The following is a 219,349-nucleotide window of genomic DNA, read 5'->3' as shown; positions in this document are numbered from 1 at the left end:
TTCAGGATTTTTGCAGCCTGAAAACACAGCTATTATGAAATGATATGAGCTTATAATGAAATAAATTTAATTAAAAACGGAGTAATAAATGCTCAAAACTCAACACTTACTAATTATTTCTTAGGATTTTAACTTTGTCTGTGCTGTTGGGGTTATTTATGTTTCTGATGTCTACTTACATCTGTGTCTGTATGGTGGAAATACTATATACTAGCGTAGCGTGTATTTCTTCCCAACTTGTCTTTAAGCGGTTATCATATTGGTGGCTTGAAATTGTCCACAGTGGGCGTACTTACACCCTAGAAATCAGCAGATGCTACGAATCGGGGCATGATTCATGGTTTTGTTAACTGTGTAGACGTACATTGTCTAATACAGTAGCTACCAGCAAAATGTGGCGATTTACCGTTTAATTCACTAAAGTTGAATAGAGTTACAGTCCAGCTCCTCGGTCACAGCACTGCATTCCCGTAGGCCCATGTGGGTCAGTGGCTACCACATGAAGCAGAGCCAGGGAGAACATTCTCATTCTCGCAGAAGGTTCTGTTGGAGTGCTGGCTTATTTCAGGAGTCAGGGCTGTTCCTATAAAGCAAGCACGTCAAACTCAAAGGCTAACACAGGCCAGATAAACAAGGTTTAAGTTCACGTGGGCTGCAAAAAAACAAAAGCTTCAATTTTCACAGAAACGTAGGTTTATTTCGATAGAGACATGTTGAATATAAAGGGTTGAAATAAATGAGTCATCGTTAACATAAAATAATAGAACATTTTAATAAAAATTAATATTTTTTCTTGAACATTAACTTGCCAGACACTGAATAGCTGCACAAATTAATAAGCTTAATGCAAGTAAACCTATTTTTCTTGTTCTCTGAAAGCGAAGTATTTCCTGTTGCGCACACCAAACAAGTCAGTCCAAGACAATGATGTGACAATCGGCTGCTAAAATATTTGCTGCTGGTATTAGTGGAGAGAAATGGTGGGCCTGCGCGTAAGGTGCGTGAGGGAAATGATGCAATACAATTATAGTCATCAGGCATTAGCAAACATTGTAGTTTGTTATTAATAATTATGTATTAATAGGATATTGTAAAAATTTAGTTACAAAGTTTTTATTAAAATGTTTCTTACATACCGTTACATTGGCTGGGCCGCAAAAATATTCGTTGTGGGCCGCATGTGGTCCGTGGGCCATGAGTTTGACACGCTTGTCCCACAGTCTCTGTCTCAGCCACTCAGTCCTGCTGCTGTAGCCTGAAAGCAGTCAGGCAACACATAAATAAATGGGGGAGGCTGTGTCCCCCCACACTTTATTTACAAAAACAAGAGGCATGCTGGATTTCCCTTACAGGCCAAAAATATATCAAATACAATATATAAGCTGAAAATACATTATTATTTAAGAGGAACTTGGTTAAAATTAAGGGTATGAGCCAATGCTGGGTATAAACTTGAAGTTATGGAGAAAACAGTAATAATGCAATTCAGCTGTAAAGTGGGAGTGTCTATAGCTGTCACCCGGTAAACAGCATGGAGGAATGATGCTTCCAATATTGAATAAATAGTACCCATGGCTACAAAGAAGTTGCTGCAGTTAATGATGAGCAAGCCTTCATTGTTTTGCTTTTGACTTACCCATTAACACAAATGAAATTATCAAGGTTGATCATTTCATTCATGTTAATGAAATTAAAGTCAGAACTATATCCATTTGTCAGTTGCAATCATAATATTATCAATTCCAACTGGCTGTGAATACAAGTGTTTGGCAAAAATGAGTGGAAGAATTCTGTGACCATTAACTCCATGGAATCTACATATATAAAAGCCCAAGCGACCGTCTGACCGTCCACCTGTCCAACCGGTAGCTATGGTGTGCAGTGACCACCAGTGGCAGACGCTCACTGCAGGAGCTGCCGAGCTGCGGTGACTTGGCAACTGCGGTTCTCGGGTGACGCACATGTAACCAGAGAGGAGGGAGCCTGATTCCAGGATGAGTCACCCAAGAACTGCCCTCTTGCAATCCAGGACCCCTTGGAGGATGTCAGAGAGCTGGTTTTGGCCTGATCCCCGCAGGCCAGGCTGAGGGACCCCACCGGTGCATGAATCCGTGCACTGGGCCTCTAGTATAAAATAAAAAATAATATATGTTGTATGACTATGTGTAAATTGTATACAATACACCCTTTATATCAGAACATTTATAATAAAACTAGAGGCCCGGTGCACAAAATTCATGCATGGGGGGGTGTCCCTTAGCCCAGCCTGCACCCTCTCCAATATAGGACCCTTTGGACATCCCTCTCACAATCTGGGACCACTGGCTCCTAACCGCTCACCTACCTGCCTGCCTGATTGCCCCTAACCACCTCTGCCTACTAGCCTAATGCCCCTAACTGCTCCCTTGCCAGCCTGATCACCCCTAACTGCCCTCCTCTGCCAGCCTAATTGCCCCTAAGTGCCCTCCCCTGCCAGCCTGATTGCCCTAGGGCCCTCCCCTGCTGGCCTGATTGCCCCAACTGCCCTCCCTGCAGCCTGATCACCCCCTAACTGCCCTCCCCTGCCAGCCTGATAGCCCCTAACTTTCGTCCCCTGCAGCCTGATCACCCCCTAACTGCCCTCTCCTGCCGGCCTCATCGCCCCTAACTGCCTTCCCCTGTGGCCTGATCGCCCCCTAACTGCTCTCCCCTGCTGGCCTGATCGCCCCCTAACTGCTCTCCCTTGCTGGCCTGATTGCCCCTAACCTCCTCTGCCTCGGCCCCTACCACCGTGGCTTTGTCCAGAAGGACATCTGGAAGATGTCTGGTATAATTAGCATATTACCCTTTTATTAGTATAGATAAATTTATAATATATATATATATATATATATATCTACACACACACACATTGTTTTTTTTCAGAGAGCTGGTTGTTACACACTTACTAACACACTACTAGAAAGTACTTAAATGTGTCTAGAAAGGTGACCCAAGGATGCGTTATTTATTTCAGTGTTTCTAAAACTGTCCATCTTGTGTGTTCATCTGTGTGTCTTCCTGTTTATGCCCCTAGCTTGGCCTTGACGCAGTGTCGCTCCCCTCCAGCTGTGGGGCACACACAGCACAGACGCCCAGCCGTTGTGCTTGGATCCCTCCGCCTCAGGTCTTGTCAGAGCTGCATTCACCGCATGCAAATGTTATCCCCTTAATTATCGCTCCACCTTAGGCAACAGCCAATTAAGCCCAGTGAATATTCAAACACCCCAAGTGGATAATTGGTCCAAAATTATGTGAATACATTTCTTCAAAAAAAGAAAGGAAGATGCTTTTTGAACATATGTTTGTGCCGAACATTGGGAGTTAATAGAAACTTGGGCAAAATGATTCTTGCTTACATGGACAGCCACCTGAGCGTAGACCCTTAATTCACCACCTTCCTCTTCAATGGTACATTTTCAGCTTACTGTGTCCCAAATAGAAGTATATTTTGATATAAGATACAGGTAGCTTTTATCTGAGATAGATATTATACCACCATAAATCTAAAACTCGCCAATGTGGGCATTCAATTTGTGTGTGTGTGGCGGGGGGAGGGGGGGGTGTAATATATATATTACTGTCTATGTATTTCAATACAGTTTATCAAAGCCACCCAAAAGCATTGAAGAAGTATATATAACAGACTGACACAATACAGCCCCTGAGCCCGGGCAGAATAAGGCAGAGTCAGACTTCCGGCCTTAGACCGCTTTGCTGTGGAAACAACACGGGACGCTGTTGCCACGAACGGGAGTCCCGCATGGAGCAATTTGTTGAAAATATTTCAGGAGACTTAGGCCCCCCAGGCAAAGCTTTTTGGTTCTAAGGATGATTGCCAACACTTACTTTTAACCCACCATTCTAATATTTTAGTGGTACCAGGTTGAAGGGCCCTTGATCATTTCTTTCTTGTTTTGAAAATGCTTATGATAATAAACGAGTAATAAGTAAAAACTTGGCATTCCTCAGACCATGCTCAGTGCATAACCAAGTCCCCTTTGGCGATGTTTTTGAGAGCAGCTGTAAAATTAAACCTCAGAGGATTTCTTCTGTGTTGTTTGTATTTCCAAACATACCCATCTTGGAAAAAGAAAGAAGAAAAGCTCTAAATATATATTTTATGAAATATAAAACCAATATATGTTACATTGGATTTTTCTGGATGGCAAATGGATAAATTGATGGATTTTATGGCCTAGAAATTTTTTCAAAGAGCACAGTAGGTTAAATTAATGACACTATGGCCTATTTTTTTGTATATTGTTTTCCCACACTACCATATCCCTGTGCCACCTGACCTCGCCATTATGTTACATTTTGTTTTGTTTTGTTTTGTTTTGTTTTGGTTTGGTTTTATTTAGGGATGGAAGAGAAATAAGAAGCCAATTGATCCAATATTTCTTCTGGGGAAGGTAATATCGAATTTATTTTTCTCTCAAAAGGAGTGCATAGTTAAAATAAGCCAGCAAATAAGCTAGTCAATCAGTAAATGTCTAATATGTACCACAAAAATAAGTGGCTTTATTTAAGTGAATGTTAAGAAGCCTAACTTTACATTTGATAAATTGATACTTAAGGAGATAATTATATTTAGCTTTTCAAAACTTTGCCTTGAATCGTGACAGAATTTTAGGTTGAAACTTACAGAGTGATCATGAGACAAGATCCTTAGGGATGTATTGATTTCCACTGACTTTTTTTTTTTGGGGAGCTCCTTTGGCCACAGAGTACACGTGTCGAGGTGACAGCGATGTGGGCCTTAGATTTGATTGCTCTGATGGATTCCAACCGTATGTCAGCTGCAGGTTCACCGAGGGAACAGAGCTGATCTCAGGGGGTAGGAGGGCTGAAATATACCTAAGGCTTAGCTTAAAATAGTGTCTGTTATCTAACAGCTATCAAGGCACTGGAGGAGGATATTAGTCTATTTATTCACCACCGCTCTTTTAAAATCTTTACTGTCATGTTTACAGTGGCTCAGAGCTGAGAGATTTTGGTGTGGGAACCGGTGGAGTGTATTATAATGAAATATAATCAGAAAAGCATTAATCTCTTCATGATAAAAAACTCCTGGTAATTTTTTGCTTGGTTAAGGTATGGAGTGTATTTATTTTTTTCCTTTTCATTGAATTTATGGGGATGGCACTGGTTAACAAAAATTATACAGGTTTCAGGTGCACAGTTCCACAACACATGGCCCATGCACTGGACTGTGTGTTCACCACCCCAAGTGAAGTCTCCTTCGATCACCCTGCGTCCGCCTTACACCCTCCTCCCCACCCCCTGCTGCACCCCAGCAATCACCACACTATTGTCTGTGTCCTTGAGTTCTTCTCTCTCGTTTTGATCAATCCTTAAGGTTTCTGACATTCCTGAAAGAGTGCACACATTGTGTCATCAGGACAGTTCTACTTTTTCTAGTGATTTTTAAGTGACACTTTGAGTTGCCACTAGATGACACTGTCGCATCCTCAGTAAATGCCACAGTTGATGTCTCTTCTGTTGGTTCTGAAGGAAACACAGTCCCATCAGGGCAGGCTGGACCCCACGCCCCTTCACCTGAGCTTGTCTGCTTGCTCAGAAAGGTCCACTCACACCAGCCATCAGCCCCACGTGGTGCCTGTCCAACCCTGAGAGGGGGCAGTGACTTCAGTACCTGTGATCCCACCTTGCTATTTGGAGCCAAACCACTGAGACCCATGCATTGGTCTCCCCTCTTCCAGGTCACCTTGCTTGGTGCATATTCATAGAGCAGGGGGTCATCCCTGTGTCCCCGCTAAGCGCCTAGCCTGGCAGTTGGCCTCCATCACTTGCCATGCGCTATGGTCACTGGCTACAGACACAGGTGTGGTCCTGATGGGAAAGACTCTCTCTTTCTCTGATGGCCACAGTGGGAGGTGCCTACGGAGCCCCCACAGTTCCTTTGACCTTTCTACCCCTTCACACTCCATAGCCACATCACCCAGCGCTGCAGAAGGTGGGGGGAAAGGGGTGGACCAGATTTCCTGAGGGGCGGGTGTGACAGAGGGGCTGCAGCGTAGGAGGAAGCACCTGAAGACTACATTGTAGAAGCTAACTGTGCCTCTTCTCACCATCTGGGGGAAACCACCCAGGGATGAAGTTACAGCGTCTGCAGAGTGAGGGTTTGGCTTGTTGGGTTCACTGAAGTTTCTAACCTTCATTTTCCTTTCTCAGAACGGGCTACTTAAAAAAAAAATCTTTATTGTTGAGATTATTACAGATGTCCCTCTTTTTCCCCCCATTGTCCTCCTCCACTGGTGCCCACCCCGTCCCAGGCCTTTGCCACCCTATTTTCTATGTCCATAGGTTATGCATATCCTATATAATAATAGCCCAGCGACCATAATGGCAGAACGACCAGAACGACCGCTCGACCAGTCACTATGAGGTGCACTGACCACCTCTTGGTTCCTTTCCCTGGCCAGCAGGCTCCGATCGCCAATGGCAAACTGGGAACCGGAGTGGGTGGCAGTGGGGGGCAGGACTGGTGAGCAGACAGAATGGCCGACCTCTTGGTCCCTTACCGATGGCGAATGGGGAACCGGGTGGGTGGCGGGGGATGTGGGCGGCACCAGGCCAAGGCCCCCACCCCACTGGTCACCCCACACACAAAGGGTGACCCATGGCAGGAGTGGGGCCTGCTAGCAGGTGGGAATGGCTGACCTCTTGGCCCCTCCCCCCAGTTGGCAGGCTCCCATTGCCTTATAGCAAACAGGGAAGGGGGGGGGAGGGGGAAGGGGGGGCGGTTGGGGGGGGGGGGCGCGGGGCTGGCTGCTGGCAGTTGGGGAAGATGGCCCTGATTGCAGGTTAGGCCTAGGGACAGTACCTGTGCACAATTTTGTGCGCTGGGCCTCAAGTATGGATATAAGATCTTTGTTTAATCTCTTCCCACCCCCACCTCCTTTCCCTCTAAAAATCGTCAGTCTGTTCCATTTCCATGCCTCTGATTCTATTTTATTCACCAGTTTATTCTGTTCATTAGATTTCTTATTTGTTTATTTTGATTTTTAGATTCAATTGTTGATAGATATGTATTTGTTGCCATTTTGTTGTTCATATTTTTTATCTTCTTCTTTCTCTTCATAAAGAATATCCTTCAACATTTCATATAATACTGGTTTGGTGGTGATGAACTCCTTTAGCTTTTTCTTGTCTGTGAAGCTCTTTATCTGACCTTCAATTCTAAATGATAGCTTTGTTGGGTAGAGTAATCTTAGTTGTAGGTCCTTGCTTTTCATCACTCTGAATATTTCTAGCCACTCCCTTCTGGCCTGCATAATTTCTGTTGAGAAATCAGCTGACAGTCATATGGGCGTTCCTTTGTAGGTAACTAACTGCTTTTCTCTTGCTGCTTTGAAGATTCTCTCTTTGTCTTTAGCCTTTGGCATTTTAATTATGATGTGTCTTGGTGTGGGCCTCTTTGGGTTCCTCTTTATTGGGATGCTCTATGCTTCCTGGACTTGTAAATCTATTTCACCAGGTAGGGGAAGTTTTTTGTCATCATTTTTTCAAATAGGTTTTCAATATCTTGCTTCTCTCTTCTTCTGGCACCCCCATTATGCAAATGTTGGTACGCTTGAAGTTGTCCCAGAGGCTCCTTACACTATCTTCATATTTTTTTATTCTTTTTTCTTTTGCTCTTTTGGTCGGGTGTTTTTTGCTTCCTCATATTTCAAATTGTTGATTTGATTCTCAGAATCCTCTACTCTTCTGTTGAATCTGTGTATTATTCTTTATTTTAGTCAGTGTATGCTTAATTTCTGATTGGTCCTTTTCCATTTTTTGGAGTTTTCTAGAAGATTCTTGAGTAACCCTATAACCATAGCTTTGAACTCTATATTCAGTAGTTTGCTTTCTTCCATTTGTGACATGTTTCTTTGTCTCCGCATTTTGGCTGCTTCCCTGTGTTTGTTTCTATATATTGGGTAGAGCTGCTATGTCTCCTTGAGTTGGTAGAGTGGCCTTATGTAGTAGGTGTCCTATAGGGCCCAGTGACTCAGCCTCCCAGTCACCTGAGCTGGTAGCTCTAGGTGCACCCCTTTGTGGGCTGTGAAAACAGTCTTGTTGTAATTGAGACTTGATTGCTGTTGGTGTCACTGGGAGGAATTGACCTCCAGGCCAATTGGCTGTGAGGACCAGCTGCGACTACAAGTGGGAGAGCTGCTGTGCAGGAGACACCCCTATGGAGTAGGACTTGCTTCAGTGGGGCCTTGGTGCTCACTGAGTCTACTCCTTGAGTGTGTCGCTTATGGATGTGTAGAGTTTTAATCTGGTATGATCTGACACTGACCACTGTGTATACTGGCTCTTGGGTCTCCAGGGAGGTGCAAAGTCAGCCACTGCCTGGGGCCACCTAGCAGGAGCTACAGAGAGATCTGCAGATTCCTCCTCTTTGTATAAGGTTTGGAAGTGCCCAGACAAGGCCCAGCTATGAAGCAAGGCAGGCAGGTGCTGGTGCTGGGCCTTGGGCCTTTTATGTATAGCTTTGGGGCTCCCTGACCTGGTTGCAGCTTGTTTGAGAAATTTTACCCTGAGCAAGGAAAGGCCATTCATATGCAAAAGGTGCTACATGCAGCTTGGGCGGGGTTGTAAATTGGATGAGGTGGGGTCTTAGGGCATCACCAGGGCAGAGCAAACAGAAATGGTGCCAGTCAGCCCTGACTGGGATGGTCCCAGCATAGGAACAATGATCCCTGTGAGCACCTCCATCTGGGAGAAAGCCAACCCCAAGTTCCTGCCCTGATGCCAGACATTCCAGTTCCTCCTTGGCTGTCTGTGTCCCCCCAAAACCTCACCCTGGTGCTGGAGCTCAGAGGAAGTGGGACCTTGTAAGTTCAAGTTTGTGGTGCCGGCCTTTTAAGAAGAACAGCTGGGTCTCCAGCAACCTGTGTGTCACTCAGCCCCAACCCGCACTGGTTTTTATAGCCCGTAGTTCTTATTGCCTGTAAGGACTTCTTTTCTCAGCTCTGGGAGCCTAGGTTGGGGGTTTGGTGTGGCCCTGGGACCCCTTGCTCCTCCGCAGAGACGATCTCCCTCCCAATTAAAAAGGAGGCCCATGTGGGTGTCAGACACACCTGTTGCACCCCTCCGCACCTCTGCACCTCCTACCCATCTCAATGTGCTTTCTTCTTTACTTCTCTAGTTGTAGGACTTCCTTTCAGCCAGCTTTCCAGCGGTTCTGGAAGATGGTTGTTCTGTATTTTAGTTGTAATTTTGATGTGATTGTGGGATGCAGTAAATACAGGCATTTACCTATGTCGCCATCTTCAAATCTCAGAACTCACTACTTATTAATATTACCTCCTCCTTCTAAATTCTGCCAGTAGACACTCCAGCCACAATTCAGGGAAGCCACTCCTGTCCACAGAGGTTATTTTATCTCAGGATCCGTCCTGCTCTTGCTAGTTCATTCTCTAAGTTCGCCATAGCCCTTAGCCAGTGACCACCTCTGCTCAGTCTCCAGGACCATCCTAGTTCCAATACTGAATGTGCCATGTCCAGTATTCTGAGAATTCCCTTGGTCCCAGGCCAACCAGGAAGGTTAGCCACCCTACCAGTAGAATAGACTTTATCACCCAGATTTAGCCATAACAACTCAAACAATGCAGTGTTTGCAAAGCCCTAGCATTTCAACTCAGCTTTTGAAAAACAAGAAAGAGATTTAAGTCCCCGGTCCCCTACAATGGTATTTTTGTAAAGAATCAAGACCAGTTTGCTTTGAGGATGGACAGTCCATTCCTGTGATTACACTGCCCTCTGGTGGGTTTGATTGCAACTACAGTCGCTGGAGATCTGATAGTCCAAGTGAACTGGATTTTTCTCTTCAGGCTTTTTATTTCCTTCTCTGTCAGGAATGAAATGTGCTTCATCTCTAGTTCCTCCTTTGGTCTTCAGTCTATGGAGGCAGCTCTGTGGTTCTGCTGCAAATGGACTTTGTCACCCGTGGGGCTGTGTAACCACGGAGTGGGAAAACGGGGGTCACTGGTGCTGTTGGTACCCACATTCCCTTCGTTGTTAGTGGGGAGCCTCTGCTTTACTGTGAAATCGATGACAAGGTAGTTCATTTATAATCGAGTTGCTGAGTACTGGTCTTCACATCCGGTGTGCCCTCGGCCGTCACATACATTCTCCCCGATGTCCCTGTGTGTTTCTCCTTTGCTTCCTCCAGATCTCTGATTAATTGTTACCCAACTGTAGAGTCCTTCCTGACTAGTCCTTCCCAACTAATCCAGGGATCCCTGTATTATATAAATAGTAATTCTCTCCCTGACACTTTCATTGTCCGTAGCCTGCTCTAGTCCTCTTTAGCCAGGTCATATCTCTCTCTCTCTCTCTCTTAGTATCTATCTATCTACCTATCTATTCATCACTATTCCCACTAGAAAATGCAGGGGTTTTGCTATATTGTTTACTGTTATATCTACAGCATCTAGGATGTGATGCCTAGGAAGTACCAGTAGGTGCACAATATACATTTATTGAATGAATGAATGAATGAATGGTCACTTTTTAATTAGCATAATACCAGCTCTCTGAAAGACAGCCAGGGGCCAAACGCACTGCACGAGTCTCATGAAGGAAGGTTTTAGTGAAATGAAGCCACACTGCAGGTAGCCCTTCAACAAGCAATCAACCTGGTTACCTGATTTCACAAAGGGAAACAGGCAGCACGTGTCACTCCCAGGCCCGGCAAACCAGGCGCCTGCCAGCGTGAAGCTGGTGGAGGGGCCCTGGCAGGTGTGGCTCAGTTGGTGGGGGCGCTTGCCCATGCCCCGAAAGGTTGCGGGTCAATTCCAGGTCAGGGCACATGACTGCAGCCCTTGATTAGGGTGAATACCAGAGACAATCAATTGATGTTTCTCTGACATCAATATCTCTCTTTCTTTCTCTCTCTCTCATCAGTAAACATGTCCTCAGGTGCGAGAGGGATAAAAAGATGGTAGAGAGCCCCAGGTGTCCCGAGGGTGGAGCAGTGCTCCGGAGTAGCCCCAGCTGCCTGTAATCTCCGTTGGACGAGGCACCAGAGATCAGGGCTGGAAAAGCTGCACTGAGCGTCAGGGTGGCTGGATGAATCAAACTAACAGGCCAGAAGGGTGGAATGGGGGTGGCAGGAGTATTAGAATGCGCTCAGCAGGAGGCCAGGCTCCGAGTTGGTGGGCACGGATTGGAGAAGTGTTTCTATGTAAATGAGGGCAGTCAAGTCTCGATTCGTTTTTCTCACCTTGAAGTCGGGGTAAGTGAGAAAATCCGTACAAGTGTCATGGTAATTATTTGGTGAGGGTTAGCCATGTCAGTGGTGAACACAGACACACACTGAGCACTACGGGGTAAGTCATGCCATTGAACTTTCCATGCTAATCGGTCCTGTGGGCACCTTGCTGCACCTTCTCTGTGAAACCTCCCTTCCAGCTGTAGCTTGGTTATTCCCTTTCTCCTCTGGCGTCTGTGTATCCCACCAACTCACGTCCAGTGGCTTACAGTTGACCAAAGACTAGCGTGTCAGTCACTCCACCAGTCGGGGCCACTGTCAGACTTTTAGGGTCTCCTTTCATTTATTAGTTATAGGAGCAGAGATCTTTGAAATACAGTGGGGCCTTGACTTACAAGTTTAATTCATTCCGAGACCGAGCTCGTTAAGGAGCTTGTTAAGGAGCTCGTTAACTCAAATTACTCTGTCAACTCAATGCAAAAAATCCGCTGAGAGAGAGCTGGTATCTCAAAAAACTCGTTAGTCAGGACACTGGTAAGTCAAGGCCCCACTGTATAGGGACGTTCTAATTTTACTGTCACTTACTGAGCTTCTTTAGCAGTAGGAGGAAATCCATGTGTACTTTCTCTTTTTATTCTTATTCTCTTTATTAAAAATTAAAACACTGTAATAAAATTAACTAGATATTTTTTCTACCTTGTAATTCATAGGAGTCTTTATTGCCTTCTGTAGTCCGCACCACCAATTGTGTTGATTCACTTGTAGCTACCTCACCAAGAAAACTGCTTTTCATTCCTCCAACATTTCATAGCTTCTTTATTCTGCGCTCGTCACAGTAACATAGAATTTATCCAGAGCTAAGACTTTAGCCGAGAATAAGAAAATAAGTTTAGCCTTAACCGGTTTGGCTCAGTGGATAGAGCGTCGGCCTGCAGACTCAGGGGTCCCAGGTTCAATTCCGGTCAAGGGCATGTACCTTGGTTGTGGGCACATACCCAGTAGGGAGTGTGCAGGAGGCAGCTGATCGATGTTTCTCTCTCATCGATGTTTCTAACTCTCTATCTCTCTCCCTTCCTCTCTGTAAAAGTCAATAAAATATGTTTTTTAAAAAGAAAATAAGTTTATAAATTCATGGTGTTATGTAAAATAATAAGCCCTAAAGCTGGCATTTTATCTTGAATCAGAAGAGGAACGACCAGCATGCGGAGCGTACTAGTTCTGCATTGTCCGCCACTCTAACAGCTGTTTGAACTCTCACACTCCAGGTCACCTGAAGCACTCAGGAATGGGGACAGCTGGGAGAATCGGAGGACTGGACATCATAAGGTAGGAAAAACCCCAGAACAGAAACCTACTACAGAGAACAAGGGACAGTCATGGTTGGCCCTCAGTCTTTTACTGAATCAAACGGTGCCTCTTGGAGACACTTTAAGCAATACTTGTTAAGACTTATTTTGATAGACCAATTGTCAATTACCTAGAAGACTGTTAGCTTAAACAGATCATTTCCATTTCCAAAACAGATGTGTAAACGAGGAAGTAGAGATGTTTATTTATTTTTATTAAGTTTATTGGCGTGATGTTGGCTAATAAGATTACGTAAGTTTCAGGTGTGCCTTTCTATGATCCATCATCTGTGCATTGCATCCCCACCCACCATCTAGTCTTCTTCCGTCACCATATGCTCAACATACTGTTCTTTAGTTACTCCTATACTGATGCGTACTTGTCATTACACTTCCTGGGCACCTTTACCTCAGGCAGTTGAAAATTCCTTTAAGAGCAATGATGAGACCCTTGCACTTTTTGTACTGTTACCAGGTCTCTAAATGAAGCTTTGTTCATAAAACAGGGATTTTGTAGTTGCTGCTGTTATTTTTCCTTTGAAGTCAACTTGCACCATAATTTTAGGACAGTTAATGATTCTTTTCTCTTTATCTATTGACATTGAATCAATATGAGTGCTTTCTCATAGCCTAAACTATTATCAGGCATACCTGTTTTCCCTTTGAAATTCGTTTATCTCATTTGGATTAGTAACGTCCTGACTCTGTTCTGGCTAAGTTGTCCCTGCGCATGTGCGATCCTACCTGCAGCTTATACAGGACATGCGAACAGAACGTAGAGAGACCCATGCTGCTCGTTGTCAGTGCTGGACAGGGAGGATGAGCTAGTTTTCCTGTCAATACTCTTTGGTTAAATAGGATTTACTTATACACTTTTGGACTTTCAACTGAAAACACACCTAAGAAGATCATCACAACTGACAGTGCTTGAGAAAAATGGTAAGAAGTTGTGCTTTAACCTTTTTTCCCCCAAAAGTTTACTTGGATATAATTTCAGACCTTGCAAGAATATTAAAAAGTGGCAAGAGAATGAAGAGGAATTTCCATATTCCTTTTATTCAGATTCCCCGAATGTTAACATCTGCACCTGTGTTTGGCTTTATTGCTTTCTCTCTCATCTATATCACACAAACGCACACAGTGTAATTTTCTCTGTATATATATTTTTCTTTATTTTGTGAAAACAAGTGGCAGACACCTCTGTACTCTGAAATGTTTCAGTGTGTGTTTCCAAAATACAAAGACATTCTCTCCCTAACCGAAGTAGAGCTATCAAACAAAACAATTAACATTGATATGCCAAAACCGGTTTGGCTCAGTGGATAGAGCGTCGGCCTGCGGACTGAAGGGTCCCGGGTTCGGTTCCGGTCAAGGGCATGTACCTGGGTTGCGGGCACATCCCCAGTGGGAGATGTGCGGGAGGCGGCTGATCGATGTTTCTCTCTCATTGATGTTTCTGGCTCTCTGTCTCTCTCCCTTCCTCTCTGTAAAAAATCAATAAAATATATTTAAAAAAAAAAAATTGATATGAGCTACAGACGCTGTTTAAAGTTTTCCAGTGGTCCCAATGGTGTCCTCTCCAGCGAGGGAAACCCCGGTCACAGCCTGCTCCTGCTGGTTAGCCTTTTGGTCTGCCTCAGGCTGGAACACCTCGGTTTTCCTGTCCCCCTCACCTTGGCCGTTGTGAAGCGTATGGCCTGTTGCGTTGGAGAATGCCCTGACACTTGCTTCTCTGGGAAAGGAGATTCATGGTGTGCCTTTTGCCAGGAAGATCACAGACGTAGGCGTGTGCCCTGAGCCACAGGCATCGGTTGGTCCTGTTCCTGGTAATAGTTCTTTGACCCCTTCATTAGTGTGGTGTCTGCCTGTTCCCCCGTGTGAAGTTATATTCTTCCGTTGCAATGAATAAGCACGTTACGGGAGATCATTTGCAAGGGGGGGATGTAAATTTCCTATTGCTCGTCAGACTTACTTTTAGCCACTAGTGTTAGCATCTGCTGATGGTTCTCTCGGCACTAATGATTACTGCGATGGTTGCCAAATGGTGGTAATCTATGTTATTAATAGGACTGCTCCAATCAGAAATAAAATATAGTCTATAATTGCATTTATCTTTTTTATAGTTTAATTATTTCCTTAATGGATTTTTATGTTCTTAGTTTTTTTTTCCCATGACTAGATTTATCTAAGAGATCCATGAAAATTCCCTAGGTCATTTGGTAAAAAGCTACTGATTTTATAGTTCATTTCCTTCTTATAATAAGTAATTGCATTAGGCATATTATTTTAATAATTTAAGAAGTAATGACACTGACTATTTAAAGAGCGCAACTTTTTTTTATATTTAAAGGGGTGTCCTTATGACTGTGGGTTACCTTAACCCCGGTCAGCAGTGAACACGCGGGTCAGTTTTTTGATAGCACCCTATGTGGGCAGCACGGAGCAAGGGGCTGTGGGAAAATGTTCATCACAAATGAAGATCCGCCTTTTTCTTAACTATATGGCACCATGTGGTTAATGTCACATTATACAGCCAGGAGTTTTATACAATTTCTATATTATGATTATTTTTAAAAAATCTTTATTGTTGAAAGTATTACAGAGATCCTCCCTTTCCCCCATTAACCTCTCCCAGCCGCTCCCGTCCTCCCCCGGCCCCAGACCCTCACCACCCTATTGTCTGTGTCCGTGGGGTATGCATGTATGCACATATGTTTATTGGTTGATCCCTTCTTCCCAACCACCCTCCCCTGCCTTCCCTCTGAGGTTCAACAGTCTGTTCATGCTTTATGATTCTTAAAGAAAGTGCCATTTTAGTAACAACACTGGGCAGAAAAGTTTTTTAAATTATATATTGTTGAATACCCTTTGCAATGGCATTTAAAAAATTTACCCTCCTGAATACACATACTCTGCTTGTGTTACAAGGATTTTTCTCTCTCTACACATATGATGGAGATGGGCAGGGTGGGTCTCATGCTTACCACTCCACAAATGTTACCCTCAAACAGGCACACCTTATCTCTGGGTAGTAAAATGCCATAGCTGCTCAATTTTAGTGACCCAAGTAAGAGTAATGGAGAAGGGCTTCATCTTTTAAGAATGAAGTAAATTGGTGATAGCACAAAGAAAATATAAAAGTTATTTTGTGATAAAGTGGGGAACAAAATGGGGGAGCTCTGGGGTGGCATTCACTACTGGTTTGCTGATATTCAGGTATAACTTCCGTTTTGTTACTAGCGCCATCATCACATCTGTCCACATGGAAGCCTGATGGACTTCCAACCTGTTCTCTTGGACGTATAACTTGTTTCCACAAACGTGTCCTCTATATTTGCTCATTGTGACAATGGTTTAAATTGTTGGTACCTTCATATATTTATTCCACGGATTTTGATCATTCAGATTGAACTCATTTTTGTTGTTGTTTCTTCTTGCTTTGCCTGGGTGAGTGATGAGGTAGTACGTTTATGGAAAGGATGTTAGCATTTGTTTTTCTCCAAAATGAGACTGGATGACATTGCAAGGAAGTAATGAAAGCTGTAGCCAGAAAGACAAAGGTAACATAGTTCTGTGAGGGTAGAAATCATGTACAGTGTTCTGTCTTCCTTTATAACTTCATAGTAAACTTATAGTTACCCCTGCCCATTACCCTCACCCCTCACCCACATCTGCTCCACCCCCACCCCTTTCTCAGCTCCTAACCATGCTCAACCTGCTTTCTTACAGCTTACCTGGGCCTAGTTTTATGTCCAGGATGGCTGTCTGCAGAATGTAATTTTCACAGATTAGGTGTATTTGTGGAGGGTTTAAATCCTGGAAAGTATATAACCAGATTTGCAGTTTTAGGATCATAAATTTAAATTTGGTGGCAGAATGGAGGTTAAAAAGGTGGAGGAGCAGGGACACCATCATTAACCTGTTGTATGTTGTAAATTGGATGGTTCCCAACAACCCACTTCTTTTTTTCATTGAATTTATTGTGTGACTTTGGTTAATAAAATTATATGGGTTTCAGATGTACAATTCTAGAACACATAATCTGTATACTGTATTATGTGTCCATCACCCCAAGTCAAGTCTCCATCCATCACCATGTATCACCCTTATACCCTCCTCCACCTCCCCCACCCCCTTCCCTCTGGCGATCACCATACTGTTGTCTCTGTCCCTAAATCAGTCTTTCTTTCTCTCTCTCTCTCTCTCTCTCTCTCTCTCTCTCTCTCTCTCTTTCTCCTTCCTTCCTTCCTTTCTCTTTCTTTCTTTCTTTCTTTCTTTCTTTCTTTCTTTCTTTCTTTCCTTTTTTCTTCTGCTTTGAAACACTGTTGTCACCTTCAGGCTGTCACTTCCTACTCTGGTCCAGATGTGCCCCTTCAGAATAGAAAACTCTAGACCTACCTCTTGGTGGTCTCAGAGCAGCTCATTTCCTCCAGGGCTCAGCTTTCACCTCTGTGTTTGGATCTTGTCCTGGGTGCTCTGCAGGGAAGGCCACTGGCTGGCCTCACAGAGACCTGGGAGGTGCTTCAGGGTCCGAGCCTTCCTCTGTTCTCTGATGGCTCCTCTGCATCTGCCTCCACACACACAGCGCGGCTGTATAACTGTGAATTACTAGTCAGTCATACACGCTAAATTCAGGCTCGCTAGGAGGACTGCGTGTGGTATGTTTATGCAAAGAACCCAGCACATAGGAAGCACTGCAACAAAATACATGATAATTATTTACGGTGAATCTGTTGGTTCCTTCCTCATAAGACTTGAGCGTTCTCACGTGAATGTAACTTCTTCCCCCCAATTTCCTAGACTAAATCTATGAAATGGAATCAAAATCACTTTAAACCACGCGTAGGTCTGTCAGCACAAAAGACAGCATCATGACTCAAATGCCGCAATACAAACACTAGACCAGGCATCCCGAGAGAAGCAAATGGATAGAGACACTGGCAAGTGCTCGTCTTCATTAGAGAGATCTATGAGGTGTGACCGACGTGATGGGGCTTAGACCGAGCTTTGAAGGCTGGCTCCACAGCCACACACACAGCCATCCTCCTCATTGTCTAGTTCTCAGTAGGGACATTAGAGTCAGAGCAGATAAGGGGTGTCTGGTTCTTCTACATTAAATGTAGATTGCATTTGAATTGCATTTTAACGATTGTGTTTCTGATATCCTGAAATAATTTATTTATACTACAAGAACGCTTTGAATTTATGAAAGTCAACAAATATTTTTTTTCTGGGATTATCAAATCATCTTTATCCTTACAATATCTAAAGTAAAGTGAACAGCATTTAAAACTGATTTAATGGTGGAAAAAATGACATCTCATTTACTTTGGGTAATTGGACCACATTTCACAGTAGATAGAAAGTGACGTTTCTTAACTTTCCCCATGCCCTTGGGGGCACACAGAATGGCATATTGTCGAGTGAGCTTATTTTATATGCAAAATCTACAGTGCATCTCACACAAAAAATCCTAAAATAATCTCACAAATATAGGTAGGTTTCTTTCTAAGTTTATGTTTAATTTTGGTGGGGACCTCAATGCTACTTGATATTTATTTTATATACCATGGTCAGCTCCCTGTCCTAACATCATAGCACCTTTACAAACTTCATCTCCCCCTTTAAGTGGAATGTAGTCTGAATTTACTCATTCCCAGCTCATTTCCTTCCTAGTGCCAAAGAGTATTAAGATGATCAAGCCACTAGATGGTCCACCTCTGTCCCCAAACTCCATAGTTAAATGAAGTCTTGAATGAACTCTTTTTCCCAACCTCCTTCCCTACCCCGGAGGACTGGAATTTTCCCTCTTCCCCCTCGCTGGTTCCTCCTCCAGTGTTCCAGATCGTATCTCTTCCTTCTCTAGTATTCTGGGACGTACTAAGATCATTATCTCCCTATTCACTGATCTAGTAAACATGGTTTTGCTTCTTTTATAGTTCACAAAGTAAACTTCCCTTGACCCTAACACCTTCTAGCTACCTCCCTATTACTTTCCCTGATGAGCTATGAGTAGATTGTCTACATTGTTTTCCTATCACCGCCCACTTCCTCATGGCTCCTTCCTTTGAATTTCTCTGCTCCTCACCGTTGACAATACTCTTCACTGAATGTTGGAGGAGGTCATGCCGAGGACGTGACTGCCAGTTGACCTGTGAGCTGGACCTGGACAATCAGAGGCTCCTCATCCCCTCTCCTGTCCTGCGAATGTACCTCTAACCCACTGTGCTAGGAACCACTTCAAGGACACAGCCTCGAGAGAGCAATGTGTTGTCATATGTGGTGGGTAGCTGTGGAAGTCTACTTGTGTTGTAGCGCCCAAGACAAACATCATAGGTAAATATCCTTGCTTATTATAACCACCACTTCCCTGTCATGATTGGTCTATTTCTTAGGTCTTCCCCTGCCCTTGGTAGGTCCAGTGGCTAGTTTCAGGCTCACGTGGAGAGCGTTCAACTCCCTAGGTTTCAAAGCAACACTCATAGTTCACCAGTGATCTCATAACTGCCAAATCCAAAGGAATCTTTTCAGTCCTCATCATATTGGCTCTGTCTGTGGTATCTAATCCAGCTGAACTAATCCATGCCTCCTTCTTGAAATGTCCTTCCAGAACTTTCTCTGGGGTCTTTCTTAGCCTAAGAACATTCTCTTGTGCTCCTATTTGTAGACCCCCTTTACCTATAATTATTAAATGCTTTTGTCACCCATTTTCCAACTGTTGGTTTTCTTTTCATTCTGCATTCTCCCTCAATGAGTCAAACCATTGGTGATGTTGGAATGACATCTGACTAAGACAGAGAATGCTCAACCAATGACCTACGGTCACTCTACCTAGATCAAACCTTTTTAGTTTTCAATAGAATCTGTAATGAAACTTTCCCACTGACCTCAGAATTTAGTGAAAGCCTCAATTTTGATTTCCATGGCTGGTAAGAACCTCCATAGTCTAAAAAAGGAATTGTTAGTAATTTCCCCATGGGACTTGTGCAGAGTGGGTCACGAGGTTGTTATGGGTTCAATCAGCGAGATAGACCATCGACTCAGAATTTAAATTTAGGAGCCTTATTAAGCTGGCCAGCTGACTACAGCTGCGTCCCTCCCACTCTGGGAGCCTCACAGCTTGTAGTGCCAACGGAGGGTACAGCAAAGCCATTTATCTGCAACACTACAAAGCATTTCCTGGCACTGGCAGGGTTCACACAAAGTTTACAAGTACGAATGGGGAGGTAAACGGAGTCACACCTGGCTGGGTTGAATCATAATACATTGTTTTTCTAAGACAATCTAGCAATTTTTCTCTGCCAGGATCCCGGACTCTAAGGTAACCTTTCCATGCCTCAGTCCCTCCCCGTAGCACAGGTGGGGCAGGCAATGAGGGATGGGTGGGGGGATGGTTTGAAGGCAGAATCTTAGGACTTGATCGGCAATGAAGTGACAGGATGAGAAAGCAGAAATACAAGAGCACTAGCATTATGAATATATATTAATTGAGACTATGAATTAATTGCCATGTGTATTAAATCCCATATAAAATGATATGATTTATTAAATTTCACGTGAGATAATGGCTTCTCTATACCGCAGATCCAAGCTATTGATGGCCATTTATATGGTCACTGTGAGAGATCCACCTATTGTCTTCACTAGCAGAGAGGTGTGGACAAGGAACCGCCCCCCCCAAGGCTGGTGACCCTTGAAGCCTGGCAAAGGTCAGGGCTGTGCACCCACTGTTAGTCCAGACAATGGTAGCTGAAGCAACTTCCCCATTTATTATTATGTAAATCCTTGTTGATGGGCTAGTCTACCTGTTAATGGAAATTGCCTGCCTAAGGGCTATGGGTGTATCCCAAACCAATAAAAGGTTGGTGAGGCCTGACCACCAGTGGAAGTCCTTCCCCTTGAGTTGGACTTGCCCGCCTGGCCCCCCAGTATTTCAAAATTATCTCTTGTCTCTTCTCTTTGATGTGTGTGTGGCTGCTCTTCCTGAACCACGCGGGACCGGGGGGGGGGGGGGGGGGGGGGGGGACGGGGGACAAACAAACAAACCAACATACAGCTTACACAGAGATAGATTACTTACACATCAGAACTGTGATATATTCCCTTATAACCAGTATAACCAGCCACAAGAGGGATGGCATCATGGTATTATTAGATGGCAGTATATCATCAGTTATATCTTTAGTGTATTCCAAAATTCTTACAAGTTACTGGGGGTGTCTTAAATATTTATGAATTATAGTCAATGCTGGTAATACCACCCTTTCCCCGAGTACGTGAGAACACACAGGTCATGCTCTGGAGCACTCTGCCTGGGCGGGAGTCTCACCTTCCTGTTTATCACCTATGCGATTCCAGCGAGTGCATTATTTCTTAGTGGCTCAGTTTCCACAGTTATAAAGTAGGAATAACAGTTTCTCCCTTATAAGTTTATTGTGAGAATTATAATATAAAGCCCTTAAAACAATAGCTGACAGTAAGTTGCACTGACTTTGTTATTGTCATTATCTCATATTGTAGAATCGTGTAATTTTTAGAATTACACCTCTTGAAATAGATCCTTAGGAAATAGATGGTGAGTTGTCTGTGGTGACCCGAAAGCTGTGCTCATACGTTCATCTCCAAACATTCGTCATCTGTCTCTAGGAACCCGCGTGTCAGTGTGATGCTTTGCTGTAGCCTCAGTTTATGCTCAACAATTTCCAGAAAGGGAATGCATGTCTGAATGGGGCACTTCTCCTGTTCCCCTCCCAAAAGAATAACTTCCTATTCCCACTGAAGTGAGATGCATTCACAACATCCCTTCCAGGAGCACACCTCTTCCATTACTGGAGAAAGAGCCTTGTAAATGCTTTTGTGTCCCTTTAATTATATGCACTGCATTTAGTCATCACTTTCTGCCCAACATTGTCTTTCTATTTTTTAATCCTCACCCAAGGTTATTTTTCCATCGATTTTTAGAGAGAGTGGAAGAGGGAGGGAAAGACAGAGAAGCATCGATGTGAGAGAATCACATTGATTGGTTGCCTCCTGCACTAGCCCTGACCAGGGCCCAGGCTGGGGAGGAACCTACAACTGAGGTACGTGCCCTTGACCAGGATCGAACCTGGGACCCTCCTGTCCACAGGCTGACGATCTCTATCCACTGAGTCAAACCAGCCAGGGCTGCCCAACATATTCTTAATTATCTTTCACATCATGTCTTCTCCATTACATGGCCATGTGCCTCTAGGTTAGCAATCACGTCCACTTAGTTCTGCCACTTGCTCCTGGCACAGATTGGTGTACTGTTTAGGGTGTGCTGTGCATGAAAAAGAAGCGGAAGATACTTTAGGGACCAACTTACTGAAATAACCTCTCCAGTGTGAATCTGGAAAGAACTAGGCCAGTAACCTGAAGAATTATATAATTATTTTTAGCTCGGAGGGACCTTCGAGATTACTTTTTCTAGATCCTTCCTTCTCTTTACAGATTAGGAAACTGAGTCGCAGTGGGTCACAAGCCATTACTCCCACTGAAGAGCCCAGTGTTCCATGGGGCCACCAATGACTCTTGCCTTGAGTCACCTGTTCTCCAAGTGGCTGCTGCATATTATGGGGTGTGTGTGTGTGTGTGTGTGTGTGTGTGTGTGTGTGTGTCTTTTAGGACTTCACAGCCTGGCCAGGCTACAGAGAAATAGATTTCACATAGAAGAACGGAGAGAGGCATCGTGTAAAATAACGGGAGAATTTTCTCTTCCTCTTGTCTTTATTAATATTCTTATCATGGTTATTACGGAGAAAATGGTGCACTTAAGATTACAGGGAATGTGAAATCTACATAGCAGACCAGTCTGTCCTGGAGTAACCTTCCCCTGGTCTCCACTAAGGATTGTTTTCTGGCCACCAGGTCCTTCTTAGCTGAGGCTGTGAGCGTGTGTGTGTGTGTGTGTGTGTGTGTGTGTGTGTGTGTGTGTGCAGTGTTTTTAAGGTCTTTAGTCTTTAAGGGGGAGGCCTTTGCATGAGGCTCCCCTGGGAGTGAAAGGGGCGCGGAGCGGGCCTGGATGAGGAGGGCAGGGAAGGAGAAGGGGGACCCGCAGCGGAGGGGGTGGGGGGGGGGGCGTGCAGGAACCCAGACCGCGCTGCTGGGAGGGGCCAGGCTGTCACTCCCACTGGCTGTGCCGGAGCCTGAGAGCCACTTGGAGAACTTGCCCGCGCTGGGGGCTTGCGCTCCGGGCAGGACGGTGGGACTCGCCATGGGTGAGTGCTGGGCGCGGGCAGCCCGGCGGCTCCGAGGGGCGGGAGGGAAGGAGAGCGCATGCAGTTAGGAGGCGGCTGGCACCCCTCCCGCCCGTTCTGTGGCTGAACTTGTCCTGGGAGCGGGCGGAGAGGACCAGGGGCGTCCTGTGCTCAGGCCCGCGGGGGGTAGAGGCGGATCGCGGCATCGGCCCCTGCGTGTGGAGCGGGCGGGAGCCAGCTGAGCCGGGACGGGAGTGGGAACTCCCCACCGCTGCCAGGGTCGGGGTTCCGTTCCGAGGGCGCCTGGGGCGGGGAGAGGGGACGCTGCCAGCCCCGTCCGCAGGGGCTGCGTGTGCACAGAGGCTCGGAGCAGCGTCCAAAGGCGATCGCTCTCTCCCGGACCCGACCTGCTCCAGCCCCGCAGGTCGCAGGGCGCGCTGCTGAGTTTCTGGAGAGCCCGCTGCTCCCGGGACTTCGTGCGGCGCTGGGAGCAGCCGGGCATGTGGGGAGAGGGGGCAGGAGGGGGGCTGGTGTGAAAGTCCCAGAGGCCGGGGAGGGGGTCCCCGGGAGGGAGGGGAGGCGGCGGGAGAGGAGAGCGTCCTCCGGGACCTGCCTGGTGGGTTGGGACATCCAGTCGCTTTCCGCATGAGCCGAGCCTTCCCCAGGCCGGCGCGCCTTGTACTTTGCGCGGTTCACCGGTTTCTTCCCCCGCCCGCCCCGCCCGGCCCGCCCCTCCCTGTCCTTTGTGGAGAGGGTTCCTCCCTGAGGACGGAGGCCCCCGACACCGATGAGCCTGGGAGGGACCCCTGAGTCCCCGCAGGCGGGAGTCAGAGGGTGCGCGGACCGCCAGCCCCGGTGGTTCCAGACGTGGGCCAGCTTGGAAGGGAGAGACCGCTGCGGGCTGTGGCCTCTGCGCTCACTGTGGCCACCAGTCACAGTCTCCTCTTGCCTGACCTGGGAGACTCTTAGAAAGACTCATGTTTAGGGCCTTTGAAGAACACAGTGTTGGGAATCGTCTCCAGAACCGCCTGTCTTTAAAAGTTTCTGAAACTGGAGTGTTTTCAAGTTAAAGATATATGATAGCACACTTCCCCAAGTGTGGGAATGTACTTCAGGCTTCCTTCCTTCCTTCCTTCCTTCCTTCCTTCCTTCCTTCCTTCCTTCCTTCCTCCTTCCTCCCTCCCTTCCTTCCTCCCTTCCTTCCTTCCTTCCTTCCTTCTTCCTTCCTTCCTTCCTTCCTTCCTTCCTTCCTTCTTTCCTTCCTCCCTCCCTTCCTTCCTTCCTCCCTCCATTCCTTCCTTCCTTTGCTCCTCCCTCCCTTCCTTCCTTCCCTCCCTCTCTCCCTCCCTCCCTCCCTCCCCTCCTCTTTCCTTCCTTCCTTTCTCCCTCCCTCCCTCCCTCCCCTCCTCTTTCCTCTCTTCCTCCCTCCCTTCCTTCCTTCCTTCCCTCCTTCCTTCCTTTCCCCCTCCCTCCCTTCCTCTTTCCTCTCTTCCTCCCTTCCTTCCTTCCTTCCTTCCTTCCTTCCTTCCTCCCTCCCTCCCTCCCTCCCTCCCTCCCTTCCTTCCTTCCTTCCTTCCTTCCTTCCTCCCTTCCTCCCTTCCTTCCTTCCTCCCTTTCCTTGTATATGGGCTTATAAGCTCTGGGTAGTATACCACTCTAGGAAAAAGCTCTCCAAATGGAAAGCCAAAGTGATAGATAGAGTGTAATCTATTTATTTACTCTATTAAGTGCATTAAGATGATTTTTGGATCCAACATAAAATGTTTGGAAAGAATGGCATTTTTCTTACCTTGTAGCCTCAAGCTTGTGTGGATTCTCTGCCCAAAGTGAAGGCACTCGGTTTTGGAGTTAATTATTTCTCTAGCTTGCATTCCCAAACTATAGTAAAACAGTGCAATGGCCTTGGATAAGTTTCCCATGAGCCCACGTTCCTGGAAGGTGTTATTGTGGGAGAGGTGGAGTGAACGCCTGAGCTCTTGTGATAATCCAGGGCTTGGCTTTGAACTGTTAAGTTTTCTTTCCTATCTGTAATCTGACCGATCCTACATATCACCAGTTCCTTCTCCTGCCAGGAGGGGAGGTCATGCTGTCCATTATAGTTAAGGTCACTAAAAACTGCTGCTGGTGTCAGCTGGCTGGGAGGTGAGAGTGGGTCAGGGAAGCAAGTGAGAACCTGGAGGTGAGGGAGGTGGGGAAAGAACAGGAATGCACGGGAGAGGGAGAGCCTGAAACTGGGGCTCAGACAGTGGCCCAGGCGCACAGCCCAGCAGCAGGAAGAGCCTGCAGGCGGATGGGCTGATGGCGGAAGGAAGGAAGGAAGGAAGGAAGGAAGGAAGGAAGGAAGGAAGGAAGGAAGGAAGGAAGGAAATGTGTCCAGAAACTAGAGAAAGCAGTGGGTCACCTAACATCATCTTTGTCCTCCTTGTTAAATTTACTTGTGAGAAACACAGAACTTTATTACTTAGAACTTCTTGCATTCGGTGGTAGTAGAGGATGAGGGCTCAGCATCAGAGAACAAATCGCTAAGATAAGGGGGGGAAACAGGGTAGGTAAATGGCCAACTGTGCCAGCAGGCCGACTCCAGCTTTTCTGGTGTCCCGGCAACTGAAATTCATCGTTTGAAGACTGGACGGTGGTGCTCTGGGGCGAATCCAGCATCAGTTCCTGTTTGACTCAGAAAAAGAAATCCCCACTCTAGCCTTGTGGAAGAGTGAGAGGAGTTGATTCATCAGGTATTCTGAATAATTGATACTCATATCCATAATGCACAAGGCTAATTCTCAAAAGGAAAGTTATTTGCAAAGTAGGCAAGTTGAGATGTTGGCATCCCATGCTTCTCTGTTTTCCTTTTGTTTCTTTCCTCCACTTATCTAAGACTGCAACAGGGTTCCCTCCGCCCCAAAACTGTGCTCTCCAGAGAGGGTATCTGCAATACTCTACACTCAAGATGCAGGACTGGTTCTTTGCTAGGAGTGCTTACATTTAGCTGCAAGATTCCATTTCACCTGCCAGCTCTCTGATTGTGGAATCTCGGGCCCTAGTGCGATAGGTCTAGAGATCATTATTAAAAATGTTAATTAAGAGGAGATGGCTAGATATCTAAATAATGATTCCCAGCCAGCGTGGCTCAGGGGCTGAGCATCGACCTATGAACCAGGAGGTCACAGTTCAGTTCCAAGTCTGGTTATATGCCTGGGTTGTGGGTTCCATCGCAATGGGGGACGTGTAGGAGGCAGCCAGTCAATGATTCCCTCTCATCACTGATGTTTCTATCTCTCTCTCCCTCTCCTTTCCTCTCTGAAATCAATAAAAGTATATTTTTTAAAAATAATGTTGACCATTATTTAGCTTCACAGATATTATTAGGAAAAGTTTCATGAAGGGAACAGTATTGAACCCGGTTTGGAGGGATGTGAAGGACTTGGGAAGAGAAGAGGTGGTCCGGATAGAATCGTGGGCCCCTCCTCAAAGCAGGAAGGAAGTGAATTTGAGGAGCAGTTGGCCATGGAACTGGGTTGACTGGGTGGGACTTGATTCTGAAGAGCTTTTAAAAACAAGCAGCTGGAATTTACAAGCTAGGGAATAGGGAGTCATGGGAGGTTTAGGAGTAGGGAATAATTGTAATGGAATGGGTGTTTAAGGAAGATAAGCAGTGTCTTGAAGACAAAGGATAAACTGGAGAGGGGAGAGCCAGTTGTGGTAGTCATCTGGATACTGTGATCTATGGCAAGCCCCGGCATAGTGGAAAGGTGGTAATCATGGAAATAGAGAGAACAAGATGGAGGAAAGAGAGTTCTTATAAAAGAACTATAAAACCAGGCAATCGACAGAGGAGCATCACCAAGAGAGAGTCTCTGGAAATTTGAAACTTTGAAATTTGAGAAATAGTCTGTCCCTTTGTAGAATATTTAAAGGAAAAAAACAGATGGTTTATTTTCTGGATGCTTTGGGCTGAAAATCCATTTTATTTTTAAAATGTTAATTAAAAGGAGATGGCTAGATATCTAAACACAAATGTCTAGTGGGTTAGAAATACATAATGAGAATTTAATCAGAGCATAAGAACAAGAAGGAAAATAAGATTTGAGAGTTACCAACCTTAAGTGGAGGTGGGAGGTTAATCCATATAATGAATTGCCTGTTTGAAAGCATGAGTGGGGGGTGCTGGTTGAGGGGTAGGGAGAGAAAAGATAAACACTATAGGAAGAGGAGAATCAACCACATAATATGACTAAATGTGACATCTTTAACATTCTAGGAGTCCATAAACTTGACAAGAGAAGAAAATCAGGCAGAAATATTTTGCTGTCATTCAACCTTAGTAAAAATTAATTTAGTTAAGGATCTGTAAAATTGTTTGCTAATTTAGGGAAATAATAATGAGACATGGTATTATCTTGAACTCATACATTTTCCAGGAAAATTTGACCCCCAAGTGACAGATATGAACAAAGTACAAAGAGCCAAGATTTGAAGCAGGAGTAGATGATCATCCCTTATGTCTTTGGGCGGATCCTGTTAATCTTAGGGATCCTGTTTCCTTTTCTGTTTGATGAGGGGGTTGGGCAAGATTCTGTAAATTTATGTAGCGCAGATCTTGATTCAGTAACAATTAGAGGAAAAAGCATGTAAAGCAGATAAGGTTGAGCTATTTCCATGAAGCAAATCAAGAACATTTTAATGATGTTAGACTACTAGGTAAAATTTTTAAGGGTCATTTCTAGGGTCATTCACTAGAAAATTATAAAAGTCTGATAATCTGAACTTGAACAGAGAAAGATAAAACTAATGTTCTGGTTGCCTTTACTGTGTAACAACTATCCCCAAAACTAGTGAATTAGAACATCCGTTTCTATTGTCTTTCATGGTTCAGTGGGCTGACTGTTGAGCAGTTCTCACTTGAGGTGTGTTGTGCCTTTGCCGTCCAGTGTCTACTGGTTACTCTGCCACCTGAAGACTTGTTCGGGCTGGTTGTTGAAGATAACTCCCGCATCTTGCCTGCAGTTGATGCTGGCTATTGGCTGGAAGTCCAGTTGGAGCCATCTCTAAGGGGCCTGGGCCTTTCACAGGGCGGTGGCTGAGAACATTCCTAGAACAAGTGTTGCAAGAGACCCAAGGAGAAGCTGCAAGGATTCTCCTGCTCTAGACATCTTAAGTCCCAGGATATCACTTCTACTTCGATGATTAATGGTCATAAAAATCATTCCAAGCAGTCAGATTCAAAGACAAGGGCCTGAGACCCCTCTCTTGAAGTGGGGAGTTGCATACTTGTTCAAAGAGAAAGATTTGAGGTAGCCAACAAATGGATCTTATCCTTACAACCAGCATGTCAACCTCAAAGGCTAACACGGGTCAAATAAACAAGGTTTAAGTTTATGTGAGGTGCAAAAAAACAAAAGCTTCAATTTTCATAGAAACACAGGTTTATTTCGATAGAGACATGCTGAATACAAAGGGCTGAAATAAATAAGTAATCATTAACATAAAAAAATAAAACATTTTAAGAAAAAGCAATATGTTTTCTTGAACATTAACTTACCAGACACGGAATAACTGCACAAATTAATAAGCATAACACAAATAAACCTATTTTTCTTGTTCTCCGAAAGTGCAACATTTCCTGTTGCTCACACCAAACAAGTCAGTCCAAGACTAATGACGTGGCCATTGGCTGCTAAAATATTCGCTGCTGGTATTAGTGGAGAGAAATGGTGTGCCTGCGCTTAAGGCGCATAAGGGAAATGAATGTAACATGATTAAAGTAATCAGTCATCAGCGAACGTTGTAGTTTGTTATTAATAATTATGTATAATAGGATATTGTAACAATTAAGTTACAAATTTTTATTAAAACATTTCTTACATACCATTATATTGGCTGGGCCACAGAAATATTCATTGTGGGCCACATGCAGCCCGTGGACCGTGAGTTTGACATGCTTGTCCTACAAGAAATGTCTGGTATGCCTGCTTCCCAAATAGACATCATCAGGTTTACAACTGAAAACTTGATATACATTTTCTGAAACATATGATAAAAGACTGAACCTTTCATTAGAAATCTGGAGAAACCTAGATAGTCACACTAAAATGTCATGCAAAACATTGGAGTGTGCACATTGATGCCTGGGTGGAAATGTGTTAGTAGAATGCTGGGGAAACACTACTCAAGACTATGTCAAATACCATCAGCAAATCTTTCTTACTTTAATTTAAATTGATGTTTCTAAGGCTATTTCAAATTACTGATTATTTTACTTACTAGTATAATTGAGTTTGTATCATAAATGGTAATACAGGTCAATTGGTATAAATCCTTTATTCACTATCCCTTTGTCACAAAAACCTAAATGCTTTGTAGTGAACTGTTTAGAAGCTGGCTTTATTTTTCAATTGTGTGCTACCTGCACAAAATACATAATTTGAATTGGTATTGTATCAACTGAAAGTAAGTCTAGACTTAACTGTACTTGTTTTGCAAGGTATGTTTCTAAATTAAATATGTAAGGTTTCAACCTAACAAACTTTTAAATGTAAATCTCATTTTATTATTTTTAACTGGAAAGGGTCAGAGCGGTCACTTACCATTACAAAAATATAGGTCTTTCTCCTAGACAACTGAAAAACAAAGAAAAATTGGGATAAATGAGATGGGTTTAAACTCAAGGACAGAATTAGTTTCAACCTAGAAACTTAGAGGCCTTAAAAAGAATTAGATTCTGACAATTTTGACTTCATTGGTTTGAGGTCATTCTATTTTCAACTGTTTGACAAGAGATGAAGAAATTAGGGTAATGTGAAGCTGTATGCTCCGTGCACACTACTCTCGATTCAGCAAACAAAGCTATGTCTCCACAAGAAATAAGGGCTGACACATAACCAACATCACTGAATAATGCCCGAGGAGTCTGAAGGTCACTTGACATGCAGTTAAAACAGCTTCTTCATTTTGTTAAGATAACTTGTCAAGCCCAGTCGGCATGGCTCAGTGGTTGACCATCGACCTATGAACCAGGAGGTCAGGGTTCAATTCCCTGTCAGGGCAGATGCCCAGGTTGCGGGCTTGATCCCCAGTGTGGGGCGTGCAGGAGGCAGCCAATCAGTGATTCTCTCTCATCATTGATGTTTCTCTTCCTTTCTTCCTTCCTTCCTTTCTTTCTTTCTTTCTTTCCTTCTCCCTCTCTCTCTCTCTCTCTCTCTCTCTCTCTCTCTCTCTCTCCCTTCCTCTCTGAAATCAATAATAATATATTTTTAAAAGCAAAGATAACTTGTCAAAATAGTCACTACCTACTCCACAATGTATAAGACAAAGAATATATAATAGCAAAATAAACATCTCTTGTTATTTCTATAAAACTTCTTGTTCTAGAAACCTTCATTTTAATGTCTAATTGCAATAACTTAGAAGATATGTTAACTACGACGTCCTGGACCTCAGGCTCAGAGGTTGGGTTGGCGAGGGGGAGCTGGTCATGTGAACATGCAGTCAGTCCACCGGCATCAGGCAGGACGCCTGGGGCTGCTCTCAGAAGCAGCTGTCCCAGAATGCCTCTCTGCACCAGCCAGCTGAGGACCCCTGGCTGTTAGCCCTTTCCTGTATCCCTACTTTGTTGCCTTCCATTTCTAATCCAGCTCCCTGCTGTACGGAATGTTGCCCAGAGCTGCGTTCGTGTGTTCAAAAGTGAATTCTTCCCTCCCAGACCTAACTGGCTCTCTCCCTGCTTCACTGCCCTTCCCTCCTCTTTGTTTTTCTTGATGACTCCGGTATCCCTGGCCTGCTGATCTCATGCCATAACCTCACTTCTCTGCGTCTGCATCGTTTGATCCTACTGGGTGCAGCTGCTTTTGCTGGGCCCCTCCCCCCTCCCACCTGGGCCTCAGTGGTGGCTCCTCCCACACCGCCCCCTGGGTGATCAGAACCCACCTGTGGTCATGCCATTTGCCTTCTCCAACTGCATTTCTGGCTGTCCTCTCATGCTTGTTAGACCCAAACCAAACCAAACACCGGACACACCCACAAGCAATTTCATTGGCTCACTTCTTCTTACCTCCAACCATTTGCTCATGGTTGTTACTACCCCGTGGCCCGCCTTCTCTTACCGGAGATCCGTGGAAATGCGGACCTCCATTTGAGCCTTCATGAGCTCAGTTTATTTGCTGCGGGAAAAATCCCCGTGATTTGACCAGCTCAGTGTTCTCCAAAGCGTGGGGTAAGCACCAGGGAACCGCCAGGTACTTCTCCTCTGTATATTTCACAGGTACTTTTGCAGAACTTAACTCTGTGCCCGCACCGTTTTAAGTGCTTTATGAGCACTTACTAAGTCTACTAAGTGCAGGCAATGGACGCTGAATACTAAGGGAGTTTTCTGCATTCCCGTTTCAGGTTTTCTTATTAAACAGTACAAAAAGGACAAACATGCACGACAAGGATGTACTGGAGAGAGGAGAGAGTGGGTCAGGCTATCCATTATTGTCCCTGTTTTCACATTCTTCTCCTTCTGAGGAGAGATTTACAAAGAGGAATGCAGGTTGGCTTGCCAGTCCCTGTGAGTATGAGAAAGTGCATCCACAGTGCCAAGTCCCCAGAGAGAAAAAAGCCAGAGCAGCTATTCATGTAAGTGCACCATTTGTAAGTAATTGGTTTCTTGGTAGAGATGAAGTGGAGACCACTAGAAAAATGAGTGTGATTAATTACTTTCATTCATCTCACAGCAATTATCTTAATGGACTTCCTTTTACATAACAGGATAAATGCATCCTGGTTTAAATAAACAGAAATGCAAACGGATACTCATCTCACAAGAGGTAAAACGATTTTTAAAAAGAGGGATGAAAACACATGTATTTCGTTGCATCAGATTACAAGCATCATTGTATCTGTGGTGCCCCACACTCTCGTGGTAAATGAGCTCTCTGTGATGTATGGTTGCTATTTTTAAAATAGCCAGATATTTTTAAAAATTAAATTGGTTTTAATATGATCATTGGTCAACATGATCATATAGGTTTCAGGTGTGGGTTTCTAGGTTATAAGATTACCCACCATCCAAAGTCAAAACTTCTCCTGTCATCACACATTAGGACCCCCTTCTCTCCCCACCCCCTTCCCTCTGGCAACCACCTCACTGCTGTTTGTGTTCATGAGTTTCAGGGTTATATCCCACATATGAGTGAAATCATATGGTCTGAGCTTTCTCTGACTGACTTATTTCACTTAGCATAATGCTCTCAGGATCCATCCATGTTGTTGCAAATGGCAGTATTCCCTCCTTCCTTATGGCTGAGTAGCATTCCATTATGATATGGACCACATCTTCTGTATCCAGTCCTTTATCACAGGACACTTTGGTTGTGTCCATGTCTCAGCCACCATGAATAATGCTGCAGGGAATATAGGGGTGCATATATCTTTGCGAATATGTGATTTCGAGTTATTTGGGTACATACCCAGGAGAGGGATTGCTGGGTGGTATGGTAGCTCTAATTTTAGAGGAATCATAGACTGCTTTCCATAGTGGTTGCACCAATCTACATTCCCACCAGCAGTGAATGAGGGTTCCCTTTTCTCCACAGCCTCTCTAACACTTGTTGTTACTTGTCTTGTTGATAATGGCCACTCTAACAGGTGTGAGGTGGTAGCTCTTTATAGTTTTGATTTGCATTTACCTAATTGACAGTGATTTTCATATATCTATTGGCTGTTGGTATATCTTCTTGGGAGAGGTGTATTTTTTAAAATATATTTTTATTGATTTTTTACAGAGAGGAAGGGAGAGGGATAGAGAGTTAGAAACATCATCGATCAGCTGCCTCCTGCACACCTCCTACTGGGGATGTGCCCACAACCAGGGTACATGCCCTTGACTGGAATCGAACCCGGCACCCTTCAGTCCACAGGCTGATGCTCTATCCACTGAGCCAAACTGGTCAGGGCGGGAGAGGTATATTTTTAGGTCCTCTGCCCACTTTTTGATTGGATTGTTTGTTTGGTATTGAGTTTTATGAATTCTTTATGTATATTAGAAATTAAATCTTTGTTAGAACTACTGTTTGAAAATATCTCTCATCTGGTTGGCTACCTCTTTGTTTTGTTGTTTAGGAGTGTAGATCTTAAGCATACTCATCATAAAAAAATAAAAAGGTAACTATGTGAGATGATGGATGTGTTAATTAACTTAATTGTATCATTTTATAGTTTATATATATATATATATATGAAAGGCTAATATGCAAAGTGTCCCCTCGGGAGTTCAACCGGGATAATGCGAGTTCAATTGCTTGCTATGACATGCACTGACCACCAGGGGGCGGTGAAGAATGAAGGCCCCGATCAGCCCTGATCGCCAGCCAGGCCTAGGGACCCTACCTGTACATGAATTTTGTGCACCTGGCCTCTAGTATACATATATAATCATGTCACTTTAAATTTTATTTGTCAGTTACACCTCAATAAAGTTGAAAATATTTAAGAAAATAAAAACGTATATTAAAAACTGATTTTAATATTGATTTGACTGAAAAAGTATTTCTTAAGGGTCCATCACATGTCCACCCTGCTTCTAAATCTGCTGCAAAGGGGTATTAATTGGATATATAATATTCACATACAGAAAACTATCTGAGAACTTTATGAGATTTGATAATGGAGTTCTAGATGAAGTAAAGTGATTGCTAAAACCATTGGTCCGGAATGGAAGAGATCAGTGGAGGCCACAGTCATCAAGGGAGGTTTTCTGAATGAGAGCCTTGAAGGCAGGCGGGATCAGGTGTGACTGTCAGGCAGTGGGTGGTTGTAGTGTGGGCGTAGCCCCAGAAGAATCGGACCAGTCACGGAGGTGGTATGCACACACTCAGGGACCATCTGCAGTGCTTCCTCTCCCCCGCCCCCAACCCCCCCCCCCCCGCCCCCACTCCCGATGACTTCCGGAATGGGCATCAGTCCCATCCTAATCTAAATATGCCTCTTTGATGTTTAGCCTCCTTGTGGATTCAGCTTTCTACTTGGCCTCTGCAAGGGACTCACTTCCTGCTCACTCTCTTTTGTCTACAGAACATGTTGTCAACTCTGTTGTTCTCTTATGTATCCCCAAAGATATTGCGAACATTGTCAGCCCATGTGGGCAACCCTTTCAACAGTAGTTATTTCCGCCTCGACTCCTCTACCTCACCTGGGCTTTGGTAACTCACCCCTAGATATTTGTCATTAAGTGAGATTTTCTGAATATGTCATTATTTTGGTACTTTTTAATTCCCTCCCCCTTTTCCACTGAATGTGTGAATTAAAACCACTCATACTCACACCACCCATAACATGGCAGGACCCCAGAGGGCATGATTCACACTGTATTACATGTGCACCAAGGAGTTCCAATCAGTAGAACAAAATGTGGGTAGTGCCTGGTGATGAGCAAATTGGGTTCTGCTAGTCACAGCATCATATCCGTTAGTTCCTTCACTCTGTTACCAACTCTAAACCTCTCATTGTCCCACTTGCTTGCTTTCTACTTTAACCTATCCTGACTTGGTCAACATATTTTTCCTATTCAGTCATGGCCTGTAGTGACAACCACTCTTTGCAAATATCCTTGATTCCTTGGCCTTTTGTCCCAAAGAGTCAGGATTATTGCAGCATAGATGGGAGAGAGGCTTGATACAAGGATTGAGAAAATGGTTGTATTGCAGGATCATACAGTTGTAGCACTTCAGATAGAGAGCGATAGGGAAGTCAGCAGATTTCAACGACAGATGTGGTTGAAAGGCAGGAAGTGGGAGAGATAACGAGAACAAAAACTATCTTCTTCTCTTTTAGCAAACCAGCCAGTCCAAGTGGGTATTCCGATGAAGGAGAGGAAGGAGCCACCCAGTACAAGCACACTGAAACCATTCACCATTCAGGCCAGGCCGCTATGTGCTCTCCCCAAGCTTCGGCCTTCTGTTTTCTTTGTCACTGGCTTTCTTCTTCCATCCCAGAGCCTGTGGCTCCTTGTTTATTTATTGGCTGTTTAGTATGAAAAGCATCTAGTCTTTGATTGTTGACGGACAACAAATGGGAGCACAAAGCCTGCCCCTCACGGCCCCCTGGCTGGCATCTTTGGCTGTTAGGCTCTTGGCTTTGCTAAGCTGGCTTTGCTGCTCTTTACTGTCCTGAAAGTTCAAGGACTCGGGCTGCTCTGTTGGTTGTTGTCCTCTTCTCATTAACACTTGCCAAAGCTTTTTCATGCGTCTTTACAACTATGACAGCTTTTAGGTCAGATTTCCGTTCTGATCACAGCATCCTCAGAAGTAAAGCTCAGGACTGCAGGCGCCACCGCCTTCTCAGTGACTGCAGTGGATGCTGCCTGGCTGCAGGCCGCTGCCCGAGGCTGAGCTGCCCGTCCTGCTCGCTGTCATCTATGCGTCTCAGTCGAGTCTCTCTATTCTGTGAATATATAACCACACGAGAGTTTGATCTCCTAGGAAAAACGAACACGTTCTTTCATTGAAGAGCAGCTTCATGGAGTTAAGCATCATTTCTAATGTTCATTTCTGAACTAAGCTAGAAATTATTTGCACTCCTTTTTTTTCTTCCAGTTTTTATAATTAGGCTTTCAATGGACTTAATCTTTTAATTTAAAAATGATTATTTGCCAACATGTTGGGTGCCATTGCTTAGGTTACAAAGCTAACAAGTTACCAGGTAACAAGGAGAGGTGCAATGAAGTTGCTATAAACACAACGTGACAAATACTGAAGTTCTGTTTTGAACAAAGACCCAGGGCATTTTGTAGTCAATGATATTGTCTTGAGAGGAGTATAGTTATTTTATTTTTCTAGAGAAAGGAAGATTTGGGAAGGCAGTCTATTTTTTTTGTATTAAATTCTACTGCTATATAAAATATGTTTTTTCTTCTTACAAGTCACAAGTTTTCTCCCTACATAAAGAATCTTTTGGAGATGGAATTGTGAAGTTTAGACTTCTCCCAGACAGGTTAATGGTGAAAAAATGGTTACAGTATTTTACTTTATATATTAACTTGGCCAGCATTTTATGTTCTCTAGTTCATTAATTTGTAAGCAACCTGAACAAATCAGCTTTCCCTGGCAAACTCATGGCACTTTTATTGAATTTTTTAATTTAAAAACTCTGTTTTCAATTCTTAGATTCACTGCTTTGAAAAAGTGACCTAATCTCCCTGTTATTTTATTTGTTACTTAATAATATGTACTACCTACTTTTGTTGACAGGAATAAATAAGGGGGTGCGTTTTAAATAGTTTAGCGAAGTGTGGGACCAAGAGATAGTATTCAAAACATGAACACACATGCATATATATACACACACGTGCACACACACAAATTAATTATGAAAGTAAGTTAGTCTTAACTGAGCCTTTAGTCTTAATTTCTTTTTAAGTTTATCACACAGGAAACTCTAGATTTGTGAGTATAAGACAAACTTCTCTCAAATGAGTGCTTTATCCCCAAAGCCAATGCACGGGATACCATGTGTTTTCTTAGGAATAAACGGACTAACACCTTTATGAATAGGAAATAGTATTAGGGATAAAATGGAATTAAGAGCAAGACAACTCTCAACGGGTGTTTAGGGATGGACTTAAACATCAGACTTGTAAAGCCTATCTGCAGAGTCCACTCCTCAGGCAAATGTCAGACTTGCGATTTGCTGGTCAGTGTGCTTAGTGCAGGGTCTTGCCAATCCAAAGGTAGATAAGGTATGGTTTTGACTTGGTGATAAAACAGTAGGAGTTACATGGTGTAGCCGATGCTGCAGTGGAAGTTTGTGTGGTATCTATGGGCAGAAGTTAGTAGTTAAAATTCCTCCTAAAATGTCAGGAAAGGATTCCTAGAAGCAGTTTAGGGCTGAGCCAGAAAGCTTGAACATGGTTCGAGTGACTCATGGATCAGAGTAAAGGCCTTCCAAGTCGTATGAATAAAGGATCAAAGTGAAGAGTCATGAGGTGTTTAAGGAATGGTAAGGGGCTCAGTTGACTGGGGTGCAGAGAATGGGGACATAAGCATTGATGAAGAGACCTGAACAGGGTAGCAAGAGGCAGTCAGGGGTCTTGGTTGACAGTTGGCCTCTGGTGTAGTTAAGCATGGGGAGCACTGTTGGCAATTCAGAAGGGACATAAGATTCTTATTTTATTAAGATCATTTTAGCCAGCTGGTGTGGCTCAGTGGTTGAGCATCAACCCATGAACCAGGACATCACAGGTCGATTCCTGGTCAGGACACATGTTCTGGTTGCAGGCTCAATCCCTAGTAGGGGGCATGTAGGAAGAGCAGATCAATGATTCTCTCTCATCATTGATGTTTCTATCTCTCTCTCTTCCTCTCCCTTCCTCTCTGAAATCAATAAAAATATATTTTAAAAAAAGATCATTCTAGCAGCATTGAAGATGAAAAATATGGTAAGAGGGAGATTAGAAACAATAAGAAAGTTTAATAAAGTACATCTATAATAATAAAAGCGCAATATGCTAATTAGACCGGAAGTCCTTCTGGATAAAGTCAGGCTGCGAGGGAAGCCCGGGTCCGGGTGCCAGAGGGAAGCTGGTGCCCGCAGCCTGGATAAGGACGGCCTACTCATGCATGAATTTCATGTATTGGGCCTCTAGTTTGTACATAATTACTTTTAAAACGCTTTTAGATGAGCTCCTTTCTTATTATTTCTTATTATTAAATAAAGTACATTTTAAATAATTTAGGTAGAAGCATCAAAGACTAAAGGAGCACATCTAAAAGCGTTTTAAAAGTAATTATGTACAAACTAGAGGCCCAATACATGAAATCCATGCATGAGTAGGCCGTCCTTATGCAGGCTGTGGGCACCAGCTTCCCTCTGGCACCCGGGACCCAGGCTTCCCTCGCAGCCTGGCTTGCTTCATCCAGAAGGACTTCTGGTCTAATTAGCATATTGTGCTTTTATTATTATAGATGGCATTAATTGGAATGGAAGGATGATTAAGGATCTGAAATTTTATTTTTAAGGTTTAAAGGAGAAAGATCATATGATCCTTTCAGAAGAGAATATTAATTTTTAATATTAATTTATGGTAAATGTTACACGCAAATTAGAAATAGAATATAAACTGATCTGGGATATTGGACAGAAACCTACATGTGATATTATATTTAGCAGTGAAACACTAAAAGCATTCCCAATAAAGTAGCAACGGGACAAGGTTGCTTACTCTCAGTGTTAACACTCAGCACCATCTTACTAGTAGATGCCCTAACCAGTGTAATTAGAAAAGAAAAAGAATTATAAGTGCAAAGAGTGAAAAGAAAGCGATAAATTTGTCATCTCAGTCGATGCGATAATTTTTGCTTATCCCGCAGCATCTGGAAAAGTTATGTGTAAATAATCTCTTAGGCAGTCTTGTGATTAAATATTCAGCAGTATAGATCGGCGACTGTTGAAAACCCAACCATTAGTTCATGGAATCGAAATAGCATTGAGGTAGCTATGTTTGTAAACTTACACCATGAAACTAATGTTCATTTTTACATGATTGTGGCAGTTGTTCCTTGGTGGAAACTAAAGTTTTTTCAAACACTGGGTTCTGGCCAAATGAATATTTATTTTAACTCAGGGAAGGCTAACATTTGCCTGAAATTGAAGGATGAATTCACTGGAAGCGATTGCAAAATACTTTGGGGGATTTTTTTTTTTTTCTACCAGGGTTCCAGATTTTCAATGTGTATTTTGCCTTCAATTGATAGTTTTAGGTTTCACATGGCCCATGATGAAATAGAAAAAATACTGGATTAAGACACCACCTTTACCATGATTGAATGCCAATTTAGCTCCACGATTGGCAGTGGTTCTCAACCTTAGTATGGCTCAGAATCCCTTAAATAGCTTTTAAAAATAGTGATTATTGGCCCACCTACTGGCATTTTTAAAGAGCTCGGTACTTGAGTCCAATATGCAGTGAAGACTGAGAGCAGCTGAATGCGACATTAGGGTCTTTGATTGAAACTTGTTCACTTACTCAGGATAGACTGCTGTAACAATCAGTGCCCGCCTCTCAGTGGTTCACACAATAGGATTAATTTCTCCCATAGGTGATAATCAGTGTGAGTGTGGCCAGGGTGTGCCGAGGCTAGTGGGGAGGGGACCGGCCCCTTTTATCCAGCAGTGCTACCGTCCCCTGAAGGCCTCTGAACTTCCCACATGGTAAATGAGGGAAGGGAGAACAGGAGGATCAATGGGAGACGTTTCTGTTCAGCCCTGAGTTGGCAAATGTCCTTATATCCATATTACCGTGGCCACATTCAGTCTTGAGGTCTCCACTTAAGTTCAAGGAAGTCTGAAATTCTTGTCTCAATTTCTGCTCTGGAGAAAATGAAGCAGGTGTGTACACACATGGCAACCTCCACCACAGTCTCTCTTTTTTACTTTTGACACTATTACAGATGTCCCTCCTTTTCACCCCTTTGCCCCTTCTCCCAGCCCCCCTCCAGTCGTCACCCCCCTATTATCTTGTGTCCATGGGTTATGCCTGTATGAATATATATTCTTTAGTTCATCTCTTTCAGTCCTCCCCGCTCCCCCTTTTCTCTGACATCTGTCAGTCTGTCCCATGCATCCATGCCTCTGGTCCTATTTTGTTCATCAACTTATTTTGTTCATTAGATTCCACATATCAGTGACATCATGTGGTATTTGTCTTTCTCTGACTGGCTTATTTCACTTAGCATAATGATCTTATTTTTATGTGGTCATAGAATTTGGATTAAAGACTTCTGAAGCTGGGGCAGCAGCGAGGGAGAGGCCTAGAGTCGGGAGAGGGAGGTTAGGTAGTGTGCTCGGGAAGGCGGAGGGTTGGACTGGTGTGTGCAGGAACTCACAAACGCTGCAGAAAAGTTCAGGCTCACATTTCCCCACCCTTCCATGATCAAAAATCACCTCTTAAGAAGAACCCCAAATTCCTACTTTTATTTTGGTATTAATGTCAGTACATCACACAGATATTCAATTTGATAAAATACTTTACTTGCCAGCCTGTTACTGATCATCTCACTGTAAGGCTGCTCATATCGGGAAGAGAGAATTGTGGTCTCTAACTTTCTGTATGGATGTTGTGTTGTATAAATATAAGTTTTGAATTGCAAGGCTTTTCCTGTGGGGCTGCTATTTAAAATAGGGTTAATTTATCGCTTATTTTCAGATATTGGGAAGAATATAGTATATTTTCATTCACCAGAAATGTCTAGGTTCTTCTTATAGGTGTGAAGAGTTAAGGGTAAATTTTGGCCAGCATTCTAAGATATTATTAAAGAGCAAAGATACTTTCATTCTCAACTCAAGACATTGAAATAAATTGCTCATTTAAATAATATACAACAGCGTGCTGGAGAGTGCTAAATAAAATACTGCAAAAATTTGGTTTTACATGAATATTTTTAACCAGCGTAAGAATACTAAAGATACAGAAATTGATGTTAAATTTATGACAAGAATTTTCATCATTAGCACATCAGGAATCAATCTATTTTTTAGTCATGTCATATCCTAAAGTTTAATTTTGATGAATTCTTCTGTCTCCGATGTGATTTCTTCTGGACAAGCATATTCAAATTCCCTGGCAAACTGAAGGGTCTACAGTTTGATTTCTGGTCAAGGGCATGTACCTGGGTTGCAAGTTCAAAACAAAATATTTTTTATTGATTTCATGAAGAAAGGGAGAGGGAGAGAGAGATAGAAACATCAATGATGAGAACCATGGCTTGGCTGCCTCCTGCATGCCTCCTACTGGGGATTGAGCCTGCAACCCGGGCAGGTGCACTCCTGGTCATCAAACATGACCTCCTGGTTCATAGGTCAACGCTCAACCACTGAGCCACTCCTTCCATCCCAGCCCAGTCAAGGTGAGTGCGGGAGACAACCAATCAATCTCTCTCTCCCCCTCCTTCCCTTCTACTCTCTCTAAAAATCAGTAGAAAAAAAAATATCCTTGGGTGAGGATAAAAAACAAAAAAGAGTTATTTGAACCATTTTAAAATTTATTTCTTTGACTCACCTATTTATTATTTATTCAAAGAATGAAATGTTAGTATTTTAACCTGATTTCAATGATTATATTAACATATTAGTCTATTATTTTGCAGAATATTTAGATGATTTTAAAAGACCAGATAGTTTCCAGTTGCTTAATTATGTAAATGCATGAACACTTCTAATATCCAACCATATTAAGGAATGTAGGGTTTTATATTTGCTTCACTTTTCTCTATATGTTCAATTCTGTATTTTTTGTTGTTTGAATATAAGGACTTCTACATGTTGGTTATGCAATTTTTGTGATTTGAATTCTCCGAGTGTCAGCTTCTTCGTGGGCAGCTCTACTTTGTAGGGTCACAGTGATGCTCAGAACCAGGGGGAGCTACCCGACGGCCTCAGTGCCTGGCACGGGGCAGGGCCTGGTTCAGGAGCTCCCTGTTGGCCTCCCTGTGGCCTGTGTGCCCACCGCACAGAGGGCAGCCCCTGGTTCTTGACCTTCTTTGGTGTGAACTTGCACTGAGCGAGCACACCTGGGACCGAGCATCGGTTCGAAGTCACAAGGGTACAGTGTGATGTTTGGTTTATTTAGTAATTGCCGACAGTGAGCGATTGAGAGTCAGCACATTTCAGCTACAAACAGTGAGTAAAAACCCGTGAAGTCATTTAAAAACTGGTGAAGAACGTCAGTGGAAAGAAAGCATCATGAGATGATTTGTTAAAACTGGATAAGACAAATCTGAATTAGAAGTCTAAATTACTGAACTTTCAAAGGCGAGCCCTAGCCAGTTTGGCTCGGTGGACCGAGTGTCGGCATGCAGACTGAAGGGTCCCAGGTTCGATTCCAGTCAAGGGCACATGCCTGGGTTGCGGGCTTGGTCCAATGTGCAGGAGGCAGCCTATCAATGATTCCTTCTCATCATTGATGTTTCTATCTCTCTCTTCCTCTCCCTTCCTCTCTGAAATCAATAAAAATATATTTTAAAAAAGGCAAGTCACATGATTTTAATTCCTAGCATAGATAAAGGGATCAAAGCAATGGTTACCATGGTTTTGGGAAGAAAAATCTTCTATTTCTACTTTAATGAGTGGATAAGAATCACTTATATAGGAATTGATTTAGTGCTTTTAATATTGTTTGTTTTACATAAAAATAATTAATAAGTACTTATCAAACCTAAGACTCTTATTCTACTTGCATTATTTTATCTCTGACTAATAAAAAAAACCTTAAAAATGGAACTCCATTTGACCCAGTGATCCCACTTTTAGGAATATATTCCAAGGAACTAGAAACACCAATTAGAAAGGATATATACACCCCTATGTTCATAGCAGTACAATTTACCATAGCTAAGATTTGGAAACAACCTAAGTGCCTATCAGCAGATGAGGATTAAAAAACTTGGTACATCTACACAATGGAATACTACACTGTGGTAAAAAGGAAGGAATTCTTACCATTTGCAACAGCATGGATGGAACTGGAGGGGATTATGCTAAGTGAAATAAGCCACTCAGAGAAAGATAAATATCACATGATCTCACTCATTTGTGGAATATAATGAACACCATAAACTGTTGAACAAAAACATATTCAGAGACAGAGAAGCGTCAATCAGACCATCAAACCTCAGAGGGAAGGTAGGGGAGATTGGGGATAAGGGGGAGAGATCAACCAAAGGACTTGTATGCATGCATATAGCCTAACCAATAGACACAGACACCAGGGGGGTGAGGGCATGAGTGGGGCTGTGGGGGAGCAATGGGGGATTAAGGACACATATGTAATATCTTAATCAATAAAGAAAAAAATAAAATTATATATATATATATATATATATATATATATATATATATATATATATGCAAGCATTGCCCTAACCAGTTTGGCTCAGTGGATAGAGTGTCGGCCTGCGGACTGAAAGGTCCCAGGTTCGATTCCTGTCAAGTTCATGTACCATGGTTGCGGGCACATCCCCAGTATAGGAGATGTGCAGGAAGCAGCTGATCAATGTTTCTCTCTCATCAATGTTTCTAGCTCTCTACCCCCCTCCCTTCCTCTGTAAAAAATCAATAAAATATATTTTAAAAAGCAAATGTTAACCTATGATAGAGTAAGTGCAAATACTAAATTAAGAGATTAAGAAATATCAAGGCTTTAATATACGTTTTAAGTGTTTATTTCTAAAGAGTTAGCTGGGAAGCAGTAAGAATGGAAATTCTAGAAGCATTAATGCAGTTCTGAGAAAGCTGGATTTTTTTTTTAAATATATTTTATTGATTTTTTACAGAGAGGAAGGGAGAGAAATAGAGAGTCAGAAACATCGATGAGAGAAAAACATCGATCAGCTGCCTCCTGCACATCCCCCACTGGAGATGTGCCCGCAACCCAGGTACATGCCCTTGACCGGAATCAAACCTGGGACCTTTCAGTCCGCAGGCTGACACTATCCACTGAGCCAAACCGGTTTTGGCAGAAAGCTGGATTTTTATTGTTCTGGTTGTTTGTTCATTTTCTCACTAAATAAATACTGATTGAGTGCCCGCTATGTACCTACTGTGTGCCAGGCACTGTGCTAGTCACTGGAAGTATCTCCATCATGATGACAAGTGTGTTTAGTGATGTCAGATATGCATAAACTATGGGGGAGAAGAACAGGTGGAAAACTACAGCTCAGGCCAGGGTATTCAACAGGTCCACTAAATAAATAGCCCTTATTACTCAGTCAGGTTGGATTGAAGACAAATGTTCTGGCAGATGGAACTCAAAATGTGGGCTCTTTTACGAGAGAGAGAGAGAGAGAGAGAGAGAGAGAGAGAGAGAGAGAGAGAGAGAGAGAGAGAGATATCTTGGAGAACTGGATTTTAGCTTGCTGCTACTTCAGCTCTGAGTTGGACAGACTCACACAACACGAGTGGCCTGGACCAGCAGCCGCCTCGCAGAGCCCACCCTCTAGTCCTGTGGGGCAGGGGATGTGGCGGGAACTGGGGTGCTCTGAAGTGGCCCAGAGCTGGGAGTGGGGGTGGAGAGACTGTGGGCCTCAGGAAGCGCGGAGATTCAGAGTGGAACTAAAGAAAGGGTGTCAGCAGAGATGTCTGGGGGAGACATGGTGCAGGGCCTGGGGTTCCCGTTGAGAAGTTTCAGTTTCTTCCTAAGAACAGCATGGATGCCACTGGGTGATTTTAAACAGTTGACCTTGTCATGTTTCTTCTTAAGTGTCACCTAGAGAGCATTGGGCAGGTGGATCTGAAAGGGGCTACACAGAATAAAGGCCTGCTCAGCAGGTTGTGTCCAAAACAGACAGTAGAGGTGATGTCCACTGACCAGGAGGACGGATAGTTCGGGGACACTCCCTCCTTCAACTTCCTGGCCCCCAGCCATTTGGCTGCTCATTAGCACCTCCCCCAGGGGTGGAGGAGGAGCTGAAGGGGTCTCTTTCAGGTTCCTCCACAGCCTCTGTCCTGGAAGATGCTTAGCAATTCTTCTCATGGCAGGGAACAGTCACAGTGTGGTGTGGAATTCACGGAGCATTTTAGTTATTTACCTGGTCCCAGGATCTCATTAGCAGGTGTGATCGAGTTGGAAGCGATTTTAATTATTTAGTTGACTCTCTTAATTACCTCATGTTGCCTATGACAGTCTGTACACTTTCTGCACATTTTTAATTTGTTCACATCAAAGGAGTCTCAGCTTCAGTAAGATGGGCCCCCCTGAAAACCCACCGTCAGCAAAGCCACATGGTCCAGGTCCCTGGCGCTCATCCTGGGATGGGATGAAAGCCGCCTCGTGTCTTGCGTCACACTGTGCCTCTGAGAACAAGCTTCTCCTCGCTGTGTGGGCCTCCTGGAGGGTGCGGTGGGAAGGCCTGGAGTAGACACAGGGCCGAAGGGCCCAGTGGTCATCATGCTGTCTCAGCCGTGGCCCGACCTGGTAAGCTGCTGCGTCTGCAAAGCTCAGTCATTGATGAACCATCTGCCTCCACACGCTCCGGCCTTTTTGAGATGGGAAGGAACTGCCATGCACACATTTTGTTCTCATGGACACAGCCTGTAGTAGTGCTGTCCGTGGTCAGAGGTGATAGCCATGTGATTGTCCACTCCTTCTAGGGACAGCTCACGCCCACACGCTGTGCCCAGCACGGCTGCTGCCCAGATATGATCTAACGACTCCAGATGAGCTGTGCGTGATAAGGGCTCACAGATAGCTGCCTTCCCAGCACAGAGAGCGGAAGGCTCAGTCTCCCTACCCCAGTGGGAAGCTTTGGGTGAGGCTCTGGAGAACGGGAAAGGGTGCATCAAACCACACAAAGTAAGACTAAGCCATGGGGAGGCGTCAGCATGCACAAGAAAAAAAAAAGCTCAGAACAAAGAGAACGGACCGGTCCTAGACGGCTATTTTTTCTCCCATGTTACCAAGGAGCATTCTCTCCAGATGTTAGATTATAGACTGTGCATGTGGACCTGAGAGCTGTTAGAGCTGCACATGATCTTCGGAGATCCTAGTCGCAAACCACTGATTGCACAGTGTGGCTCTGAGGCCCTGAAGCCGGGCCCGGCCCGAGGGGCAGCGGTGGAGGTGAGGAAGCATGAACTCTCTTTCCAGTGAGCAGCAGGACAGCAGAGGGTCTCCTCTCCCCGAGAGGGCTATGTGCTCACAGCTACCAGGTCAGCTATTGCAGGCACAGCCATTACATTGAGTAGGTCATTGCCACGCTCCGTAGACTTTATCAACATATACCCACTCCACTATCTTAAATTATAGAAGGTTCTAGGGAGAAAATTTCCCATTTGCTTTTATCTGACCAAGCAGTTTATATTACAGATTCATCTTCAACAAATCCCATGGCATTTAAAAAATATGTAAACTAGACCGGCCGGCATGGCTCAGTCATGCACAACCTACTAACCAGGAGGTCAGGGTTCGGTTCCCAGTCAGGGCACATGCCCGGTCTCCATACCCGTGGGGGGTGTGCAGGAGGCAGCTGATCAATGACTCTCTCTCATCATTGATGTTTCTATCTCTCCCTCATTCTCCCTTCCTCTCTGAAATCAATAAAAATGTAACAAAAAATATGTAAGCTAGCAGTTTTCAAAATAAAGATTTCATAAAAATTTTACAGGTCACCGGTAAGGTCTTTCAGTTTGCAAGTGAAAGTGTGTTTAAGATCAGCTTTACAATTCCACGGTCGAGATTTTTGTTGCTGTTACTACCTATGAGTCTTGTTAGAAATAGTCCCTGGGGGGAATTTAGCAATTACCAGAGCTTTTGCATTGTAATGCAAATAAAATCACCTTGGAGTGGGCTGTCTGTACGTTTTATGGCTTTTATTTAGGTACACTGGAGTGTTGTATTGTTTTTAAATGTATTTCCAGCACAAGAAAATTGAAAGCAAAAGTCCTACTGCCATTAGCAGCTTCATCTGATACAAGTCCAAAAACATTTGGCTTTTCGTAAGTTTTAGAGTGAAGCTGGAGTTCTTTCAAGGAGCCAACGAGGAACAAAGTGTGTGCAGAGAATCAGAATGTGAGGGGCAGGGCAGGATGAATAGCGGCCGTGGGAGAATTGAGGTCAGTTACACTGCGCCTGATGCTCCGGTGGAGAGCAAGGCTCGGCGAGGCCTGGGCAGTGAGGCGCGAGGAGTCCTGTCCCTGTCCCTGTCTCCACTGCCTCAAGCCCCAGGCGCCACTTCACCAGATGTCATCGTTATCTCTGCTTGTTTCCTCTGCGAGTGAGGAAAACTACACCGTTTCCTAGTGCTGATTTCAACACCCTCACCAGCCTACTTCCACTTTCTGGAAAACTACATGAAATACTTTATTTCAAAAACTTTACTTTCAAATAAAAGAATCGACCAGAGACTTCAAGGCCGACATTTTTCCTGGGCCCTCTCTGGTGTCACCCTGCCCACCTTCTTCCCTTTTCTACGTGGTTCTCTTGTTGGCTCCATCTGCTCTGTTTCCGCTTGGAAAGGGTCAGTGGGGGAGCCGGGGAGAGGAAGGCAGGAAGGGGGCAGATCGGAGAGAGGGGTTATGGATGCCATTCCTTAGGAAAGTGTTTGGTCCCGGTCTTATATGGAAGAGATGAAATTTTATTTGTTTATTTTTGCGTTATTATTATTTAAAAATTTATCTTTATTGCTGAAAGTATTACAGATGTCCCCCCTTTTAAAAACATATGTTCCCACACTAACCAGGCGTTTCAAGCCCTTACTTGAGTTCCTTCTTTGATTCCGGCTCTGCCGATCCATCGGGCTCAGGGGGTGTCGCTCCGTGGTGGTGAGAGCTAACCTGAAGGCAGGTGCCGGCACCCTTCCAGGACAGAGCTGGTCCCTGCTGCCTCTGAGAACGGCTCCCCGGCCTGGGCAGCGGGTGGGCTGCGCAGGCCACAGGCTGGCCCCGTGGCTGAGATGCTAGGGCTGCAGACGCGCTGGGTGTGCTCTGTATTGGGAAGTCGGGCTGCTGAGAACGCCCGCAGGAGACACTGCAGACGGGCAGCTTGCTCTAGCCAGCAGGCTTCCTGCCCTGCCCCTCACTTTCCTGACTGAGGCTGCATTGCATCTGCCACTTTCCCTGCTGTCCCGGGAGTGCTCCGTGCTGGCCACGGGCAGGATGTGACCAAGGTGTGGCCCCCTCCCTGTGCTGCAGCCCGAGCACCTCGATGGCACAAAGGTGGGCTCTGAGCATCGGCTGATGCTGAGTGAGTCCATGGCCTGACACACAGAGTGTGGATCTCCCACAGCTTCCAGGTCTGAATAGAAGGGGCCACAAGGACGCAAATTCTTGTTCTTTGACTCGCTATTCCTGCCTCATAACTGGCCCCCTTTCAGTGCAAGGAAGTGGCTTTGAAGATAGGTCTGTGAGATCCTTTCTCCTCCCCGTGTCACATTGAGCTCCACCGCCCTGGCCCTGCATGCTGCCCTGCGAGTCTCATTTGAATAAGGAATAAGCTTCCAATGTATGTGATTTTTCTTTCAAAGAGGGAGAGGACCAGGCCCAACTCCTTTGCTTTATGTCCCTTATAGCTCCCTATTTTATTCATAGTCGTCAGTGGATACGTGTGTGAAAGCACACACACACACACACACACACACACACCCAAGAGCTGCCTTGCAGTCTATTGCTCTTGTTCACTAGTACCTTTTCTTCCTTTTCCCTGATTTCTTTTTACATATTTTCCCCATTGAGGTTCTTCATACTTAGTGTCTGACACTGCAGGGTGTTGGACAGCCACTCAGCACACGTGTTCACACAGCAAGGATGTGACCTTCGACCTGCGGTTTCCTTCCCTCTTATAAAACCCAGGTCAGCTCTGCTTGTGCAGAAGCCAAAGCAGCAGGTTTCCGGTGAAAACCAGCTTGTTTATTGAGAAGTGGCAAAGTGCGCAGGCAAACTAGTCTGTTTTCCAGAGAATCTGCCAAATACTCTTTGGTAGGAAAAGTTTTCTTTGATGTAAAAGAAAAAAAAAAGGAGAAAGGAAAGCACAGTGGAATATTTCAGAGGCATTGTGTTTTAAAGAACAATAAGGATCTCTCAAAGCTATTACTGAATTGGCCTTGAAAGTAAAACTAATTTAATAGCTTTATTTTGCAGGCTTAATGATTACTCATCTTCAACAACATCATTGTGTGCTGTTCTGTGGTACTTATTTAAAAATTAATGGACTTTTTTTCTAGAGCAGTTTGAGATTTACAGAACTATTGTGCAGAAAGTACACAGAGTCCTGATGTGTCCCCTCATCTCAACGCAGTTTCTGGTATTACCAACGTTTTGCATTGATATAGTTCATTTTGTTGCAATTGATGAATCGCTGTTGGTACATTATCATTAGCTAAAGCCCATAGTTTTCATTAGAGTTCGTTCTTTGTGTTGTACACTCTATGGGTCCTGTTAAAGGTATGACAAGGACCTGCTTTTCTAATATCATGCGGGATAGTCTCACAGGCTGAAGATCCCGTGGCCCACCTGCTCGCCCCTCCCCCGTCCACCCAGGTCCCTGGCAAGTGCCGATTTTCCCACACTCACTCACTTGCACACATGCTTACCAGGCCTACGTGATGTACTTTAAACGCTGTGCGTGTGTCGAATCACATTATTGCTTTTATCCCTAATTATGAGGCAGCAGCTACATCGTGCAATTAGCTATCATCCCCCAAATTCAAACAACTTTGTAGTTAAACATAATGGATTTTGTACATTGTAATGTAGCCATGTTTGGGGATTATAGATGGGATTTTAGAATTTGAAGGAACCCTTAAAGTCATTTAGTTTCGTTTCTTTTGGTACAGATCGAACCTTAAAAAGTGGAGTGTCTTATATGCATATGTGCATAACCCATGGACACAGACAGTAGAGAGGTGAAGGCCTGGGGGGGGGGGGGCGGTAAGGGATGGAGGAGGGTCACTGGGGGAAATGGGGGGACATCTGTAATACTTTCAACAATAAATGTACATTTAAAAAAGAAAAAGAAAAAAGGGCGACATGAGATTTCTAGACCCGTTTTAAAAATGAAGTGTCTTGTCTAGTTTTAAAACATGGGTGCTGTACGTGACCTGGCTTATACTACGTTCTCTTTAAATGTGACTCCCCGTCTTGGTCCTAAAACAGGTTCAGATCATCCCGCTCTTATTTGCTAGGTGAGGGGATTGTGGTAGAATAGGGTTTAGAGTGAGGCTCCTGAGACCTGAGAGATTTCAAAGCCACATCTGACTCATCACAAAATGGCTGCAGTCTATGCATAGAGTTCTATTCTAGTTTTAAAACATTTCTATTCAAATCATGGAAAAACTTACCTCAAGTTTGGCAACTCTGTTAGAAGAAGAAAAGTTTAGTTAGAACACCCTGGTGCCAACCTGCGAGACTTAATTGCAGCTGCTTAAGAGAATCGGCTGGGATGGCTTTGAACTATTTGGCATTGAAATATTTGGCAGCCATTCTCTGGCATTGAGAAGAGATGCTCTGCGGTGGCTGTAACAGTGGTCAGACTACTGAGTCTCTCATGCCTCAGTTTCCTCCTCTGTGAAATGGGATGTGGGTCATAGTTTCTGTCTCATAGTGTTATTATAGGGATTAAACAGGAAATGTGTGCCTTGCTTAGCACAGTGTCTGGCAGTAGTTTCCTGATTAATGTTAGTTGTGTTGGTCAAAGAGTACAGAGAATCCACTCTCGAGGTTTGCATTTTGGGCCCTCTTCCATTTAAACCCTTTCCGAAACCACCCTGGATGGGTGATGGGCTATCTCTATGTTACCTGTGAAATAGTTCCTTTCTACTAACTTTGTATGGATATGTATGTGTGTATGTGTGGGGGGGGGGGGAGGGGGGGTTTCAGGGGGGAGGGGAGGGGAAGAAACAGCGATGTGTCCCAGGAGTATGGATAATTGAATCTGCCGTCACACAAGGCAGCAAAGACTAGTCTTAGAGTTCCTTGCACATAATCATCTGTCAGTAGCAACTGACCCAGCACAGTCCAAACTTCCCCTAACTTTTTTTTTTCTTTTTTTTTTTAATTAAATCTTTATTGTTCAGATTATTACATTTGTTCCTCTTTTTTTTCCCCCCATAACTCCCCTCCTCCCAGTTCCCGCCCCACCCTCCGCCCTCACTCCCCACCCACTGTCCTCATCCATAGGTGCACAATTTTTGTCCAGTCTCTTCCCGAATCTCCCACACCCCTTTCCCCCCCAGGAATAGTCAGTCCATTCCCTTTCTATGTCCCTGATTCTATTATAATCAACAGTTCATTCTGTTCATCAGATTATTTATTCACTTGATTCTTAGATTCACTTGTTGATAGATGCATATTTGTTGTTCATAATTTGTATCTTTACCTTTTTCTTCCTCTTCCTCTTCTTAAAGGATACCTTTCAGCATTTCATATAATCCTGGTTTGGTGGTGATGAACTCCTTTAGCTTTTCCTTATCTGTGAAGCTCTTTATCTGACCTTCAATTCTGAATGATAGCTTTGCTGGATAAAGTAATCTTGGTTGTAGGTTCTTGGTATTCATCACTTTGAATATTTCTTGCCACTCCCTTCTGGCCTGCAAAGTTTCTGTTGAGAAATCAGCTGACAGTCGTATGGGTATTCCCTTGTAGGTAACTGAGTTTCTTTCTCTTGCTGTTTTTAAGATTCTCTCTTTATCTTTTGCTCTTGGCATTTTAATTATGATGTGTCTTGGTGTGGTCCTCTTTGGATTCCTTTTGTTTGGGGTTCTCCGCGCTTCTTGGACCTGTAAGTCCATTTCTTTCACCAGGTGGGGGAAGTTTTCTGTCATTATTTCTTCAAATAGGTTTTCAATATCTTGCTCTCTCTCATCTTCTGGCACCCCTATAATTCTGATGTTGGTACGCTTGAAGCTGTCCCAGAGGCTCCTTACACTATCCTCGCATTTTTGGATTCTTTTTTCATTTTGCTTTTCCGGTTGGGTGTTTTTTTGCTTCCTCGCATTTCAAATCATTGACTTGATTCTTGCGCTCCTCTGGTCTGCTGTCGGGAGTCTGTATAATATTCGTTATTTCAGTCCGTGTATGCTTAATTTCTAGTTGGTTCCCCAATATAAGATCGAGGGTCTCATTAGTTTTCTTGTAGATCTCATTAAGTTTATCGGCGGCTTCTAAACAGTTCTTGAGAGACCTTAAAAGTGTGGTTCTGAACTCTATATCTTCCATTGACAATTTTGTCCTGTTTCTTTGTCTCCGCATTTTGTTATGCTTCCTTGGTGCACCCCCTAGTGGTCTTTGTTCGAAGACTTATAGTTAAATCTTGATTGTTGTAGCTAATTCCAGGGAGGGTTTGACCTCCAGGCCAAGTGGCTATGAGAATCAGCTGTGTCTGCAGTGAGAGAACTTCTGTCCTCTAGGGAGGTGCTAATCTAGCCTTTGCCTGAGGCTATCCGGCAAATGCCTGTGTGCAGGGCTTGGGCGGGGCGGGTTGAACAGGATCAACAGGGTGGGCCGGAGAGAGCAGTTATGGCAGCTCTCAGTCCTGTCCCCAGGGGCTCTGCCTCTCTGAGTCCCAGCACCCGCTGCAAACCTCGGAGAGAAAGCTGCACTCGCTCTGACCGAAGCCAGACAGTCCCGCTTCTCCCGTTTGAGTCTGGGTCCCTAAAGACTCGCCCAGATCTGGAGCTCAGAGTCTGAGACTCCCTCCCGATTGAAAACGCCAACCGCGCCCTCCGCCGCCAGCCCGCTCCGCGCACTCCGCACCTCAGAATTTGACTTCAGCACTGCGCCTCCTCTGAGTGTCCGTATGCGTTTCTCTTTCCTCCTAGTTGTAGGACTTCCACTCAGCCGGCGTTCCTGTGGTTCTGGGTGAGGTCCCTTCCGTTTTTTGGTTTCACTTTTGAAGTAGTTGTTCAAAGCAGCAAACTCCGGCGTTAACCTATGCCGCCATCTTGAAACTTCCCCTAACTTAAAAAAATATTTTTTAAATTGATTTTAGAGAAAGAGAGGGGGAGGGGGAGAGAGAGAGAGAAAGAGAGAGAGAAAGAAACATCAACCTGCTGCTTCCTGCATGCCTCCTACTGGGAATTGAACCGGTGACCTTTCTGTGTATGGGACGGTGCTCAACCAACTGAGCCATAGCAGGCAGGCTGTCCCCTAACTTTTTGATGTTGTGTTCATCTCATCAGTTACCTAATTTTAAGTAAACCTGTGTCATGGCAGTAGTCACTGGATTGTGTGAGTGTGTGTGTGTGTGTGTGTGTGTGTGTGTGTGTGTGTGTCCCCTTGTGTGTTGAGGACTATTTCTAGGTGCATGAGCAGTTATTAAATGGCAGGCATGCAGCGGGAACCTTCAGTCCCTCAGATGATGAAGGCGGTGCTGGCTACGTAGCATGAGCTCTCACCAGGATAGAACACTGAACTGTGTTATTAGGAAGGTGGAGACATAACTGATTATAAAATGTGAATATAGACTCCCCATGACTCCCAGGCCCCGTCCACCCAGATGTTTGGAAATTAGTTCATTTTATACTTATTTTGTGATTCATTTCTACAGCCCACAGAGCATTGCTGTTTTCAGTCAGTTTTCCTGACCTGTGTTTGCAGAATGATTGGGTTTCTTCCCTCCCCATTCCCATCTGCCACCCCCCCCCCCCCCCCCCCCCCCCCCCCCCCCCCCCCCGCTGTTGACAGTACATTGAGTGGGAGCGTGTTGCTCAGCTGGGATCCCAGGCCCTTTCCTGCCTGTCCCTGCCCCAGGGGCCTCCCCATGCTCTTGCTGCGATTGCAGGCCTGTGACACCGGCCCTGATCCGGAGGGAGAAATCCTGGTCCTTGGTGTGGGGAGGGATTCGGGTCCCTCAGCTTCTGTCCAGAGGGAAGACCTCAATCAGGCGGCAGTGAGAGGGCGGCTGGGACTTGGCCAGCGAAACCGAAAGGGCTCCTCAGTGTAACCTGCCTCCTGGAACCCTGGCGCTCCAGCCAGCAGATAACGCAGGTGTGGGCAGTGCACTTCTAGATACCATCTACCCTCGGGCTTAATGGGCTGCTAATAGATGCTCAGTGGACGGGGAAGTTGCCACAGAGAGAGCCGACATCTGTGGAAACTCCTCTTTCTGGCCGGGGTCTGGGCGGGGAAATGTGACCGGCATCTTTGTGTCGGGCACCGTCTGGGCGATTCTGCATGTTGCCCGTCACTTAGCAGCCGGTTTAGAAACAGGGTTGAAAGCGGCTCTACCGTTCTCAATGGCAGTGGCTTTGAAAAGACATTTCAAATACAATTGCCCTTCACACACCTGAAACCCGACGCCACAGGGCGGAACAGCGGACTCCCTCCAGGGCACAATGGCTTCCCAAACCTTGTGGCTCTGGTTTCCCTAAGTGGCCACCCTTGGAAAGGTGCTTTGAAGATGAATGACGCCTTTGAAGGGCTGTATTTGGCCCAAGGAACCTTTTACAGGAAAAGTACGCAGTGCTCAGAGGACGTTCACAGCCAGTGTGTGGGCGCTCACAGTCAGTGCCGCCAGTGACAAGATCATAAGCCCAGGAGCGTCGCCCAGGAGGCGCAAACGAAAATTAGGTTGTTTTAGTAGTTCGTTTCTTTGTTGCTGTTGTTAATCCTCACCAGAGGATGTTTATAAAGTTTTTAGAGAGAGTGGAAGGGAAGGAATGAGAGGAAGAGAGAAAGAGGGAGAGACAGAGAGAGAGAGAGAAACATTGATGTGAGAGAGACATCCATTGGTTGTCTCTTGCACGCACCAGGAACTGAACCACAACTCAGGGACATGCCATCCTCCAGAAATGGAACTCCCTACGGTGTGTGGCTCCAACGACTGAGCCACACTGGCCAGGACAGGGACTCATTTCTTTTGAGTGCAGGTCAACATAGGCCAAATGAGTGGCTTTGCTTTGCAGGGTGGTAATGAGCAGATATAACCCGCTGCACCAAATTTCTTACTTTTTTATTGTTTTTTTGTGTTGTTGTTTTTTAACAAAAGCAATGTTGTTCAGTGGTGCTTGTACTTGCTCAGTACTAATAATTCAATCTTGTTTCACTCATGGCATTTTAATTGTCATCCAAAAAACTTACAGCCAATAATCAGGTAATTTTTAAAGGAGCTGTTTGCAGCACCACCTATTCCAGGAATGTACTAAATGTACGGAATGAGCAGATATCGTAAAGCCTATTGGTTCAGCTTTATCTCCTTCAAGCTTTTAAAGCAAACTGCTGAAGGACCGAAGGTTCGGCCCGAGCAGGCACCCTTGTCCCACAGCTGGTCCCAAGGAATCTCTGCGAAAGCCAGCTCTTGATGCGAAGAAACAGTGGCAGGCACGGCCCATCTCATAGCACTTGATCATTTAGCATCTCAGATTTTAAAAACACACCCAACTTAACTTCTTTTACACAGAATGTATGCCATACATAGCTAAAGTAATTTTAAGATCTGATATGAAATTTATATTTAACATTTTAAAAATTTCCCTTTTATTAAAAAAGTAATTTATTTTTCAAATTAGAGAGTATAGTAAGCATGAAAAGGAATGCCAGTATCACTTATGACATCAGCCATTGATTCGCACTTTTAATACTTCTGTTTTGTTTTTTGTTGTTGTTGATTTCAGAGAGGAACAGAGAGGGAGAGGGAGATAGAAACATCAGTGGTGAGAGAGAGTCATGGATCAGCTGCCTCCTGCATGCCCCACACTGGGGATGGAGCCCACACTCTGGGCATGTGCCTGATGGGGAATCGAACCGTGACCTCCTGGCTCATAGGTGGACACAACCACTGAGCATGAGGGCTGGCCACTCTGTTTATTTCTTCTGAAAATATGAATGGCGCGTTGGGGTTATACGAAACGTTGGGCTAGCTGTTCGCTTTAGGAGCCGTGTCTTGACCCCTAAATTGCACGGAAGGGAGAAGAGTGCCTTCCTCTCCCTGCCCCGTCCCGCCACATCACCAAATGCAGTCTTCTTGCTGGAGCAGGAAAAGGGTCTGGTCTTTTCCAGGACAGTATTTCTTTTTTCAAGAGAATGTACTTGATGTCAACAATCGCCCTTGACTCAGTAACAGTTGAGTGGTGGTAATTATGGTTATTAGTACTAGTAGCATCAATATTTTTATGTTACTGGAAGCAGTCTAGGCTCAGAGCACGGCTTTGTGACAAATCCTTCAACCTTCTTGCAAAAACCAAGGGTGGAATCACAGTTATAATTCTCTGTTCTAGTTCATTGTTCCCGGTTTCCTCTGTGGTTGTGTTAACCCATGGGACTTATTTCTATATTAGAGTTGTAATAATGCTTTATGTAAGATTTAGTGGAATAATCAGAACTTCCTAGTTTACATTTTCTAAAGTAAACAGTGTAGAGAAGGTAGGGCAAGATAAGGTGTATTACTTCAGCTGCCATAGCAAAATACCACAGATTGCGTGGCTGAAAGAACAAGCATTTATTTCTCACATTTTTGGGATCTGGAAGTCTGAGATCAGGGTGCCAGACTGTCAGGTTCATGGTGAGGGTCCCTCTCCTTTATCCACAGATGGCTGTCTTCTGGTTGTAACCTCACATGGCAAAGAGAAAAATCACCTCTCTAGTCTCTCTCCTTAAAAGGGCACTAATCCCATTGATGAGGGAGGGCCCCATCCTTACGACGTAATCATCCCAAGGCCCCACCCCTCAATACCACACTGGGGGTTAAGATTTCAACCTATGAATTTGGGGCACCTTAATCCCATAGCATGAGAATTCTGATAATGGAGAAAGGATTGCAAAGGCCTGTCATTCTTCAAAGAGCTTATTAAGCTGCAAGTAAAACCCTCAGGTGTGCTGAAATAGGATGTGGTGGGGAGGTCAACAGGCATCCTATTGCTAGGTCCTGTTGCCAAGAAAAGGAGTGGACTTCCTTCACTCTCTCATTTTTATTCATATGTCAATTCATCCATACACTCAGTAATTCAGTGTCCGCTATGTTCCAGGCATCTTGCTAAAATTCTAGAATATGATGAGAAAACTGAGACTATAAGGTTTTCAGTTTCCCTTAAAAAAAAAAGTTGAAATACAAAAAAAGGAGACAATATAATGTACATAAAAAACCCCTCAGATCTCAGTTCTAGTATTTATTGTGTAAATAAAATCTCGGGTGTCTTTTGTTAAATCATTTGTGTTTTTAAATTTGAGCCCAGTGGTCCTAATGCCTGCTCCACTAGCCATTGGTGCAGAGAAGCAGTGAGGTAGTGAAGGCAAAGGCGTTTGCCGAGTACAGGTTATAGCAGGGATGCCCTTTATCGTCAGGGCTCGTTGGAATGCATGTGGGATTTATGAGATGCCTTTATAACAGGTCACTGCGGAGACATCATTATGTATGAGTTCTCCACATTTAGGAAACAAGGGAAGCCATTTTTATATTTCCTTCAGTAGAAGTCTCCCCTCTAGTGGTTGCTGTGGAAATAACAGGAAGAGTTTCCCATGGTAGATAGCCAAATGGAAAACACCCAAAGTAAAGCAATTTTTTAGAAATTTACTTCGAATCATGGAGAAGATGTCAGTTGGTTTTTGTAAGACCATCCAGTTGGAGTTTTAAAAATTATACGACACTCTTTTTCAAATGAGGAGGAAAAGTCTTTGCTCCTTTTACAGTATCTCACTGATCTGAGTGTAGATGATGGTGGGGACATCCTAGGTGGGGGAGCAGGGACAGAGGAGGCGTGCTGGGGGGAAAGGGGGACATCCTAGGCGGGGGAGCAGGGACAGAGGAGGCATGCTGGGGGGAGGACATCCTAGGTGGGGGAGCAGGGACAGAGGAGGCGTGCTGGGGGGAAAGGGGGACATCCTAGGCGGGGGAGCAGGGACAGAGGAGGCATGCTGGGGGGGGGGGACATCCTAGGCGGGGGAGCAGGGACAGAGGAGGCATGCTGGGGTGGGGGGGGGACATCCTAGGCGGGAGAGCAGGGACAGAGGAGGCATGCTGGGGGGAGGACATCCTAGGTGGGGGAGCAGGGACAGAGGAGGCGTGCTGGGGGGAAAGGGGGACATCCTAGGCGGGGGAGCAGGGACAGAGGAGGCATGCTGGGGGGAGGACATCCTAGGTGGGGGAGCAGGGACAGAGGAGGCGTGCTGGGGGGAAAGGGGGACATCCTAGGCGGGGGAGCAGGGACAGAGGAGGCATGCTGGGGGGGGGGACATCCTAGGCGGGGGAGCAGGGACAGAGGAGGCATGCTGGGGTGGGGGGGGGACATCCTAGGCGGGGGAGCAGGGACAGAGGAGGCATGCTGGGGGGGGGGACATCCTAGGCGGGGGAGCAGGGACAGAGGAGGCATGCTGGGGTGGGGGGGGGACATCCTAGGCGGGGGAGCAGGGACAGAGGAGGCGTGCTGGGGGGAGGGGGGGACATCCTAGGCGGGGGAGCAGGGACAGAGGAGGCATGCTGGGGGGGGGGACATCCTAGGCGGGGGAGCAGGGACAGAGAAGGCATGCTGGGGTGGGGGGGGGCATCTTAGGTGGGGGAGCAGGGACAGAGGAGGCATGCTGGGGGGGGGACATCCTAGGTGGGGGAGCAGGGACAGAGGAGGCATGCTGGGGGGGGGGGGACATCCTAGGCGGGGGAGCAGGGACAGAGGAGGCATGCTGGGGGGGGGACATCCTAGGCGGGGGAGCAGGGACAGAGGAGGCATGCTGGGGGGTGGACATCCTAGGCGGGGGAGCAGGGACAGAGGAGGCATGCTGGGGTGGGGGGGGGCATCCTAGGCGGGGAGCAGGGACAGAGGAGGCATGCTGGGGGGTGGACATCCTAGGCGGGGGAGCAGGGACAGAGGAGGCGTGCTGGGGGGGGGACATCCTAGGCGGGGGAGCAGGGACAGAGGAGGCATGCTGGGGGGGGGGCATCCTAGGCGGGGGAGCAGGGACAGGAGGCATGCTGGGGGGGGGCATCCTAGGCGGGGAGCAGAGGAGGCATGCTGGGGTGGGGGGGGCATCTTAGGCGGGGGAGCAGGGACAGAGGAGGTGTGCTGGGGGGGGGGGGACATCCTAGGCGGGGGAGCAGGGACAGAGGAGGCGTGCTGGGGGGGGCATCTTAGGTGGGGGAGCAGGGACAGAGGAGGCGTGCTGGGGGGAGGGGGGGACATCCTAGGCGGGGGAGCAGGGACAGAGGAGGCGTGCTGGGGGGAGGGGGGGACATCCTAGGCGGGGGAGCAGGGACAGAGGAGGCGTGCTGGGGTGGGGGGGGGCATCTTAGGCGGGGGAGCAGGGACAGAGGAGGTGTGCACTCTCCATCTTGTCACCGCATGGACTCTCTAATCCTAGCTCCGGCTGATTGGCTGCTCTCCTGGGCTGCTCTCTGCAAGGTGGGAACTGCTCACAGGAAGCGGAGCACACTTGGTCTTTCTTACAGGTACCTTTGAGGCAATCACTCCAACGAGGGGCTGACATTTTCATTTGTTGGGAGGATCGGTGCGTTTAGAAAATCTAATCCCTGGTGCAACCAGCCAGGGCCCTGTCACCCCTCCTCTACCTCTCCGCAGTGCTCACCTGGGGCTGCTGTCCTGTCCCTCGGTCACCGCCCCCTTGGACTCGCTGTTCCTTATTCTTGTCCTGCTCCTCATCACAACCCTGGGTCCCCTGTATGGGCTCAAAGCTCACCTACCCCAGCGGGTCTTCCCTGAGCAGCCTGGCAGCGTGGGCTCTGACAGTTTGTCTTCGTCCCATCACCACTGACTTCCCCCAGGGCTCCCATCTCGACCTAAGTACTGTGTAATCCATTTACTCCCTAATCGCTGTCTGGGTCCCTCACAGAATGGCAGCTCCCGGAGGCAGGAGGCGGGGCTCTCATTCAGTTCGGAGAACCCAGGTCAGCATTTCTCGTCAATACGATGAATACATGGGTGGAAAATTATGTGAACACCAGCCAATTGGTGTCCAGTGTTTAAAATTTTACCAAAACATTAGCTAGTCTTTGGCGCCCTGTCTTAGTTGAGACCGTTTTTCCATCTGTGAAATAATTTAACTTCCTAATTTACTTCACATTGAAATAAGGATTGCAATTCTTCATGCAGAAACTCTATGATAGACTCATGAAATGGAAACATTGGGGTAGAATGTTTAGTGAGCTCTTGTTGTACTGAACTAGAACATGATGCCTCTCTGTCTTTTTTATTAAATTCAATTGGACTCTACTGGTCATTTAGAGAGATATTCGATTTCTTCTCTCCGTACGAGAAGTTATTTCACAAATTGAGGTTGTTTTTCTCGGATTTATGTTATCCTCTCTTGTCCTGTCTTCCGTGAAGAGATGATTGCTGTTCACACTCTCATACTTGGCTTCCTCGGAGCCTTTTCTTGCCTCAATAAACGATGAAAGAAAAAAAGCCAAACCTCTTCTCAAATGGCTCGCTTTTAATACCTTTCATCAGTGTTGATTGATGTTCTCTTTGGAAACTGCTTTAAATATGCCTCAGATTCTTTCATGGTTTTAGACCAAAGAATGTACCCTGAGTGCTGAGCCTCCCTGGGGTGTGTGCGTGCGTGTGTGTGTGTGTGTGTGTGTGTGTGTGTGTACCCGGCTCTCCCAGCGGCTGCAGAGGGCCCAGGACTGGGGCCCGAGGGAGAGGTGTTCTGGCGGCCACCTTCCCCTCCCTCCATGTGCTGCCACTAACCTGGACGTGTTGCCTCTGCAGCCAGGAAACAGGTGGTTTTGCTATAACTTTGTGGCAAAAAGGCAAAGGCTCCCCAAACTGAATGTCTTCCTTACGTTTCTGCCCTGTCAGTGGTAGGTTGCCATGCAGCCCATGCAAGCGAGGGGCATGCGCACGGATTGTGCATGTCCCCTGAGAGTGTTTTTAAAGAATCTCTAATGGAATAATAATGTGAGTCTGTTCTGACTGGCACCGTGTGTGTGTGTGTGTGTGTGTGTGTGTGTGTGTGTGTTTACAGAGCAATATGTTTTAACCTATTCCCTATGAATGGCAGGAACTGGGGGGAAAGTAATATGCGTTTTTAAGACAGTTCTGCTTATTACAGGGACGTTAAAAATAAACATGAAGAACAGCGATCATCGGCTTATTCGGGCTCTCCCTTTGCATTTATGATTCCCTGCCTGCGTTACCATAGTTACTGGTTGAATCGTGGTGCACAGACCCAATTCTAATTGCAGTACATGAAGCACAGAAATTAATTCTTCGCACGTCTGAGGCCACAGGCAGCTTGTGGCTTGTTTGGGGGGCACTTTATTACCACATATTCAGAAAAAGACAGTCGCACATAATTTTAAATCTGTTATTTTATGCTATTTGTTATTACAATTAAAATAAGTCTCTAAAGGGGATTGATGTCAAAATAAGCCAAAAAAAAAAAAAGCTCCTATGAGATGAGGGTTTATTACAAGGGGTGTTGCTAGTATTATTCATAACATATTCACTAGCAGCAATTATAAGCATTTGACATTCTTTTCTTATCAGAACATTACTAACAGAATGTTCATCATTTAGAGACCAACATTATTAAGTTGCTCTGCCTAAGCTCTTGAGCCAGAAACCGTCATTTGAGCTTTTATATTTTTTAAAAAATGAACAGTTTACATCAACTTTCCTTCCTTGAATTTTTACAGGACCTTGGAGGTCACTTAGCACAACCCACTATTTCTTGGTCTGTGGCCATGCTGGCGCTCCAGGGCGCCGGACAAGCCCCCCAGCAGCGCGCGCCGAGGAGGCCAGCTCAGCTCCAACTGGCTTCGTAGCTCCTCTTCCAGGAATCAGCTGTGTCGGTATAGTGAGAACAGGTTAAAGAATGTTCTAGGCCTTCCTGTTCACTTTCGTTATTTCGCCAGCTTAGTAGCTGTTTTAAAATATCAATAGATTATTATCAACAATGGAGATTTTAGGGTATAATTACATATATATATATATATATATATATATTTAAAATATATTTTATTGATTTTTTACAGAGAGGAAGGGAGAGGGATAGAGAGTTAGAAACATCAATGAGAGAGAAACATCGATCAGCTGCCTCCTGCACACTCCCCACTGGGGATGTGCCCACAACCAAGGTACATGCCCTTGACCAGAATCAAACCTGGGACCCTTGAGTCCACAGGCCATGCTCTATCCACTGAGCCAAACTGGTTAGGGCCTTTATGTATATTTTTATTGTTAAGTTAAAATGCTGTTATTATTATTTTTTTAAATATACTTTTATTGATTTCAGAGAGGAAGGGAGAGGGAGAGAGAGATAGAAACATCACTGATGAGAGAGAATAATTGATCAGCTGCCTCCTACACGCCCCTCACTAAGGATCGAGCCCGCAACCAGGCATGTGCCCTGACCGGGAATTGAACTGTGACCTCCTGGTTCATGGGTGAACGCTCAACCACTGAGCCACTATGGCTGGGCTATTATTATTATTTTCACTTCCAATATGTTACCCTTCATTCTACCTTAGTAAATTGATAAATGGAAAACATTATTTTTTTCTCTCACAAATTTACAATATATCTTTTCTCCAAAGTTCTAAGTGAATGTTTTCTGTTAGATTGATCAAAGCTATTGCTCTAAAGATTGTTGTGATTGTGCTTCCAAACCTAACTGAGTCATCAATGCATTGGTTGGCCTCTGCATTTTCAATAGGGATCCATGGATGGGGCCTTCATGACTCTTCTGGTTCTAAAACCTCTTATGTATTTCACGAATGCTAGTCCACCAGGCATTCTCCAGTTCACTGATAAAACTGGTCACAGTCACACGAAATGCGTTTCTACATATGTCTCCTTTTTTCCCCCCACCCTTGACAATCCCCTGGCCTCCCCTACTCCCCAGTGTCTTATGTCCATTGGTTATGCTTATATGCATACATATAAGTCCTTCAGTTGATCTCTTACCCCCCCTTCTCCCCCCCTCCCCTCCCCGGCCTTCCCGCTGCAATTTGACAGTCTGTTTGAGGCAGCTCTGCCTCTGTATCTATTTTTGTTCATAAGTTTGTAATGGTCTTTATTATCCATGAATGAGTGAGATCATGTGGTATTTTTCCTTCATTGACTGGCTTATTTCACTAAGCATAATGCTCTCCAGTTCCATCCATGCCATTGCAAATGGTAAGAGTTCCTTCCTTTTTAGAGCAGCATAGTATTCCATCGTGTAGATGTACCACAGTTTTCTAATCCATTCATCTACTGATGGGCACTTAGGCTGTTTCCAGATCTTAGCTATGGTGAATTGTGCTGCTATGAACATATGGGTGCATATATCCTTTCTGATTGGTGTTTCTGGTTTCTTGGGATATATTCCTAGAAGTGGGATCACAGGGTCAAATGGGAGTTCCATTTTTAGTTTTTTGAGGAAACTCCATACTGTCTTCCATAGTGGCTGCATCAGTCTGCATTCCCACCAGCAGTGCACGAGTGTTCCTTTTTCTCCACATCCTCTCCAGCACTTGTCGTTTGTTGATTTGTTGATGATAGCCATTCTGACAGGTGTAAGATGGTACCTCATTGTTGTTTTGATTTGCATCTCTTGGATGATTAGTGACTTTGAGCATGTTTTCATATGTCTCTTGGCTTTCTGAATGTCCTCTTTTGAAAGGTGTCTATTTAGATCCTTTGCCCATTTTTTGATTGGATTGTTTATCTTCCTTTTGTTAAGTTGTATGAGTTCCCTGTAAATTTTGGAGATTAGGCCCTTATCAGATATGACATTGGCAAATATGTTTCCCCACACAGTGGGTTTTCTTGTTGTTTTGTTGATGGTTTCTTTTGCTGTGCAGAAGCTTTTTATTTTGATGTAGTCCCATTTGTTCATTTTCTCTTTAGTGTCAAGTACCCTAGGAGCTGTATCAGTGAAGAAATTGTTCGGCATATGTCTGAGATTTTGTTGCCTTTGGATTCTTCTAGAATTTTCATGGTTTCTCATTGTACCATGCATGGATAAAAGTCCTTTATCCATTTTGAGTTTATTTTTGTGTATGGTGTAAGTTGGTGGTCTAGTTTCATTTTCTTGCATGTATCTGTCCAATTTTCCCAACACCATTATTGAAGAGACTATGTTGACTCCATTGTATGTTCTTGCCTCCTTTGTCAAATATTAATTGAGCATATTGGTTCGGGCCAATTTCTGGGCTCTCTATTCTATTCCATTGATCTATATGTCTGTTCTTGTGCCAGTACCAGGCAGTTTTGAGAACAGTGGCTTTGTAATACAGCTTGATATCTGGTATTGAGCTCCCACCTACTTTGTTCTTTCTCAAGATCGCTGCAGCTATTCGTGGTCTTTTTTTATTCCAGATGAATTTTTGGAGAGTTTGTTCTAGATCTGTGAAATATGCCTTTGGTATTTTAATGGGAAGTGCATTGAATTTATAGATTGCTTTGGGTAGTATGGACATTTTAATGATGTTGATTCTACCAATCCATGAACACGGTATGTTCTTCCATCTGTTTATGTCTTCCTCTATCTCTTTTTTCAACGTCCTGTAGTTTTCTGAGTAGAGGTCTTTTACCTCTTTAGTTAAGTTTATTCCTAGGTAGCTTAATTTTTTTGGTGTGATGGTAAATGGGATTGTTTTTTTAGTCTCTCTTTCTGAAAGTTCACTATTGGTGTATAGAAATGCCTTAGATTTCTTGGGGTTAATTTTGTATCCTGCTACATTGCCAAATTCATGGATTAAGTCTAGTAGTTTTTTGATGGAGTCTTTAGGGTTTTGTATGTATAATATCATGTCGTATGCAGATAAGGACAGTTTTACTTCCTCTTTTCCAATTTGGATGCCTTTGATTTCTTCTTCTAATATAGAATAACACATGGACTAGTGCATCATCGCGATCTGCCCTTGCGTGGCAATCCCACGCGGCCCTGCCCCAGCCTTACCTGGCGTGGGACCTCTAGAGCACGCGTGTATTTCCCCAGTAACGATGCATGTGGCCCAGAAGTAAGCCCTTGGGGTCCGTGTGTGCTCCTGGGAAAACCTGTGGCTGCCAAACCATAAATGTTGTCCTGCCTGTTAAGATCGAAGCCGGTAAATGTAAAATAAAAACATGGAAAGTCTCCTATGGCAGAGACTAGATCCTTTTCCCCATTCCTTCTGTTTAGAACCATCACACTCTAGTTTCAGGCCAAGCTATGGAAGCACTCGTTTGTACTTTATTACCAAATAAATTTTAACTCCCAATTGAACTGTATTCTGACTTTTTTTTCTGGTGGGCTTATGCTACAGTTAATGGACACATATAATGAGTATGCTATTAACTGAGATGGCTTTAAAGTTAGTGAATTATTAGGTTGCCCCTTAAATGGGTGAAGAGAAGCCTCTCTTTAACTGGGGGAGGCATTTATTGGCTTTGTATTTGGCGTTTTTAACTCGCCTGGCAACAAATGCAAATGAGCCAGTGCCCGTGTAGCTCTGCTGATTTCAGAGAGAAAACGATGTCCTGGTTTGGGTACCAGCTTTTCCCTCGGGAAGGGATGCGGGCTGTGAAGTCATTCAGGATTCAGAGTGCTCAGGAGATGGGATGGCAGCCAGGAGCTTGCCTTCCTTTTACCTTCTCAGGATGTTTATTGCTCCCCTGGCACCACAGCAGCCGAGCACCATTAGCTGTATTTGCTGGAACAGCATTGGGTCTTCCTCACAATTCATTCTGAATCCTGCCTCACCCATGGCTGTGACAGACAATGTAGGCTTCCGCGCAGGCCTGTCCACCGGCCATCATACACAGGGTGGACAGGTTGACATTTTTCGGTACTTAGCACTTTTCAAAAATATGTAATAAGCCAGTTTACAAAATTATCTAAATTTGCAAACGTGCTAATTTTTGAAAATAAAATGATTGAAGATAAACCTGAGATATATAAAAATAGAAACCTGGACTCTGTTATCCATTTTATGAATAGATTTTTTTTTTTTTTTTTACCAAACACTTAGCCAATATTTTCTATTCAGTTTTTTGCATAGCACTTAATGATCTACTGATTTTGAAATTTGAAAATGTTACTGTGATGAATTAACATGTTTCTGAGCTTAATTTTATTAAGTCAATAATATTGTACTTTTTCAATTATTTTTTAGTGAGCCTAGCACATTCACCCTCCAACGTCAACTTTGGATTTGCTCATCATGTTCTGTAATATTTATATTATACAACTCATACTGGGGTTTACTGAGTTTCTAGATAAATTGGGGGGGGGGGGACAGAAGATGTCTTAGTAATCATATCATCATTATTCCAGTAACCAAGAAATGCACATGGAATTAAATGGGACTGAGAGATTATTGTTCCTTCTTTGATCACAAGCCATTCTTGATATCTGCTTTGGAATTTATGCTTGGTTGTACACTCAGGGCATGAGAGGGGGATTTGAGCAATAATTGAATTGTATCACTATTGCTTTTAAGGGTATATAGAGCGTTAGCTACTTTAGGTGACAATCTAAAAAAATGGCACTGCTCACATTATAGCTGACATCATCAGCAGGAAGCAGTTTATTACGCAACATGTAAATATGCCTGTAAATATTATTCCTTCACAATCATAAACGGAAGGAAAATAATCAAATGTGACAACTTGATTGTCTTGCTGTCATGTGAGTGTCTGAAAGCGTTTATGGAAAGTTAACTTCCTTTTCTATGTTTACTTTTATTGAGGTAGTTAATTTCAAACAAACGCCCACAGATTTTAGAAGCAGGAGCCAAGCACTGCTGTGTGGGCCCAACAATACAGGTGCCTCTTAGTGTTTGACGGCATCTTTTCCGGTCATGGTGCCGACATTCACTAGAGGAGCCTCGTCTATGGAATTTCTCCTGCATCTTCAGGTCTGGGCGCTATCATAGAACCTTCTAGGCTCTGCAACTTCAAACTAACAATTCAAGTAAACAATTTCATTTTCAAGTTGCACATTATTTATCTATTTGATGTATAGCCAGCATTTGGGATACCTGTGGTTTCCTAGATTCATGGACAGAGTCCCTTTCCTCTTGGGTTTCCTAGATTCATGGATAGAGTCCCTATCTATCTATCTATCTATCTATCTATCTATCATCTATCATCTATCTATCTTCACCCAAGGATGAATTTTTCCATTGATTCTTAGAGAGAGTGGAAGAGAGAGGGAAAGAGAGAGAAACATCAATGTAAGAGAAACACATCTATTGGTTGCCTTCTGCATGAGTCCTGACCAGGGCCCAGGCTGGGGAGAAGCCTGCAACCTAAGTACATGGCTTTGACAAGAATCAAACCCGAGTCCCTTTGGTCCACAGGCCGACACTCTATTCTGAGCAAAACTGCTTAGGGCCTCTTGGGTGTTAACTGATGAAAGTTTGCTTTACATAAGAGAGTAAATGCTGTAAAATCAAAATGTAAGAAATCAACTTTTTGGAGGAAACATTTAACTGAAATAAAATGCACCCATTTTGAGGGTAGAACTCAATGGTCTCCCCCCCTCCCCTCCCCCCGCCCCGCCTCCCCCTCCAACCCCCCAATCACTGCTCTGCTGTGGCCTCTATAGGTTAGTTTTGCCCGCTTTGGAATTGCACTGTTTGCGTCTGGCTTTTGCTCAGCATAAAGCTTGAGATTCATGCATGCTGCTGTGCCTGTTAGTAGTCCCTTTCTCCTGCATGCTGCCTAGAGGCCCATCGTATGGATTCACAGTTGGTTTACACACTCATTGGTAGGCATCTGGGTTCTTCACATTTTGAGGCTGTTATGAAAAACATGATGTGTAAGTCCCTGTGTGGACGTAAATGTTCATTTTCCTTCACTAATTACTAGGAGTGCAGTGGCTGGGTCATATGTCAACTGTATGGTTGGCTTTGTAAGAAACTGGCACCCCATTGTCACATTTAACATTCCCATGAGCAGTGCAGGGGGCTTCTGGGTACCACATCCTCATTGATACTGGGTATTGTCAATGTCTTCATTTTAACCAATTAGAATGTATGTATATAGCAGTATCCCATTGTAGCTTTAATTAGCATTTCTCTGAAGGTTGGCAATATTGAGAACCTTTTTGCGAGCTTTGCAATCATTTGCACATATTATTTTTTGAAGTGTCCTAGTTTTTCCCCATTTAATGGAATTGTTGGTTTTCTTGTAATTAGTATTTGCGTGATATATCCTTTTTCAGTATTTTTCTTTTAATCCTATTTCTTTCTTTGTATTTAAAGAATATATCTTATACAGAGCAAATAGTTGATCATTGCTTTTATATACAGCCTGACAATTCACATTTTACTTGCAGTTTAGACCATGAATGTTAGAGCAACTGACAGTATGAATGGGTTTAAGTTATTGTTATTTATTTTTTTGTATGTTCTACCCATTCTTTGTTCACCGTTAAATTATTTTCTGACTTCTTTTGGGTTAGTTGAGTATTTTGTTTTACTATTTTTAGGTTTTATTTATCAATTAGATTTAATTTTATTTTTTAGTAGCTGCTCTAGTGGGCAATATGGACGTCAGCTTATTGCAGTCTATCTTTGTATACCATCTAGCTTCATATCTAAAGTAATAACCTTAAAAACAGTCTCCTATTTTCACCCTTCTCTCTTTGCTGTATTATTTTACTTCTATGTATGTTATAAACCCAGAGTACTGGACTATTACTTTTGTTTTAAACAATTATCAATAAATGTTTTAAAATGAGGAAATGCCTTTAAGGTATACTTGCATGTGTATCATTTCTGGTGCTCTCCAGTCCTTCCGGCAGACCTGAGCTCTATCTGGTATTATTTTCTCTCTGATGAAGAATTCCCTTTGCTTTTTTTTTGTTTTTGGCAGTACTTCTGTTAGACATGGATTCTCAAAGCTTTTGTTTTTGTGAAAAAGTCTTTATTTCACCTTTTTTCTTGAAGTACTTTTCCCTGGACAAAAGAGATTGAGGTTGATGTTTTTTTCCTCCTAGCACTTTAAAAATAATGTTCCCTTGCTTTTGATTGTCTGGTATCTGATGAGAAGTCCTGAAGGTCTGATCTTTGTTCCGCTGCGTGTGATGTGTCTTTCCTCTCTGGTTGCTTTTAAGGTTTTCTTTTTATCATCTGTTTTCAAGAATTTGCTTATGATATGCCTTGCTGTGATTTTCTTTGAAGACTTGTTAACTTTTTTGGATCAGTGGATTTAGAAATTTTATGAAATTAAGGCAAACTTTAGCCATCATTTCTTCAGAATGTTTTTTCTGGTTTACATTTTTCTTCCTATTTCAGACTCTCATTAAACTATCTCAGAAGTCACTGAGGTGTTTTTTTCAAGTCTCTCTGTACTTCCGTTTCCATGGTTTCTCTAGCTATTTTTTCTACTCTTCCTATCTTTGTAATGGGGAACTGTTAGGTCCACCCAAGGCACATTGTTTTCAGACATTATTCTCTTTATTTCTAGAAGTTTTATTTGTTTCCTTTAAATCCTTCAACATATTTATCATTGCTGTTTTAAGGTCCTTGTTTGCTAATTTCATTACCTCTGGCACTTGTGACTTGGGGGTCAGTTCTGATGACTGATTTCCTTCTGGTCTTCGAGTTCTGGAATATTTCACTGGATGTTGGGGAGGTTGTGAATATTTGGTTCTATGTCTTCCATGAAGAGCTGACGCTTGTTTTAGCAGGAAGCTGAGCTCCTTGCAGATCAGCCCAGTCCTCCTGGGCTTGCTGTGAACATTTGCGAAGGCTGGCTTACAGTTGTTTTTACTTGAAGGCTCATTCAGTCCTGGTGCTAAGACATGACCCCCCATAAGACCTCTGCTGTTTGCATTGGGCCCTCAACCAAGACCATCTACAGTGGCTGGTTGAAATTCAAAATGCTCTGCACTTCATTCAACCTGTACCTCCCTGGCTGCTATTCTATAGAGAGCAGTGAGGTAGAGCAAGACCTCTGTAGCCAGTTTGTGGCCTGGGCTCCAGTCCTACCGCATGTCATGTGCTTTGGGCCAAAGTGTGTAACCTCTCTGTCTTAATCTGGTTGGTCTGCTATAATAAAATTCGACTGACAATCTAGTCTATAAGCCACAGAAACTTATTTCTCAGAGTTCTGGAGCCTGGGAAGTCCAAGGTCAAGGTACTAGCAGGATTGCATTCTGGGGAAGGTGATCTTCCGAATGTCAGGTTTCTGGCTTCTCACTGTGTTCTCACCTCGGAGAGGGGTCTCTCCTATAAGAGCACTCGCCCCATCATGAGGGCTCCACCCTGGTGATCTCAGCCTGCCCGAAGGCCTCACCTTTTAATGCCCTTGGGGCTAGAATTTCCACATAGGAATTTTGGGAGCACACACCCATTTAGACCATAGCACTTTCTATGGTACAATTTCTTCTGCTGTAAGAGTGGGATACATATGGTACCTACGTCATAGGGTTGTCATGGGGGTTAAATGCATTAAGACACGTAAAGCCCTTAGAATATGTATGGTACATGGTAAATGCCCAGTAAGATTTGGACACTGTTATCACAACTAACCCTTTCAAATAGGATATTCAAAATTATTGTGTGTGTGTGTGTGTTTATATAGTGACACATATATGTCTATGTAGCATACATTGGTTACTGAAACCTGGGGCATGTAAATAAGGTTGGGGAATGGAAGGGGTTTAGGGAAGGGGAACCTTAAGTGAGAATTGCCAGGTTTAGCTGATAAAAATAAAATTTGAATTTCAGATACACAACAAATAATTGCTTAGTGTAAGTATGTCTCAAATGTTGCATGGAACATAATTATAATAGAGAGTTGTGTTTTATCTGGCACCCGAGCTGCTTTCCATGAGCAGGGGGAGGATACAAGCAGCCTAACCTCAGCTTCAGGAGGGGTTACATTATTCTCTCTGCCTCAATCTCCTCACCTGTGAAATGGGCACAATAATAGTGATTACCTCATAGGATGGCTGTGCAGAGAGAGGAGAAGCAGGTGCTGAGAACTGAGCCTGTCTCAACCTAAGTGCCCAGTAAGTACTCACGATGGGGTCGATGACTGTAATAGTGATTTTATACCAAGACGCTGCGATTGCTACTGTCTTGATGTTTCTAAAATTAGGTATGATTTCCTGTCCCAAGAACCTGACAAGTTAGCTAGGAAGAGCCGAATAGCATCAGAACAGCAGGTAATTCACTTACAGAACTCAGTGCCACACATTGCTCCGCACACATAGTTGTGTATCTGAGTGTCCGTTTTTCAATATTATGTTGTAATATTAGCTGAGAAGGAAGAACCTACGCGAAGGAAATGGTTGTGTTACCCTCACTGTTCACATGTGGGAGGACTGGAATGTCCACTTTATCTGCAGGAGAAGTGCCAGGATTCTTGGCGGACGTTTGCACATTATTGGAATAGTTTTTATTCTTAAGAACTCAAAAGGATTAAAAATGAGGTTCTGAGGTTCAGCAGTTGAGACTCAAAAAACAAAAACAAAACACAGACCCAAGAAAAACATCACCACCACCAGCACCAACACCCTCACCAAGCAAAGAAGGCGTCTTTTACATTTAATTCTGAGTTGAGTATTGTCGTCTGAATTCAGCTTGTGAAATAACAAAATAAGCTGTGTGACACCCAAAATGCTCCGAGAAAGGTCCTGTGGAAGCTTTCTTCAGGAACGAGAGGGGAGAGGGTCATGAAGGTTTGCTCTTTGTGTCTAGGCTTGCGCTGCGCGTTCCGCTGTGGGTGCTGAGGCCTGGTGTAAGCCTTCCTGTGCAGAGCAGTATCCCCCGGAGCCGCCTTCACCGTGAACAAGCTGCTCTGGGCACTTCACCTTCAGTGCCCGGGAGAGCAGGCCCTCCCACCAGGTTTAATGTCTCCACTGCACCCTCACCCCGCCGGCTCTACCTCGCCAGGCATTTATCACATCTGATTTGTAACTGAATGCCTTCTGGTCCTCTTCCCACGCTAAACTGGAAGCACAAGATGTTAGGAGAATTGTTTTGCTTATATGTACATCTATGTACTTATCGCCATCCAGTGAACATATATGGTGGTTTGTACAGCCCATGGCTCCGTACATATTTTCTTTTATAATTTTTTAAAATATTTTTATTGATTTTTAGAGCGAGAGGGAGGGAGAGAGAGATAGAAACATCGATGAGAGAGAAATTTCCATAGGCTGCCTCCTGCACATCCCCTGCTGGGGATCGAGCCTGCAACCCGGCATGTGCCCTGATGGGAATCAAACCAGTGAGTGACTCTCGGCGCGTGGGTTGACGCTCAACCACTGAGCACACTGGCCAGGTGCCGGGGTCCAACCCCAGCGGGTCCAGGGGTCCCCAAAGGTGTGGACGGAGTCGGCGAAGAAGGAATGACATGGAGACAGCATTCAGTTGATCAGCAGCCTCACCAGGATCTCTAGCCAGGATCTCCAGCCAAGTTCTGGTCTGGATCTCCAGCGAAGTTCTGGTTAGGATCTCCAGCCAGGTTCTGTGTCCATGTTCTCTTGCTAGGTCCTCCAGCCAGATTCTCCAGGTTCTCCAGCCAGGTTCTGTAGCCATGTTCCCTCGCTAGGTTCTCCAGCCAGGTTCTGTCCAGGTTCTCCAGCCAGGTTCAGTTACCAGGTTCTAGTCAGGTTCTCTTGCCAATTTCTGTAGTCAGGTTCAGTCCAGGATCTTTTGCCATGTTCTCTCGCTAGGTTCTGTCTCTAGGTTCTGAGGCCAGTTTCTGTCCAGGATCTTTTGCCATGTTCTCTCCAGCGAAGTTCTTCTGTCTCTAGAGAACGTTCTGTGTAGGTTCTGTGCCTAGGTTCTGTCTCTCTTGGTTCCGTATTCTAAGTTCTGTCTCTAGCTGTCTTATTACATCTGTATTTATACCAGTTGATTCAATCCTATCAATCTCTATTACAAAGGTTAGGGTGTTTCTTATCTTCATTCCAGGGAGTAAAGATTATGTAGCTTAAGCATGATTGTTCGTAAAGTGATTAATTACCCACCTGGCACTAGTTAAGAGGTTTTATTCCCTCCCTAACTTCAGGGGAAAATCCCTACCTGGGGAAACAACCTTTCTCAGAGACCTTGGTTAAAACACATAGTTCCAAGAAGGTGAGCAAACATATTAAGAACAGTATGCCATATATGCCAGGTCCTTTGAAACAGCAAGCATGGACCGGCTCCCGGCAGCCAGGCTGGACACATTTTTTTTTTTTAAGAATTAAAACATCATGAGAGCTGAAAGGAATAAACAATTTACTGTGTTTACTTCTCAAACGCTTCTGCTCTCCAGATGTGTGGGTTTTCTCCCCACCCACCAAGCCATCAGACTCTAACTGCCTGGCATTGGCATCAGATTCCACAAGTTTAGGGTCCAGTTATGCAAGACTGCACCCCCTTCGGACACTAATAGCAAACTGAGGACATGCCACATCTAGTTGACATGTAAAAATATACAAATAAATCATTTTATAAATGCAGCACACTGTTTTTTACTTGCATTTTAACAACTAAAGTCATCTTTGTTTAATCTGAGTCCTACCCATGGATCCGCCTTGAGGAAATGCAGTACAGCCCCAGCCGGGCCGGGCGCACGCACCCCTGTACCCCCGGAGTTCTTTTGGCTTCTTGAAGCATCAGCTAACGAGGCTTCGCTTTTAAAACATTTGGACTGAGGTAGATGATTTCGGGGCATATAAAGATAGTCCTATTTGTTTCTGGAAGTGTCTAAATCCGAGAACATCCCTGATGCTCTGGAATTGGAGCCTGCCGCTGTGGTTCACGGCAGAGGGCTGGCGTCTCTCATTTCCATTCGCATTTCTGCTTTTAAAATGCTGTTTATTCCTTTTGCTTAATCTCAGCTCTGAAACTATGGAGCGTGATGGTGTGTTTATTGGCTGCACATAAGCCTGAGACCTGCAGCAGGCGGCCTGGTCCTGGTTCCCTTGTGCCTTGGCCACCTGTGAGGGTGAGCGCTCCCGGGAAATGCCCACTGCAGGAAAGTGCAATCGACGTATTTTCACACAAACCCCCCCATGCCTGTTCATTAACGATATCACCAACTAATAGTAAATATCGTGTTTTCCTTGGAGCTCCTTTGTTTTAATGTCCAGAGTTTGATATTAAGTAGAAATCCTGTTAGAAATTGAAGTTCTTTGCTCAAACTGACTATGAAATTAAGTATATGAAAATGTAATAATCAGGCCGAGTAGCTTATTTATATTCCAACTCTTGGCATATGACAATTTTAACAGGAAAACAAAACCCTGCCCTTTTTGGGTGTGTTTTTAGAACTTGGCACTGCCCACCGCATGCCAGACGGGCCACTGAGGCTCCCACGCGGTTGGTCAGCAAACAGCTTCTTAAACGACGCCTCATGGTGCCAAGATCTTCTGCATGAGTTTTTCATTCTCATATTATTTTTTATATTTTTTTAGAGAGAGAGAAAGGGAGAGGAATAGAGAGAGAGAGAAACATCAATGATGAGACAGAAACATCGATTGGCTGCCTCCTGCACACCCCTTACCGAGGAATCCTCAAGCCCGCCACCCGCGCATGTGCCCTGACCTGGAATCAAACTGGTGACCTCCTGGTTCGTGGGTCGATGCTCATTCACTGAGCCACGCTGGCCAAGCTTCATTCTCACTTTTGCTGTGGGTAGAGAGTGGAAGTGGGGAGTAGCCCAGCCTTTGAAACTTGCAATACTTGTTAGGCAATCACAGTCCCAGGCACTGGATAATTTTTCCTGGTTAGGGTTCATGTTACTAGAGCAAGATGTCTCCAATGTATGTATTTGTTAGAATAAAACCTTCAAAATTGCACTCTTTTATTCCATTCACTCCTACCTTCTTGTACTGAGGCACCACGTGTTCACGAGCAAGGTTATGTCATGAACAGGCACATTGGACACTTTTCTGTAGCATGTCAGTCTTTCCGAGCCTTCAGGGTTCAGAAAGGAAGAACTTGCTCGCTCCAGGAGACACATTTTATAAGCAAAGCATGAGTTTTTCTTCCCTTGTTTTTGTCTTTTTTTTTTTTTCTGTGCCAGCTTATTCTAAGACATTGCAATTGACCAAAAGCATCAAAAGCCAACTATTTTGGCATTTCATTTATTGAATACTTTGAAAAAAACATTCAAAATTTGGAGAATTTGTTCATAAACATACACACATAAATTTTTGACAATTCCAGGTGTATTTTTATTAGTTCAATATTGAAACTAGAAACTAGTTTGGGTATAATTATACATTGTAATTCATCTCAACCAATTCCAAGTGCATATATTAGGAACATCGCTTTTATTTTTAAGTTGTGCTCTAAACAAAATATGTACTCATGGTAGCTCCATAAAACAACTAGTTTTTATAAACAATAATCTTTTAAACTACATTTACAGTAGTATTTACCATCATGTTACATGTTGTCTCATGTACTGTCCACATTAACCCCGGGAGATATGTATGAGTAGCTCTATTATTGCCCCACATTGCATGAGCCATACACCCATTAGGGAGCAGAGTAGGATTTGAACTCAGCTCCCTTGGCCTTCAGTTGCAACATAGCCGGGGTCCTCCAGTGTTCACGTCCGAAGCACACTGCCTCCTCGCCCACTTCCGGTGCCTGGGTTACTGCTGGAGGGAAGTCAGGCACCAGAGAAGGACGGCTTGCCTGGCCTGGCCCCTGGCACCAGCGGCTGGAAGGCCTGTTCAACTCTCCCCAACATTAGGGCCACACTGTACTTCTCCTGGGAGTTGGATGCTTCCGTAACTTCATGGTGTTTAACAGGTTATGGAACGTTTCATCATCTTTGCATTCCACTGTTTTCACTGGGAACAGGGGTCCTTGACTTTTTGGTGAGCTAGGACATGGCATCCTTAGAGCCACTGAATAAAATCCTGAAATTCCCCTAGGCCTGTGTAAACAAAATCTGGTTTTCACCCCGAGGCGGTTCACAGGCTTTTGAGGTGCCCATGAACCCCTGGAATTCAGATTAAAGTCCCTATGACGTTGTCTGACTAACCAACCAAGTGAGTTTATAATCTATTTGGGCACTCCTCCTTTCTTTTTCGTTTTCTTTTTTTTTTTTAAGGAAAGAAATTAGTCATGGTTGTGTATTGTAAGTGTTCTTTTTGAAGCATGGTTTTAACGGAGCGATGGTTATTGATATAGAGCTGGCATAGTCTGAGTGAAATCTGTGCCTGCGTATCTACATGATATGCAGTTTGTATTTAACTTGAGGGGGGTTTTTTTTTTTGTTTTTTTTCTTTAATAAAATGTAGTTTTGCACCCCACTGCATGTGCAGAGTAGTGTCTGTATCGTCCACAGCTCTTGCTTCAGCCATCTTGCAGAATCACTCCACATACACCAACCAGTGAGTGTCAGCCTGGAAAGAGACACTTGTCTTAGGGGCGTCAATAACTGTCAGTGTATCCCGGCCTCAACTTACCCAGATCCTCACAGGCCCTTACAAAGAGCCTGCCCGCCCCGGGGCACTTAGGCAGACCTCACTGATGCTTGTGAGTTTTGTTGATGATCAAAAAAATGACAAGACATGTTTTTAAGTTAGAAATGTTGGGAGAAATGTCAATTGTTATTTAACTTCAATGTGACCTAGCCATCTTAATTTTTTGTTTTTAATCTGTGGATCTTATTCTGCTACAAAGGTGAGATTGTACATGTAAGGAAGAAGAGCAAGGCCACTTAGCTCTCCTAAGTGACTCTTATGACACATACCTATAATAATAAAAGCATTATATGCTAATTAGACCGGATGACCTTCTGGGCTAAGCTGCAGCACCGCAGGGGCCGAGGCAGAGGCAGCCATGGCGGCGGCGGTGGGGGCCGAGCCCCTTGCACAGATTTTGTGCATCAGCCTCTAGTAATTTTTAGAAGTTTCTCTGCCCCTCATTCTTTGGAGACATGTTCTTCCTGACAGTTGCCCCCTCCTGTGTCCTTATAAGGTGGAAGGGGTCAGCTAGCTCTCCACCATCTCTTTCAGTCTCGCCATCCAATCAGGAGACTCTGCCCTGGCAGCCTAACACCCGAAGGCCCCAGGTTCTCATCGCGTCATATTGGGGGTAGGATTGCAGCATATGGGTCGGGGGAGTGGGGACACAAACATTAGACCACAGGGAGGGGTGTGTAGGTGAGGAAAAGCAGGGGTCTGAGGAGCAGCTGCTCTGTAAACAGGCCAGAGGACCAGAGCCCCCGGGCCCCCCAGCGGAGAAGCGGGCTGAGCCCTGGAGGCTTAGGGAGACATTAAAGGGCTGTTTAGCAGAGATGGCCAAGGCCACTTGTCCTCCCTGTGGGGGGTGGTCCTGCTGTGATGCTAGAGGGAATTTCACAGGTCCTCAGCATCTAGAAGGGATACTTGCTTCCCAAGGCATCACATATGCCCTCCCCTTGGACGCATTTCAGTGGCTGAAAATGCTTCTAACATCTTCGCTGAGGTTGCCCGACTAGCCTGGTTCTCATGGAGCTGATCTCTATCCAAGGCCATCGCAGCCGCTGTGCCTGCATCTCTGGGAAGAAAAGGGTCAGTTTGCCGGCCTCCCCGGGGCCTCAGCATGACCTGAGCATTCGAATCAAGAGGAAATGAAATAGTGGAGGGTGCAGTGGGTTTCAGGAGAGCCTGATCCCCGCTCTCAGCTCTCAGGCAGGGGCTGATGGGCACACAGGCTGGCTCAGCGGTGCCAGGAGCTGCGCTGTTTCTGAGCAGCGCCATGGCTACAGTCTCCAAAAATACAAAAATCATGACGAGGGGAGAGAAGGGCACTGGAGTTTGAAGGCGTTTATTTGTAAGACTATAGTTTGTTTGTTTGTTTTTTAATCTACGTGTCTGATAAAGGGAAAAAATCCCCACGGTTTGCATGATCTTGACCAAATGAGAAGCCAAAAGCAAACCATAAGTTTCTAAGTGCTCACTGCTAAGCATGCAAGAACATGCTTGCTCCCCTCCCTCCTTTCGGATGCATGAATCCTGGGTTTAGGAATCATTGTGAAACAGCAGCTCTCCTCCAGGCCGACTGCTGATCTGCAATCAAAATCCAGCCTCTGTACTTCCCGCCCACACGTCTCAGCAGTTATCCCCGAAGCAGGGCCAGGGCTGCTTGCATTTCCATGCTCCTTGTATCCAGCTGTGGCCATGGATTCGCTCTGAATTTGATGGTGTTAAGCACAATAAGAGAGATGATTTCATGGGCCTTCGATGTCGACTGGCATTGAAACCATCCTGCAATTTTCATTACCCAAAGAAGCTCCTGTTGAAATGTGTCTCTTTCTACTTCCCACATGCTTCTTAGAAGCAAAGGTGTAAGGAAATGCAGTCCCCGCCAGCTGTTCCAGCCTCATTTAGAGAGAAATTAAGGGCTCAGACTCAGTAGAACTCCACTAAAATCCTCTTCTTTTCATAACGACGAAAGGGTGTTGCTTTTTCACAATTCCAAGTGAGCTTGCAAGTTGGCATTTTCCCAACACGAGCATGTTTGCAAGAGGTGAAGGCGGCTCTTTTAGAAGATGGCTCCTTAACGCTGAGGGTCTCAGGCAGGGGACCAGCGTGTGCTACCCTATGCTATTTCCCCAGTTTAAGCAGAAGCACATCCATGAAAGGAGCCCCGAGTCGCTAGACATGTTCTGTGAGTGATGAGTTCCGTCCTGTGTCATGTTGGGAATTCCTACATGTCCCAGCCTCTGCACTGTTTGCTGTCAGGACCGGCCTCCCCAGTCCCTGCTCAGCAGACAGGAGATGCTCCTCGCGGCTGGCTTCCCTGGCAGCTGGGTGCCAGCCAGATCCCACCAGTGGGAGGTGCTGGAGGGAGACTGGGAAGTAGGAGGTAAGGAGAGACCAGGGTATTTATCATCTTTCTCACGGCAGCGGCAGCTTGTGCACTTAAGTCCATTGTGGACTCTGCCACGTGCGTTGCACCTGGACTCCAGGGGCAAAACACCCTCCCTCCAGGTCAGGACCCACCCGCCTCTTGCTCTCACTAATCCCTACGGTGTCCGGTGTCCACGTCTCACTACCCCGTTTGGCTTCTCACCAGTTCTGTTACCTATACAACCTGTTCCCTTATTGATTCTCTCATTTAAATTCTTAGTAGTTTTTTTTGTTTTCCATGTTGGTACCTAGGTATAAAGCAAGCAAGTGCTTTTAGGGTTTGAGTTCATCATCTGGAATTAAACATTTTCAGTAGATATCATCATTATCGCTGATACGCTATTCAAATGAACGATCCTATTCCACAGAAGGGGGTTTCTGGGTGATACACGAACAAACAAATGAAAGAACCAAAAACCTGGTCAAGCTTCCTCCTCTTTTCATTGGCAAGCAGACTTGGGCCTGAAATAATAAATGTCGTGGCGAGTAGCTTTACTTAAATATGCATTTTTGGATTTCTCTGCAGATGCACTCTTCCCTTCCCCGCCCCAGCCCTAGAAGATGCTTTAACTGGGGGATTTTTGCAAAGCAGGAGGCAGGAGGAGAGAGTCCTGAAGTCAGTGGCGCTTTGCATTTGCTCAACTCTTACACAGTCATGCGAAGTCGGCGCCTGGGGTGGAATGAGGACAGGCGTCGGGGTGGGAAGGCTTTTGCGTGGTTCTAGAAAGCTGGAGGCTCCAAAGAGGACAGAGATCTCAGGATCTCAGCGGGAGCTGGGACTCACCAGCTGGGTGCAGGATTTTAGAGGGTGATTTTCCGCTGCATTCAGGAGGTGTTAAAGAAAAAGGAATACACCAGATGTCAAAGGGAAAATTATGCATGACACTTGTTAAAGCATAGAAAGACAGACTTTCTTCAGAGGGGGGCCATGGTGATAGGTATGGGGATCTACAGTGAGGCCTTCAGGGGGTGCAGAGATGGGGTTCAGCTCAGAAAGCAGCCTGGGAAGTGGGGTGTGCAGACAGGGAGCAGGATGGGGTTGGTGGATGGAAACATCAAGGGGGAGGGGTGTCTGGCTCACCCACCCAGCAGGGGTCTTGCTGAAGGCAGCTTGGTGACCAGGCCTCAAGAAATCAAGGATGGCTCCATGGCTCAGCCGGATTCTTGCTAAAATTGAACAACGCAGAGATGAACACAGACCCTTCCCTGGAAGTCGGGCTGGTAGAAAGGACAGGCACGTGTGAGCAGGATTCGGTCCATGAGAAAACCTTCCAGCAGCCGAGTGCCAGGTGCTTGTGATTCTGGGGACCTGAGGCTCCCACAGAAACTCCAGAGCATTGCGACCTGAGGAACCACATGGACTGGGACTTGTCCTGAACCCCTCTTCAGGGGTCCTTTCCTTTGTAAGATGCAGGAGTATCTCTACTAGACTAAATGTAGATGGTTTGCTATTCTTGGATTTATCTAAACACTTCATCTGAGAGCACTTAATTTAGCTGTAACTTTTACTTTTTTCTGAGTGGAAGTATCTTCAAAGGACTCACAGAAGTCTTGTAATTGAGAGATAAGGATATGCCGCCATCTTGTCTTCTGTTTTCTATCATCTCAGTTTTAAGATCATCAACAAAGAAGGTGAATAGGCACTTGTGAAACTATCACCCGCATTGAGTCCAGTGTTCTTGGAAGGTGGGAGTTAAATGACAACTGGAATCAGAGGTTAATTCATCCAGTCTCTATGTTTAGGACTAGATTTTTGACTAATCAGTTTTGATAGGTAAGATCCCTAAAATATCTTATAATGTGAAGTTTAGAGTTTTCTGGGGTCAATTTTGACTATTATATTTGGTATCATTTTGTTAACAAATACATTTATACTGCTTTTTCTTGCCAAGTTTTAGCATCTCCAGGTCAAACAAGGGGATGAGTTAGTTTGTTATTGGTGGGGAGAGGTCCATATCCCTGATGGTTTTTAGTAGGAGTGGCTTCTGACGATATCCCCAGAAAAGGAATTTTCTGAGACTTGCACAGGAGGATGAGGTATTGTAGAAAGACATATTTTTTGTGGGAACCAAACCCCTGAGTTTCCAAGGCCTCATTTTCTCTGTTGGACTGAGGAAGAAGTATAGTGGTGGCATCTATAGGGCTAGAGCAGTGGTTGGAAAACTGTGGCTCACGAGCCACATGCGGCTCTGTGGCCCCTTGAGTGTGGCTCTTCCACAAAATACCACGTGCGGGTGCACATGTACAGTACGATTGAAACTTCATGGCCCATGCACAGAAGTCAGTATTTTGTGGAAGAGCCACACTCAAGGGGCCAAAGAGCCGCATGTGGCTCGTGAGCCACAGTTTGCCGACCACTGGCTAGAGCAGCCGTGAGCAAACTATGGCCTGCGGGCTGGATCCGGCCCGTTCGGCTGTTCTATCCGGCCCGCGGAGCCGAAAGAGCGGGGGGTTCTCTTGCTCTCCCCTCCGCTCCTTCACCAGCAGCAGTGTTAACATGGCAATGTCGGAAACACGGCCGCAGCTCCTTCTTCTGAGTCCAGTTTAAGAACCCATTGTGGCCGAAACCGGTTTGGCTCAGTGGATAGAGCGTCAGCCTGCAGACTGAAAGGTCCCACATTTGATTCCGGTCAAGGGCATGTGCCTTGGTTGCGGGCACATCCCCAGTGGGGAGTGTGCAGGAGGCAGCTGGTTGATGTTTCTCTCTCATCGATGTTTCTAACTCTCTATCTCTCTCCTTTCCTCTCTGTAAAAAGTCAATAAAATATATTTTTTAAAAAAAATTAAAAAAAAAAAGAACCCATTGTGGCCCTCGAGTCAAAAGTTTGCCCACCCCTGGGCTAGAGTCAAAGCCAGTGTCCAGAATTTTTGCTCTGCATTGAAGCAGTGTGCAGTCCAGCAACAGGCTGGCTTTGTTTGTGTTTCCAGTTGCAGTCCATTAGTTCATTGCATGTGGGGTCCACAGGGCCACATGGCCACGGGGGGGATGTGGGTGAATGCAAGAAACCAGGAGCAAAATCAATGGAACCAGAAAGGCAAGAGTGAGCCAAGAGCCAAGAGAGTGGACTCCTTTGTTTTGGGGGAGTATGTATCCCCAAATTTTCACATGCCTGTAGTGGCCTTGCCCATTCTGGCCAATGATCTATGTTCCTAGCTTTGACTGGCAGGCACCTTCCCTAAATCACCCCAACTTCACTCCGCATGTGTCCATCTCCCCTTTGTTGGACCCCTGCCCCCCAGTGATATTCGGGGAATAGGCTGGTGGCTCCCTGGGGAGTGCAAAGTTGCAGCTTCCTGGTGAAGCTGCCCAGATGGCCATGCCTATAATGTCTGGCTTCCCCCTTTGCTCCTTTCCTATTATTAATAACTAGCTAATCACAATGGTATCAAGTTGATAGATATCAGAGTATCCCAGACTATAAATTCCTAGGATAAGCTTAAATTCTTCTGTCTTCTCTTAGGAGAGTTAGCGAATTTCTTAACTAGCTGATGCAAATCTGAACCAAACCAAGATTTGAAGCTATTAAACCAATGAGGTTGGTCATCACCTCCACCTGTATTATACGACATTAGGAGGGAACATCATGCCTTCAGAGGGACAGTGAAGGAAAGGGAAGGGGACCATGAAGGTGCTGGAGAATCAGGAGGAAACAGACAAAGGGGGAGGAAGAAGCCCACGTAGGGAGGCCAGGAAGGAGGCTGATCAGAATTTGGCCAGGAGAGAAAGAGAGAAGTGTTTAAGTTTGGATATAGGTCCTGCATGTTTTATTATATTTTCTGAGGAGTTCTTAAGGGAAATGATTTTAAGTTTTAGAGGCCTCTTCATAACAATAAAAAAATACAGCTCATAAAATATTTGAAATTGTTTTCTAAGGCATCTCACAAAATGATTATTTTATTCATACCTCAAGTACCCTTAGTGTGGGCAAGAAAGTTCAAAATTATCTATGGTGAAATCCTGCCAGAGTGTAAGAAACTGAACAACAACTTAGAGGTTCGTTGAAATGATCAGACAATTGATTGAAAACAAGAGAATCTGGGAATCAGAGCCTTTGAATCCTGCCCAGCCCAGACCGATCCATTTGACCACTAAGGAGTAAAACGGAAGGCGTATACCAAGGGCAATAGAGAAGGAAGAGTCAAAGCTTGGGCAGGGCTTCTGGTGCAGAGAGCAGAGCTGGAGAGGAGCGGCTGGCCCCAGGCAACCACTGGGGCTCCTCAGACAGTCGCAGGTGGCTGGCTCATGAGGGCCCAGGCAAAGCCCCAGAATACCCGGTCCTAAGATGAGCCATGGCATCAAAACTGCAGAAGGAAATCAACCAGAACATCAGCAAGACCTTTATTTTAAAAACACCAGGCAGGGAAAACTCAGAGGAAGATGGAAATTTTAATGAAGTTTAGCAAAAAAGCTCAAATGATATTCACCTAATAGCAGGAATAGCCGTCAAGGATGATTCCCGTGCATTCACTGCTACTGTGTGAGCAATTTGGGTGCTATCGAGAGGGTGAAGGTCATGTGCAGAAGAGAATGGGAACAGGGCACTGCTGTGGGGATCATGGACATGTAAGTGCCACCGTGGAAATTTTTAGTTCTTTGGTGTGTCTTACTCATGGGTATATATACATACTGAATAAATGAATGGAAGAAAGAACAAATAAACAAGAGGTAAAAATAAAGTGCCACAAGATGTCTCAGGGGTGACCCAAGAATGTTGCATGAAATGGGTAGCCTGTGAATTGCACACTGAAGGACAGATGGAGTTTGGAACAAGTGGGAAGAGAGAAGACCATTCAGCAGAGAGAAGAGAGTGTAAGCAATAACAGGGAAGGCTAAGAACAACAAGTAGCACTTTTTTTTTCTAGATCTAAAATTTTGAAGTTAATGAATTGCATTGGAATGAGATAATAGAGAACCTTGAATTCCTATCTCATATTAATTATTCAAATGCTGGATGCCTATGACATCACCTCTAATTTGGGAGGATTTCTATCAACAAGATGCCATTTTGGTCATTTGTTCTTCTTGAGTATACATTGTAGTTTGCTGCAGGTACCGAAAGGTGGCAAGGTACAAGGTTGGCAGCTTAAAACCAGCACGCTGTTTCTGACCAGCTGTCAGATTTGGTTCTGTGGTAGTGACAGTGCACATATAACATGCAATGTAACAATGGGCAGAATGCACTGCAGAGTTCAGTCCTGAGGGTCGCTCTCTGCTCTTGACAGTCCCATGACTGTCCCATCACAGCGTAGAATATGATGTCATAGCCTTGCCTTCCACTTTATTCTTCTTTTAGTACCATCATTGTCCAAAAGAGATTTGAAATTGTGAGTTGACCCTTCAGACTAGTTTCTGACTCTGCTATTCCCAGTCTCAATTCTGTTCAATACTTAATGTTACTCAAAAAGAGAAAAGGTGCGGCTCAGTGGTTGAGCATCGACCTGTGAACCAGAAAGTCATGGTTCGATTCCCAAGTCAGGGCACATGTCTGGGTTGCTGGCTTGATCCCTGGTAGGGGGCGTGCAAGAGGCAGCTGATCACTGATTCTCTGTCATCACTGATGTTTCTATCTCTCCCTCTCCCTTCCTCTTTGGAATCAATAAAAATATATTTTAATATGGAGAAAAGAGGAAAGTAATTTTTAAGATATAGTTCAAGTTCTCAGCACCTATTCGTCTCCCTTACTTTCTCCCAAGGAAAAACCACTGCCCTGAAAGTAGAGGGACTTTTTTCCTATGTGTGTTTCTGTTTTAATTACTGATATTTGTTCACTGCCCTCCCAAGACCTCCATGCGCATGCCTGTATTTGAACAAGTTGAGTGTATTTCACTGATGGATAATGCACAGCAGAGGGAGATGGGGGGAATCTCAGAGGGTGTTGGAAGGACTTGTGAGAGACTTGAACTTGTGTTAGGGGATTGAGGTAGGAAGTGGGGCTTTGCTCTGGGTTGTTTATTGTTAGGAATCAGGGGTAATTCTGTTACCTACTATCTTCCTAAGTCTTACAGGAAGGGAGAGAAGAATAAGACGAGACTACAGCTGTAGTTGGTGAGGAAACAACAGTCACTCATATGCACCAGGATTAGGGGACATTTTGGCACTATTCCTGGTTTGCCGTTGTTCAACATGATTTCACAGTGGTCTTGTTGCTATGTTAATCCATGGCGGTTACCCATGCTCAATAGAAGAACATAAAGACCACGGGTTATTAAATTCAAAAAAGCGCATTCCAGGCAGTTCCTCGTTGATGGCACCAGCTCTGTTCACAGATGTGTTCTTTCATAAATGTTCATTCGGGTCCAGTCAACAGTTTTCTGTTAAACTATTTCCAGTTGAACTCCAGAGAGTTCCAGTTGCCCAGAGCTCTCGCCAACACGCAGGTTTACCATCCTGTCTCAAAGGATTCAAACTTACAAACGCATTTGAGCTCCGATATTTTAAACCAAAGAAGCACTTTATCGAGATAGGAAAACAATAAGCTCCCTAATAATAAGTGTTGCTTCAAGTATGTTCGATGGGTCAGGTTTATTGGGATTTTAAAACTAAACTGATCTTTGCCTCCTTCCTTTGTTCCACTGTGTGTTACGTTTTGCAAATATTGGAGCTCAGTTTCCTAAAGCCAACTGTGAAGAACCATGAATGCAGCTGTTAAAACTGTTCAGAATATACGTGTAAATGATATGAATCACCGCGAGTGTGTGGAAACGGAGGAGGAAGGAGAAGACAATGATTCAGTAATGCTTGTTGATTGAGTCAGGGGAAGGTTTGACAAAGACTTGCCCTTCTTTTAATACCATTCAAGATTTCTTGAAAGGAAAAATAATGTCTGCCAAATATTCAACAGTCAGGGACAAAAATGGCACTGTGATTTATTTACATTTTGTTATCAATTTCCTACTGCATACGAATAAGCTAATTTGAAGCTCCAAGGAAAAGAAAACCTTATTTTTGATTTTGCTAGATAGCAATGAGAATTTATTTTGAAATTGAAACTTTTCATGGTACAACGCAAAAATTTTTATGTGTTTTCCAATATGAATCAATGTGTAAAACATTTTAATTGGTATTAACAGCATTATGTAGGTTGGCTGTAAAGGCAACAAGAAAAAGATGAACAACACCTTTTTGCTACTGATAAATTTAGAATTACTTATCAGTTCCTGAAATACGTCTGTGATTTTATTGTTAATACCGAGTTGACACAAAAGTTAGTGATTTGTTCTTTTGAAACATAGTTTTGATTATATGCTTTTGCTTTAAAGCCAAATTTATTACTGTAAAAAAAATTTTAAAAAGTATATAATTGCAGAAATCAAAGGAAAATTATTTAGGATACCCAATTCAGTAGTTAGGGAACGTTTTAAGTATGTTTGGAATAACTTGGACATGTCCTCTAATATCGTTTATCGTCATGTGATTTTTCCACCTTTAAATTTTCCGTAAATTGTCCTGCTGCTTAGAATCCCTGCACCACCTTGACTTCAGGCGAATTCCTGCTAATTTCCCCAGACCCTACTCTTGTTCTTCCATTTGATACGTTTCTGGCTTTTCCCAGTGGGAGATTAATCTTCCTCTGTGTAGCCGCCTTGTTTTCCTCACAGCTCTGTTATTACCCTTCATCATAATATTCCTGTTGACACATCTATTTCCATACCACACTGGTAATTCTTTCCAGCCCATTCCTTACATTTTATTATGTGTTCCTTACAGAGAGTCCGGCGTAGCACCTGGCTCAGAGTGCGTATATTAACATTTTTTAAATGTATGAAAGAGGGAAACCTATGTAAAGTAAGACATCTAATTTTAAAGAGAGGGTGAAATGAGTAAAGGGAAAATTAAAAATTTTGAAAGATTATAAAAATGGTAGGCTGGGTCTCTATGGCAATCTTCTTAGCTTGGTTGAAAAATAATCGTAAATGTCAAAACTCGGAGGGTAAGTCTTATGAAAAAAGATGAGCTTTTCGTTTTTTACTTAATATGAAATAAGGCATTATATAAATTCAAGAAGTTAATATTGAGCCCTTATCATTCTTTACTGACAGTGCTATTAACCATTCAATAGCATAAAATAATTTCAGTGCTCACTCATGCATTAAATTACTGGCTGTTTCAGCTCCCTTTGAATATTTTCATAAGTACATAGCAGACCTCCTGGAAAATATTAAAGAAAACTGATGTCACTGAAAAGTAATAATAGGTATTAAAGACGCACACTAAGTCATGCAAAATGGAAACACACATTCTTACCACCTATTAACTGAAACTGGGGGAACTGAGGCGCGAGCTTCTCATTTGAACTGATTAAAATGATAATCATAAACTCTGGATCAATAAATGTATGACAAACTATTAATCTAAAATATTATTTTAATCAACTTTTCCCCTACGTATTATTTAAAGCTTTGGGCTACAAATTAGATATTGCTTATTGCTTGACATAGTGAATGTTTAATAAAGGCTGTTTCAATATTACTAATGATTGTTATTATCATTACTATTTTGATTATTTTCTCATTCAGTAATAAATATTCTTTTTTAATCAAAAGCATTTTTCAAAATAAAATCAATTTCTTATACACAATACTAAGCCGAGGAAAGAAAGTCATGGCCCCTATTTTGACGCTCCTGTTGAAGGTGCTCCACTCTCCTTGTCATAGGAGTGCATGGACGTGAACAACATGGGCTTGAACTGAGCAGGCCCACTTAGATGCAGATACTTTTATTGAACATGAGCTGTAAAGGTATTTTCTCATGATTTGTTTAATACCATTTTCTTTTCTCTAGCTTATCTTATTGTAAGAATACGCTATGTAACATACAACATATGAGTTAATTGACTATATGTTATGATAAGCTTCTAGAACAGGAGGGTGTCAGTAGCTGAGTCTGGGGGAGTTGAGGTCCTGCACAGATTTTCGAAGGTGCAGCCATGTTGATGCTGGACCTCTGCTGTGTAAGGGCTGCCTGAGTGTGAACCCTCTTCCAAGAGCACGTGACTTGTGAGGAGGAGAGTGAGCCCTGTAGCCAGATTGCTGTCCCGCTCCATCCAGGGCACTGACTTTGAACGTCAATTAAAACGACTCTGATTCACTGCCCCCTCTTCCCCTGTAGCTGAATGAGAGACAGGCTTCCCCGGAGGTGAGTGCGGAGGCTGGCCCCACATGTGCCCCAGGTCACCCTGCTGGCTGCACTCACCTCGGGCAAAGACCACTTCCTGCTCGCCTTGCCACTGATACCCCGAAGGCAGGGAATCGGGAATCATCAGGTCCTCCTTCTAATCAAGCTTCTAGAACAGCGGTTCTCAACCTGTGCGTCGCAACCCCTTTGGGGGTCGAATGACCCTTTCACAGGAGTCGCCTAAATCCATCCTGCATATCAGATATTTACATGACGATTCATAACAGTAGCAACATTACAGTTATGAAGTAGCAACGAAAATAATTTTATGGTTGGGGGTGACCACAGCATGAGGAACTGTATTAAAGGGTCGCGGCATCAGGAAGGTTGAGAACCGCTGCTCTAGAACCTCCAGAATTGGACCCCGAAGCACCCTTTGCTGTGCAGAACCCCCAGGGACGGTGTCACCAGGTGCCGTTCCCTGTCCTGCTCTTTAGTGGGAGTCTGATCACTTCTGACCCGTCTTTGGGGACCAGAGGCTTCTACCCCAGGCAGAGAACCAGCTGAGGAGTAAACCCCAGACTGACTGAACGCTGAGGCTAGACAGAAAACACACACACACACACACACACACACACACACACTCACACACACACTCACACTCACACACACACACATTCACACACACTCACACATGCACACACACACTCACACACTTATACACACACACACACTCACACACACACTCACACACACACACTCACACTCACACACATTCACACACATTCACACACACACATGCACACACACACACTCACACACACACTCACACACACATTCACACACACTCACACATGCACACACACACTCACACACACTTATACACACACTCACACACACACACTCACACACACACACACGCACACACTCACGCACACACACACACAAGAAGACAAAGGGCTGATAGTTCTGAGCAACAGTTGTGCTGGTTGAATCCCACTCCTCATCCGCATTCTCAGCCATGACACTAACCCTGAGCAGCGTCCCCCTTTCAGGGCACAGCACCCTCTCTGCTCTCTTCAGTGTGATGTCAGGTGGCATTTGCAAATGTCTGAAATGGTGCATCTGCTGGGACTGACTTCCCTGCAAGGATGTGGTTACCATGGTGCCCAGAAGACGGCTTTCAGGGAGAAATGTATCTCCTCCACAAAACAGAAGTAAAACCTGAAAATAGACTGCCACACCTTCTCTCCAGCCACAGGGGCCCTGCAGTACATGTCAGCAAAAGGCAACGTGCGATTTTAGCGTTGAAAGCACCCTATTCCTTTAAATCCAATCGAACGCGCTTTAGCTATGAACGTGGCCATTGCACGAGTCATCTTATTGCTCCTATCGCTCATTCTGACATGAGAGTCAATAGCCTGACGATCTAATGGGACTATTTCTCCGAAGTGCTCCCCTGGGACTCAGGGACTGTCAGCACAGTCCTCCCAGGTGTCTTCCCACAGTCATCTTATTTTTAGCTCTATGAGCCACATGGGAATCAAACCACACGGAGAGATCACAGCTCCGAGCGTGGGAGGTTTGAGCTGGATGAAAATTTTAGACAAAAATCTCAATTTACAGAAGGAGGATAAAAAAGACAAAACAGGTATCTGACTTATCTAGTCAAGCAGGCGATTAGAAATAAAACCAGCACTGTTATTAGGTCTCGTATTTCTTTTCTTGCACCCGCTGGTAGGTCGCCTTCTACTTCCCTTCTCCCTGTCAGACCTCAAGGGCCAGTCTGCCACAGGGAGGCATGGCTCTGAAAGACAAATGGTCCTCCAGGTAGCGCCCCCTAGAGCCAAAGCCAGAGTTCTGCTTCTCAGCCATTCACTCTTCAAAGGGCGTCAGGGACCTGGAAATGATGGCAGCTACTTACCTACTGCTTTTCTAAAAAACCTGGAAAAGGTTTGCTGTGTTATAAATCATGTCGCTAGGTCTGGATGTTCCTACTTTTATTAAAAAATATATTTTTATTGATTTCAGAGAGGAAAGAAGAGGGAGAGAGAGAGAAAAAAAAACCATCAATGATGAGAGGGTCGAGCCCACAACCTGGTCATGTGCCCTTGACTGGAATTGAGCCAAGGACCCTTTAATCTGCAGGCCGATGCTCTATGCACTGAGTCAAACTGGCTAGGGCCGTGTCTGCATTTTTATTAGGCAAATGTAATGGTGCCTTTGGGAAGAGAGTGTGCAGTGTCTTTACTGGTAACCAGTACTTTGAAACATATCACATGATTTGTTGTAAAGCATGTCAGGTGTGGGGAATAGTTATCATGTAGGTCATTGCATGTGGCCATTAGAAAACTGCGTGTCCTTTCATTGTAGCCCAGCTTTCAGTGCTACTGTGACTCTCTGTTGCCTCCAGTTGACTGTTAATCATCCCCAGGATCACAGCCGCACATGCCTTCTCTCCTCCTTCCGGCCAGTCACATTCCCGTGCTTCAGGAGGAGGGATTGTCACTGTGAGAAATAAAACTACTTCTGAGCTTAGGGACAACAAGCCAAGTGAAACTCAACCAGCGTGTGGACTTGCTGGAAGGCGGGAGAAACAGACACTTTAAACCAGGGGAGGGCAAACTTTTTGACTCGAGGACCACAATGGGTTCTTAAACTGGACCGGAGGGCCGGAACAAAAGCATGAATGGAGTGTTTGTGTGAACTAATATAAATTCAAAGTAAACATCATTACATAAAAGGGTACGGTCTTTTTTTTTTTTTTTTTTAGTTTTATTCATTTCAAATGGGCCGGATCTGGCCCGCGGGCCATAGTTTGTCCACGGCTGCTTTAAACCCTGCATGTAAGGCTGCGCAAAGACAAGTGGTCAATGGTGTAGGTAGGACAAGACCGTGAAAAGTCAAGTGGCCGATGGACAAGCCCGAGGCAGCTGGGGCGCCAGGAGGCAGGAGCCGGGCATGGCTACCTGGCAGGAGCGTGTGAGGGACGTTGCTGGGCTTTCCCTCGCTCTTCCTCTAGTCTTGCTTTCAGGACCAAAGGCTGAGCCCAGTAGCTGGCCTGCCTCTTGGCTGTAGGCCAAGCAAGTCCTGGCCCTTCGGGTTTGTGGTGGAGGCAGGCACCTGGGTTCCATGTGGCAGCTCGCCCGCAAACACGGGCACAGGTGACGCCACAAAGGAAATCGAGGTGCCGCTGAGGAGCAGGAAAGGGTACCGAGTGGGAACACCGGTGTGGGTAGCCCTGCCTGCCGCCCTCCCAGTCCTCTCGGGGGCCACGCTCCCGGATCCCTTTCCGGGGTTGATGCCGGTGGAAGTGAGCTGCGGAGATGCTCCTCCCCTCCGCGCCCGTGTATTTCAGAACAAGGATCCCTTCGTTTTCATTCCTTCTTCCTTTTCTGTCGTCACGGATACTTTCTGGCATTCAATCTCATGGTCACCGTTCCTTTTCCCTTGACCTTCAAGATGTTCACCTCCTCATTTCCGTTATTACAAAGGCAGCTGGGCCTTGATGCTTCTCTCGCCTTAAAGGACCACCAGGGCTCCCAGGCTCTCAGCGAGTCTCACTCTGGCCCCTCCATCGTCGCTGCCTCTCTCTCCTCCACTCCACGGGGCACAGCTGCTCACCAGCCCCAGGGACTGTCCCGTGCAGTCTTCGCCCATCCTCCCCCTCACCAAGCGCCCATTGGCCACTGTCTTCCCAGCCTTACATTCTGGCTCTAAAGCCACCTGGCCTCCTGCTGGCTGTCTTCCTCCTGGAACAGTTCGCTCCTCTGATGAGTTCCATGTGGGCAGTTATCAGGGATGAACCCTAGACCTGTCATCACTTCTGTTTCTTCACAGTTGGTGCTGGCCCAGGCAACTGCTCAGGTCCCACTGCTGTGAGGCGCGCCCTTTTCACTTTACTTCATTACGCCTCTTTGATGAAAGATGTATTATTTTTTTTCTTTCAGACTAGCTAGCCATGCATTTTGTGCTAGTTGGCTAGAGATTGTAATCTTCTGGAGTTTATGGGATTCTTTCATTACTTTTTTGCTAATGACAGGTGCTCAATAAATATTATATGAATGAAATAAGTTAATACAAGGTAAAATGGACATCTTAATAAAAGTCTGTAGGAAGCTGCATACAGTAGAAACAGATGTGAGATAGGCATAACTTGGGGCATACTAAAATTTTATGAATATAAGCACAATTGTTTACTGAGCTTTTTGAATTACAAATTTGGGATGTGGTTCTATATTGAGAGTGTCATAGGAATCAGACTAAAAGAGCATATCACATTTTATTATCTCTTAAAATTAAGAATTCACTTTAGAACTGTATGGGAAGTAATGGGAGTCCATAAAAAAATTTAACAAAAATTGTATGCTTTTTTATTTTGTAAAGATGAAATCAGTTCATTGACAGTTATTAGATTTCTATGAGAAAAACAGTGTTGATCCTTCGCATCTATGACTTATTATAATTAATTGCTTCATAATCCAGTCATGTTTTTATTAGAATATATTTTCTCATTATTGTGAAAATTATAATAATGTAACTGAATAACAAATAAGGTAATAATTGTATGTATCTTAAAGTATAAGTAGTCACCTGTTGCAGCAAAAAAACATGATTCAATTTTTAATTGTAATTTAAACTATTTCACACAAAATATTTTTGTTGATAATTGTTTTCTTCACTAGCCAATTTTCTTTGCACACGTCTGGATAAATTTTCAGTAGACATATAGTTATAAATGATGACGTAATTAATTTAATAACGGGATGTCTTGATGTGACATTGTACCAGGTAAGTAGTTATTTTTGAGAAAACACTTGCTGGTGTTAGCTCATGAAACTGAGGAAGGCACGAAATTCCCCTTCATTACTCATAGGAAAATGAACATATATAAATATATTCCACCAAAATATTTGTAACAGACACACAAATGTACAGACCCAGAAAAACAAAATTTAAAAATATACCTCAAGACCTGGCCACTATTGTTCAACGGTTAGAGCATCAGCCTGTGCACCAAAGGGTCATGGGTTAGATTCCTGGTCAAAGGCATGTACCTGAGTTGCAGGTTCCACCCCGAGTGCAGGAGGCAACCAACCGATGTGTCTCTCATTTTTCTCTCTCTCTCTCTCTCTCTCTCTCTCTCTCTCTCTCTCTCTCTCCCCCCCCCGCCCACCACCACCACCCTTTTCCCTTCCACTCTCCCTCCCATTCTCTCTAAATATCAATGGAAAAATACCCTCCAGTGAGGATTAACCAAAAAATATATATACCTTCATATTTTCTTCTTCTCCTTCTTCACCTAATTACCTTAAATGAAATCAGTAGGTCACCGTTTGGCCAGCAAACAATGTCATTTCTTTGTAGCCCTGATAAGACTCGTTAGAGAGAACTTGGAGGCTCGCATTCTGGTTTCACAGAAGTGCACATTTTAGAATCTTATTTTTGCAGGAAGGCTATACCATCTGTCTCCATGTTAATTTATTGCTTCAAATGTGTTAATTTTTTGTTACATAAATTTTGACATTGTTTACTTATTAACCCTTGTGTTTCTAAGGTAGAATTGAATTTTTACTCTACATATTGACTGTAAAGACAAGAATATTTGTTAATATTATATGCACTGACAGAAGATATTTATAATGCTTCTTCTGTTTCTCAAAGAAAGCCAACTAGAGAGAGTTCAATTATATTAATTTTAGAAATATTTTAGGCTCACTTTTTGCTTTAGATTTATGTACTTTAATTGTATGGCATTTCATGATTTTTAGGAATAATTGAATGCTTCCTGGGGAAAAATCAAGATGGCTGATGCCTCAGAGAAAAAGAAATAAGTCAGAGATGCTCTGGAAGCCATTTTAGGAGGCACCTGGAAATAGAGAAGGGAGTGTGTCTGCAGTGGGGTAGTGGCGGAGGGTGTGGAGATGAGAGTGGACAGAGATGGGGGCATCACAGTGCAGAGGAGGGGCCAGAGACAAGACACAGGTGTGTGGAACGCAAGGCCACAAGTCCCACACCTGAAGAAGGTGCACACCGGAAAGGAGAGGAGATTTTTTACAGTTACTTTTATGGTTGATTTAACAGGTTAGTTTGCCTAATTAAAGCATTCCAGGAGACCAAGAAAAAGCTAGTAGAAATAAATGAATGAGTGTGTGAAATCTCTGAGGGTAAGAGAACAATAGAAAGATGAAGGGATGTCACATTGTTAGTTTTATTATAAGGAATTCAGAGAAAAAAAGAAAGCATAGATTATGTTGTATAAGCTGTAATTGTGAATCTCAGTGGAATGCATTAGACATTTCCTGTGGATGCATATGTCAGTGACAAAAAACATGTTCGTGGAGCTACAGTAATGAAACATTCTATGTTCTCTTTGGGAATATCTAGAGGGAAAAGAAAGAATAAAGCTTTTGATCTGTTTCTGCTGCAAATATTGTGAGTGGATTACAGATATTCACATACAAAATAGTTACTAGAGATTTATTGGCCTAAGGTTAAAGAGACATCGTAGTGCCATAATCTTGCACCAAGTCCCTGCACATACAGTTGGTTCTATGTAGGAGAAGTTAAGGACAGGAAATCCTGGGGGAGAAGAGGTCAAATAAGCCAAAAAATGGTGGCGTGAATGGGTGTAGGGAATGGTGTCGTTATTGTCAACAGAAGTGATGAGAGAAAAAGGGACAAAATTGAGGACCAGGGTAAAAACAGAGCTTGAGGCACATTCAGAGGTGGAGGAAAGGCAACTAATTTTGTTGGTAAGATTGAGTTCTTCCTTGAGGACAAACATTCCTGTATTTTGGTTAAAACTTTGTCCAAGGCAAAGGTAAAGTGCTCACGTGAAATCCCAAGGAGAGACTAAGAAATAAATAAGGCAGGAGGGTTAAAGAAGAAGACCAATTGTTCAGATAAGCTCTGAAGACATGATATTAACATCATAAAGATAAATAATGACCATAGCAGGTTACATTTATTGAACATTTCTTATTTGTTTATCACAACATCTTGTGTCTTGAGAGCATTTATTTCATCCTCACAACGAGTCTTTAGGATAAGCATTCCTTTGATCTCCGTTTTATAGAGGAAGCTTATGAGGATCCAAGGGATTTGTCCAGATTCCAAACTGGTAGAAATTCCTTCCTGTCTGAGCTTGATCACTACAAATAGAGGAAAGGAGAGAAAGAGCAAGTTTTCATCATGAAGAAAAAGGTCGGGAGAAGGAAGTTAGAGGAGAAGAGAGATCATGCCGTGGAAACAGGAGCCCTGTGTACTTAGAAGAGGACCTTTTTGGGGCTCCAGGTGGAACCCCAGTGTAGCAGCCCACAGGGAGAAGTGCGAGATTTCGAATGTAAAGTCAAAGTTTAGGAAAGTTTTAGTTGTGTTACTAAAAACCTTTCATACCTTATTTTTTCTTTCTATACTCAGTATTGAGCAAAATAGGTGCCTAGTAAAGTTTTATTGAAAGGGTGACTAAAACCATTATAAACTGATGAACAAAAATAGATACAGAGGCAGAACAGCATCGAATAGACCAGGGGTCCTCAAACTATGGCCTGTGGGCCACATGCAAATACAAATATTGTATTTGTTCCCGTTTTGTTTTTTTACTTCAAAATAAGATATGTGCAGTGTGCATAGGAATTTGTTCATAGTTTTTTTTAAAACTATAGTCTGGCCCTCCAACTGTCTAAGGGACAGTGAACTGGCCCCCTGTTTAAAAAGTTTGAGGACCCCTGGATAGACTGTCAAACTACAGTGGGAAGGCCAGGGAGGGTTGGGGGGAGGAGTAAGAGATCAATCAAAGGACTTGTATGCATGCATATAAGCATAACCAATGGACACAACACACTGGGGGGTAGGAGAGGCTGGGGGAAGGTCAAAGGGGAAATAAAAGGAGACATATGTACTACTCTTTGTAATATTTTAAGCAATAAAAAATTATATATAGTAATTAAAAAATTATATATATATAATTATATATATATGTATATGTATATATATGTATATATATTATAAATAAAAGAAAGGGTGACTAAAGAGGCACAAGAAAACCTGATAGCTGATTGGTCAATGTTAGAAGGTGGCCTGAGAACCAGAACTAGTGGATCAGGGTAACTTTCTTCCACAGGAGCTCTTTTAGGATGTGTTGCTGTTTGATATTTGAGGAAGTGAATTAGTTCCCTGAATTAAAAGTTGAGGAAATGTTAAGCCTCATTTCAAGAAAAAGTAGATCTGGTGTTTGAAAGCGAAGTTCAGGTGGTAGACTGGTTCAAGGAAACACTCATCGATGTTGGAGGGAGGAGATGACACAGAAAAGCGTTGCGTACCCTTTGCCCTCGTCGTGCCGATTATGCCAGGGCTGCAATTTAGTTTGTTAATCAACCTGTGAGTGAAGGAGGATCACTGGCCACCTGCTTTGCATGTAGATCAGTAATTTAGAGCACCGACGCTGGGACCAGGGAGCGCGGGTTCAGGTCCCAGTGCTCACACTGTGAGCCCGTGACCAGAGGTGAACTTCTTAATGTCTCTGTGCTAAATCTCCTAAAATTCTAAATTCCTAAATTCCTGCTAAAATGGGGGTAATGATTGCAGGCAGGAGGATGACATGAACTAGGATGTGCGAAATGTTTAGGATAGTGCTTGGCACTTGGTAAGTGCTGTATTGGTGTTTATTTAAAAATAAACACAAGTGATATGTTAGCAAGTGATTAAAGAATTTCTCTCAGTGTAGGTGCCACCGGTTTTTTTTTTTTCTTTCTGTTTGTTCTCTACACAGAATCACATGCTTTTATAAAGAAGAGGCCAGTTCCTACCAGCTTGATCTTCAACAATTGCCTCGGTCTTTGAAAGCCTCAGTTTCTTATTCTTGTTTTTGTTGTTTTTAATTAATTGATTTTCTTTTTTAGTATTCTTAAGTTATGTTCTGCAATGTAGTTAGTTATTTGGGAGCAGTTCAATCCTCTTGGGGCTTCCTTTTAGACTTTGTTAGTTAGGACCAGAGCAGGGTTTTGTCTACAGTGTGTTCCTTGCTGAGAGGAGATTGCCCTGGGCCCCGAGGTCCTCTCCTCCGCTGCTGGGACAGTCACATTTCCAGTTCTGAGTCGGGAACGAGAGCTGTGCCTCCTAGTCCTTGGCCGTGGCGTGCCCCTCACATGTGTTTGTGGACCCGCACCCAGCATCCGGCCGTGGATCCCCAGAGGCCGCCCTTTGTTCTCTCTCTGGTCAGCTCTCTTCTGTCTGCTCCCTTGTCCCTTGAACTTCTGTGTCCTGGTCCCCGTGCTCTAGTTCAGTCTCTCTGACCAGGGAGTTCAGCAGACCCTGCTGGGTGTCCGCTCCCTGCGCCCCTGCCTGGACGGCCTCTCAGGGAGCAGGCGGGGCGGTCCAGGGCTCACCTTCCTCAGACCCATCTTCCAGGATCTCTGTCTTTTGTTGCACGGTGCCCTTTGTCTCGAAAGCCTTGTTTCATGTATGTATTTTGCCAGTCTAGTTGTTTCAGGTGTGAGGTTAAATCCAACCCTCCTTACTCAGTCCTGTCCACCCACTGGTCATTCGTTAGCACTTCCTCTCTCAGGGTTTAACCTGAGCTTTCACTGGCGTCAGATCAAAGCAGTTCATGTGAATCAGGCTCTGACCTGACTCATCTTTGCGCTCAAGGAGCTTCCTGGAGTTTCTGGACGGCACACGCGGTCTGTCTGCACACCCTTCTTGCTTTCCTTTTCCTGTTTCCTTTCTTGGTTTGCCTCTTACGTTTTCCTAAGGAACAGATTCTCTCCATGTCTCTGTCCTGGAGCACTTCTCTTCTGCTCACTTGTGCTGACACAAACTATTTCCAAAGGACCTGCTGCTTTTATAATCAAAACAGCATCTCCAGAGTTTTCAGGGAACCTCCCGAGTCAGGAACACGCTTTCTCGGAGCCCCTGTTTTCTAACTTATTCGCTTGTCCAAGTCAACTGGCTGCCTGCAGCTCCTCTCCCGGGGCAGGAGGTATCTGCCGTCCAAGTGAAGGCGGACCTGTTATAAAATAAATCATAGAAAGCCGCTTTGCTAGGGAAGTGGTTGCAAGTGCTTAGGCAATAGCAATTGTCTGGACTTGCTAAGAAGGCTTAACGTTTTCCTTCTGGGTAACTGAGTGATATATCATAATATCTTCACAGAAAAGTTCTGCTGAGAAAGATAATCTCGGTCATGTGCGTTCTCATACTTGGCGGGCATTGTCCTTTCCTGTTTTCTCCAAGTCCTTTAGAATATATCCCCTTACATAAGAGCACAGGACTCCGCTAATCGCATTAACTCTTTGTGAAGAGCGGTGAGGATTCCCGATTCCCTGGCCCCTGGGCTCATTGTTTCTGCAGTTCTGCCAAGCTAAGAAAAACAAACAAAAGAGAACTCGTTTGATTTCCCATCATCGTCTGGTCAGTGCTGCACTTTTATTTAATTCTTCCTTAATATTGCGATAAGTTACAACACAAGTTTTTAGTTAAGATCGGGTTAAAAAAACGGGGGGGGGGGGGAGCTGCTTTTGTTAATACTTTCAGATAAACTTAGCTCCAGAGTATTTTTATTAAATAATCCCATTTTTATATTGTGCCAAAAAAGTCTCATTTTAATAATATTTGAGGGTTGAGTTGAAGTAATCACTGCAAATATGCATTAGTTATGGAAGTTAGAAGTGGGAAATTCGTCTTAAAGTGTTTTAATAACTTTGACTCAAAGTGCTATAGAACTGTTTCCTGAAATTATAAACAACGGGAACAAGGCAGGTGGGCTGTGGTGCTCCAGCCCCTCCATGGTTTTCTAAACTGGGCTTTCGGGGGACCCACGTGTCCTGCGGAGGAGGGTGGTAGATTGAGGGTGGTGCCCGCAGTCAGTGGACCCCTGTTTGGGTGCAGTGTCTGCTGTGTGTGGATCCAGATCTTCCTCGTCACTCTGCTGTTCATACGAGGCCGTCTCTCTGGGTGCCGCCTCGCTGGAGGACTGTGCAATGTTTTTTTTGATTAGCACTTCCGATTTTCATGAAAGCTTCCTGATTTTTTCTTCATGTTTTTCTGTAATCAAAAAAACCATTTTTTATATTTAAAGGCATCAGATTTTCTCTATATATAAAAACCTAAGCGACCGATGACCAAACAACAGGTCAACCAGTCACTATGACGTGCACTGACCACCAGGGGGCAGACACTCAATGCAGGAGCTGCCCCCTGGTGTCAGTGTGCTCCCACAGTGGGAGCATCGCTCAGTTGACCAACTGGCTCACGGCTGGCAAGCGCAGCTGTGGTGGTGAGAACCTCTCCCACCTCCATGGCAGCTACTGATTGGCATCAGGCACAGTGGGACTGGGATGAACGGGAGCAGCCAGCGCAGCACCCGGCCCGGGCTCGGGCTCCTCCCCGGCTGCCTGCCAGCTCGTGCACTACTACATCCCTCGGGGGATGTCGGACTGCTGGTTTCGGCCCGATTCTCCTCAGGCCAGGCTGAAACCAGCAGTCCGACATCCCCCAAGGTGTCCTGGATTGCCAGAGGGCGCAGGCCTGACCTGCACCCCACCTTCACCTCCTCCAGAACTGCACCCCCTCCTGACCTTCACCCCTTCTTTAACTCCTCTGGAACTTCATTCCCTCCTGACTGCACCCCATCTTTACCTCCTCCAGAACTTCATCCCCTACTGACTGCACCCCATCTTCACCTCCTCCGGAACTGCACCTCCTTCTGACCTGCACCCCACCTTCACCTCCTCCAGAACTGTACCTCCTTCTGACCTGCACTCCTCTTCACCTTCTCTGGGTGCTGTTGGCATAGCAAAGCTGGCATGTCCAACATCAGATCCCCTCATGCCAAACTTGTTTCTGGTCCTGTTTTATACTAATGGCAGTCCTTAAACAGTCACATCTATATCTCCTCCCTTCCCACCACCCTCATCCCATTATTTTTCTTTTCCTGAGCTTTTTGAATCTACATTTCTTAAAAATGTTCCAATTCATCATCTCCAGTGTTGAATTCCAGTGCTAGTCCCTTGCCATTCTAATTTAGTTTCCTGTTATCTCCCGAGCAGGGTATTGTAATGAACTTCTTGCTTATTGTCCTGTCTCTATTCATCCCTTTTACACTAAGACTAGAGGCCTGGTGCACAAATTCATGCATGGGTGGGGTCCCTTGGCCTGTCTGGTGATTGGGGGCGATTGGGGCCAATCAGGGCTGTCTTGCCTAGTCTGCGTGGACCGTGGGAGGTTGGTCAGATGTGGGAAGTTGGCTGTGGGAACACACTGACCACCAGGGGGCAACTCCTGCCTGGAGCATCTGCCCCTTGGTTTAGGGCGCATCATAGTGACCGGTCGTTTGGTTGTTCAATCACTTAGGCTTTTATATATAGAGAATAGATTTCTAACATGGAGTGTAGAAGCATGTGCCTCTCTGGATTAAAATCCTTCAAGGTCATTTCTCTCACACTGAATAAAGTTTCCATCTCTCTTCAAATCTTTACTTCAATAACATTGTTAGATTTATCTCATATTTTTATAGAAGTGCATGAGGGTAGATAATAACTTTTTATTGATTTATTTCCATCCTTCACTCCTTGCAGACTCACCCAGCCACTCTTCTCTGTTCCTGGATATACTCATGCTGTTCCCTCATTTGATCACCACTGTCTGCTCTACCCTCAATTCTGCTCATCCACACTTGTCCGAAGCATCCCATTCTTCCAGACTTAAGCCGTATGGCCTCTCTTCCCAGAAATCTCCTACCAGGACTTGTCTTTCTTTGCTCAGAAGTCACTTAACACGTTATCTGTGCTTATGTATCACCAGGACCGTCTTGTTATAAATATTTTTCTTCTATTTCTTATCAGGCAATGACCTCAGTCAGGAAAAGTGCCTACACATCAGTTCCATCATCTACTTATTAAATGAAATAAAAGTTATGAAATTGGAAATTATTGAAGATAAAGACAGGTATCAAGGGACACCTTAATGCCGCATCACGATTGTTTTCACCTCTTGTCAATGAAACCATTTCTGCATTCAGCAGAGCTGGCGAGATTACGCTTCAATAGCAAACTAATGTGCAGATTTTATGGTTCCACACACCAATGGATTATATTCTGTGGATGCACTGGGTTCCATGTGGATCTCAAGGGAACTTCAGGGCCTGGGCCACAGAAGACACACCATCTATCAACTTGCATTAACCAAAAAGGCAGTGCTTTCGTCTTTCTCGTGTCTGCTATCCAGGCTTTTGCTTAGAAATGACACTCTGTGCTCTGTTCACAGTCAGCTGGCCCCCATTAGTGACAGGTCACATCCATCTGAAAAGGGGCCCGGAGACTGGGGCAGCACAGGAATACCCCACGCCGTCTTCACCCACTTCCTCCCCAGGTGGGCTAGTGCTGACCACCTGGTCCTCTGAACAGGGAAATTCTTTACACTACAGGACTATAAATGCTTGCAAAGGTAATCCTTACTTGGATAGTTTAAAAATTCATACACAGATAAATAAAGCTCCAAAATCATAATACTTTCTCCTTAGCCTAATAACAACAACAATAATATTTATTAAGTTTTTTGTTTATTAGTTAATAGGTGACAGTATTTATTACTGTGCACTAAAAACAAATGCTGAGCAATGTACACATTATCTGCTAAAATATCCAGAACATTTGTCTTTGGTAGATAAATTATTAATGTTTTCATTTTATATGTGAAGGAATTGGGAGCTAAAAAAGGATAACTTTCCAAAAATACTGCAGTTACTGAGAGGTAAAGGAAAATTTGATCCCCGTTGTATCTGACCCTCAACTCAGTGATAATGTTCTTAGGTAACCACTACAGGTCTGACTGTAGCTTAGATCGCCTCTTACCCTCCAGAATTTACGTGACTTGTTGGATTTTAAAGACTGTGAAAGAGTTGGATAGTTCTAGAATCTAAGTGTAAAATGAGAAGGAAGATGTAAGGCCTTCTGATTAAGAACTCATTCATCTGATGATTCCCCACCGCATCAACGAGTCTTACCACTGGCTTTCAGGGCTGAAAATGCAGCTGTATTCATGCAGGAAAGGGCTTTGCATGAGGGGCTGCTACCTTTGACACCAGGAGAGCCCCACAGCTATAAAACAGGCTGTCATGGAAATTACACATGACTGCCCCATGTTCCAGGAAACTTCCTGCACGAGCTTGTAGAGCCACCAGATTCCAGCCTTGGTGTTTGACAACTGTCCAAAATGAGCTTTCTTGCCAACTAACAAAGGAAAAATATCTGGGGCCAGGACGCAAGGGTAGGCAAAGATGTGAAGGTGTGGTCTTGAGAGGGAATTAAAGAGTGACTATTTCTTCAGGAAGGTGCTTGTGCGCATGGGCACGTGTGCCCGCAGAAACCTGGTTTCCAGACTGAAGGAAGGAGGGCCATCCGGTGGGTGGTTCTGAATGAAACTGTGGCAGCGAGGTGTTCCGAGTTCACTTGTTAGAATGTGTTAGACAGAGTGTTCTAGCTCTTTTTCCCTGCCAGGCCAAACTGCCTCCTGCTGCAGGGGGGTGCTGTCTGGGTTTAGTCACTATCTGCACTGTGTCTTTTTCTATATGTTCTAAGAAGCTTTTAAGCCAAAAAGGGAAATTCATTGATTGTTGGCTTTTACTTATACAGCTTATATTAGCAACAAAAATATTCCAATACTGTTTGTTTTTGAGCTCAAAATGAAGCTCATGTAAATGGAATGCTTTGAACTCACCTCCATTCCTTCATCTGTAGGTTCAGTCATATCAAGGCTACACTTTAGAGACAGGAGATTAATAAGGAGGACAGAAGCGTTACACAGGTGGGGCACAGGTAGGTTTAGAGTGGTGAGTGCTTGGAACAGAGTGTAGGCTTGTCCTGTTATTGATTAACTATTGCACTATTATTTATACGAGCAACTGGAAACCTACTTTTGCCCCAACCTGTATGTTAGTATTAATATAGTTGTTACATGTCTGAAATCCTTTGAATTTGATATTCTGTACCTCAAATTCTTGATATTTTGTGCAGCATCATATTATTTGCCACTGTGAATTGCAATGTGATATGGCAGAATCAGCCCAACAGGGTTGGGTTTTAAAGAAAGTCATGAAGAACAAACATGGAATAGGTTTCTGTGTAAGAATGAACATGGGCAAATGCTCCACACACTCCACACGGGGATCAAACCCAAGCATGTGCCCTGACAGGGAATCGAACTGTGACCTGCTGATTCATAGGTCAACGCTTCACCACTGAACCACACTGACTGGGCTGGTGCATATAATGTTAAATAGCAATTAGAACTTAAATTATCTTACATAATTTGATGATAATTTGCCTTTGGAGAATCTTTCAAATTTAGGAAACTTTAGAAACATCCCCAAAAGATCTCTGTGCAAAATATTGTTATTATCTTAGAGAAACAAAGCTATTTTCCAGAATTTTCTCAAGTGTTTTATATATGCAAAACCAAAAATAACTAAATTCTAGACTATGTGTAGCTTATATCATATTTTTGAATAAAAAAGTATTTTGGCTCCATGTGTATTCATGAGCAAGCACTCTGTATGTTATCGTAAAGCAATAGGACTAACTGGGTAATTTTTAAAATGATGAGTTGAATTACAAATATGGAAACTACAAAACACGTAGCTTGTATGCAATGTGAACTGTCCATTTATTTCTGCATTTCCCAGAATCAGTAGGAAATCTGCTCATTTGCATCTGACTATTAGAAACATTGGTTTTTTACCCTTGTTTTTAAAAAGGGATAGCATATTTCCACACGTTCATGCATAGTTATAAAGATTATCCCTTCTCTTTAAAATATTTTAGGGGGTTGAACGTGTTAGCAGTGGCGCATTGCGGAGGTGTGCTGGCCTTTAATGCTCTGTTTCTGTTGTCATGGAAATAAGATTTTCAAGTAGGTTTATCTGTCTGCTTTGCTTTTTATAGATTCCCTATCAGTTTCAGTTGGTTTTGGGCAAGCATCCTTATTCTTCAAGTAAAACACCAATCTTTACTGTTTTTTGATGTATTTATCAATACAATTTCTTAAAAACCTAGAGGGGGGAGATTTCCCAGGAATGTGCATTAGATGTAGATCCTTAACTCCTGGCTCTAAGGTGTAGGGTTTCTTTTAAAAGGAGGATAATACAAAACATAAAAGCAGGATTCAATGCCAATTTCAAGCTTTTAAAATGTGATGTCACTTTCACCTGATTATTGGCTCTGTGAGTACAGTTTATACTGGGAAAGTTTTTGAAACATGAACAGAATCATGTAACTATGAACAGAATCATGTAACTACTCAAGTTGCTCATTCAAATCCTCACCTTGACCCATGGGTTCCTTTAAGATTCAGCAGCTGCTTACTCTGGAATTCATTTCTAGAGCGAGATTTGTTGGGTTTGTATATAGATTGTGCCACTAGCTAGCTGGACAGCCTTGGAAAATTACTTCAACTATCTCTTTCTCGGTTTCTTTATCTGTAAAATGGGTTTAGTAACAGAGTTATTGTGACAATGAAATGTTTTAATATGTGGAGAGTAATTCGAACAGTAACTTGAGGCAAATAACTGCTCCACCAATGTTGCGTCTGCCATTATTATCATTCACCGTTCTCCACCACTCTCCCACCCATTCCTCAAGAACAGCAAGCCTTTGGCCTCCTTCGGGCTTTGGCCACTGGGTTTACCCTGAAGTTAGCAATGACACCCTGTTTCCTCTCTCACAGTAACCTGATACTCCCTTGACACGTATAAAACTTGGAAATTATATGTTTATTATATTAGTGGTTTATTCTCTGTCCTTCTCCATGCAAAAGGGCTCCATACATATTTATTGAAGTAACAAATAACAGAGAAAATTAATTCAAACTGGCCAGATACTCCCCCACTTCCTAAATCACTGAGTAAATATTTTAAAGATAGAAATGAGTCCTAAATTTCCAAACGACGCATTCTCCTATGTTCTGGAGAATTTGGCATGGGTTGGGATTGCCGGTCGTTATGAGGAGACTCTCTGTTCTACTCTAGAGTTGTAGCTGCTGCTGCTTTCTAACACCTGCCCTCAGACCTGACCACACGCTCCTGCTGGACCAGAGATGACCACACGGTCCCCCTCGGTGCTTCAGGCCAAGGAAACCATCGCTCTCCATGCAGGAGAAGGCCCATGGAGATGGTGCTCAGGGAACCACGATTCACCTGGCTGCCCCTTTTTAGGAATGACCCTTTAAGTGCCGTTCTCAAAAGAGATGATGGTGGAGTACTGTGAGGTAGGGTCCTCTCTGGCTCGTTTAGATAAAGGCGGGTGCCCTCTGTTGGCAGTGGAGACGTGAAGACACTCTGGAGTTGGCATAAAGGAACAGCGAGGTGGGAGTCCCTGGGTTCGTGGCTTCACACACTCAGGCGTGTTGCTAGAAAACTGGCGGTCAAGCCTGCTCTGTCCCACAGGAGAAGGTGGGGCGGGACCTCCTGTTTTGGCGAAGTGCCTGTTACTGTTCAAACCCTTTGCCTATTTGTTTAATCATGGTGTTTGTTTTTAAATGTTGAGTTGCCAGATTTCCCGTGTACCCTGGACACAAGTTCATTGTCAGATAACGGAAGCATGGCTCCCAGCCTGGGACTTGCCTTTACTGTTCTTAACAGCGTCTTTCAAGGGAAATGTTCTTGCTCTCGTGAAGTCAGAATGTTTTTCTGCCCATTTGTCCTATGTTTGGTTTTGCTTATTTGTCATGTGATGTCTCATTTTCATTTTAACATAGTAGAATATTTTTCTTTTTTAATGCATCTGGGATAGTAGTCATAGCTAGAAATGTTGTTCCTTTATCTAGGCGACAGCAGAAGTCATCTATGTTTTCTTATGGCACATTTCATGTTATTTGCTTTCTTCTGACTCATGTGGAGTTTGTTCTAGTGCGTGGTATGATGCCGATTGAACTCATAGTGGCTATCTTGTACCAACACCATGTATTTAATGCTTAAACATCCAGCCTTTTAAGGAGCCTATGAACCTTGCTTTATCTTGAATAACCTTAAGTGAAATTCACTAGCAATGTTAAGATAAAAGAACAGTGGGAAATGATGCCTCAAATAGCTATTTATTTTGAATTATTTCTGAAGACAGACCTACTATCATGTATAGCTAACGGCCAGCAGGGGCAATGGACTAAACGTGGGTTGGGACGTAGTAACCGAGTCCGCCTGTATCTGCCCGTAGTCAGCCCTGCTTCCTCGGAGTAGCAGCTGAGTCTGCAGGGGCCTGGCATTTGGTGCCATAGGCAGAGAATAAAGTTGTACCTTCCTTTCTTAAGGCTGTAGCATTTCATGTGTGGTTTTATTTCTATTTTAATTTTTCCTGAGCAATTGGAAATATCGGTTTTCATTTCCAGAGGTAAAGAAATTATGAGAAGAGCTTTTTTTTTTTCGGGGGGGCGGGGGGGATGACGCTTTGGGTGAAGGGAGAGCAGGCACCGGAGGTGTGAGGCCTGAGTCTGTGATTCCCATGGAATGCCCACGATCTCCCTGCAAGACAGTTGGACCCATGAGCCGGCTTCAGCGGGCAATTCCCTCAGATGCCAGGGAAGACGCGTTTCACAAGTCGCCACGGTCTGTGGCCGGGGTTACAAATACTGTTTATCTGCATTTCATGGCACATTCCGAGTCCAAACAGTCTTACTGTCTGAAGCCCGGGTGATGCCATGGTGCTGATCTCTGGTTTTCTGTGAGAGAAACGGAACCATTTCATAATGATGGTAAATCCTCATACACTGATTAAGACAGGCTTTATTTTCTCTCTCAACCCATTCCTTTGGAAAACACAAGCACAATCACTGCTTTCATCATGAAAAGTCATTATTGGAAGCGCGTGTGTGCATGCACGTGTGTGTGTGTGTGGGGGGGGGGGTTTATCCAACATCCACTGAATGGCTTTCCTTTGCAAGGTGCTGTGCTGGGTGCTTTGTGGAATCAAAGAAAACAGGAGCCTGGCTTTTGGTCTCAAGGTGCAGACAATCCTCTATTTAAGAGCAGGTTTCAGTGTAGAATTTGTCCCATCACCACATGTGCTCATAGTTTGAACAGCCTCCCTTCTGCTCTGGCATGACTTCAGACCCAGCCAAGCTGAGAATGCAAAGTAGAGACACTAGTGCTGAATTTTAGCCACAAAGACAGACGTGGCCACAAATGACCGAGTGCTAACTCCTGGGGAAACAACCGCATCTGTCTGGGACAGGAAGAGGGGTCCTTGGTCCTTTCTTCCCCAGATCAGCTCCTCCTGCCCCCCCCCTCACTGGACAGCAGCTTCCTCTCAGCCCAGGCTCAGAGCTCCTGTGTCCTCAGCTCCCTTCTCACGCACCTCAACGCACGCTCCTAGAAAGTTCCATCACCACTGCCTTCAGATAGTTCCAGAATTTCACCATTTCTCAGTAACCCCACAGGCACTCTCCTGGTTCTACCCATCACCTCCCTCGCTCCTGGTTGCCTCCCTCCGTGGTCCTCCATTCGTGGTCCCCCCTTCGTGGTCCCCCTTCCGTGGCCCTCCCTCTGTAAACGTCTCTCCATGGTCCTCCCTCCATGGACCTCTTTCCATGGTCTTCCCTCCGTGGTCCCCCCCTCCATGGTCCTCCTTTGTAAACCTCCTTCCATGGCCCTCTTTCCATGGACCTCCCTCCATGTTCCTCCCTCCGTGGTCCCCCCCTCCATGGTCCTCCCTTTGTAAACCTCCCTCTATGGTCCTCCCTCCGTGGTCCTCTACTAGGTCACCCTGTGAACCCCGATGTCATAAGCTGACAGATGGCGCCTTGAGAAGAACTGAGCATTCTGCCCATTTCTCACTTTGTAAAGACTGTGACCACCCAAGCAAACAAACAGCCCAGAATACAACACTGAAACCAGCAGCTGAGCAGTTCTCAGGGACGGTGGAGTCTTGTCCTTCAGCTGAAGCACATAGCCCCCTCCCTCACACTGGGCCTGAAGCCAGAGGGAGGTGTGGGGACATCCGACAGCCCATTTCCTCTGCCCTGTGGAAGCCAGACCACCTTTTTAGATTAAAGGCCAGACCAATAGGTAAATCTCGACATGTCTCACTGGATGGGGTAGTCAACAGCCACTCTGACAGCACAGGGAGCGCTTCCCTCTGAAGTTGCCTTGGGTGTCAGGCTCTGGGTTACCTGGCACCGTGCAAAGCGATGCAGTGCCCAGTAGAACTGGCTTTTTCCAAAACACGTCAGCTCAGAGACCTGGTATGGCAGCATTTCCCTGGACAGACAGCGGTACTTCTAGCCCGTTTCCTCATTTCTAACTCAAGACCCAGTGAGGGTGGGGAAGGATGCTTTACTCTCTGTCCTCTCCTGGCAACTGCTGCTTGGTCCTGTGTGCTGCCTGGGCATTGCTGGTTTGAGGTGCCCACTGTGGACCAAACATAATCAGTGGCTATTGGTTGGGGAGAAGAGTTCAGACGGTCACAGTGAGTCACAGTGTCTGCGTGACTCAGGCTGCTCTCGGGAGCACTGCTGACATTCTCCGTCCCTTAATTTCCTTGTTTGTTAAATGGGGAAATAATGCATCTCAGTTTCTCCACTGAGAACACTGTGGAGCTGAATGAGACTTGGCTAAAAATATTTAATTGCATCTTCTTACCTTGCCTTATTCCAAAAAAAAAGAGATCTGTTGGCTGGGAAGAAATAGGCATGAAGGATGGAAGGTTGTCTTGTAGCTGGATTGAGGATGTGGTAAAGACACCTAAAAACAAGACAACAACACAGACTAGCCAACATTATAGTGAGTCTCTGCATTTTGTTTCCCACCCACACATCTTTTTTTTAATTTTTTTATTTATTAAGTTATTACATCTGTGTCCTTATCCCCAAGTCATCAGTATCGCTGCATTTCCCACTGGTCTGTCCCTGCTATTCCGCTCACGCAGAGTTCTATGGGCTCAGTGTCAGGGCCCAGAAGGGCTCAGTAGACCTGCGGACAGGCTTTCTATCATTTTTCCACTAACTCTCTGCCTTTTTCAGTGGCCACATTCTTGCTCCGTTTGTCTTGTCTCTTTAATTTCCTCCTTGGGAGTCTTTATCCCTCCTCATAGTTTTTACCAGAAATTCTTGCTGATGATAGGTTTGCCTTTGAATTGAACATCTATCCAGGGTAGACTTTCATTTTTGCCTGCCCAGCCCCTTGGATCTTCTGGGAACAGAATCTTTTCGCACTGGGGGAAATGGTTCTCCCAATCAGTTTTCCCACCGGTTGGAGTAATCCTTCCTTCTGGTGCTGCCCTGAGGTGTGAACGTTCAGGTGCGGTGCTGCTGTCAACCATGATTCCCGCTGGCGAAAGAGTCTAGAATGGGGAGGATGGTGTCCGGTGGCAGAAATGGGAGAAGCCAGAATCCCTCCTTCTTACCCTTGTGTGCAGGCATTCTTGGGACCAATGTTCCCTAGCAAGACCTGTCCGCTCTGTAGACAAACACCAGAAATCCCCTTTGGGCTCAGCTGCTTGGAGTTGGCTTTCCATCTTTTGCACCAAAAGAGCCTTGAATAACACACCCACTGCACATAGTGTTTCCACATGGATAAAGGCAAAAGTTTGGATCATTTTGGGAGATTAGAAAATAGAAATCAAGATATGAAATCATGTAGTTTCTGTCACATATGTTAAAATTTTATTAAAAAAATAGAATAATACCCCAGTTAATGTTTCCTTCCTGTTGTTCCTGCTGTCACTGGTTCTTGCGGGAGCCTATGGATGGCTGGTGTGCTTTGTGAGTTGTGCTTTGTTAGCAGAATTTCTGATACATAATAAGAACCATGTTAATTGTGTTGAGATGAAATTATACATTGGTATTATTAATTATAATGTAACTAGAGGCCCGGTGCACAAAAATTTGTGCACTCGGGGGGGGGGGGGTAGGGGGGGTCCCTCAGCCCGGCCTGTGCCCTCTCGCAGTCTGGGACCCCTCGGGAGATAACGACCTGCTGGCTTAGGCCTGCTCCCAGGTGGCAGAGGGCAGGCCCAATCCCTAGGTGCAGCCCCTGGTCAGGCTCAGAGCAGGGCTGATTGGGGAGTTGTGGCGCCGCCCCCTGTCATGCAAAGAGCAGGGCGATCGGGAGGTTGTGATGCCACCCTCAGTCACGCTTAGGGTAGGGCCGATTGGGGGGTTGGGGCACCGTCCCCTGTCACACTCAAGGCAGGGTTGATGGGGAGGTTGCGGTGCCACCCCCTGTCACGCACAGAACAGGGCCAATCAGGGGGTTGGGGCACTGCCCCCTGTCACTCAAAGAGCAGGGCCCATCAGGGGGTTGGGGCGCTGCCCCCTGTCACGCACAGAGCAGGGCCAATCAGGGGGTTGGGGCGCTGCCCCCTGTCACGCACAGAGCAGGGCCCATCAGGGGGTTGGGGCGTCGCCCTCTATCACCCACAGAGCAGGGCCGATCAGGGGGTTGGGGCGCCGCCACTCTCACACTCAGGGCAGGGCTGATGGGGAGGTTATGGCTCTAACCCGTCACACACAGAGCAGGGCCCGTGGGGGGGGGGGGGGTGGGGGGGGGGTTGGGGCACCGCACCCTGTCACACACAGAGCCACAGGGCGATCAGGGGGTTGGGGTGCTCCCTCCATCAGGCACAGAGCAGGGCTGATCAGGGGGTTGGGGCGCCTTCCCCTGTCACGAACAGAGCAGGGTGGATAGGGAGGTTGTGGCCCCGCCCCCTGTCACACACAGAGCCACAGGGTGATCAGGGGGTTTGGGCGCTGCCCCCTGTCACACTGATCCCGGTGCCGGGAGGCCTCGAGGCTCTGCTGATCCCGGTGCTGGGAGGCATATTACCCTTTTACTATATAGAATAGAGGCCTGGTGCATGGGTGGGGGCCGGCTGGTTTGCCCTGAAGGGTGTCCTGGATCAGGGTGGGAGTCCCCACTGGGGTGCCTGGTCAGCCTGGGTGAGGGGATGATGGCTGTTTGCAGCTGGTCACACATCCTTCAGGGTGGGTGGGGGTCCCCACTGGGGTGCCTGGCCAGCCTGGGTGAGGGGCTGAGGGCTGTTTTCAGGCTGGGGGTGACTGAAGCTCCCAACTGCTCCTTTTTTTCTTTTTCTTTTTTTTTTATTCTGGGCCAGCTTTAGCTTTGAGGCTTGGCTCCAGCTCTTAGGCCTCCACTGCTGAAAGTAGGTTTCTGGCCTTTGCTTACAATGTTGCGATCCTGCTGGCTGAAGCCCGGCGGACTAAATCAGGTTTCTGGGGTTTTGTTTAGCTTCTATATTTGTTACATAGTTGCTTAGAGTTGCAGCTCAGAGGCCTGCAGCGGCAGGCGGGGAATGTTGGAGTCCTCCGTCACTGAAGCAAGCAAGCCTCGTGTTAGTTTCAAGCTGCCTGGCTGCTGGCTGCCATCTTGGCTGGCAGTTAATTTGCATATTGCCCTGATTAGCCAATGGGAAGGGTAGCGGTTGTACGCCAATTACCATGTTTCTCTTTTATTAGATAGGATAACTGTCCTCATACAAAATGCTTGGACTGGCCAGGATAATTTTTAGGAATCTGTTACATTACTTACTATACCAGTTTGTTTTATACTCCTTGTGTTTTCTTTTTGTTTGTTTTTTTTAAATATATTTTTTATTGATTAAGATATTACATATGTGTCCTTATCCCCACGTTACCCTCTACCCCCCCACCCCCCGCTCATGCCCTCACCCCCCCATTGTCCGTGTCCATTGGTTAGGCCTATATGCTTGCATATAAGTCCTTTGGTTGATCTTTCCCCCTTACCCCCACCCTCCCCTACCTTCCCTCCAAGGCCCGACAGTCCAATCAATGCCTCTCCATCTCTGGATCAGTCCTTGTTCATCAGTTTATGTTGTTCATTATATTCCACAAATGAGTGAGATCCCTACAAGGGAGTACCCATATGACTGTCAGCTGATTTCTCAACAGAAACCATGCAAGCCAGAAGAGAGTGGCAAGAAATATTCAAAGCGATGAATAGCAAGAACCTACAACCAAGATTACTTTATCCAGCAAAGCTATCATTCAGAATAGAAGGTCAGATAAAGAGCTTCACAGATAAGAAAACGCTAAAGGAGTTCATCACCACCAAACCAGCATTATATGAAATGCTGAAAGGTATTCTTTAAGAAGAGGAAGAAGAAAAAGGAACTCTTACCATTTGTCACAGCATGGATGGAACTCGAGAGCTGATAAATACCACATGATCTCACTCATTTGTGGAATATACTCCTTGTGTTTATAAAGAAAAAAATGATATTAAGCCTCCCTTATACTGACAGGTAATTTATTTAAATGGGAAAAACACTATCTTCTTATTTATTTGGGGCTAAGGTTTAAATCTTAAATACTTGTGAGAGGTCACAATTAAAAATATTTCTAGAGTCAGCTGGCCAAAGAATGTTTTTTGTTTGTTTGTGTATTTGCTTGTTATTAAATGGGTTGCTGAGTGCTTTGAGAAAGAGATTAGAAAGCCAGAACTTTAAGAAACAAACAAACAAAAATGGAGATGGGATTGACAGTAAAAACCAAGGGAGTGCCGATGCAGACACAGCTCTGTGTGGTACCCATGAGGTACTGACAGTGTTGGGAACTCATCTAGAATTAAGATGGTAAATTGGGCCTTACATTCAGAAATCAGACATCCCATTCAGGACTTTTGAGAGCAATATTAGGAAAATGAAGTGAATGGAAATCAAATTTCAGGGGACCTCCTAGGGGAGGAGAGGGGAGGAGAAGCTGCCAGTTAATCTAATTAATACACAGATTTGCTTTGCAACCAGAGAAAGAGGCTGTTCCTGACATGGAGCCCATTGGTGAAGATTTTCAATTTCATGTGGAGGAATTTGTGCTTGATTCACTGGGGCATCGGTCCGTTCAAAATAAATTACTCCCGACAGTCAGTCATAAAGTAATCTAGACTCTGGGAATGGAAGCTTAGAGCTTTGAGCTTTTCTTTTAAAAAAAATGTGCCAAAGGAGGTAATGTTACAGTAAACAGAGCAGCCATTCAAGGCTTTTGCAGCTTGGACCAATAATTCATCCTGGTTCTTTCTGGTGTCTTCGGGTTTAAGTATGTAGTCTATTAGATTCAAACACCATTTCACTTCTATCCAGTGAATGTAATTTATCCAGAGTGTAGCTCTATGGGGAGTCACAGTAATTAAGTAAAGGGCATTTCTTTCAGCCACTCTCTGTGCTTGGAGAAAGCTAGCCTTAATTACTAGTTGACAATTAAAGGGCAAGTAAAAATAGATGCTATATTATTTATAATAAAAGGGAATTATTGTATAAGTTTTTAAAAGAATACATAAATAAGTGAATCTTCCATTTCAAATTCAGGGGGTGGATAAAAATCCCCAAACTAAATATAAAGGTGTTCAGCCCACTTTTTTTCTTAGCCCCATTAGCCTAGGATATATATGGGGTGACAGACAGAAATAAGTCAGGAAGTATACGTCAACAGATAAATAGAGAAGGAAGTCAGAAATAACGGGGACGTGTGTGGAGATGAACATACTCAGTAAGGACAGCAAGCGAGCCCTGAGCAGTGGCGTGGTGGGCCCAGGTATAAAAGGAGCCTGTTTTAGGTGTAGATTCCTTCCCAACGGATGGAGGGCATGGACTCTGTGGACAGACCGGCCTCCTTGAACCTCAGCTCTCACTCCTTAGTTGTGCAATCTTGGTCAAAGTACATAAATCCTTTGCGCCTCAGTTTCAATATCTGTGAAATGGGGATGATAATAGCACCCACCTCAGAGCAGTCTTGTGAAGATTAACGGGGCAATGCGTACAGTGCTTTTACAACAGTGCCTGGCACATCAAAAGGGCTTATAGGAACATTAACTATCATCATCATAATCACCATCATCATCATGACTTATCATTATTATTATATACACTATGTACTACGTAACTATAATGTGTCAATAAGTAATGAATAGTGTGTGTGTGTCTAATAAATGTGATATAGCAGACATGCCCACCTTTATACTGCCATCTTACTTATCTAGCTACACAGAGAAACTTTTATTTATTTTTTTAAAGATTCTTTAAATATATTTTTATTGATTTTAGAGAGGAAGAGAGAGGGAGGGAGAGAGATAGAAACATCATCGATGAGAGAGAATCATGAATCGGCCACCTCCTGCACACCCACTAGTGGGGATCGAGCCCGTGACCCAGGCATGTGTCCTTGACTGGAATCGAACCTGGGACCCTCCAGTCTGCAGGTTGACGCTCTATCCACTGAGCCAAACCAGCCAGGGCACAAGAGCAACTTTTAAATATATTTTTATATCACTTACTAGGGGCCCGGTGCATGGATTCATGCACCCGTGCGGTCCTTCCCCGGCCGGCCTGCCCTGATCGGGACTGGGCAAGACAGCCCCAATTGACCCTGATCAGCCCGATTGAGACTGGGTGAGATGAGCCAGACACACCCTGGAGCCCTCCTGTGGTCCCTCCCCACCCTGGTCATGCACTGGTGGGGTCCCTCGGCCTGTCCTGCGGGGATTGGGCCCAAACAAGCCCGGTGCATGGATTCATCCAGGGTGTGTCTGTCCTGTTTCACCCAGTCCCAATGGGCTGGACCCCAGCAGCAAGCTAACCTACCAGTTGGAGCGTCTGCCCCCTGGTGGCCGGTGTGCATCATAGCTACTGGTCGAATGGTCAAACGGTCACTTAGGCTTATATATATATATAGATTTGCAGGGATTGATTAGTAAATACTTATTTGCTTTTTGCTTACCGAGTCTTTTAAAGTAATAGGAACAATGAAAATTTGAGAGCTTGTGTTGAAATTTTGCTTCCTCACAGCTGTGGGACTTGTACAGATTATTTGCTTGTCAAAACCTCAGTCTTGTCACCAATAACTGGGAACACCCCTTATTTTCAGGGTTGTAAATAGTCAGTACAATAAAAATGTGCCTAGCCTGCAGTGAGTGGCCACACAAATATTTGTTAAATATTATTGAACAAGAAGACTTAAGCCCAGTCCCTGGGAAGCTAGGCATGTCAACATACATAGGTCTGTCCTCAGTCTGACTTCACCAGCCGTGAGGGAGAAACAAGGGTGACTTATGGCATCTGCTCACAAGGATGGGAATACATATTGAAACAGCTTCCATATTGAAATATTAAAAATGAAAAATGGATGGTTCTTGGCAAATGTGAGTTGAAAACAAATGACCTTGAAATTCAGGCAGTGGGATAGAGGGAGGAGACAAAGAACTTCTCCCTCGTATTTGCGGCAGCCAACCTGCAGTGCAGCCTAGCATTTTATCAAGGACACTGCAGTGGGGTGTGCATTGGTGACTGGTGTGTCCTGCAGAAAACCATAAAGAACAGTTGCAAACAGAGGGATGGCCAGACTGCTCACAGCCAGAGGGAGCCTGGCGTGAGTTCCAGGACCGTGAACCTGATAGTGAGCACCAGCGTCAGAGGTCTGGTAGGATGTAGGTGATTTGTATCACTTGAAGACTTGAGTGTGTCGATATTCCTGGAGCCATGGTCTGTCATCCAAATAGACCATATGCTGTTGCCAATAAAACTTTCTTGGGAGAACATTTGCTGCCATTTCTGGTACATGCAGGACTTGAGCGTATCTGTATTATCTTGATGAAAGGAGAGAAGGACACAGTCAAAGGGCTCTTGCCCAGGACTAACACACCCCAAAATATCTTCAGATCTCCAGCTCCCCAAAAGGGACAATGCACAAAGTCACATCCCCACTGTGCGTCGGGAAGGAAGTGCCTTTATTGGCTTGCCTGCTCCTCCCTGCCTTTCGGTCATGGGTGTGCATCACTGGTCCAGGCCATTGTGAAGAATGAGAGGAGTTATCCATCTGTGAGTAGTCTCCTCCTGGCGATAAGAATTTGTAGGTCACCTACGATGATCTCTGGAAATGTAAGCGTAGACATTCACATATTTTTTTCACCCATAAAAGCACTTGCAGTGGGATGTATAAGCAAAAAGACCAACATGCCTGTTAAAAAGCTGAGGAGACCGAGTCTTGTTTTTCCTTGTCATTTCTCTGTGCACCATATTGTGTAATCAGCTTTTTCAGAGGATTTTCCCTATCATCTGTCTCTGCAAGAACATTCAAAGCAAGACTTAAAATCAGTATTTCAAAACTCAGAACTTCTGACAAGTTGTAGCTTTGCCTGACATGTACTTCCTCCCTCCCTCCCTCCCTCCCTCCCTCCCTCCCTCTCTCTCTCTTTCCATTTCTCTTTCTCTCTCTCTCTCTCTCTCTCTCTCTCTCTCTCTCTCTCTCTCTCTCCCTCTCTTCCTATTTATTTATTTTTATAGGCTTGTCATTTGCAATATCCAATGTGGTGTGTAAGGTTAGGCTTAGCTGATATTTCCAAATTATTAAACTTTAGTTCAAATGAATGGAGGGGGAAAAATCCATCCTTCAACTGAGGTGTAAGCTATGTCCATTGTCACTAAGGTAACACTAAGGCTTTATTCAGAAATGAAGGCAACCTGACATGAACTGCGTTATGGCTGTGCTTAGTACTGAATGACTTATCTTTTCTGTGGGGGTGAGTATAGAAATAGAAAGACCAAAATTCAAATCCCAGTTCCTTCATTCACCAGCTGGGCCGCCGTGAGAAACTCGTTCAGCCTCTGAAAGTCAGATCAGCCTAGACCTTCTAGAAAAGCAAGAACACTTTCCCAACTATGAGCCAGAGAGTAGGCTAGCTCTCCTTGCTGTGCGCTCCCGTAGCTCCCATGCATGTGTTTCCTCATCAGTTTCACATGTTGCACAGAATAGAGACTTTGGACCTGCCTTGTGCTATTCGGCCGTAAACATCCTCATGACAGGGAATTATCTCTTCTTTCCTACAGCAGGTCCCTATGCATGTGAGATCCTTGCATTTTATAGAGGACAACTGCAGTGGGGAGTTTGCTGGTGACTTGTGCGTCCTGCAGATACTTAAGTTTAGAACATCCGTGGTCATTATAACTCTTAATGGTCAATACAATTCTTAATGGTCATTACAACTCTTAGAGTTGGATGTTCTGTGAATCAATTGTATGATACAATTGCACAACCCCAAAGAACGTTCTGCTACTTTGACCATTCAAAAAATTCAAGTGTTTGTGGTAATTTTGAGTCTCTTTGAGAAATTCTATGGCAGTCAATTTCTGACCTAGAGCTTACACCAGCAGTAAAACCAACTAAGACACTTTTTTTGGAGCTAGTGATGAATCTGTGTCTGAAACATTTGAGGAAAAGAGCAGTTTTTATACAAGGCCCATGGTTGTTTGTCCTGTGTGCTGTGTACTTGGTTCATGTGACTATGTTTCCACACATTCTTTTTTCTGTGTCTGACCCATGGACCTTGACCATGGTTTTCCATTTCCCACAGTTGATGCTGACTTTGAGATCCTCAGCTTGCTATTTGATCTGTAACTCTGTTTCCTTGTCTCTATGTTGAGCCTTATATCACAAAGATGACTGATTATCTATTAGAGGAATATGTAGACATTTTCTTGGCTTATATAATAAAATGTTTATAAAGACAAGATGAAGTGTTAGAAAAAGTGCCAACTCCAAATTAGGGTGCATTAGGAGAAATGAGGACTTCCAACGGGTTGAGGTTTAGCGGGCAACGTGTCTTCTAGCTAACACCGGAAAATGGGGATCTATATTATAAACATTTCCTAGACAGTATTTGAAAGGGACATTGTGATTAACATTTGTTACCATATTGTTAAGCTACCTATTGAACTCATATTTTTAAACAAATGACTAAAAATAGAGAGAGGGAAATACAATGTGGTATAACGAAAAGAATGCTAGATGAGCCATCTTGTCATCTCATCTTACAGGTCTTGAAGGAGACCAAGAAGGAAAACATTGTCCATTCTTAAGGCTCATGTAGCAGCTTTTAGAATTCATAAAGTTAGTCTATAACACTGTCAACCATTTCTCTTTCTTTTTTTGTTAAATATGTTTTTATTGATTTTTGGAGAGAGAGGAAGGGAGAGGGAGAGAGAGAGAGATTTCTCAATGACAGAGAAACATCAACACCAATCAGCTGCCTCTTGTATGATCCCTACTGGGGATCAAGCCCACAACCCAAGCATGTGCCCTGACCAGGAATCAAACTGTGATCTCCTGGTGCATGGGTCAATGCTCACCCAGTGAGCCACACCAGCCAGGCCCGTTTTTTTTCTCACTAGTTTTCAGATACTGGGTTGTTAAAAATATTATTAGTTCAAGACTTTAAAAAAGAACAATTCTAAAAACAACAAAAATCAGCCACAGCAACTTAACTGCCCTCAAAGAGGGGAGAGGGGATGGGTAGTTCGTGCTTCATGGGGTCAGAGTCTCCCTGTGGGAGGATGAGAAGTCTTGGACACGGATGGTGGCAGTGGTGACTGTCCCTGCTGCCGCTGGACTGTGCTCTGAGCTGTGATCACAATGGTCTGTCCTGTGTCGTGTGTGCCTGACTGCAGTGGAAGACTTGACCTCGCTCTGACCAATGACTGCCATAGGAAGCGGCACACACACGTTTCTCTTCACGAGTCCATCCGGCTAGCATTTGAGGCAGTTCTTCGTCTATTTAAAAACCTGTATATGATGCCGTTGTCTTCTGTTGGTAACAATTTTGGTTTGGAAAAGTGTTTCAGACAAACAGTGGGTCACTATCGGGACGTGGTGCTCGGCTGCACTTTCCAGAAGGAAAACAAGTCAGGCTGCTTTTCCACTGGTCTCGCCCAGTGCCTTCCTGCCCCTTCCATCCCCTTCCCCTCCCCTCATGTGTGGGGGGAAGAAGGCTGAGGCTGAGGCTGGTGCTGGAAGATGCTGGAGACACGGGCGAGGACAGGGCTGCAGGAGCTGCTGCCTCGTCCACAGCTGCAGACAGGACATCGCGGACATGGGTTCCGAGACGTCCCTGGTCCTTTTCGGGCCAAGCCCAGGGTGGACCCCAGTCTCAGTTTTCCAACGTGAAGTGGGAGGAAGTAGCATTTTCCCTGTTTCTTTTTACAGATGGCTCAATGCATGTGCACGTGTTCCGTAGACTATAAAGTGCTCTAGGACTTAAAGGGGCTTTATTTATGCTGCTTTTCCTGTTAGTGGTCTCTGAGGTGTGACATGAACAGGGCATGTTAAGGGGGAGCACGCTGCCTTCTGTCAGGAGGGCAGGCCCGGTGAGTTCAGCCCGGGGTGGCAGCTGCATGTGCCTGAGGCTCGGGGCCTTCCCTGTGCCTTCTCTCTCGGCCCCTGCCCTGAGCCAGCGGGCCTCTCACCAGCCCTGGGACGCAGATGCGAATAGGTTTCCAATCCATTTAAATTATCCTGACCTCCGGGCTCAGCTCGGCTGACCAGAGAACACAAATGCAGATGATGACAGAATCAAGACGACTAGTCGTCCTTTTGTGAGAAATCATGAGAAAGAAAGTGGAATGTTGCACAAGAATTCTCTTCTAAACAGTTGCTTTTGTAATGATTTAGAGGGTGCGTGTGACATGCTACGGACCCACTTTGTAAAATGCATGTGAAATATGGTCTGTAACGCCGGAACACATACTGTAGCCATAATTAGGCTGTAAAGTGTTTTTGATTAAAGGGAAGGAATACAGTGCTCCTGTGTGTGTGAGTGTGTGTGTGTGCCTGTGTGTGTGTGCGCGTGCCTGTGTGCATATGTGTGTGTGCGTGCCTGTGTGTGTGCCTGTGTGCTTGTGTGTGTGCGTGCCTGTGTGTGTGCGCCTGTGTGTGTGTGCACGTGCGTGCCTGTGTGCATGTGTGTGTGCGTGCCTGTGTGTGTATGTGCGTGCCTGTGTGCATGTGTGTGCATACCTGTGTGTGTGCGCGCCGTGCCTGTGTGTGCGTGCCTGTGTGCATGTGTGTGCATACCTGTGTGTGCGCGCCGTGCCTGTGTGTGCGTGCCTGTGTGCATGTGTGTGCATACCTGTGTGTGTGCGCGCCGTGCCTGTGTGTGCGTGCCTGTGTGCATGTGTGTGCATACCTGTGTGTGCGCGCCGTGCCTGTGTGTGCGTGCCTGTGTGCATGTGTGTGTGTGTGCCTGTGTGTGTGCGTGCCTGTGCGTGTGTGCGCCTGTGTGTGTGTGCACGTGCGTGCCTGTGTGCATGTGTGTGTGCGTGCCTGTGTGTGTGCGTGCCTGTGTTTGTGTGTGCGTGTGCGTGCATGTGTGTGTGAGTGTATGTATGTGTGTCTGTGTGCATGTGTGTGCGTGCCTGTGTGTGTGTGTGTCTGTGTGCTTGCTTAGAGATGGAAACAGAGACAGAGATTCTTCCTCCTTCAGATTCTAGCGAAGGTTTGCTCTCCCTGGAAGAGACGCTGTTTGTTTTCTCACTCCACCTTTTGTGCAGCGTGGGGACCTCGGGGTTGTGCACTGTCACTCACAGGCTGGAGCACAAATGCGAGTTTCTGGCCAGCCTGCCAGGCTGGGATTTGCATTCCAAATCAGGCTGCAGACGCCCATTATAAATTGTTTAGCCCCTTGTTCCTTTTCTAGGATTTCTTCCTCCTCCTTCCCCAGAAATGACCCCTGAAACCATTCTCTTTCAAGAGATTCCCCTTTAAAATCAGCAGTTTTGGTGGGTTACGGCCAGAACAATAAATTACAAAGACGTCGATAGATTCTTTTATGTGATGTCGGTGTTTTTCTCCCTTTCCCTGAGGGGTCTCGTGGCCCTGAGGAAAAATAATTACTTAAGACGCATCTTTTGGGCTTAAGGGTTTATACTTATTCTTTTGAAAGCCGCATCATTCCATATCTTTTTAAGTCTGAAAGGTGTGAGCTTACACGTCCTCTGGTACTAATAACCCTTTACAGACCAGATCTTGCGGTGGTAGGACTGTGTGCTTGGGGGCACCCTATAATCAGATTAACTAGGTCCTTAGTGAGGAGAAGAAAGGCAAACGCATTTTGCAAGGTATGTGGCCGGGGAAGCCACTCCTGCCGCTCTGAGAGGGACAGGCGCCGGGCTTGCCCACTGTGGTGGCGAAGGGGGGTTCCGGGTGGTGGTCTGCCTCCTGTAGGAGGCCACCCCTCCGTCTGTTCAGCCCAGCCTGCTTCCAATCTAAAGCCCAGCATTCAATCCCACCCTCTATTTCTTCCCCCCAATTTAAATGCAAAGCGAGGCTTATGAATCATAGAGTCTCCGCTCCTGGGATCCAGACCAGATTTCCCCCCAAAACTCTCAGGCTGTTTGCGTGACTCCCTGCCTCCAGTGCTCCACAATGGGCAGCTTTGAGAAGAAAAATTGATAATCTTCACGGAAGAGTAATTTGAATGAAATTGCACTTGACAGCCTGTCTCCCAGCAAACAAGAGGCGCGAGGAGCCGGGGCTGAGCTCCGAGGGCTGCCCAAGCCGCTGCTGTCGGAGCCCCGGGAGGAAAGCCGCCAGTTCTCCCAGCATCTAATTGAGCTTTTGATTCATTCCGGGGACCAGGTTCCACAGAAGCGAGGTGGCCATGGAGGAGAATATGGAAGAGGGGCAGACACAAAAAGGTACTGTGCTGGAAGGGGTTTCCGTGGCGCTTGGGCATTATGCTGCAGCTCCCAGGCTTGCTTTCGGCGCTTGCCAGGAGGGCTGATGGATGTGGCTCCCGGGCAGGCATTTTGGTTCCCCTCTTGCCTGGCCTCGCCTGCAGTCCTGTCTGGCTGCGCGGTGGCCATTGTTGCGAGCCTCTCGGAGATGGCAGGTGGCGGTGACGAGGGCGTTGCGGGGTGGCCGAGGACTGTGCTGTAGACCCGTCTCTGCGACCCTGTGTTCAGTGCACGTTCCCATGCTTGTCGGTCTGGGTCCAGGGATTCCTGGTGTGAGCACCACACAATCTTTGGGGCTGGTCGTACGCAGACACCTGGGGATGCACCCGTCCTCGGTGCCTCTCACAGGGCCTCTCCTAGAACAAAGAGCAAGAGTCTATTTATCCCAGCTTGGTTGGGACACCTGTTTTAAAAATCTTTTTTGTGTGTGCATGTTTGCAGTTAAAATATAGATGAAGCCACGGTTCGCCAGTTTCCATGAGGGCACTGACGTTAGGTTTTCCTTCCTATAGACCTGGCTGTCGTCACCTCTGACCAACCCACGCCACGGGGTCTTCTGATGCTTTGTTACGCCTGTGTAGGTCCATCTGCCCATATGCGTTAACGGGAAACTGTCATTTTTATGGGTTGAGAATGGGCAAATATTGGCAATTTCAAGTGATGCAAACACTCCTGAATTTGAGTGTGCGTTGAGTGTGGCTCTGAAGGGACCGGCTTCACCCCAGGGGAGCAGCGCTTCCCTCTTGTCTGCGTTCAGGCTTATGTAATGTCCCAGAGAAGGCTGTGTGTCCTTAGAATGAAGCAGGAACACAGGCAGCACATACATGAAGGCAGTATTCAAGAGGCGTATTCAAAGGATCCAGGGATCAAATCTGATTTCGAATGTGTATAAATGCATTATTTTAGAAAATGCCATATTTTACATGATAAAATAGCTAGTTTGGAAGCACGATATAGTGTTTTTATTATTCTGAGTCATTCAGCTTTGTTGGGTCTCTTGCACACATGCGCGCGCGCGCACACACACACACACACACACACACACAGTCAGAGTCCATGAGGATAAGCACGTAAGGATTTTACATAAGCCACAGAGGGAGCTAATAAATAAGCCTGCGCCTACATTTTTGTCATTAGCATGCTTGTTAATGACAGTCTGTACTATAAGCAAAATAACCTACAGAGATTCCATGTGATCTATAATTAGAGGTTAAATGTAAAAAAAAAAAAACAAAAAAAAAAACCTCAACTGCTTCTATCATATGAACAGATAGCGTAAGTGTTCGTCAGTGATTTGAAATGGTGAGTTTTCATGGTATCTCCATGCCGGTTTTACTTTAAGAATAAAATACTGCGATATCTTTTCTATTGCACATAATAAGATGGCTTTTTGGCTAGTCAACTTCTTTAAGGAAAGATAAGCTGATGATTTTAAATAGAGAGATGCTATTCATTACACTCAATAAAACCTTGAGATAAATCATGGCTGGTGGTAACAGGTTGAATGTGTCTGAGCACGCCTTGGTAGATGCCGGAATGAAGAAAAATGATGTAATTAGTTGTTATTTTTTTCCCAGGGAACATTGACAATCTTTCCTCTGTGGGGGTGGAGACAGCAGTGATGTGATGGGGAAGAGTCTGTCGCAGTGGGTTCTTATCATTAAGATGTGCGTACTTTCCTCGGGAACAGCAGTGGAAAACAATTTTTAAAACATTAGAAGAAAAAAGTCGTATAATGGTCTATAACTACATAAAGATGTACAGTTAAAATATCTCTGGTTAAGCTTTTTTCATATTTTAGAGGAAGATGATTTCATTCTCGTGGGTTCCTCTCAGCTCTGCCTGTGACACCTTTCCTCTGTCACTTTGTTGTTGGGAAGTTGTCTCTGAATATTGATGCTTCCTCCACATCCTGATGGGATCTAAGCTGGAGGAGCCACCTGACAAGCAGGTGGACTCTCCGAGCTTGGCCAGGAGTCTGGGTGGCCAGGTTGAATGGCCCATCTGCCTTCAAGGGAGCAGTGCTTTGCGTCAGCTCCTCTCCTGTTTTTCTGAAACTGCATAGGCTTGTCTTCGACAATAGTTCAGATACCACACAATGTTCGTCCATCTGAAAGAGGCTTTCCTCCCCCCGCCCCCCTTTGCAATTAAAGCCTCGTCTTCCCTGTTATAAATGAGAAGGACTCAAATCCATGTCAGTGCTTACCCAGGTCGCCGTTCAAATCCAACCAGAATGGAAAATGGAAGCTGACAGTCTCATACACACGCTTAAAATAACACAGTTGATGCTTAAGAACCCTAAAAGGAATACCTTTCTCTTCATAATGGGATCTCCCTACCCCATTTAATCTGTAAAAGGCAATTGAAGGCCGTCCTAACATTTACTCTAATTTAACTGTATGTGTTTGGCCTGCGAGAGAGGATGATTTACAAGTACGGTGACTTCACAGCCACTGCTCATGAGCCCATGCCTTGGGGTGACACTGCACTGGGGTCATTGCTCCGTCTCTCCATTCATTTCTGCCCCCCTCCCCAAAGGTACAGATCTATCTCGTCATGCTGAGTGGGAGTCTAGTCTTTAAGAAGTATATGTTCTTGGTAAAACATGTCTTCTAAATGAAAGCCAATTACTTTATCTTGTGTTCATCCAAAGCTACTGTGTTCTGGTTTGGAGGGAAAGAGAAAAAAAGAAAAAGAAAAGCAGCTGTTTTGAGGTTGGCCCTTACATATGGCCACCATAAACCTAGCATCGCGGGCTTCAGAAATTGAGAGGACAACAAGGGCCCCACTTAGCAGGGTTGGCAAGGTCCATGAAGAGATCTTTACAAAGATGTAAAAAGGTGTACATTTATGACTCGAAGACATGTCATTATGTCTGGAACATGAAAATGATTTAAGGGTATCTGATCATTAGTGAATTAGTGCATGCATGTTCCAGTGGCCAGGAAAGTGTGTGACACCACAGATAACCTCAATGACAGCATTTCTGAATTAAGAGGTGGTCACAGAGGTAGGAATCAATGATCAGAATTGATAAAATTATATGGACATAAAAGAAAAAAATAGGCACAGGAAGAGCTCTCAAGCTGGAATCTTCATAAACTGACTAAACTGTCCCAAAGAACCAGAAACCTCATTGACCTCATTATTGCACGTGAATATCCTATGAAGCAAGCTTCAGAATTCCATCTTATGTACGGAAGTGTTTGGTCAGCTCAAAAGATGATGCGTGGTGTCACTCGTCATGTTTTTCTAGTGTGATTAACCAGGCACATGAATTTATGTCTTCAGCTTCTCAGGATGAAGGTCAGTCATCCTCTCAGAGGTTAGTCATCCTCTGACCTCTTCTCCAGCACATTCCCCAGGGAAGCAAGGCTCGGTGACCCTCTAGGGCTGGGTCACTGGAGGAAGGAGATCAAACTTGGTGTGAACCGGGCCAGCTTTTCCATCTCAACACCCAGCACAGGGCCACCTATTCATGGTCATTATTCATCCTTAGACCGGCACCACTAGCACATGTCATGTCAGCATATGCTTACCTTTGAAAACCAGCAGGAATATATAGATGGAAGGACATTGGGTCTTAATGTCCATCTATCTCATATTGACAATACTGTACAATTAAATTTGAATGTCTGCTCATAAGTACATGCTTTACATTTTACATTCTACATTTATATGCACACATCACTATAAAGGAGTCTATTCACAAAAACATATGTATCATATTTATGGGCTGATTGAAAGTCTTTTGGAAAAATTTTTTGACCGAGGTTGTTTTTGCCTTGAAAGAGGACTTTGTTGCCTCACCCTTCCTTAGCCAGACACCATCCCTTCAAGAGACACCACTATAACAAATGAGAAGGGAGGTGCTTTGGCTCTATGACACCAGATGCAATTGGTCAACCTAGATTGCTCAGTGATTCCAGTGCCAGACAGTGGCCTAAGGACTTAACATAAATTAACTCATTGACTTTTCACAATGACCTTAAGTGGTTCTAATATTGGGGAAGCTAAAAAATCAAATAGATTAATTAACTTGACCAAAAATCCCATAGTAACAAGTATCAGAGCCAGGGTTCCATGCAGTCAGATTAGACTAGGGCCTGACTTTTAACAACACACTGAGCGTCACTGGACATCAGTAATGGCTTGCCTGCCACACCCCCTTCTCAGTGACTCTGCCTCATCCACACAGGTCTACTGCAGGAGTCAGCTGCGCTCTGTAATTTATGGCTGCATTCTTTATCACCAACTCTGGCTTTTTTGGCCAGATGTGCACAGCCTTACCAATGGCAGCCAATCCCTAGGTGTGCCTATAAGCTATGACCTGTAAATCTTGGCTAAAAAAAAAAAAAAAAAAAAGCTGAGTCCATGGGACTCCTTTCTTGAGAACTGGGAAAAGATGATCCTTGGTAGCCTTGATGATCTCCTTATTTCTCCATTTCTCCATATATTCTTATAGTGACCATGCTGCCCATCTCCAGGTAATCTGAGTGAATCTTTGTTCTTTGCAATCAAAAGACCCCCCCAATAAAAGACCTCTTAGTGTCCAGATTCTGTTAGCAGTCTTGGGTAAAGAGGCTTAATGTTAAGAACTTCTCCCCCCATGTTTAACCTGTGAAGTGGCAGCTGAACCAAAGGTATACTTATTGTGAACTTAAATCTCAACTTGACACTACCTTTTAACACATTCTAGGTGATTCCTAGACTCGAATAATTAGTTTACCCTAAAGCCACTACCTACCAGTAAGTCAGTATTGGTAGTAAACTGTGTATTTTGAGCACCATTGCAAATAAATGAAAGAACCAGAATGACTCAAAGTGTTTGCTTTATTAACAGAATTAGAAACTTTAATAGCATGCTATTGAAATCAATAGACCGGTGGCTAGGAAAGCAATAACAACATCAAAACCATTTGAATAACCATAGAAATGGAAGAATTGGCCTCCTTTTGCTCCTTGGATATTGGCTACTTACAGACCTATGAAAAGGGGGATTTGTCTTGTTTTTCTAGCGCCATGTGGACAGATTTCACCTCAACCATATCGTCACCAGCCACCTGACAATATTGGCTGACAAAGGTGGACGAGATGGAGATTCAGACTGTGTACAGCATTTCGGAGAAACATGCCCCACCATTTTCAGCTGTGTTTCCACTTGCATGCAATGCTGGGGGCTAAGTAATGAGCTCATGTTGTCACCAGGGTAGTTCTGACACTTGTCAGTGAGGAAAATTAGCTGTATTTTTCATAAAATTTAACAGAGATTCCAAGAACTTCTGCACTGCTCTGGTTACTGTGACTTCTGTGGTTTAGGTAATAATGATTTACAATTTTTCCATCTTATATTTTCATTGGATCAGTTGCTAATTATGTTCTTTATAACTTCGGTGCTATTTGTCTCAGCCACCCAAAATGCTTCATACACGTTCTATCATCTCGTTAGGATAAAGCATGTGTGTGTGAGTGTGTGTGTGTGTGTGTGTGTGTGTGTGTGTGTGTGTGTGAACAATATCGTTAAAATGAGTGTATTCACCTTTTAGAATGAAAGTGCCTGATATAGTTGCTTCATGAACTCTTAAATGGAGACTTAAACATTTAAGGAGACTGAGCAGTTCAGTGCTGCAGCCTGAGGCAGTGACGCAGAACATATGGACAGTGATGACTACAAGATGGCTCTTAGGAACTAATCATGCTGTAGTTCATCCCAAAGGTAACGGCACATGTGGGATTTACAACGTGCAGGAAATACGTCCAGTGTCCATTTTGGCCTCCATTTCCCTGTACACATACACCCTCCCCCGTGGAGAAGCTTTGACAATTTTCTTTGCCGTATCCAAGGCAGACTGCCTGGCTGCGCTTCAAATCCCTTTGGACAGCATCCACACGAACAGGTGGCACAGCTGTGGATTAGCTGACAGTGTAAAAATAAGTCTTGTTTTCCCCTGAGTTCTCCCTCCACGTCCTGACCATTGTCTCAGGGAGTCTTAATCTGAGGGCAACATCCTCCTTTGTCTGTGAAAATAAAAGGAAAGAACAGAAGATTATGATTTGCTTTCTCTTAAGCTGTGAGTGGGAAATTTGACTTGGGTCACAAATGAAAGTCAGGGGTTCTCGGGGCTCTGTAGAGTTCACGGGGGAGTTATGTTACAATGTGAGAAGTGAGGTCAGAGGAGAAAGGAAGGGTGGCTGTTGGCTTCTAAATGAGGTACGTGAAGATATATCAACAACGTCAGAACATTGCTGCTGTGAATAACTAGATAACTGCTCAAAGAAAGAAAGACATTTTGACACATAGTTTAAATGGCTGAATGTTTGGGGGCTTAACTTCTATTATATGAGAAATAGTAATCTTTTTGTTTACCTACCTCTACAAAAGAGTGATTGGATGGAATCTATCCCTGAGAATTATGCTAGGAATACCAAACATATTGTTCACATTGCCTCCCATCATGGAGCATGCGTACTTTTTAAATTATTATTCTCAAGTATAAGTGAAGCAATTGAAAATTTTGGCTAATTATTATTTTCCACTAATAATAGAAATTTCAATGTTTTGGCAAACAATTTATCTGTTATTTCAATGTAATTTATTTCCCCCATTAGAAGGATTCTTCGAATGAATGAATGAATGAATGGATTAGCTATTCTTTCTTAATAAAATCAAATCTGGAAGAAATACTTTATAATCATTTATATTTTTATTGTTACTTGATGAGAAAAAAAAGTTCTAGTAAATAATTCAAATAAGAAATAGTACTTGGTCAGATTCCTTTCCCCAAACAGCCATTTCTTCTCAATTTTTTGTTGTTGTCAACTCTCATCTGAGGATATTTTTTCCATTGATTTTTAGGAGGGGGGAGAGAGAGAGAGAAACATCAATGTGAGAGGGACACACATAGATTGGTTGCCTCCCAGAGGAGCCCTGACTGGGGCCTGGTATCAAACCTGCAACCCAGGTACATGCCCTTGACTGGGAATTGAACCGGAGACCCTTTGTTCCTCTGGCCAATGCTCTAACCATTGATACAAACTGGTCAGGGCTCTTACATTTTTGAGACACCTCCCCAAAGCACCTTTCTTGTATTAGTGGAGATTGATTTTCATTTTTAATAGTCTATGCTATGTCACCCTTACACTTCAATTTAGTGATTGCACATCTGAACCATAGCTAACTCCCTTTACTAACATGATTTAGTTTTCATGGAAAATAGTAAATACAGGTTGAGGCAAAAGTAGGCTTACAGTTTTTTGTATGGAAAATAATATAAGAAATAAGAATATAAGAATAAACTGTTTTGTGTACTCAAAACTATAAACCTATGTTTGCCAAACCCTGTGTAATAGCCAATATTTAAAAATCCAGGCACTTTCCTAAGCATTTCATATTGAGTATCTAGTGTCATATATGTTAATATTAATAAATATTGATTATACTTTTCTTATAAATTTTAAATGTTCTTTAACTTTATGGGCACACTATTTAGTTAGGGGCTATTTAGTAACTCGAATCTATGGGCAACTAGAAAAAAACCTCACACAGTTAACCAGACAACACAGAGCATTTTAACTTAATGAAATAACTTGTTATAACTTAATGAACTTTATTTCAGTCCTGAGAACAAAATGTATCTAGTTAGAAAATAATTTTTCTCATAATATAGCATTTAAATTCAAATTTTTGAATTCTAGACTTTCAGTGGTAGTAAAGAATTATATTTATTTTTAATAAAACACCTCTAAGAATTTTGCAATTTAGAATCAATTTTTAAAATATAGGGTTGAGCATTGTGTGAGCACTGGAACTCTTAGATATGTTTGAATATGGTTTGGGATGTTCTGTTTGAGGTAGTGCCATGATGTTACCAAACCTAGATTGACTTAATGGTTTGTTATAACTCAGATATTTTTATGATGGTTTGTCATCAAATGTTTAACATTTCTCATCCCTTTACAGTAGAAGATGATGTTGAATGCTACTCATAGAATAATTGAACTTACAGCATTTAAGTCTCTCTACTCAAACATCCACATAGAAATTTGTGATTACATGATAAGGTCTAGAATTCAAAAACCATACACTCAGATTCTTTCCATGAGCCTTTGGGAAGTAGAGCCGCTGGTGGCTTTGCAGTCAGCTGCCATCCTGAGTGGCCAGGGACCCAGCAGGTTCCCAGATCAGGTGGTCTCTGCTGCAGCCCTGGCTCCTGCCACACCCCACTCACATCCGATGAAACTCAACCTGCCTCATTCACTCCGGCTCTTCTCAAAACCCACTATTTAAAATAATTTTTTTAAATATGTTTTTATTGACTTCAGACAGAGTAAGAGAGAGAGAAAAACATCAATGATGAGAAAGAATCTTGCTTGCTGCCTCCTGCATGACACCCACTGGAGATGGAGCCAGCAACCCAGACATGTGTCCTGACTGGAAATTGAACCGTGACCCCCTGGTTCATAAATCAACACTCAACCACTGAGCCACACCGCAGGGCTCAAAACCCACTTTTTGAAATCCGTTTTCTCTGCCATTATCTTTGGATTTAATGTCAGTGTTAGTTGAAATAGTGAGCTGGTGAAAGTGTTGTCATAGTATCTGCAACATAGTAGGAGTTTAGAAAATTCGGATTCCTTCTCCTTTCCTCTCCTCATAATCCATTGTAGCCATTTACAAAATAACTAAGCAACTTCCCTCGAGGCAGAACGTCAGAATTAAAATTAAATAATGCTAAAGGGTTAATCACTCTTTTGAATTCTTATAACAGTTACTTTTTAAATGCCTGTTTAGCATTTAATATATGCAGGTCTTGTTGATTAGTTTTAGTGTGTGTGTTATGCCCCATCTCCCTTTACAAAGGGTACAGATTTTACCTTTCGTTCTTGAACCCAGCCTGCCAGGTGCTCTGAATACAGTTATATGTGATGATGATGATGATGATGATGATGATGACGACAATGATAACGATGACGATGATGGAGATGGAGGAGATGATGATGGAGACTAGGGGAAAAGGGAAAGAAGGAGAGGAAGAGCAAGAAGAGAAGAATGAGTCCATACAGGCTAAAGGATGGATGGAAAACCCTTTTCCATATGCAGACAGATCTCACAGTGCAGCTAAACCTAGCTTGGAAAAATGCTGCCATTACTCTATTTTATGTCATTATATTTGAACTCAAAATAATTAAAAATTTTTTTTTACCTGAAATACATTCAGTAGTTTGATAGCAACCTTCATGAAAATAGATCTTTGTTTTTATTATTAAAGTTCCCACATATTTTTCACATTACAATTCTAGCAATTAAATGAAATATAGTGAACTGTTAAGTTCAGCAGGTGAAAATCATAGCTTTCAATATTTTATAAGATGCTGATACAAAAGTGTAGCATAGTGACTTATAAAATTGCTGACACTGGGCTCACTGTGTTCATTAGTAAGTATTGTTTAACGAAAACAAAACTGTAGAAGAAATAACAGTTTGAAATTATTGAAGACAGTTTAATAAGATAAGGCCTAATGGTGGCTCTATCTAGTCAGTCAATTTTCAAGATCATAAATTCAAAGAATAGCAAGTCATTGAGTGACGTATTTCCTTTTTTTTTTTTTTTTTTTTTTGGTGTGTGTGTTTTTTTTAAATTTTGTTTTATTGCTTAAAGTATTATAAAGAGTATTATACATGTCTCCTTTTTCTTTTCCCCCCTTGACATTCCCCCGGCCTCCCCTACCCCCCAGTGTCTTGTGTCCATTGGTTATGCTTATATGGATGCATACAAGTCCTTCAGTTGATCTCTTACCCCCACGCCCCACCCCCAACCTTCCCCGGCCTTCCTGCTGTAGTTTGATAGTCTGTTCGATGTTGCTTTGTCTCTGTATCTATTTTTGTTCATCAGTTTATAATGGGCTTCATTATCCATAAATGAGTGAGATCATGTGGTATTTTTCTTTCATTGACTGGCTTATTTCACTTAGCATAATGCTCTCCAGTTCCATCCATGCCGTTGCAAATGGTAAGAATTCCTTCTTCCTTACAGCAACATAGTATTCCATTGTGTAGATGTACCACAGTTTTCTAATCCAATCATCTGCTGATGGGCAATTAGGCTGTTTCCAGATCTTAGCTATGGTGAATTGTGCTGCTATGAACATAGGGGTGCATATATCCTTTCTGATTGATGTTTCTGGTTTCTTGGGATATATCCCTAGAAGTGGGATCACTGGGTCAAATGGGAGTTCCATTTTTAACTTTTTGAGTTAACTCCATACTGTCTTCCATAGTGGCTGTCAGAAAAAGAATTCAGAATAAGGGTCCCAGAGTGAGTAAACCGGATGGAGGAAAAAATCAACAACTTATGTAAGAATCAAGAAGAAATGGATGAAAAAGTCAGTATCTTATGTAAGAACCAAGAAGAAATGGATGAAAAAGTCAGTATCTTATGTAAGAACCAAGAAGAAATGGATGAAAAAGTCAGTATCTTATGTAAGAATCAAGAAGAAATGAAGAGCGATGTAGCTGCAATGGAAAACACCATGGAAAGCTTCAACAGTAGCCTAGGAGAAGCGGAGGACCGAATTAGGGAACTAGAAGACATGGAAGCAAAACACACCCAAACTGAACTGCAATTGGAGAGAAAAAAAAAAGACAGGAGGAGAGCCTAAGGGAGCTATGGGACAACATGAAATGAAGCAACATACGAACAATAGGAGTGCCAGAACAACAAGAAGAGGAACAAGGATTAGAAAACCCATTTGAAGAAATAATGTCAGAAAACTTCCCTGAGGTGGGAAAGAAAAAAGTCACACAAGCCCAGGAGTGACGTATTTCTTTTGCCTGCCTTTATGCCTCCAGGCTCCATGTTTTTATCAGAATACAGCATTTAACAGTTGCCTGACACTGTGGTTGTGTGCCAGGTCTGAAACAGGCAGCTAGCACTCGGCAATGGTGCGTGCAGTGTTCCCACACAGGGCCCCTGCTGCTTGCCGTCCTCACTTGTCCGTATGTTCATCATTACCGTGTGCTTCGGGGGGACACGGGGTACCTCTACTTGGTGGAATTGAGAGTGAGTTCTTCCTGAACATCTGTAGCAATGCTGTGCTTCACATGCCAATGATGTGGCCACGCCCAAAAGCGGAACCCTGAGAAAAGACCATTTTACTTACGTGTTCGTGTGTGATTTTGTGGTTTGTGGCAGCACTAGATATGATGTCATCATCTTAGAGGTGGCACAAGCTGCTGACAGGGTCTTGTACCACACAGGCATGAGAGGACCTGCTACTAAATACATGACGTATGCGGGCCTTCCATTATGATGTTGGTAACAAGTGCGGCTGCCACTTTTTAAAATATATTTTTATTGATTTCAGAGAGGAAAGGAGAGGGAGAGAATGATGGAAACATCAAGGATGAGAGAGAACCTTTGATCGGCTGCCTCCTGCACACCCCCTACTGGAGATAGAGCCCACAACCCGGGCATGTGCCCTTGACCGGATCAAACCTAGGACCCTTCAGTCTGCAGGCCGATGCTCTATCCACTGAGCAAAACCAGCTAGGGCTGCCATTTTTATATGAACATTAAAAATATTTTACCCATTGTTTCTGAGAAATTGGAAGGGAATTTTGCATCACATTCACAGTTGTATTATCATTCTAATCTCTGTCATCAACTCTAGTACTCTTTTTTTTCTTTCATATCCAGCAATGATGCAAAAGCAACATCAGTATAAACTAATGGTGCTGAGGCCTCTCCCGGCAGCTGGATTCCCCATATCTCTGTCCCATGGAGCATTGCATACTTTTTTAAATATTAAAAATACAGACTGTATTTTTTCGCCTAGTATGCTCTATTACAAAGTATCAGATCCACTGGCCACTCCTTTCTATCAGATTCTGACACATCTCCTATTGATTGACAGATGTTCATTTCACTTCAGCCTTTAGGTATTAAAACAATTTTTTAAAAATGTCTACTAAGTGCCTGGCCGGTGGCTCAGTGATTGAGCATCGACTTATGACCCAGGAGGTCACGGTTTGATTCCCGGTCAGGGCACATGCCCGGGATGTGGGCTGGATCCCCAGTGTGGGACGTGCAGGAGACAGCCGATCAATGATTCTCTCTCATCATTGATGTTTCTATCTCTCTCTCCCTCCCCATTCCTCTCTGAAAGCAATAAAAATATATTTAAAAAATGTCTACTAGGTGGTTTATAACTCATTTGACCAAATGATGGATGTATTAGGTTGCATTGCTAATAATAGACCCTTGTGATCTACAAAAATGGCACTTTAATATAGCTAGGCTATCAGTGTGCTACACTTATAAAAATGTTTAATGTGTGCATGATTCCTCTGTAGAAATATGTCACATATGACATAAAATTTGCATATTGTATTTACATGGAGTATGGTAAATTACAAACATTCTTTCTCCAAAATCTTTGTAAGCTCATTATTTTGTTGTGTTATTTTCCCCTTTTAACAAAAATTGGCCCAATGTTTGGAGACTTCTTTTTTCAGTGCATTTATATATAATGCCAACTAATCTTATTTTTTTGAGGTCGGATGAGTTTGGCGTGTTGGGGCTTGTTGAAGATGGTACTGAATTAGAGTCTATGGCTTGCTTTGCTGGTCTCAGTAACCAGCGTGACCTTTCACCTGGGGAGGGGAACGCCTGCTTTGTGGTCCCTTGGATGAGTTATCACTCCACCATCACCTCCATACACGTTGCAGGACTCCACGGAATGTCATCTCCCCCAAGCTGACAGTGCCATCCTGTCATGAGTGGGGCTTTATACCATCTAAGAGAAGTCTACACGGCTCCATGTGCACATGGGGCAACGCAGAATGTCATGCCATTTCAATACTGAAGGGAACCCAGAGAGCACTTTGGTTAATTTGAAGTTTCACTGTGCGAGAAACAGCAGCCTGTGCTGAGAGGGTCTTGTGATCTCTGTTTAGATATGGGATGATGCGGCACCTCAGGTTTGGGAGTGGACGGTCCTGCAGGACAGCACAGGGGGCAATGGAGCCCCGTTTATTTTAGATATATATGCTGTCTTCCTGTGACTTTTTCAGAGTGGGTGAGAGGAAAAAAGTGGGGATGGGTGGATGGGAAATGGGTGCACAAATCTTGCTGTAGGGTGGACTCTCTTGCTACTGTCCAAAAATGACAATAGTTCAGAGTCAGATCTGAAAGAAATGCATATATATTTTCAGCCAGAGCAGGAATGATGTGTGTTTGAGAAGAGGCTGATACCTGTGAGCCGGTAGAGAGGAGCTGGCTGGAGCTCCCGGGAGACCTGCGGGCTCTGCCCAGGCCATCCCGGGGCAGTGATGCGTCTAGAGGAGCTGGCTGGAGGGCATGGGAGGGAAAGAATCATGTGGCTTCCCATTTTCCAAACTGAAAAAGAAGAAAAGGAGATGTTACTATGCACCAGACCACAGGCTCTTTGAACTCTCTGCTCATAACTAGCCCCGGGCCAGGATTTCCAATTTGCTTCAGTTTCTTTAATGTGAAGTGCAGCTGAGGGTTTGCCAGGCGACAAATGGAATGCCTCTTTTGGAATCGAGTAAAAGAAAGGCGTTTTACATTTCCCTGGGTAAATTGCTTTCCCGGGGAAATCCACTGTTTTCTAAGAGGAAATGTAGGTCACAGAGGAGAACGAATCATCACATTTCGACAGTGAGCTACATTTGCTGGGATAAAGAATTGCCTCAGGTTGAAGAGATTAATCAGAACGACACATTGGAGAAGGAGAAACCAAATTTAGCGATCTGCGACTGCCAGTGTCTTTCCAGAATATCATGGAAAGTAAATGAATTATAAGAGCAATCAGGAGATTATATAGGATAGCTTCTTCTTTTTGATTACTTTCTTCCTTGAATTATCTTTTAGTCTGACTTTTTAAATTTTTAAGCATAGAACTTTTAAGAGTAGGTACCAACTATCCCATGAAAAATTACAGAATAAAAAAGGGCTGGCACAACCTGCACTCTGATTGTAATGTTTCCTACTGGTTGTTTTAGTTTATTGGAAATTCTAATCCAGAAGAAATAAAGGCGAATGGTACTGCCAGTGAACACAAGGGATGGAAGTGCACACATGGACTTTGACATTCTCAATGGAAATTTAAGAGACTAAAACGTTTTTTGCAATAAGATCAAATTATTCATGCAATGTCAATGCTATCTATATCTCAACCAAAACAAATACTATCACTTATTTGTAGCATTATTACCTGCCTTAATAAATTATTTTGTTTCTATGCTAGTTTTACCAGTATTAATGACTTCTTAGGTTGTGTGAAGACTTCTCAGGTTACATAATTAATAACTCAATATGATGACAAGCTATGGTGTTGGGGTATTAACTTGATGGGAAAACATGCTTCTCATAAAGATGTTAATGTGTGAAAATGTTTGGGAGGTCAGATGGGACAATTTGTCAATTTTTAGAAAGGTAGTAAAGACCACACAAGATTTGTAAAATAATGTATTCTTGTTGAGAGAGAGAGAGAGAGATAGAGATAGAGATAGAGAGAGAGAGAGAGAGAGAGAGAGAGAGAGAGAGAGAGATGTTCCTATTTTGTAGTAAGTAGTTCTGTGCATTTTAGACCAGTGCTCCCACTTGACCATCATCATTCTACGAGCAGCCTCTATTAGCTAAGAGATAAACGGTGCTCTTCTTCCTTACATAGATTAAGACGGTTACAACCAGTTCCCAAGTTCAACTTTAAACATGTAAAGGTGGTCTTCTTTAAATTAGTCTTCCTTTACATAGAAGAACAGTTATAACAGCACATCCAAGAACTTGACAACTTCATGCAGAATAGTCAAGTGAGCCCCGAGTGCTGTGGCTGCCACTAACTAGCCGGCTGGGGACATACGGCGCATCACTTAACCCCCATGACCCTCATTCTCCTATTTGCAGTGTTAAGGGAATGCACTGGAGTTCCATTTCTGTGCTTCTATGAATTCTAGATGACATGTCCTTAAAAGCCAATATTTGCATTAGTCATGTGAAAACATGATTACATTCTTGCCATCTTACTGGAACTAAAATATCTTTTCTATTCATACATTTTATGTTTTTATAAAATCTACTTAATTTTTTATCAGATAAGCTATTCTGTCACTTGGTGTTAGTTATACAATAAACTCATCTGAGCATCAATATTCTATTAGAAGGTAGAGCCAACGCATGGATTGATGATATTAAAATGGAATCTCTCATCAAAACTCATAGAAGAAAATAAGATCCCTTATATTTTACTCATTTATTCTCCCCCCACATACACACACACTTACATAACTGAAGCAAAGGATCATCAATACAGTAAATAAATGGCCCAGTGAAGGTAAAACATTTCATATGTTATAAATGCAAAGGATTAGTCTAAACATTTTCCCCAGCCCAGTGCTGGTGTCTATGCTGGCCGCTGGCCCTTTCTTGCTCTACAACAACAAGCAATCTATCTTTTTTGTAATTAATAGCTAACTTCATCATGTTACAAATCCTCCAATCCATAGCATTTGTTGTTCTTGCCTTTGAGCTAAAGACTTCCTTAAGCAACAACTAACAGGATTATGCAGCTTAACCCAAGCCTTTGTAAATTTTCATTTTATAACACAGAATTGAGATCATTTTGATATTCACTGATTTCCAATTTGGAGAATGTGGTATCTTTATACCATGTGGAAGTAAATATCCCAGTGGCATTTGCTTTTGTAGTAAAAGAGAAGCTAAATATATTGACTTCAGGCATTTTTTATTAAAAAAATCTCATATTTTAAATATTGATGACAACCTTATTGCAGACATCCCTATAGTTCAGCCTCAGAAATTACATGTGATTAGTGTGTTCGTCCCTTTATTTTGCTGGTGAATTTGTTGACAGATTGTAATTGGGTCACTGTATTGAAATGCCCCATGGTAGCTCAGTATTCTCTGTGTTGGTTGGCATGACAACCATAGTGGTCGATTAAACATGCTCAGAAATGGAGAAGCTGTGCTTCTCAGAAGATGTTAACGAGGTGGGGAGTAGAAAACTGTCCGGAGACTGGCCAAATGGACAGACATCTCTAAGAGTTGCCTTGAATTTGCTATTTCACATTCTTTTATTTATAGATTATTATGATAAACATAATATGTACAAAAAGCTAGATGTTTAGAGATTTACTTAGATAAATACCAAAAACATTTTTAATTTTGTGTGGATTTTAATAAGAAGAGGTTGAAATAGCCTTAAAATATTGTTTTCTTTTAGAGAAAGTGCTAATGCTAGAACAAGTATAATTGCTATAAATGCTGATTTTCACTTAGCTCTTTCCCCTTTAAACCATTCTGTGAACGGCATGGCAGATGACACGTGCAGATGGCATAGATTGGCACCTTGGCACACAAGCCCTGCCTTTGGGAGCCAGTATCTCCACAGCCAACTTTAGGGACCAGGGAGATGATGCAGGAGCACATCTCTAGCAGCAGAGGCAGAGCGATGAAGAAGGACGGTCGTGCGGCTCACTAACCTGTTCTCCTTCTGCATCTTAGCCCCATTCCTTTGACTGGTACATAACTGGGAACCTAAGACAAAATCTCAGGTAGAACCTGAGAGCAAGTTTTTATAATCATGATTTTGTCATTCATTTCTTGTTTTGTTTTTATTTCTAATTCACTCAAGCATTTGGGTAGGAAGAGAAGGAATTGACTACCTAGCAAGTTTTTTTTTTTATTAGCTGCTTTTCTCTGGCTAATAAAATAATAAAGACAAGATAAAATGGGCACCACAGTTCAGTTTAGGTGCCAAGACAGTCGATCCCTGCGTGAGGTAAATGAAGGCGGCATGTTTTAATTTGTTTTTTTTTATGACTGTGCCTGTGTGAAAACCCGCATATGGATGTTCTGATTAGTCCACGAACAGAATATGCAGAGCATTTTTAAAAAATTATTTTCAATAGACCAAGGTAATTCCAAAAATCTATTGTTGTTGAGATAAATTTTTAAAATCAACATTCATAATGACATTTTTGAGAAGAAGAGATATTACAGATCATCTTCATTCGACAAAAGGAAATTAACTGGGTAGGATTACGGAGCTAATTAGCCTAAAGCCCTTCTGGCCTCATTCAAAGGCAGGCTCCTTACAGCTCCACCAGGCCTTCCAATCCCACCTCCACCAACACTGTGGTCAAACAGGAGAACGTCCTATGTCCATGAGGTGCCCATCAGTGCAAAGGGAACTGATGCTGTTAGCACAATGAGCTCTATTTCGATATTCCCCATCTTTTTTCTTTGTCATAGTTTCTTGCCTGGAGCAATGGGCCCTAATTGATTACTTTTTGTGTTTGTTTTTGTTTAGTTTTAACTTTGAGGTAGCCATGTTAATATTTTCATTATATTTAAATGTCTGATTTTTTTTCACCAAGAATTGAAGGTTAAATATTTACCCATCATTGGTTGGTATTTAAAAATCAATCTCTGAAAAACAAAATCGACTTTTGAAATTACCCTGTGACATTTTAGATATGCACTTCATACATTTTTTTTTTTATTTTCTGCTAGGTAGTGATTAACAATGATAAAACCTAGTTTCAGTTTGTTTTAGAAGTGGAGTTTTTATTAAATTTTCTAGTTTTGAGGGCAATGGTTTTGTTTTATCATCATGATGCTTTGGTTAAAGCTTTTCAAGTATTGGACTCAAAAATGTGGCATTGTTAAGAATCAGTTATCTGTATGTTTCTATCTTAAAATTCTGTTAATGAACATGAACTGAACATATCTTACTGATTTTAATATATTTCTTTGAGAAAAAATGGCTTGTTTTTCTTGACTTTGGGATTGAAAATGCAGGGGTCTCTTGTCTTGCCGGGTGTGTGCATGTGTGTCTGTGTGTGTCTGTGTGTGTCTGTGTGTGTGTGTGTCTGTGTGTGTCTCTGTGTGTGTCTGTGTGTGTCTCTGTGTGTCTGTGTGTGTCTCTGTGTGTGCGTGTGTGTGTCTGTGTGTGCGTGTGTGCGTGTGTGCGTGTGTGTGCGTGTGTGTATGTCTGTGTGTGTGTTTGTGTCTGCGTGTGTGTCTGTGTGTGTGTCTGTGTGTGTCTGTGTGTGTCTGTGTGTGTGTGCGTGTGTGTGTGTGTGTCTGTGTCTGTGTGTCTGTGTGTGTGTGTCTGTGTGTGTCTCTGTGTGTGTCTGTGTGTGTCTCTGTGTGTCTGTGTGTGTCTGTGTGTGTGCGTGTGTGTGTCTGTGTGTGTGTCTGTGCGTGTGTGTGTGCGTGTGCGTGTGTGTTTGTGTGTATGTTTGTCTGTGTCTGTGTGTGTGTCTGTGTGTGTGTGCGTGTGTGTGTGTTTGTGTCTGTGTCTGTGTGTGTATGTGTGTGTGTGTCTGTGTGTGTGTCTGTGCGTGTGTCTGTGTGTGTGTCTGTGTGTCTGTGTGTCTGTGTGTGTCTGTGTGTGTGTCTGTGTGTGTGTGATATCAGTTGAAAATCTTTGTTTTCATTCTCCTTTGTTTCCTCTTTGCAGTCTGTCCTGAGACCTTTATCATCTTCCTCTTTTTGAAAAGTCTCTTCTCTATTCTTTCTTCTCTAGTCAGACGCACCCCTCCCCCTCTTGCAGTTGCTTTGACTAGATTAACACCCATTAATGAATATCCACAAAGGAACAAAAAGAATGGGCTGAGCGGGGAGGAGAGAGGCCTGCACTAGGGGAGTGATAGCTGAACTGAAACAGAAGAGCTCGGATAGGAAAACTGGGGGAAAGGCTAGGACAATGGACAGGATGCTATTTTGCAAGTTAAAACTCCATAACGTATTTATTTATTCATTTTTATGTCATTAGTAATTATTTTATGTATTATCTGATTTTTTTCAGACTCCATTGTATGCTTAATGGAATCTGACAAATAACATAAAAGCATAAAAAGAAAAGCAGCAATTTCCTGTATATTTATATAAAGATAACCACTATTAATCTTTTTGGTATATGCCCCCTTTTCCCTACTTTTTTTTCAATTACAGTTGGCATCCAATATTATTTTATATTAGTTTCAGGTGTACAGCATAGTGGTTAGGTATTTATACAATTTATAAAGTGATTCCCTCCACTTGACACCAATCACAGTTATTATAATATTATTAACTATGTTCCTTATACTGTATTTTACATCCCTGCGACTATTGTATGACATGACATATATTTATGATATTTTTTCATTCCTTATTGGATTGATTGATTCATTCCTTCATTCGTCATTTAACAAATATATAACACCACCTCTTTGTGCCAGCTCTAATGAAGTTGCTTGGGATATAATAGAGGAAAATGCACACAGATGCCAAGTCCTAGCCTGGAGCTCAGAAGTAAGGGCAAGAAGAAGAGATTTCTCACAGAACAGTATGTCTGGCGTAGACGAAATTTGTTTGTGAAGAGTGATGTCCCATAAGCAATTTGATGCATAGGTTCAGAATTTGGGAGAAAAGTCTACATTGGAATTCTCTGATTGTAAGTTATCAACAAGGGTGTGATTATTGATGGTAATAATAATCCACCTAAAGACGTATGCAGACTTGGAAGGGACCCCAAACAGAGATTTAAAGAAAACACTGTAGAAAGAAGCTGAGAATAGCAAAGAGAATGTTAAGCTGCCAGAAAGACCGTATTGTGTCCTTGAAGGAGGAGAGGTCATAAGGAAGAAGCGGCCAATAGTATCACATTCTCCTGAAAGACCAGGGAGATGGGGTCAAGGAGAACTTTGGTGAAAGCAGTTCAATCTTTGAGTAGTTCTTTCTACTGTATTTCCCTGAAGCCCGTGCCATATTAAATAAATTATTAAAGCTTTAAGATACAATATTTTAATGCCAGGTGTGTCACATCTATGAACGGGATGTTTTTTGGAGTATTGTTGGTCTTTGACATGGTAAGGATTAGAATATGCATTTACTTATTTTTTATTGAATTTATTGAAGTGACATTGATTAATAAAATTATATAGGTTTCAGGTGTATAACTCTAGCATATGCATTTATTTCAAGAGCAAAGAGTCAGAATAGTGGGAGAACTAGAAAACAAAAGGAAAAAATCCTGCAAATTATAGGCTGATAAGAAATGAGGATGCCAGTGGTGGGACGTGCTGAAATCCACAGAGTGGTTGAAAGGTCAGTGCACACCTTTAGAGATGACCGCAGATATTTTCTGTCCCTATTGAATAATAAAGTGACTTGCTTCTTGAACATGAAGAAGGTTTGTGTAAGCCTCGTTTTTCTGTGTATTTCGTCTTATGTATTTTGTGGGAGAAAGCAGGGTGGTGGTGGATTAATCTGGAGGTTTTGTGCAGGATGGACTGGAGGATAACACACTAAAGGTTGGTGGTGATACAGACTAGACCAAGATAAAGGCTATATTTTGGAAGGATTAAATTGATTTAAAGGAACGGGGTGAAGAAAAATTGATAGTACACATTGTCTCTAGGCCAAAAGAAATACTTAGCACTTTTATCTGTTAAATAGTTATCTTTCCTTTTTTGTCTTTTATTTTATTTTACTTTTTAAAAAAATTGTTTTCAGAGAGAAAGAGAGAGGAGAGATAGAAACATCAATGATGATAGAGAATCATTGATTGGCTGCCTCCTGCACGCACCCTGCTGGGGATCGAGCCCACAACCCGGGCACATGGCCTGACCAGGAATCAAACCATGACCTCCCTGTTCATAGATCAGTGCTCATCACTGACACACTGGCTGGGCTAAATAGTTATCTTAATAATAGCAGTCCAACACTGTCTGGCAGATATCACTGTGTTTGCTGTTAAAAATGAAAAATATCTAGTATGCTGTAGTTGCCTTGGGTTGCAAGTGGGAAAACCATTGGCCAATGCTACTCTTCCTCATATCTTGTTCTTCTGGTATCAGAGCATATATTGCTCTCTATCATGATAGCTTTTGGAATTTTCTGTCTTTTTTGACTGAGTCTACAGAGTATACAAGGAGAGGACCATGTTTGTCTTGTTCATCACTGTGTCCCCTGCACCCAGGACAGGGACTGGCTTGTGACAGGTGTTCAATATCTAAGTGGTGGAATTCATCCAAATTATGAGTGGGTTAATCCTATTAGTCTTTATAAACAATGCTAAGTTATATACAATGTTAATTTATCTGCTTGCATTTTTCAAACTCTGAAATAATTTCTGGCATATTTTTTAGTGGAGACATCTTAATGGCCTATGTAGACTTCGTTGACAATATATGAATAAAATTAATGCAAGTGCTAAAAAAAAGAAATACATTTTAGTTCTGAATAAGAGAAGAAAAATTACATGAATAATCAGTTTGGGTACACTTTTAAGGGAATTGGATAGAGGTGAGAATAATAACTATGGCAATAGTTAAAATTCATGTAGTGCGCTTAACTAATTTTATTCTCCAAACAGCTGTAGGAAGTATGATGCAGAACAAACTACCCCCAGAGTTAGTGGATTAAGACAACATTTATTTTTTTTCTCTCACAGTTATGTGGGTTGTATGATTCTTGCTTCTGCTCCATGGAATATTGGCTGCAAGACAGGGACATCTGTAGTCATATGGGGTCTGCACTGGACTGGAGTGTCCAGGGGGCTCAGTTGATTCTGGTTGTTGGCTGTGAGCTCAGTTGAGATTTTGAGCCAGTACTCGTATTGTGACCTCTACATGGGACTGGGGACATCTCAGCATGGCGGCCAGATTCTGAGAGGGAGTACCTCAGGAACAAGTGCTTGTAGAGACCCAGGCGACAGTGGCAAGGATCTCTATGATGCAGCCTGGGGATTCTGAGGACTTCTACTCACCAGGTGAGTGATGGGCCTATCACTATAAAGGAAAAGGTGAGCTTGATTTTAGGCGAGACATGCACCGGAGAGATTTCAGATGACCATGTCACACAGCACATGGAAAGACTGGAGCATGTAGAAATGCCAAAGGGAATCTCAGGTGAAAGGTCAAGATTATGAATGAAGAAATTTGAATAATCTGCATAAACACAATGATTAAAAGTTTAGAATGGAGGCTATCTGAAACAAAAAGAAGGAGTGAGGTAGAGACAGAGTTTAGTCCATGCCCATTTTTAGAAGTTAAAGGAGGAAAAAGAGATAGCAAAGGTATCAGATAATTATGTTAAAGATTCATTAATGATGAGTTAGAGGTTTAAAAAGGAAGATATTTTAGGAAGGTTGACGTTAAGACTGTGAATCCCTGCTTCCCATCCCTTCCCTCCATTTCTTCAGGCCATCAAAAGAGATTGGGTTTCTTGTTGCCACTTGGGTCTCTGGTAGAAAAAAATCTATGTGCTTATGTGGACAAAGGCAAAATTCAACTAAGTAAAATGGTAAAAGGCAAAATTCTACAGAGAAAAATGTAAAGACCTATTGGCTTTATTCAAGGATTTATGAATCAGGCGGTGTGTCATCTAGCAGACAGAACAGAGTTTGGGCGAGTTGTACAAAATGAAAGACTTTTCTACGCTGAAGGGGGCAGCAAAGGAAGTCTCTAGCGAAGAGTGGGTTGTTTTGGCAAGGTCATGTTCCCATGGCTGATGGAAGGGGTCTGTTGGGTGGATTACCTCTCTAGTGCTAACCAGGTAATTCCTCACTAACTGGTTAAAGGGCACATTCCCAGAAGGCTGGAACTGCACTTGGGTTAGGTGGTAAGTCTTGGTTTCCTAATGTAGGGCTTCTCACAAGTGACTCCGTTTTGGATCTGTTGTCTCTTTCTTTTCTTTTTTTTAACAATTTATAGTTTATGCTAATGTAATATACTGTTAGAAAATTAATTCTATTCAAGATTTGCAATGTTTTGGTATTTTCTAATTAAAAATTGTCTTTGTTATTAATGATAAAGTATGAAATTAACCCGGTAACCTATGAGACAGATATAACACACTCATGGAGTCACAAGGAGAAAATAGATATTATAATTTTTTGTACTAACTCAATGTTACACTCTCTCATAATTACATCTTACATAGAGAAATAACTTCATGTGTAGGGTAAATCAATAAAATAATAGATTCTTTATATAATTTATTGAATGCCAATATGACAGGGACTGAGATATGTAATTTTATTTATTTATATTCAGTATTAGGCAATATTGAACCCATTCACATTCTCAAAGAATCTGAAAGACTGAGTGCTATTATTCATAAAAACAATTAAATGAAACAAAACCTATGATCTTCATCTCTAGCTAATATGGTAGGCCAATTATTGACTCTAGTCTTACTAAACTAAGCTAATAATTGCCAGAACTGGAATTAAAACCCATACCTATTTCTCTCCAAAGGCTCTGTTTCCATAACAACAGCTTTCCTCTCTACCTTGCATTTACTTCTCTTTCCTCCTACTCTCTGCCTCCTGCCATGTATCTGTAGCTATTTGCAAAGTCTAAAATTAAATGGTGAACTTATAAATATTGCTATTAAATATATCTATACATACATATAAAAGGCTAAGTGACTGGCCAACCGGCTGACCAGCCAGTAGGAATGGTGCGCACTGACCACCAGGGGGCAGACTATGCAGGAGCTGCTGAGCTGCAGTGACTTGGCAGCGGTGGTTCTTGGGTGACACACCCCGGAACCAGAGAGGACAGAGCCCAATTCCTCGCAGGGCCGCACGATTCTTAGGCTGTGATTCTACCTTATGTTGTTGCTGAGGCACTGTCAGCCAGAATCTGGTTTACCGCACACTTGTGTTTGCATTCCACACCCTGGACAACAGCAATTTTGCAGAGTGCCCTCTCGCACTCCAGGAACCTCAGGGGATGTAGGAGAGCCAGTTTTGGCCAGATCCCCGAAGGCCAGGCCAAAGGACCCCACCTGCTGGAGGGACCCCGCTCACTCCGCAGACGCCCTTCAAGCCCTGGCACCACCCCAGGTGAGGCCTACTGAGGTGAGACCACGGTAGCTTGGCTTCAGGGCATGTCCAGCCCGTCTTGCCCAGTCCCAACCCACCGGCCACCTTCTAATTAATTTCCTTTCAATGTGCTCGAATCCGTGCACCAGGCCTTACTCTCTATAGAGGGCTTGCTGTTGGAATCGGAGCTGGGTGCGTAGGCCTTGGCAATGTGGTTTGCAGACTTTTATCTCATTTCAGTGCCCAGACTCTTATTTTCCCTTTGTTCCCAGGACCCCCACCTGTTTCGCATGCCTATTCCTTTGTTTAGATTAAAATATATCAGAGGTTTAAGAAATCAAGGTGGGGGGGTGGACATAGAACCTGTAAATGTGAGCTGTAATGGTAACCTTCACCAGGGAAAAGCAAACTTTGTGAGGAAATTAAATACACAAGGAAACTAAACATTATTTCAGTTGGGATTCTTGCTCCGCCTCATCCTGAAATTCATTTCCCAGGGCAGTTTCTTGGTCCTTGCAAACCGCCTTCATGCTTCCCAGATCAGTGCTTGGACATATCAGGGTCCGAGCAAGTTAAACGACGCTCAGGGATCCTCAGCACCTGACTCTCTTGGCAGCAGCTCCAGCGCTGACATCATGGACCTGCACAGTTTGCTCTTTCAGAGTCCGCCTTTCCCTCCCTCCAGCCAGATTGCCTCCCTCACACCAGGTTGGCCGGGTCTTTGTTTGGAAGCCAAGAGGCAAGATGCATTTGCTCTGACTGTCAGTGACATGAAAGGGGCACAGTAACCTCATTCTTCATGGAATTTACATGTAAATGGACTTAACACAGGGGGTATGTCCGTTCCAAACAGGACACTTTTAGGATAGACACTTAGCATAGCGCTTAGTATAATACTGAATTGAAAATGTTATCTAAGAAAGGTTTATGAAGGTTCATGCCATAGATCTCTTTTTGAAAAAGCTCTCTTTCATCAGTGTTATCTCATCTATTTTTTTGTTTTAAAAAACATCTCTTTCACCTTCTTGCAATTTCCATGGTTATTATCACACCACAAATTAATAGAGATGTCAGGTATATTGTGTCCTTGGCTTTTTATAATCTTATTTCTTTGAACTTAGTGTCGATTGATTAGTGCCTTTTGACGTTTTTTACTTTTTTCTCAAGCTTTGCTCTTTAGTGTCCTTGCCCAGTGTCTGTCTGTACAGAATAAAATACAACCTCTCCGTTTGTGCTTTCATCCCACGGGCTGCCTACAGATATACCACTTAGGTATTCACAGCATGCTGATCCAAGGTGGTTAAAAACAAGCAAAAAGCAGTGCCTCTGTCTTTATAAACTTTTAATGTGCTTTCTGACATTAGTAGATCATAGTTTGGGGTGTACTTCACACATGACTTGCTTTCTAATAATTTGTATACTTTTTTATATTATCAGAAGTTTTCCTTATTTTCCCCATTTAATCATTTGGAAATTCAGTGGGTAGTCCCATATGGGTCCTTACAGGAATACGTAAGCAAGGTGTTTGGGAAGGCAGCTACCATTGTTTCCCTCTGCTGTGTCCCTTCTTCCACTTGATTTTTAAATACAAAATGTGCCATAATGGGTGGGAGAGAATTAAACATTACTCACAGGCAATGGAAATGGAAAAATCTAGAGATTTTAGTAAAACCCTGAAAATATATGCTGGACATCAGAGTCCTCACTTTTCTATTGGGAGGCATAACTTTGGAGAAGTATTTGAAAATGTTCCTTGTTTTATATTGATTGCCAAGTAAAAACGTTAAAAAGAGAGAAAACGCCCCCTTTTCCCACTTGTGTCCTTCAGTGGCTATGACTATCTAGGGTCCTCCTGATTGAGTTGAGATGCCTCAACTTCTTAGAGTTTTGTGAGGTTCATGTTTAACACGACTGCAGGCATTTTGGTGATGCTGCTGTTACATGGCTTTGCAGAGTTCCAGACCAACTGTGAACACTTGTGAGTTTTCCCCTAACATCAGCGCCTATGTGGGTTGTGAGCCTCCGCACCATGGTGGATTCTACCCTCTCACACTCAAGGCAGAAAATAAAAATGTTAGCTCTGCATGAATCTGCTCACCTTATATTTTGGCTTTAGTTTCTATCCACAAGAAATATGGTTTCGCCACAATTTCGGTAAACTGGAAAACAAAAACTATTTTATGGAATTCTTCATTGAAACAATGAATAATGAACAAAATTCAAACTATTATCAAGTGTTTGAGAATTATTTTTATATGTCAGTTTTATAAATTCAGAGATAGACAATAACTGTTTTGTATATCCCGTGTTTATTGATTTGTCAGTTGCTTTCTCTCAAAAATGCTCCTTTGATAAACAGTCATGTTTATATTGTTTACTGACTGATTGTAGTTTAACGATCCGGTGTTGACAGTGACAAGTATGCCTGGCTCTGTTGTTCAGTTGTTGCTAAAGATCTTGTTGCTATTTATGATAGTTTTCATTGTGTGACACATCTGTCCACTCATGACAGTTGTTCTATCTAAAAAGTTTAGTGCCTGATGGTTCTCAGATTCTCTTTGGAACTTCTGTTGGATTTTATGCCAAAATATCAAAGTTTTGGGTTGTGTCTTTTTTTTTTTTAGTTAATTAGATTGGCTTTATTTTTTGACTATGTTAATATCCCCATTTTTTTGAACATGTATTTGAAATACTTCAGTATCAGTATTATAGAGTGGATGGGAAGGGGTATCTAATGACCTCCTATTTAGATTTTATATGGAAAAAAATGAATATGTTTATTTATAATACTGTTAAGTAATTACCAGGGTGAGGTATATTAAATACTGTGTTAATAGTCCAGTGGTTAGTTACTGACTGTTTAGGAACTTCAGGTGCAGTAGAAGAGAGAAAGAGGGTAAATGTTAATGTAGATTTCCTCACCACTGGCCTCATGGGCACTAAGGGGTCCCACTTTCACTGAGCAGACATATCAGTGGAAACAGTGATACTAACAGAATTCTGGCCCACAAACCTTGGTTGTCCTTCATGGACATTAGACAACTGGGATTTTTGATTTTGCTGATGAGCTTCAAGCTGTGTTGAGCAACAAACTTGATAGAACTGGGTTTAATTAATTTCGTACGTGGATTGAAGAAATAATTAAGGGATTTCATTTACTTCATTCCAGTTAATTTACGGTGAAGGGTTTATTTTTAAAGATTTTTATTAAATGGCATATCATTTTGTTTTTGATATTTCACACATTGAAAATGCTCCTTTCTGTTCTTAATGAGAAAGGCTTTGTTCTCTACACGAAGCTAAGGCCAGCCTTTGTCTGGAGATGACTGTTGCTTTAGCGCTGGCTATTGCTGTGTTTCTATGGAAACGGCAGGACTCTGAGGTATAGAGGTTTTGTCCAACAATGCACAGTGATAGCCAATCAGTTTCTTTCCATAGTCAACTCATCAACATGTAACTGTTGTTCTCCAAGGAATCCATGTACAATGCCATTAATTCTCCCCTAAGTGCCCTAGTGTGCACCAGGCATTTTGTTTCTAATTAGTATCATTTAGTATTAATGTTATTTTAAAAGATGATGTGATAAATACAGAATCAATATTTACCTGGACAATTGTCTATTTTTCTATCAGATAAAAACATTTTCTTAAATTTTAATGTTGGGATTTTCTTTTTCAATTTGCAAGTAGTCTATGCCAAATGGGTTCTCCTATTTTCTCTATTTACTGTAAAGATCCTATATAATAAAAGCCTAATATGCAAATCGACTGAATGGAGTAACGAGCGGTCACTATGACATGTACTAACCACCAGGGGGCAGACGCTCAATGCAAGAGCTGTTCCCTGGTGGTCAGTGCACTCCCAGACTGACCAGGAGGAGCGGCTGCTCCCACAGAGGGCGAGTCCACAGCCACTTGGCTGACTGGGATGAGCCGTGCTCCCACAGCGAGCCGATCCCTGCAGGCCACGCCCCCCACCAGGGTGTGAATCCCGTGCACCAGGCCTCTAGTGCAATAATAAGTCTGGTAATAACTTCAGTGCAGGCTTTTTGTTCTAGTCACGGCTCTAAGTGTATAGGAATAGAGATTTGTTCCACTGAATCCTGAAAGGTGTGTACCGATCTTATCCCTTGACATGGCATAACGATGGTAGTGATAATCAGCCTGAACATAGGAAATGGATCTGAAGACCCAGCAACTGTTTTTTTATATGTCAGAAAGCTGGTCAACCTTTGGTCATCTGAGCTGATGGAGAATGTTGAGAGATGTGTGGCATCTCCAGTGAGTGGTCATTGGAAGAGAACTTTTTGAATGAAAATATACAAATGGGAGAGTATTGATAATTAAATAATCATAAAAGGATTTTAATATGCTGATTTATTCAAGTGCCCTGGTCAAGACCTAGGATGAATTATTGACCAGGGTTCAAGGGAAATTCAAGATGCCTTCATCTGTAAGCACATTCCTCTATATTAATTGGACTTCCCCTGCTTCCATTTGACTTCTGAATACTAGATACTTATGTCTTCTCCTGTGATGACTATATTTCTTTCTTTAGCTCTCCCTTCACTTCTTTTTCAGTATCTAACAAGTAGGTAGAAAGATAAAGTATGGAGAGCTCTGAGGGACTGTAATGGAGAAAAGGAAAATAGGTGCTAACCCCAAAAGGATGTGCAAAGCGAGACTAGAATCTGTTCCAGGGGATTTCTCCTCCTTTTATTTTTACTTTTGTTTTTCTTTCACTCTTGGTCCCCAGAGGAAGTATGTGGAAGCCCGTTAGGAGCCTGCAGCTTGAAACCCAGCACAATAACAGGAAGGCAGCGGCCAGTCTAAACAGGGTGGCTAGGGTTAGGACAGGCTCATGCTGGTTCCCTGCAATCTGCCTGGGACATTCTGGTGGCACGGGCTCTGGCAGATCTCCTTGACACTGATAGATAGACCACTGCAAGCAGCTGGTAAACATGCTATCTCATATTGCTCTTCTTCCTTTCTGTCCCCTGGGCTTTTAGCCTTTCCTGGTGCTTCTATTCCAACCAGAGCCTCTTTCAAAATGGCTCTTGCTCAAAACTCATCCTTCTCTTCCCATTAAAAACTGGCGATTCCTGAGGATCAGTCCAGCAGCAGTGTCCCACTGAATTACCTGGTAATGGGCTGTGATTGACATGTGTGCTGACTCCCTAGGAAGAGGATCGTGTCTACAGACCCAAGCAGGTGTGTGGGAAACGTCATGAGGAAGATATTCTCTCCCCTCCTCTGTGGTTGACCTGAGAAGGTTAACAAATGTGTCCTGAACAGAAGAATAAGAGAAGAGGGAACGCCTAGTGAAGCACAGGACAGCAGGGCAGACGCAAGAATCCGAAATCAGTCTGGTGGCCTCTTATATCAATAAACATTCATTCAGATTAATGATCATAGCTAAATTAACTTAAAATTTTAAAGCAAGGAATGTCAGGTTGTCACTGACATTTTGAGTCTGTGGGATTGATAAGATTATGGCAAGGAAAAAACCGATTAACTTATTCAGAACAGCAGGGACATGGATGTTGTCTGCCTTGTTTACTATATATATATGATTTCTCTCTCCATAACCAGTGCTTAATAGCAGCCCTGAACATTTTGAATCAAGGAATAAACAAATAATTTATCTTTATAGTTGCACTGTAATCCCAGGCATTGAATTTCTTTTTATTTGAGTTTGGTGTTTTTTATTTCTTTTTTCATACTTTCATTCTGTTTTGTCTAGCAAATATTAGGTGTTTATGAAAAATCATAAAACTAAAAATGAAAGTATTTAAGGCACTGAAAGACCAGAAGCAATGAGAGTAACAAAATCCAATTTGAGTTTTTGAATTTATAGAAGGTTCCATGTATTGAATGCAGGGTTGGGAAAGAACAGAAGTAAAAGTAGCTAAAGTTGGGAGGCTATTAGCCAAAATCAAGGTGATAAAATTTATAATAGAAAAAATAGATCTTAAAACACACACACACACACACACACACACACACACACACACACAAGAGTAAACAAAAATTTTATATTTGGGAGAGCTAACTTCTAGCTATATATCTAGAAAAAAATCTAGATATTTTTGGTAAGTATTTTCACTTTTTTTACTTTTGTTGCCTCCATTTCATTCTTGTTCTTCAGAAAGTAAGGCAAGCAGTTCTCAGTATTGGTGAGTAAGGCATGTTCCATGGGTGAACTTACATGGACAATCGGGTTATAATGGAAGAGAACTTTCGGAGAAGCTATGTACCTTGTATAGAGATTAAAGCAATCCCTGAGCGTGTATGGACATCACGGCTGAGGCACTGATAGAAAGAGAGGTATTAAAGATGCAACGGGGCGGAGGTGTGGGGTGAGGTCATGGCCGAGGTGGGAAGGATCGGGACTCAGCAGGGGTGTCAAAGTCAGTCTTCAGAGACAGGACCCGCACAGGACAACTCTGAGGGGAAGATTGTCCCCTGAAGAAGGCTCGTTTACAATCGTCCAGTATGACGAGAGCACAGAGTGCAGATAAGAAAGTGTGAGCGATGAGGCTGGGCATGGATGGTTTGGGTCTGCTGGTACCTACTCAGCAGACACAGACTCAGCGCCATGGAGTCAGGCTTGGAATATGGATGTGGACTTTCCAAACCCTCTAGATTCCTCCCACTGGGAGAAAACGGGAGAGCCGGGAGTCTAACACATGTTTTCAGGAGTTTAAAGGTTACAGCATTTAGTTCATGGACGGTACTTTTATATTAAACCCTATCACCAAAGCAACAACAAAGACCGCTGCAGGACTCCTCAAATGCATCATGGTGCCATGGCTGAAGCCGTTGCCCAGCCATGGATTTGATTCGACGGGGCGCGATAGAAATATAGTTGATTTCATGAAACATTCTTCTATTTAAAAAATCAAATGTGAAAAAGATTTCTTCTGAGAAGGTAGTTCTTCTGCACTGTGCTTGTTGTCTGATCGGTGGGCAGGGGATTTGTGGAAGCCCTCCGAGGTGGAACGTGCAGGGCCCAGGCAGGGTTTGGGGTTTGGCAGACACTCGCTGGACGTCGTGCGATCCCAGTCTCCTTGGCCAGGGTGCAAGCAGTGTCACGTATAGAGACGTCACCTTCCTGCCCCCCGCAGGAGCGTCACCTCGCTACAGCATATGTAGCTCTCTTCTGCCAAGAAGGGGGCAGGTTGGGAATCTTGCCTTTCTGAGAGCTGTTTCCATCTGCAGCTCTTCATCTCTCTGTCAGTTCTCTACCTTTTCTTAAAAGGATGCTGTGTCTTCAGGAGATCCGCAATGTGCCTGATGCATTAAACGGTCCTGGTAGATTCCACTTCAGGAAACTTCGCTAGACTCACTTATTATACAAAGAAAGAAAAGAGCGAAGGGAAATCTTTACCACCTACAATATTTCTTTTTGTGCCCTGAGAGGCAGAGGTGGGAAGCCAGCTAGTGTGGCTCATTAACTGCTAAGAAAGGTTATGATTTGGGGGGCGAACACAGAGGCAAAAGGAGAGTGGGCACATGGTGTTCTAACACATGATTGACTAGAACTCGTCACCAGTAGGTAAATGAGGTGAATTTAAAGCTACTAAATTGATACGTTAAAGACAACCAAGTACAACTGAATTGGAAAAAGAGAAAAATGATGCTAGTGACCAAAACTCAACTGATTAGTGTAAACTGAAATTGCTTTATTTGAAATCAGCCGTGTAATTTGGATTGACATTCTTTCTGATTTATTTTCCCCAGACACGGGCTTGTTTTACTAAGCACTGCTTTCCTAACAAAATATGACCTGCTGCTCCTCAGAACCTGTTACCTTGGCAAACATTTTCCCCTCATCTGTAAAATTCAAGGGGTAAAGTCAATGAAAACATTATCCCCAATTTCTAATAATTTTTGAAAGTATCTTCATTAAATGAAATATTATAGGAGACCACAGGATAATATGTTCTTGTCTCATATATGATTGATTTAATTAAAAGAGGAATATTTGATTGTAAAAAAAATAATCCCATGAACTTACAGGCTGCTGTGGGAATGCGACATTAAACAGATTTATAGTCAAATCTATATATATACAAAACCCTAAGTGACCAGCTGACCGTTTGACCGGTAGACCATTTGACCCATTGCTATGATGCACACTGGCCACCAGGGAGTAGACGCTCAATGCAGGAGCTGCCCCCTGGTGGTCAGTGCGCTCCCACAGCGGGAGCATGGCTCAGCTGACCGAGGGGTGCCAGATGCATGGCTCATGGCTGGTGAGCACAGCTGCAGTGGCGTGAGCCTCTCCCACCTCTGCAGCGGCAGGGCCGGGATGAGTGGGAGCGGCGTGGTGCCCTGCCTGGGCTCAGACTCCTACACGGCTGCCTGCTGCTTCACACACTACTACAGCCCTTGGGGAATGTCGGACTGCCCAGTTTCCGGCAGTCTGACATCCCCCTAAGGGTCCTGGGTTGCCAGAGGGCACAGGCTAGGTAGGCTGAGGGACCCCACTGATGCACGAATCCATGCACTGGGCCTCTAGTAAACATATAATAAATAATACACTAGATTAATTGCTAAGAAAAAGTTAAGTTCATTTAAAAGGAAAAGCACTGGACACCCTGATTTTGATTGGGGGTGTTGGAAGAGAGTTCGGAGAACATAACATGGCTAGAGGTTTGAAAGATGACTTGGCAGTTGCTTAGGTGAACAGCATTTGGGAAGGTTCTAGAACAGTGTGGTGCAGGGAGGGTGCTAAAAAATGTTTTGTTGGGGAATAAGTCTGATAACACTAACTGTGGAACTTCACAGAGTATTGATTATAATCCATTAAAATCAAGAGTAGCTGAGGATTTGTAAAATGGAAAACTTTTCGCTGGGGGAGAAAAAGAAATTCAAGGTTTTCTTTGGGTATACCGAAGGCTTTTTAGAGGAAAAAAAAATCTGCCTGTTTTCTGATAATAGCAGATTTACTTCCTTAAGAAATCAGCATTTCTACTTCAAGTTTATCATTGCGATATAGAATGTTTTGTTTCACACTGTGATGTGAGGAGTTTATAACTAAATGGTCTTGGTTTATCCTACACCATTGCATTTTATTCCCTAGATAAACTACACTTAACGAGGCCACATTGCAAAAGTCAAGAATTTGACACATCATTAACTAGAAAGTGAAATTAATTTTCCTTGGCCATTAAGTAAGTTATGCTCTATTTGAAACCTCAAAATGTTAGTAATATTAATAAAAATAATATGATTATTAAAAATGGCACAACTTAAAACAGCACCTATTTTTAGCAGACTTATTGAGATATAAATCACATATCAGGACATTCACCCATTTAAAGTTGACAGCTCAGTGTTTTCAGTATCTATGCAGGCAGAGAAATAATCATATAATAGTCAGACCTGAAACCATCACCACCATCTAATTTTAGAACCATTTTCTCTTTTAAAAAAAAATATATTTTTATTGACTTTTAGAGAGAGAGGAAGGGAGGGGGGGGAGAAAAAACATCCAATTGGATGCCTCCTGCACACTCCCCACCAGGTATGGAGGCCAAAAACGGGGTATGTGCCCTGACTGGGAATCGAACCAGTGACCTTTCAGTGCATGGGATGATGCTCAACCAACTGAGCCCCACTGGCCAGGGCAGTACCTTTCCTTTACTCCAGAAAAGGGCACCTCTCCTTAGTAGCTGCCTCCTCCCTGTCCCCTCTCACTCTCCGTCCTGGGCAGTCACTAATCAAGCTACTTGCTGTCCTGGAGACGGCACCCTGATTTTAAAGCGGTAGTCTGCTTTGTTTTCTAGTCCTGGTGTTCTGGTGTTTGAATTAGGCCCCTGCAGGTTGTAGGGAAACAAACAGGGATGGTATTTATGTCTGGCCAGCTGCAGGGATGTTGAGATGTTCTCTTTCTGTTTTCCCAGCTGTAACTGCTTCCCCATAATTATTTGTTTTTTAATCTGGCAGCTTTTTATAATAGACATGAATATCATTTTATCTGCCCAGAAATGTGTACTTAGATTAAAACATTTTAGTCCCATATTACATTATAATCTGACTAATCTCCTATATTGATTTCAATCAATTATCTATATGTATAAAAGGCTTATATGCGAAGTGTCCCCTCGGGAGTTCGACAGGGAGATGGGGAGTTCAATCACTCATTATGACGTGTGCTGACCACGAGGGGGCAGCGTGGAACAAAGGGAGGCCCTGGCCGGCTGCTGCCAGCTGGGGAAGGGGGGCCGCGGATGGCAGCCGGAAGGCCCTGTTCAGCTCAGATCACCGGCCAGGCCTAGGGACCCTACCATGCACAAACTTCGTGCACCAGGCCTCTAGTAGTAAAATAAAAATGAAACAGAAAAATCTTTCTAATCTGACAGCTGCTTACCTCTCTGCATAGAGATATACATGAAGCCACATTCCTCCACCTCTAAACTGTTTCCAGGGCTCCAAATACATTTCTACGGAGGCCTGTTAATTCAGTTCTTTTTATTCTGAGGTATCCAGGAAACAGGCAGAGATTGTCTCGTGCCACAGAGGTTCCCAGTGGCCTTTGCTGGTGTTTAACTCCGGGTTTCACACAGAAATTCCTTCCAATGGTGGTAACTAAGAATGTTCAGCTATTGGAATCCTATCCATAATTTGCATGTAATGCTGATTCTTTACAAATTTAAATAAATGTCAAGTATCCAAAAATGTGTAGGGGCAGAATGCTTCAAGACTCATCTCCCCATGCGCTTTACTTGTATTATGCAATTAGGAATATTGTAGGATTTCTGCCTTAAATTAAATATATTATGAAACAGAAGAGTAGCCATTTTGTAATTTTTGAGTGTTAGATTAGATCCAGGCATCAAACTATGTTTGATATGGTAATAAATTGTTACCCTGTCCTTCCTAATGTCCTAACATTTTACTTTAACTGATAAAAACTCTGTTTTAAAGATGTTATTTTCTGTATATTTGTCTTAGCAAGCTATTGGTCAAGTACGATTTACTATTTTTCGGCTGTTTTTGAAGTTTTTTGCTTTATGTTTTCTATTTTCTGGAAGCTTTTTAGGTAATCCTCAGATTTGTTTAAGGCATAAAATGATCAGTAACAAAATTCTTATTTTGAGTAGTTTAATCATTTCTGAAAGTTCACTTTGTGTACTGTATAGGGCTGCATCGCAGGAAAGTCCTATGACGTCATGGTGGCCAAACCCACTGGGAGGAGCCAGATGGCTCAGGCTCCCAAGCTTCATCTAAGCATCTTTGAAATGTCCTTTTACTACCTGAAGGATTAGATGTTTAATGTTATCGGGTTATTTACTTCTAAAAATGTGGCTCATGAGTGACATTAATTAAGAAATGTCAGCTACTCACCAACCTCTGCATTTCCTATGTAACACATTTCCCCAGGGCAGGTTGTTAGCACCTTCCACCAACACTTCATTAGCATCAGTCCTCGAGTTGGGAATTGCAGGAATTAAACCACAGGCCCTGGTGACGTGGGAGCTTAGAAAGAACATTTCTTTCTAGGAACAGACATACTTTGTGTGTGTAGAGAGTATGGCAGATTTTTCTGCCTGAGACCTTTGAAGGAAACCTCTGCCCATAGGTTGATATTTGACAAAATGCATCTAATTTATTACTATTTATAAGTGACCTAGAGGCCCAGTGCACGAAATTTGTGCCAGGGGCTTGGCCCTTGCAGTCACGGTGGCTGCCCTGGCCCTCACAGGCCCAGCTTCATCCGGAAGGTCGTCTGGAAGGATGTCTGGAAGGATGGTCTAATTAGCATATTACACTTTTATTCTTACAGATATGTACAGACTAATTGACATGGCATGAAATTTTGGGAGGAGAAGGGGGTAATAGGAAACACAGACATACCAATTTTTAAATGCAGGCGAGGGACTTCATGGGAATGACCAGAAGTTGTGCTGTGGATGGGAATGCATTCGGTCGCTGGGCTGCAGCTATGCCTCCCGTGATGCCTGCTCCAGGCTTACACCACATGCTCAGAACAAGACAGGCCACCTCCTCAAATTATGGCAGTTTTGTACTGAAATGGCTTTTTAATTAAAGCAAAGGCTACTGGGCTTCAAAACTAAGCTGCATGGTCTTAAAATGAAGATTGTAAAAGTCAATCTTATATCCCCTCCACCTATATCTTTTATGTCTAAAGCAAATAGCAGATGGTGTGTAGGGAGGGGAGGAGTGTAGAATCCATCTGGAAGGAAAACTCATGGAATTTCCTTGACTTATTCTCTGCATACTGAATTACAGTATGAATACATGGCTCAATTTTAAATGGAGAATTGCCTTTAAAATAATGATCTTCGAATTGGTGTTTATCTACTTGTCTAATATATTACAAAGGGTTTAGAAATTCTCAGACTACTGACCGACTCCCCCAACCCTGGCTCTCTATTTTTTGTTTCTTTGGCTCCGTTTTGCCCTATTCACTGGCTCCTTCCTGGGCATCTCCGAGGCGTGCGGGCCAGGAGAGCTGCGGCCTTGCTTGCTGATCCAGTGTCTGCATTTAGTTTGCTTGGGATGATTTTAGGAAGAGATATGGAGGAGACTCTCTCATGGTAGTGTCACCAACAAAGGCAAGATGGTTGTCCTGGCAACGAGACACACTGGCATCTTCAGAAGAATTGTGGGTGATGGCAGTGAGGAGCCATGAGCAAACCAGCTTTATTTCCAGGCGGGAGGGGGGCCAGGAGGTGCTGTGGGATTTGATTGCACCAGAGAAGAGAACACCTCCTATCTCGTACCATGTCCCTAAAACAATGGGTGCCCAAGCCAGCCCCAAAGTGATACCTGGAATTCTCTCTGCCCTCCTGGCTCCTTGGAGCCCACCCTTAGCCTGTCCTATTTCTTTGTGTCATTGCTCTAGTCCCATTTTGACCTACGGAATGGTCCTTTAAATATTGTTTGCTTAGTTATTGCTTATTGTCTCTTTGCCAATCCAGGATGTAAGACCCATGGGGCAGGGATATTGGTGTTACTCAGCAATGTGATAAAATTGATGAGGGCAGAGCCACTCAATAAATATTTGTTAAGTGAGTAAAAGAATATTAGAGTTGTTGTTGTTGTTATTATTATTATTATTATTATCATCATTACAGCAGAATTCTACACTCAAACTTTTCCGGAGGCAATGTCAGGGATAACTTGAGAAAACTGAGTCAATGTGGCTAAAATAGTCCATCGAGGGCTTCCAGGCGCTGTAGGCACCTCAGGCAGGGAAAGGAGAGGAGGTTGAAATCCCATAGCTGCTTCTCATCACAGACTGGCTGCCAGGACAGGTTTCCTCAGAGGCACAGTGCAAACATCACCTCCAAACAGCTCCCCCTCGGCCACCCATTTTCTGTGAGACTCAGCTGTTCCTTGTGTGGACCAGGTGCTGCCAGGGGTGGATAGGAGTGAGCCAGTGAGGGGGAGACAAAAACCCCTATTCCATCAACTGGCATCCTGGCCATGGGAGCTAGAAGAGTGAAGAAAAAGTAGGCAGTCATCAAAAGATTACGGTAGCATTAAAGAAACCAAGAATGGAAGGAAGAATAGGTGATTCCCAGGGTTAGGGTGTTTACAGCTTTAACTGGGGGAGGGAGAAGGTGACAGGGACACTCCCACTGAGGTCACATCTGAACAAGGGCGGGAAGGGTGTCAGGGACTGGCCCAGGTGGAAATCAGGGTGTTGCCTTGCGCAGAGGACCTCCACGTGAAAAGGCGCCTGCGGGATAGAGCGACTGCTGGGCTCCAGGCCAGAGCACCCGGAGCAGGAGTCACGGGGTTTGTTGGGTGCCTTGCTGGATTCTGAGCACCTTGGGAATAGGAGGAAGGCTTACTTATGCAGAGCCGAGTGCTCAGTCTTCTAGCGCTGCACTCAGCGAGCCTGTTAAATATCCCCAAATCTGCTCTCCCATGCTTCGTTTTCCTAGTTTCAAAAATTTTAAATCAAGACAGCATTTGCAATAAATAAGCTTGTAACTGACACATATTCACCAAGTATTCAAATATTCTCCTTAAAACCATGCTTTCTCTCATCTTGCATTCACACAAAAAACGCAAGAGCTAACATGCCTTCCTGTGACTGTCAATAGTAGTAAAATGCTTCCTGGAGTCAGTTTCTGCCTAATGTCATTTTGATTAGTAATTAATATTTACAACTATTTTTTTTTTAAATCCTGGCACTTAATAATAAATTTATTTTAAGGAAAAAATGCATTTTTTATGAAAGTACTACCTATACCATTTTTTTACTCTAAAACCCATGAGTATCAGAACTCTCTCCTAACAAAAGCATGCCAATGTATCTTGTAATTACTGTAATTTGCATATCTTGCTTGTTTTTAACTTATTCCAATTAGTCCAGGGGTCCTTAAACTACGGCCTGTGGGCCACATGCGGCCCGCATTTATCCGGCCCGCCAGGTGTTTTAGCCGCCGCTGTGTGCATAGGAATTTGTTCATAGTTTTTTTTTTAAACTATAGTCTGGCCCTCCAACGGTCTGAGGGACAGTGAACTGGCCCCTGTTTAAAAAGTTTGAGGACCCTGAATTAGTCCACGACTAACTTTTAAATAGTAATTTTATACAAGGATGCCAGTAAGCATACTTGTGAAGATAAGTCTGAAGGCTGTTTTGCCAGAAGTTTCCACTTGGTGATTTAGCTGTTTCAGGATACTATTTAAGATTTATTTTATTTCAATAACACAAAAGTAATTTTATAGAGAAAAACTATCTTCTTTATTGTAGCATTTTAATTATTTTTAAAGATATTAAAAAATAAGCTTAGCATTGATACTGTTTGGTGCACCAGAAGACAATCAATTGGTAGCAAGAAGTCAATCTAAGAAGATGAGTAAGATAGAGGCTCATATGTCAAGATTCTAAGTTGGTTTATTCACATTGATAAATGCCTCCTCCTAAGAGTCCTTTCTATAAGTCATCACTTTAGTCTCAGGGAATCTGTGGGTGAGATCCACCAGATTGAGTGTAGAAAGAGGTGTGATTGCCTTTCTATTTTCGTGCTGGCCTATTTTTAAATGGCTTTATGCACACTGTTTATCTTCCAGCCCATTTGTTCTTAGACTTATAAATAATACAGGTTCCTAATTTGTATTCCACTTTTGGTTAATAATTCTTATTTATAAAAAATCTTACAGTGGTAATATCTATGCATTCATTGCAGTGTATTTGTTATCAGGAACTAAAAATGGGCCACTTAATGACAATAATTAGGATAACAACCCCTTTTTGCTTCCTAAATGAGACAGAATGTGGGGCCAACTCTGCAGATAAGTATGGTCAATTTCTCTTCATAAGACCTCTAAGATTTTTAAATTCTGAAAATCTAGGCCCATTTCTTTTGAGTTTTCCTGTTTAATCCCCACATTCAGTCTTCACACTGTAAGTGCCTGGAAGGTTTTCTTGGCATAAAAATAGGCGTTGCTATTAATTCTAGGTTTTAGGAACAAAACAAAAAAAAAAATATGCTAAAGTCATGGAAAACTCCAGAAGGACTTTCTTTGAAAACAATTTTTTATAAGAGGTGCTAAGTGACCCATATTTTTTAAAAAAAATAGGATCGATGGCATTGTTCTGGACAAAGATAAACATTGTTTCATGACAGTTCGGGAGGCGTTCAGCCTGGCTTACCGCTTACTGGAAGCCTCGGTGGTGAGAAAACGTTCTTCTACATGAACCAAGTTCAGAAGTGTAGTCCAGGCTCAGAAGGAAACGTTTTGGCTGCCGTCAGGTTGGGATTCCCAACACAGAAACAGGATACGGAACAGTTTACCTGATGTAAGATTCGCCGTCAGGTTGGGATTCCCGACACAGAAACAGGATGCGGAACAGTTTACCTGATGTAAGACTCGCCGTCAGGTTGGGATTCCCGACACAGACACAGGATGCGGAACAGTTTACCTGAGGTAAGATTCCGGCATCACTTTCTAAAGTGAGGGACTGACTGCATCTGAAACAACTCCACCTGAACTGTGGAACCCGGAAAACCCACAAAGATCAACAGCCGTGGATAAAACATTTCTGCGGGGAAAGGACCGGCGTAGGGCTGAAGCGCATCCGCCGCTGGCCGTTGGCGTGTGCGTTGGGGAAGAGAACACTGTGACAGGGAACGGAATGCGATTCTGAGCATAAATCCCAGTGAGAATTGAAGGGCTATAAGTTAAAATGGCAGAGCCGGAGATGCCAAGGAAATGCTGAATTAAAGAAGAAAAGATTTGACAAGAAAATTAAAAAAAGTAAAGCAACCTGATTTTGGATTGACCGTAGGCCACAAAAGAGAGGAATTGAATCAAAGTGCACTATATGTTTTTTCAGGCTTGGGATGGTGGGAATCAGCTTACGATGCTGAAAGGTCAGCGTGGGAAATCTGAGTCTGATAAACATCAAACGTGCCCGCCTGCACAGGGATTCGGGCGTTTGGGATGAAGATTAGATAGGAATGCCATTAATACTATTGTAGTGGATGACATTTTCATCTTTTATATTTTTAAATATGTTTTTATTTATTTCAGAGAGAGAAAGGGAGACGGGGGGAGAGAAACATCAATGATGACAATCATTGATTGGCTGCCTCCTGAGTGCCCCCTACTGGGGATCAAGCCCACTGCTTGGGCATGTGGCCTGACAGAGAATCAAACTGTGACCTCCTGGCTCATGGATCAACGCTCAATCACTGAGCCACACTGGCCAGGCCATTTTCATCTTTTAAATTGAACTGATTCTTGAATTGGAATTAAAGTGCCATGCTAGAGATAGTTTAAGGTTCCTTTTTAAGCAAAGTTAGGGGCCTACCCTATGTACCCACAATTCTTAAATGTGTAATTAGGCTAAAAGCTGTGCAGGTAACAAACCTAGCCTTTGCCCTGGTCTTTGTATCCTAATCTTTTCATGGTCGCTTCAGGATCCAATGCATGAGTTAGACACCCGGTGAGTGAAGTAGAGAGCACAGGGTGGCCTGAGAGAAGCATTGCTTCATGGAGGAAGTTCAAGGTCTTCCTGTCTCTCTCATAAAGAGGTTTTCTCCCCAGCTAGGTAAATCAGCAAGGACACAGGATGATGAAGTTAACTTTTAAAATTAGCTTGAATTGTTTAAATGGCTTGATTTCTCAATCTTTTCCATAAAGAGGTGATGTGACACAGTGAAAAGCCATTTGCCACTGGGCTGTAGGCTTCCAGAGGGAAGTAGCATGCCAGTTTCAGGAATCTTATTATTGCCTGTCCCTACCGTGGGTCTGACGGTTAATAGATCTGCCTTATATCTAACTGGGCCACTGCAGCCTTCCTGCCTTGGGCAGATCAGGCCCTATCTCCACGGCGGAGTTTCCTCAGGTTATAAAGCTCAGATGATAACATGGAAATTCTTGGGAAACAATTGGCTCACTAGATGGGAAATCTCTTCAGAATGCAAACCCCTATCTAAATGCAAATCCTAGTACATTTCATAATATTTCTCTACGATAAGTGGCAAGTTAATGATAACCTTCAATTATACGGGGAATATCATACGGGGACTACAATAAGCCCTCCTAACATCTGCTACTGCAAGACACTGAGCATTTGAGTTTATTAATAAGGGTAATAGTGTCATGTCAAATGATTCTCTTTATTTGTATATGTTTTTAAAGTACAGGTTGGGATATTTCTGTAATATAAGTGTATCACGTACTGAAACTAATATAAATCCTTCAAAATCCCTTGCTACTTCAGATTACAGCATATAGATGAATTTAATGAGAAAAAGTGTATTATACACACACACACACACACACACACACTCATGGAAGAACCTGTCCCCTCTTTTAAAAGGTATGGACATTGTAGTACTTGCAAAGTAAGTGACATTCAAAATCAGGCAGTGCCCGCATATCCATTGCGCCATGTAATCCGAGTCTCTGTGTGAACCACTGTTTGTGGAACACGCGGTGGCAGCCAGCCGGGTGTTCTCAGGTGCAGAGCCTCCTTTGATTCAGGGCCAGGCATCCCGGTTCTCAGGACTGTCTGTTTACCCAGAGCAACCTCTACGGTTGCCGCATGTCCAGCGTGGTTATTAAGAACATCTTCTCTTCTTCTGTTCTCACAGACATCCTGAGCTGGAAAATACATTTTATGGTCACTTACGTCGTATCCTATAAATGAAATCTCTGCAGTGGAGGCTTTAGATAAGAAACATCACAGAGTTTCCGAAAGGGCAAGTCGCTGGTTTAAACCCAACCCCTAGTACATGGCCGGCCTAACATTCGAAGCCAGGTCTGTCAGTTTCCACCTTTACTCTGCTTATATTAATATTTCTTTATTTTTTATATTTTTCATCACCATTTATCCCCTCTATACCCTCTTCCACCTCTACCCACTTCCCTTCCCGCCTGCAATCGCCACACTATTGTCCATGTCCATGAGTTCTCTCTCTTCTTTTCTTGTTTGCTCAATCCCTCCACGCCCTCAACAATCCTCCGTAACACCAGAGCTGTCTGCCTGCTCTCTTCCCATGAGTGAGTGTGTCTCTATTTTGCCTCTTAGTTCAGTTTGTTCATTAAATTTCACATATTAAATCATAGGGTGCTTGTCTTTCTCTGACTAGCTTATTTCACTTAGCATAATGTTCTCCAGGTCGCAAAGGGTGAATTTTTTTTCCTTTTTAGAGCCCAGTAGTGTTCCATGGTGTAAATGTATCACAGCTGTTTTATCCACTCACCTAACTTGTGCTTTGTCCAGATCTTAGCTATTGTAAATAACGCTGCAAAGAACATAGAGATGCAAACATTCTTTTGAACTAGTGCTTCAGGTTTCTTCCCATAAATTCCCAGAAGTGGAATTTCTGGGTCATAAGGCGTTTCAATTTGCATTCCCCCCAACAGTGCATAAGGGTTCCCTTTTCTCCACGTTCTCACCAGCACTTGCTGTTTGTTGCTTTGTTGAGAATAGCCAAACTGACAGGTGTGAGGTGACTTCGCATTGTGGTTCTAATTTGCATCTCCCTGATGATTAGTGACATTGGGCATCTTTTCCTATGTCTTTTGGCACATGGCACATGCCTCATCCAGTCCCATCCAACCACCAGCATGATCTGCTATTATGTATGTAAATAAAGCTAAGGAATTCGAGGTTCATGCTTTATGATTTGCAAAGGTAATGGAAGAGTATCAGTACCAAAGCACGCCTTTCTGGCCACCAGGACATGCCACGGCTCCAGCCCTGCTCCAGCTCTGCTCTGAGTGTCCTACAAATGTGCCTGTTGAGTCTCAGTCTGTATTTTCTTAGGTTCATAGGCAGATCTGTGCCACGAGTGAATGAATTCCTGCTTCCTTTTCCTGGGGGTTCTTATTTTTTGTTTCTCATTGTTAGGAAAGGCAGATAAACATTTGATTTTGTTAACTATAGTATAATGACAAGCTTACAATGACAGTATCTTTCATTTGCATGACATTATTGGTTAAGACTTCTATTTTCACTTCCATAACTAAGAAAAGAGAGATTAATCTGATAGTAATGATTTTTTATTTGATCAGCAAATATGTATTAGCATTACTATATGTCAGGCACTGTCTTGGTGCTGGAGATACAGCAATGAACAAGACTCCTACATGCGAGAGTCCTAATGGATCTTCCATTCTAGAAGCATACAAACATGGAATTTAAATTGTATACTAGAGCTATACTCGAAGGCATCAATTACTATAGAAAAAAAGAGACAGGAATGGGAACTATCAGAGTTTTAGATTTAAAAAAAAAAAAAAAAAAAAAAAAAAAAAAAAAGATGGGCTCTGCCGTCTGAAGAAGTGAAGGAACAGCCATGTAGATATTGGAGGGAAGAGCATTATGGGCACAAGGAACAGCCAGTGCTAAAACCTCAAGACAAGCATTCCTGTCATGTTTGAGGAGCAGCAAGTGCAGTAGGGCTGGAGCTGAGTGAGCACTACCTCAGTCAAAGAGAAGTTCAGGGAGGTGACAGGTGTTGAAATTCTGAGGGCTTTGACCTTCATTAGAATGTGGCTGACACTCTGAGTCTACCAAAGAACCATTGAAGGGTTGTAAGATGAAGGGGTCACCTGAGCTAACTTTCTAACAGACTCGTTCAGGCAGCTCTCTTGGGAGCAGGAACAAGTTAGAAAAACTAATACCGATCCCCCGCAGAGCGCGTTCCAGATTCATTAATTGTTCATTCACAAATACTTGTTGCGCATCTGGTTTGTGCCAGGCCTTGCACTGGACACTAAATATACAAATCCAGACCATAAAGAAATGGTCACCTTAAGTCAAGAACTGTGCCATCTATTACATAACCACAAAGATGGGGATGCACCACGGACTGCATCCTGGTTTTTCACACTATCACAACAATTCTTATAAAAACCCTGGAAAGTAAAACTAGAACATTATTTAGAGACTTTAACAAATTTACCAACAGAGTCCTTACATAAAGATGTCATTTCCCAATTGTCAGCTACCAATCTAATCAATATGCCAGACATTTAAATAACTAGAAGTAAGTACAAGGTTTAGCTATCATTCAGTGTCACTTTGTGGAACACTTCTCCCGTTAGCTTAAAAAACAAAGCAAGAAATCAAAATAGAAAGTCTACTTGGATTGTAGCCACAATTCTTTCCTCTCTCCTCCTGACATCAATGAACTCTTTATAATCAATTTATTCTGTCTATCATTCACATTCAACTTCACCACTGGATTTCCTGTTGGCTTCCTATCATCTTTAAATATTTTAAAAATAAAATTTTATACATATGTCTCCTTTGCCCCCAATTGATCACCTCCCCCATCCCTTCCCAGCCTGTGCAAGCCCCCACCACCTCAGTGTCTGTGTCCATTGTTTATGCTAATATGCATGCATATAAGTTCTTTGATTGCTCTCTAACCCCCCACCATTTGTCTCTAGATCGATCTATTCTTGTTCATCAAATTATGTTGATCATTATATCCCACATATGAGTGAAATCATGTGATATTTAACTTTCTCCGACTGGTTTATTTCACTTAGCATAATGCTCTCCAGTTCCATCCATGCTGTTGCAAAAGGTAAAAGTTCTTTCTTTTTAATAGCAGCATAGTATTCCATATGTAAAACTTTAGACAATAAAATATTTTTAAAAATAAAAAAATTGGAAAGCAAAATAATAATAATAATAAATTTTTAAAAACCTCTCCCCTCTTTCCACAGGTCCTAGCAACTACAGTGTGGCTGCTGACCTTGTCCCCTTCTTCCTTTTGCAGCCAAACTGCTTCTGATTGCTGCTTCCATATTTGCCTCTCTGTGTCTTCTCCATCTCACTCTATTGTTTCTCTAGTAACAGATTTAACATTTGGTGACTTAGTACATCTCTATTAATGATGAAGCCAGCTCCCTTTTATTGTTCATTGTCAAAAGCAGCCAGTCTATTAGATGAGCATTCTATATTTTCTCTTACTTGAGGTAATAAATGACTCAAGTATAATAAGTCTACCAGTTCAATTATGGACTTTTGGGTAGAAATATATCATGCTGGCCAACCTTCTCCCAAAATATTCTTCTGACTTCCCCTTTAGCACTTTGGCATGTGTTAGATTTTCAAACTGGTAGACCTGATTCATCAGCTCTGTCTATGTATTTAAGAGTCAAATATGTGGTTGAAGAGGGAGTCCTGATAATGTTGAGAAATGAGGGAGGCAGTTCCCACAGACAGTGAGTTTATTTTCCTTAAACCTTTGTCTGGGATCAAACGTGGATGGAGCCCCAGTCCCTCTGGGAGATTTGCTTCCCAGTCATGAGATGGTCAAGGTCACTGTTGTAGCCAGTTTCCCCTGGATTTTCCTCCTTCAGTTCTGGTTGTGAAAACCTCAGGTCTGTGATTCTGTAAATAGAAGGGAAATGATGGTAACTCCCTCATCCTTGTGTAACCAAACAGCAGCATCATAGCTCTCACTTAGAACCTCATCCTGAGCGAACTGCTGGGTTACACGAAACCTCTTCTCCCAGGTTATCTTCAAACAATTATAGGATTTTTTTTAAAAAAATTATTATTTTAATGGTCAAGAGAAAATTTTGCATATTATATATTATGCATAATATAATTTTATAAATTGTTACATGGAATTTGGTTCACACTGGTGAACTAAAAGAAAACCATAAAAATTGCCACACCACTAGAATACATTTTCATTACTTTAGGTAAAACCATTTAAATGTCTTTCACTCAAATTACAGTATTTTTCTCTTACTTCCAAGTTTAGTTTTCACATGAACATTGTCAGATGGCTGAGAAAAAATCCTTTCCACTGCCTAAATGTGACCATAGGCACCTGTTGAAACTGCATGGAGCGTCAACGGTTCCATTGCCAATACAAAGTGCTGTCTTCCCTGTTTCAATTCCAAACAAAGTCTTTATTCAGTGAGCAGAGTCTGTAAGGACCGTCCGACCTAGGGCTTCGCTGAGTTTCCACAGCAGCTTTAAGGATAGAAAGGCGATCGTATACCCCGCACAATCCCCCAAAGGACTTTTCTAAAATAGATTTTGCTTTTTAAAAATATAAAAAACATATACTAGGAAAGTGTAAGTGACTGCTGCTTACTGGGGGGGAAAAAAGAAGCAGAAATAGATAGAACACAGTTCTGCTATTACCTTCTGTGGGGTCTTTTCATTCTACCTTAACAAGGACCAGTCAGGGCCAAAGGCAAAAATTACCGTTTTCCTCTACATTAGGAAATGCACCTCTAAGGTTTGCCCATGGTGAAGCTCCATCCTTTGGTTGTATTGTTGTGTGACTCCAGTATATTGTTTTCAATATAGTTGAAATTGAAGGATAGAGATTTTGATGGGTGAAGTTGACTCAGCCTTCCTGTGCATAAATCACTAAAACCAACAAAAGAACAGCAAATAGAAGTCCTTAGAGTGAACCCATGCTTGCTGTGCTCACGAGCCAAACGGGGTAAAATGCTGGATGTGTCAAGTTCCCGAAATCCTAGTCTTTCATCTCAGAAGCTCCTGGTCAATCCCCCGGCACACCGCAGTGCCGGAGCGCCATCCCCAGTGCAGGGTGGTCCTGGGAGGCTGTGGAGTCACGTGTTGTATTTCAGGTTTCGGGGGCATTCTTCTGTTCTTCTGCAGCGACTCTCACTTCACAGCCGCCTGAGGGGACTGGCAGGAGCTGAAAATGAGTTTTGTGTGTCTTCATACAACCCTAGGGATTAGCGACGCGGAATAAAGGGATTCATGTGAAGTACAGGTTTTCACGTGAGGGCTGAGCTCTCATGAAGATGCGCCCCATGGTGAGTGGAATACAAGGGGAGCCAATAGGCATGTCTGTCAGCACGTGTCCACACTGCTTTGTTGCCTTCTCGGCTCTCTCTAAACCCTGATTTTTCAGTCACCACTATCTAGGAGTCATATGGGACACGATCCAAAGAAGCAAAGGACACTAAGTATTAGGGGTCCAGGACAATTAGTCAGGAGTGAAAAATCTCTGTGATAAAAAAAAAAAAAGTACGTCTATATTTTTGTGATCATGGTGCTCGTTCAGAGTGTGATAGAGGCAACAAGATGACAGGCTTATACTTGGCTCAAATAAAATCAGCATTTCCTCTAAAAGACTTAACAAGATTTATTAGAGGCTTTGAACAAATGCTTCCCTGGCCTTCAGGGAGCAAAGCGTGTGACAATAACTCCTCTAATGAGAGAAAGAGACAGAAGAAAAGAAGCATTATTCCTGGATTTAAAAATATATTTAGCTTTTGAAAGTCTGTGATGCTTGAGAAAAGAGACGGCCTGCCGAAATGCCATTTCCACTTAGCAATGCTGCTGTTTTGACTGTTTCCAAATGTGCTTGGCCACCGAGATGCTCTTGCCGGTATTTCAAGAGAGCAGTTTGTGACTAATTGCAAGAGCTACCTGGTATATGCCCATTTTGAAACTTCTGGGAATGTTCAGGGTAAAACAGCATAATGTAATTTTCAGGAGGCAGTTAGAGAATCTATATAAGCACTGTTTCAGTTACTCTGAATGAAAAAGCAGCTGATTTGGGGACAAGGAAAGAATAAAAGGAAAACTAGTGTAGTAACTGATAGCTATCTTCCAATTTCTCTGTCTTGCTCCCAAAGTAGGAAATGGTCATGGTTCTGACATTTGTCTGCAAGGTGAACACGGTGGGAGCTTTGAGACTGACGACCTCTTCTTGACCTGTTCTAGTTGGTTGTCAGAACAGATTTCCCAATGAATTCATTTATTCAACAAATATTAATTGAGCATCTATCATGTGTCAGATATTTTTGGAATTATCAAACAGAAATGAGCAAAAACCAGAAATGTTTGACCTCAGAGTTTTTACACCGTGGGTGAGGAGAGTCAATAAAGTCAACAAGTAAGATAAAGAATATGTCAGATGCTGATGAGTGTCATGGAGAAAAACAAAGCAATCCTGGGGTAGAGAGTTCAAGTTTAAATTGGATTAAAGAGGACTTCAAACTCTTCACCACCCCTCCCATCCAGGGTTCAAGTCAATTTCTCAACCCCCCCAAAATCTGGGCTACCTGTGAGGACTTTGACAGTCGACTGTGGCGAAAATGATGCTCTGCCATTTCTGGGCTTGGCCTTTAAAAAGATTGGAAACTTTGGCTTTCTCTCTCTCTCTCCACCTGAAGTGAGATGCTCCTAGGAAGTCATACCCCAGGCATGCGCTCAGGACCCCATTCATCCCATTTAGTGTCCCTCCCCCCCAATGGAGCATTCATTGCCTCCAGCCCTATTCCTCTTTCAGCTGCAGCCACTGGAATGAGTCCAAGTGAGAACGGTCCATTGGAGTCCAGTAAAGCCAGGAAGATGTGAGAAACCACAATGTATTGTTGTTTTAAGCTAATATATTTTTGGCATGGCTTGCTAGGCAGCAATGGACACCCCAACCAACACGCTAACAACGTCTTGAACAAGTCTGGGAGCTGCGAGGAAGCAGGCCATGCCATATTTATGTTAATTGGTTTAGTCATTACATGAGGGCTTTACCTGGATTTCTAACATCACCTGAACAAGCAAGATGTGTTCCGCAGAAACCGCAAAGGTGTCAGAACTCAGCAGCCTGTACTACACCTCCTTCCTCCCAAGGATTCTGCTCGCACATCGGAATCATGTCTCCCACCCCAGCTCTCTCATCCTCGGCCTTATTTATCCAGCCAGGGAGGATGGCTCCATTGAAGCAATTACCTTTCCGGCCTCAGGAAATCAGCTCAATTAATCAAAACATTCACCAATACAGAATGTTCCATAATTAGGGATATATTTTTGAAAATTGTAAATGTTACTATTATAAACATTTTCATAGTAAAAATATTTTAAAAAGAAAAATGTTACTATTATCCCAGAACATTCATCTACTTTTCAGGATCAACGCTCAATAGTCATTTGAGAAATCGCCCGTCTGTAATGCACCCGCCTCGTGGGGCATTGAGACCACGCAGACCAATGCATGGGAAGTATTGGCCCTGTTTCTCATGCCCTGGAACTGTTCAAAAATTCTCACGGATGCCGTTTCGTTAGACGCTGTAGACTTTGTTCAATCCTGTTCAACATTCCTAGAGCAAATCCTTTTTAATCCCTGCATCACACATGTATCTAGTTCATCCGCTCGTTTTCAAGCATGCTGGCCTTGAGTGTGCTCATGTGTCACACTGCACGGTCCCTGCACATCAGAGGCCGCCGACGCTTCCAACAGAAACATACCTTTTCGACAGAGGGGACCCTGGACTCTCTGTTATTGATAAAATCCCTGGTGACTTTGGTACCCAGACACAAAGTTAGGAGGTTATAATGAAAATCTCCAACTTCTGCCTATTCAAGAATTTCTTTTCAAAATTCGGAAATAATTTAAGCATAGTATGATAGCAATGACTAAAATATTTAACATTAAAAGCTGTCATTTGAGTTTGTTATCTTGACAATGGCACTTTGTCCCCAATTATTCCAATGTTTACCTTAACTCTGTACTCTGTTAGGCCAGGAATGTATCTAAATAAAATGTTAGCAAAGTTTTATAATGTTGGGCCATTATTTGAGCTATTTGCTGAAATGCTTTGAAAATATAGACAACTATGTCATCAACTAAAGGGTTGGCTGTCGGGAAGTCTGTTGGCTATAAGTTTACAGTGAAAGCTTTCTGCAAAGCACAGTTCTGAACCGTGGTATTACTGTCATCTTCCTAATCTGCTGCACTTCACACCAAGGGCATTTTTTCTACTTTACCTGAGTAATTTTGAACTCTGGGCTCACTGCCACTCTGATTTGTTGACCTGTGATCCTGGAGGTGGAGGTGCAGAGCCAGCCTGAGTCCCTGACGAGAGTGAGCTTGGCATACACAGAGGACAACCAGGACTCTGGAAGGCTTGAGTGGAAGGTTGAACCAAAAATACAGACTGAAACAAAACAAACAGATAGAACAACAGTAATGATACAATTCTGTGTAGGACAGAAAAGAAAAGCTCTGTCCTTTACCTTGGGTGCTGTTGAGGGAGAAAGATGTCTCCTCAGGAACTGATAGAAGCAAGCTCTGCTGTGTTACACCCTTAACTTCTGTTCCCTTTAGAAACTGAAAAGCTCTCAAATCTCAGATTTATTTTTTAATCATTTTTTATTTTCCAATTATGGTTGACATACAATATTATATTAGTTTCAGGCGTATACCCCAGTGACTAGACAGAATATAACTTACTAAGTGATCATCCAAATAAATCTCATACCATCTGATATCATGCATAATCATTAGAATATTATTAATAAAGTCTAAGATTTAACTTAAAGGAAGTCATCATGGACATGGAGAGCAGTGTTGTGATTGCTGGGGGAGTGGGGGTGGAGGTGGAGAAGGATGTAGGGCGGATAAATGGTGATGAAAAATAATTTTTAAAAATAAGGTAAAGACATTCAACATAAATTCCAATAGATTGCTATTGTATAGACTGTGCTCTCTAACAACAATGCAATTAAGGTAAAAACAAATAAACTGAAAAATAGAAAATCTCATATATTTGGAAGTTAAACCAAAAAAATAACCAAAGAAAACAAATATATAAATAAAGTGTGTGTCAAAAAGAAGTCATGAGCCCAGAGGGCATGGCTCAGTGGTTGAGCATCAACCTAGGAACCAGGAGGTCATGGTTTCGGTTGTGAATTCGCTCTCCAGTGTAGGGTGTGCAGAAGGCAGACACTCAGCAATTCTCTCTCATCATTGATGTTTCTGTCTCTCTCTCCCTCTCTCTTCTCCTCTGAAATCAATATATGTAAAAGAAATCATGATAGGCTTTAGAAAACGTTTTTATAAGTGAACAATAATAAAAAGATTATATATGAGAACTTGTGGAAGTAAAATCAGAAGGGAACTTTATATCTTTAAATGTTTTTATTAGAAATGAAGAAAGACTGAAAATTAAAGAGCTCGGCATTCATCTCAAGACATCATGAAATGTACAGCAAAATGAACCCATAGAAAGTAAACTAAAGAACTAGTTTAAAATAGAAAATAATGAAACATAAAATAACCATACCAAAAAGAAGAGTCATATTGAAAAACCATTTTCATTACTTATCATGATCCCCATTAATGCCATTCGCCGAGTCCCTGTGATTGTGGGCCTCGATCTATATTGTGAAAACTAGCCATTGGTGTGTCCCTGGCAGCCCGGAGTAATTCCTTTTTAAAGTGAGAACTTCCTGATATTTTTTATGCTGGTGTTATGATGTCTCCTCTATCAGTCTCTGCTTCTGAATGGGCAGAGAGCCCATGACTAACCTGGTGGACATGTTACAGCATAGCCTGATTGGAAAATAAATGTGATGTTTTAAGCCATTGAACATTATTTTGTGGCAACATAGAACATAAAACATAGGCTGTCCTGACAAATGCACTTTAAGGAGAGAGAGAGAGAAAGAGAAAGAGAGAGAGAGGTGAGGTGGTAGGGATGAAGAAAGGAAGGACAAAAGGATGAAAGGAAGGGAGGGAGGAAGGAAGGAAGGAATTGAAATCATTAGGGAAATAAAATATGTGAAGATGATTAATAAATTCAAAATACCATAAAACAAAGTTACCTACAATTTCATCAAAATTTTAAATCTGAACTTAAATTTATGAATACCTACAAATATGGAACTTAGCAAAAGCCTTAAGAAGAAATAGAAAATTTGATTAGTTCTATAACCATTAACAAATCAGATCAGTAGTTAAACTTCTTTCCATAAAGTACACAAGTGGCCGGAAATGTTTTACTGGCTGGTTCTACCAAATAATTGCTGTGCAGCCAACCCTTGCACAGACAACCCAGGGCAGAGGAATAGGGACTTGCTTTACAAGACTAGGGTAAACTTGATCCAAAACAAGAAAACAAAAATTAGCTGTCAGTCACATTCATTAGCATAGATGTCCCTGTCATACCCATATGTCTATAACCTCATCCTATGTTCCCTTGGTTCTATCTATTTTACCACCACTGGCTTCTCAGATTTTCCTCAAACTCTCTGGGCATATACTGGCCTCAGGACATTGGCACTGACTTTTCCTCTGAAACTCCTTCTCCCAGACAGCCTCTTAGATAACAGCCTCCTGCAAGGCTTCTTTACCTCCTTCCTGTCTCTTTGAAAATGTCCTCTCAGTTATTCCTTCCCTGAAAAACATGGACACTGAAGCCATTGGGCCAATAGTCCCTACCCTTCTTCCCTAATTTGCTTTTCTTCTCTGCACTTTTCACAATATCACATGTATCACTTCTGCCTCTGGTGTATTATCCACCTCCCTCCCCTAGGATGAAAGTAGGGGTTTTGTTTATCTTAGTACCTGGTGAGGGCTAAGTAACTATTTCTGGAATGAATTGGTAAATGCAAAAGTATTGAACAAAATGTTAGCATGACAAATTCAGCAATGCATTAAAAATACAGTATGATTCAGTTGGATTTTTCTCAAGAATTCAAGTCTAGTTTAAATTAGAAAATAATGATTGAAATGGCAGAGAAAAAAACAAAAAACATAAAATTATTTCAACAGATGGGGATAAAAACATTTTATGGAATTCAGAATTAAAATGACCTTACCTTCCTTAACCAATAAACCAACAGCAGACATTACACTTCATGATAAAACATGAAAAGTGCTTTTTAAAAATATATATATCAGGAACAGGAAAAGGTGCCTTTTATCATTACTACCACTCTCCTCACTGCATTTTACCCAATAAAGTCAATAGAAAGGTAGATAAGAAGGTACAAAGAATGAAAAGAGAGATAAAGCTCAAAATTTTCACAGATGGTATGATTATCAGCATAACACTCTTAAAATAATTCACAAAATGAAAATAATTCAGAAGGTCCCAAAGAGAATTTTATAAATTTTCTAGATGAAAAATCACGATGAAAATACCAATCAGAATCCCAATGAGTTAAATTGTGGAATCAGGTGAACTGTCCCTAAAATGTATATGTTAATGTGAAAGGGCCATGAATAGCATGACACACCAAATGAAGATGAACAAGTTGGATAATTTCCTCCACGACAAACCAAGAACTACTATAGGGCAGTGTGGTGTGGCCCAGGGACAGACTCGTAGACCGACGGAGCAGAAGAGACAGCCCATAGACCAGTGGTTCTCAACCTGTGGGTCACGACCCCTTTGGCGGTCGAACGACCCTTTCACAGGGGTCGCCTAAGACCATCCTGCATATCAGATATTTACATTATGATTCATAACAGTAGCAACCTTACAGTTATGAAGTAGCAACGAAAAGAATTTTATGGTTGGGTCACAACATGAGGAACTGTATTTAAAGGGCCAGAAGGTTGAGAACCAGTGCCATAGACAGACCCAAGCCTCTCTGAATGCTTGGTAATGACAAGGTGATGCTGGAGGATGGGAGAGAAGAATCAACTCATTGGTCAATGATGCTCAGAAAATTTGTCAATGAATAAACTGGCAGTCTTTTTTTTTTAATATATTTTATTGATTTTTTACAGAGAGGAAGGGAGAGAGATAGAGAGTCAGAAACATCGATCAGCTGCCTCCTGCACATCTCCTGCTGGGGATGTGCCCGCAACCCAGGTACATGCCCTTGACTGGAATCGAACCTGGGACCTTTCAGTCCGCAGGCCGACGCTCTATCCACTGAGCCAAACTGGTTTCGGCAAACTGTCAGTCTTTTGTCAATCTCCTTTGTCAACCTCCTTTCAGTGGTCCACCACTGTGTTGGTCTGTCTTCTCACCTGTCTGTCTACCATGCCCATTCTGTTGTGTTAGATTCCTTTCCCATTATTTATTCTGGAGCACCTGTGGGTGAGCAAATGCAATGGCTTGTGCTTATTTCACAATGTTTAAGTGGAAGTAAATTAACCATATAGCTCATCTTTTTTTTAAAAAAAATAGGCTAGCTCAAGAGTTTTTATTTCCTTTGAAATTTTTGTGTTGGGATAAGTCAACCTATAACCCCACAAAGCACTGGGCAAATATTTCAGACTGTGCTGAAGGTCTCCTACAGCCCTTTAATTTAGTGTTAATTCATTTGAGAAAATGCAACTAGGAACTGGGTCTGAGGAATGTGTATTACAGGTAGTTCTAGTCCCATGTAAATTCTGTGTTCAACATTTGAACCATCAGCTCTGTTCAAGAATCCATGGGCCCTATTCTCATTATATCTGGTCCTGAAAATGATTCTGGTGCAAAGGACTCTCTATTGTCTTTATAATTTCTGAAGAAAGGTGTTTCCTTCCAGTGCCCACACTCCACTCAGGACGCTTTCAGTGGTATTGATGTAACAGACTGGTTTCTCACCTGAGGTGCAGTGAAAACGTGGTGATGGGTGGCAGCGGAATCCACAGCCTCCAAGAAGGAGGGTTGGGAGGGTTGGGAGCATATCCTGGGCCCTGGAGCCTGGTTGCTGTGGCAACGCTGCTGCTCTGCCAAGGCTGTTTCTCACTGTGGGTGGGAAGAAACTCCCTCCCCTGCCAGCAACTACGTGGGCTTCTGGCAGCTGGAGAAAATGCTGAGATGATGCACTGCTTCCCAGATGGGAGCTCTGAGAGTCTTCGTTTCAATCCAACAGGCAACTCCGGCCCTGCAGAAGCGCAGGGTAATTAGGACCCAGCCCCTCACAAGTGCCAACTGTGCAAGATGAGGCACTCAAAGTTTCTTACTTTGGGCGACAGTTTTGCAGAGGATCAGGACTTAAACTGGAAGGTTCCAGCCTAACCTGGGAGGAATGGAGGTTTAGAGGAATGTGTATTTGTCAATAGGGGTAATATAATTCTGAGCAATTTAAATGGCAGCATTTAAACAGGGAGTAGAAGAAAGATTTCCATTTAATTTGGAGATCTTAAACTCATTTGGAAATGCCTGTTAACTCAGGGTTGTCAATTTAGGGTTACTCAGTATTGCAATTTATCTCATGTTTTTCTAAATTTAAAAGTCGCTACTCAAAGCCATAGTTAATGACTGTGACACTAATAGCACGCGCGTGCACGTGTGTGCACGTGCGCACACATACACACACACACACACACACACACACACACACACACACTAGGAATATATAGTCTAGGTAACTAGGGATAACTTGCTGGCATGGAGGCTAGTATTGGTCCATCTAAACAGCAGTCAGGGAAATGTGAAATGAGTAGAAACTGACTCTGAACTAGTAATGGAATGAACCCGAAGTCCTCTGTGGCAGTTTTGGTGACCATCTCTGAATTTACCACGTCATTTGCTCTTAAGCCCATCTCCTCCTGATTTTACCTTTATTGTTATATGCTTTAGGTCTAGGACCCAGCAAAGGTAATTCCTATCTAGGAATTTGATGTTTGGACCCTTTTCTTTATATTTGAAATTCCATTCTGAAGGGTTGTGTTGAACTTGTTATTCTAGTCTTGACACCTCCATGCCTATAGCAGCAATCTCACAAACCTGTATCAGATTCTTCGAGAAAAATCGGGGAGAGAAATCACAAAGGAATGATTTTTGAGATCATGGGGCTGTTTGAGGCACTTGCCAAAATTAGGAGTAACTCTTTCTTGAGTTGGCACTAATTTTATTTGTTTTAATTTTTAATTTTTAAATGATCCGTAAGATGTCAATTTTACACCATGGCGAGACTGAGAATAGCTCAAAGATTTTTCCGCTACTCTGTTCATCTCTACCCACAACTGTGTTCAGTGGCATTCAGATACTACACACACTGGCCTCCTCCATCTGCTGGAGATATCTCCTCCTATCATATGAAGAGTCAAGCTGTTCTGACCTTTCCTACTTCCCCACTTAGGGTGTGTGTGTGTGTGTGTGTGTGTGTCGGCTTCCTTTCTTTTTAATCTCCTGTGGAGCAGAGGAGCTGAGCTGTAATTCTCTTAAGAAAGCCAGTTGAATGATCAGTATTTAAATAACCCTCTGAATATGAAGTTACTGCTCTCTGGAACTTTGCAGTCGTTGCATGTATCATATGTTGCTACAAACATATAGGTGCTCCAGATAAAATGCACACAGATCTTCCTAGGACTCACATACAATAAATAACAAAGCATTTTCCAGTCCCATTTGTTTCTGAAGAAAGAAAAAGGCAGTTATGTGGAGAGTTTTGAGGGGCTTCAATATTATGAAAAAAAAAATTAATCAAGGATTTCCAAAAGGAAGGAAGTAGGAGGAAACCTTTGGAGTAGGATGTGTCAGGGGAAGGAGTGGGGGGCAGAGGTGGCCCAAGGTGAGACAACCCATCTTCCTTGTATCATGTCAACCCTCTTACCTAAGTGTGACCTCTCACCAGTGGCTGGCACATAGCAGCTCATCAGTATTTCTTATTGCAAAACATAGACGTTTAGGCATTCTAGTCAAATTTTAGAAGAAGATATCTATAAGTCACTTACAAAATTCTTATGCTTAATTTGAATATTAACAACAGTGGTTTTTTGATTTCTCAAACTAAATGTTTAAAGGCATATTTTGAAAATCAAGGCTAAAGTGACAAAACTTCAAAAGTGATCACTGTGGTCAAAAAAAAAATTGAAAGCCATATTACAACACAATAATCGTTAATATTAATGTTAAAGTTACATCTAAGAATGGTAGATATTTACTGAATAGCTCCTCTATCATGCACTATTAATTCATTTAATGCTCACAAGAATCATTTGAGGGCAATCTTACTGTCACCTTTTTGCAAATGGTGAAACTGAAAGAATAAACTTGCCAAAAACAGACACAGTGGTGGACCATGATGCTAACCTGCCCTGCTCTCTCTTTCCCACTGTGCCAATATCTTTCTCATTTTGTTTACCATGCAGCACAGCCAGAAATAGGTTTGCATTATGAGTCACTAGAAAAGCAACATGCATCAATATCTGAACTGAAAAGATTCTAAAATAATTTGCCTTACCACGTGCAGGACACTGGCATTGTCCAGTCTGCTCTTTCACTTTTAAAAATTGCTGGCTAAAGTTCATTCAGTTGGGTTCCCAAATAGCAGATTTTGATTCAATGTTTAAAAAATACATCTACAGGGAGTTCAGAAGAATGAATTTCATTGAAATAAAAGCTTCAGTATGTGAAACTTGAGAGCAATGAGTCAAGATTGAATGATATGCATGCATATCTGTGTAGATTCATTGTTAGAGGACGTGGTGGCAAGGAAGGGCTTCTGTTCGTTTGGGTTAGAGGAGGAAGCCATCAGCAGACGCCATCATTCTCTTTTCTGGAGGAAGGTTCATAATTAAGGAACTTGATATTTATACCCTTCAGGGCAACCTAAGACTTGATTGACAGGGTTGACCTGATGTCATCTACAAATGCAAATATACTTTCCCATAATGCTGAAATTGGAAAAAAATAAATAAATTAGATGAACAAAAAATATTAATTTATACCTTTTTTCCTGTTTCCTTGTGCAGGGTGTTTCGAGTGCTGTATTAAATGCCTGGGAGGCATTCCCTACGCCTCTCTGATCGCCACCATCCTGCTGTACGCTGGCGTGGCCCTGTTCTGTGGCTGCGGTCATGAGGCGCTTTCTGGGACTGTCACCATCCTGCAAACCTACTTCGAGATGGCGAGAACTGCCGGAGACACACTGGACGTCTTTACCATGTAGGTCGCTGTGTGTGACTTCTCGTTTTCAGAGTGTATGTGCACATTGCTGTGTGTGAAATGCATGGCCTCTAGAGTTAAGTGAGGCAATGTTATATAGAAGAACAGAATTCTCTTAGGTTATGTACACAAGTCAAAAGGACATTGACCCTGAGTATGAGCACAGCTGCCAAGCAAATCAGAGCCAACTTAATCTGGACTTAATTTGTGTGTTCCTTGACTGTAATGCTTTATCTGAAATTTGGTTACCATTTCTTGGATTGCTCAAGCTTCTGTTACTCTTGTCATCTGAGCAGAGACTTTGCTAATAGGATAGAATATAAGATGGAGCACAGGGCCTGGTGCAAATGGAGACTCTGCTGTTGACTCTAGGAAAATCACCCAAACTCGCTGGGGATTCAACCATGGGTGTTCTCTCATCTCTCTTTTCCTGTATCACAGGATTGAGGTGACTACTAAGTAAACATGGTGAAAGGTCCTTATTGACTCCTGCAAAAGGACAAGTCATAAGAAACAATGAGCCCCTTTCTGCAGGCACCACTCTTCAAATGTACATGTTGCCATAGCGTGTAAACTCCTGGGGTCACTAAATTACGGGGATTTTATGTTGTTTAAAAAGAGAATGCAAGCATAGTCTGGAGGTAGAAAAGAGTTTTCTGTTCAAGCTTCAGTCCCTTACTGCCTAACATTATAAGGAGCAAACGTTAAGAACTGAACTACAGAAGAACTTATGTTCCAGTAAATTCCCAGTTCAGATCATTTATTTGATGATTTCTTGCTCACATGGCTTCTTGCATTTAGTTCAGGCTTCTTGAGACTATGCTGTTCACATTGCTTTATTTTGCCATTCTAAGTAAATTAAGACCTTCTTAATGTGTATAATGTTTCTGGAATGAGATGCTTTTAGAGTTACAAATCTTGGTGGTTATATGGCTAGTAGGGTGACTTTGCTTTTGACTTATATAACTCGATCAAAAAGGGATGAATCGCATTCTTATTTGCCAGGGAAGTTCCTACTGGCCAGGTATAATTATCACCTCAGACCCTAGTGTAAGACAACACTCAGGCAAGCTGGACAACTTTCTAACTAGAAGATAACTTTTCTCCAACTCCAATTTCAGAAAATATAACATGTTGCTAATTTTTTAATAACCCATCAGCTACAGGCACATAGATTGTCTTGAGAAAAGTATTGCTCATAAGTTATACTTGTTACTTTATTTATTAAAGTTGCTTATTTCCATGAAAAGAGAAAAGGAGATGCACATCACTATCAAGTCACAGGGCAAGAATTCCCTACTGGTGGGTGGAGGGCAGGTATCCTGAGTGGTAGCAAATGTTTGAGGGAAAGGGACGGTGAAATATTTGTGTTTATCTAAAATATACTGGTACTTAAAAGTTGGAGACCACCTCCAACTACCCCTTACACACACACACACACACACACACACACACAGTGATTAAGAGGAGGAGGGAGTTGATTAGCCACTTACTTAAAAACTAGATTTATTTAAAAACATGTTCCCGTGTCCATTGGTTATGCATATATGCATACAAGTTCATTGGTTGATCTCTTCCTACCCACCCATTCACCCCTGCTTTCCCTCTGAGGTTTGGTGGTCTGTTTGATGCTTCTATGTCTCTGGATCTATTTTTCTAAATCAGTTTATGTTGTTCATTGGATTCCACATATGAGTGAGATCATGTGATACTTATCTTTCTCTGACTGGCTTATTTCACTCAGCATAATGCTCTCCAGGTCCATCCATGCTGTTGCAAATTGTATGAGTTCTTTCTTTTTTACAGCTGTTTAGTATTCCATTGTGTAGATACCACAGTTTTTTAATCCACTCATTTGCTGATGGGCACTTAGGCTGTTTCAAAATCTTAGCAATTGTATAGGGGGTTGAAGGCCTGGGATGAGGGGCAGGGTTAGGCTGGGAGAGGTGTATGGGGGGGGGGAGGGAAGACATATGTAATACTTTCAACAGTAAAGATTTTTTTAAAAGTAGAATTTAGCAGACATATAAAATAGGAAAAAAAAAACATATTCTCTAACTCTGAAGTATTAATTTGGAGTTTCTCTTTGTCACTGAAAAATAGAAATGATAGTTCTGAAATATTAGCATTATCCATTAAATTTATTTCTTTAAGCCCACAGTAGACAATTTATTAATTTCCATTATATTGGCTATATAGCATGAATTGATCCTTGAGAGTTTATAAATGATCTGCATCATTTGAAATATAATTAAACTATTGAAATGATTTAGATTGTTGCAAGTTAGTTTTAAAGAACCTTAAGAAAATGATTTCATGGATATATTTTAATGTGATAAAACTGACATTTTCTTTTTCATTTTATTTCAGCCTACACTGGACAAAATATATTTTCACTGTGCATTATTTTAAGCTACCACAGATGTCCTTAAAATCTTCAGATTCTCTGTATTTAGATTACATCCAAATTGCTAACTTTAGTTTTGGGATAGATAATTTAAAGAAATACAAGCCTAATAAATGTCATGAGATGGTTGTATACATTTATCAGAAACCAACTGTCAAGATATTTATTTGAAATTTATACAGTAAAAGTTAATATACCACAGAGCTCTGCTAAAGCTCCGAGGGAGTCACATGTGTTCAGGAGAGAAATCAGAGACCATGCTCAACTTAGCACTCTTACCAAAAGCTGGTCTCTGAGATTGGAAGTGAAATGCAAAACCCATAATGCATGGTTGGAATGGGAAGAATACCATTTTGATAGGAATAAAAGCAAGGGCTCAAATGACCTCTCCTTTCATACTTCAAATAACCAAAATTCCTATACCAGACCCTGTGATGCTACCAAATGAATTGAGATTCTGTCAACAAACAGGTCATGAAAACACAGAGGGAAGATACAAACTATGAACTACTCGGTACAATTAGTACCAATGGGTACATTCAAAGACTTCATAAAGGTTCAGACAAGGTAGAGATTACCCCAGGTGGGGCTGCCTTACAGGGATATCAGCCATCAGAACAGATAAGACACAGAAGTGAAATAGGGAGTGTAAAGCGAAGGTAAGTGAAAGCTGATTGCAAGCAAAACACACTTGGAAATAAGCGAAGGCAGGTTTGGAAAGAATGAGCAAGAGAATGATTGTGGAGAAAAGACTTGTTGGCCAAGTTTAGTGATTTACAGAGTCGATTTCTTTTCTCCATTGTTCTTAAGCTTGATTCAGTCAAATTGAGCACTTCTACACCATATGCTTGTAAAAGAAAAGAAGCCTGTTTACTGGATGTGTAAACCCAGAGATAAAGCCAATTGTCCCAGACCCCTGTCTTCCACCTCCTCTGACACACACACACACACACACACACACACACACACACACACACACACATCTCAAGGTGGTCAATGTCTCCGAGTCTACGGCAACCATGAAGGACTGGCACACTGAAATATGACTCTTCCATTTCACTAGCCATCTTTCTAGCATCCAAATCTTCTCATGAATGAATTGCAAATGACCTCCCTTCTCATGCAATCTCTATTTTAGACATAAAATTCTAAACACCATTAGCCTTCGCCAATGGATGGTGATCTGAAATCTAAAATGTAGCTCCTATTCTTCAGCTGACATCACCCATCAATGATTTTGTCAAATGATACTTGAGGTGTGGAGACCTCCTAGAGAGGGAAAGAGTGAATTTTTCAAAGATTTGTGGCCCGTTGATATATATTTAAGGCTGACTCTGCTCCTCCTCATTTACTTGTTTTCCCAGAGGCTTTTCCTCCCTTAATCTGTCGGGTTAGTGTGGCAAGTCCATGGTCATGTGCTGGCTCTAAATGGTTGTGACAATGAGTATGTAATTTCACCCACTGTTCCCTTTGGGGAATATTCCCACACTCCAAGTACAACTTCTGTTGTCCCACTTGGCCGGGCAGGCCTCTCAGCACTGGGTACAGCTCAAAGCTATGCCACATCCAACTACGTGGGGAGGCCTGTTTTCTGATTTGTCATCAGCAAGCCCCTTGGCAAGGTGCTATCATTGTGCTCCCTGGGTGTCTCTTGACTGAGTGAGCAAGAACGTTAGATATTTTACTTTTGCAAAACAGATCCACATATAGGACAATGAAATATGGAAACTGGCTAGAAAACTAGATATCAAATAATTCAAAACACTAACTTGGCTCAGTGACTTGGCTTCTTGAATAACTTTCCTGAGGACTGAACAAGGGACAGCCTTATTCATAAGTACACATCCCTCCCCCCTAAAATGTATTAGATGGGGATTGTATCAGGGTTTTGACAGATTATAGTGAGGGCTGGGGGAACTGGTACTATTGATTTCCAGGGTGACTATATTTCATTTTCAAAATGTTATGACTGTGACTTGAGGTCAATGCATTAAAAACTGAGCTTACTAAATAATGAATTCTTTGATATTTAATGCACACAGAAAAATTAATTCCTGTTTGCCTAAAGCAAAAGCAAGCAGTAAGCTCATAAAATAGATACACTGGTTTTGCTCTCAACTAATGTAATGAATGTATAAATCTTTGTCTGCTTTTTGTTCATGTTTATTCCTTGGGTGTTAATGAAATGGGGAACTGTTATCAGTAAGTTAATGGATGGGAGTGAAAAGGAGAGCAGGAATTCATGGCACGATAAAACCAGGTTTCATAGGCTCGCGGAAAGCACTGCAATGCGCAAACCATCTGTTCTGACCCAGGGGGTTGATAATGACACCAGATGGCTGAAGTCTTCCATTTATAAGAAGTTTGAGGATCAGACATATTAGTATTGATGTGAGATTATTGATTAGTTGTGGAGAGTCAAAAATAATTTCAGTTGTAGCTAGAACTTCAGTTAGAAAACCATACTGAATCCCTAACTTCTGATAAAATAAGCAGTGAGAATCTCCTTGGGCAATATTTCAGCCAGACAGGTAGTTCTGAAATGAGTGTCTAACCCCTAGCCCCACAATATAAAACAACCACCACCACCAAACCAGCACATAAGCCATGAGGAACTGAGACAGAGACAAGAGTGTGTGCTGATTCTGGGGCCAAACTCCCTGGGTTTGTTTCCTGTGGCCTCTGCTCTTTCTACATGCCTCACCTCGGACAAGTTACTTAACCTGTCTGCCCAGCCGCTCACCAGTAAAAGGGACTCAGTAATGCTGCCTATTCCTAAGGTTGGCATTTTACAATGATTGTAACATGGTTTACACGTCATAAGCACTAACATTTGATTAACATGTTGGTGATAATGGTGGTGACCGTGGCTATCATAATGGCGGTGACCATGGATATTATAATGGCGGTGACCATGGGTGTCATAATGGTGGTGGCCATGGATATTATAATGGTGGTGACCATGGCTATCATAATGATAGTGACCATGGTTATCATAATGGTAGAGACCATGGCTATCATAATGGCGATGACCATGGTTATCATAATGGTAGTGACCATGGCTGTCATAATGGTGGTGACCATGGTTATAATGGTAGTGACCTGGCTGTCATAATGGTGGTGACCATGGATATTATAATGGCAGTGACCATGGCTATCATAATGGCGGTGACCATGGTTATCATAATGGTAGTGACCATGGCTGTCATAATGGCGATGACCATGGTTATCATAATGGTAGTGACCATGGCTGTCATAATGGTGGTGACCATGGCTGTCATAATGGTGGTGACCATGGCTGTCATAATGGTGGTGACCATGGCTATATAATGGTAGTGACCATGGCTGTCATAATAGCGATGACCATGGCTGTCATAATGGTGGTGACCATGGCTGTCATAATGGTGGTGACCATGGCTGTCATAATGGTGGTGACCATGGTTATCATAATGGTGGTGACCATGGCTGTCATAATGGCGGTGACCATGGCTGTCATAATGGTGGTGACCATGGCTATCATAATGGTGGTGACATGGCTGTCATAATGGTGATGACCATGGCTCTCATAATGGTGGTGACCATGGCTGTCATAATGGTGGTGACATGGCTGTCATAATGGTGGTGACCATGGCTGTCATAATGGTGATGACCATGGATATCATAATGGCGATGACCATGGCTATCCTAATCGTGGTGACCATGGCTGTCATAATGGTGATGACCATGGATATCATAATGGCGATGACCATGGCTATCCTAATCGTGGTGACCATGGCTATCATAATGGTGGTGAGCATGGTTATCATAATGGTAGTGACCATGGATATCATAATGGTGGTGATCATGGTTATCATAATGGTGGTGATCATGGATATCATAATGGTAGTGAGCATGGATATCATAATGGTGGTGAGCATGGTTATCATAATGGTGGTGACCATGGCTGAAAATGGATATTCACTTGCTAAAGAATGAAATTGGCCCCTCATCTTACATCCATGGTGGTGACCATGAATGTCATGATGGTGATGTCTTCCCCAAAGCTGTATCAGATCTTGAATGGCCACCATCATGCTTCCTAAAGTCTGTTGTTCTCTGGACCACAGTTGAGCCACCCTATTCATATAATGAATCTATGAACTTAGATTTTAACTAAAGTATATATTTCAGGTAAATAGCTGAGTAGGTTTCAAGCTGAATTTAGAATTCAAAGATCTAATATCTATCTACTTTGATAACAGCCAGGAATACAACGACTTTAGAAAAAATATTTACAAATAAGAATATGATGATTTTATATTAAAATAATATTAAGGTTATCAGGTAGAAAGGACACTTGCTTTGTTCTTTGTGGGTCAGAGAGGTTTGGGCCAATGAGTTCCAATTTATAGGGAAATTGTTGTTTGGCTTGGTATAAAGAACTTTCCAAGGGTCAGAGTTTTCTAAAGGGTACATGCTGCCCCTGTGAAGGTGTTCAGACAAGGCTGGCGATGAAGTTCCAGGCCTGAGAGCCCAGCAGTCAGCCCCCTCATGCACAGTGAAATGGTTTTCAACGAGGTGTCAAAACCACACCATGCAGCAAAGGTGGTGTCTTTGGCAAAGGAATTTTAGGAAAATGGACATTCACTTGCTAAAGAATGAATTGGCCCCTCATCTTACACCATTCATAAAAATCAACTCAGAATGGTTTAGAGAATGAAATGTAAGACCTGGAACTGTAAAATTCCTAGAAGAAAACAGAGGGGAAGGACTTCGTAATATCGGTATTAGTGATGATTTCTTGGATATGTGGCAAAAGCAAGAATAGACAAGTGGGACTACATCAAACTTGGAAGTTTCTGTGCAGCAAAGACCACAGCAGAGTGAAAGGCAACCTGCAGAGTGGGAGAAAATATTTGCAAACCACATATCCAATAAGAGGTTAATATTCAAAACATATAAGGAACTCCTGTCACTCAATAGCAAAACAAACAAACAAATTACCCGACTTACAAATGGGCAAAGGTCTTAAGTAGACATTTCTCCAAAGAAGACAGACAAGTGGCAATCAGGTACATGAAAAATTGCTCAACATCATTCATCATCAAGGAAATGTAAATCAAAGCCACAGTGAGATACCACCTCACAGCAGTTAGGATAGTCATTCTAGAAAAATCAGAAAACAAGACCCCACCCAAAAAAATAACAAGTGTTGGCAACTACGTGGAGGACTTGGAACATTTGTGCTCTGTTGCTGGGAATGTGCACTGTCTCAGCTGGTGTGGAAAGCAGCATGGAGGTTCCTCAAAGTATTCAACATAGAGCTGTCATGCGACCCAGCAATCCCACTTCCAGAGGAAATTCCCATTTTCCTCTACCAGCATATCTTCCAACTGGGTATTATTGGTCTATACAAATGCTATTGATTCTTGCATGAAAATTTTATATCATACTACACTGCTGGATTCTTTCATTATTTGAATTAGTTTTATCATTACTTCTCTAAAGCTTTCCAGGTGCACCATATACCATTTGTAAATAGAGGTAGTTTTGTTCTTCTCTTTCAATTCTCATGTCGGGGATTACTTTCCCAGACTCAACTGAATTGGCAAATACACCCAGAACAGCTTTACATGGAAGCAGAGACTGTCCTTCACTTCCTTGTTCCTGACTTTACTGGGGACACCTCATTGAGTACTATTCTGGGCTTAGGGTTATGATATTTATGTGTATATATATGTATATATATGAAAACATTCATCTATTCCTGTTTATCAAGAAAGTATTAGAAAATATTACAGCTTTACCAACATGACTTATAGGTTGGAATAAAAACAATCAGTAAAAGATTGTGTGTGAGGTTGTGGGTGTGGAGTAGTATGTGTGGGGTTGCGTATGTGATTGTGAATGTGGTTGTGTGAGGTTTTGTGTGTGGTTGTATGAGGTTGTATGTATTGAAGTTGTGTGTCTTGAGGTTGTGTGTATGTGTTAGGTTGTGTGTGTATGGTTATATCAATAATATATTTCCTGAAATAGTTAACTGTACTGTGGGGTATTTCTCTATGTTCAGATATAATTTTTCAGAGAGAGAGAGGGGGGGAAGAAAACAATGAAGATAAAATGTTATAAAATAAAGGATGTAAAATTTTTCTTCATGATATTCATTTTCTGCAACTTTTTAAATAGATTTTAAATTATTTCCAAATAAAAACAAAAATCTATTATTAAATGTCATTTTAACCTGGACATTTTATGGGAAAGCCCATTCCGCCAGGCTCTCCAGAGTGTGTGTGATGTCCCATTAGATCTGTAAGTTGAAATCCTCAGATTCTCTGACATGCATGAGGGGCTGATGCAATTCACATCATCTGCCTCATTGCCCTTGAAAAACACAATTGTGACAATATTTAGATTTTTCAGACAGTGGAAAGCAGTCACTAAACAATCTCTCTGGTACATTGAATGTTAGCGGCTCTTCTTGCTCTTTTATATGCCACAAATTCACTTATGCTGTTCTTTCAAAAATATTGCAAAGGCTGAGGAGAAGGAGGGGACAGATGGGAAGGGTCAGTGGAGGACATCTGTAATACTTTCAACAATAGATTTTTAAAAATATTGCCATAGCATCCAGAGTTCGAAAATCTCCATGAGCATGAGCTAGACTTCTATTCCCTCATCTCTCAGGCTTTCTCATCATTGCTGCCACCTCCCTGCCCCACTCAGTGTAACTAATGCGGAGAGAGCTCATATGACGCAGGACAGTGTGAAATAAAGAGCCCCTCCCTTACGCGGCTCTCCCGGCTGCAGGAGAGCGCTCCCGAACAGGCGTGCCTCTCCACTTACCGGGCCACACAGCTAGTTTGCTTCAGAGGCAGCAAAATGACTACTCTGTGATTTTTTCTTCGAAAGGGCTTTGGGGTTCCCAGACAATATTCTGAATAACAGAGAAATCCATCTGCAATTTACAGGCAATGCATGCGTCTCTCTCTGAAGTACCTGGACACTCAGTTGTGAGAAAAGAAGGAATACCTACACATTCCTCCGTGGAATTATGTTCTAACTTGGCTCCTGCCTAATCCCATGTAATATCTGTTAGTGATTCTGCCTAAAAGGCTTCCTCATCAAAATCACAACTTCTCTCTGAAGCTATACTTTTATTATGATATTATCAGCAGCAGACAATGCTAGGGATGGTGTACAGTAAGGGTGACAAAATACAACCACAACTGACTTTTAACAATAAAAAACATATGAGGTGGTAACTTTCTCAAAAAGGAATGTGTCATTAGCCATAAAGCTTTCTTCCTCTTTTAATGTAAGTTTTTAAAACTCGGTGATAGATACGTAAGTCTTTCAATTTGACGTTTTGTCATAATTGGAGACCTCATATGCTTATCAACCGGAGTTAAGCAAACTCCTTTGGAAATGGGACCCACTGCTTCTCCCAGATCAGCCTGGTGTGAGCCGGGGAAGGGCAGGGGAAGGGAAGGGGAAGAAACTTAGACATGACCAGCCCTGTGCACAGGTCCTGGACTGGCAGAACAGAATGTATACGGTACACAAACACGGGACCTATGGAGCCAAAACGCTTCTCCATCCAGCTTCCGTGGTAAACATAAACACCCTGTAGCTTTCATCCCAAAGGAGGCGTGAGCTGGGGGGGGGGGGGGTGAGGGATGGGGGGCTGGCTGCAGGTGAGCCATGCAGAGGTGTTGACACAGTCCCTGTCTCCCCCAGGATCGACATCTTCAAGTACGTGATCTACGGCATCGCGGCGGCCTTCTTCGTGTACGGCATCCTGCTAATGGTGGAGGGCTTCTTCACCACGGGCGCCATCAAGGACCTCTACGGGGACTTCAAGATCACCACCTGCGGTCGCTGCGTCAGTGCCTGGGTAGGTTGTCTGTCCCCTTCAGTGCTGCGCGTGTCCATTCCGGCTGCACGCGGGTGCTGGTCCTCCTCTGCTGGGAATTCAAGTATTTTTTATTTTTATTTTTTAAATTTATATATGTATTTTAAGAAGATTTTTTAAAATATATTTTTATTGATTTCAGAGAGGAAAGGAGAGGGAGAGAGAGAGAAACATCAATGATGAGAATCATGGATCGGCTGCCTCCTGCACGCCCCACACTGGGGATGGAGCACAACCGGGGCCTGTGCCCTGACCGGAATCAAATCATGACCTCCTGGTTCACAGGTTGATGCTCAACTACCGAGCCACGCTAGCCACTAGCCGGGCTCAACTATTTTTTTTAAACATAGTAATATTCCCTCTTTTGATCACTATCTTAACTCTTAGTATATTATGTTCTAAGTTAAGATTATTCCATGTGAAAATTCAGTTTCAAATTCTCAAATCACACACAACACAACTGGTTTTGTTTTAGAGGAAGCAAAACTGTCAATTGATTTATGATTTTTTTCCAAATGGCTTTGGGATTTCAATATAATATTTAGAAATTCCAATAACAGAAAAATCCATTGCAATTTATAGACAATACTTGGTTGGGTCTCTTCTCCCTAAATACATGTCTGTGTATTGTACCTTAAACTTGGGGGGAATTGTATCATCTAATATCTGTTTAATAGTGATAAAGATAAGAATTATACTGTCATACTAATTTCAGTTTTAAATCCTCTTGGTAAGATGGTTGGTGGTAAATCAATGTGTGGTACCCTAGAGCTGACACAGCCAGTGCACGTACCTCTATGAAAGCACAAGAGAGCGAAAGCGAAGGGTGATGCAAGCGTGTGTACTTTTGCATCTTTATGCAGCACAATTTCCCTATAATGACACATCAGAGCTGCCATCCTTGACTAACATGTTTTCTTCTTGTCCAATGTCATATAATAACATGAATTTAATCCTGCATAAAATATAAAATATAATATTTTAATATAAAATATTATATTTTATATTAAGTAAGATGTCTCTAATAAGGAATGATATAATTTATCTCAATCTTACACAAAAAGTTTTTTTTAAAAAAAAAAGCCTGTTAAGCACAAACTTACCCCCCAGCTTATAACAAGTTCTTTTATGCTGCTCATGTCAATGGCCATAAGACCCTGATATATTTGCCTGTGTCATGACTATTTGTGGTTGTCGCTGGAATGATTTCTTTTTTTTTAAATTAAATATTTATTGTTCAGATCATTACATTTGTTCCTCTTTTTCCCCCCCCATAACTCCCCTCCTCCCAATTCCCGCCCCACCCTCCGCCCTCACTCCCCACCCACTGTCCTCATCCATAGGTGCACGATTTTTGTCCAGTCTCTTCCCGCATCTCCCACAACCCTTTCCCCCCCAAGAATAGTCAGTCCATTCCCTTTCTATGTCCATGATTCTATTATAATCACCAGTTCATTCTGTTCATCAGATTATTTATTCACTTGATTCTTAGATTCACTTGTTGATAGATGCATATTTGTTGTTCATAATTTGTATCTTTACCTTTTACTTCCTCTTCCTCTTCTTAAAGGATACCTTTCAGCATTTCATATAATCCTGGTTTGGTGGTGATGAACTCCTTTAGCTTTTCCTTATCTGTGAAGCTCTTTATCTGACCTTCAATTCTGAATGATAGCTTTGCTGGATAAAGTAATCTTGGTTGTAGGTTCTTGGTATTCATCACTTTGAATATTTCTTGCCACTCCCTTCTGGCCTGCAAAGTTTCTGTTGAGAAATCAGCTGACAGTCGTATGGGTATTCCCTTGTAGGTAACTGAGTTTCTTTCTCTTGCTGTTTTTAAGATTCTCTCTTTATCTTTTGCTCTTGGCATTTTAATGATGATGTGTCTTGGTGTGGTCCTCTTTGGATTCCTTTTGTTTGGGGTTCTCCGCGCTTCTTGGACCTGTAAGTCCATTTCTTTCACCAGGTGGGGGAAGTTTTCTGTCATTATTTCTTCAAATAGGTTTTCAATATCTTGCTCTCTCTCATCTTCTGGCACCCCTATAATTCTGATGTTGGTATGCTTGAAGCTGTCCCAGAGGCTCCTTACACTATCCTCGCATTTTTGGATTCTTTTTTCATTTTGCTTTTCCGGTTGGGTGTTTTTTGCTTCCTCGCATTTCAAATCATTGACTTGATTCTTGCGCTCCTCTGGTCTGCTGTCGGAAGTCTGTATAATATTCGTTATTTCAGTCCGTGTATGCTTAATTTCTAGTTGGTTCCCCAACATAACATCGAGGGTCTCATTAGTTTTCTTGTAGATCTCATTAAGTTTATCGGCGGCTTCTAAACAGTTCTTGAGAGACCTTAAAAGTGTGGTTCTGAACTCTATATCCTCCATTGACAATTTTGTCCTGTTTCTTTGTCTCCGCATTTTTTTTATGCTTCCTTGGTGCACCCCCTAGTGGTCTTTGTGCGCAGTCTTGTAGTTAAGCCTTGATTGTTGTAGCTAATACCAGGGAGGGTTTGACCTCCAGGCCAAGTGGCTGTGAGAATCAGCTGTGTCTGCAGTGAGAGAACTTCTGTCCTCTAGGGAGGTGCTAATCTAGCCTTTGCCTGAGGCTATCCGGCAAATGCCTCTGTGCAGGGCTTGGGTGGGGCGGGTCGCACAGGATCAACAGGGTGGGCTGGAGAGAGCAGTTATGGCGGCTCTCAGTCCTGTCCCCAGGGGCTCTGCCTCTCTAAGTCCCAGCGACCTCTGCAAACCTCGGAGAGAAAGCTGCACTCGCTCTGACCGAAGCCAGACAGTCCCGCTTCTCCCGTTTGAGTCTGGGTCCCTAGAGACTCGCCCGGATCTGGAGCTCAGAGTCTGCGACTCCCTCCCGATTGAAAACGCCAACCGCGCCCTCCGCCGCCAGCCCGCTTCGCGCACTCCGCACCTCAGAATTTGACTTCAGCACTGCGCCTCCTCTGAGTGTCCGTATGCATTTCTCTTTCCTCCTAGTTGTCAGCCAGCATTCCTGTGGTTCTGGGTGATGTCCGTTCCGTCTTTTAGTTTCACTTTTGAAGTAGTTGTTCAAGGCAGCAAACTCCGGCGTTAACCTATGCCGCCATCTTGGTTCTCCGGGCTAATTTAATTTCTGGAATGATTTCTTATAAGACATTCTAGGGGGGTGGGGGCAATGCTTCTTGTAATATCTAAGTTTTTAGGATCAGTAATATCAAATTACAGATCTGGAGGATGTGAAGTGAAAAGGTCTTGGGTTAATTTAAAAAATATGACTATTCAGTGGGCCAACTGTCAGTGAGAACTAAGTGATCTCTCTATTAAGAAGCCAGACCTGCTGAAACTGGTTTGGCTCAGTGGATGGAGCGTCAGCCTGCGGACTGAAGGGTCCCAGGTGATTCCGGTCAAGGGCATGTACCTGGGTTGCGGGCACATCCCCAGTAGGAGATGTGCAGGAGGAAGCTGATCGATGTTTCTCTCTCATTGATGTTTCTAACTATCTTTCTCCCTTCCTCTCTGTAAAAAATCAATAAAATATAAAAAAATAAAATTAAATAAATTAAACAAAAAGAAGTCAGACCTGATTTTAGATCCATTTATATACTGCCAATAGAGGGTAGTGAATTCAATTAACGATAGGCCTTCTCTTATCATTGGGGCAATATTATTCATTTCTAAGTATTTTTTCTTAAACTTATTGGGCTGATATTGGTTAATAACGTATACGTTTCACATGTACAACTCTATAATCCATCATCTGTATCTTGATTGCACCTTGTGCTCACCCCCTGAAGTCAAGTCTCCTTCTGTCACCATGTATTTGACCCCCTTTCCCCTCTTCAGCCTCCCCCTACCCTCTTTCCCTCTGGTGACTGCCATTCTATGGGACAATATCATTGTGACACATCCGTGTGCCTTAGTAAGTCCCTCAGCTCTGCTGGCTCACGGGTCACTCATTTACAAATGAGACAGTGGATCGTCTCTAATTCTCACTGCAGCTCAGGGTCCATGATTCCAAAGCACCCATGAAATGACCGAGAAAGGGGGTCTCCCAACAGATTTCACTCCCGGGAGCCACCCCGGCAGGAGGAGTCGGCACTGGGGGTTTCATGAAAACGGTCAGGTAACTGCAAGGCACTGCATGCAACGTAGACGTCACAGAAGAGAAAACATATCTGCGGACAGTTAATGATCTGCTCGCCATGCAGACAGCTCAAAGCCCTCTCAAGTAAGAATTTTTAAAGCGAACACACAAGCCACATTTTTTGGTAATAGTAACAATTGTGTCACCAGTTCCTCCCAACAGACCGGAAGGGTGGCAGCCTGCATGGGCTCCTCCAGAGGCACCCCCGCCTCTGGCTCAACCTCCTCTCCCCACCTCCCTGCAGAAGCTGGGCTCCTTCTTCAGGCCACAGCTCAGTGGGGAGGCTTCTGCCTCCCAGATGGGAGGCCTGGCTGTCCCAACCCTGCCACGTGCTCCCCTGAGCACCAGCGCCCTGCCCCCCTTTCCCCACCACATGTCCAGCTGGCTCATCGTGCGGGACGTGTGGCTCCATGGACTCAGAGGGGAAAATGAATGTTTTATCACTCACCCTGTCTGCTACTTACCTTCCTTTTTCCCATTTCCCTCTGCTGCTGCCTTTTCAGTCTGCAGGTGGAGTGTTCCCTACAGCCTGCTTCCTGTTCTGTGCCTCACCTGTGAGCCACTTTCTCCATCGGCCTCAGCTTTAAACCATTCTTTTGAGACTGTGCCCCTCGGCTTAGCCTCTACCTGATGCACCTTCTCAGTTACAGGGTGGAAATGCTTTGAGCTCGTTCTGCCAGTGATGGAATCCAAAGCACTCTCCCTTCCTTAAAGTGGAAGCATGACTGAATTGATAACTTTCAATGCATTTCAGTTGAGGAATAATAATTCAGAAATGTATTACTGTGAAGTGACAGGCTCCTGAGTTCAGACTCAGTGAGTTATTTCTATATTCTGTACCAGAAACAGTTCATGAGACGGGCCCTCCTAGGCCGTGACCGGAATGGAACCTGAGAGTACACGTTTGGTGCACAGAGAGGCTGTGCATACATCAGGAGCCCCATTTGGCTCACGGCCCTGAAGTTTGGGTCTGCCTCCCTCCTGGGTGTGTTTGCTGTATCACAGCAGCACATTCACTCTGGCCTGTTTCCCAGTGTTGAGGTGATTTGGAGCTCAGAACCTTTGGGTCAAAACCACCTGCTGCTTTTCATCAGAGCTGCTGGTATGATTTTTACCTGACTGGTGCGTGTCTGCTCAATGAACTGTCTTAGACATCAAGGCTAAATTGATGGACATTCAGGGGAAAAACCAATTACCTTTTACAGTCGCTCTCAGGTCAAACACACCGTAACCTCAGTGGCTACACGTGCCGGGAGCCAACATCTAGGTTAGCCCCTCCCCAAGGGCAGGGCCGCCGGGCCTCTCGAAGGTCTGCAGTCCAACCTCCTGTTCAATCTCCAACAACCGATGTCCAAGTTGAGATCAAAACAGCAATTGCATGTTTCTTTAAATTTTATGTACTAAGAAATAACTCCTAGCAATATTTTCTAATTGGATGCTAACACGTGGTAGCACGTGTGTAACATGTGTGGCACAGCTGAAGAAGTGTGATAACAGGATGCTTGCTGTGGCAGTCATTTGCATGTTCTGATAAAATGGCACTGAAATAATGATGTGATAATGAGATGTGCTGGATATTAATTATGAGTCTGGCACCCAATCCCTATCACTCTATGGCAGTTTTTACCATCCATCCAATATCAATGAGTTAGGGTCAACCAACTCAGAAAAATTTTAGAGAATTTTAATTCTAGGTGAATTAAAAGGTCAGGGTCTTAATAAATGTGAGTGATGTATAAGACAAATGGCTGAAATACAAAAAGCCAATGAGGCCACTTTATGTATCTAACATCCACAAGGCCCTGTCTTCCCTCCTCTCTACAATCAGGGCCCTAGCTGCTGGAAATTAAAAGTCAGTGTTGATCAAGGCCATGAAAAACAGATGCGACTTAAATAGGTCACCTCTGTCTGTACCTGACCTTTAGAGATACAGATTAATTAACAATTTGCTAAAGCAAACAACTTCCTTTGAGTTTATTTTCGGTATGAGATTGATGGTGGACTGTGGTGGCTCTTAAGTGACTTCACGTGTGTGTTTCCTTTGGCTCCATCACAGCCCCAGAGGTCAGCTCACTCCCAGCTCATGAGTGAGAGCAGGACCTTGAAGGGTAAGGATGTGCCTGACTCCCATACGGGCAACCCAGTCCCTGACTTCAAGTCCAGGAACTCTTCTCTCTCTTCTAGTTGTTGCTTGTTTTAACAGTATTCCCCAAACAGAAGAAGTGGAGGTGATTTTTACAACAAGTTTCATCTAAAAATAGATAATAAGGCCAAAAAGGTCAGGAGAATGTTTTTAAATTCTCAGACTGTTCTAATAAGACTAGTTTATTTAAGATCCAGAAAACAGATTGGTGGTTGCCAGAGGCAGGGAGTGGAGGGAGGGGAAGTGGGTGAAGGTCTACCATAACAGTCAAGTGTGTGTCAAGACCAGATGTTGTCTGGATCTCCCTGTGGAAAATTTTTATTCCTTTTATGAGGAAAATAAGGAGGAAGTGTGAACTATTCTCTGTGGCTGCAATCCTATCCTACCGCTTTACACATACGAGGTCCTCATTTAGTATTTGTCCAGCGATTCTTAAAGTGGGATAAACTTTAATAATTCCATTCATGGAATCAATAGCCATAAAAGGGTATTTACTCCAGTTCCTTCACCGATTAAAAAAAAACAAAAAACAAAAAACAAAAAACAAAACGTAATAGTCAAGAGCAACAGCACCAATTACGTGTCTCCTTGCCCATTGCCAGGGGGTTAATCTGTCAATTTTAACCGCAATGCTACTTCAGGATAGGTGCATCAGCTCTGCCAGGACACTGTCACCACCTTCACCAGTTTTTGAAAGTGTTATTTTTAGTATATATTCTGAGTTATTAAAAAAGTTTCACTTGTTTGAGGTTTCACCAAAATCTGGAGTAAAGTCTAGCTATAACTTGTTACCAAAGGAATGGACAGAGTTGATGAAGAGATTCGGTTTAATTCAGTGTATGCACTTTATGTCACTATGAAAGGGTGACCAGCTGAGGTGTTCAAGATAAGATAGAAAACACTACTGCTTCTCTTCAAAATTCTTCTAGAAGGGGGCCAAATATCTATAGAAATTTGGGCTATGTGTCAGACATTTTCAAATATAATTCTATCACTGTATTAGTTGAGTATGAGGATTAAAAATACTATTTCATGTGTATACGTATGTTCACACATGCCGGTCATCAGGTGTTCTGACTCTGATCATGAAACTATACCACAATTCACTCATGAGACATAATAAGCAAAGAGTGGCTCTCTCAGGAGGCAGATTCAGATTGTTGGTACATGCAGACATGCATCTGCGCCCAGAACACATCTTTATCCAACTTCCAGTTTTGTTGTGAAGATATAGTGAAGGGTAGTTGGGTTGTGAGAGAGAAAGGGAAGGAAAATTGTATTCCTACTGGGGAAATGTACAAAACACCAATCATAAAAACACAAACTGAAGCTTGAAAGGGCCTACTGCTAGGTGAGTTACCTGGAAGATGTCTGCACACCTGGGCGTTCCCTGCAGTCGGGAACTGAGTTCCCCTTCTGACCACCAGGGTGAGAGCAATAACTGAGTGGCACGTTTGCTCATCTCTTCAGCCCAGGAACACCGTGTTAGTGACAAGTGTGGATCAATCACTGAAATACGGATAGGAATGTGGTCCCAAAAGTTCTCTCTTGGTCTTGTTCATTCCTGTTTTCTGTGTGTAGCTGGCAGAGGACTTGCTAGCATCAGGCCAGGCACATAGGTGACGGTGAAGATATAGTTAAGGGTAGTTGGGTTGCATTCTTACTGAAACAGGATTCAGTTGTGACTCATTTTGCACAATCCACTCTAAAGATCCCAGTTCATGTTTTCTAAAGTTCACAGAACATGTGTTCAGATTCATAAGATCAACACACGAATGAACCAGGCATTGAGATGCAGCGTTCCTTGTACGTCCCAACGACTGCCGTGGTGACTCCCCAGCAGGTTTATTCTCCTACCCCTCAGAGTCTCTTCTGTTTCCCATGCCACAGCCCTCGCCAGTGTCATATCTACAGCACCAAAACCCTTCGATATCGCACACTGTAAACAAAAGATTCTTCTTTCCCAGTGGATGACACGTGTTCTCTCTCAACTTTTTCTCGGTTGCAGTTCATCATGCTGACCTACCTGTTCATGCTGGCCTGGCTGGGCGTGACGGCTTTCACCTCCCTGCCCGTCTACATGTACTTCAACCTGTGGACCATCTGCCGGAACAGCACCCTCGTGGAAGGGGCCAATCTCTGCCTGGACCTGCGTCAGTTCGGTAGGTGCATCTCTGAACAACATCTCACAGTGTTTTCCCTGAGTAACTGCCTCAGAACTACTGCCAATCACCTTCTGCCGAAGGGATGACGCTATCAGAGAATCCATTCCCTTTTAAAGCATTGGTTTTAATTATGAATAAGTGGGCATTTGAGATGGAGTGGGAGTTGATCTCACATCATGAACATGAGGTCGCCCATCCTGACTCCTCTCACTTTCCCAGGCTCAGTGGGTGCAGCCTATGTTCATGGTCCCATGACCAGCTGTACATATCATGAGGTCTAGTCAAAAAATCACCTCAGAAATAATTACTTCATTGTCTTCTGAAACAGATACTGAGACACTGAGCATTTTTTGTTTCGTTTTATAAATTTTTTCAGAACTCATCAGAACTCATCAGAATTTCAATGTGGAAACAGCCACCTAACCATATTCTATAAAGAGTTCAATTTCCCAAACTGCAAATCAAAATAGCCACATTTCCCCCCAAAATGTGTGTTTTAATATTTTATTTCATTTATTCTTTTAATTAGTAGAGCAGGAGACAAAGACTCTTAATAATTGATAGGTCACTATTTTAAGTTTCAGTTTCATTTTACGGGTTAAATTCTACTAGGTCTGATATTATAAAAGTTTTCTTTTCATTAGATTTTTCATATAAAACACTTCATTCATACATTTATAATCAACATTTCTATATTCTTACATTTAAACTGTGTCATAGCTAAGCAATATAAAGTTGTTTATAGCTTATATTCAGAGGGGATTAAATTCACCTCTACACTAGACTAGGCTGGGAGCTCTAGCCATCCTTACCCTAATCCAATCAAGAGTTAAGAAGGTTTCGATCTGGGGTTGAGTCTCTGTTAAACTAGCCTATTCCATCTCACCCTGGGGGGTTTCTGTTCATTGTCTAGCTTTTCTAGTTACACTCAGGTGGTAATAACAACAAAATCAAAGAATGTTAAATGAATCAGAAGTCCTCTTCGGTTATTTTTATTTAGGGCTGAAACCTCATGTAACAACACTGTTTTTTATGTGTGTATATGCTCATTCTGTGTGGGCCTTATCCTAAATGGTTTATATACGTTGACTTGTTTAATTCTCACAAGAGTTCTGTGTGGGGGACACTATTACTACATCCCTTATAAATGACAGAACTGAGGCCCAGGAGGGTAAATGGCTTGCCCATGGTTGCACATCTATTAAGTGCCTGAGCAGGATGCAATCCTGGCAGGCTGGCTGCAGTGTCTATGTTCCAAATTTTCAGTCAACTGCCTCTCCTGTTGAAGCAGGTACTGAATTACAAATGTGAAAAGGTCAAGTCCCATCTCACCTACCCTATTTGGAATTCTATTCCTTCATTTGTAAAACCATGGGAGCTACAGGTTTCATAAGAGACATGCAAATCCACATGTTCAAATAGACTTTTTTTCACAGAATGGCTATTAACATCTCACCTATTAACATCTGGGAACACTGTAGCTGGTTGACATCTGGGAAGTCTGTAGATATTTGTCATCTGGGAATGCTGTAGATGGGAATGCTGTAGATAGTTAATATCTGGGAATGCTGTAGATAGTTAACATCTGGGAATGCTGTAGATGAGAACACTGTAGCTGGTTAACATCTGGGAATACTGTAGATGGTATTTTCCAATGAGGTTTTCTTGTGCGTCAGAAAAGCAGGAATCTTTCACCAGTCGGTGTCTTCAGGCCCTGTGTCTCCACGGGGATAGTGTAGATAGAATGTGGGGGGTAGTGTAACTGTTCTGTCACCACCCCATCTGTTAGACCAAGTCCTCATGTTCCTCTGTCTAACCCAATTGAAAAGCAGATGATCTTCTCTGAGCATGAAGTTCTCGGCAAGAAGATGATGGGAGGGTATGGACAGCTCTCCCACTGGGTAGGTTTCACCCATGGAATCATGTCCCATGTGAACACAGGCAAAGGACACCTCAGCTGGCAGTCACCACGGGAGAACAGCTGCTCAGAAAACCATGGCTCTGTCCCTCCCCCCAGTGTCTTCCTTTTATTCTGCTCATCTGAAAAATTAAAACTGGAAAGGTGTGACTAGTCTCTCAGAGAGAGTTGCCAGGCAAAATACAGGACACCCAGTTAAGTGTGAATTTCAGCTAAACAAGCGATGCTTTTTTCATACAGTATGTCTCAAGTATTGCATGGGACATCCTTATGGTAAGATCGAAGCATGACTTGGATTAGAGCTACCCTTGAACCTTAGCACTGTTGACAGCATAGTCATCGAGATTTATTCCAATTTAACTTTCCTCCTGCCACGGAAGAGAAGACACTTTCCAGGTGTCATGCAACCTTACATCAACGATGAAGCTTTCTGTTTTCCCTACACACAGTCTACTGTCTGATAGCTTTTATTTTCCCTCCAGATAGCATTCCTTCATAAGAAACTTGGATGTAAGCATGCAATCAAGCTAGCAACAAGGGGCATCAGAATAGAAAAGAACCACTCACCAAAAGCTGGAGTATAATCAGAATAGACATTTGCTAATTTCATCCAAAAAGTAATTGTGTAGCCCTAACCGGTTTGGCTAAGTGGATAGAGCATCGCCTGCAGACTGAAAGGTCCCAGGTTCGATTCCGGTCAAGGGCATGTACCTCGGTTGCGGGCACATCCCCAGAAGTGGGTGTGCAGGAGGCAGCTGATCGATGTTTCTAACTCTCTATCCCTCACCCTTCCTCTCTGTAAAAAATCAATAAAATATATTTTAAAAAAAGTAATTGTGTAGATAAGGACATGCTGTAAAGTGATCTGTCTTATTTTGCAAAGCTGTCTTGTGAGCATGTGGATGGTATCTCTGCTCTTACACATGGGAGGGAGCTCGCCCATGTCCTGGCATTGTGCCTGCTTAGTCTCCCCCGGGCCTCACCCCACCAGCAACGCAATACGCATGCGCATTTCAGCCCGGTCTGATGGGAAGAGGAGACTTGCTTCGTACAGATGGAGGATTTGAGGCTGGCTTACCACATTAGGCTTTGCTGTATTTCAGAGTGAGTCATGGCATCACGTTACTTCCAACTTTAATTTTTCATACTTTTATAATGACTTTAGTTGTCCTTCAATTCTGTGTACAGCGATGTAATGACATTGAATGTATTAGGTATTTGTCCCAGTAAATTTGTTTCATAAAATATAGAACTGGTCCCCATCATATCATCTAGATCCAGGATGTGAAATTATGCTCCCTTAAAACCTGGAGACGATGAAACTACCTCTGGGCCAATATAGGGAGCAAGTGGTCCCGAGTGGGCGGGGCTTCTGCTAGTCTTTTGGCCACGCCCACCTCTGGTCCAGCAGCTCCACTCACTGGCAGGAGCAGCTTGCCTTCACCTTAGTTCCATGAAGCTCTCGTCATAGGATTTCATTTCACATACTCAGCCACCCTTTTTCCAACAAGCACTTACTGAGCTCCCATGGTGTTCAAGCACGTGTTTGAGAAAAATATATATCTCTGTGACCAAAAAGTAAAATAAAATAAAGTTCGACAAACTCTGAGATCGTGAACCTGCCCATCACGCTCATCCTGGAGAAGGGACCTTCTGGGGAGACTGCGTTTATTTGCACAGGACAGACCAGAAACACAAAATCAGGAGCCAGGTTTGCAGACCCCATGAAGAGAGTGTGGAGGAGGAGGGCGTCATGGACAGCCTCCCTCATGAGCGGAAAACCTGGAATTCACCTTTGCTGTTAACAATGCGAAGTCTTGGTGAGCTTTGCAAGAAGAATGTCCGTGGAGGGTTGGGGCAGAATCTGGAAAGGGTTGAGTGGACATGAAAAGAAAGGAATTGCAGACGGCGAACATGGCAGTGCTGTCTAGGGTTTTGCTGTAAGTGAGTGAAGAAATGGGCATTCCACACAAATGTCGCCTGCCTGTCACTGATCCGATGGAGGAGACCTGCATCAGGAGCCTCCTCAGCGACGATGGTTTATTAGACAGATCATAGGCGGGCCCCCACCCCGCCACCATGGCAGAGACGGAAGAGCTCCTCATGCTGGGTACTGCATGGAGATGATGTTTTTAATGGAAATCATTGCCAAACTATTGGTAAAGCAGAATGGCAGCAGCTCCAGAGAGGGGGCTGGTGGTGCCCTTGAGTTAAGAATGTGTGAATACACACACAGTAAAACTAAATACAGAGCAATATACAGATCCTGTAACAGAGAAACCCTCTAAAACCTGCTGATCATATTAACCAATGTCATCCCAATAAATTTAATTTAAAAATAAATAAAATTAAATAAAGAGCAGCAAGCACTAAAAGCTTAGGTATTAGTTTGCTCAGAACTTGCAATTTTTCTTTCTTTCTTGTATATTTGTGTTTGACACGTCAGTAGTTCTGGACATCAAACTAAAGATCCATTTCTGGATGAACTGGATCCCTTTTCTAAACAAAACCTGTGGCAGTGGGTCCCCTGTGTACTGTTCAAAGCTACAGGCCGGGCAGATGGCCACAGGCTCTCATTCAACAGCTCTCTGCTAGGTCCACAAATATTTATTTTTTAAAATATACTTTTATTGATTTCAGGAGGAAGGGAGAGGGAGAGAGATAGAAACATCAATGATGAGAAAGAATCATGGGTTGGCTGCCTCCTGCACGCCCCCTACTGGGGATGGAGCCTGCAACCCAGGCATGTGTCCTGACCTGGAATCAAACCATGACCTCCTGGTTCATAGGCCAATGCTCAACCACTGAGCCACACCAGTGGGACACTCCTTATTTTGATCATTGCCCCAAATGGTCCTGAGGCAGTTGGTCCATAAACCAACTGGGCCCAGGATCAATCGAGTGACACCACAGGTTTTTATCCCCCCTCACTGGCAGCACTGTTTTCGGTCTGAGCAGAGAAGTCTTCCTTCCGGCCGTGTGCTTCTAAAGACTAATGGGAGCTTGGCGCAAAGAATGAAATGAGATGCAGGCTGAGGGCGGTCTGGGTCTTGGCCATCACGGTAGCTGTCATGCCTATGCCTCACATTAATGACCAAACCAATCCACTGGCCACAGCTGACCTGAGGTTCAGGTGCTGACCCTGGGAATTCAGACTGAACACGTTTGGCCTTGCTGAGGGCCACAGAGGTGGGGCCGCCCACTTCCCACTCTACCCATAGTCACCATCCAGAAATGAAAGCCCAGAACGGAGGTTTCTATTGTAACATAACATAAAATGGAATGTGCTTAGATTTTATCCGCAAAAGTTTCACTTTCTCTCTGGGCCCTTGAAAACCTGTGCAAAGCTAACCCATCATTCTCTACGTGCCGTAGGGATCGTGACCATCGGAGAGGAAAAGAAAGTCTGCACCGTGTCAGAGAACTTCCTCAGGATGTGCGAGTCCACGGAGGTGAGATTCTTGCAGCCTTCAGTTTGGTGGGAATTTCCGCTCCCTTGTGCGTTTTGACGGATACATACATAATTAATTCTATACTCAGTTTTCCCCTTTTTCTTCCAGAGGCCATTTTTCTTGCTGTGAGATTATGCAGGGGGGTGGGGTTAGAAAATAAATATGAGTTGCATGTTCTGTGCACTTCAATACAAATGATATCTATTTTAAATTCTTTCCAGAAACTGTCATTTTAATGAAAGTTGAAGAATTATAGATTTCCTTAAAAAGAGATAACATCACCTCCCATTGTTATATTACTGAAAATCATTGTTATTCATCATGACCTCATCTTTATAATGAAGTCGTGTTCACAGGATGCTGTTGTGAAGGTTGACATGATTTTCAGGAGAAAAGATCCTGTAATGTTGTTTTTGGAGGAAGGGATTCTCACAGGCTCACTTCTGTTGAAGATGTACAAAGCTCTTACTCATTAGAAGCCGCGGGCCTGACCTCTTTTCTGCTTGAAACTCTGACACGCATGTTGGTTCTGTGGTTTCCTCTGCAGCTGAACATGACCTTCCACTTGTTCATTGTGGCGCTGGCTGGCGCGGGGGCAGCGGTCATTGCTATGGTAAGATCTCAGGGACTTTGGGCATGGTTTTTCATTGGAATTAGAGGTATTTGCTTGTATAAATGATTATCTCAAATGTCTGACATTCATAGGCATCATTTATTTTATTATCATTTCAAAAAAAAAAAGTGAGGGAACACTGGGTTAATAAAGGCTTAGCCTAAAGAAGTATTATCATAACAACAGAGATGATATTGGTAATCAGTGTAGGATTACAACACTCAGTAATATGGTAACATTAACAGGAACAAGCAAATTCATTAGCATGTAGACATCAAATTACTATTAACATAAAAATGATCTCTGTGGCATATATGAGTGTGTCAGTGCACTATCCTATATAATAAAAGAGCAATATGCAAAGTGACCCTAACAGCAGAACAACCAGTCGCTATTACACGCACTACCCATCAGGGGGCAGACGCTCAATACAGGACCTGCCCCCTGATGGTCAATGTGCTCCCATAGGGGGAGCTCCACTCATCAGTGTGCTCCCACAGGGGGCACTCTGTTCAGCCACAAGCTGGGCTGATGGCTGTGAGCACAGCAGCGGTAGCAGAAGCCTCTCCCTCTTCCTCAGCAGTGCTAAGGATATCTGACTGCAGCCTAGACCCGCTACCCTGAGGGCTCCCAGGCTGCCAGACAGATGTCTGACTGCCAGCTTAGGCCCATTCCCCCAGGGAGCGGGCCTAAGCCGGCAGGTGGACATCCCCCAAGGGGTCCCAGACTGTAAGAGGGCACAGGCTGGGCTGAGGAACCCCCCCCCCCATGTGCATGAATTTTCATGCACCAGGCCTCTAGTTCTAAATAATATCATCACTCCTTTACTCACATTATTCATTTTTCCTCCTTAAATAAAAACACTGAAAAGCCATTGAGTCACTTATGAGAAAGGGATTAATTTTGTTAAAATAAATCTCGGTAGTTTAATGTCAATGTCTTCTCTATCTAATTTTCTTCAGAAATATTAACAATTCCTTAAAGCCAGACGCTTAACATGTGAGCAGGACCTACTGTGTGCCAATCCTGCTCCCCATTTTTAACTCCCCATGAATTCCAGATTGCTTGCTGGGATGCCGGGGGTCAGCACTGCTCTGAGCATCAATAACAGCTCCTGCAGTCAAATATTACAGAAATCTAGAAGGTTCCTGGTAACCTCACCTATGTAATAGCGAATTCAAGATGCAAAAATGATGAATTGATTTGGGATAATTTAATTATTTTCCTATGGTGCCAGTACATTGTCTAATGCAGTGGTTCTCAACCTGTGGGTCACGAACCCTTTGGCGGTCGAACAACCCTATCACAGGAGTCACCTAAGACCATCCTGCATATCAGATATTTACATTATGATTCATAACAGTAGCAAAATTACAGTTATGAAATAGCAACGAAAATAATTTTATGGTTGGGGGGTCAGAACATGAGGAACTGTATTTAAAGAGCCAGAAGGTTGAGAACCACTGGGCTAATGTGTTGGTAGAAGGAGCACCTTTTGAAAAATAAAAGCATTTTATCACTGGTCAAAGAATAAAAATAGGAATGATGAGACAACGCTAATGTGCTAATGAGCATTTCAAACCAGTTATTTTTAGTGATCTCATACTCTTGTATTAAAATCTGAGTCTGTTTTATGAAAAATTATTTTTAAAATATCTAACAAAACCAACTAGGTCAGTGCAACAGTACATTTTCAAATATTTTCTTCACTTTATATCATACTAGAGGCCTTATGCATGAAATTCAAGCAAGGGTAGGCTGACGCAGCGTGGCTGCCTCAGCTATGGTCCCATACCCAGCCCAGTGGTCATTCCGGTAGGTCCACCAGAAGGTCTTTCGGGAAGGTTGTTCCTCCATCCAGTCCAATTAGCATATTAGCTCTTCATTATGTAGGATTAACTGGTCCACATTTTAGATTTAGTGTAGAAACCTCTAATAGGAATTTCATTAGGGAATATGAGCTGCTTAATAAGGTCATGGTGGCTGATTAGTTGGACGGATGACAGTAACACAATCAGCAAAGACCTTATCCCTAACCCTAACCCTATCCCTAACCCTAACCCTATCCCTAACCCTAACCCTAGCCCTAACCCTAACCCTAGCCCTAGCCCTAACCCTAACCCTAACCCTAACCCTAACCCTAGCCCTAACCCTATCCCTAACCCTAAGTCTATCCCTATCCCTAACCCTATCCCTAACCCTAACCATAACCCTATCCCTAACCCTAACCCTAACCCTAGCCCTAACTCTAACCCTATCCCTAACCCTAACCCTAACCATAACCCTAGCCCTAACCCTAACTCTAACCCTAACCCTAACCTGGACCTAAACTCAAAGTGAGAACATGCCCTGGGGGGGGGGTCCCATGTGGTCTGGGCAGTGATGTTCCCACATGCCTGGTCCCAGCAGCCCCAGTCTGGCCATGAGATACAAGGAAGCATCTTTTCACTGGTGTACACACACACACACACACACACACACACACACACCCTTGTGCAATGAATAATTTTAGGGATGCATATGAGAAGCACTATACATCCATATAGAAGAAGTCTGTAAAGTCCATCTTTACAAAGGCGGATAATAAAGCATTGTTTCCTTTTGGGATATCTATGTGCATGTAAAATTCTGTGAATAACATCTGCCTAAATGAATAATGTTATTTAAATGTCCTTTACAAAAAGCAAAACATTAAAAAGAAAAAGGAAAGGAAAATAAAAATTAGATGTCCTTAACAACACCTACTCTAAAATGATTCTATCATCAAAAGATTTTCAAGTAATAGAAACTTAGATACTATTAGGCAGCTATGCTCTGTGTAACTTTATATATTAAGTTACAAACAAATTCTATTTCAAACAGCAAGAGTTTAGAAGACATTTTTTATGCACTAAGATATTTCAGGATATCCACGTATATGCAAACCATAAATTCCTGAAGAAATGCATGATGTTCAAATACTAACTTGCATCCGAGTTTCCAGTGTATTAGGTCTGGTAATAGTTTAGGTCTTAGTATACAGGGATAGTGTAACTACTGCTACTGTCCCCAGTGGAGCTGCTATTAGCTAAGGTGTCTTTAAAACGTCCTCTGTGGAAAGCACTGTCAGATGCTCTGTGTGTGTGAGTCCATTCAATGCTCACAATGTGGCAACTGCCCTTAACCTTGTCATGCTCTCATTCACTCCCCTGTAGCTACCGTTGGTATTTCCAGGGGGTAGGTGAGGCAACTGAGATGAATTCTGCTCGATCGGAATGTTTAAAACATCATCTGTGGCTTAAGGCACGGGTTATTAAAATTTGTACTAAAATTAGCACGTGCATGTGCTCCACTGTGTGATTTTTTGGAGCTGTTAGGAGGCTCTAGATGCCCACAGGACTGTGGACTTGACATTGCACCAGCTTCTGCGATTGTGTTCGCCTGTGGAGTGACAGCTGTGTCCCTGAGGCCAGTTGAGGCATCTGAAGACCAACTGTCTAAGCTAGAGTGACATTGAAATTCAAACATGCAATCATACATATTGGATACTAACTTAGGGGCCATATTTCCCCAGACTTTAAAGGGAACGTTTCTGAACATCTGAAAACATAGCATTTATTCACGTGGCAGGTATTTGAGTGCCTACCACTTGCCAAGCTCTCTCCACAGCACCTGATATTTTTACAGCAACACAAAAGCACCACATAAACGTACTATGTGCATAAGGCCTCTTCCCCTTCCACTATGGATAGGCCACTGATTGAAAGAATGTCACTCACAGCTCCTGCCTACACGTGGCTTACAGTTTTCAGTTACCAACATGCAACATTTCGGAGGAAATGGAACATTCTGAAAATAGCTTATTCTGATGGGGATGCCTGATTTCCTTACACTGTTGTGTCAAGATTGTTTTGTTATTTTTTTCTACTGTTTCTTAGTCACCTTACTAGCCCACCATAGGCCCCATTTAGGATGGCCTTTGCATTCTTGCTGTCCATCTGCACTTTCCTAGAACCAGCCTACCTCCTGCCTTTCAATGTATTCTTGAGTAATCAGAATTTTAGTCTTCTATTTTACTAAATTATAGATGAAAACATTGCCCGCCCTTCAAACTTCGAGAAAGTAAATAACTGGCCACTTGGTTTCCCTTTCCTGTTTACCCATCGAAGTCCATCACCTGGAAAACGGCTTTATCTCCCCCATGGTCCAAGAGGGAGGGTAAGAAAGAAAACAAGTAAGTGGCCTCATGGCTAAGTCAATCCAAGTCAAATCTGGATCGTCATTACCTGAGTAATTTCATTGTCCCAGACAAACCAGGAGCTTCCTTTCTGAACGTGGCGCTATCCCCACTATTGTGAATGTCTATAAATACACAAAATCCATGTGACACCATACTTGCTCTTGTGTAGTTTGAATCAAATGGGAGCTGCAAACTTCACTGTGTGGGCAATTAACTGGGTAACTAAATGCACAGATTTACCTGGGGGCTTCCATGATAGTGCACAGTGGACAGTATATCCTCCCATTAATTCAAGATGAATCAAAGTATATACAAGACTATTTCCGATGATGGGTTAGAAAACATAGATCCATGGACATGAAATGTATCATCTTATGGTTCAGGCAGGTGAGGGCAAAAGAGACAGAAAAGATCATATCAAGGTTAAGAATCAGTCCTGAATACTTCAAAGTTGAAAAAAAAGAAGGAAAAGAGATAGTGAAACCCTAACTGGTTTGGCTCAGTGGATAGAGCGTCGGCCTGTGGACTCAAGGGTCCCAGGTTCGATTCCGGTCAAGGGCATGTACCTTGGTTGCCGGCACATACCAAGTAGGGGGTGTGCAGGAGGCAGCTGATCGATGTTTCTCTCTCATCAATGTTTCTAACTCTCTATCCCTCTCCCTTCCTCTCTGTAAAAAATCAATAAAATATTTTTTTAAAAAAGAGAGATAGTGAAAGGAAGAGAGTCAAGATGGTGTCTTGTCATTGGAGGAGTGAGCCAGGAATGCATTTTATTTCTATTGTTCCTATTACCACAGAAATTTCGGTCCATTTAGTGAATATATCTTGACTATACACTTTGAACATTTCTTTCCCAACAGCAAGGAGAAATGAGGACTCTGAAGAGGCTTCCTATATAAATTATTTTTGTCTTTGATTAGGTTCACTACCTTATGGTTCTGTCTGCCAACTGGGCGTACGTGAAAGATGCCTGCAGGATGCAGAAGTATGAGGACATCAAGTCCAAGGAGGAGCAAGAGCTGCATGACATCCACTCTACTCGCTCCAAAGAGCGGCTCAACGCATACACATAAGCAAAACCTTCCCATCCACCCATTCAGATGCATTGGTGTTTAACTAAGGGCCATCCAACCATCCAACCTTTCAAAGAATAAAATGAAAGTGCTTCGCATCAATGATATGGAGGGTGACTTATGAATCACCCGAATATAGCTCTTTGTTGTTTAGCACTTAACTTCCAAATCTGTTAAATTGATGTAATCAGATCTCTTCTACAAGCTCCTGTCCAGCCTTTTTTCTTTTTTTCTTTTTTTTAATTTCTCAACCTCATTTAATAATTCTTAAGATCAATGAAACTAACATTGTCAAATACAGAGATTTGATTTTTAACCACTTCCCATGTTGTTATATGTAACACCTATTGCATTTTTCTTATGTTTTAAAAAGAAAAGGTAGCTTTTTATACTTTTTAGTTTTGATTTCGGTAACTAGCTTGACTACAGGTAACCTTCAAAGGGACCATTGTACATTACCAACAACAGAGAGAGAGGACACCATGATGACTCTTCTTGAAATACGGAAATCTTTCTGAAGATCAGTGGCCACATGACTGTAGGCTCTGGTTAATGTTTTCAACAATCTAAGGTGCAATTTCTAAATTTGTAAGAGTAGGTTTTAAAAAAAAGTGCTTCTTATCTTTGTTAACGTTGTATTTTTTTCTCGATGTACGGAAGAGGTATTTCCCTTGGATTCTTCAAGTTTATGTTGTGAGCATGTAGAAATAGTGATGCTAATGCATGGCTAGTTGCCTTTTTAAGACTGTGACACCAGGCGTACCTTTTAAAGTTTAGTACAGAGACGATTTTAATGGGAATAACTACTGTGGACCTGCTTGGAGAAGGGTCTCTTTGTGACTTAAGCAGTGGCTGGATTGGAACTTGAATATGCTAATGTGGAACATTACTTGCCTTCATGAAGGTGGCATATGAAAAATAAGCACATTCACCCCTCAGAAGTTGTTTTACCTACCTTAGAAAGGTTCCGTGGGTTGCACCTCTGTAAACTACCCCCTCAACTGTGTATGATATATTTGAAAAGGCTTCCATTAATATAATAGCTTTGCTTGCAGCCTCCCGATCTACGTTGGTTTACCTGTAGTGTTTTTTACAGTATGGTAGGAGGCCACTGCACACTGTATCCTTCCGGAGTGGAGTGGCACATCTGTGCTTTCCTTTCCAGTGAGTCATTTTAACCAACTGTTCATTCATATTCATTTATAAGAAGTACCTATATCAAAGGAATAAAAAGAAAGCAATCAGTATTACTGGACCAAATTGGGTGTTTGTTTTAACCTTGACTCGTGATTATTTCTAATGCTACAAGAATGCTGTAAAGTGTCTTCTAAAATGACATCGCCTGACAAGACATTTTTGTCAGTGTATAAAATCTAGGTAGTATATCGTGCACTGATTTGACCATTGTGAAATCTCTTATCAACGTTAAGTGCATTTCTAATAACATTTACTGAGTGAAACAACATTCGTACAATGACTAGCCATGCATCATCCATGATTTTACCAGTTCTTGTAGTACGTAGGGAAACCACTGGGGTTCTCTGTGGCATGATAATGCATCTGTAGTATTATTTAATTATTTGGGGGTTTGCTTCTCCTTTTTTATTATCTTACTGGTTCAGCATTTTTTCTGATATATGCAGTATTACAGATATTCAGCAGAAGTATTAATGGGCTTCTTTAAATTCTATATGGTAGTGTTTCAGTTCTGTGTCTGAACAGTTTGTGATGGTTTTTAAAACTGTCTTTTAAACTTATGTAACGATGTTGACTCTTTTGCCTTTCCTTTCTCCTGGTATTAGAGTTTGTATTTTCACGAAGAGTGCTTTGTAGCAGGCATTACAATTAATCTGTTTTGTACATACATGTGCCAACAGCTTGATGGTGGCGTTTTTGAAATGTAGAACAAAGTGCTTGCAAACTGTAATAAATACACTTGTGTACTTTGTGTACTTATCATTAGTTTCTACAGTGTTTCTTTTGCTTATTCTGCTTATTCCTCTTTCCTGTGTGTGCACATTCTTTTCAAATGCAATAGGTCCTCTTTCCTTTGGACCCTTATTACCTCAGTAGAGCTGACCCAACACTTCAAACCTCAGTGAAAATTCTCTGCATGGACACACAGAATGGGGGTGAATGCAGGGAGGTGGGGAGAGCATGAAGCATGAAAGACTTAGAGGTCATTTCGTTTAGCAAATGGTCACAATTCCTAAGTTATGCTATTTTCTCGTCTAATTTTTGTTGCTTTGTGCTTCTTTTAGTGCTTCATAATCTAACAGAGAAGCAAAAAGGACTAATGCATTTCAGCAGGAAAAATGACTCCTTGGTTAGCTTCAAAATATCAAGGTAAGAGCAATGAAATGAAAAGAATATATATTTTTTTCTAGACTTTTTTTGTTTGCTTCAGGTGTAATTTCTTCTGGCCAAACTAGAAATTTTGTCAATTTGAAAATAATAACATAGTTTCAATAAGAATCTTAATTTTCATAAGGCCTAAGGATTTGTATCAGTCTTCAGTTATCTATGTACTAGAAGCCTGGTGCACAAATTCATGCACTCGGGGGGAGGATCCCCTCAGCCCGGCCTGTGCCCTCTCACAGTCTGGGAGCCCTCAGGGGATGTCCAAGTGCTGGGGAGCAGGCCTCAGCCGGCAGTTGGACATCCTTAGCGCTGCCACAGAGGCAGGAGAGGCTCCTGCCACCACTGCTGCGCTCACCAGTCATGAGCCCGACTTCTGGCTGAGCGGCGCTCCTCCTGCATTGAGTGTCTGCCCCCTGGTGGTCAGTGCATGTCATAGCAATCAGTTGTTCCTCTGCTTGGTCAATTTGCATATTAGTCTTTTATTATATAGGATTATTAAGTAGCAACTTGCAAACTTCACAGTTTTAGATTACAAATATCTACAATAATTCTAAGTAGATTTGAACAAAATGTCTTACGCCTTAAAAAGTTACTTTTAAGACAATAAGAAACGTATCCCATATCTAAATCTTATCAAATGGTAATTTTTGTTCTTTCTAGTGTTTATGAAATTCTTAGCATAGCAGCAAGATAATTATATGTTAAAGAATGTCAACATGAACAAAATTTCACATTTTATAATTTTAAAAAACTGATCATTGTAAGATAATTACAATGTTTGAGAACTCAAAAGGCCATTTCTCTTTATAAGATACACATTTATCTTTAAAGAGTACAATTTCTTTTGGGGAATTTCCCACCAGACTTTACTAAGATATAATAAACAATCCTTTGGAGAACTGAGAAGCTAATGTTAAGACTAGGAACTCACTCACTTTGAGAATAAAACATGTATTGGCCTGTTCTGACTTGGGTGTAATCAGATTACATCTTCATGTTAAAATTTAGAAATAGCAGCTCCTGATTTTTCACTCAAAGATCAAATACACTTGACTTTCTCATTTTTTTTGTTTTGTTTTCTTGGTTTTGGTGGAGGGTTTTGTTGTTGTTGTTTTGCCTTTTAGACAAAATAGAGACATATTACTTTGAAGTACAGGGTGAGCAAAAGTAGGCTTATGATTGTAATATAAATAATACAATGATCCTATATAATAAAAGCCTAATATGCAAATTGTCACCTCGTCCGGGAATTTGACCGGGAGTTCAACTGCTCGCTATAACATGCACTGTCCACCAGGGGGCAGCACAGGAAATGGCAGGCATCAGCAATGCGGCACTGGCAGTAGGCAGCAGTGGAGGCACTGCTGGCCCCAATGGGCCCCAACGAGAGTGGGACTGCAGCAGGATGGTGGAGCAGGTGAGTGGGCAGCGCCAGGCCAAGGCGGGTGCGAGTGAGGCCTGATCGCCCTGCCGATCAACCTGCAGACAGCGACCAGTGGCAGCAGTGGGGCAGGGTCCCGCCCGGCTCCCAGGCACTGAGGGAGCCAGGCAAGGGCCCGATGACTCAGGTGGAAGGGGCCGCACGGGGACCCAGGGGCCCAGGTGATGCCCAGGGCCCAGAGGTCAGCTGGGACCTGCCCTTCCACGCCAGATGCTTGCACTTCGATCGCCAGCTAGGCCTATGGACCACACCTGTGCACAATTTTGAGCACCAGGCTGCTGGTTAATAAATAATCACACAAGAATAAACTCACATACTCACAACTGTGAGCCTACTTTTGCCCACCTCCGTATATTTCATAGAGTAACTTGATAGCTAAACTATAATGAACATGATAGAATCTGAATTAAACTATCATACCCTTTAAAGTCCATGGAGCAAGTCAGCGTTAAATGCCACTGACTTCAAGGCCAGTGTCTCCCTATGGGTGGGATATACCCAGATGTGTCAGGAGTGTTGTAGGAGAGGAGCCAGGGGTTTTCCTCAGGGATATGAGCAATTGGGGTGAGTGCTGCACAAATATGCATACCGTGTTGCCCACAGCCACTGCCCACATCGAGCTGGAGAGAGAGAAACATCGGTTTATGGTTCCACCTCTTCATGCATTAATTGGTGGACTTTTGTATGTGCACTGACTGGGGATCAAACCTGCAACCCTGGTGTATCTGGAAGATTCTCTGACCAACTGACCTACCCAGCCAGGGCAGAAATTTACATGTTCTATTCTCTGAACTGCTCCACAGATTGTTTTTAATTAAGATTTTGTAGTTAGAACAGACAGCCAGCAGCACCCTGGAGAAAATGGTATGTAATCTCAGGTCACCCCACAGCCTAGCATGAGCCATATCTTCTAAAAATTCCAATTACTGTCTATACAGTCAGCTGGGGAGGTCTGATTTCTCTGCATGTGAAATGTACTAATGAGAAATGTCTGCAAGATGGTTTCATGTCTTCTGCCTAATTGTGCTATGTGAGTTTCAAGTACTGACAAATTAGGGAACATTATTAAGACGATTACATGTTGTAATTTAGTTAGATGATTTATTTTAGGCTCGGAACACATCCTGTTTTGAACACATCTTTGTATCTTCCCCAACGGCCCTAGCGCAGAGCCCCCTAAGACAGCTGGGCTGAATCAATATTTGCTAAGTGAGTAGATTTTATGGTCTCGGTCTGTAGCTACCATTTCTCAAAGAAAAGGGGAGACCTGCATTAGAACTAGGATTGAAAGAATGATCCCACTGCATGAACCAAAGGACACGTACCCCTGAGCTGTAGCCAGCTTGCAACAGGAAACCATTGCATCGCTGATCCTTCGGACCTTCGTGAGTATCAAAATTTCCCAGTTGCATATGTACCCTTCTTCTCCCCAAACTGCCACCCACACAGGCGCAGACTGTGTCCATTATTCCACTGTCCAGTGCAGGCTGGGGGCTGTGCTAGGTCTCCGTGGGTTGTGTCTTTCATAGTTGGGATGAAGGTAGACACCCCCTCTCTCTCTGGCTCTCCTCTCTCCACAGGTAGGTGTTGGGAGAAAGTGATATGAGGAGAAAGGCACAGGGTAGCTCCTTCGTGGCTGTTTGAAGATTCCTAATATCTGTCTCCAAGGAAATGTAACGCTACTTCTTCTCCAGCGTGCCTGCCTCAAAACTCCCGGACTGGCTGAGTCACGGCTTGCTCTTAAAATTATCTCCTTTGGATGAATTGATTATTCCACCTGTTAATTCCCTCCCAAATCTACTGATTTTTACCCTGCACACATGGTGAGCAGGAGATTCTGCTAGCCCTCAAGGAAAGACACACACACACACACAACAACAACAACAACAACAACAACAACAACAACAAACAAAACCAAAAATATCCACACCGAATGTGGAAAGGGCTACGTTTACAATCGAGTGAACCAGAACCCGAATCATCACATGTCTGTGTTTCTCCCCACAAGGCAGCAGAGGAAACACTCTCAAAACGAGGAAGAAAGCCTTGTGGAGAGTTTAAGGTGAGAACGCCTTAAGCGGTTCCTTCTCAGAACACCGGCAACACGCATCATCTATGTACATCCAGACATGCATAGACACTGCTGATCCTTTTAGGATATCTCTGCTTAACATGTCATAACGTGTGTGACCGGAAAAGTCATGACATCAGGGGACCTGCTGATCCTCTTGCGTGCGATCTGATGACTGTGGATGGCATGCGATTTCTCACTCCCTCTGTCCAAGGATGGGGAAGATGGCTGACCAGAAAACCTGTCGCAGAGAAAGGAAAAGGCAGCCAGAGCCCTTGTCAGAGAATTGTCGCGCGCTGCCATCTAGTGGCGCTCACGACACATAGCCATGGTGCACTCAAGGGTGCTCCTCTCCCTTCACCTGCCGCAGGCCTCCAGGCACAAGGGCACACCTGTGCACACGGGCGTCTCTCATTGTACGGCCCTTATAGGGCCCTGAAAGGATCAGTCCTTTCCACGTAGTTCTTTCCGTTAAACTCCTGCTGATACTTAGACTACAAAGCACTGGGTGAAATGAACATTTTGTGATCGGTTTTACTCCACATTCTACATAAAGCTGAAGAAAGCCTCCCCCCCCCCCCCCAACGCACCCCCGGTTTTTTTCTTAATTACGTTATTTATTGTCTAGGAGAATATCTTTCTAAATAGTCTTGCCACCTCCTGTTTTAGGCCTCTGGTCATCTGAGAAAAGCCTGTGAACTAAATTCTTCTGACCCTTTGTGAAGTGTTTGCCTCAGTTCCCATTTCGGTGTCCGTGGCATTTTCCATATGAACGTGCATTTTTACGGCTATATGTGACGCATGTAGCTAGGCCGTCGCATGCGTTTTAACTTGGTTTCTTCTCTTTCTCCGCTTCTTTCCTTTTCATGTCCCTTCCTCTCACCCTTTTTGCACCTTATGATTTCAGCTCAGTACTCACTGCGAGGACAGTCCTCCAAGGCTGAGCTAATATTTTCCCATGGATCTAATATTTTTCATTGATGCTCCTGGTAAAAAAGCAGGCAGATTACACTGAAAGCCTTTTTGGTTTTTCTCCCCAGCATGCTTCTCTCCTTGGTCCTTGTCCAAAAGCCATCCATTTACCATGAGTTTGCCAGGAGCTTCGTAAGCAACCACATCCTCCTTTGTGGAATTTCCATTGATCTTTCCCAGGGGACGGCACAGACAGCAGCTCAGGGACAAGAAAATGCCCCGTAACCAGCGTGGTGCTCTCACTCCTGGGGTCTGCGGAGCTGAGCTGTCAGAAAGTGGGGGTGGGAGGGGAAAATGACAAAGAAAAGGGTGCAGCTCCCCCGGAGAGTGAAGGCTGGCCTCTGGGTCAACCTGAGTGTCTGTAAGGACGCGCATGCCGTGCAGGCTCCCTCGCTGGGGCACCTGAAGAGAGCTCCGGGTCCATCCGAGGGCCTGTAGGAGGGAGGCCCCAAGTGCTGTGGGCACTGCGCACCTCTCCCACCTCCTTCCCTGAGGCATCACCGAACAGAGGAGCTGCTTCCCAGGGGTGTCACCACGGGAGCACCAAGTGCTCTGTGGACAAGATCTCCTTTAATCCTGACCACAAGCCCAAGGAACGAGCTATCTCACAGCTGGAAAGTCCGCCACAGTGTAGGGTCCTATGGCCACTGGTCCACTGATATGCCCATTCTATTCGGTATAATGAGATTAGACAACAAAAACATCTACTTGAGCCTGACCGGCATGGCTCAATGGTTGAGTGCCGACCTATGAACCAGGAGGTCACGGTTCGATTCCCAGTCAGGGCACATGCCCAGGTTGTGGGTTCCATTCCCAGTGGCGGGGGGTGGGGGGGGGGGGCATGCAGGAAGCAGCAGATCGATGATTCTCTCTCATCATTGATGCTTCTATCTTTCTGTCCCTCTCCCTTTCTCTCTGAAATGTTATATATATATATGACATTTGATATCTGACTGCAGGTGAATGGTGCGGCAGGACTGTTTTTCTGCAGGTATTGCTTTGTAGCAATATTCTTCCCAACAGCCTTGCTGGGAGTCTGGCTGAAAGTTGGGAAACACAAGGCACTTTTACATGATCTTTCTTCATGCGCAGGGCTGTCTTCTGATCGATGCCATGCTGCAATGTGCTGCACATGCAAGAGGGGTCACCCATTGGAGCCCAATCAAAAGCTCCTCAAGCACTGCCGGGCCGAGTTGGCACGCGGAGCAGTCACGCTGCCTAATTGTGTGTCACTGAAGGGACGGAGGAGGGAAGAGAGAAAGATGGGACAGAAACAATACTGAACAGGCAAGTGGTGTGAATTTTCCCAAGTGAGATTCCACACATGTATGGAGGGACTTGGGCACACACTTGGTTGGAGAAAAACAGAGAAAACACCTCCAGGCCTGTCCTGGTCGCACTGCTGGAAACCACGGGGAAGAGCAAGCGTTAAGCCAGCTGGTCTCGGAGTGTGGGGGCGCAGCAGGTCAAGGGAGCAGCAATGGGACGCCGAGCTGCCTTGGTGGGAAGACAGTGGACGTGGGAAACGGTAGCTCCCTAGTCTTTGGAGACGGGTCAACCTAGAATTCTCCACTCAGCAAAACATCTTCCCAAAATAAGGCAAATGAAGATGATTCTTCCAGATGAATGTGAGCTGAGGGAGTGTGTTTTCACTGGAGCTGCCCTGTGAGATGCACTAAAGCACATGATTTAGGTGGCAGTGAAATGACCCCAAATAGAGGGCAAATCTGCAGGCAGGCGTTCCTGAAGTGGGAAAATAGGAAAAAAAATAGTTATCACTTAAAGAAACAACCATTCCTGTGTCAAGAACTATTCTTGTGGTTTTATAAGTTGTGGCGTTAACTATAGAACAACAATAGCAGGCAGGGGAATAGATATAGCTTCATTGAGGTACGGTTGTGTATTTTATGGAAAGGTATACAGTTCTAATGTAAGGCAGAACCTAATAAATCCTGGATGCCTAATCCTGAAAATGATGCTGTAAACGTTATGATGAAAGAGCCAGTGCAGATGGTATAAATGGGAAGGCACAGAAAGTACCTCACTCTTCCCAAAGACGGAGCCGGCGTAACAGAACAAAGAATCAATGAGACACAGGAGGACAAAGAGGAAGGGGGTGACATTAAATCCAGTTATTTCCATAATTCCATGGAATGTACAGAGAATACATACGAAATAAAAGAGTAGGTTTTTTAAAAAGGATAGCGAGACCCAACTATACATTATTTCTGAAGACACTTAAAATATAAGGACACAGGAATTGTTTCCTAGTTTATAAGACGCTTTGCAAGTGCAGGCATTCTGGGAGGGAAGTACCACAGGGTCAGAATTTGTTATAGTTTCTGTCCTCTCTTATCATTAAAATAATAGGAAGTAACCACATCGAAAGTAACCACTTTAACTGTCAAATTATAACTGTAGATGAAATCCTTACAAAATGAATTTTGTTTTTTCTAAAATATATTTTTATTGATTTCAGAGAGGAAGGGAGAGGGAGAGAGAGAGAGAAACATCAATGATGAGAGAGAATCATTTATCTGCTGCCTCCTGCAATCCCCACACTGGCGATGGAGCCGCAACCTGGGCATGTGCCCTGACCGGGAATCAACTGTGACCTCCTGGTTCATAAGTCGACGCTCAACCACTGAGCCACGCTGGTTGGGCTAATTTTATTTTTTATGACCGGAGCTTCTCTGGTTTTAGCCTGTAACCAAAACTAAGATGACAGTGCTGAGCGTGGTTGCTCCGTGGCCGTGGCAGGTGTAGCTTGGCTCAATGGGACACCAGTAAACAGGTCTCGGAAAATCTGATGGTTTTGATCCACAGAAACCAGCGTCTTACTCCATCTGGACCATCTCGCTCTTTGAATGTATGTCCGGCTCACAGTTCAGACAAGACTAATTTCCTCTCGTGGTGACATCTCTGAGAGTGACAGCATTTCCTGTTTAGATGCACCGTTTCTGTCAGGACTAATAGTCCTAATTGGTGTTAAGATAAAAATATATGCTTATGTAATAAGAGTCCTGCCCCTCAAACCCATCAGACAAGCAAGTAAATAGCTACTTTCCTTATCAAAACTGTCAGACACAAATATCCCAATCTCCTAAAAGATCCATACGGTCACATGCCTCATCACTAAGCAATCATTCGCATACAATAAATTTAGGCTTCTTTTGTTGAGTGTGTCAGCCAGGTTATACTTCTGTTTAGAAATAAATACAACTTCTAAGTTAGCTTTTACTTTTTGATACCCAGAGTTTGCGCTCCTATGTGGTGTACAAAGATAGTTCAGATGATTTAGCAGAGCTCAGGCATGGAAGGAGAAGGAATCCAGGCTTCCAGAACAGTCACTAGTGTGGCGAAGGCTGCAGCCAGATTCCGAGGGGGAGGAAGGAAGGGAGCTGTGTGTGCCCGCACCCGTAGCCCAGGACTGTCTGCACTTGGAGCAGCCCTGATGATATACATCTGGAGGTGCTCTGAGTCAGGAACCAGCCCGCCCTCTCCTTGCCTTCACTGACCAGGAAGGGCCTGGACATGCTGCTTAAACTTGTCCTCACTTCTTGAACCCTGCCTTCCATACTAACTGGACGCATCTCTCCCAGAGCCCATCAGCAGCCTGCTAGTCACATGCCCAGCCTCTGGGACTCGCTGATTGGCTCATCTTGTCTGACCCTTTTCACCATCCCTTCCCTCATCCACTGCGATGCACCAAATAATTGCTTATGCCACAACTTCTTTGACATTTCCCTCTTCTTCTCACGGCCTGAACATGGGTATTTCACAGTATTTTTTCCTTGGTGTTGTGATGGACTAAATGCTTGCCCCCACCTAGTCTTATCTTGAACTCTAATTCCTAATGCCATTTGGAGGTGGGGCCTCTGGGGAGGCGGGGGGAGACTTGGTCATGAGGTGGCGCCCTCAGGAAT

At 43.3% G+C, this 219,349-nt stretch overlaps 1 protein-coding gene across 2 annotated transcripts; it reads left to right on the top strand.

The window, feature by feature from the left end:
• The first annotated feature begins 22,725 nt into the window (after nucleotides 1-22,725).
• On the top strand, nucleotides 22,726-210,537 carry GPM6A (glycoprotein M6A). Of its 2 annotated transcripts, none has more exons than XM_036300194.1 (7): nucleotides 22,726-22,835; nucleotides 178,375-178,567; nucleotides 188,691-188,847; nucleotides 197,147-197,300; nucleotides 202,597-202,673; nucleotides 203,221-203,286; nucleotides 208,426-210,537. In XM_036300194.1, the coding sequence occupies exons 1-7, from the start codon at nucleotides 22,832-22,834 to the stop codon at nucleotides 208,576-208,578; spliced, it is 804 nt and encodes a 267-aa protein (XP_036156087.1). In that variant the 5' UTR covers nucleotides 22,726-22,831; the 3' UTR covers nucleotides 208,579-210,537. The 2 variants fall into 2 exon arrangements, with proteins under 2 accessions (XP_036156087.1, XP_036156086.1); XM_036300193.1 differs by lacking the exon at nucleotides 22,726-22,835 and adding an exon at nucleotides 119,997-120,584.
• The last annotated feature ends 8,812 nt before the right edge of the window (nucleotides 210,538-219,349 follow it).

The sequence above is a fragment of the Myotis myotis genome, unplaced genomic scaffold (genome assembly GCF_014108235.1).
Source record: "Myotis myotis isolate mMyoMyo1 unplaced genomic scaffold, mMyoMyo1.p scaffold_m19_p_3, whole genome shotgun sequence".
Lineage (NCBI taxonomy): Eukaryota > Metazoa > Chordata > Mammalia > Chiroptera > Vespertilionidae > Myotis > Myotis myotis.
The sequence above is the reverse complement of the archived record's forward strand: the minus strand, read 5'-3'. Positions and strand labels throughout refer to the sequence as shown.

Coding starts and splice junctions, on each gene's coding strand:
- GPM6A (XM_036300193.1), top strand. CDS start 120,548: ATGGAGGAGAATATGGAAGAGGGGCAGACACAAAAAG. Junction 188,848..197,146: donor GTCGCTGCGTCAGTGCCTGG/GTAGGTTGTCTG, acceptor TCTCGGTTGCAG/TTCATCATGCTGACCTACCT. Junction 202,674..203,220: donor GGATGTGCGAGTCCACGGAG/GTGAGATTCTTG, acceptor TTTCCTCTGCAG/CTGAACATGACCTTCCACTT.